The sequence below is a fragment of the Thermobia domestica genome, chromosome 13 (assembly GCF_964235325.1).
Source record: "Thermobia domestica chromosome 13, izTheDome1.hap1.1, whole genome shotgun sequence".
NCBI classification, from domain to species: domain Eukaryota; kingdom Metazoa; phylum Arthropoda; class Insecta; order Zygentoma; family Lepismatidae; genus Thermobia; species Thermobia domestica.
This window is the reverse complement of record NC_137466.1, coordinates 26768377-27056734: the sequence shown is the minus strand read 5'-3', so window position 1 is coordinate 27056734 and position 288358 is coordinate 26768377.

The following is a 288358-nucleotide window of genomic DNA, read 5'->3' as shown; positions in this document are numbered from 1 at the left end:
CTGACTGAAATAAATGACAAACTAAACAGTTTCACACAGAAATTTCCTGTAACAATTGTGCGGCAAACTAAGGAATAACAATGGGTAAAATACTGCCACTGCAGTTGGATAAGAGTGAAAACTGGAGTAGTGTGATAGTGATTGGTGATGAGAAAATATGACGTACGAAAACGCTCATTCATCAGTATTGCGAAAATATCCGCAAATCCAATGCCGTTTGTCAAACAAAAGTTACATCGTAAAGTACGTATACTGTGAAGGCGGCTGCTCCCCACATCAGATGGTTTAGATCCAATTTTATCCGCGGAACAACAGTATGATATTTAACAAATACCAGGAGGTCTAAATGAACCATCGCACTATAATAGAATGCATTTGTGAATATTAACGAAAGATTTGTACATATAAAATAAAAGGAGAAAAGACGCATTCTTGTTACCTTATACATCGTATAATGTAACATGGCCCGGAACTTTTGGGCAACCAGTATATATATGAATTTAATATTTATTAAAATTTTATTTTAATATATAATTAATCAATGACTCGATTTGAAGTAGATCGCAAAATTTGCGTTAAGTTCCTTGAACTAATGATTTTAGTATATTTAGAGGGAAATATATGGTAATATATTTACATTGAACAATTATTTGTATATTTAGCTAAAATATATTATTATTTTAGGAAATAAGGTAATATCTGGTCGTTTTTAATCCTTTCCAGTCAATTTTCATTCATATTTTTGGCTTAGGGGATCTTCAAAAGAATTCAAAATTTTTATTTCAAAAATCTTCTTTAAAATTTTTCATTTGTAAAGTCAGCCATAGTAGCTTCTTGAAGCATCCCTTTGTTTAATCTAAATTATCTGTGATTGGATCTTCCGCAATCACAGGTGTGGTTGAGATTTTTCGGCTTCTTTGATCTTGAGAGATAAACCTATCATCGTATAGTTACGTCACAATGAACCTCCAATTAGGGATCGTCTTCCCATTGTCTTTGTCTTTTACCAGAAGCGGTGTTAAGTGATGGACGTACGATTATCTCCGTCCATAAAAAACGTGAAAAATAGAAGTATTTAAAGGTTACGACACAAAATAATTGATACTTTTGATGTCTTTGGACAGTCTATGTATACAGAGAGTGTTTTGCTGTGCTCAAGTGAGAGCAAAATTCATACGTCAGGGTGTGAGTGGTTGACGTAAGCCATTGTGTTGGTGCAGCTTAGTCGCCTGGATTCGAAGGAGAATTCCAATACTTTTTTAAACACCGTGAAACCGCTCAGCCAGAGCGGTGGTGTAGGATATTTCTTCAAGAATACCAAACCCGGACTGATAAGGTAGGAGAGTAACTAGTATTCTATTTTCCATGGAGGGAATCAACAAATAAGTGTGTAAGCAGAAAAATCCAAGTTGTTGTTTTCGGCCAAACTAACCTGCAAAATTCCTATATTATCGGATTTCGTTATGGTCTATTCTTTTGGTGTTGTGATGCCTTCTATTATGTGCTAAACGCTGCGTAGTTTTCCCTAAGTTATACAATATACAAACTTAGAGATGTGACATAAACCACTCGTTCAATGGGGGGAATTGTTCTTTTGGAGTTTCTGTGTGGACGTTTGTTACCAACAGTCCATGAAATGTGTGTACTTTCGAGTACATACATTTCACCCCAAAATTATATTTTGAATATGTAATTTCGTATATTCTTTTTATTTTTATTTATTATTTTTCCGTACTGCTATATCACAGAATTAAATCCATTCTCTGGTTTTGTGCTCACCTTTACTTTAGTTTGAATACGATGAGACAAAATGTATACAAAGTTTCGGCTTACATTGATAACAAGGGTTCTAGTACAACTATTGGTAATGGGAGATGCTCGTCAGCAGTAACACGTTCCTTGTGTATTTTGAATTCCTTTCACCAGAAGCAGAAACTCGAATTTTAAGAACATATTTTAGGACTTTTTTTTATTTTAACAATATACAAAATTAAAGCTGAATGGTCAACGTCCAATACGTCCTCGGTAAGAGGCGGTGTGTGTGCTATATTATGAACCTGTTGAATAAAAGTGATTTTTATATGTCTTAGGTTAAGTTAGATAGTTAGGCTAGGGACTTAGGTTAAGTATACTTTCTTTTCATGTGGATTCATTAAGTGTATGTATTGTCTCGATAAAAAATGTTTTTGTTGTGGGAATCAAAGTGGATAGATCTGAGCTCATACAAGGGAGGTCACCCTGTTGGTATAAATCCTCTGCGCTGACCCCACTTGCACAACGGTATCTAAATAGAGAAAATACAAAGGAAAGAAAGTAAAATATGTAGCACACAGCCGTAATAAGTAGTACAGGTGTAGTACAAGGCTAATGTGATTTTGTAGTAAATGTCCTTATTTTCAAATTGTTTTTTTTAACGACTAAACTAAACGCATGTAAAGCTTATTCATGAGATGTGAAGAGAATATGTAATCAAATGATAAATTTATCCATTCAGCTATGTAAAGCATTCGATTCGTATGGAAGAACCTTTGCGACTTTTGTTTTCTGTTTCGTTTGGCTTGTTTCATATCTTACAGGAAGTTAGTGTAAATAAAGTATGCGATTCGAAACAAAATCTTTCATTATCCAGTGCAGAGCTAATTACTTAAGTCTATGTAGTAAAGTAACTTCAATAGTATTATTAGTACTCAGAAAGTAGAGTTTTGAAAAGCAGTACGTGAATAATGTAACGAAAGTATATTATAGCATCTTGAAAGCGTACAGAATCGATTTCACTTAGTGTGACCGGGGTTGAAATCACAGACCTGCCAGGAAATTTCACTTCGTTAATAAGATCAACAAAATTCATTTTTTTGGCATTCATTTTTCTTCTCGAAATTCCATCCCGTTGCGCGTTTTAGATTCGATTTGAGATTTTTTTTTTATATTCTATCTGGGTTAGTAAACACAAACATTTAGATTTTCGAAGCACTCACCGTCAGTTTCACTCTTGGGTCAGTGTCTTGTTCTGTCGGATTGTGGTTTGTAACCTTATCTCGTGATGGGATGCAGGCTACGACCTGCGAATCGGGATACTGGACTGCGAGTGAGAATGAAGGAGGCTTAGAAATCTTCATATTTTGGGTCAACTTGAGTTCTATTTTTCCGGAGATGATTGGTGTAGTGGATGGGTCAGTGAGTGTTAATAGCTTACCCGTCTGGGCCCGGTGGGTTCGCGTTCAGCAATCAGTGACACATTCACGCAACCATAGTCTTGAGGAAAGGGAACATCATACAGAAACACAATATCAGTATCATCATCAATTTATTTCATTTTTATTTTTTTGTAAAATCCTAAATACCTTTTAATCACTTTCACTGCTTCCACTTAAACACTTTCGGCACTATTTGCCCTTCTCTCCCACACAATACAGTAAATACAATATTGCTCACGACACACCAAATATTTTAAATATTTCAACACTCTACAAATGTAATGGTGAATAGGAACTAAATCGCCCATGATTCTATATTCACTTCTGACACCTCAGACACACAATATCAATCTGGAAACAGAAGAATGAAAGGATACCCTATTATATATGTTCAAGTTGTGACTTTAAATCACGTTTAGTGCAGCCAACAAGGTACAGATAGTTGGGCGAAGAAACAAAACCACATCCTAAAATATATTTTATTTCATGATTCCTAAAGAAACAAGGGGGGAAAGAACAAACAGCTTTTTCATTCTGTTTTGTGAGCTCATGAGGTTATTTGTTATGAACGCTTTTTTTTATTTTCATCTGCGTATCCACAGTAAATAAGAAAAGTGGAATTACAAACAAAACCAACTTTACTGTCAAAATTGTCAGCATTCGAAAGAACATTAGAGACCACTTGCGAACCTTAAATGAATCAATTACAATAGCTAATAACTTTTTTATCGCCGGTAGGAGTTTTATTATTAACAGATATTGGCCTGCTTTTTCCTCTTCCATAGATATTGATCTTCTGAAGAAAGAGTTCGTTTTCTTTGAGAGCTGCATTTTTGTGATTTATGTTACTGCTAACTGAATTACTATCTTGATTCAAGTTTCCACTGTACTTACTATTCACTCGCGATTGATATTTGTCTTTCTTGGAAGAAAGAAAATAAAACTATACCGTCTGAATGTTAGTCTATATATATATAGGAATAGAAGAAAAATGTAAAAACACTTCATACAGGACACGCAAGTTTTGCCCTCCACTGTACAACACATGTTGCGGTTGCCGATCATTCCAGCATTCGTCTTCCGTCAGCAGTAACCAGTTCACCTGTGAATGTCGTGGTGTGAAAGTGGTGCGGTAAAATGGGTTACCTGAGAGACTTCCAAAGAGACATGATCGTTGGTGCCCGTCTGGTTGGAGCTTCAGTGGCAACAGTGGCGAACATTGTGAAGGTATCGAAAGGTACTGTGTCCAGTGTCACGAGGGGATACACAATACATGGGCAAACGACGTCTGCAAAGCATAACAGTGGTCGAAAGAAATCCTGTCAGATACTGACCGGAGGGCATTAAAAGAGATTGAAACACCTAAAAAGAAGACCACTGGAATGAAAATTACGTCTGAACTTGACTTCGGCCTACAGAACCCGGTTTCATCGAAAACAGTACGAAGGAAACTTCATAAAATGAAAATTCATGGCAGGGCCGCTATCGCCAAACCCCTGGTCACAGCAGTAAATGCGAAGAGACGTATCCAGTAGTGCAAGGACCACAAGGCGTGGACTCATGAGCAGTGGAAACACGTAATGTGGTCCGATGAATCGACCTTAACCTTGTTTCCAATAATCGGTCGTGTTTAAGTATGGAGAACACCCTCGCAGACCTATGATACAGGCTGTCTGCTCCCAACTGTAAAGCGTGGGGATGGTTCTGTTACAGTATGAGCAGTGATATCGTGGTTTTCTGCAGGTCCCATCATAGCCCTGCATGGAATGATGAATGCTAAGGCGTATGAGGCCATTTTGCCCGACCAGATTCTACCCATGGCCCAAATATTGTTCCCTGATGATGGCATCTACCAAGATGATTTGGCACCCTGTGCAAAAACAGTGAAATCATGGTTTGAGTAGCATGACCAGGAGCTATCACACTTCCCCTGGGTCCCGCAATCACCAGATCTGAACATAATTGAGCCATTGTGGTCTGAGTTAGAAAGGCGTTTTCGGTTTCATTACCCTCCATCAGCATACCTTAAGAAACTGGAGCATGTTTTGGAGGGACAATGATACAGAGTTCCACACACCACGATTCAGGAGCTATATACGTCCATTCCACGTCGGATCCAAGCTGTTTTGCACGCAAAAGGAGGCCCCACACCATAGTAGGTATGATTTTCACACTTTTGCAAACGTATTACATTTTTTTGTCCAACCCTTGTATATACTATGTGATCAAAAGTATCCGGACACCTGGCTGAAAGTGACTTACAAATTCGTGGCGCCCTAAATCGGTACTGCTGGAATTCAATATAGTGTTGGCCCACCCTTAGCCTTGATTACAGCTTCCACTCTCGCAGGCATATTTTCAATCAGGTAGGCTACTTGGGGAATGTCAGTCCATTCTTCACGAAGTGCTGAACTGAGGAGAGGTGTCGATATAGGTCGGTGAAGCTTGGCACGAAGACGGCGTTACAAAACTTCCCAAAGGTGTTCTATAGTATTCAAGTCGGGACTCTGTGCAGGCCAGTCCATTACAGGGATGTTATGGTCGTGTAACCACTCCGCCACAGGCCGTGCAGTATGAACAGGTGCTCGATCGTGATGAAAGATGGAATCGCCATTCCCGAATTGCTCTTCAACAGTGGAAAAGAAGAAGGTGCTTAAAACATCAACGTAGGCCTGCGCTGTGAGAGTGTCATGCAAAACAACAAAGGGTGCAAGCCCCCCACACCCTGCCATCGGATCGCCACATTGTGTACCGTGATTCGTCACTCCACACAACGTTTTTCCACTGTTGAATCGTCCAATGTTTACGCTCCCTACACCAAGCGAGGCGTCGTTTGGCATTTACCTGCGTGATGTAGTGCTTATGAGCAGCCGCTTGACCATGAAATCAAAGTTTTTTCACCTCACGCCTAATTGTCATAGTACTTGGAGTGGATCCTGATGGAGTTTGGAATTCCTGTGTGATGGTCTGGATAATGTCTGCCTATTACACTTTACGACCCTCTTCAACTGTCAGCGGTCTCTGTCAGTCAACAGACGAGGTTGGCCTCTACGCTTTTGTGCTGTACGTGTCCCTTCACGTTTCCACTTCACTATCACATCAGACACAGTGGACCTAGGGATGTTTAGGAGTTTGGAAATCTACTCGCGTACAGACTTCTGACACAAGTGACACCCACCCAATCACCTGACCACGTTCGAAGCCCATGACTTCCGCGTAGCGCCGTATTCTGCTTTCTCACGATGTCTAATGACTACTGAGGTTCTGGATAATGAGTAACCTGGCAGTAGGTGGCAACACAATGCAACTAATATGATAAACGTGTTTTGAGGGTGTCCGGATACATTTGATCACATAGTGTATATAAAGGGAAATGAGCGAACTAATTGAAACATAAGATTGAATGGAGTTGACGCAATGTTTCTCGCACGTGTAGTCCAGGATTGGTTTTTGCGATCATGCTTCTGTTAAGCAGTAGTTTCGTGGTCGCATAGCATCAACAGTGGATACTCATCGGTATAGCAAGACACTCTGTATCAGTGACTTTAAAATAAACATTATAAGGAAAATAACATTGGCAAGATTTGTCATTGTCTTTGTTCTGCTCAGATATGCTCGCTTTGGAAAGTTGACTCGTAACACTAAAAGTCATAAAACCTAAATAAAGAAAGATATCGACCTGCAATTTTTTTTAAAATAACCTCAATCATTTCTCAAAATTTTTCTCGCCTTGCCTGATCTAACCTGAAAATTAAAAAAGTTTCTCACTAGTCAACGTTTTAGATGTTGCATTGCAATAGCATACGCACTTTCTCTTACATTTTATTTTTTATTTTAAAATTCGAAGTTTTCTTGAATGCAAACTTTTCCAACATTGGCACCGAATATTGTGTTAACAGCTGTGTAAGTTTCAATTTTGTATCTCTTATAGTTCCGAAATTATGACATGATATACATATTTAACGCGACATTAGAATTTGTCATTAGTAAGATTCCACTATTTCAATTTATTTCAATACTTGGAAATTCTTAATGATATGAGAAAAACAGATTATTTGATAGAGAATATAATGTTCTACAATAATCTATCCATATCTAGTTTAAAAAAATATTTCTAAAATTCAGGCAACAATGGGCAACAATGGGCATAAGGAACAGCATTGCCATTTACTCCTGTACTGCAATCTAAGGGTGAGATGCTCTTTTATATATATATAGGAATTGTCGAAGCGAGCAATCGAATAAATTCAGCTAGATTGGAAAGATATATTCTGCTGCCGAAGTGCTGAGGTTCTAGTGATTTGCTTGTCTTCTAGCAAACAACTCTTCTAACTAGTCTACGACGATCGGTATCTTAAAAATTATTGGATAGCATGAGAAGCCAGGATAGCCGAGCACAATAGCCAAGGTAATTTCTGTCAACACCTGAAACGTTTTATCTTTTCTTACTCGCAAACGGTCTCTGTTTTTCAAAGAAGTTTTCTACTGCGGTTCCTGCTAACCGTAACTTGAAGACCCCGAGTATAAATCGTCTTCATCTCCAGTATTGCCCCTCTGAACCAATTCAAAATGCTTCACACTGACAGTGTCCTTGGCAAGAGCTGGGGAAATAGCATTATTCTATCCTAGAAAGCTGTATTTTCTCTCTAGTTCTTCGCACAGTCAATAATACACCTTTTAAATAATTTCCATAAACCTGCTTACCGAGTGCGAAGAACGAGCATTCAACTATTATGTACAGGGTGATTCACAAAATCCGTAACAGGGCCTTAACACAGCTCCTAGTGCACAGAAATCTTTGGGAGAAAAAAGTGCATATGTAGAATCAAGTGGTGATGATTCTGAAACCAGGGTCGTCTCAGGAATATACGGGGGCAACTTCAAAATTTTAAATGGAAACAGGGATTTATTTTGTCCTCATTGAAGCAATCACTAAAGTTTGAACTACTTTAAGAGGAAATCTTTGCCATATCACTTATCGTTTACCATTAATGTCAATGCGAGGATTTCCGCATGCACCAACTCAAAAGCAATAGCAAATAATTGTTTGAAATTAAACCTAAGTACGAAAACGCACATAAGGAAAGAAACGGTGCAATTTTCGAAAACAGGATGCTTAGAGAATACTCCTATTGGGGGCGGCCAGCTTCAAATTCTCCTCTGAATCCCCTGTGTTCACGTTCTGAGGGAAGAACGTAGACTGAAAGTATTTAAGAATAAGATCCTGAGACGAATATTCGAACCCAAGAGGAACGGCAATGGGGAATGGCGGAAACTTCATAACGAAGAATTACGTGATTTATACGGTTCACCAAACATTGTTAGGGCTATCAAATGTAGGAGGCTAAGGTGGACAAGTCCTGTAGCCAGAATGGAAAAAAGTAGAAAATCTTTCAAAATGTTAAGTGGAAGACCAATCGGAAAACGACCACTAGGAAGACCAAAAGTGCAGATGAAAGAACAATACCAGTACATGCAATGATTCAAGAACTTCGCTATACACATTATATTCATGTAAATAATCACTATCCATTTTGAAACAATAGAGCTGAAGTTGCAATATCCTCCAATAATGCTATTGTAAAAATAATGCATCATCGAAGACCTACAGATCAAAATAAGTGAAAGCACAGAGAACGTGTTAAATATTATTTTTGCCCTATGTTCATGACGAAAATGAGAGTGATTGTAGTAACTAAACCATTCTTTGTACAAAATAAATACAATTAGGGTATTAAGTAGGGGGGCACGGTGGCTCAGTGGTAGAGCGTTCACCTCTGGTGCTTGGGGTCCCGGGTTCGATCCCAGCCCCCGCCAAGTGAACTTTGTGGTGGACAAACACCGTGCTCGTGGGTTTTCTCGGGGTACTCCCGTTTCCTCCCACTTTCTTCATTCCACCATTTCACTCATCTCTCATTATCACCGTCTCCTTTAGCCTAACCGGCATAACCGTGGGACGTAAAACATAAAGATTTCATTTCATTTCATAGGGTATTAAGTGGCTAAACATTCAGCTACATATAGCAATGCTCAGATCTGGATATGTTTACAGCCCTTGTCCTGTTTTAATGAAACAATACAGCTTTTAGGTTGCAGTTAAGTCACCACGATAGTTTTGAATCAGTAAATTGCTTGCACAGTTCACTTGCCTTAATCATCCGTTCCTTTAGTGTACGTTTAATCGTGACAAGTTAAACTGAAATATTATGTTTCTCATTTTTATTAGCAAAACTATTATTAGAATGTCCCTGACTCACATACTGAGTCGTTTGCTAGGTACGGTGGCTCACTGGTGGAGCGCCTTCCTCTGATACATGGCATCTCTGGTCCGAACCCCGGTCACGTAACTTTGTTTTTGACAACATCGTGTCCATGGATTTTCTCCATGTACTCCCGTCTCCTCTCACATTTTAATTCCACTAATTTTCCAATTATCATTCACATGCCTTAAGCATCTGTCTGTCTTAGCCTAAAGGGCACAATCCGGGATGTTAAACTTAAAAAGAGAGAGATTAAAAAGTAGCAAATTCCAATATGATGGTACCTGGGAACCGATTACCTGACCACTAGTTATACAGTTCAATATACACCGTCTGGAAAGTTATAATCCTCCAAAGAGTTTAGGAGTAAAGAGTTTACTTTAATATGACACTTCTTTTTCTATGTTAGATAATTTCATCAATATTTCAATACATGTAACTAAATAGAAATAGAGATAGAAAGATCATCTTTTCTGCAGTTCCAAAAGAAACAGGAAGTCCTTTTTTTAATTTTTTTTAAAGTTCGTCTTTTGAAGTAACTTTATTCCTACTAACGAGAGATATATCATGTAGTGATCATAGTATTTCATACCAAGGTAGCCGTCCGTCTCACTTTCGTCATTATACTATTGTAAAAGCCTATAAAGCCTCGATCTTTGTGATACTCTGTAGCATCAGTAGTTTTGCGACATTGAAAAACAAACATGGTATTATAAATTACCATTTAATATGTACGTTTCAAATATGTAATAATCGGGCGTGCGTTTGTGCCGTTTGAAAACATACAATTTTATGTTCTGTTGGCAACACTATTCTTCTGGTGGTATTGTAAAACAATACATTGTTCTCCTGTATATATTTGCTTCCTAGAAAATTTAGGCAATTTTTTCTACTTTGGAAACTCCGAGGTCATTTCAAGATAAGTGACTCATCCTTTATACATATACCAGCTGAAATACCCATTCTTCGCAAGGGTCAGATAAAATGTCTATGTAACAAACTAACAAATCACCATTCATCTCAGCGACCGCGAAAACTACGGATCTGACACTAATATCAGTCATTTCGGACCATTTATACATGTCTCGGTAACCTGCTCCCGCAGGTGACCCTCGGCCCGCATACAACGGTACATGAATTTGAAAGTCATTGCTAATGGAAGTGTCACCATTGTTCTCAGCGACCGCAAAAACTATGGATTTGAACGGTGACCCCATGCCCGCAGCCCAGTGGAGTGAATTTTGAAGTTAATGCGATCGGAGTTTCATAATTGATGTCAGAGCCCGTGAAGACTATGAGTTTGACACTAATATTCGTCATTTTCTACTGCTTTTACATGTCCCGGTAAACGCCCCCTTGAGACCCCCTGGTCATTTAAAAAAAAAAAAAAAAAGCGCTTCGTCTTAGTCTAGGGCCTGGACCAAGGTACTCATGACCAAAATTTGCTAACTCTTAGTCCATTCGCCTGGTCCCCACGCCGCACACAGACACACAAACAAACTCTTTATTATATTTATATTAGATATCGTAATTGCGGGCTACTTGGACCCTTAAGGGGCTACTTGGACCCATAACAAAAACTCGTTCAAAGTCCCATATACAATGCAATATTGAGTGAGTTCTGAGTACATCCATTAGATGGGGTTATAATGCAGGCGTATACACATCGAAACTAGTTCTGTGGTAGGCTACGAACGAGCAGCATTGGTGAGAAATGTCGTTGACGAAAAGAGTGTATTTATTGACCGCCAAACTTTTATGTGTGGACACTATTTGCAAGGAAGTGGAACCAATGCTAAGTAAACACATAAGTAGTTACATATAGGTTAATGAAACTGACATGGTAAACTTTCTCATATACAGTAAGTGCGTTTGCACACGGCAACGATAATATCGGTGGAACCACCGATAATGTCGGCGGTGAAATCGACTTCAATGTATTCAAATCGTAGCTTGCACACGCCACCGATATTATCGGCCGATCCTCCGACACGCAGATGCTAACGGCCAAGCCCACGATACTGTCGGCGGTATCGCCGACACCGATTTTGTCAGGGGCAATGTTTTCTTATGATTGGATGCACACGCCACCGATAATGTCGGCCGGCCAGCGGGTTAGATGAAGAAAGTGAGTGACAAGGCGCTATGTATTTTTGTTTCGTTTCTTGTCTTGGGAATTTTGTTGTTTCCATTTTTTCTATTACAATTGTATAATATTATTATTATTACTATCTTGTCCTATAAACAACTTCGGAACCGCTTATTATTTTTTACAGTCTCTGTTTTGGAGTAGCTAATTCCCTTTATTAAATAAATATAAAATGTGGGAAGTCTGAAGAGTACTGGTTTCCTTCTAAATAGCTATTACCAAATAGAATATAGGAAATTTAGATAACCAATTTCTTGATTATTTTCCACTCCTTTTTTATTTTTCTTCTTTCTCTCTCTCTCTCTCTCACACACACACACTCTTTGATGGTATATTTTTAATCTATTAATGCTTTTAAATTTTAATACATTCTGGAAATTAATTTAAGCGTAATTTTCAAAGTTTGATACACTGTGAACATATAGTCCGGGATCCACAGTACATGCCCGTAAAAATTTATGGGTGCACGGAGTTTTATTATTGCATCGTGTTCTTTTACCTATCGCTTTCTATTTTTTCTTGGGTAGACATCACAATTATGGTCGCTTATCTCCACAGACGCTATTTTCCAATATGGCCGCCAAGTAAGCAATCAACATACATAACTAAGGAACTAAGTTACCTAGGAAAGTCATCTTGGTGTCAAATCGTAGGTTTTCGGGATCAGAGAATTCAAATATTATCTTAAAATTGCGATATATTGAATTCTGGTGCATAATATAGCCAGGGGCGTACGCAGAAATTTATTTTGGAGGGGTCCAAAACTTTTCGGGGAGTCCAAGTTCAATATGAGGACAAATTGTATTAAAATCGGTCATTAACCACTTCCCGCCGAGGTCCTAGTCAGAAAGAATTCCAAGATAACCTTCCATGGATTATCTGCGGAAATATTTCCTCTACAATAACAAGTGCGTGGAGTAAAAAGTTTTATGTGTGTGAAGAGAATAAAGCCCACAAATTTCTAGCAGCTGCAAATTTCTTTCAAGATGAAGTATTAGATCATATCGAAGATTTAGATAGTACAAGTTGTTTGCGGCCGATGTACTCGCCCATGGAAACTGCATAAAATATGACATATGCCATATTTTCTATGAATATATCTTAGAAAATATGACTGCCTGACAAATGTGTTAAAGAGCCGAAAAGTACAAAATTGTTACAGAAATTCCAGTTATTCAAGCAAGCAAAACAGTTATTGACCCTTTGCTCAGTAAGGGTATGGCTTCACGCTTTCTGAAATTAGGAAACTGATGAACAACTTCGATGATAGTATTCCAATTTATTACAATGAGGTGAAGATATTTTTGGTTAGGGAATATGAGGACAAAATCAAGTTTTGTCCATCAAAAAACCCAAAGGAACCTTTGCTTGTATTTTCTTCTGATCTGAGTTCAGAAGTTTTAGCCCAAATGATTAGAGCTCACAATACCGTAAAGACTGCAGGGATACTTCTACGCAATGCTATTAAGGAAATAGATTTTAACTTAAACGACAAATTCTATGATTCCACAGATCTTCTATAATCCCAGAAGATGATTATTATGTCTGATGTATTACCATTCTTTAATCCCTATTCAATATTAGCTAAACACACTTACTCATGAAAGCAGCAGGAGACAGTGATGTCGCAAACATCGATAATGATAATGAACTGGAAGATGATGTCATTACTAAACCAAAGAAAGAATACAATCAAACCTTGTCTTCCCAACAATTTTAAAGTTGCTGAAGATGTTGGCATTTATGTATCTGATGAGACATCCACATGTGTTCTAAAAACAGTTTTTGTTATTTCTCTTATTCGATGTGGTGCGTTTTTAGGTAACACTCAGTAATCACCAAAGTGGAGCAGTATGCGCTCTTTAATTTCATCCGAAGTTGTACCAATTAAATAAATTGGGTTTCTGTCAGTTATTTCTTCCCCAGTTACTGATTACGCTACTGTTTGTACTGCCCTTAAAACTTTGAATCTGTGAAACAACAATTGAGACAACCCAATCTTCCAGTCTTCTGTGACGAAGGAGTGTTCTGTACAGTTGTGGACATACTTCTAAATAACCCAAAGTAATTTTATGATATATTGCCAATGCTTGGAGTATTTCGTTGCACAAAAGTGGCCCTATGATGTGCTGGGAGGTACCTCCTTGGTAGCGGTTTCGATGATGCTCTGGTTGAATGCTCTGATGAGAGCTTCGGAGTGAATTCAGTTAAGTACTAAATGAAAAACGATATTTTCCCGGGCGTTTCAAGAAATATTAATTGTCTCTGAAGCATTCGATAAAATGATTTAGGGATGCTTTCTGGGGTAATAACGGAAAGGAAGCATATAATAATTTGCATAAAGAATTAAATCAGTTTCGACTGCACTTGCAAAGTAAGGAAAAAGGAAAGTGTAAATTACTTCACACTCAGCTGTTAGTGTCAAGTCAAGAACTAAGAGGTTGCTATTTAAAATTTGTGAACGAATGTAGCGAGAAATCAGAACTTTTGCAGTTAACTCAACAAAATGACAAAATAATATAAGATACTGTAAATATTGTGGTTGCTCAAATGTTGAGTAAAATGTTGTTTATAGTTGGGAAATATTGTAAGAATACTAAGTTGTTTAGTCACATCAGCAACTTTTCTATTGGTTTAATTTTTGGGGATTAATTATATTTTGAACCATTAACAAATAATAATTCATAATGATACTAATAGCACAATATTTGATATACTGCTTTCACATATATTGTAAATCATAAAACATTTTGAATATCAACTTTGTTTTCGATCCTTTTAAGTTAACATAGACAGTGCTCCAATGTCTGTAATAAATACAATACACCATATATACAGGGTAGTCCATTTTGATTCATCCACGGGAATATTTCGGAAACTATATACCGGATCAAAAGAACTTTACAATAAAATTTGTTTGTCACAAAGGGATATATTTTTCGCGTACTCTTTATACCACCAGATTGACAATGTTGCATTCCAACACAAAGTTGTATTTTTTCCGTCACTACGTCAAGTTATTACAAATTTAAAATCTACATTTAAAAATAAAACAAGCAATACCACACTTATTGTTCAGGGTTGTAAACTAACAACACTATAGTATCACAAACATTAAAAATAACCAAATTTTGAAGGTTTCTAAAATAATGATAACACAAGTGAGACGAACGGGACAAGGCATATCGAATGCACCTTAGTGTCAAATGCTATCATTATGATCTGACGTATTTCGAATAATTGGAAGAAAATGATAAGAAAATGGAAATTACCTACAATGGCGTAGTGTTAACAGTTTTTGGCAGTTGTATTTGTAACAAGTTCTCATACTTAATGAATTTAAGCAGTCTTCCCAACTTTAACATTAATTGCCATATCTCTCCAATGGTTTCAGATATCAAGTACTGTAAACGGAATTATGATCTTCATGCTTTTTGAAAACAAATTATATAATTAGATGTGATAGTTATCTATGTAATTTTTCGAAATGAAGTCTTTTGAAAAAGACAAATTTTTAATTTCTTATAATTTTGTTCACATTTATTCGAAATATGTCACATCGTGACTGTAGTACTTGACACTAAGGTACATTCGATGTGCCTTCCCTCGCACCTCACTTACGTTATTATTGTTTTAGAAGACTTCAAAGTTTGGTTGTTTTAAATGTTTGTGATACTTTAGCGTCGTTAGTTTACAATACTGAAGAATAAATGTGGTATTGCTTGTTTTCTTTTCAAATGCATATTTGAAATTTGTAATAACTTGAAGTAGTGACATTTGAAAAATACCTTTGTGTTGAATTGGCAACACTGTTCATCTGGTGGCATTAAAGAGTAGGCCAAAATATGTCCCTCTTTGGGGCGAACAAATATAATTGAAAACTTTCCTTGATTCGATTTGTGGTTTACGAGATACTCCCGTAGATGAATTAAAATGGTCCACCCTTTACATGTTAAATGTATTTTTGACGGTAATATATAAAATACTTCAATATATAGTAATTTTATAGTAATGTTTGAATTCTCTGACCTCAAAAACCTATGATTCGACACCAAGATGACTTTCCTAGGTGACTTAGTTCCTTAGTTATGTATGCTGATTGCTAATTTGGCGGCCATATTGGAAAATGGTGTCTTTGGAGATAAGCGACCATAATTGAAATGTCTACCCAAGAAAAAGCAGAGAACGATAGTTTGAAGAAGACGATACAGCAATAAAACTCCGTGCACCCACAAATTTTTACGGGCATATACTGTAGATCCAGGACTAATAAGCATATGGAAAAAAATCCTGATTATTATTACTTTCTTTTATTTTCATCAGAATTGTGTGCAGATCACTTTTCCCGGTTCCACTCAATAAGCAATGATTGAATAGAATATTTGTTGACAAGTCAAAGTAGAATTATTATTATTTTGAAACGAAACCAGCACAATCAAACACTCTTTCCAAAGCTCCAAGGACAAGTTACTCATTTGGCATTTTCTTGATTGTGATCTCAACAATAGAGATGTGACTTCATGCTTCACTTGTTGCAGATTTTTTCTCTCATTTCCAAAACTATCCCAAATTCCCCCTTTTAAAAAATAATTTGTGGAATGGCAATTGAAAACAAAGATCAAAGCTATGTATCCAAGTTTTCCCTCTCCCCTTTGTACCGGGATCGACCCCCTCATAGAGTTCTGCAGTTTAGCTACAGTGACTGAATGAAAAGGTTGTGTATTATTGCATTGGTATCTTTCTAGTTTTGCTTAGATTTTTAGAGGTGGCAGGAATTTTTCCATTCGATATTTTAACCCTTATTGAACTTGTGGAATGTAGATCTTGCATATGGGATAATATAACAGACTCTTTCAAGGACACCGGGGGGGCGCGGTGGCTCAGTGGTAGAGCGTTCACCTCTGGTGCTTGGGGTCCCGGGTTCGATCCCAGCCCCCGCCAAGTGAACTTTGTGGTGGACAAACACCGTGCTCGTGGGTTTTCTCGGGGTTCTCCCGTTTCCTCCCACTTTCTCCATTCCACCATTTCACTCATCTCTCATCATCACCGTCTCCTTTAGCCTAACCGGTATAACCGTGGAACGTAAAACTCAAAGATTTCATTTTCATTTTTTTCTTTCAAGGACAGAATTGAAAAGCGAAAAGTATGGCCAAAAGTTTATGCAAGCCTTGCCCAGGATTTTGAGTTCATGGACAAAAAGAAACGAGAAATGACAGGTATGTATGCAAAAGCACAAACCTGTCTTCAACATTGGGGGGGGGGTTAGATCGTTCCCATATTTTATATATAGCGATGTTCAAAATATTTCTGTAGTCGAGAAACAATGCTGTGGAGGATCAGGGGAGCAGAGTTGTTTTCAACATTGGGAGGCGGGCAGATTTGAGGCTTATTCTGAGTGGACATTAATTTCATCTCACTTTCCTTTCTAGCGATCGGACACAATCAAATTTCTCTCCCAAAAAACACATTTCAAATCGGATTATTGGGGTGGGGAGACAATCTCCCCAGTTCCAAGATTGGAGGGGACATGTACGCCGACACCGACACCGATATTATCGGGGCTTCCTCCGATTTTGTCGGTATCGTGTGCAAACACGCTAAGATGTGTGCGTAATTGCATTGTTTATGAAGTGTGTGCACATGACCTGGAAAACGGATATTTCGTCCCACCCCATCCTTTGTTATCTTTATCTTGAAAAATAGAGGTCTGTTGTCACGTGTCACAGAAGTAAGGACTTTTCATTTTTTTTCCTTAAGGATACCGGTACAAAATTGTACATCAATATAAAAGATTGCTGGAGGTCGAAAATATGCTGATTTTTCATAACAGCTTGAAGAATGTTTAGCAGCAATTCACTCGGGGAAAATGTAGCAAAAAGAGACAGAAGCTCACTTCAAAATAAGTCGTTCCACCATAGAAAGAAAATTAAAGAACAGATCAAGGCAGAATCCAGGCCATCTGAAAGTTCACTGAAGAAGAAGAATTAGCCTTCGCTAGTCATCTTGATAAAGTTTCTGATTTAGGATTCGTCGTTGATTAACTTGATTTCAGATTTATTGTGAAGTCCTATTTAGCCATGCATGGGAGAACTGTCATTGCTTTCTGAAACAAACTTCCCAGTCGAGATTGGGTGAAGTTATTTTAGAAACTGCACCTCCGGTCAACGACTAGATTTGCTGCTAATATAGATGCGGCTCGTGCAACTGTAGAAGAAAACGTAATCAGTCATTATATTTGATAGAACCTCTTAACATGTTCTCTTTGTGGTTTGCAGTAAAAGAAAAAAACAGCGTAGTTCTTGGAACACCTACGTCCTACTTAGTCTCAGAGCAGATTTCAATGGTTTACTGTAGGAAAATATGGGGTGGGTTCAAGTAGCCCGAACGAAATTCTTACTTGGACCTTTTTTTTTTACAATAATCGCCTGTACTTTGTTTTCAATATATGTAACTAAAAGGGAACAGGTCAAAACTCCCACAGCCAAAACTCCCACACTCAAGAAATGTTAAAACTACCACACGAACGGTCATAACCCCCACAGCCAAAACCTCCACACTGGTAATCGGTCATAACCTCCAACGGTCATAACTCTTACACAAATGGACAAAACTCCCACACACAGCAACGGTCACAATCCCCACATAAATGGACAAAACCTGCACACAAATGGGCAAAACCCCCACACAATCGAACAAATCTCCCACACTCTAAAATGATCCTGGTTGCATGTCTTGCCCTTGTACTTTTTAGTAACATTTTTTATTCCACTTAAACTGATGTTGCAACTATTCTTCTTGCGCTGTTTACTAATGACAGAAACACTAAAGTGGGCGTCATAAAGAGCCACAACAAAGACGTGCAATCACGATCATTTCAGAGTGTGGGGGATTTGTCCGATTGTGTGGGGGTTTTGTCCATTTGTGTGGCAGTTGTGACAATTTCTGCTTGTGGGAGTTTTGACCATTTGTGTGGGAGTTTTGTCTATTTATGTGGGGATTATGACCGTTGCTATGTGTGGCTGTTTTGTCCATTTGTGTTGGAGTTATGACCGATTGTGTGGGCGTTTTGACATTTCTTGAGTGTGGGAGTTTTGACTGTGGGGGTTTTGACCGTTCGTGCGTTTGGGAGATTAGTCCATTTGTGTGGGAGTTATGACTGATCGTGTGGGCGTTTTGACATTTCTTGAGTGTGGGAGTTTTGGCTGTGGGGTTTTTGACCGTTCGTGCATTTGGGAGATTTGTCCATTTGTGTGGGAGTTATGACCGATCGTGTGGGCGTTTTGACATTTCTTGAGTGTGGAGGTTTTGACCTAGACCCAACTAAAACTGTCTTCGTCGATATGTACAATAAAGCCTATAGTTGCACTTAATATAGGTTATGACAATAACTTTCTAGTTTTCGTGGATGAAAACAGGCCGAAAGAACGAATTTATTGCAAAATTGGGTCCAAGTACCCCGCATCTACGGCACTTTTTTTTTTACAAAAAAGGATAAAATATCAAGATGAAACGGAATATTGAATAGGAATATTTCAAATATAGAAATATTTCCCTACATGTCCACCTACTATGGAGTTTTGTGGGGTCACAAGAAAATTTAAATAACGTAGGTAATTTGCTGCACCTTTAAAAGGATAAGGAAAAGCAAACTTTTGGGGATAACGGTTAGTATATATATATATATATATATATATATATATATATATATATATATATATATATATGAAAAGACCACGAAAGATAAAGCCCTTTGTGACTCCAGGAACACCAGAAGGCTATTTGAAGCACTGGAGATCTCCACGGATTTTTTATTAGAGAACTCTGAAACACTGGAAACGAGGCTTGAGAGCGTGTGAAAGCTCTGTATGTTGTAAATGATCTGGCAGAACGAAGAACTGCATTGATTCAGAACTTCAATAAAAAAACTGACCAATCAGGAAGATCTGGCCCAATTTCTTCTCCAAGTTGTAGAGCAGCACAGAAACAAATTTCCTCACTCCAGGTAAATTCATTCTTAGACAAAACATTTTTTTGTTTGCTGTGTTGAATATATCTAAGCCATAGCTAGAGATTTCAGCGTTCGGGCGAAGTAAAATTCGACGTCCCCTACACTCGTTTTACCAAGCTTTTTCTTCCTTTTTTTCACATGTAAGAGAAGCAGTTTTTATGTTATGCTACACTGAATATTTATCAAGCTGCTTGGACAGAGCGTAGCAATAGCCAAAAGCGATCATCATGTATTCTTTTACAAATAAGTGCTCTTTTCAAGCTATTTTTTGTTAAACTTGACGAAACTACCGTTGGTTGTATACAAATCCACTTGGAGAATTACTATGAAAACTTTCAACCATTTACAACGTCCCATACTATCGATAAGAAATTAACTTTCAGCATATCAGGAACTACGTGCTTTTTAAAATGTTCGAAATGAGTGAGAGCATTAAGTTCCAGTAATAATTATAAACTTCTGTACTTTGTTTCTGTTTGTGACCACACAAATAGCACTTTAATTTCGACCCTGTTACAGTAAAAAATATTTTGTGAAATATAACGGAAATCCAGAGCGAATCTTCCTCGTGAGTTTCCCAATATTGATCAAAGGAGGTGAAGAATTTGTTTAACGTTATATTTAAAATCCAAAATATAGTTTTGCCACTGCATATGTTTGAAATTTTAGTAATTATTTAATTTCTTAATGAATGAAATTTCTGATGAAAGTTTTGAATTTAAGGTTACTTATTACTAATTTACATATTAAAAACACCGTAACACACACACACACACACACACACACACATATATATATATATATATATATATATATATATATATATATATATATATTGACAACCCAGCCACTCAGTGCCTAGTTGGGAATGCAATGCCTGTTTCTGCATTAAAACTCCGCCAATCGAACTAGTCGATGCGTCAGTGTACACTCTCGTGTCCAAATCTTCCCGAAACGGGGCTAATAATGGTGCATTCATTAACGCCGATTTCAATTGATCAAAAGCCTGCTGATGTGATTCATTCCACTCGAACTTGTGACCCTTTTTCAAAATTGGTTGAAACGTTGACGTGATTTTGGCATAGTCCTTACAAAATTTTCTACCGTAATTCGTTAGTCCAAGAAAAGATTTTAATTGTTTAACATTATTCGGGGCCTTACACGCTTTAATCGCCTGTATTATCTTCGGGCTAACCTCATATCCTGCGTCACTGACAATGTGTCCGAGAGCCAAAATTTTCCTTTCTATGAACTGACCTTTCTCTACTGAGAGTTTGAGACCATAATGCCTCAACCTTTTAAAAACTGATTGTAGTACGTCTACCATTTTCTCCTGATCATTCGTATAAAGGAATACATCATCCATATAATAGGAAACTGACTCCGGATTTACGTTTGCCAGGGTCATCGCCATTATTTTTGTATATATAGCGGGCGCCTGTAAATAACCCATCGGAAGAACTCGATATGAATAGGCTCCTACACCTGGTATATTGAATGCGGTATACTCTCGTGACTCCTCAGAAATAGGCACTTGATGGTAAGCGTACTTTACGTCCAAAATGCTAAAGTATTTATGTCCTCCCATGCAAGTTAGAATTTGATGGATTGGAGGCAGCGCAATGCTATGCAGCTTCACGCATTTGTTCAAAAAGCGACAGTCGAGAACTGCCCGAATACCTCCTGACGGCTTTTGTATGAACAACATAGGAGAGTTATAAGCACTAGCACTTTCTTCTATTATTCCCTGTCTTAACAAAATGTTGATTTGTTCCTTCACTTTATCTCTTAGCGCGATGGGAATAGGATATTGGTGTCTTCTAAACGGTACTTTCGTTTCTAACTCGATGTGGTGCTCGAAATGTTTAACCTGACCTAATTCATCATCCTGCCATGCAAAAACATCCGCAAAATTATAGCATAGGCTCTCAATTCACTCCTTAATTTCAGGTTTTGTCTCCGTTCCAAATTTCAATCGAGATTTGTCAAAATTCCTACGGGATCTTAAAATACCATCTATATCCTCGTTTGATAATCCTTCGTTCTTCAATTGGTCTTCATCTACACATTCCTCAGCTTGTCCTAATGTCACATTTGGCCTTAATAAAATTGATCTATTTGATGGATTAATGATTTCGATCTTATTGTTCTCAGCCGATAAAAGTGCGCGCGGGATCAACACATTGTATTGGGTTTCTATCTTTCTATCTGGCTCTAACAAGTATTCCCTGTTATTCCAGGAACTAACCAAATTAACTTCCACAATAGTCTTAGTCCTAGGTAACAACCGTACCTTATGACCTAGTACCCATCTTGGTCTAATACAATGTTTTATACCTAAAGCTGCATTATCGGATACAGTCACAGATTCCTGTTCTTCCCTTTTCCTTAATCTTGGCTTTCCAAATCTCTGCAACGTCAATTTATTCTGACCATAATTTATTTGGCAATTCTGGTTTTGTAGAAAATCATTCCCGATCAAAATTTGATACGGAAAATCCTTCACTACCCGAAATTCCAAATGAAATGTCTGTCCAGCCATTTTAAATCTTATAACAGCGATCTTATTTACTACTAACACATTCTGTGTTATTCCACGAATAGGTGTTGGTCTAGGAATTACCTTTGCGCTAGGTGGAACTAGCTTTTCATTCACTATAGATATCTGCGAACCTGTATCGATCAATGCTTTATGACTTCTCCCGTCGACTTCTATCGGAACGTACAGCATGTTATTCTCCGTTAACGTAGAGGCTACTATTTCTCTAATTTTTGATTTACCTCCTGTAAATGCGCCTCTGTCATTTACAGTATTACTCAGTTTAAATTATTTGCGCTTGTAGCCTGATAGTACGTTGTGCCATTTATCTGGTTTGGTACAACTGGAACGTATTGTACTTGACCGTTTACTTGACTATGACTCTGGCACCATGATGGACCATTAGAACCGTTAGCACAACAACTATTCCCTCGTTGTTGCCAAAAATTCGTTCTTCTTCCACCTCGGTTACCACGCCAATTATTCCTAAATCCTCTTCTGTTATTGTATTCGTTGGGACCTCTATTCCTATTATAGCTATTATTATTATCCCGATTCCAATTCCTATTTCCATTATTTCTATAAAAATTTCGTCCTCCATTACGAAAATTTCTGTTTCCTCTAAAATTACTACTATTATTCTTCTGTTGCTTCGAATCTCTATCGCTTTTATCTTCTCTACTATTATTCCGGTCCTGAAACTTAGTCGCTAATGTTAACTGTAGTTTTTCTATCTTTTTCTCTAGCTCACCCAACTAAGTGATACTTGGTGGTTCCTGCTTAACTTTAACATCTACCCTATTCTTAATCTCTTTCTTCAATAGCAATTTATCTATTTCAACATCGCTATCCTCATCTTCTACTTGTTCTCGCATTTTCTTGAGAAGGTCTTTGACGGTAACTTTTCCATTCTCTCTTTTGACCCGTTTCTCTACTTTACACTTATTCTTTTCAACTTTCTGGAGATCCTCCACAAATTTATCTATTGTCGAATACGAGTTAGTTCCTACTCTTTCCATGAAGTATGGCTGAAGGCCACCTACTATTATTCCTATTTTCTTTTTGTCGTCCATGCTAGCGTCTAATCTTTCGCACAACACTAACATGTCGTACACATAATTTATAATAGGTTCATCCTCAAGATGCAACCTCTCTCTTATTCTTTCCTCTATATCTAATGTTACGTTCGTACGTGTAAATTCCTCTATTATACTTTTCTGTAATTGCTTATAATCAATATCACTAACATTTCTTCTCTTCAAAAATACCTTCATCCACTGTCTACCATTCCCTTTAAACACACTAGGTAACAGTTCCTTTCTTTTATCCTCACTCACGCCTGCCATTTGACACGCGTCGTCAAACTCGTCGAAGAATCCAACTATATCATTATCTACCTTTAAATCAAACTTCGGAAGTTTGTTTACATCTGAATAAAACATTACGCCTGTCGCCATCTTATTTTCTTTTGAACTACTAGAATGCTTATCACCTATTACTCTACTTTCAAATGGAAAGATAGATTGAAAATCTTCTGTATAAGATTTTGCTACAGGACTAGACGGAAAGTTCTCTACGGGTCCTAATTTCAGACTAGGTTTTACACTCTCTTGCTTTTTCTTACTCGAGGTCGCAATATTAAATAAGCTTCCGACCTGTCCTCCTTTTGCCGCTCTTTGTGCTCTCGTACGAGTACTTTCGTTACTCATTTACTTATTAATTACTTTAATTATTTATTCATATAAAACGTATACTTCGAGCTACTTTAACTAATTGGTCGGGAGAGTCGGATAAATTATCTTCTTATTGCAAAACCTTAAAATCACACTACATTAATTAACAACTTATAACTAACTACCTTAAAACTAATTCGAGAAAATACGTTCAAAATCCTTAATATTACACTTCATCGTAGAAAGGGTGGGATGGGTGGGAATTATTTACAAATATAACGTAATATAATGTCATTTAAAAATGGGTGGGTCGGGAGGGACTTAATTATTTAAACCTACTGAGACCGTTACAAAGGCGTAAGCCACCAGCATGTCTCCACCATGACAACCCAGCCACTCAGTGCCTAGTTGGGGATGCAATTTTGAGTGCAACTGGATGCCTTCCACTCACCATCTAGAATGAGTGGGATAAAACTAATATTCATTTGCGAGAGGTTTCTTAATGGGGATAAAATCAAATAAGAATACGTTAACTTCATTGAATTGATATCACTGTATTTTTCAGAATTATGATTTTACTGTAAGATTTCGTAAAACATTTAATAACGGATATTAGGAACGATTTGCCAGCCGAGTATAACAACGGTCGAGTATTGAGCCTTTGAGCCCTGAGTCGGTGTAACACATACCTGGAAATCTGGTGTTGTTCCAACGATGATCTGGCGTCGAACCTGGCTCCTTTATGATGATACTCCTATTGCTGGACTACGAGGACGAGCATTGAGGTATGAATCCTCTCAATAGCTTCTCTGGACGTGACGTTCTGCGTTGTTAAAATAATGTAGTTTTACGCTGTATTTCTGTTCGCTGTCATCTGCCTGTCTGGCGACTTTAAACTTAGTTCTCCAAGAACACGATCAAACGATAGTCAACAAGTGATCTCTAAGACTCGATCACTGAGACTCTATCCCAAAGACTTCATCAACTGTTCCGCAAGGACTCGATCCTGAAGACTTGATCTCTAGGACTTGATCCTGAACCTCTCTCATCCTCTGGTTTTGTTGAGCTGGGTCCAACCTCCGTCGTCTGCTTGTCGTCTGCTTGTGGCACGTGCGACCCCTTTTTCACATGGAAAGACAAATTCCTTCCATGTGTCAAGACTCAAAAACTGCAACTCTCGACACACTCTGATTTCTCGATTCTAAGCAATTTCCGCATATCCGTGATTTCGTGAAATTCGTGAAATCTTACAGATTCTCTTTGTACAATTTATAATGGCTATGTGGCTAATGTGAGAATAGACAAATTGTCTACATTTCCTTCCTACATTGCCAGACTCTCGACGAAGACATTCTTATTCACATTTATTTACAACAGACTGCTGACACTGGAATTAACAATATTGTGCAGCTTGCATTATATTTCATACATAACATACAATTACCTTAACCTTAATATATGACTTTTATAACGTAAACATTAAAACAAAATTGGAAATATACAAAATAATTAACTCGAAAAACGAGTGTTGCCACAATATATATATATGTATATATATATATATATATACAGACTGTTCCATAATTCGTGTTATTTTCTACAGCGCTGGGAGAAGATGAAGTTTATACACTATTAATGTAAAATTTGGCACTCTTATTCAGAAATATCTGAATTTTTCGAATTTCTAAAGAAAATAAGAGAAATTTGCTGTTTAGTCCCCCTTTTAGGGGTGTAAAGACGAAAGTTCATTTTCCTTATGGGAGATTCAATGTTAAATTTTAGAAGCAGTTTTCTCCAATAATTATTCGTGAAGATTTTGCAGCAAATGAGTTGTATTTGTTACAAAATGCAAAAACACTCATTCGCAAAGCTAGTAAAGCCGTCTCAAACATTATTTTGCGAAGACCCCCTTTTGGGGGGCAAGGGGCGTAAAAAGGTGGTGGGTGATATGTTACCAAAATCCCAAAATTTATTTTTGGAATGCCAGTAAGCGTGACATTAATCACAAATGTAACAAAATTAATGCTCCAATGTCCTTACATGTAAGAGCGACTGATAATGGGGCTACAGCCCCCTTTCAAAAATAAAAAAATCACCATAAATATCCTTAGTAGGGACATACGAGAAGAAGGTATTTTTGTTAATTAATGTGAAATTAGGCGTCATTGTATCAAATGAGTATGCGTTTTTCAAATCTTGAATGTTATTTTGATAACGCACCGCCTTAGGGGGGCACAGGGGGCGAAGCACTCAATGATGGATCTTTATAAAAATTCAACATTTTGTTCCGGAAATACCAGTGAGCGTCAGATTTTTCACCACTGTCACAGAATTAATATTCTAATGCTCCTTGCATGTGCCAGTGACTTATATGGGGCTATAGCCCCCTTTCAAAAATAAAAAAAATCACCATAAATATCCTTAGTAGGGACATACGAGAAGAAGGTATTTTTGTTAATTAATGTGAAATTTGGCGTTATTGTATCAAATGAGTATGCGTTTTTCAAATCTGGAATGTTATTTTGATGACGCACCGCCTTAGGGGGGCACAGGGGGCGAAGCACTCAATGATGGATCTTTATAAAAATTCAAAATTTTGTTCCGGAAATGCCAGTGAGCGTCAGATTTTTCACCGCTGTCACAGAATTAATATTCTAATGCTCCTTGCATGTGCCAGTGACTTATATGGGGCTATAGCCCCCTTTCAAAAATAAAAAAAATCACCATAAATATCCTTAGTAGGGACATACGAGAAGAAGGTATTTTTTTAATTAATCTAAAATTAGGCGTCATTGTATCAAAAGAGTATGCGTTTTTTAAATCTGGAATGTTATTTTGATAACGCACCGCCTTAGGGGGGCACATGGGGCGAAACATGAAATGATGGATGTTTATAAAAATTCCAGATTTTATTCTGGAAGTGTGAATGAGTATTAGATTAATCACAAATGACACAGAATTAATATTCCGATGCTCCTTGCATGTGCCAGTGATTGATGTGGTGCTACAGCCACCTTCCACAAATCACCAAAAATCTCTATAAATATCCTTAACAGGGACATACCAGAAGTTTTTTTTTCCTATTGGTCGATTAATGTAAAACGTGGCGTTATTGTAATAAAAAGTTATATATTTTCCAAATCTGAAATGTTATTTTGGTAACAGGGGACAAAGGGCGCGGTTGGTAATTTTTGGCTTTGGAGGGCACAGGGGCCGAAGTATAAAAATTCCAAATTTTATTTTGGTAGTGCCAATGAGCATGAAATTAATTGCAAGGCGCACAGAATTAATGCTCCTATGCTATTTCCATGTACAATCTGCAGCAAAGAACCTGCAACATGAGCATGTAAGTTTATTGTGAAACTACGACTAAGAGCACATGGAATCAACATAACGTCTAAGTGGCATGAATCACGCCAGGAGAAACCTCGGCGTCCTCCCCTGCACACTTATATTGGAGCAAAAGACTTCGTCGTTTCACAATAAACATATATGCTCATGTTGCAGTTTTTTTGTTGCGGACTGTACCAGTGACTGATATTAGGCTACAATCATCTTTCATAAAACAACAGAAATTCATGATGAATGTCCTTATACGCAACGACCTACTGGCAGAAGGTAATAAATATTTTTCATTATTAAAGTGAAATTTGGCATTATTGTTGAAAAATGTTTGTTTAGAAAAAGAGCTAAAGCGACAGTATGATAATGGTCATGTGTTGATCTCTTTTAGTGGCGTCAACTCAAAATTTGATTGGCCTAACTGGAGTGTCAATGTAAAATGCGGAAAACTAGAAGCTACCTCCATGTGCCAGCGACCACTTTAGTGATTCAATTCCCCCTTCCCAGTTCCAAAATCATTTATAGAACCACACCACTTTGTTTTATTATCTTCCATGCTTCTCTCTGGCCTATTCAGAATGCATTCTAAGAGATGTGTGTTTAACAAGCACTGGAACACGTCCCAATCAGTTGTTGGCGTCCCACTGTAAGCTGATTTTAAGCAATGTCAACCAACTTTTGTTTATAAAACACCCTCTAATTCCTGATTCAACTTCTTGTTCATGTGTGCTGACAACAGTTTCAGACCTTTTCTTATCGCAATACACCAACGATTTACGAGCTAACGTGTTGACAGTTCAATAGGATTTCGTGTCTGTAATCAATACCTGGGTTAGATTGACTTCTTCGGAAATGGACATTACATAATAGGTGAATCTCGGGGATAGACTGGCTTAATCATTTGATAATTACTTGTCGTTTCCAGTATACTTTATGAGTGCATTCATACTGTAGTGTCCTTTGATCATGCAGTCTTTAACTCAGGATCAGCGTGCTAATGTAATTGAATGGTACATTTTATCAGAAAAATCTGCAAGAGCAACAACATCCCGTATAGTTAAAGAACTCGGATTAAAAGTACAGGATATGCAAATTCACCGTTTGTACAAACAGTTCCACAGCAATTGTTTTCACACTGCCCATCTTGCATCTAGAAAAAGTGCAGGAAGATCTCCAAGTGTATCTACAGAAGAAACAAAAAGACAGGTGTTATCTGTTACTAGTTCACCGCGGAAATCCCTTGCTCGTTGAAGCTTAGGCTTAAATATTAAGAAAACTACGCTACAAAGAATTTTAAGAAACTTGAAGGTAAAACCATACAAGGTCCGAATGGTTTGTGAATTGTGTGCAAGTGATTATGGTGATCGTGTTTTTTTTTTCTGTAACTGGTTTATCGAGAAGTTAAATGAAAACCCTATGTTCTTATTTCAAGTGATGTTTCCCGATGAAGCAAAATTCTTCTTAAATGGTTCTGTGTCCTCATCACATGCAAGATATTGGTCATGGATACAGCCGAACGTAAGATCAGAAGTGTCAATGGACAAACGAGGAATAATGGTTTGGTGTGGTATAACTGCGACTGAGGTAATAGGACCTTTCTTTTTTGATGAAAATGTAACAACGTCATCATACCAAAAGCTACTAAGAGAAACAGTATTTGCTGAACTTGATCGTTTAAATTTAGGTCAAAGTGATGAATTATGGTTTATGCAAGATGGAGCGCCAGCGCATCACTCAAATACGACTATAAATCTTTTGAGAGAGAAATTTGGGGAACGGATTATTTCTATGGGGTCAACTGTCGAATGGCTACCAAGAAGTCCGGATCTTACACCATGCGATTTTGTCTTGTGGGGATTCCTAAGACAAATTGTCTACCAAAAATCATGTAACAGTGTAGAGGACTTAAAACAGAGGATTGTCCACAGTATAGAGATGATCACTCCAGATATGTTGGAGAAGGTGTTCACAGTTTCTTTAGTAAATCGCATTAATTTATGTCTTGCTCGTTCAGGAGGGCATGCCGAATAAAAGTAAGTTGATTTTATGGATTTTACACTTAGGTTAATGATCTTTTTAAACAATTAGCGATAGTAGAGCCAAAAAGAGCAGTTTTCAACAAAGAATAATTTCCAGCAACTGCTTCTTATTCCTCGGGCTTTTTTTTTTTTTTTTTTTACGAATAAAGCAAACAATATTGAAACTTAAAGCTCACTTTTAATTTTTAAGATCTTACTTTTCATTGTTTTTTTTTCTTTTTTTTTTTGTTCCTGCTACGTTTTCCATTGTCATTTCGTCTTCTATTTCTGATTAAGTATGTAGAAAATACGTAGGTGATTTGTGTGTGATATTTTCTGCTATAAAAAGAGCCCTAATTGATTTTTAAAAATATAAAATTCTTTGATTATATTCCAATGACACGATAACAACAAAGCTATATGCATAATGAGTTACACTGACAGAAGTTATTCATTTACAGTAATTTCCATGTTTATTGCATATTTTTTGTTTTGCAATAATGACAACTTATATATTAATTATGACATATTTATTGTGAATTTTTGTGATTTTTGGAAGGGGGCTGTAGCCCATATAAGTCACTGGGACATGCAAAGAGCATCGGAATATTAATTCTGTGACATTTGTGACTAATCTCACGCTCATTAGCATTTTCAAAATAAAATTTGTAATTTTCATAAAGATCCACAATCTTATGCTTCGCCCCCTTTGCCGCTAAAGGTGGTGCGTTATCAAAATTATACCGAATTAAAGAAAACGCCAGCGCCAAATTTCACATTACTCGATTTAAAAAAATAGCTTCTTCCGGTGTGTCCCTGTTAAGGATATTTATCGTGATTTGTGGAAGGGGGCTGTAGCTCCACATCAATCACTGGCACATACAAGGAGCATCGGAATCTTAATTCTGTGTCATTTGTGATTAATCTGATACTCATTCACACTTCCAGAATAAAATTTGGATTTTTTAAAATAAAGATTCAAATGCTTATGCTGCGCGCCCTGTGCCCTCGCAATCCGGTGTCACCAAAATAACATTCTATATTTCAAAAACACGTACCTTTTTACTAAGATAACAAATTATTTTACATTAATTTGACAAGAAATAATGGTTTCTCAGATGTCCCTGCTAAAATATTTATGGCTAATTTTTATGTGATTTTTTAGAAGGGGGCTGTAGCCCCATATCAATCACTGGCACATGCAAAAAACATCGGAATATTAGTTCTGCGAAATTTATGATTAATCTGATGCTCACTGGCATTTCCAGAATAAAATTTGGAATGTTTATAAACATCCATCATTTTATGTTTCGCCCCCTGCGCCCCCTAAGGCGTTGCGGTACCAAAGTAACATCCCATATTAAAAGACACATACCTTTTTAGCACAATAACATCATATTTAACTTAATTGATTTAAAAAAATAGTTTCTTCAGGTATGTTCCTGCTAAGGATATTTATGGTGAATTTTTAATATGATTTTTGGAAGGGAGGCTGTAGCCCCATATCAGTCACTGACACATGCAAGGAGCATCGGAATATTAATTCTGTGTCATTTGTGATTAATCTGGCCCTCACTGGCATTTCCGGAACAAAATTTGGAATTTTTATAAAGGTCTATCATCTGATGCTTCGCCCCCTGTGCCCCCCTAAGGCAGTGCTTACTAAAATAACATTTCAGATGTGAAAAACTCATACCTTTGTGCTACAACGACGCCAAATTACACATTAATTGACAAAAAGTAATTTCTTTTCGTATGTCACTACTAAGGATATTTATGGTGATTTTTTTGAGAGGGGGCTATAGCCCCATATAAGTCACTGGCACATGCAAGGAGCATTAGAATATTAATTCTGTGACAGTGGTGAAAAATCTGACGCTCACTGGCATTTCCGGAACAAAATTTTGAATTTTTATAAAGATCCATCATTGAGTGTTTCGCCCCCTGTGCCCCCTAGGGCGGTGCGCTATCAAAATAGCATTCAAGATTTGAAAAACGCATACTCATTTGATACAATGACGCCAAATTTCACATTAATTAACAGAAATACCTTCTTCTCGTATGTCCCTACTAAGGATATTTATGGTGATTTTTTTTTTATTTTTGAAAGCGGGCTATAGCCCCATATAAGTCACTGGCACATGCAAGGAGCATTAGAATATTAATTCTGTGACAGTGGTGAAAAATCTGACGCTCACTGGTATTTCCGGAACAAAATTTTGAATTTTTATAAAGATTCATCATTGATTGCTTCGCCCCCTGTGCCCCCCTAAGGCGGTGCGTCATCAAAATAACATTCCAGATTTGAAAAACGCATACTCATTTGATACAATTACGCCTAATTTCACATTAATTAACAAAAATACCTTCTTCTCGTATGTCCCTACTAAGGATATTTATGGTGATTTTTTTTAATTTTTGAAAGGGGGCTGAAGCCCCATTATCAGTCACTCTTATATGTAAGGACATTGGAGCATTAATTCTGTGACATTTGTGATTAATGTCACCCTTACTGGCATTCCGAAAATAAATTTTGGGATTTTGGTAACATATCACCCACCACCTTTTTACGCCCCTTGCCCCCCAAAAGGGGACCTTCGCAAAATAATGTTTGAGACGGCTTTACTAGCTTTGCGAATGAGTGTTTTTGCATTTTGTAACAAATACAACTCATTTGCTGCAAAATCTTCACGAATAATTATTGGAGAAAACTGCTTCTAAAATTTAACATTGAATCTCCCATAAGGAAAATGAACTTTCGTCTTTACACCCCTAAAAGGGGGACTAAACAGCAAATTTCTCTTATTTTCTTTAGAAATTCGAAAAATTCAGATATTTCTGAATAAGAGTGCCAAATTTTACATTAATAGTGTATAAACTTCATCTTCTCCCAGCGCTGTAGAAAATAACACGAATTATGGAACAGTCTGTATATATATATATATATAGTGTATATGTTTTGTATGAATGTAGATAGATAAAAATATCACACAACTAGAAATGTATGCACAAAACAATATTCTGCCGAAGTAAGGTAGTTGGTGGAGAAATGATCCCAATAAATTCCTTCAAATTGGAAGTATTTCATATATCAATGGAATAAAAAAGAATCACTGGTAGTGATCATCTTTGGGAAAGACGAAATTCGTTGAATTAAGTTCTGAACCCTTAAGCCCCCATTCTACAACTGCTTCAAGGTCGAAATGTTATTATTCTCCTTATTTACCGACATTCTTAATATCTCGACGAAAACAGCAGCTTGTTTCTGCTTGCGTGTCTCTTCATTCCTTTCATTTTAAAACCTTTATTCTCACCGTCGTGATTAATCCGATTGGGTAGAAAATCGTACGCAAACACATCACCATCAAAATGTCGAGCACGTATTCAGACTTCGACCGTTTCTGATTTTGCAAACGTTGGTGCGTACAATATAACTGATTACTCGGCATCTTGTACGTATATCACATCGTCCTTAACAAATCATATATAATAACTTCTTTTAAGTTATAACTAAAAATTTATTGTGACCCTTATTGAAACGTTTGGGTTGCCAGCGAAGCGGTCATGAAAATGTTTACCAAATCTATTTCTTTGCAAACCGACAATAATATTGATTTAATACTGCTTCAATATCTTCAATATCTAACGGGGCGATTCATCGTTATTCATTTCCAAATTTTTATTTCCGTTCTTGTTGCTCGTTCGGCACCCTCTAGCTATTGGCGTCCGGGGCAACCTCCCCGCTCGTTCTTGCCCCTTGGTACGGCTCTGAATATGGTTTCGCAAGTTTAAATACTGAAAAAAGTATACATTCGGAAAACAAATATTACTAAAGGATGTTTCCAAAAATATGTTTGAATTTCACAGTATTTATATGTGAATTTTCACATTTTAGTGGTTTTAAGGGAATCTATGGATGCGTTGAGCAACCACTAAATATTGTGTAATTGTTTCAAATCTTTTGCAGTAAACATTTGAAGAAGAAAGAAAGAAATTAAAGAGACCATTAAAAATGCAAAAGTGAATTTTCGTTGCCACCTAATATTCATCAATTCCCTCAAGAGCGTCTATTGCAATGTCATGTCTCATCAAATGTCTGACCGGTGTATAATCTTCAATAAAAGAAGGCGGGGTATGGATACACCCCACATATTTTTCCGGATCAAAAGATGTTGTCCATTCCGTTGAATTGTCAGAATCATTCTTTTTCGCATTCATCAAAAACCTTGTTCAAAGTGCTTTCAAGTATGTTTGCATACGCGCTTGTTATGTGTTCCTTTAGATTTTCAATATCTCTAATTTTCACTGAATACGCAATGGACTTCAGATGTGTAAGGAATCGAGGTCACGGGAACGTTGTGGCCATTCCATAGTACCATGTCTACCAGTCACGAGTTGGGAAACTGCACATCCAAATGTTCAATAACACAATTTCTATAATGTGAATGGACGCTATCGTGCTGGTAGAAGACAGGGAATATCCCATCTTCAGAGAAGAGAGATGTCAACCTTTCTTCTTCCAACATTCGACGATACTCGATTGCTGTTAAGGTACCAGTGATAAACAAACGATTTATAACACTCATTCCCCATACCAAATCATCGTTTATCCAAGAAAGTTAGTGGTTGCTTCACACCATTGGGGATTGGCATCCGATCCGATCAGTAGCGAACATTCTGTTTCTTCACCTCACCAGAAAAGTAAAAAGTGACCTCATCTGCGAATAAGACATCGTAAGCGAAACGGAGATTTTTCGTATTACTCTGTTGCCAAATCCGCGAATTCCGAACAACGATCGGGTCCGTCCTGTAACAGGTGCTGATGTACTTGTAGTTTGGAGGGGTACCACTAATGCAGATACGAAACATGCGTGATTGATGTGTGACTAACACCACTTTCCTGGGACAAATGACAAGTGCTTCGATTCGGACTCTTGCTAAATGCTGCCAACACTGCTATTCAAGTTGTTTCGTCAGTCTTTGGGCATGATTTGTCTCATTTTGGTTTGTTGGCCACAGACTTTGTTTCCTGAATTTCTTGATCAACCTGCTTACTATTTTATGTTGGTGGGTGCGCTATCTGGGTGGCGATTGTCAAAATCATCAGCAACGATTCTTGTACTTCGCTCTCCTAACATCAAAATGTTCTCAATGCGTTCTGCTTGCGTCACAACCATGTTATGTTAATCACCTGAAACGATACCAGAAAAGAAAAACAAAGAAAAGTCTTAACTTTGTTATAGTAAGAGATAAGCAAAAACAAACACAGTATTGAATTTCAGAGCAAATTTCAGATGAGAACAAGGTATCATAGTATATGGTTTCCATTTAAGATAATGAAAGTGAATTCAAAATCGTAGCCATAGACATAACATGTTCTAAAAGCTTTTCATCCATCTGTAGTACTAATCTTGAGTGTTAAATTTGCATTTTTTCAAAAATCCTGCCTTTAATTTGGGTGTTGCCATACGTTTGGACCACCCCTATAGCTTTTGCTTTTTATCAACTACCCCGTTAAACTATACTCAGGCGCGTCCTCTCAGACCTGGAACTAGAGTCCATGGGTGTACTACATTGAAACTCGATCTCTGAAATATTTTTTACTGCAGCAAAGTACAATTGTTACATTGGTAATTTCCTAAGAAGATTCTCCTTCTAGTCGAGTAAGAAATATCTTCATGTCACGATATGAAGCGTGAGTTTTCATAAAAATGTTTCGATGATAACAATAAGAATGTAACAAAAACAATATAGATATACTGCTTCCACTACCCCCCTTTAACTTCTACATATTTAAATGATGTTGATCGCCCTCTGTTTTAGAGTTGGAAGTATAAACGTCAGGTAGTTCAAATAATTTTATCTTAGTAGCCCAAGGATTGCATTGGTATGAGAATTTTTATTGGTGTGAATAAATGCCAAAATATTACCATTTAAAGAAAGTGATTGTTGTCTCACTGTATACTACTTTTTAAGATGAAAGTGAATAGAAGCTGGAAAATACGTAGTTTCATCGACAGTCTGGGAAGTTGTTAAATGTAGGTGAGTAGTGGGTGGAAAAAGGGATCAAGAGAAACGTATATATACCCTAGATTTCTGTCAGAAGCATCGATTATCGAAAGGTAAACAAGAAAGAAAAAAGACGAAAAAGAAGGAAAACGGAGGAAATATTTTCGCGTCTAACAGCAAAGAAAAAAAAACAGAGGCAAACAGGATGTCAAGATCATTTATATCGGTGACTGGTTACGTGAGGCGAATGTTAGGAAACTTGTGAAGAAACCGAATGTTTCATCATTCAGAATACGTCACAGATAGTTCACTCTTTCTATTTTTAAAATTGCTGACACTTATTCCGAACAGTAAAGCTTTAGAGAACAATATTGATGTTCCATAACAAGCTATTCAACTAAATGATCGATAAAGTCTCTATGGGGAACAAAGAATTCCTAAGTTGTGTCAGCAATGTTTAGCATGCAAAACCACATGCCATCACAGAAGAATTCTGGATCAGTTTATCCAAGATATGAAAGAAATATGTATTGATCAATAACTATTCCTTAATGGTATAGGAAATCCCTTTACAAATCATAAGATCTAATCTTTAGACATGGAAAGTTTTGAAGGAAAAAGAGTTCTCCAAAGAATGAGCTGAAGTATTGTTTCTCAGTACCAATAAAAACTTTGTCATATGTTTTTGCTGTCAATTTTTTTTTCTAATATTTTCCAGAAATCGAATTCAAAATTAATATAATTGGAATTATACTACTGTCAAAGTTATCTCTTATTTCATTTAGACAGCTCTCAATCTTACCTGTAATGTACACTAGACTACTCGCAAAATTAAATGAAATTTCAAGTAGATCAGTCTCAAAATTACTTGTAATACTAATCAAATCATACATAATTTTACTTGTAATTTGAAGTAGACCACACACAAAACTAGTCGTAATTTCAATCAAGCGACTTTCAAAATTACCCGTAATTTCAATTATACTACTCGCGAAATTACTTAAATTTCAATTAAACCACTCTCAGAATTACCTATAACTTCAATTAGACCATTATAATATTATCTTCAGTACTATGGTACTTAATTTTCTTCATCTCGTTTACATATTATTTTCCTTTATATAACCAATTTCCAAATACACATCATAGGGAACAATTTATACGGAAATCATTAACACTTGCATTAATATCAGGAACTAGAAAGTAGAGAAATGTTACCTCGATATATATTTAAATGTATAATATCGACATTTTGAATTAGCTTCAGTCAGGATAGTCTTCCACGGGATTTAATTCCATGGGGAATGACAAATTTTCTTGGACAATGTTTTTCTAGGCTCAAGTTTTGGAAATTTTAGAAATGTATTTTGCAAGCTGATATGTATACAACACGAGATTTTGACATTAGTAAATGTCCAAGCAACAAAAATTTGGCTGTTCTTTTATTATTGACTAACTTTCGAATTACTTACAGTCTTCAGGGTTTATCAACTAACTTAGGTATTGTATTCACTTCACTGCCAAATTTACAACACTGGTATTTATTGACATTGAGGCGTGGCATGTTTGGAATTGCTCGGAGCGAAAAAAAAATATTATCGGCAACAGTAGCAATTAAATTAAGGAGAGAGGTTGCAATCTGCACTCATTTAAATGATTCTTAGACTCTTAAGGTGCAGCAATTTCGATAACCATGAAAGTCTGGAATATACTTCACTCGTCGGGAAGTTGGACAGTCTGTAGAATAAGGAAAATGGCCACTCTAACAGTAAACATCATAGGACTTGGTCGCTACACTCTGACCACTTATATATCAGCACCATTACTTCCCTGATCAAATAGAGCCGTCGCATTACAAGAATTACTCGTGTGCCCGAAATCTGACACTTAAAACAGCAATGAGAACTAGGGATGGAGTTGCGAACTTTCAGATCACAAAATTCAGTCTTAAAGGATGTTGAGATCGTTTGTGAATGAAAGTAGGAATCACTGTCGAATTCTAATCGAATTCTCACTTTTGATTCGTGTTACTCCGTGACTAATATTCACTAAATGGCAAGGCTCTACTGAAATGTTATATGATGTTCTAAACAAGAATTAGAAACAGTTTGGTATATTCAAAGAAGCGCTAAGTATAGATGAATCTAAGGTACCTTATTATGGATATCACTCGTGAAAAGTGTTCATGAAAGACAAACCCATAAGATTCAGGCACAAAATATGGATGATTTTTACCTCAAATGTGTTTCCTTTCGCAATGGATATATATTTAGAAAAAAAAAAACAACTACCGTCACGGTTAAACACTTGGAACTCATCTAGTGCTTCGAACAGTGGATTTACTGCCTGATTCTCAATGCCACAAACTGTGTTTCAACATTTTTTTTTTTACTTCTTACACGCTCTTAGAAACGCTTTCAAAGAATAATGTGAAAGCTACAGGAAAAATTAAGCAAAACAAACTTCGTTGTCTAAAACCAACGAGATCAAGAAAATAAAACAAGGAACATATTAATTTGTATGTGATGGAAATGTATACATTTCTGAATGGAATTATAATTTTATCGTGCATGTGGGATCCGTCCATGAAACACACGCTCCAGTTAGTACTAGTTCGTGGAATTCCAAAGGCAAAATTAGAAAAGATGTCCTATGCCCTGCACTTATAAAACAATACGAGCAGATGCGAGGTGTGGATTTGTTAGGTAGACTTCTTGCTGCATACAGCCCGCGTTGGAGAAGTAAAAGGTGGTGATGGAATTTGTTCGTAAACACTCTAAATATCGTTGTGGTTGCAAGGTGGTTGCTTCATAAAGAGGTTCATAACAACTATAGCAGTAGAATGACAACAACGTCTGGCGTTGCGAAGAGAGACAACATTATATTTTCTTCACCAGAAAACAAACGTCCCCTCAAGGCCAGGACCCTTCCAAAGTGCTACGGATTTCTGACAACCATTATTTGATGACGGGGACTCAAGGACGGTGTGCTTTCTGTATGAAGAAGACCATTAAATTTTGCAAAAAGTGTGCAAGAGATTACATGAAGGATGCTTCCCTTTATAACAAGGAAAAGTGGAGTAAAGTTTGGAGAGGATGTTTACGGATCATAACAAGATAAATATTTGTGTTTTATGCTATTATATCTTATGTATTATCACAAATGTTTTACGTGTAATCTTTGACATTAAACTGTGTAATCCATTATTGTAATCCTGTATAATGTAATTCATGTTAGTATATTGTAACCGTATATATAATAAACAATAAAAAATGAATTATATCACTTGAATGAAAATACTACAATAACTAATAGAATTATTTAAGTTGGAAGTTTGACATTAATTATAACAATATGTGTAATATTTATTAGCAATTACTAGATAAAAATATATTCCAAATCATTAAACTAAAAATTTTCAATACAAGCGAATATGCTAGGCCAATGTTCCAACTTTGGAAGATATCCAATCATCAGTTGCTTTTTTTCTTTATGAATGATCAATAATGCGTTCAAACAGTAACATATTCAAGAATTACCAAAAAATAACAACAGAAATATAATTCGGCCTGTAAGAGGTAAAAGAAAATTCACCTGGTTTCCAGTGCTTTTAGGAAAGGCATTTGATTCACGTTTAACTCTTCACAATTCGTTAACCCTGAATCTAAAGTTTCTTAGAAGTTCCACTAAACATTCAAGATGTATGAGGACCTACAGGCAGTATCAGTTTTACCGCACTTAGAAAAAAAAATGTGGCATACGTAAAATCACATGTTACATTTCTAAATCCTGTAGTTTTTGGACTTAACGTGCAGCAAACGTATAACTGAAAACGCATGTTTTAAAATACTTTCTGTATAAGTGTTCCATCTACACGTACTTTCCGTATGAAACAATATAGGCGGTCAGGATCTCACATACAAATGGACGTATATAACATATAGCTACGGACGTGAAGTTTTCGTTTTATTTCATCCCTAAAATCGGTGTTATTTTTGTCCAAAATCGGTGTTATTTTTCGCGATTTAATAGAAGTAAATAGTGGTTATTTGCTTTATTTTGTAGTGGTTTTGAAAGCAAGTATATTGTAAACATAGCGAAAGTGGTCTGTGAGAGCTAAATAAAATAAAATATAATTTTAAAATTAAACAAATAGTTTTAAATTTTGACATTTAAATTTAAAAGAATAAATTATATTTCTGAACTTACCATCAGGGAAAAAATAGCTCGATATCCCTCCTGAACTTGGATTTATTTAATGTATGATTTTAATACATATACTGTTTGAAAACCACACTGCAGTGTTTCTTAACATTTTCTTCACTTCAAAAAAAAAAAAAAAAAAAAAAAGAATTCACATATACTTGTATAAAACGCAATTCGTATCATTATCAACACACAACGCGAATTTATAGTTTCTTCAATGTTTCTAATTTGCAAAGGACAAAATTATAAATATTTCTACATTTTCTTCTTTAAGGTATTTCCTCCTTATCGTAACTATTGAGTTCTATTCCGAAAAATATCTTTCAGAATCAACGTTGGAAGCTGGCAAAGATATTGCTTCCAGTGCACAGGGAGCAAGAACTCAGGGGCAAACTTTCACTAACCAACCGGTCTAAAAATAACAGGACTAATGGTCTTCTGTGAATCATATTTTTTTGCAAAGAAAACTTGTTATTTTATTAGTATTACCGGTCAACATGGCGATTTCGCGAATCTATCGCTTTATACCAGCGTTTCCCAACGTTTTTGAAGTTGCGGCACACTACAGGTGTAACTTTAATTCTCGCGGCACACCCATATAATTATTACTATTATTATTTGTAAATATAAAATACCGTGGTATTTTTATGTGATTACTTATCTCCTTCTTACAGAGAAAAAAGCTCGATCACTCATTTTGCCCCGTGGTAAATCATTATGCTTATTTTTCATTCTAATTTTAAAATAGAAAACAATTGCAATGAAATATAAAACTCGGGTTTTTAAAAATCCACTTTCTCTTTTGAAAACTGTATATAACCTTTCACTTAAAGGGAAGATCAGTAAATAAGGAACAAATAAACAAATCTTCTATACTTTTAAAACGCAAATGTAGGTAATTTGTATGCATCTTTGCTTTGTTGAATTTATTGAATGATATGTTAAAATTTCAAGTTACGAAATAGTCTGCAACAATAAAGAAGCAATAATGGTCATGACAATAATAAATACGTTTTTCAACATTAAAAATGTACAGAAAAGTAAAGCAGTATGAAACATAAAATTGTAGATTTATAGTTTAGTAGAGGTTCATAGTAATATGAAATACAAATATACATTTTCCCCTATATCTTGGAATTTGGTTCCTATAGAATTAATAATTTGTTTCGAATTTCTCGCGGCACACCAGCGGTCCATTCGCGGCACACCAGTGTTCCGCGGCACAGCGGTTGGGAAACGCTGCTTTATACAGTGCATTTCTGTGTTATTTTGAAAAAAAAAATACCAAATTCGCGTTATTTCACGATTTAAAAACATCAGAAAGAGCCTTCTATAATATATTTAGGTATATCTATATGCTTTACTTTGCCTTTTTCAAATTTTCGATGTTATCATTTAAACGAAAACTTCACGTCCCTACATATAGCTGACGTTGGTAACATACATATATGTATATAATGACTGTTAGACACCCTTCAATGCCATGATGTGACATCTAAGGGCAATGCGTGTGTAGCATACGGATAACCTATGCTTCGTACAGATTTCTGTAGTAAGCAAGAGGATTCCGTATATTTTACACAATATACCGCTGTCCAGAGAATGGAGTTTTGTCAGTGCGGGTAGGGCAGGTAGACACGAGTCTACCCCAAAATTTTGAAAAATATAGAAACGCTAAAAGATACAATAAAGAGTAAATATATTTTCCACTATTTATATTAATGGTAGATAATTATTTAACAAGTAGCATCAACCAGTACTGTAGAAGTAATTTCCAACTGTCAATCAATCAAATGTGTATATGTATCCATAAGCCAGGGAGCGGGCCTACCCAAATTTAAAATCCTAAACCCACCCCTGCGTACAGGTAGGCTAGTCAAACTATTTGGAGCAAAACCATAAAATCATTAATTTACTTATACTTATCTCTTCACAATATGAATCACCAACGAAGATTTTAAACTATTAAGAAAGGTAACCAATGTACTATTATATTACCTAATTGCAATCACAAACTCTTTTCATTATTTGACAAGTTCCGTCCCAATTTGACACGGGAAAATGTAAAAGAAACAATTTGGTGACATAAATGTCTTATTATTTATAAGTAGGATGTCAAATGCACCTAAGCCTACTAAGAAGATTTGGCTTTGTTACCGTAGTATAACTTGATAATAAATATTAATGAAAATAAAATGAACTTTCAGTTTTCAGACTTTCTCTCTGGTGAGATACTTCTCAAAGAAAACTCTGAGAAGTATCACAACAATTATACATGCTATATCCTAAATGTTAGTTGTATATTTGTAATCAACATATTCATTTACATAAAAACAATTAAAGAAGTGCTATTTATGGTGAACAGAATTAAATGATAAATTTTAGCGCTTAAACACTAGCCATACATCAATTTTAGATTAACAACTTTGTACTAATTTGCTAAGTGTCACTTTACATTTTATAGATGTTTGAAGGATTGTAAAACATTCAAACCATGCCATCATACCCAAGGTAAGAAAATGTGGCAAACAAAAACCCTAAAGAAACTTTTAAAGAATTATTCAAGAGCTTAGACAGAGAAGAAAATCCGTTATTTTTGAATGCAATACAAAGCTCTTGCCCTGTGAAATTCCCGAGGGAGAAATGTTCTATTAAAAGAACGAATCCTTTGAATGCTCTCAACTGAAATTGCTCACTTTTTTTGTTTTTTTCTATAATAAAGAAAGCGAAAAAGGAATGATAGAAAAAATATAAGAAATCCCTCAGAGAATTAAGAGAAAAACGATTTAAGAATAAAATCATTTTCTTTGTTTCTTGCCGCCCACGTGCCTTGAATGCTTTTCCCCTCAAATTTTCTTCTGATGTTTTCGTAAAGTTCGATGTTAAAAAAAGACTTGTATACAAAACAAAGAAAACTGTTATCAAAGAACTATAGCAGGTTCAGCTCCTCAAGATATAAATTATATATGTATAAACCACAAAAGAAATTTATCTCAGGTAACAGGTATTAAAATAAACGCAATACAAGTTATGGAAATTAAATCAAAATATTTGAAACATTTCTCCATAGATTATCTACTATTTCGTATGTGTGTTATGGCTAATATCTCTAAAATATTATTAGTATGTAACTATTGAATCTAATAAAATATAATATCAAGTGTTACACAAAATGTGTGATTATTAATGGCACGTCCAGGATTCTTCTGTACTCAAAAACACATTATCGTTTGTTGATCTCTTCATTCTCTATCTTAACCCTATCTGTGCCTCTACTATAATCTCAATTCATTACGTCAATCGTGCTACATACACTTAATTCGAATATTTTACTAACTTCATAGATCTGACATCTTAATCGTAATCTTGTCTGATCAATCTATATAGTATTTGGTACTGATTTACTTTTGGCGCAAAAGCTTTTTGGAAGATTTACAGGTAAAATTAAATATTTTGCATGAAAAGGCATATTTATAAAGAACAAATTTCTGCAGGCGATAGAATTAAATACAAAGTAACACGCCAGTACTTTAGGTTTACAAGTGTAGGGTTACTAGTGAAAAATCATTACAAATGTTTTACGAGGGATAAAATGAATTAGTGCATATGAAAGACTGAATTAGATACAATTTTCCATCGGCGGTGTATTTAGATACAATTTTCCACCGGCTGCACAATGTATAGAAGCTGTATTTTATGTTTACAAGTGGAGCGCTACTAGTATGAAACAATGACAACTGCCATTGAAACTCGTATCATTACCAAAACCTATTAGTTTTCACTACAGTCGCTTACGCGTATGCCCACCGTCGCTATGCACCCCTCAGTTCATATAAGGGTCGTCGGGTCATCCAGCTTCGCCATGCTCTGACTCGGCTAGAAAGCATTCCTGCCTTTTAGTGACCACCTAGCATAGGTTGGTTTGTGTTTTTGCACTGTAGTTTGTATGCCATACATCCGGACGCCACATTTATACTCAAATCATAAAATAATTTTAATTTTTCAACGATTATTTCTGATGGCCTCCTTCAATTTTATCTATGCAAGTGAGATATTTTCATGTCGTCCAGCGCAAATCATTTAGAAGACAATAAGAAGGAAATTAGTGAAAATATTATAATCTTTCAGCAGTTATTTCGAGTGGTGCGCCTAAGGTAAACTTGCACGTCATATTTATTACATTCATAATCTTACTGTAATCTTGTTTTAACAAATCAATCTTCAATATATATTTTTATTTATACATGCTATATCTCTCTTAACTACGCAACAGTATGTGTCACATGTGTAAAGATTTGTGGCATGTTCCTGTATCCAACAGTAACGAAGGAAAATAACCGAAGATGTGACTTATACCAAACGATAGATCTGATTGAGCTGTACATAATGTTATGGCTGAATGCAAAATCTCATGCATGCTGTTTTCAAGAAAATTGAGAAAAATATTGTTTTTGTAATACTTAAAATTGATACATTATAACAATCGTTTTACGATGAAAGTGACATCGAAGTAATCTCTTATATAGCGTTTCTCTGTCACATTAGCAAGAGGATAGTACACAATAGGACTAATATCTTAAAACTGCTGATTAACACTAAAACTTTTAATTTTTGTTTTAGTATAAAATATTATCCAAGGATGTTAAATCATCAATCGATAGGAGACATCATTCTGAATAAAATCATATGTTTGTGTATAAAGTCTGATTTTAGCGCACCATCTCACGCGCTACTACATAGAGTAGAGTGGGGACATTGATTGCTGGTACTATCTGCTGGGAGTAACGAGAACTTTCTATAGTACTGTGGATAGAGTGTAAGACTGTTGTCGCTGTTTGTAGTGTGTGAGTCGTATAACCTAACAAACACAAAGAAGAGGAAAGTAAGAACATTTTTGACAGGTAAAAGTAAATTCTTTGTATCGTTTTATGAATGCAATTTCACCCTTAGAATGCTTATGTATTCCTAAGGCGAATATTTATGTTCAACACCTGCTTTTAGAGGTCCAACACAGAAAGCCGATTCGATGCGCTTGGTTTCAGGAGATACATATAGAATATGAAAAATGGCCGTGAATGGTCAACTGGGACAGTGTTATAGCTTAGTATAGTCTGTTTTTGTAAACCAAGTGGCAGTTAATCGTAAGGACTGTATTACAGGCATTGTTTTCCATTAATAATCTACTTCACATTACCATACTTCATGTTCATTCCCTTGTGATTACTTTAATCAAACCTACTACTTATTGTATGCTGCATGTTCACAAAGTTTTCAAATTAGAACTAATAACAATAAAAGTTAGAAGCATTCTCAATATTTTTCTCATAATTATTGCCGATAGGTCTAAAGGTTACTTGTACAACTTTGATCATTAAGAGTAGCATTTAAAAATAGGTCCTAAGAATGATGTTTCTTGATTATATAAGCATATATCTAAAACTGATACTGGCTTACTGTGTAATGTTGATTATTTAATGTAAACTCCCCATTATTTACATATATATTACATCGTCCCAATTGACCCTAGTATGCGTCCCAGTTGACCTGCCAATGACAAATGGGACAAAATGCACTTCGGAGTAACTTAAACAAATGTTTAATGAAATGTTTTTCTACTGACCTCCAAAAAATGTGGACTATTCCCAAGGGATCAATCTTTAATATGCCACTTTCGGTTTCTCAATTGAAGCAAAATTGTAGGTTTTAAAAAATCTGAACGGAAAATTGCCCCAGTTGTCCCCACTCTACCATACTAGTATCACATTACCAGGTAATACGATTTACGGATGATGACACTTCATTTATTTAAGCAGAGCAACTCAAAAAGTAGAGTGTACTTTCACTTAATTTAACACAAACAAAAGTTACTCTTGTTTATTATTATTATTATCATTATTATTATTATTTTATTATTATTATTATTATTATTGTATTTTTATTTTTGAAATCTAATGTTGTTGTGTATACCGAAAGTGTCTAAGTTAGTGTACACAACCTACACGTAGAAGAAATAAAAAAATAAATTGTTAAAAATGTATATTGAAATGCTATAATATTTAAGACACAAAAAATGAACCAACTTAGTTGAAATTTTACTTATCTCTACGATATTGGAAGTTACTTCAAATTATTTTTGGAAGAGATTACTGAAGAAAACAGCCTGTTGGTTTACGTAACAAGTAAATCATCCCCTAAGATTATTTTATGAGTAGGAATAAGGGCAAGTCTTTACTTTAGGTAAGGCAGTGACAATAAGCTGTTCATCTGAACCGGTTCCCGCAGTTACAGTTACAGTTCCCAAGAACGAAAGACAGAAAACAACGTGCCCTGCGGGGCTCCGACCCGCCTTCACTTGCTCACGCTCGCTCGGCAATACTATGTGTATCAGGAATGACAACGACATTAGTGAGAAAATATGTGGGAATAAGGAACAGCAAAGAATCAGTGATAACCTGTGAATAATATTAACAGTGACGGAATATCACTACCTTGCCCAAAATAAAGAGTTACCTGAATAAGTACGAACAAAGATGTCATTCAAACACAAAATATAACTTTGCATTTGAGTTGAGTTGAGTTGATTTTAGTTTAGCGTCCCTTTCAGCAGCGAGGCTATATAAGACGTGGACCTACTGATTAACGTGGAATCCGAACCACATGAGCTCCCGCCGGGAATCGAACCCGGATCTCCCACGCCACAGGCGCGTACGCTAACCGCTTAGCCACGAGGGAGCTCAACTTTGCATTTGAATCTTTACTTAAGCATCATAGTTTCTTAAACTATTTGATGAACAATAATGAAATATAGTATGTTCTAAAGTAGTTAATGGCAAAGAAGAAAACTTTCTTTCCTATATCACCACCAGCCTATAACATCAATGACAACATTCTGTAATCAAGATGGCGGAAGATGGTTGTATTGGTGTATCTGCTGAAGATTTAACAGAAACCTGGCGATCTTGTGTAAAAGGTGTCGAAAAAAATGTTGTAGAAACGTTGATAATATTCTTAGTTTGTTTTATACCTGTGTTATAAAGATTATTAACAAAACAGAGACAGTAACAAGGTCAAAAACAAAACGAGGGATGGGTACAAAAATCCCAGTAGAAAATGCTATAGCAGAACGATCTTGCGCAAGCTGTGTAGAAACAAAACAGGAAGTTTCTTCTCTATAAGAAATAATAAATATTTTGATGAATGATGTAGAGTCGGTGAAAGGTAAATTAAAAACTTCAAAAACAACGAGATGATAAGAGTGATGAAGTGCAAGGTCAAATCCAGTGGTCAGAAGTAGTAAGAAATAATCGACTTTCTGCATGGGTATCAAATGTAGAAACTAGAAATAGGTTTGCTACTCTCGATAAAGAACAATGCACAAACAGAAATAATGACGTAATTGAAACAGTAAAATACGGCAAGTGTGAACATTCAAACAAGTGCAAGTGTTATCAACAGTCTAACTTACATACGAATTGTAAAACAGCAGTAGCTCCATTAAGTTCATCACCAAAGAACATGCAGTGTAAAGTAAAGAAAAACAGTGAAAGGAAGCTTAGCTCAGTTAGAAGGGTACAGGAGAACATTAAGGGAGCACATGTGAAATCTGTAAGCAATATTAGTGCATCCAATAAAACACAACAGAACATTCTTTTACAGAGTGACAGTCAAGAACAATGTACCGGTACTAGAAGTTTCAAGAAGTCAACTGGAATCTCTTCTCGATCCGAAGAAAAGAACAGGCGAAAAATGCTACTATTGGGCTATAGGGCCATTCCACGCGAAAGTGAGCCTGAACCCAAATTTTCGAAAACTGTCAAAACCAATGCATTTTTACATATATATGGTGTAAATAGAACGAAATTTACTTTTCCACAAAGAAAAACTTATTTATACTTAGAATTCACTTAAAATTTTAAATCTAAGTTGTGAATTTGTAACTTGCCAGCTGCGAGGAAATTTTTTATTCTCGTTATCTGCAACACTTTACGGTAATTTGTGCATGTTTGGCTGAAGTAACTTCGAGCTATTAAAGATGCTTCTCTTTGCTACAAGCTGCAGTTGAAAAAGTGTTTACAGGATAAAAATTGTTTATAATATCATTAAAGATATAAACGTCAACTTGAGTGTCCTGCCCGTGACAGAAAACTACCAAAAGTTATTGTACTGAACTACTAAATTTGAGAATGTGGTTCGTACCTAGTAGAAGTAACAATTTGCATGTATACTTCACATTTACCAAATTTTGGACAAATGCTAATAATATATTTCGATTTATTTCAATTTGAAAACTTGTCCTGCCCGTGACAGTGGGCACACTGAGAAAAAAAAAATGTAGGTGACATACTTAAAAACGTAGGTTACATTCGTAATTCCTGTAGTTTCCGGACTTAACGTACAACCGTATATAACATCCTGCAGCAAACGTATAACTGAAAAAGTATGTATTATACGTACTGTCTGCATAAGTGCAATGACGTCATTCGTGTGACGTCATCTGCAGTAACAAGTATATACGGAGGTAATATCTAGCTTTGTGACGTCAGGATTGTATGTAGCATGTGGGTTAATAATGACGACACTCACTGACTATCAGAACGGAGCATAATTTCAAGAAGTATGCAATATACGTTCTGTACGTGTGTTTCTTGCGTTCAATCCCGAGACAGCATCTATATTGTACTTGTGCCCCGTACGTACGACTAGATACAGTATGCGTCATGTACGTATGTATTATACAGATTTTCCTTATGTCGCACACAGCTTGTCCCGATACAGCATACAGAATATCCGTATGCACCATACAGAGTGCACATATGCAGCTTACAGACTGTCTGCATGCAGCATATAGATTATACGTATGTCGCGTACAGGCTGGCCATATGTAATGTATGGATTGGATGTATGTAGCTTATAGATTGTCCATATGAAATATACGGATTTTACCTGTATCGCATACGTATTGCCTTGTTGTAATATATGGATTGGACATATTCAGGATCTACATTGTACGTATAGTGCACCATTATTGAAGTGCTGCAACATACTGAGAAATGCATGATACATTCTTACTGTAATGTTGTCACATATTGTTTTTTTCTGTATGGAAACAAAAATAGCTTAAAATATGGGTGATCTCCTTTGTGCCAATAATAATAAAATTAAAAATACTACACTTTTCAATCTTAGTTTGGAGCAGTGAAACTGTCCAGAGAAATGTATTTACCTGCAGGGTGTAAGTTTGAACTTCCTGCTAATTCTTTGGAAAGCTGCAAAGCCAAGGTTGAAAAGTGGCGCAAGCGTTAATTTTAAAATTATTGGCACAAAGGAGGTTAACCATATGTTAAACTATTTTAGTTTTCATACAGAGTAAATCAATATGTGACAATATTACTGTAAGAATTTATCATACCTTTTGCAATAACTTAGTTGCAGCACTTCAATAATAATGCAAAATGCACAGCCATGTACAATCCTATGTTCAAACTCAAACAAGACTTACGTACAGTCATTTATTAAGCCGTTATCATCCATTGCTTGTACAGTCACGAAATTAAATATTCTTCAGTTGACAACATTTTTTTCCTAAAAACTCAACAATAAATTAACCTATTAGAGTACCGACTTTGGCAGGTTGTCAAGTTATAACTATTCGAAGAATAACAACAAAAAGATCCAAATTAATTCATTTGTTCCCGAGCTATTGGCAAAAGAGAATTTGTCAACTGTCAAATACTTTCTTTTCCGTGTGTACTATATAAAGTCGACTTTACCTCATTCTTTTCCTTAATAATATCCTCTTCCAAAATGCAGAAGTTGTTACCACAAGAGGCGTGAATAGGATTTTCCAGAAATAACTTCTCTGCACATTTTAATTAACAGATAAGTTATTTTTTAAATGACGCTATAATTAAAAACATGGTGTCAGCTGAAAACGTGTTCCCTCACAAGATGATTCCTACACAGTACTCGCCATTAAAAATGCAACTTCAAGGAGACAGGGTAGCTACGCCAAAGTTCCCAAGCCGATATCTAATAGTAAGTGTCGAATATGCTTAACCCTTAACATACCAAGCGGGGTACTCTAGGGACCCCAGAGAGTGATATTTAGTGATACTGCCGCAATCATAAGAATCAATTTATTCTCAATTTTTATATGTATCCTGCAACCCTTTGAGATATTAATTACATGATTAGATCAACGATTCGTTTCTTTAAAAAATACAAAAAATAAAAACACACTTGAAAATGTAAAAACTCCATTGTTAAACCTGTGTTTCAGATTTACGAACACAAAAGTATAAAATTGTATGAAGAACTGAATAGTGCTCAAATATATATAATATCTGATGTCAACAATGTTCATTTAACTTAAGTATGCTTCTAGACATCCAAAAAATTATAGTTGGAGTAACCCTCTGCAATAATGTTGAGAAATTAAAATAATACTTGGGGTCTCCAGAAGACTCCAGCTTGGTAAACAACTTTGACGACTTAGGCTTGGTACCTTAAGGGTTAAACTTACCGCTGTATTCGCTGTGTGACAACGTGGTGACAAAGGAGCAGAACTGACCCAACATTGACAACCAGAACGACTGTAACACTGCGAGACATCGAGAGGATGTTCTCTTCTGGTATGGTAAGCCATGCGTCTTACGATCCAACGCCACAGCTCATGAGAAGCTGTGCAGCCATCGACCAAACATATTTATCCTTCCCTGCTCTACACATTCTGCAAATTTGGACTTTCCTGGATGTATCCTCCTTAGTTCAACATTTTAAGCAACGAGCAGTGTAATAGTCTCATACATTATTTAAAGAAAGAGCGATGAGAACTCGGAAGTTTCTAGTTTACAATTTTATAACTATCTATCTATCTATATCTATCTATCTATCTATATATATATATATATATATATATATATATATATATATATATAGATAGATAGATAGATAGATAGATAGATAGATAGATAGATATACAATAATTTAAAACGGTTATATCAAAGTTTGCAATTAAGAGCACAAAAAGAAGTATAGCTCTCGGAACACTGATTATAGCCAGATAATACCACTAGCAAACTCAACCACACTCAGTACCGTTAGTTGCTTGGTATTGTCTATGAGGCAAAGATCATCGTATCTCATTGCGTGTAGATTTTTGTATTTGTTTAACGCTAAAAATTGTTTGTCGCTAATCGAACCCAGTAACATATATATACCGACAGGACGTACGTTAGTCACAAGGTGACATGAGTGAAACACTAAATTATTCGATTGACACTTGCGGCCTTGTCAACACTAGAGAAAGGTACAAAGTGATTAAATAAATACGAAACATAGTTCATACAAAATATAGCGATGTATGAAGTCTCCTTTTCATACGATTTGGATAAAGGATACATCTATAGAGAGCAACATAAATGATTTCTCTGGATAATTTGGATTAGTCCAGAATTCGAACAAAAATAATTTTGAAATTCGTTGTTAAGTCCAACATTTTTTCTTTCTTTCTTTGGATTCTCAATAAAGTTGACTACTGAAAAGCTGAGTTACAGATTTTATGTTAAAACATGTTCACTATACCATTGCCTTATTCACAGAACAATACATTAGTTATTAATGTATGTCTGAAATAATAGTGCTTCGTGCAGATTTACTTTATCCAATCGGAATTGCACAATGATAAAAAAAAATGTTGCAAGGTATAATGTTCTTATTTACAGAGAAAAAGAGTTGAAAGGACTTAACGCTAACAAATATTTTCTTTAAACAGACATACATTTATTCTAATTTATGGAAGAAAGAAATAATTTGTGGAGCAGTATATTTATTAAGGTTACATATTCGTACAAAAGAATGTAAATATAATCGGGTCTGTCTTCAGAAAGGACGTGCTTTTAGCCACAAATTACACTGCTTCTTTTCGCTGTCTTTCATGCAGAATCCTGGTTTTGTTTTGATGCATGAAATACCTGAAACAAAAATCCAAAAAAAATATTTAAAATGTTACATTTTAAAATATTTAACATTTTTTAAATTAAATGGACAAAATCTGTTCGGTCAGGTATGTACTTTTGGGTTTCTGGTAGAAAAACGATTAATTAAAAAAAAGTGTTTATTGATGCTGAACAACTCGAAATGTATTACTATGCAAAAGTAAGTGGGTACCCAATGGCGTTCGAGGTACCATGGGGTACCTAATGTCTGCATTTTTAGATATGTGGAAATATATGTCTCTAAAATGTAAAGAACTGATATCTGTTTAGTACAGAAAACCGCAACTCGGTAAGCCTTATGGATACCGAGGTATGGGAAAATAAACAACACCACCATAGAAGTGTGAGGTTTGCGTACTAGATTGTGCAGTTTCGAAAACGTAATTACTGAGGGCTAACAACAACCTTAAAAGTAATTTCAATTCAATACACTACACACACGTCCTTATGGGGGTTTTCGGGTACTATGGCATTCACAGACCTCCCATTTCTAAACATTCTAAAATATATCTTAATAAACTTATAAAGAACGTTACAGGTGTGTGTTTACCGAAACCGCAAGTCGGTACGTTTAGCAGTTAGCGAAATATGGTGAAATAAATAGGAACACCATAGGTATGTGGGGCTTCCATACTTGACAGTACAGTTTAGAAAATTAATGAAAATATGACTAATGGCTATCAAGATATTGTCAAATAAAGGGAGGACCCACACAGTTATGGGGTTTTGGTGTTAGGTGGTAAAATTTCCGAAACCGGTCATGAAATCTGAATAAGCACCAGTAGCAATTTCATCCTAAAGTAACTGAGTATTTCCATGGGGTTTTAGAACATCATGGGTCTAAAAAGATTAAGTTTTAAAAGCTTTGGAAAATATAATTTGACATTTGTAAAGAGTGTTAGAAAAGAGAATAGAGTTAGCCAAAACTTCCAGCCAGTACATCTTACAGCTAGAGAGACACCGTGAAATAAAAGAGTATTAGATCTTGAAATTTCATAAAACAACTTTTGATCTTAATAAAAGTTAAATAAGATGGTACTTATATGGGTGAAGTGAGTACCTCACACTCGTCAGGGCAATTCCGATCGAAAGATTAATTCAGCTCGAAGTTTTCTTCGGGTAAATCCAAGCGTGATAATTCCTAGCGTACAAAAAGGATGAAAATTCTTTGTCGATATCTAATATAGCAACCGAGATATAAGTAATTATGTATTTTATGACGTCGTAAAAATGGAGACCCACATGGAGTTGTACTGTTGAGTCTTTGCTGTAAGAAGAAGAAATTTCAGAAAACTACCGTATATACCTTAATAGACAATTAAATGGATGCAGGCACGGTGGCTTAGTGGTAGAGTGCGTACCTTTGGTGTATTGGGTCCCTGGTTCGATCCGCGGCCAAGTCAGTTTGTAGTCGACATCGTATTCGTGGGTATTCTCGGGGTACTCCCGTTTCCTCCCACCTTTGCACTCCATCAATTCTATTATCAACATTCATTTGCCTTAATTTCATTTTAAAATTAAATGGGCAGTTAAGTGTGATCGTATCTCTGTGGATTAAGAGAATACTCCAGTGTAGTTTCTGCAAAACATACTAGGTAAACACCCCACCACGAAGTTACTGTGTCCTCACTGATTTAATTGTCTATTAAGGTACAGTATATACAGTAAGTTTTTGAATTTCTTTCTTATAGCAAAGACCCAGAAGTACAAATCCTTAAAGATATCTATTTTTACGTCATAGAACATATGACTCGTTATATTTTGGTTACTATATTAGATATTCACAAGGAATTTTCACTCTTTTACACAGCTCGATGAACCTTTGGAACTGACTGAAGAAAACCTAGAACTAATCTTTCCATCGAAATTGTACTAAGGTACTCACTTAACCCATAGAAGTACCATCTTATTTAATTTTGTTGGGACCAATAATTTTTCTGAAGTTTCAACATCTCATACTCTTTTATTTCACGGTGTTTCTCTATATGTTAGATGTACTGGCTGGAAGTTTTAGGTAAACATATTTATACTTACATATTTCTAATCCTCTTTACAAATCTCAAGTTATATTTTCAAAAGCTTTTAAAATTTAATCTTAGTAGACTGTAAGATGTTCTAACACCCCATGGAAATATCTAATTACTTGAAGATGGAATTGCTACTGGTGCTTATTAACTTTCCATGACCGGTTTCGGAAATTTTATCATCTAACACGAAAATCCCATACCTGTATTGGTCCTCCCTTTATTTGACAATATCTTGATAGCCGTTAGTTATATTTTAATTAATTTTCCAAATTGTACCTTCAAGTATGCAAGCCCCAGGCCCGTAGCCAGCCCAAAAATGTACGGGGGCTCGGCTGAAGTTAGGGGGGGCCCATCCAACCATATGATAGTTCATCACCATATTATAGTTCTTTTGCAAGCCTACTCTAAAACTTTTAGGGGGCCAGCAAAAATTTAGGGGGGGCGTCCTCCCTAGACCCCCCTGGATACGGGCCTGGCAAGCCCCACATACATATCGTGTCGCTCTTTATTTTCCCATATCTCGGTATCCGTAAGGCTTACCGAGTTGCAGTTTTCAGTAAACAAATATCAGTTCTTTACATTTTAGACATGCATTTCCATATATCTAAAATGCAGAAATTAGGTACCGCATTGGAACCCCATTAGAGTACCCACTTACTTTTGCATAGCAGGGTAAAAATGCCAGTGGTTCTCACTTTAAGGTTGAAAACATACTATTTTGTCTCTTCTCTCAGCATCGTGAATCTGTCGGAGCTGTACCGTAGTTGGAAAGACTCACTGATTCTTCCTATAATGACCATGTAGTCAGAATTCAAAAAGGAGTAGCCGTTGAAGGAAAAACAATATTTTAAAATCCTTGCACCAGTAGTCGTCACCTTAAAATCAAAATGTTCCAGTAGTAGTCAGAATTTTCTACCAGTGTTCGTCACTCAAATAACTTGACATAATTTATTCAGAAACGCACTGTTTATCAGTTTAAAATTAAGAATAGAGTATAAAGTACTCATCTTAATAACTGTGCATCACTTTTGACACTCAAGAAAGAAAATAAAAACGTTTTTACATACTTTTTAAAGCAATTTCAGTAAGAAAAATTTTAACTGAATTCAAAAGTTAACTGTATATTATTTTAACGTTAAGAGTACAATATTAAATACTATGTTTAATAACTATAGTGACTTTAAGCACTCAAGAATGAAAATAAACATGTTTGTACATACATTTTTAAAACAATTTGAGAAACAAAATAAGTTAACCGAATTCAAAACTTAATTATATTTGGTCTAGGAATTAATTCGTGCGGGTGGACAAGAGATGGCGCAACGAACGGAGCGTCCCACAGTTCCGTGTATCCACACATGTGTTGCAAACCCCTGTCATCGCGTATCGTTCGTAGTATAGGGCAGTGGAATAAAGCGTCAACAACACCAGTTTGTAGTTAAGTGAACATGGCGCAATTTGTGCCTGATAAAGTGTTTTTGCGGGGTGTCCTGCTGCATTACTTTAACATGCAGAAAAGTGCGACTGAAAGTCATCGTATTTTGGTGGAAGTGTATGGTGACCATGCTCTAGCTGAGCGAACGTGTCAGAAGTGGTTTGCACGGTTTAGAAGTGTTGATTTCGGCTTGGCAGACCAAGAGCGAGCTGGACAGCCAAAAAAATTTCAAGACGAAGAATTGACAGCATTGCTCGAGCAGGATTCGTGTCAAACGCAGGAACAACTTGCAGCAGCATTAGGCGTTGATCAAACAACAGTCTCCAAACGCTTGAAAGCCATGGGAATGATTCAAAAGATGTCACATTGGGTTCCACATGAATTGAAAGACAGAGAAGTTGAAAGACGAAAAATCATTTGCTAATTGCTGCTTCAACGACAGCGCAGAAAGGGGTTTCTGCATCGAATTATTACGGGTGATGAGAAGTGGATCCATTACGAGAACCCTAAACGAAAAAAGGCCTGGGTGAAACCAGGTGAACCAGGTCCATCACAACCAAAACGAGATATTCACTGTGCAAAGGTTATGCTGTGCATATGGTGGGATATGAAAGGTGTGGTGTACTATGAGCTGCTGCAACCGGGTGAAACTATGAATGGAGAACGTTATCGACGACAATTAATGCGTTTGAAGCAAGCTCTGGCCAGAACACGACCAGAATGGGAGAACAGACATGATAAACTTATTGTTCAACATGATAACGCTCGCCCACATGTCGCAAAACCGGTCAAAACCTATTTAGAAAATGTCGGATGGGAAGTTTTACCCCACCCGCCGTATTCACCAGACGTTGCTCCTTCGGACTACTACTTGTTCGATTGCATGAACAACGATTTGATTGGACAGCGGTTTACTTCTTCAGAAGATATCGAAACATGGGTCTCTGACTGGATCGCTTCCAAGGATGAGGACTTCTTTCGCCACGGAATCCGTACATTGCCTGACAGATGGGCGAAAGTGGTGGCTAGCGATGGACAATATTTTTCTTAAGGTATTTATGTATTTTGTGTTTGTACTACAGCTTCAATGTGTGCGTACCAACCGCACGAATTAATTCCTAGACCAAATACATCACCTTAAGATTAAGAATGGACTATAAAATACTGAGGTTAATAATAATGCATTACTGAAGAATGAAAACAAAAATGTTTTTAACTGCCTATATTGTATTTACATGTTGTTATTTCTCATTAACATGCTTTTTGATAACGCACGATATGGGCTAGGGGTGCGCACGAGAAATGATTTGAGACTGTCACCTCTCGCAAAGATGTCGCGAAAGTTGTCTCCTCTCGAAAACTGTATCTGTTTCTATTGGAAAAGCTATGTCTCGTCTCGAATTTCGTAACAAAAATTATGTCTAGTCTCGTGCCGTGCGCAACCCTAATCAGGCCATAGACAAAAACTTCATTTCGGAGGGGTTTCGATAGGGCTTTGTGATATCCAAATTTTGAAATAGATAATCGATATTGACATACTATTGAAACTTGTTCGAAATATCAAAAAATACAGCAATATCAAAATATAAGCAATATCAAAAATCGAAAATATAGAAATATGATAAAGATCAAAAACATCGATATATCGGTCAAAAATTTCGATATCGATAGTTTGATATTTGAAAATATTAATCGTTCGATCGAAATATCGCACATCCCTTGGCTCCAACTGTTACCATCTTAAAAAAGAATGTGAAAATTGCTAACTACCTAGGTAATCTGTAAGTACCTTAAGACGGGGTTACTTTGCACTTCAGGGTTAACTTCGCGCAAAATACGAAAAAAGTTACACAGTCTTCCGTCGGTAAACCCATGAACTGTAAAGAGAAAGTTTCAACTGCCACCGTAAGATAGAACATCTAACTGGATTTTGGCTATAATGTTGGCGGTTAACATCAGTTCTAATTACCTGAAGGGTTTGTTGTTGTAGAGGTATGGAAAGCACTCACTGTAAATGCAGACAAAATTTGGAAGATATCACCTACAAGAATTTCCGTCAAAGTTAAGTCGGTTTCGTAGAATCCTACTGTGTATGATGGGACTTGCAAGCAATAGTTGAAACTGAAGTGTGAAACATTGTAAAGTCATAGAAAAAATAACACTGGGAGAAGGCTGTTTTAAGCCTCAAATCGTGGTTACTTTGCACCGGGTCAACGTAACCCCTTAAATGGGAAATTCTTACTACTGGCACCTCGTGCCGTCTAACTTTAGGAAAATTTCCTCTTTAGGTAGATGTCGGAATGGATTTCTTGTTGGAAAATAAATTACGAACAGCGGCGGATTCAGAAAAATAGTTTGCGAGGGACTTTATACAGAACTACTTCGTTTATTTAGAAATCACTAGACTTTTTGAAGGGCTTGACGGGCATACGCATAGGAATGACTAAATTAGATTTTTTTTAAAAAGAAATCCTGCAATTTGGGTGGGCTTCAGCCTGAAAGCCCCAAATCCCGTAAATCTTCCACTGATTACGGTTGAGATGATATTCTTGGATATAAAGAGCAACCAAGGCAAATCAGTTCACGGAGATTTTTTCTGTTTTTCAGTTGCCATTTTTGTGGGTCATGCTAAACTATCAGAATGTGGCTCCTATTTCGGTACCAGAAAATACATAATTTTCTTTACAAATATCGATAATTCATACTAAGTACTGATACCGGTACCATAATTCCAACATCAATATTTGTAGACTGCATGCAGTTTTGTGCACTGAGAAAAAAAAAATGTAGGTGGCATACTTAAAAACGTAGGTTACATTCGTAATTCCTGTAGTTTCTGGACTTAACGTACAACCGTATATAACATCCTGCAGCAAACGTATAGCTGAAAAAGTATGTATTATACGTACTGTCTGCACAAGTGCAATGACGTCATTCGTGTGACGTTATCTGCAGTAACAAGTATATACGGAGGTGATATCTAGCTTTGTGACGTCAGGGTCGTATGTAGCATGTGGGTTAATAATGACGACATACACTGACTATCAGGACGGAGCATGATTTCAAGAAGTATGCAATATACGTTCTGTACGTATGTTTCTTGCGTTCAACCCCGAGACAGCATCTATATTGTACTTGTGCCCCATACGTACGACTAGATACAGTATACGTATTGTACGTATGTATTATACAGATTTTCCTTATGTCGCACACAGCTTGTCCAGATACAGCATACAGAATATCCGTATGCACCATACAGAGTGCATATATGTAGCTTACAGACTGTCTGCATGCAGCATATAGATTATACGTATGTCGCGTACAGGTTGGCCATATGTAATGTATAGATTGGATGTATATAGCTAATAGGTTGTCCATATGAAATATACAGATTTTACCTGTATCGAATACGTATTGCCTTCTTGTAATGTATGGATCGGACATATGCAGGATCTAGAGTGTACGTATAGTGCACCATTATTAAAGTGCTGCAACATACTGCAAAGTGCATGATACATTCTTACTGTAATGTTGTGAAATATTGTTTTACTCTGTATGAAAACAAAAATAGCTTAAAATATGGTTGATCTCCTTTGTGCCAATAATAATAAAATTAACAATACTACACTTTTCAAATCTTAGTTTGGAGCAGTGAAACTGTCCAAAGAAATGTATTTACCTGCAGGGTGTCCTATAAGTTTGGGCTTCCTGCTAATTCGTTGGAAAGCTACTGCAAAGTCAAGTGTTGAAAAGTGACACAAGCGTTAATTTTAAAATTATGGGCACAAAGCAGGGGCGGATCCAGGACGGACTTCTGGGGGGGGGGCGGTCGGCGGTAATACTGCTACTTTTAAGAGCTCCAAACTTGTTATGGATGGGTTTATTTATATATAAAATAGGAAAGTTTCCTCTTGTGGGGGGGGCGATCGCCCCGATCGCCCCCCTCTGGATCCGCCCCTGGCACAAAGGAGGTTAACCATATATTAAACTATTTTCGTTTCCATACAGAGTAAATCAATATGTGATATATTACTGTAAGAATTTATCATATGGTTTGCAGTTAGTTAGTTGCAGCACCTCAATAATAATGCATAATGCACAGCCTTATACAATCCTATATTCAAACTCAAACAAGATTTACGTACAATCATTTATTAAGCTGTTATCATCCATTGCTTGTACGATATAAAGATTATTTTACCTCATTCTTTTCCTTAATAGTATCTTCTACTAAAGTGCAGTTGTTACCACAAGAGGCCTGAATAGAATTTTCCAGAAATAACTTCTCTGTACATTTTAATTAACAGTTTTTTTTTTTTTTTTTTTTTTTTTAAATGTCGCAATAATTAAAAGTGTGGTGTCAGCCGGAAACGCATTCGCTTACAATATTATTCCTACTCAGTACTCGCCATTAAAAATGAAACACCAAGAAGGAGACTGGGTAGATGGGCCAAAGTTCCCAGGCCGATACCTAATAGTAAGTGCAGAATACTCTTAAACGTTCGCTGTATTCGCTGTGTGACAACGTGGTGACAGCGGAGGCGTTGTGCAGCCATCGACTAAACATATTTATTCTTCCCTGCTATAGACATTCTGCAAATTTGGACTTTCCTGGATGCATCCTTCTTAGTGCAACATTTTAAGGAAAGAGCAATTTAACAGTCTCATACATTGCTTAAAGAAAGAGCAATGATTCTCAGAATTACTCGGAAGATATATATACACAATAATTTAAAACGGTTATTTCAAACTTTGCAATTCAAAGCACGAAAAGAACTATAGATAAAGGAACACTGATTTTAGCCAAATAGTAATTAGTAAACTCAATCACACTCAGTACCATTAGTTGCTTGGTGTTATCCGTAAGTCAGAGATCACGGTATCTCATTTCGTATAGATTTTTGCATTTGTTTAACGCTAAAAATGTATTTTATCGCTAATTGAACCCAGTACCATATATATACCGACAGGACGTACCTTAGTCACAAGGTGACATGAGTGAAACACTAAACTATTCGATTGACACCTGCGGCCTTGTCAACACTAGAGAAAGTTACAAAGTGATTAAGTAAATACGGAACATAGTTCATACAAAGTATAGCGATGTATGAAGTCTCCGTTTCATACGACTTGGATAAAGGATACATCTGAAATAGCAACAAAGAAATATATAATGATTTCTCTGGATAATTTGGATTAGTCCAGAATTCGAACACACACACGCTGGTAAGTCCAACATTTTTTTTTTTTTTTAACTTCTTTCTTCGGATTCCCAATAAAGTTGACTACTGAAAAGCTGAGTTATAGATTCTGTATTAAAACAACACCTTCGCTAGACATGTTCAGTATACACATTGTCTTACATACAGAACAATACATTAGTTATTAATGCATGTCTGAAATAATAGTGCTTCGTATAGAATTTTACTTCATCCAATCGCAATAGCACAAAGATAAAAAATATTGCTAGGGATAATGTTCTTATTACAGAGAAAAAGAATTAAAATGACTTAACATTAACAATCATTTTCTTTAAACAGAGATAATATTTTATTATAATTTATGGAAGAAAGAAATAATTTGTAGTACAGTATCTTTATTAGGGTTATATATTCGTACAAAATAATGTAAGTACAACTGAGTCTGTCTTCAGAAAGGGCGTACTTTTAGCCACAACCTACACTGCTTCTTTTGACTGTCTTTCAAGCAGAATCCTGGTTTGATGCACGAAATACCTGCAACAAAAATCAGAAAATATTTAAAATGTTATATTCAGTGTGCTTAATTTGGTTGTACTTAACAATACAAAGTATCTTAACATTTTTGAGATTAAATGGAAAAAATCTGTTAGGTCAGGTATGGACTTTTGGGTTGCACGTAGAAAAACTATGAAGTGTTTATTGATGCTGAACAACAACTCAAAATGTATTACCATTCAAAAGTAAGTGGGTACCTCAATGGTGTTCGGGCTACCATGGGGTACCTAATGTCTGTATTTTTTAGATATATGAAAATATATGTCTCTAAAATGTAAGGAACTGACATCTGTTTACCGAAAACCTCAACTCGGTAAGCCTTATGGATATCGAGATATGGGAAAATAAAGAGCGACACTACAGAACTGTGGAGTTTGCGTACTAGATGGTGCAGTTTCGGAAACGTAATTACGAGGGCTTACAACAACCTCAAAAGTAGTTTCAATTAAATACACTACACACACGCCCTGATGGGGGTTTTCGGGTACCATGATATTCGCAGAACTCTCATTTCTAAATATTCTAAAATATGTCTTAATAACGTTTTAAAGAACGTTAGAGGTGTGTGTTTACCGAAACCGCAAGTCGGTACGCCTAACAGTTACCGAAATATGGTGAAATAAAAAGCGACACCATAGGTACGTGGAGCTTGCATATTAGACAGTACAATTTAGAAAATTAATTAAAATATGACTATCAAGATATTGTCAAATAAAGGGAGGATCCATATAGTTATGGGGTTTTCGTGTTAGGTGGTAAAATTTCCGAAACCGGTCATGTAAAGTTAATAAGCATCAGTAGCAATTTCATCTTAAAATAATTAGGTATTTCCATGGAGTTTAAGAACATCATGGGGTCTACCAAGATTAAATTTTAAAAGTTTTGTAAAATATATTTTGACATTTGTAAAGAGTATTAGAAATATGTATTTACCTAAAAGTTCCAGCTAGTACATCTAGCAGCTAGAGAGACACCATACAATAAAAGCGTATTAGATCTTGAAATTTCAGAAAACAATTATTGATCCTAACAAAAGTTAAATAAGATGGTACTTATATGGGTTAAGTGAGAACCTCAGACTCGTCAGTACAATTTCGATCGAAAGATTAATTCAGATCTAAATTTTCTTTGGACAATCCCAAGCGTTCATCGGGCTCTGAAATAAAGTGAACATTTTTTGTCAATATCTAATATAGCAAGCGAGATATAAGGAATTATGTATTTTATGACGTCGTAAAAATAGAGACCCACATGGATTTGTACTTTTGAGTATTTGCTGTAAGAAGAAGAAATTTCAGAAAACAACCGTATATACCTTAATAGACAATTAAATGGGCGGGGGCACAGTGGCTTAGTGGTAGAGTGCTTACCTCTGGTGTATTGGGTTCTTGGTTCGATCCACGGCCAAGTCAGTTTGTAGTGGACATCGTATTCGTGGGTTTTCTCGGGGTACTCTCCTCCCACCTTTGCATTCCATCAATTCTGTCAACAACATTCACTTGCTTTAATCATAATCTCCCTGAGACTAAAATGCATAATCGTGGGTCGCTACACTGAAATATTTCCTTTTATTTAATTTTAAAATTAAATAGGGAGTTAAGTATGATCGTATTTCTATGGGTTAAGTGAATACTCCAATAGTTTCTGCAAAAAAAAAAAAAAAAAAAAAAAAAGATTAGTTAAATACTCTACCACTAAGCTACTGTGTCCCCGCCCACTGAATTGTCTATTAAGGTATATACAGTAGTTTTCTGAATTTTTTTCTTTTAGGAAAGACCCAAAAGTACAAATCCATAAAGATCTCTATTTTCACGTCATAAAATATATAATTCCTTATATCTTATTTACTATCTTAGATATTGACAGCGAATTTTCATTCTTTTGCACAGCTCGATGAACCCTTGGAATTGCCTGAAGAAAACCTAGGACTGAACTAATCTTTCGATCGAAATTGTACTGAGGTACTGATTTAACCCATAGAAGTACCATCTTATTTAATTTTGTTGCGACCAATAATTGTTTCCGAAATTTCAAGCTTTTATTTCACAGTGTTTCTCCAGATGTTAGATGTACTAGCTGGAAGTTTTGGGTAAATACATATTTCAAATACTGTTTACAAATGTCAGATTATATTTTCAAAAGCTTTTAAAATTTAATTTTGGTAGACTCCATGATGTTCTAACACCCCATGAAGATATCTAATTACTTTAAGATGAAATTGCTACTGGTGTTTATTAACTTTCCATGACCGATTTCGGAAATTTTAGCATCTAACACGAAAACCCCTTAACTGTGTTGGTCCTCCCTTTATTTGACAACATCTTGATAGCCGTTAGTCATATTTTAATTCAATTTCCGAATTGTAGCGTCAAGTATGCAAGCCCCACATACCTATAGTTTATTTTCCCATACCTCGGTATCCATAAGGCTTACCGAGTTGCAGTTTTCAGTAAAAAAAAAAAAAAAATCAGTTCTTTACATTTTAGAGACATGTATTTCCATATATCTAAAACGCAGAAATTAAGTACCGCATTGGAACTCCATTGGAGTACTCACTTACTTTTGCATAGCAGGGTAAAAACGCCAGTGGTTCTCACTTTAAGGTTGAAAACATACTATTTTGTCTCTTCTCTGAGCATCGTGAATCTGTCGGAGCTGTACCATAGTTGGAAAGACTCACTGATCCTTCCTATAATGACCATGTAGTTAGAATTAAAAAAGGAGTAGCCGTTGGAGGAAAAACAATATTTTAAAATCCTTGCACCAGTAGTCGTCACCTTAAAATCAAAATGTTCCAGTAGTAGTCAGGATTTTCTACCAGTGTTCGTCACTCAAATAACTTGACATAATTTATTCAAAAACGCACTGTGTATCAGTTTAGGGTTAAGAATACAATATAAAGTAGTAAGCTTAATAACTTTGCATCACTTTTAGCACTCAAGAAATAAAATAAAAACGTTTTTACATACTTTTTAAAGCAATTTCAGAGAGAAAAATGTTAACTGAATTCAAAAGTTAACTGTATATCACTTCCACGTTAAGAGTACAATATTAAATACTATGTTTAATAACTATACGTCACTTTAAACTCTCAAGAATGAAAATAAACGTTTGTACATACATTTTAAAAACAATCTGAGAAACAAAATAAGTTAACTGAATTCAAAATTTAATTATACATCACCTTAAGCTTGAGAATACACTATAAAATACAGAGATTAATAAAAAATGAAATCTTTAAGTTTAACGTCCCACGATTATGCCGGTTAGGCTACAGGAGACGGAGATAATGAGAAATGAGTGAAATGGTGGAATGAAGAAAGTGGGAGGAAACGGGAGAACCCCGAGAAAACCCACGAGCACGGTGTTTGTCCACTACAAAGTCCACACGGCGCGAGTTGGGATCGAACCAGGGACCCCAAACACCGGAGGTTAACACTCTACCACTGAGCCACCGCGCCCCCCTGAGATTAATAATAATGCATTACTGAAGAATGAAAACAAAAATGTTTTAGCTACCTATATTGTATTTACATGTTACCGGTATTTCTCATTAACTTTTTTTTTTTTTTTTTGATACCTCATGATCAAGTGTAGGGATGCGCAAGAGAAAAGATTTGAGATTGTCTCCTCTCGAAAAGGTGCCGCGAAAGTTATGTCTCGTCTCGAAAACTGGATCCGTTTCTATTGGAAGAGCTCTATCTCGTCTCGAATTTCGTAACAAAAATTCTGTCTCGTCTTGTCTCGTGCGCATCCCTAATCAGGTCCATAGCCAAAAACTTCATTTCGGAGGGGGTTCGATAGGGCTTTGGGATATCCGAATTTAGATATAGATAATCGATATTAACAAACTATCGAAACTTGTTCGAAATATCGAAAAATACAGCAATATCGAAATATAAACAATATCAAAAATCGAAAATATAGAAATATGAAAGAGATCAAAAATATGGATATATCGATCAAAAATGGATATATGATCTTGGAATACGATTTGGTGGAATAATGAGGGAGAAAAATAATCATTGATTAAATATTAAATTGAAAAGAAATAAGAGCCTGACGCTCAAATACTTATCTATCCGGCACCCATCTTGATCCCCATAAAATATCATGAAGTGCTTGATTGATTCTAAACCCAATAATAGTAATAGTAATTTAACAACAAACACAGAATATATAATTTACGCACCTTGAAATGTAGAAATTAATGATTGTAATCCCCAGCTTTCCAATAGACGTTTGATTTCTCCAAATGAAGATTCGGATATCTTGTTTCTTCTCAAGCAATAATGGGTTACAATAATCAGTTGCAGTCCAAAGCCAAGTCACTAAGTTAAGCATGAAAATAAAGAATTCATTAGTTAGATGCATACAAAATCCTACGCATATAAATCCGAATCTACTTGTATTAAATTGTAAATTTAAACAAACTAAATTATACTACTTTGGAAAGCGTCTCCAAATATAATGTTTTCATTCTAAAGTGAAGGAATTTTTAAAATCGGATGACCCGTTTGCGCTGTACACTCGCTATGCGTCCAATGTGAAATGAAAATGCAACATTGCCATTTACCTGGACCCACAACGTAAGTGAGTGAAGTTACTGTCTTTTACGCTAACATGTCGATGGCCAGCCCCCGTTTCAAACAGTAACTTCATTCACTTATGTTGTGGGTCCAGGTAAATGACAACGTTGCATTTTCATTTAAAATTGGGTGCATAAAGAGTATACAGCACAAACATCTCGTCCGATTTTTTTTAAAAAGTGTTCACTTTAGATTGAAAACGTCATATTTCGAGATGTTTTTCCTCTTACATTTTGTTGTAACTCTGATAATAACAGAGTTATCCTATGTCAGGGAACGTTTGAGACATCCTGTATACATCATAAGAAGTTCCTTTCTAAATTCTACACGGATGTGGTTTCATTGAATGTGAGGTGGGTGATACACATTAGGCCTTTTGGGAGTACGTCACACGGACGACCGTAATTTTGTGTTCAAAATTTTTATGAATTGATGGGATATGTGATACATATGGCCACGGACTAGAATTTTCTCAGTATGTCAAATATGCAATCAGATTTCATGCAGCTTAATTTGGTGAAAAGCTATTGCCAATTGAACGTTACATTTACCTCTTTCTTGCAGATGTTGAACCATGCCGTTAGCACGTGAGGAATGGATCGAAATAATCAAACTGTGGGGCGGGAGGAGTATATGTGCAGTGGTTGCCGATTGCAGTCATCCACAATGTGACTCTGTGTCACATGTTTCAGTGTCACAGTAATTAACTAAATTTGAGAAGACGGGGACATTCGTGAACATACATCGTAGCGGTTCAAACTCGCGGAACCTTTTTCCTTCCCCATTTTGAACCGGTACATGAAAATGCCATTTTCTCCATGTTTGCCTGCGCCGATTTTGAAAATTCCTTCACTAATCGATTTCTCTCGTCGAGTACTACAAGAAACAGTTAAAATCTCGCGGGCCCTTTTTTCTTCCCCATTTTGAACTGATACATGAAAATGCCATTTTCTTCATGCTTACCTGCGCCGATTTTGACAATTCCTTCACTAGTCGATTTCTCTCGTCGAGTATTACAAGAATCAGTTAAAATCTTGCGGCCCTTTTTTCTTCCCCACTTTGAACCGGAAAATGAAAATGAGATTTTCTCTATGTTTGCCTGCGCCGATTTTGAAAATTCCTTCACTAATCGATTTCTCTCGACGAGTACTACAAGAATCAATTAAAATCTCGCGGTCGTCTTTTCTTCCCCATTTTGAACCGGTACATGAAAATGCGATTTTCTGCATGTTTACCTGCGCCGATTTTGAAAATTCTTTCAGTAATTTATTTCTGTTGTCGAGTACTATAAGAATCAGTTAAAATCTCGCGGGCCCTTTTTTCTTCCCCAAGCCAATATTTTTGTATATTTTGAATGTATTCAAGTATGGAACAAAAGTATTATATAATTCCCTTAGTAGGTTTCTCAACTTCATATTTTTCAACTTAAATTTTATTTATTTTAATTATTTATTTTCTTGTGACTCAATATTTAATTGCAATCGTTCATTGGGGAGAAGGGTGGCCATTCTCAAATATATAAATATAGTATTCTTAAAATTTATGTGTTCTCGTACTATTAGTTTCTTCCACTAGACCTGGAAATTGAAAAATTAATACCTGGAAAACCTGGAAAATTCAGGGAAATTGAGTTCCATATTTATATATGAACACTGCTATTTACAATTTTTTTTTCGAATAGGGAGAACTGTACAAAAGGGTGTTTTGGGAATGGTATAACAATAGGTTTCTGGGAGTGTTGTTCGAAATGAAATCTTTAAGTTTTACGTCCTACTATTATGCTGGCTAGGCTAAAGATAACGGGGTGTTGTTCGCAGTGTTGAATTCAGACATTTACACCCGGGGGGGAATGTCAACTGCTCGGGGGAGGGTTATTTTTCTGTATTTTTTTCAAGAAAGCAGCATATTTAACAATTCTATTCACATACACATCTTACCTAATATTGAGACTAATTGCTGATAAATATTCAATGAGATTATAATTTTAAGAAAACAATCGTTTGATTTCATCTAAAACATTAAATAAAGACTGGCAAAAATAGTTTAGACTAAACTTTAACTGCTATTTACAGTAACTATTTTTATTATTTCCTATATTCAGTAATTACTGTTTGTTACTAATGTAAAAATTTTTAAAAAGATTTAAATTAACTGAAATATTTTTTCTCCTAAAACAAACATACTTAGGAATATCTTAATAAAAAGTTATCATTCTTTCTCACACTTCTGATTCTAAATCAAACATATTAGCCTTGGTTTCTTCACTGCATATACATCAATAGTTTAGTTGACGAAATCTTCAGTAGGATTAGTGCCGTGTCGTGGAAAATCAGCGCTTGGCGCGAGAGTATACGACGGCATCCCCGTATATATGAGTGAGGTCGACAGACCAGCCGCCAAAGGTGGGAAAATTTTAAAAAGTAAACCCTGCTTTTCCTTGATTTTGAGCACTTTTCATTACTTTTTTCCTTTCATTTTATATATGTCCACATGTATTTCATTCCTCTGTTTTTCTTTCCTTCTTTTTTCTTTTTCCCTCCCGAATTTTTCACCCCTTATTTCGGCGCCCGGGGCCGTCGCCCCGCTTGCCCCTCCCCCATGGAACGGCACTGAGCAGGATCTTGGCCACCTTCAATAGCAATCTTTCACTTATATACTATTATCATATTGATAAATTCTATATAAGTCTCTAATCAAGGAGGGATAACTGTTCCTCCCTGATCCCTCTAAATGACGCCCACTGAATCTCACCCTTTAACTGAATTATTTTTAATTAAAGAAAGATGTGTTTACTTTAACAATCGTTAAACACATTTACGTCTGTTACTTCCGATGCGAGAAATGGGATTTAGGCGCCCTATTTCAAATAATGTAGGAACTGTATATTTTCAAGAACTGAAGTCTGCTGACATGAGAGATTATATGGAATGATCGAAAGATCTTCCCTATCTTTCCTTTCGTATCTCAACCTGTGCTAGTGCTACCTACTAATATATAATATAGGGCGAGAGTATAGTACCTACTAAAATACAAACCTTTCTTCAACAGTTAACAATTTCATGTTCTGCCAAACTCAGTCATAGCGTTAAGAAATACAAGTTTTATTCACTATTTGGTATTCTATCTTAGATGTTACATGTTAACATTTATATAGAATGGGTCTGCGTCATTTATATGTATATTGAGAGATCGGATTTCGTCTGCACGTACACGGACAGAAAAGCAAATAATTGGGTGAAGTAATTTCTACATTTTGTGACTGAAATTTTGGGAGTTTCTCCGGGGGGGAATGAATTTTCTTCGGGGGGGAGATTCCCCCCGGGCTACCCCCTGAATTTAACCATGGTTGTTCGGTGGGGGTCAATGTTGCCAATTTTGGGTAAAGTCGCTAAATAAGGGGAATTCGACCTCAACGATAGCGTAGGTTGACCATAAAATTTTCAGTTAAAAACGGGACAGGTTCTTGCAACCCTAGACTTTTAGATCTACCTTTGTTCTTATCAGTGCCTTGATATCAGATTTCCTCCTCTCTCTCTTTGTTACAGAACGGGTACTTATGAAAAAGGAAAGACACGTTGAAATTTGTTCAACACACAACCAACTGCTAAAACCTCTGCTGCCTTTCGAGCAGTACTGCGAACTATAGAGTATGTTTAATATAGGGAATTTCAGTTCAATTTTTGCCTCTTTGTTATTATTAATTATTAATACTTTTAAAAGGAGTAAAGATACTGGGTTTGTTATTTACTTCTTTCATTTACATAGAACGGGACGAATACTACTTTTTCCATCTACTGACGGGACGGCCGGGACACGCCACTAAAACGGGACTGTCCCGGTCAAAACGGGACGTATGGTCGCCCTACGATAGCGACAAAAAATATTTTTTTCCGATTGGAGACTTTTTTGGGTGATTTTTAAATGACGATTTACCTACTTACACATTTAGCGACTTTCTGCTCCAAACAAAATGTTCATCTGTAGAGAAGCATTATTAGTTCAAAACAGTTTTTACGTTCTTTTTTTCTGTTTGTTTGTTTTAATCAGCGCAACTGATGAAGAGTTTGGAAATACAGCATACTCACTGCCCCACAATCCTGCATTGTTATGTTACCCTTGCCCTCTAACGAAGAACAACTACAAACTTGATGTCCTTTAGTTCGCAGAGTTTCCGTTGAGAAACACACGTAATACATCATTACCGATAGCAACAAGATTAGCTATAGATTGCGTGAATAAAGGCGAAGAAGATGTTTGTTATATTTGTCCTTTGGGGTCTTTTAATTATTCTGCACTTTTTCTTTTACAAAAATATGATCCCTGAATTAAAGGATTGGTTGCGCCCTATTTACAAAGATGTGAGTAGAACCAGCGGCGCAAATCTGTCTTCAACATTGGGAGGGGGGGGGGTAAGACCGTTACCATACTTTTTTTTGACGATGTCCAAAATACTTATGAAGTTGAAAAACAATGTTGTGGAGGATCAGAGTTGTTTTCAGCGTTGGGAGGCTGCAGATTTGAGGCTTATTCTGGGGGACATCTATTTTATCTCACGTTCCTTTGTAGCAATCGGACAAAAATAATCAAATTTCTCCCAAAAAACACATTTCAAATCGGATTATTGGGGAGAAGTCCCCCTCAGTTCCAAGATTGGAGGGGACATGTATCCGTCATCCCCCCCCACGGATTTGCGCCAGTGAGTAGAACATATTGTTTAGTTTACATCTACAACTTTAAAACAATGCTTATAGACAATGAATTTCTCTATTATTTTTTATAGCAACTTTTCACCCAAAATTGGAGTCGTCATATCCCGTTTCGCAAACTTATTGCCAACATTTTGGAAACTGGTTGCGAAGAGAGCTACAATGGATGAGTCGAGTTATTTCGTCGCTTCCGCTGTGAACCTAAGTACAAGATTCCAAAGAGATTAAGAAAAAATGAAATGAAACCTTTGAGTTTTACGTCCCACAGTTATGCCGGTTAGGCTAAAGGAGACGCTGATGATAAGCAATGAATGAAAGGTGGAATGAAGAAAGTGGAAGGAAACGGGAGAACCCCGAGGAAACCCACGCACAAGGTGTTTGTCCATCACAAAGTTCATCTGACGGGGGCTGGGATCGAACCCGGGACCCCAAGTACCGGAGGTGAACGCTCTACCACTGAGCCACCGCAGCTCTTAAGAGATTAAGAGTCACAAACATAGTCACTTTCAATTTTGTAATATATATAGGTCTATATATTGCATCACTGACTAATAACTAAAATCCTTGGATTGTATATATAAAAGTCGCCCCCTGCCCGTAAAAAGCTTCATTCGAACTCGGAATCGAACAATTGCATCTGTAAAACAGTGCTGATTTGATTTTAACGTTCCTTTCAGCAGCAAGGCTGTATGAGACGTGGACCTACAGATTAACGTGGAATCCGAACCACATAAGCTCCGGCCGGGAATCGAAAAAATGAAATGAAATCTTTGAGTTTTATGTCCTACGGTTATGATGGTTAGGCTAATGGAGACGGTGATGAGTAATGAATTAAATAGTGGAATGAAGAAAGTGGGAGGAAACGGGAGAACCCCGAGAAAACCCACGCACACGGTGTTTGTCCACCACAAGGTTCACTTGGCGGGGCTGGGATCGAACCCGGGACCCCAAGCACCAGAGGTGAACCTTCTACCACTGAGCCACCGCGGCCCCCGGCCGGGAATCGAACCCGGGTGTCCCACGCCAAAGGCGTGTTCACTAACCACTTAGCCACGAGGGAGCTCATCTATAAGGCAGTGTAAGCAAACAAAAAAACGCACACTGGATGTTTGCGCAACTGAGGATCAAAACATTCTCAATGGAGTATGAGAAATAGTTAACGCCAATCAAAGTGTGCTTTTGCTTATTTATTACTTCGTTAATACTTAATTCCTTCTAGAAATAGTGAAACTATACTATGAAGAAACACTAATAAACTAATAACAATTACGTTGTATTTCTTACCACACCACGACCATTTTTACCACCCATAGAATTTGAACCTACTATACTGCATTAGTCACGCCGTAACGAAAGATGAACATCTGGCACTCGTAGCTGTTGAAGCTACCTGTATATCACGCGGCCTGCGTTGGTACTCCTCAACATAAATACCTCACAGCCCAAAGCCAGGAAACATCACAGACAGAAGACAGGGGCACAAGCAGTGCCTGATACTTCACGAACTCTAAACCCGCCAAGACTCAACTCAACATGACCTTCAATTACGTTCTAGAAACCAAACCAATGCTAAGGCACAAACTTACCAACTTCCTATATGAAAACACAAGAAAAAAAATCTAACTTTTTTGGTTCCAAAGTGATGACATAACAATAATACTAAAAAGGTTTTAATTTTCAGTAACCCAAACATTAATTAACTAGGGAACATAACAAAGCAAAAATAAATAAAAATAAAAATAAATTAAATTAAAAAATAAAAATCTGACAAGTAAACTCTCCCTGACTACTTTTTTTTTTTTTAAATTTCAGTGAGGCTGTAAAATATGTTAGTATCTTCGTAAAATATATATATTTCAATGTAAACAAGTTCTTTAAACAAAAGAAAGCTTTGTAGTAGAGCGCTTACCTCTGACGCGTTAGGTCCCTGGTTCGATTCCTGCTCCCGACAAATAGCCTTTTGGTGAACACTGTAGGTGTGGTTATTCTTAAGACTTTCCAGTTTCCTTACATTTTCTTGATTCCACCATTATCATGTATCTCATTGTCACCTTCTCTCTTACATTGATGTACAATCATGGGGCGTTAAACTAAAAGCCAAAAAAAAAAAAAATTGCAAATATCCTAGTAAAAATGAGTTTTCTAGACTACACAAGTGGCCCCGCGTAGGGTAGTCGCTAGCGCTCTCGCCTTCGGTGCGAACGGTTCCGGGTTCGATCCCGGGGGAGAACTCGGTCGAAAAAGTATCAAAAGATTTTAAGTCCAGCCATCCTGAATGAGGTTTCCTTGGGTTTTCCTCATTCACAGCAGGCAAATGCCGGAGTGGTACCTAACATATAGGTCCCAGGCCGTTTTCTTCCTTCCCCAATCCTTTCTTCCCTTCCTTTCCCCGGATAGTGTACTCGCCGAGGAAAGTCATCCCTCATATGGGGTAACAAGGCCATTGATGCCGAAAGCCCAGAAATCTAAATCCTAAATCTTCACTACACAAGGAAATTTCCGCGCTGAAAACGGTTTATTAGCAATTATGTTAAGCAGTCCTGTAGTAAATCTGCACCAAGTAATAAATCGTCACATATAAAATGGAATGAATAAACACATAACATTCATTTTGCTACCTTGAAACATAATATGTTTCAAAACATTAATATTCAAAGTTTTTTCAAAATTCAGATTCACCCATTCCATTCTCCTCAATCATTTACGAGTTACAATAGTAAGAATTGTAGTCATAAACTACATTACTTACTTAGTACTATATTAAAGCAAGTTACACTAAAAGAATATATAATTAATGGGAATATTTAACTAAAGTAATAGTTAACTATTGTACTTACCCAGGCTTCCCAGGTTTCCTTCCTCTCTTCTGTTCCGTTTGTAAACAACCTCGTTTCGCAAGCAAAAGACGGTAGTTCAATGACGTCAGCCATGGCGAAAGAAAGAGTGTCTATAGGCGGTCTGGATCTTACACACAGATGGACGTATATAACGTATAGCTGAAGTATTTAACATACGTATACGTATGTAAAATACAGAAGATTGTTAGATATCAGACATCCTGCAGAGACATTATGTAATATCTAAGCGGGTAAAAGGCAGTACCTATGTAGTATATGGATAAAGTACGCTCCGTACAGATTTCCTTAGTAAACATAACGAATCCTTGTATTTGTACAATATACCGCTGTCCGGATAATGGATTTTTCTCAGTGTGTAAAAAGTGAAATGTATAAATACAGGAGAGAAAACATTGCAGACAAACATTATGTTAGTATGTTGAACATACTTTTTTGTATGTGGTGCAAAATATCTTCATCTATGGGGTTACTTTGCACCAAAGTTTATATGAAATGAAATCTTTGAGTTTTACGTTCCACGCTTTTGCCGGGTATGCTAAAGGAGACGGTGGTGATGAGTAATGAATGAAATGGTGGAATGAAGAAAGTGGGAGGAAACGGGACAACCCCGAGAAAACCCACGCACACGGTGTTTGTCCACCACAAAGTTCACTTGCCAAAGACTGGGATCGAACCCGGGACCCCAAGCACCAGAGGTGAACGCTCTACCACTGAGCCACCGCGGCCCCTCATATAGAGTACAAGTAACTATGTTGTAAAAAAAAAAAAAAAAATGGCCCGTCTGGAGGTCATGTAAGCTAAACACCAATATAATTGTTACAGATTTATTTACTAGCACTGTTTAATTATCTACGGTGCTGAACATCCCAACACCAATATCATTATGTCACATCCTTTCAAAACTATGCTAACTGCAAAGTAGACCTGCTTTGCTTCGTAATGTCCGAATAGTTGATTACTGTGCTCGAATGCAGGCAAGTATCATACAAATTTATGATGTTGAAGGCGTTATTTTTCACATCTATGGAGAAAAGACATGAAAACGAAAAATAAAAAGAAATCTTTGTTTTACGTCCTACGGTTATGCTATGTATGCTGACAGTTACAAATGAGTATTGAAAATTGATGATCTTGGAATACGATTTGGTGGAATAATGAGGGGGAAAAATAGACATTGATTAAATATAAAATTGAAAAGAAATAAGGGCCTGACGCTCAAATATTTATCTATCTGGCAGCCATCTTGATCCCTCTAAAATATCATGAAGTACTTGATTGATTCTAAACCCAATAATAGTAATAGTAATTATAACAATAAACACAGAATATACCTAGATATAATTTACGCACCTTGAAGTCTAGAAATTAATAATTGCAATCCTCAGCATTCCAATAGAACTTTGGTTTCTCCAAATGAAGATTCGGACATCGGTTTTCTTCTCAAGCAATAATGGGGTACAATAATCAGTTGCAGTCCAAAGCCAAGTCACTAAGCATGAATATAAAAGATTTTGTGTTAAATATTTCAATGTAAATTTCATGAAATACAATTCATTAGTTAGTTACATACAAACTCTTACGCATGTAAGTCAGAATCTACTTGTAATAACTTGTAAATTTAAACAAAATTATACTACAGTTATAGGGACATCAAATATATATTCCATAAGATATATAGGGTGTCTCAAAAGTCCCCTGACATAAAGTAACTCGGTTATTATCAGAGTTACAACAAAATGTAATTGGGAAACCGTCTCCAAATATGATGTTTCCAATGTAAGTTGAAGGAATTTTCGAAATCGGATGAGTCGTTTGGCTGTACTCTCTTTATGCGTCCAATGTTAAATGAAAATGCAACGTTGCCATTTACCTGGACCCACAACATAAGTGAATGAAGTTACTGTCTTTTACGCTAACATGTCGATGGCCCATTTCAAACAGTAACTTCATTCACATATGTTGTGGGTCCAGGTAAATGGTAACATTGTATTTTCATTCCACATTGGGCGCATAAAGAGTACAGCCCAAACGGCTCCTCCGATTTAAAAAGTGTTCACTTTAGATTGAAAACAACATATTTAGAAATGGTTTTTCCTCTTACATTTTGTTGTAACTCTGATAACAGAGTTACCCTGTGTCAGGGGACTTTCGAAACACCCTGTATACATCATACGAAGTTCCTTTCTAAATTCTACACGGGTGTAGTTTAATTGAATGTGAGATGGATGATACATTAGGCCGTTTGGGAATACTCACACAGATGGCCGCCATTTTGGATTAAATTTGTTTGTTATAAATTGGTGGGTAATGTGATATATATATGGCCACGGGCTAGAATTTTCTCAGTATGTCATATATGCAATCAGATTCCATGGAGCTTAATTTGGTGAAAAGTTATTGCCAATTGAACGTTGTATTTACCTCTTTCTTCTAGATGTAGAACCATACCGTTAGCACGTGAGGAATGTTTCGAAATATTCAAACTGTGGGGCGGGAGGAGTGCCTGTGCAGTGGTTACCGATTGCAAACAGAATCATCCACAATGTAACTGTGTTACATGTTGCAGTGTCACAGTAATTAACTAAATTTGAGGAGACGGGCACATTCGTGAACATACGTCGTAGCGGACGATCGTAGACAGCTACAGATGAAGCAACGCCTACGGCAGTGCTGACTTCCTTCTCGATGTGGCCCCAAAGGAGCACACGTCATTTATTAATGCAATGTGGGTTGAGTCATAGGGTCTGCGTGTGTATAAGTGCATCCGTACAAGGTGCAAATGAAGCAACATCTCCACGAGAACGATCTTGATCGCCAAGTGCAGTTTTGTGACCGAGTTATCGAGTAATTATGGTTAAACTCTAACATTTTTATGCAAATACTCTTTTCAGATGAAGCTGACCTCTACGTAAATGGGAAGGTTAATAGGCAGAACATGCACAATTGGTCACCTGACAATCCCGCGTGCAAGACCCCTCCAACATGACCAGCGCAAGGAAAATTAATTATGGTGTTGGCAGACAAATGAGGAATACGTCTAATCAGTCACTTTTTCATTCCATAAAATTAACTGCGGAATAATACCTCACGCTCGTACAGGGATTGATATTGCGAGCTGCGATGCCCGAGAATGGTACATTCTCGCAGTTTTTTCAACACCATGGCGCTTTCTTCATTATGGATTCGTGGTGCGTCACTACTTGAACAATTCCCTAGAACATGGGTTGATCGACGAGAGGCAGTTGAATGGCTGCCCGATCACCGGACCTAACGCTGTTCAATTTCTAGCTTTGTGGACATGTGAAGCCTATGGTTTGTGCAGTAAATATTCATAATTTTTATCATCTAGAACAAAGTATCGCCATCGTCTGTGCACGAATTTGACCCTATATCCTACTTTGTGTCCACATTAATTGGAAGAAGCTTCTGCAAATGTTTATTGCTCAGTAGGAACACGTGGAACATATACTATAACCAGGGGTAAAAGTGGACCTGAAAAGGTGGGGGAACGGTAGGTAGCGGCATCACTCCACGCCGTTCCTCCTGCCTATCTTTGCCCATTGTACCATTTTAGACGCCGTACATGTTTTTCGAGATGAGGAACTGCGTCCCCCGCGTTCCCCCTCGCTTTTACCCCTAACTATAACAGGGAAATGTGTTCGAAGTGGGAACAATCAGAGGCGGTGCGTTTTATTACGATTTTGACTCGACATACCGGCTATCTAAATGTTCAAATGCAGTGAAGTGTGAAGCCTACAAGATTGCATTTCTATTTACATAATGTCTGAAAACCACTGGAAAGCTTCTTTAGTTACGGAGAAAAAATGGAGAGACTGATCCATCCATCGTGAACAACTTTCTGAAAAAAAAAATAAATAAAAATAGCCCCTTACCTTGTATCAGAGAATTATACACGAAAGTGTTCAAAAACCGACTTTTAATATTAACAATTTCCAGCGGGAAAACTCCTGGACCACACACTCGAATGAGGGGTATTTCAAACTCCCGTAAGATCCGCCCCCACTGCAATCCCCTAAATCCGCCCATGCTCAAAACACGACGCTTATAAGACTTCAGACAAGACGACACATACCAACATACGAAAGAAACAATTCAATATGGCACATCAAAATATAAATTAATGAACTTCTTTGAAAACACCTCATTTTACAAACAAAAGGTAGAAAAAGGTAAAAAATGTCAGTATTGTCAACTTAGAAGTTACTTCTACATAAGAAATAAAATCTTTGTCAATACGTATAAAAATGGATTTATTAAAGGTATTTAGCATTTATTCTTCCGTGAAGGTATATCTTGATCACTAAAAAAACAGAAACGGTATGTCTCTATCACTGAAAAAAAAAAAACCAGAAGGGTATGACATACCACTACATATAGTCTCACTTGGTTCACTGCCAATAACATTTCACCAGAATAAGTTACATGATATCTGATTGCATATTTGACATCCTCAGAACATTTTAGTGCATGGCCATGTATCACACTACCCACTTATCATCCGTATTACAATTTCGAATCTAAGATGGCGACCGTCCGCGTGATGTAATCCGAAAGTATCCCTCTGGGCCTAATGTGTATCACTTATCTCGCATTCAATGAAACTACATCCCTGTAGTTTTCAGAAAGGATGACAAGGGACTTCTGATGCACCCTGTATATAATAGTTGTATCAATAATGAAGTTGGAAATATGTGATCTAGTTCGTTGTTTCCAATTTAACCTAATGTCTTGCTGAAAAGGGAATATTTGTTGAAATCTGAGTTTTACGTGCGACGGGTATAACGGCTAGGCTAAAGGAGACGCTGATGATGATATAATGAATGAAATGGTGGAATGAAGAAAGTGGGAGGAAACAGGAGAACCCCGAGAAAACCCACTCACACGGTGTTTGTCCACCACAAAGTTTACTTGGCGCGAGCTGGGATCAAACCAAAGACCCCAAACACCAGAGGTGAACGCTCTACCACTGAGCCATCGAGGCCCGACAGGAATATTTGTTGAAGTCTACTGTCTTCTTCAGTACCAAAGTTACACAAAAATGAGCCTATGGTTTTGATGGAATTCGAACCAACATTATATGTATACTCTCTCAGCGAGAATCAAAGCTGGCACCAAGTTTACATATGCGCGCGCATTGTATGTTACTTATATAGCCCACAGAGCTATGGGCGAGCAAGCAAGGCACGTGCCCCGGGCGCGTGGTTGGAGGGGCTACTAAAAGAGGGGTTATATATTAGTACTTTTCCGTTTTGGTGTTTAATACTTTTCATCAGAGTGCGAAATCATGAAATCAAAGTGGGGGAGACTGAAGGACTGAAGAGAGCGAGAGAGAGGAAAAAACAAAAAAAGCTGCGCAGTTTTACACTTCAAAGAACTGTAGTGAAATGAGAAGGTCAGAATTCAAGATGACATTCGGATGCTTGGCACGAAGAAAAACATTGCAAACAATTTTGAAAAAAAAAAAACAAACTTAAATAATGTGATATATTTTGTAGGCTTTGGATATGTATGTTTTAGTTGGCATCAACAATTATTGGTGTGTTTTGTCACAATTGACAGTTAAGCGAGATACTAGGCTAACTGATAATTTTAACTTTCTGAAAGAAAAGGAAACAAATGAAAACAGCACGTTACAAAGGATACGTCTGATATTCATAGTTTGGCTTAGTATACAACAGGGGTGGATCCAGGATGGACTACTGGGGGGCGGTGGGTTGTAATGCCACTACTTACAAGTTATAGCTACTTTTAAGAGATTTAACTCTGGGTGGGTTTTATTTTATATTAAAATACACAAAGTTTCCTCTTCTTGGGGGCGATAGACCCTCCCTGAATCCGCCCCTGACTCAGGACAAGCCACACCGACAAGTGGTTGAGGCAAAGGTCAATTAATGACATTGGTATGCTGTTCCGTCAAAATCTCAATCTTGACCTGGATGTAGGTTAGCCTGGTCTCTCACTGAACCCCTCAATTGAATGTTTAATATGTAAATTAGGCACTCCTACATCACAAACAGTAAATATAACCTACCTTATTCTACGTTTTTAAATGCATTTCTACAACTGATTGTAACTTTACAGGTTCTCGTGAAGATTAGCTGGCGGAGGTTACCTAACATAGCCATGAGTTATCAAATTAACAGTTGTGCATCGTGGGTGATGATAATGATCCTGAGGTTAGATGTTAAATTGGACTCGAGAGCGGAACAAGGGCTGATCTTATTCGTGTCTCAGACGGGGCATGGAATGGAACGAATATGAAAATAAGGTTGCTGTAATAGTTTTCCACAGGGTTTGTAAGATTTTCGAAACACTTGGCATTTTTTTTATCAAGACGACATTTTTTAAAAAAAAATCAAGACTTGGCAATTTCAAGTTTCATCCCCCTCCCAATCTTGTAATGCTCGCTACGCCGCTGTAAGCAATACATATTTTCGACAATATTCGTTGTTCATCTGTTTCCGCTGGGTTACAACGTGGTGAGCTGCATATGGGACTTTTAATAGTGTTATTATAATGAGAAAGAATTGCAAATTATGTTAATGTTCCTAAAAGAGGGAAATTGAAAGAGAAATTAAATTAAAAATAAATAAGGGAGAGAAAAGTAATTACTTGAAAATAAAAATAAAGTCTTTGAGTTTAATGTCCCACGATTATGCTGTTAGGCTAAGGGAGACGGTGATTAAAGCAAGTTAATGATTATGGAATATTTGGTGGAATGAGAAAGTGGGAGGAAACCAAGTCCCCGAGAAAACCTACAAGCACGTATATGAAAATGAAGTAAAACATACACTGGTCTATGCTTTCTTTGTCTAGCAGAGTCATAGTTTGGAATCGCAAATGTGTTTTGAATCCTTGTATTTAGAGATTGAGAGTGTAAGTAACGAAATCACTTAATACATCCATTAAGATTTCGGAAAGCGAAATCTAAATTTAGGTAAGCTAACTCCATGTACTAACTGCTTGCATCCGCTTCGTACATTGTTCGAACGGTCACGAAGCAAATCACCTCATTTAGTCTACACATACCTAGTACTAGTGTTAATTACCTGCTTCGTTTGGGTTCGATCATTCTAAACTATTTTACTGGTAGCATATATTCGTTCGTTTAGCCAGGATTTCGTAATGGTAGGGGGATGCGTGACTTGAAATACTGTGGTTACAACACCAGGGGATCGATCAATCTAAACTACAGTATTTTACTGGCAACATATCCATATTGATTTGTTAGGACAATAAAATGAGGATATGTTAGTAAGTATTTTAATTAAAGAATTATGAAGAAATCTTGCGTAAAAGAATAGAAAAAAGTATTAACAAAGACATAGTCTTCCGAGGTCATTCGAACTCGGTTCTTCTCGTCTTCTTTCTATTTCTCTTATCTTAGTTTAATGCCGTCAAGGATAGCAACGAGATCTCTTTCGGGAGTAAAGACATCCTATAAAATGGATTAGTGTTGCCGCGAAATTCAAAATGGTTCATATTATTGGTAATTCTGGGCATTGCTTAAGTTCTAACTGACAGGCTATCTGAAAGAACCGGTTTATCGATCGTCATTTTAGTCCATAGGGTTACTGGCGCAAATCCCGGGGGGATGAGGACATGTCCCCTCCAATCTTAGAACTGGGGGGGGACTTTCCCCTCAATAATCCGATTTGAAATGCGTTTTTTGGGGAGAAATGTGATGATTTGTGTCCGATTGCCACAAAGGAAAGTAAGATGAAATGATGTCCCCACCCCAGAATAAGCCTTCAATCTGCCCGCCTCACAATTTTGAAGACAACTCTGCTCCCCTGATCGAGCTCCTTCGTGGCTAAGCGGTTAGCGTACGCGCCTTTGGCGTGGGAGACCCGGGTTCGATTCCCGGCGGGAGCTCATGTGGTTCGGATTCCACGTTAATCAGTAGGTCCACGTCTCATATAGCCTCGCTGCTGAACGGGACGTAAAACTCAAAGTCAACTCAACTCTGCTCCCCTGATCCTCCGCAGCATTGTTTTTCAACTTCATAAATATTTTGAACATCCTTAAAAAAATTATGAGAACTGTCTTACGCGTCCCTCCCAATGTTGAAGGCAGATTTGCGCCGCTGCATAGGGTTAACATGGAGCTAGATGGAATTCGGAATGTTCCGTTACAATAATATACAATTTCAACTTGATCCCCCCCCCCGTTTCCTCTACACAAAGCTCCTCGTAAGAAAGAGTAACCAAACGCTTATTGTAGCTTTGTATTTTTGAGGCTGATTCATCTGTTTCATCTTTCCTTAATATTTTTCATTTCTGGATCCGAAGGGGGGTCTGGATCCACCCCTTGGCTACGTGCCTGCTTCCCGTAAAAAGCTTCATTCGAACCCTGAATCAAACAACTCCATCTGTAAAGCAGTGCTGAGTTGATTTTAATATCCTTTTCTGCAACGAGGCATGAGACGTGGACTTACTCATTAACACTCCGAACCACTCCCGCCGGGAATCTAACGCGGGTCTCCCACACTAAAGGCGCGTACGCTAACCGCTTAACCATGAAGGAGCTCATCTCTAAAGCAGTGTAAGCAACAACAACAACAAAAAAAAAGAAACACACACACACACACATACATACATACATACATACATATACTAAAAGTTTGCGCAATTGGGGATCAAAACATTCTCAATGAAGTATGAGAAATAGTAAACGTCAATCAAAGTGGGCTTCTGCTTATTTTTTACTTCGTTAATACTTAATTCCTTCTAGAAATAGTGAAACAATACTACAGGGTGGCGCGTATTGTATCTACCAACTTCAAATGAAAATACAAAGGTGTGTTATGCAAGTTTTAATGCAAAACTGTTATGGAATATAAGTATATGGACTGGCAATTTGTACACTGTACAACACTTGTCGAAGGAGCTCACTAAACTTTAAAAATAACGTCCTGTAAATGTCCGCCTTTTTCCTGGATGCACTGCTGCAGGCGACGTGGGAAGGCATTCATCACACGCATTAACGTATACTGTGGAATGGAACTTATCACATGACGAATGGCAGTCTTCAGTTCGTCAATTGTCTTCACGCGATTGGCAAAGACCCTTTCCTTAACATATCCCCAGAGGAAGTAATCAGGAGCTGTTAAATCTGGGGAACGGGATGGCCATGAGACATCGCCAAATCGGGATATCACGCGGTTTGGAAATGTTTCTCTGAGTATAGACATACTTTGGCGTGCCGTGTATGGCTCTCAACTCTTGTACCACCTGCAGTTTATACGGATGGAACTTCAAATCACCCAGCAAACGACCCAATGAACGTCGTGTCAAATGTAATGTTCGTGCATGTCGCCGTGCTGAACGTTTGGGACTGCGTTCCATCGCTACGCGCACTCGTTCCAAGTTTACATTTGTTCGAACACTTCGTCCACGACCTGGTGATTTCCGGTTCACAACACTACCTGTGGCCCGCCACTGTCTCACCCATCTCAGAATACTGTGTCTCTCGGGTATAGCAACATGGCGATCATCACTGTTTCGTCGCAGTGCCCGCTGAGCCTCACTGACAGAACCGGTTCGGATAAAGGCTTCCACCGCCGCAATTCGCGTCTGCACAGACCACCGCTCCATGGTAAACTAATTGCCAGAGGCCCTGCTATTCAGTGCCGTAAGCATGCGCAGCATTCGTACGCGCATTTGATCAGGGTTGCCAACTGCAACTGGTAGATACAATACGCGCCACCCTGTATGAAGACACAGTACTTAAACATAATCGAAAGAATAAGACAAGGAAACAGAGTAATTTCCGACTAACTGTTACATTGTATTTCTTACCATATTACGAAAGCGATATAACTTTTTTACCAGCGATAGAAGCTGGACGCAATCCAATACTGCAATTTAGACGCTGTAACGAAAGCTGCAAGTCAAACGCCTGACACTCTTAACTCTTCAAACTGTGTAATAGCTGTTTCAAGCGGCCTACAACTTATGACCTTGAAACTATGTGCTAGTAACCAAATTAATGCCAAGGTACGATACAAACACCCCAACTTGCCACAATGACGTCAACACAAGGAAAAAAAGAAAAACATCTAATTTTTGGTTCCAAAATTATGAAACAATAATAATAATGTTTTAATTCTCAGTAACTCAAACATTAATTAACTAGAGAACATAACAAGCAAAACAAAACTAAACAAAAAGAACCTTAAAGGTGAGCTCTCCCTGACTGCTGTTTTTAAATTTCAGTGAGGCTGTAAAATATGTTTTGTTTTATTGTTAAAAAACAAAAAGAAAAAGAAAAAGAAAGAAAGAAATGAAATTAATTTTGTTGCTAATATCCTAGTAAAAATAGGTTTTCTAGACACAAGTGGCTCCGCGTAGCGTAGTTGCTAACGCTCTCGCCTTCGGTACGAGCGGACCCAGGTTCGATTCCGGTAGGGGCACTCGGTCGAAAAAGTGTCAAAAGCTTTTAAGTCCAGCCATCCTGAATGAGGCTTTCTTGGGTTTTCCTCACTTCACACCAGGCAAATGCCGGGTGGTACCCAACATATAGGTCCCAGGCCGTTTGCTTCCTTCCCTTTCCCCGGATAGTGTGCTCACCGAGGGACGTCATAACTCACATGTGACGGGCTAACAAGATCATTGATGCCGAAAGCCCAGAAATCTAAATCATAAATCTTCACTACACAAGAAAATGTTCGCGCTGAAAACGGTTTCTTAGCAATTATGTTAAGCAGTCCTGTAGTAAATCTCTATCAAGTAATAAACCGTCACATATAAAAAGGAATGAATAAACACATAACATTCATTTTGCGTACATTGAAATGTAAAAAGTTACAAAACATTAATATTCAAAGATTTCTCAAAATTCAGATTAACCCATTCCTTTCTCCTCAACCATTAACGAGTTACAATAGTAAGAATTGTAGTCATAAATCACATTACTTTTTTAGTACTATATTAAAGCAAGTTATACTAAAGGAATATATAATTAATGGAATATTTAACTAAAGTGATAGTTTACTATTGCACTTACCCAGGCTTTTGTTTCCTTCCGCTCTTCTTTTCCGTTTGTAAACAACCTCGTTTATAAACCAACTCGCAAGCAAACGACTGTTCTTTCATGACGTCATCTATGGTGCAAGAAAGAGGTGTCTATAGGCGGTCAGGACCTCACACACAGATGGACGTATATAACATATAGCTGAAGTATTTAACATACGTATACGTATGTAAAATACAGAAGATTGTTAGATATCAGACATTCTGCAGCGACATGATGTAATATCTAAGCGGGTAAAAGGCAATACCTGTGTAGCATATGGATAAAGTACGCTCCGTACAGATTTCCTTAGTAAACATAACGAATCCTTGTATTTGTACAATATACCGCTGTCCGGATAATGGATTTTTCTCAGTGCATGTCATTGGTGAGAAAGTTTGTGTACATTGGTTTTTCATGATAGAAAATGATTCCATGTGTACTAAAATAACGTTTTCTAAGCATAAACATTATTTACTTAAATAAAGGATTATCTATTACTGTCAGTATGATGTTTTAACGTAAAATAAGTGTCATATAAATATTATCATTAGCGTCAACTTTTTGTTCATTTCAAGGGAGAAGTGGATGGGATTGTAGTACGTACAAGAAGGCCAGTATGGAACTTTGTGAAAAAAAGAAAGTAATTGTAGAATGTGCTGCTGATTTCGTAGCAGCTTTAAGCTCTTCGTTTCAAAATATATGCTTTACTACTATCATCAGCAGAATTAAAAAAAAAAAAAAAGACGCTTTGAATAAAAGGCGGGAAAATGCTCTTTTCAATTGAATGTCTCCAATCAAAACACTTTTTTCCCCTGCAATTTGACAACGAAAATTGGGTAGTTCGTCGAACTTTCAAATCAGAGCTTCATCTGTGTAAAAATCTTTAAATTCCTAACAGACTTTTAATCAGATTCTGAAAATGATGATTCCGAAAGCCATGAAGCTATCCTGAGCGACGACTTAGGTTTGCATGTTAACAAGGCTTGTGTTAGGCCAGCTGTAGAAGATATAACACAAGGAACATTTTTGTTGATGAAATTTTTCTCTAGTGGACAGAAAAAGAAAGCATAGACATGCAACTATCGCACACAACCCACTGGAAGAGGACGAAGTAGTCAAGGAAATTCGTATGAATACCGTAAGCGCGGTAAAATTTTCAAGACTGTTGAAGATGTGTCTTACATGCATTTCAATCAAATACCTGTGATACCTACAGTGCTGTGGCGTTGGGGGGAAGGGGCGACGGCGCCGGGCGTCAAAGTATGGGGGCGCAAAATTCAGGAGGAAAAAATAAAAGATATATAAAAATGGAAGGAAAAAGTATTAAATAGTGCTCAAAATCAAGGAAAAGCAGGGTTTTTTGAAAATTTTCTTACGCATGGCGCCAACCATGTGACGCTTTGCGGCTGGTCTGTCGACCTCACTCATATTTGCGGGGGCGCCGTCGTATACTCTTCGCCCGGGGCGCTGATTTTCCACGGCACGGGCACTGGGTATCAGCACCTATTTTATATACTGTTAGACAGTGTTTTGTACGAACTTCCCTACAAGGTGGGTGTAAATGGGCAAATAAAACCATTTCCTAAAGTGTAGGTGGTTAGAAATAAGTGTACTATATATTTTTATTTTATGTGATAAAAGCGAGCCCCAAGTAAAGTAAATAGAATTATTTGTGTACAATGATATAACAGAACAGCAGAAATTGACTTATTTTCGATTTTATTTCAGTTTTCAAATCATTCTTATTGAGATTTTGTGTGTTGATTCACACGGTGTCCTGCCCGTGACACAGTAAAGTTGAATTTTTTTATTAATATAAATATTTGGCAAATTTCTCTTAAGTGAAGTTGGTAAAACATTTAATCATTTATACATTTCCGTTTAAATAAAAACATTTTGAGCTAAGAATTCACAGAGTTTTGTAACATTCACTTGGTGTGTCGAAAGTCACTTCTCTTTTTTGTCCCCGCCCGTGACAGACGTTTAGGAATTAATATTTTCTACTCTAAACAGACAAAAGTACTGAAAACATCAGCTACATATACTCCTAAGTCTGTACTGCTCATGTATCATACAATTAGCACAATTTATTTTGTATTTTTAGAAATATACAACTTTAAAGCATCAAAAATGTAGTGTAAATGTCCTGCCCGTGACGATGGAATGGCCCTATAGTCATTTAAGAAACTGTGCATCTATTATCCAAGATTGTGCAAATACTGACCTTAGTGTAAGCAGCATTGTGAAACCAAGTGCACCCTACGAATCCATCGTTGAGAACGTTCACAAACTAACTAGTAATCTCAATGAAAACGATTGTGTTGTGTTGGCTGGTGGAACTAATAATAACCTAAGCCATCCACTAGAAACCCAGAATGTGTTAGTATCTTTAGAAAGAGCACTTGAAAGCACAGGTAAAAGAAATATTAGAACAGTAGTATTGTCAACACCCTATAGGTATGATTTTCCGCATAGGCCGAACGGTAGTGTAAACAGATCAATATTTGAATTTAATATGCAGGTGAATGAAATAATCTCTAAAAAGTACAGCCATGTTAGATTTGTTAGTTTAGGTGCATTGCGTAGACAGGATTACACCAGTCACCGCTTACATCTAAATGCAAAAGGAAAGAGAAGGGTCTGTGATTGGGTTATTGAGGCAGCAAATGCTTTTTTTATAGGTTACGAGTTCTGCAGAAAAACGAAATTTATGACGGGTACTTCACTTCCGCAAAATAAACATAGAGAAGTTTCTTGTAATTGTTAGAACAAAAAAGTAATATAGGTTATTTGTGTTGTGGTATGCCCTCTTGTATCTCGGATCTGAATGTTGTAGATGATGTAAATTGCCAAAGTAATACTCCCCTACTAAAAGCAGTAGATATAACTACCGGTAATGTTTCTAATCAAAAAGTAGAAGGCGTAAGCGAATCTAAAAATATCAGTCTCCAAATCCTACACCACAACGTCCAAGGATTAGGAAATAAAATAATCGAATTAAAAATAATTTTGGAAAATGAATTAAGTAAAACTGATGTCTTGTGTATATCGGAGCACTGGCTGAATAAAGAAGAAATAGGAACAATTTCACTCACAGGTTTTAAACTATCTGCGTACTATTGTAGTAAAAATATATCCCATGGCGGTATTGCCATATTCGTCAAAGAGGACTTTCGTATCAAAATTCTAAGGAATACCCTTACATTGAACATTGAGCAAACTTTCGAATCTGTAGTACTTGAATTTTGCGATCATAATTTAATACTTATCTGTCTCTATCGCACACCAGACAGTAATATCAATGACTTTTTGAATAAATTAGAAAGGCTTATATCGGAATTCTCGTCCTCTAAAAAGTCGTTAGTAATTTTTGGTGATATTAATATTGATTTTTTACTAAATAATAGCAAAGAAAAACGGGAGCAACAGGATTGCGCACACTATAGATCCCGAATTGCGCACAGATCTCTGTTGGTCTTTCTGAACACAGATTTTTGCCCAACGTTGCCACAATGCTAGATTTATAATCTGTGCGCAAAGGTTTTCCTTCAGACTAGGATAGAACCAGAAATTAGAAATACAATTCATATTATATTGAGCTAGGTGAGAAATAAAATAAATATATAACATAATTTGGTCAGTAGATACAAGAAGTCATGATATCTCCAAATTTACAATTCAAATGTTAAAATTTTTCTTGTCTCATAATCTGAATCCGTTCGGAGTTCTAGTACCTATTTTTAGGTGCTAAAGTAGCGTCTTCAAAAAAGAACCAATAAAGCTTTTTACTATTGTTTTCAAGTCTAGAGGCACTGTAGAACACGTTACGTATGGTTTCACGCCTTCCTGCGTCGAGACATAGGAGGTGATGACATCATAACTTTAATTTTTTTTTGTTAGGCCTATTTTCATTATTTTTTAGCGGGCTTACTTTCGCACCTAGAAGATTGAAAATTTGTACAAACATTCAATCCACCGAGTACTATTTATTAGATTTTTCAGATCTCTGCGTTAGCACAAGATGGATCCGGAGGGGCAAAAAGGTAAATAAAAGGGATTTTGTGGTTTAAAAAATCCCTTTTTTCGCGATTTTCCCGCCTGAGATACATAATGGAGGCATGTAAAGGGTCCGTTTGAAAGGCATTTTTATTCTGTAGATAATAAAGGGCAAACTATGATTCTAGGATATATAGGGATGTCTCAGGAAATGTTCTGCCTGAGATCAAGGTATTTTACAGTAATCTGGGGCATTGTGGGGATTATTGATATTTTTCCCGCCCTGACTGTTCAAGATAAACGCTTGAAATTTTGTACAGACATTTAATACACCCCTTAGTGTTTTCCAGTTGAGTTTTAGATCTCTGCATTAACACAGTGGGGGTCCAGAAGGGCTCAAAAATTAAAAAAAAAAGAAATATTTTCAAAGAAAAATCCCGATTTCTCTCAAAATTTCCCGCCTCAGGGACATGATAAGGAGATGTGAATGGTACCATTTGAAAGGTTGCTCTATTGTAAAAAGAAAACGAGGTATGAACCATGATCCTATGATAAATAGGGATGTTGCTGTAGCCGCTTGACTGAAAGTCTCTAATTTACCTTAAAAAGCCGGAATCTATAAGGGGTTAAGCATTTCATACTGCTTCAATATAATGTTATGTTTCTTTAAATCTTCATTTTCTTGAGTATTGGTATATCCTTTCGCAATTGATCTTAATTTCAATTTTGTTTCTGATTGTATCTTCAACAAAGAAGAGATTACCTGATAAATACCTGGACCAAGTGAATAGAATTATTAATTTTAATGTTTGTGAAATGTTTCCGCCCTGTTTTCGTTCGAGGAGCTACTGCGGGTTCTGAAGCCCATATTCTAGGTGGGAACCAATAAAACAAAGCATGCATTTATGATTACATTCTTAATGTTAATAATAATAATAATAGTAATATAGTATACATACTTTCCACTACTAGCCAAGTTTTAGGGAAAAATTGAAAATTGAAAAAGTGAATAATTTTCTCCATTGTCGTAAAGTTTTGCTTTGGTAAATTTATTGAGGTCTGTCGTTAACGTCTGGTCTTATAATAGGATACTCGTCACAATAATATGTGCGATACAATAAACTTAAATTACAATATTATTAGTATATTACAACGATGTGAGTAAACTACTTCCTCATACTAATTACACTGCATTCCAATATAATCCTTGCAAAATTACACGATTTACTTATTAATAATATGGCATCTGTCAATATATATCTTAAATCACCTTCCTAAATCTAGTTAGAATATATCATTACAAACAGTATTATGTAGCTATCTACAAGTTTTATTACATACACTACGACTATGCACAGTAAATGCTATCATTGTTCGTACCTAATGTTATTCGCACAAGTTAGGACGATAATCCTAGCTTCTTCATTTATAAATAGTAACTTTTCTCCATCATAACTGAACTCAACTTCTCTTTCAATCACTTACTGAAGCAGCCTCTGTAATATTTCTCGAAAGAACTGGTGTGATATCTTTCTTTTTTCGAATGCAGTATATAGCATCTCTATCCTTATGTGTTAATTCCTCTGTATTTTCTATATTAGCTCAATCCTAGTAATTTTATTCGGCTCTTGGTTCGGGTATTCCGCTGTTCTTTTCTTACAGATTTACATAACAGAAGAGAAAATATTTTCCATCTGACAACATTGCTTAATTTTTCTGTGCGCAATCCTGTACATAATGACAGCTTGTCAATGACTTATCAGGTAAAACTGATAAAACTGGAAAAGTGTGCGCAATCTCATTGCAGCCAGAAAAACAAGATCTCATTTCGCTCTGCACATCATTTAATCTGAAACCTATCGTACATACTCCTACCAGAATAGGCAAAACAAGAATCTCTGCTCTTGACCAAATTATAATTCCATGTGATGCTATCGTATCTCATGTTGATGTACTAAACCTAGGCTATTCTGATCATAATGCTCAACTTCTTTATTTTTACACAGAAATAATTAATAAGAATACAAATATGAGCGTGGAATGGTCTGAACGTTCATTTCATTTACACCCACTAACGTGGCATATTTCAGGTACTTGTTAAAAACTGAGTCGTGGGAAGATGTTTATATTGAATGTAATGTTAACGACCAATTTAATTCTTTTTTATGTATATTTACTCATTATTTTAATATTGCTTTTCCTAAACAAAAATTTAAGATAAATAAATCGGTAAATGTCAGTTCGAAGTGGAAGACTTCTGGAATAAAGGTTTCTCTAGAAAATATGCGCTATTTACATCAACCATCCCGAAGGTGCCGTACTCCCGTGTTTAAACGATACCACAAAATGTACAGACGAGTTTTACATAAGGTTATAAAACAGACAAAAATGTTAGAGAATGATACATTGGGAAAGCTTCCAATAAAATGAAAGCTACATGAAAAATAATTCGGAAAGAATCTGGGGAACGAAAACCCTCCTCTAAGATAACTAGCGTTTCTTGTTAAAATAAAATTATTAAAAATCGGACTGAAATTGCAAATGCTTTTAACGATTACTTCACGAATGAAGTGGAAAAGCTTATCACTAATAACGTGAACAATAAACTATCTAGCAAACAATACGTCAGTAGACACAACGATATTTTCGAAAAATCATTGTTCTTGCACCCAGTAACTAGTCAGGAAATCTTAAATACTACACTGAAAATGACAAATAAGATTTCTTCAGGATATGATGAAGTTCCTGATAAAATTCTAAAGGAATACTCTTATGAAATTGCTGATATCTTATGCTTCATAGTAAATAACTCGTTTAGTAGTGGCGTTTTTCCTGAGGCATTGAAGCTAGCAGTTGTTAAGCCCTTATATAAAAGTGGCAAGAAAGATCTTACATCGAACTATAGACCAATATCATGTCTGTCTACCTTCTCTAAACTTTTTGAAAAACTTATGTATATAAGACTAGTTAGCTTTCTAAATAATTTTAACTTAATATCTCCTGCTCAAAATGGCTTTAGATCAAATAAGTCCACTGAAACTGCTCTTTACTCCTTTCTCTATTCCGCTTTAAATTCAATAAACGCTAAGAAATATACAACCGGCATATTTCTTAATCTTAGCAAAGCTTTTGATACAATTGATCATCAAATTTTACTTAAAAAATTGCAAGATTATGGTATTAGAAGAAATGCTTATGAGTGGTTTAAATTGTACATATCCAACAGAAGACAAACTGTTGAAATTAACTGTCAAACTCGAGATACTCAGGGAGTAACCAAATGTTATTCAGGTACCAAAGAGTTAAAATTTAGAGTTCCTAAAGGTTTCATCTTAGGCCCTATTCTATTTTTAATATATATAAATGACTTGCCACAATGTTTAGACTCTGCTAAAATTGTTCTATATGCTGACGATACAAATATATTAGAAACGGGAGAAACTTACGTTGAATTATGTAATGCAGTAGATTCCACCATGTCTGCCGTCAGTGACTGGATTGATAGAAATAAACTAATACTAAACACACCAAAGTCTTCGTGCATGTGCTTTCACTAGTAAAAAACGAGATAAGAAAACGCCCTTGTGTAACAATTAACGGCAAAACGTTGAATTACGTCTCGGATATCAAATTTCTTGGTCTTTGGGTGTCAGATAGATTAGATTGGAAAATTCACATTCAAAAATTATCCAGTAAATTGGCTCAGACCTGTTACATGTTAAAGCTTTTAAGAAATAGTGTCAGTCAGCATGTTCTGTTCACAACTTATTTTGGACTTTTTCATTCTAAATTGAAATATGGTATTATATTCTGGGGATCTACTGCACTGCTAAATTCTATATTCGTTTTACAAAAGAGAGCTTTAAGGTTTATGACCGGAAGTAAACCTCGAACTTCTTGTAAACCTCTATTTAAATTTCTTGAAATCTTACCTCTTCCATGTTATATATATATATATATATATATATATATATATATATATATATATATGAACTTCTAAAATTTGAAAGAAAAGATATACAGATAGGTACAAGCAGCTTCCGGTTGAACTCAGATATTCATATGCATAATACAAGACAAGCGTCTGATCTTCATGTAGAGTCCTCATATTTAAAAGTACATAAGAATAGTACATTTCCTATGGCAGTGAATATTTATAACATGCTTCCTTCTACTTTAAAAAACAAAACATCCGGTTTCAATAAAGCAGTCAAGTACTACCTACTCGAGCACTGTTTCTATTCTGTAGAAGAATATCCCGCCTGTAGTAAATAATGTTTAAAGTATATATATTTTGTATATCTATAATGTAAGGTTTTATTCACTGTTATGTTGTTTTATATCGATGTATGTAAATTAGAATAATGAAAAATTATACCTTTTTTTGACATAAATTCACACTATTTTAATATTGCATGTAGATTTAAATCTATACATATGTACACATTCAGTGTTCTTATGACGTGTCCAATTCATACGTTCACGTTGTGAACAATTTGTATGAAAAAGGATGAAAATAAATACAATACAATACAATACAATATGTAAACAAATTTTTATAAAACTATAGTCACGTGACTTTACAATATATGTAGTAGTTATCCCATTATGCTTTATGCAAAGTTGATTTGGTGTGTTATGTTGGTACTTACCTGTGTTCTATTCTCATTAAGTCTAGAAGTTCCGTGGGTGTCAAATCCTGTATTGACACACTTGTTAAATCAAAAGTTTCATGAGTAGGAGAGACACTATTTGCATTATTTTGTATTAATTAAAGATTATTGGATATATATATATATATATATATATATATATATATATATATATATATATATATATATATGTATGTAATGTTTTGAAAATAATGTCATCAGATTGGCACCCCTCTGTAAGTTAACCCTCCTGAATTCTCGAATGGACGTCCCTCATACCTTTCTGCAGAACATCCCCAGTAATGTGTCGAATCTCTTCATATATCGCAGTTTTGAGGTCATCTAGTGTATGAAGACAGTAGCAAACACACAAGCTTTTAACTAGCCCCACTTGAAGCTTATATGGGTGCAGATTAACATTTCCATGCAACCTCCTACCCAATCTCCGACGTGTTATTCCCAATTATTTGGCATATCGTAGTGCAGAACGTTGCGGACTTTCTTCGATTGCTGAATTTACTGATAGCCTCTGGAGTTCGAATCGTTTTTTTTCTTAGTCCTATATGTTTCAAGTTCAATTTCATCTAGTTTCTTCAAATCTTTCACCTATTTCTGCACAACGTGGATTGACCTAACCATATTATGACGGCGCAGTTGAAACTGACGCCGAAATTCATGCCGTGCAAGCTCACAACTAATATTGTTTTTGTAACATGCTTTTACCGCAAAGGCATGTCGCTTGCCTGACCACTGGTGCTTTCCAACAGGAATGCCATTGTATATGGTGCATTATCATGCACCCACAGCGTTGTCATTTTTAACAGTGTTTTTCTACTACGCGATTCTTCCACCAGCCTGAATAATTAATTAAAAAATTTAGAAAGGTGTTCTCATTCTACACACATTTTGGGGGCGCGGTGGCTCAGTGTAGAGCGTTTACCTCTGGTGCATGGGGTCCCGGGTTCAAACCCTGCTCCCGCCAAGTGAACTTTGTGGTGGACAAACACCGTGTGCGTGGGTTTTCTCGGGGTTCTCCCACTTTCTTCATTTCACCATTTCATTCATTTCTCATAATCACCGTCTCCTTTAGCCTAACAGGCATAATCGTGGGACGTAAACCTCAAAGATTTCATTTTTTCTACATACATTTTAACGATAATTATTGAAAGATGTTATGTTTTATGCAGGTACTCTCACAAATTGAGGTAAAGTCTAACCTCAAAGAACAAAAAAAAAAAAAAAACATAACTCATAATCTACATTCACAAACAAGTCTACATACAGTACAACTTAATTATTATCAACTACTACTCTGCGTGTTACATTAGTACAACTTAAAATCGTAATAACTACTTTACATACTATCACTGCTCTCGCATAGAAGTTATGCTTATCTTTCGTAAAGAATCCATACTCACCTGTAGAAGACATATGAGAAATGATTCACTGACCGTCTGAAGAATCGGTCATCTGAAAGGAAACAGAACAAATTAATAACAAATAATAGTAATTATGTAAATGTTTTGTCATATCTTCACTTATTTGTATGTACCTATTATTTGTATGCTATATGAGACATGGATCCACAGACTAACAAGGGCTCCGAAGATCGGAATCACATCAGCTTCCCCCGGGAATCCAATGACCCTTCTGCAAAAAGGCACTTCTACACATATGGAAACAAGGGAGTTTTAGGCTATATCAATAAGGCTGTGTCATATATAGAGTATTTTCGTAATACGGTGTATTTATACAAACTTCTGGGGGAGATAGAGGGTGCCAAACAATATTATCTACTCATTTGTATGCGGAACGCACGGTTTAATTCCGGAATCCCCGTACTCTTATTTGAAAACATTGCAACCAAAAATGTTCTGATCCCTTTAGTATATATACCAATCGATCACTGAATTATGACTACCTCTTCGAATAGTGATTTCTTCCTGTTGTTATGTGTTTTCTTGAGTGCGTATCTAAAGTGCTTAGGTAATCACTCAGAGTTCTTTGCTAATATATAAACGTCTGATTTATGAACATTTGGCGAAGTGTCGTGATCCCAAAGAGCTGGTGCTTCTATCTTGAGAAAAAAAACTACACTAGTTGGGCATTTAGGAGTAATCAAAGTGAGAATCTGCCAACGGTCACACGTAATGTAACAGTGGCGAAAGTGCATAGGAAGGTTCATTGTCAGGATAATCCACGTATTCAGCGAGTGATGGAGGTTAATAGAAGCAATAGTATGAAGCAGTTCACTTTTTAACTCAACCGTGGTCAAAACAGAACCATATTCTCTATATTTTCGACCTACAGCTTCACATATTGGTTATTCCAGCAGATACGTTGAAAGTCACGTACCACTCACCGGAGCTTAGGAACATCAATGCCTCTCTTGGTTCAACGAACATACGAAATGAACAAGAGAGATTACAAAAAAAGAAAGTCACTGTTGTGGTGACTCACAGCTTTTACTACACTCCATGCATAAACATGTATATGATTAGAGAAAACTGAAAAACTGGTGTAAGTATTGCACTGTGTATATATTTAATAGCCGATCCAATTAATTAAATGAATACGGAAATATAATAATGTAAGTAAAAATATTCGGGGTAAAATGATCTAATGAATATCACGAAATTAGATATGTTCTATATATAAAAGTATTCAATTGTAATTCAATTTTGTATTATTCAATTGTAATATTTTGTAATTCAATTTAAAGTTATCTGATATATGAAGATCGTTCAACATATGTTATAATTAACGAGCTTACCAAATAAGGACAATCTAAGATTCTGTACGAAATTTATATTAATCAACACACACACACACACACACACACATATATATATATATATATATATATATATATATATATATATATATATATATATATATATATATATATATATATATGAAATCTTTGAGTTTTACGTCCCACGCTTATGACGGTTACGCTAAAAGAGACGGTGATGATGAGGAATGAATGAAATGGTGGAATGAAGAAAGTGGGAGGAAACGGGAGTACTCCAAGAAAACCCACGCACACGGTGTTTATCTACCACAAAGTTCACTTGGCGGAGGCTGCGTATATATATATATATATATATATATATATATATATATATATATATATATATATATAATATGCAATACATTTCTCATACAAACATATACATTGTTATTCAATTGTTTTAAAGTTCAGTTAATGAACCAGAGACTAACGACGATTAAATGTTTATTTTAAAAACAGAATGTATGGAGCGATATCACTTTAATTCATAATGAATAATAATATAGAGCTTTTCCAATTTGGAGTGTATATTCTAGCTAACATACTAGAAGCGTCACTTGGGTCTTCGGAGTAGCAATTGCCCAATAAGGTTGGTACATAAGGAGGAAAATGTGGTAATATTTTTTCCAGCCGTATATCACGCTCCATCACATTAAATGCATACTTTTCTAACGTAGAATAGAATGTAATAGAATAGAACATTTTTATTGTAATTAATAACACTTGTTGTAATGGACAATGTCACATTTTAAACATTTGGCCTATGTTTAGCAGAAGGGATCCAGCAATTTTTTTCTAAAAAAAACGTTACAATTTCGGTAATTTCTCTTCAGATTAGGTTAGGTTTGGTTAGGTAAAGTTAGTTTATGTTAGTGTACGGGTCCTTACACTAACGAACAAATGAAAGAATTTCGCTTACTTCTACTAATATTAGGTTAGTTAAGATTAGTTCAGGTCAGCTTAGGTTCAGTTAGGTTAGATTTGGTTATATTATGTTAGGTCTACGTACTTACATCATTTATTTCTCCTGTAAATTTTGCAATTTATACGTGGTTCTGGACCCCTTCTGCTAAACATAACCCTAAACTTTTATCTACAAAATGACAGAGAAAGAGAAAAAGTTACAACTTTCACATTTCTTCAAGTTCCTTAATACTGTACATAGACATACTTCTAAGAAAATATTTGCAATGCTGGCGCACCACTAGAAAGAATTGTTGAAAAATTTCAAATCTTTTACGATTTGCATATAAATACGGCTTTCGAATGTATAGTATAAAAACAGAAACCAATCTATGCTAGGTGGCCACTAAACACGAATGCTATCTAATCGAATCAGGACAGGATTTTTAGGCTCGTAAGGTGGCGCGAAGGTGCGTTTGAAATGAGCAGGCTCGCCAGCGATGGTGGGGTAATGGAAACAAATGGGGTTTGGCATTGATACGAGTTTCAATAGCATTTGCCATGGTTTCCTACCAGTAACGCCCCACTTGTAAGCATAAAAACAACTTCTGTATACTGTCCAGAAATATGCCGCACATGGAAAATAGCATCTAATAAATAAATCTATCCGTCTTATAGCTGTTGTAATGATTTTACATTAGTAAATCTACATTTGTGAACTTAAAATACAGCTGTATTATTTGTGTTTAATTCAATTATCTGAAGAGATGTGTTCCTTATAAATATGTCTTTTCGTGCAAAGTATTGAATTTTAACTGTAAATCTTTCAAAATGTCCTTCACCAAAACTACACGTGCACCTAACTATATACGTTGTTAATGCAGAATAGAATATAATAGAATATTTTTTATTGTTATTAATAACATTTTGTAATGGATAGTGTCACATCTTAAACTTTTATTTACAGAAATGACAGAGAAAGACACAAGGTTACAATTTATACCTTTCTTCAAGTTCCTTGATACTGCATATAAACTTATTTTTAAGAAAATATTTGCAATGCTATTCGAAATCTTTACTACATATCATTCATATGTATATACTGGTATTGTACAGTTTCATGCCAGCATATTTTGCTTAGTCTAATATGAGGAGTATTTAAATTATCTTTACATCTAGTATAATACGAATAAATATCGTTGTAGTAAGCAATACAATCCTCATTTCCTTTAGCATGCGTAAAACAACTACGAATACACATAGAGAGAACTGCCATGGTCTGCAATTCCTTAATTTTTTCACACAATGTAGTATCAAGCAAAGTATCGATGTAGTTCCTTTTATAGCTCTCAAGATTTTTCTCTGCTATTTAAAAATACCGGGTGAATTACGTCACAATGTTATACCATACTGTAAGAGATAGTGAAAAAATCATAGTATACTGTAACAAGCAGTGTTTCAGTAACTGATATTCTTACCTTACCTTACGTAATAACATTCTAGATATTTTCCTACAAAGACTTTAATTTCAATATTTTGAATAGGTTTATTGACACATAATTTTTCAGTAACATCATGTGTGTGTGTGTGTGGACTATTATGAACAATCACCTTATAATTATTAAGTTTTGGACGTTTGCTCCTAATTCTTTTAATGACTTTCCTTCCCTCGTTACAAACCACACCATTTATTCAATTTAATATGATAATAAAGTTGACTTTCTTGGTTTTTTTTTGGTAAAATATTAGTGTTTTAAAACACTGATACATTGGGTAAAACACCATTGCTATTAACTTCAGAGTTGACAAAACCTTCTACTGCTTTATTGTGCTTCAAATTTTAGTCAATGTTTTCAGCTAGACTTCTGCCATGACTGTGAGCGTATATGAATAATTTACGCTGTCTTAGGATTTGCCGTTGCACTATTCTTGTTATTTATCTTTGCACCCTTCTTTGTATTGCTTTCAAACTATTCACAATTTCATTTCCATTATTTACTGCACTTGGATTGCTCACAGTTTCACTTTGTAAATCCGAAAAGCACTGAAATTATTTACACAGTTTACAGCAGTAGTTTGTACCGGTTCAGGTTGACTACGCCTTGCCCTAAGTCTGTTGTAAATTACTTGTGCCATTCATATTGAGAAGTTTTATTTGTGTAAATATTTGGTTCTACTACCCTCATTCATTCTTAGTAAATCTTTATTCTCTAATTTCAATAGCTTCATATTTTTCTTCAGCATGTTTATACTTTGTAACAAAGTATTATAATGATTATAAAATTATCCCATTAAAATTAAACCATGGATTTCTGGCTTTCTGTGACCAAACATTTATTTAGTAATCGTGATGAGTAAAGAGAAAATAAAAATAATGAACATGTCTCAAATGGAGGCTCAAAAAAGACCGGTAGTAATATTCGAAAATGAAAGTTTGTAAATGATCAAATCATAAATATGAAAAGGTAAAAAGGTAGAATAAAGTTTTTAAAATATAAACAATGGGTTTTTATTAGACACCATTTTCAGTTAGTGTAAATGGAACAAGAAAGTTGTATAAAGCAATTTTGTAGCTAGTCATAAACAGGCCGATAAGTAGCAACTGCAGTGGTCAATGTAGGATAGACTTAATAACCATTTATAAAGTCACTCAAAAGTAAATGTGCGATATGTAGACCCAATGGTATTGTTATAAAAATTCTAAAATAAAAAACAAGAAGATATTCGACTAGTTAGAGCTCTAAATCACGCGAAATAACTGAAGGGCTTCGATTTTATAGGAACTGAATCGTCAATGATTGTGTTCACTAGATGTAATCATAAGGACAGTTTATTTCGGCATTTAGAAACATTTGGGGAGATAATGTAGTTCAGAGATAGAGTACTTACCTGTAGTGTACGGGTTCCCTGGTTCGATCTCTGGCCACTGGACAACATTGTGTGTTTGTGTTTTATAGGCTTACTGACTTTTCATCCTAATTTCTCATACCAACAATTCTTCGATCACCATTCAATTGCCTTAATCATCGTCTCCCTTAGCCTAGAAGGCATAACGGGGGAACGTTAAACTGAAATATTTCATTTCATTTTGAAATTTGTAAATGTTTCCGTTAATTTCGTTTTCTTCTTCCTAACCGTATTTATTGTCTATTTCATATCATGTTCGTTTCAAGATTTTCTTTTTCCTGAGGTTTTGGTTCTAGTTCTTCTTCAGCATGTTTGCTATAACCACAACTTGCGACGAAAAAGTAATTATAAAATTGGATCATAATTTTGTAAGTTTCATGTTACCATCCTCGCCATGTCATGTTTCGACCAAACTATCTAAATTGCACCTCGAAATGATATTGTACGTTAAATGCAACAATTAATTTGTAGACCAGTCCATACCTTATAATATGCAGTACTACAATCTTTTTTATCTTCCCTCTTTCACAACATAAAGACAAGTCAACCAAAGTCTCACCTTGCAAAAGTTTTCATAACATCGGAAACAATACACATGCACCCAGGTCCACATTTTATAACATACTGCAGCAGCAGCTCAAGTTGAGAATACGGAATTAATTGGTGTTGCTTTTAACAACACTAATGCTCCGCTACTTATAGCTGGCAAGTTATAGAGATTCCTGGATTACAATCCTTCTCTCTCTCTAGTTTCTAAACTAATGACTCGAGTTGATTTGATTTTGAGTTTAACGTTCCGTTCAGCAGCGAGGCTATATGAGAATGGATAGGAGCTGATTGCCACGGGTGCTGACTGCCACAGCCAATTATTGGTGCTGATTGCCACGACTGTGGCTGATTGCAAATAAGAAGGTTCTGACTGCCACGACGGCGTGCTGACTGCTACGAGCCTGGGAGAAACTGTATTTGGAAAGAGGGGAATTAATCCCTCATACTAAATTTATGATTATTAATTAATTTAGTAAGGATTAATTTAGTAATCACAGCAAATCTAAGTGGCATCCTATATGTTACAAAGTTGCTCACTAAGTGGAACGACATACACTTGGATGTTTATAAAGGGATTATCTTTTCTGCTATATGTACAATTTGCACATTTCATTGTTTCTATTAATTGTTTTATTGTATTATTTAATGGATATGATGGTCTGAAGCCAGCTGACAAGGGAAGCTCGGGAGCAAGCACTCGCCTGCAGAGAAATAAGCATGCCATTTGAAGTTCCAATTCATGCTGATTACAACAGGTAATAAAACACCTGTACGTTGAGAACTGTTCGAGATCTTCAGCTTGGAAGTTTATATGAGAAAATGAGTGGATGCACGTTTCAACGCGTTAAGTATTCTCTCCCATGGCGAAGCGTGGTGGATTGAACTTGCTATTGCTTGATCACGGGGGTTCATTCACAGTCAAATTGTCCATTACAACTTGCATGACGGATGGCAAAGACGTAATGGTTGAGAAGATACCAAAGAATTGCACATGATTTGTGCAACCATTTGATGTGTTTTGATTCCGATTAATCAAAGATTATGGCAGAAGATTTGTACATAGTATGAAACTTCTTCATCCGGACGTTATAATGTACCAACGAAACAATCAAATAAAGTTCGTGTCCATATAAATCACTTTCGACCATCGCAATACATTGGATTATTTCAGTTTGCGTTCTACAAGGCAGGTTACAAACAAATTATAGGCCTATAACTTTTGAATCACTTGTCGAATTTGCTTTTTGCTTTGGTACTGCGAACTGTTCCCTTGACGGATGCAACGCAATTGCACATATAAAATGTTCATGGTGCCAGGGAGTCTTTTGCCTGCGTCATTTCTTCATAAAACAGAAGAACAACAGTGATCAATTTTCATTTCTAACCTATGATTATTGTGAACAATGTAATGACTAATTGTATCTAACAAACCCGTTAGTTATTGCGAAACACTTTTTTCTGTTACTTCCGATAGCTTTCAATTCGTATGTCAACATTCGTTACTAATTATGTCGTAGTTAACGCGTATAAATGCGCATATCCTGATTTTCTCATATAAACTTCCAAGTTGAATATCTCGAACTGTTCTCAACCGTACAGGAATTTTATTAGCTTGTTGTAATCACCATGAATTGGGGCTTCAAATAGCATACTTAGTTTCTCTGCAGGTGAGTGCTTACTCCTGAACTTCCCTTGTGAAGGACAGTCGGCAGCCTTTTTGATAGAACTTTCAAGAGCTGCTCGAAACATATGCGTAGCTGTACACAGTTCATGCTGACATAGGGAGTTCAAGTGAGAACACATAAATGGTACCAATTTTGTACGCACCGCTCCCTGACAAAATTGAAAGTACACTCATGTCCAAAATTATTGTCGCATATCTATAAATGTCTTCTTGTAAGAATATAATTTGATAATCATTTTGCAGAGTACTTTTAATACTGATACTGTGTGCATAATCAGGTAATGTATATTTGTGGTAAATTTCATAGGAAAAGAATTATAAATACGAAAAATCATAACGAGTAAAATACAATGTAACTAAATGGACAAGAAAATTTTATTTTCCTTTCTTTGTTCTTATTTACTGCTCTTTTGACATGAAATTTACCACATACTTTTCTTTGCCGATTATACACATACTAACATTATAAGAAATACCGGGCGAATTCGTTATCAAATTATATTATTAAAACAACATATTTATAGTCATGCGACAATAATTTTGGACATGAGTGTACATACAGAGACCTGTTTACCTTTGTAGGAGTTGGTCTGAACAACACGATCCTAAGGTTCGTCATGTTTCTTTCATGCTTCTTGGCGTCCGGTAATGTTAGGTTTAGCAACTTTCTCTCAGGCTCGTGGCAGTCAGCACGCCATCGTGGCAATCAGTGCCAGTCGTGGCAATCAGCACCAATAATTGGCTGTGGCAGTCAGCAGCCGTGGCAGTCAGCACCCCACCATGAGAATGAACCCATTGATTAACTTGGAATCCAAACCACACGTGCTCACATCGGGATTCGAACCCGGGTCTGCCACACGAAAGACACGTACGCTAACCGCTTAGCCATGAAGGAGCTCAACTAACTACTAGACTTTCAAACGTTTTCATAGAAAGACCACTTACCAAAGAATTTTCCAGAACTAAAAAAAATATATTAGTTTCGACTCTTTAAGACCTGCCTTTTCAGATTTGCGTATTTTTTTAATGAACAGTAAAATCAGTGTAAATCATTTACTTTACATTTTCACCTACATTTTACGTTATAGTTTTGTTCATTTTAAAATTATACATTGTAAATCGGTTTACGTTGGCTGCCATTAAGGTGAGATTGAGGAGATGAGCGCAACAGTGGTCTAACCCACATTTTTAAAAAAATGGAGAAAAATCAAGCTAAAGTTAAACACATGTGCTTTCTGTACAATATACCAAAAGCAACCACAAGTGGTTGAATGTGTCATAAATTGTACATATATATATTGTACAAAAAACCACATGTATTGAAGTTTAACTTGATTTTTCTCCATTTTTAAAAATGTGGGTTAGACCACTGTTGGGCTCACCCTCTCAATTTATCTTTAAATACATACAATATTATCACTCTTGCCCTTCCTTTTTCTGTAATATATTTTTAATACGTATACAGTATATCACATAACAAACATTTATAAAATACTAGCCCGTATCAAGAAGTTACGAAATAAGAATGAAAGATCGTTTGGTATAAAAAGTGTGGTGCAAGAGTAAGTAATTACACAACCCTGGTTATTCGGGTGCTTAAATATACGGCTTCTCCTTCCGCCACATTAAATCGATAGATAGTTATACATAGCTGTACATATAAATATGTAGATTAAAGTTATAATAATGTAAAACTGAAATGTGAAACCACTTATAATGGAGGGACTCGCTTCTCCCAAAGTAAAATCGGAAATTACGTCACAGTAATACACTGTATATAATCATAAATTACATTACTCTATTATATTTCTTTTGGCGTAATTACACGGAGAAAAATGCATAATCCAGTCGGCACGTAAATGCTGTTTTTACCAGGCTACGCACGTCACCACATTAAGTAATGTTGTTTCATCAGTAGTACGATCTACACCACCGTCCAGCGAAAATTTTGTATTGTGGGACCACCATTTGAAATCTAGAATTAACGCCATACCCATTCCAACGGTGGTAACCTAGGTATATAATTTTGTTACTACTTTCCTACGAGTGTTCCCTCTTGATTCTTTCTAAATCTGTGACTCCCTACCTTACGAGAGTAATAGTTTTTAACATGAAATCAATCATGTCGACGTCGAACTCCAGACTTGGCATGGTGTTCCCACCTGCTGTACTTTTATACATGAAATTACATTACTTAAGGAGCCCACCCGCGTAAATACGATGTATCCACACGGAAATCATAGTCCTTTTTTCTCAGTGTACAAAGTGAGTTAAGTAATATCTATCTATATCTATATCTATCTATCTATCTATCTATCTATCTATCTATCTATCTATCTATCTATATATATATATATATATATATATATATATATATATATATATATATATATAAAGCGAAAATATGTCTTCAGCAACGAAAACTTTGATAGAAGTAAATTTCTTTCAATGTACTGTAAATCTTACCATGTAGCGAAGTACTATTAAATTTATCCCTTTAGCAAACTGAAATTGATTTGTCAAGTTTTACTATTATTGCTACATAAGTTGTTATTTTTTCTGCTGAATATTTATTCTTGATATGGGAGACCCTGGTTTCAACACCGCCGGGAGACTTGTGCACTTATATCATCTTGATATCCTGTAGGATAACACATAATTTCCTTGCTTGGTAGGGAAATCATACTTGAAATATAGGAGTAAGTCAATATTTCTTGCTGAAGAAACGCGACATTTAAGTCACTTATTCGTAAAACCTTGCTGGCAACACTGGTTCCAGTCTAAACGAAACGATCTCACTCTCTCGACTGGCTATCTTGGTAAGACAAAGGATCCACGGGTCAAAGGGAGAAAAAATCAGAAGAAAATATGAAAAATGGCTGGCAATTAATTTTGTCTTAGTGGAAGAAATAAAAGAAGCACGAAATAGCCAGCAGATATTACGTAAGGTAGGAACCCATGTAGTGACATAAAAGCTTAAAGTGGAAAAGATATTAAGAAAAGGTCAGACACAAAAAAAAGAAGGAACCATTATAAGAATGAAAAAAAAAGACAGGTAATAGTTAATCGTTGCAGAGTTTTGAGTCCGAGTGAAAAGAAAAGTAAAAGTAAAAAACAACAAGAAGAAAAAGAAGATGGTTGCTGTTTTTATCTCTGTAAGGCAAGCAAAACGTGTCTGGGATTTTATGAAGAGAAGAGATCTGCGCAACGCTCCGAGTGTACCAGGGAAAATGGTTATTTTGAATAAGACACGAGTTGGTCTTCTTTCTCCATTAATGGCTTCACTGTTGCTATGGTAACAGCTAAACGGTGAAGTTTTCCCTTAGGTCTCAAAAGAAATACTAAAGGAATAAGGAAATTATGAATATATTATACCTTTATTACTCTGAAAGCAATTTAGCTGTTCTCTGCGTAGGAGCACGCGCATTCATCATTAATAAAGTTATTTTAAATCTTTCCTCAGAACTCACAATACGATAGAATAATGTATCCTATCCTTCTTATGAGGATAACCCCAAACTTATTTTACAGAATCCTCACAGCTATTATTCAAAAGTAACCACTGAAACGTTAGTATGATCGAGGATAACAAGAAAAAGTGCCCACATAAAATTTAACAGCGTTACAGTTTCAAGAACTTTTCAATGGATGTGCAGATTATCCATCAAGGGTTCTAGAACAAATTGATAATTCAAATGCTACAGATTTATTTATTCTTATAAGCTGTATGAACTTAATAGATTTGCTACTAACGTTTTTTCTCGTATATAAATATTGAAATAAGATTACAAAAATATTTCGAAATCTAATAATAATAAATTATTCCAATCCTTATTAACTTTTTTGAACATATTCCTTAAATTACTTCCTAAAGAAAATTAAATTCGTTCATATACATCTGATATTCAGGCTACTCTCTTGACACCATGTATTATCCTTCTTCCTTTTATGCACATTAAATACAGTTATTTCGACCATAGACCCACATCCTTAAGTTCTTTCATGGATAAATTTTCTAAGATTATGTTGCAGCATATAATCTTTTTTTCCCTTTAGAAACAGGTGTGTGTAAGGGAATCTTATGAACTCCCACTTTATGTCATCTCGTCATGTATGGGCTTATCCGGTTGCAATGATATGAAAAAACTTCGGGGAGATAGCTGAAATTCAGCTCAAATGTAGTTGAGACTATTTAGTTTTTATATTCCAAAAGTAAATGTAACAAATTGGACAGCACATAGTCAAAAAAAAAAAAAGCACGAAACATTGATGTCAATGGAAAAACAATAAAAACCAATAATCCTCCATGTATCCCAAAACCCAAAACAGGTAGATGGCTGAAATTCAGCTCAAATATAGAAGAGACTATGCAGAGTATATTCCAAGAAACAAATTGTCCTAAAATGGATGGAACATAGTCAGAAAGCACGAAATAATAAAAATAATGTCAACGAAAAATCAATCAAAAACAAGTAAGTCCTCTATTTATCTCAAAATCCAAAAGAGAGAGATGGCTGAAATCCAGCTCAAATGTAGAAGAAACTATGTAGATTCTATATTCCAAAAGCAGATTGCCGTGAAATGGATGGAATATATTCAATGAGCACGAAACATTAACATTAATAACAATGGAAAATCAATCAAAACCAAGTAAGTCCTCTACTTATCTCAAAATCCGAAAGAATGGGATTCCTAAAATGGATGGACCATAGTAAAAAGTCGCGAAACATAAACTCAATGGAAAATCAATGAAAAAATGAAGTTGTCCACATATCTAGAAAACTATTCTAAGGAGATGGTTAATTGAAAGCTTATTGCAGAGCCACATTGAAGAGCCTAAAAACGATGTATAGCACGTAAGGTAAATATAAATAGAACATTGTCAAAAGTCAAGTTGTTTAAGTAAAATGAACAATAATGATAAAATATATATATCTTCTGCGAATTACACAGGGCACCTCACGCGGAGGGTAGGTGCTTGAAATATCTCACATCTGGATTTAGAATTTCCAGACTCGGTTTAGCACGCAACGTGACTTTTGGTCTGATTACGTGACACAGTCTGGTCTTTAATGCAAACCGGATATCCCCTTTTTGTACAGGATACATGTTGCTAACATTTCTCGAACCTCATTGATAACTTCACAAAGAAGGAGGACTGTTACTTGATGTAACATTTGGTCTCCCAGATCATTCTTTTTAGCACAGAAAGAGAACAAAAGCTTATCACCCCTAACAGGACAAATTATTTACGTTCATATTAAGTATAAATAATTTAAATAATACATTTAACGTATAGAATATAGTTTTTTTCTGATAACAGGTATGTTACGTAAATTATCTATCAGTCAAGGTTGCACAAAAATGGCATTCGACGAATTTTTCGGTTGAGCCAATACACAACTGCCATGTTGTCACAAGAAACACGTGGTTGACTATCTTGAAACATTAAGATAGCCAATGCTATGGTCAAGTATTCCATAACAAAGATAGTCCTAGGGTATTCCCATTGAAACATGAAGAGGGATTCCCCTTCAGCTGTAATAGCTGCTATTGCAAATAGCGTAGCATCCACAAAAATGTGTGGAAAGGAATTCTAGTCGCTCTATATGGGAGTAAGGTGTGATGCTGTCGTTGCAATAACATTACAAACAAAATTGTTTACACTAGAAGTGAGTATAACATGAGCTATCAAATATGTAAAAGTTGACACCAGCGTTACGCAGGATACATATCCATTTAGTATCTCTCTAGTATGACGAGACGCTGATAACAGCTGAAGAGGATGACTTTGAATGATTTGCAGTTATTTACATAACACTTCCGAGTCAAAATTTACATGTACACCTACAAAGGTAAGAGCTCGAACAAGCGTAAGTACGAATTTTTTAACATTTATCTTCAAGGACCTCTCACTTAAAATACAGAGAGCACTTTGCAGATCATCAGGATCACTTCAATGCAATAAATTGTCATAGTAAAGTAAGAAATTTACTGCAGAGGGAAAATTATAACACAATTTATTCTGCGTTAGTTATGTAAACTAAGTGTTCTCCTAAGACTTGGGATTGCTGTGTGTGCTAAAGGTGAAAAACGTTGTTAACTAAAATTTAGAATTGTTTACATTTAACTTCTTTTTCAGTTTGAGCACCAACTAATTTGCTGTTATTACACAAATGCTAATTCTCAAATCTAACTCCGGTTACACCTTGTTAATGGTGGTACACTTCATGTGGGTTGGCGTTAAAGCTCTTTTAAATATTGCACTATCCTAAAGGTAAACGTTAACAACTGTCTGTAGTTTATAACGAGTCATATTGTGTTCATATTACTTTGGTGCTGAACTATATCACGCATGACATGGAATAAATACTGTGGATTGTATATAAGTAATTTGAGCACTATTTTCATTTACCACCTTTATCTTAACAATATATAACAAAATACTTTGGATTGAGTAATAATTACCTGTACCTTAGGCAGAAAGTGCTCATACATGTGCACTATACTTAGTAGAATGTTAATATCATATTAACAGAAGAAGAATGTTTTTAAGATATGTAAATTATTATTATGGGATAGTTGTTGCTATGTACATGTTTATGGATACCTAGTCAGCAAGTTTGTGTGCTTGACAGTTTTAAGGAAAAGATATTATAAAGTATATCAACTATTAAACCATTTTTAGCACCGTTCATAGACGTTATCATTCTTATTAAAAAGGTGAGATTAATAGTATATAATTATTGAAGCTAATTTTTACATGCAAAGAAATACTACCACTCGAAATTTGTATATCTTACTTAGCCGAACCAGGTTAACGACTATTCTTGATAAGTCGTTGTAAAAATTTTGGTTTACCTCACCCGGGATATACTGTAAATTCTCATCCCGAAGCATAGTAGGAGTGAATTTACTTTTTTTTAGTTAATGAATACAAATTTGACCGTATTGAGAAGTGGTAGAATAATTGTAAGAAAAATGGTCAACGAAACAACGGAGCATGAATCAAATAATAGTGACAACGGTGAAACTAGTGTAACACCAGGATTGACATCGGAAGACCGAATCTTGTTAGCTTTACAGCGACAATTGATTCAGATGTCTACCGAGATAAAGCAGACCATAGAACAGAAGTCTGATGAATCTGACAAGCAATATGAAGAATTAAGTAGACGAATGGAACAGAAGTTCGACGAATCTAACAAACAATATGAAGAATTAAGTAGACGGATAGAACAGAAGTCAGATGAAACGAGACAGACAATTGTCCAGGTGGTGAATGACATATCCTCACAGTTCGAGGAAAAGTTAAAGAGAATATCCGATGATTGTCAGGAGAAGCACAATCACCAAAACCAAGAAATCAGTGCTGTAAAAAAAGATTTAGAAGTAATAGAATCTTCCGTTCAACAGCAAAAGATCCAGGTCATCAACAATTCTAACAACATACGTGTAAATACGCAATTGTTAGCTACTATACAGGAAGAGATTAGAACGCTACAGGTTAAGGACAACACATACCGTAATAACTTGGGTAGTGGTCGCTTGGAGTTTCCCCACTCACCAGTGATGAACTCACCTTCGCCGGGGTCTGATGAGGATATTATATTGGACGAAATACATCCGAAGAGTACAGATGGGCGAAACATAGATGGTGTAACAACACATCACGTAATGGATACGAACTATCACTCAACAAGTACACGGAATGATAAAAGGAAGGTAAAATTAAGTGTTAAGATGAGTGAAATACGAGCTATGAGTAAATTCAGTGGTAAGTGTAACGAGAATGCTACTTCTTTCTTAGAGAAATTCCAGGATGAGTGCAATATTATGTGTATAGATAGATCACAATATATGAAATTAATCCCTCATGTATTACTCCCACCTTGTTCATTATGGTTTAAAGCAGTACGTGATCACATCAGTACTTATGAAGAATTCAAAGCGGCACTAATCGCAAATTATGAAAATGACTTTTTGCTGGCAAATAGAGATGCCACCATTAGAAATCAACACTTCAATCCTCGATTGCATAAATCTGTTGTAGAGTTTGTTGTAAATACATACAACGAATTAAAGGTCGTTAATCCATTGCAATCGGAATCGAGAATAATAGCATCGATTCGAAATTTGCTTCCATTTAAGTTACAACAGATCTTATTTTCCACCCAGTGTATGAGTTTCAACCATTTATTAATGCTTGTCCAATGTTATGAAACTCAATACCATGCTATGAATCAACAAGCCGGAATGGGTAAAAATAAGAATAATTCAGATCATTTTGTGCCAGTTCGGAATTTAGATATCCGAAGTGTGAATAATACGAAACCTAATCTAAGCCGAGTATATTCTAGCAATCAAAACGCGCAAAATAGGCAAAGTTATGTAGGGAATCCGCCTAACCTAACTAATCATGGTAATCATGATGTCAGATCACCCAACAGCAGTAGATATAAAAACAATCGAAGTACTGAGCGAAATTACAGGAATACAGCGAACTACGTGGATAGACGTAATTGGAGATCAAGAGATGGCATTTCATATCAAACTCAGAATCATGATGAAATACATGTACAAAATAGTACAGAACCTAATCATGATTGCGCAGTACAATGTACTTTATTAGAATCGTATGCAAGTACGAATGTAACCTGATTACCGTTAATGAAATTTGGTTAAATCCATATCAGCTATAGATTTTCATGAACATTTATTTTATTTTTATTCAATTTAATTCTCTTTAATTCTCATTAATCAATGATAATTCTCAAATGTTTTTAATATATGTAAGAATTATAATTTAATTCATAAATGATTAAAAGCAAAGATTATTTATATTAGATTGATTTGTGTTGAAAACTTAATTGTCAAAAATTATGTTAAGAATAAGATCCATTCTATAAAACTAATTATTCAACGACTATCTTGAATGAGATTCTTCTATGTTTTGATACCTTAGGAATCCAATGTTTATTTTAAAACATCTAACTTATTTATTATATAATGCGCCCTGACTATTTGTAACTCATGTTTGTCCCTTACGATTTTTGAATTCGCACCCTTCAACGATTAATTAAATGAGCGACGATATTTTTAAGAAGAAAATATAATAATAATATAGTGAATAATAATGAAATAAATATAATTATTGTAATAAAAGATAAGTATTGATGAAGTGTAAGAGTTGTTATAAATATATCTATATATATAGGAAATGTAATGAAGAGATATACGAGGTGCGATCAAAATGTGATGGACATATGCAATGTAAGAACACTATTGTAAACGGACCAGTGGTTCTTGAAGATAAAAGCCAAGCTTACTCATGACTTTTATATTCAGTCCATTTGTCGGGCGACATTTTATATAACAAAATACTTTGGATTGAGTAATAATTACCTGTACCTTAGGCAGAAAGTGCTCATACATGTGCACTATACTTAGTAGAATGTTAATATCATATTAACAGAAGAAGAATGTTTTTAAGATATGTAAATTATTATTATGGGATAGTTGTTGCTATGTACATGTTTATGGATACCTAGTCAGCAAGTTTGTGTGCTTGACAGTTTTAAGGAAAAGATATTATAAAGTATATCAACTAATAAACCATTTTTAGCACCGTTCATAGACGTTATCATTCTTATTAAAAAGGTGAGATTAATAGTATATAATTATTGAAGCTAATTTTTACATGCAAAGAAATACTACCACTCGAAATTTGTATATCTTACTTAGCCGAACCAGGTTAACGACTATTCTTGATAAGTCGTTGTAAATAATGTAGAAATATGTTAATGAGGAAAAAGGTAGAGCCTTTTAGAAACGGGACGGGATTCGGTTTTCTCAAACAACATTTAATTATAAAAGTTTCTGTTATAAAACAATATAATTCACAATCACTAAGATCAACACAAAAATCCACTAAGTAGTAAGGGCAAATAGATGTCCCAAGCCCCAGGTAGTCAAGGGAAGATCTCCCAAAGCTCCAGAAAAGCTAAGTGGAGGTGGGCTCAGATTCTCAATGCTTTAGGCAAGCAAAGAATCGTAGGAGTCCTGCAAAAGCCCAAGGCAAGCTAGGCGGTAAGTAAAACCACTAAGCGCCATGAATCTTAGGTGGTTGAAATTAAGATTCTTTCAAGACTCCAGGTAGGAGCAATCAATGCTCTAGAATAGCTAGAATGGTTGGGTTAGGTTTAGATCTCTCAAAACTCCAGGCAAGCTAAGAGAGGGAAGTTGACCAAACTGAACTAATGTTGATTGAGGCAATGCATAGAGCTTTATACCTTCTTCTGAGCAACGGTGGCGCTTGTATTCCTCTTCTATCACATGACCAGTGCTGACGATTATTCTTGTCCTTTGTTTCATGTAGCAACTTGTGGTAGAAAAGTACACGGGTTTGTTTATAAAAAAAAACTTATATTGATGTTTACAAATGTAAAACCACGTGCAGAATATTACAATAAATAACAGCACGTTCATATTCAGTATCATCACTAACCATTTTCAAATAAAAGCAGGCAGACAGTGATCGTAGTGGAGAGGTATTCCTTTTGTAATAAGGACTAGCCTTTGGCAAACTGGTGGCTTATCCCCCAGACCTCCGCCTATGCTCGGCCTGCAGCCTCCAGTCTAATAATTCAGCTTTTGCTTCTTAATACTCTGCATGTACATTCGCTTTGTCAGTTTCAATAACCTACGAGAATGCTATCTTTTGAGTTTATATTCTTATTTGAAGTACCTAAAATTTTCAGTTTTTCACTGAAAAATAACCCATTTGATTAACAAGTACCAATTTTCTTCTCCTCCTTAAATCTCTACATACTAAGAAAATTTACTTTTGGCAATTTTTCTGTGGGCTACACATATCCTTAATTTCATCATTGTAGCTCTCTAAGAGCATGATAGTTAAGAAGTGTAGAAGGTGTTCCATTCAAATAACGCGGAAAAGATCTTGCAGTTGCCCAATAGAACTCCACTAAGTCTAGAATTTTTGTTTTTGGTGGGTTACTTTGATAATGCTATCAAAAACCTACATGTTTACCTTATTCTAATTCTGATTGTCATAAACGTATTTGTGCATTATTTTTGGTGTACCCGGCTCAGATTAATCCTTTTTATTTTAAAAGACTGCTACCTTTAAACAAATAGTGTAAATAATCGTTGTACGTTCTCGCAACGGATATATATGAGCAACAAGCAGACGAGGCAGTCAGTGGCCTTGGCAATCAACGGCAACCAATCAAAATCGTAATTGTGCTTACGTCACTATGATAGGTGGGACTCACGTGAGGAGCGAGAACTAGGAGAAAGCGCGAGAGGTAGCCATCATTCAGAGCCAAGAAAATTAATACGATGAGACACACCTTCTCATCGCTACGGAAATAACTCACATAAAATATATTGAGCACATTCATTTGTATTTGCACAATATAAACACATCAATATCTTTTGTTGTTATAATCTTACTTTTCACATGTAAAGACGTGTAAGTATAGCGTTAATATTAAATATAATCTCCAATTTGTGCGTACCATTAGCGTTATTCTGACCCGAGAAATGCTGCCTTACGTTCGTTCGCTTTGTCGTGCATGGTACGGAATATATATTAATGTTAGGAAATTATCGTTGTAAGTTGTTCTTCAGATTAAATGATGCTGAAATTTTGTCATATTCGTAAGTTTAAGGTTGTCATTTGAATTTTTGCCTATGTGTATTTAGCGGTGAAAGAAGCCATTCTTTTGTAATAACTTGTTTCGCCGTTAAAGGTTCGATTAATGACTATTTACTGTAATGTTTGCTCTACTTGGATTAACATCCTATGGAGTAAACACCACACAAATGGTGCCGGGACATGTGTCGAATCAGTAACTTTTTTCTTTTTTGTAAAATCTCAGTTTTTGTGTTAATTGGTGTAGGCCTATACATTCTAGACGATCCAAAATTGCTAAGTAATATTTGCCGCCATCTTTACGTGTTGTGAAGTGCATGAAAATTTCGTGGCGATATCCACGTTCATCATCTTCATCCTAAGTTTAAGAAACCTAAAAGTCCTTTCTAAATTTAGAGAATTATTTTTTTAAATCACTAACGACCTTAGATTTTCCGAAGGATTAATTAAATTGTTTGTGTTAACAAATTTGTTGTATTTGCGTCGTCATGGCTGAAGGCGATCTTAGAACGGTTCGCGATGCAGCGGGAATTAACTGCATCAATTAATGAATTGAGTGATAGTCAAAAACGTGTGGGTGAAAGTGTTGTGGCGATACGCGAAAATCAAGAGAAAATGAAAGATCTTAAGGAATTACGTAGTGAGTGCCGCGAAAATATTTCCCAGTGCAAAGAAGGCCTAATCGACGAAATTAGCAGGGTGAATTATATAATGCAAAGTGAAATTAAGAACTTGAGTGAGTGTATTTCAGCAGTGCGCCAGGAAATGATGGAACAAATTAAGGCAGTGGAGTTCAAATGTTTCAATACAAGTGAAGAAGTGCAAAGAAGCGTCAGAGAATTAGCCGAAGCGATACAGATGTACTGGGCACAGTTGAAGAAAGCACGCACCAAGTGAATGACCAACAACGGCAACTCTACGAGTGTCATAACAAAGTGAGTGATTACGAAAAGAGTTGCGTTTGGTTGAAAGTTTGGATAACTTCCGCGAAAGTAGATTACAAAGTGCGAAATAAGGTAAAGTAAATATGACTCGACAGTACAAGAGTGCATCCAAGTGTGTAATAAACAAAGAAGGTTAAGTCACCAGTGTTACGAAACTTCGTAACAGAGCGATTGTACCGTATAGAATTAGTAAATGAGCGCCAAGACGCAGAAAGTGATAAGTCGCAAAGAAATACCGGCTCCGTGCGCAGTATGAAGCGGGAGAAGAAATCAAGCAGCGAGTCTCAAACGGTGTCCGATACCGAAGTGGAAAGTGATGTAATACGGAAGACGGTGTCAAGGATCAAAACTGAAATGAAATCCCGTATACTAAGCGTGCAAGGAATAATGAAGTTAGTGTAAAGCGTTGTTCGTTGCGATTAGCGGACATTAAACTACTCTCGACATTTTCCGGTGATATGATGAAAGAAAGTGCAAGTGCGTTTCTAGAAAATTTTGGAAGAAAAATGTCATTCGCAGAAGTGCCACAGAGTGAATATTTAACAATTATGCCGCTCATTCTCAAAGATAGTGCGCTGAAGTGGTATGATCTGCATGGCAAGAAGTGTCAAACTTTCCAAGAATTTGTGATAGAGTTTCAAAATGCATTTAAAAGTCCGTTGGTGAAAGCTACGCGCCTGCGAAACTTACGTTCTATTCCGTTCGATCCAAAGCGTTACAGTAGTGTTGTTGATTTTGTGGCTGAGCGGTTTAGCCAAATTCAAGCTTTGGAAGAATATGAAAACCCAACCATTACGTTGTCACACATGAGTTCCATGCCGGATAACATTAATTAGTTTCTTGCGAGTGTGCAATCTATTGATAGGATTGTCAGGTATAACGAATATGTACGACAATTTGCGTAATAAGCAGAAACAGCAAAGTGGTGCAAGTGTTAAGTGAAGTGAATAATGTGAAAGCAGAAACGAATAGTGAAACGAGCAGTGATCAGAATTTGCGTCCGAATTGCAAACCGGGCTGGAAAAAGAAATTTTTATAAACGTGGACAACGTGGTAATTTGAACCGAAATAATAATGCGAATGGGGATAATCGTTCACAAAGCAATACGCAAGAGAACGTAAGTGCAAACGAAAATAGAAGTGAACCGCAGGGTACAAGAACACAAGAAAACGAAGCTAGTAAACAAAATCCTCCAAGCACTTCGAATCAGAATGGTAATTGGATCCCTACGTTTAACAGAGGGCCTAATGTGAACAAAGCCCACAGTCAGGAACGTCAGTATAAGTACCAACAGGGTGGATTTTATCCAGAGAGCACTATGCATTTAACCTAGTAGTGTCCTCTCACTTGGTTGCAAAGGGGAGGAATTCCAATAGTGTAAACAGGATTACTTTTCCACACATGTGCAAGGAAGAAGATATACAAGCAGACGATGACATAGATAACATTAATGAAGAGGAAGTAATCACGTGTGAATTAGGTCACAATACTATGAGAATGAAAATTTTGTTAAACGAAGAACCCAAAATTTGCTTATTAGATAGTGGATCGGAATTGTGCTTGTTACGGTAAAACATTTTTCAAGAAGTGACTAAATGCGTAACGAATGTGCGTTTACAAAACTAACTAACTAACTAACTAACTCTATGGCCTATGGAACCCGGAGGTTCAGTGCCGCGTTCACAAAAGCTCTCCACTGACTTCTATCTTTAGCTAATTGGATCCAGTTTCTACTTTGTATTCCTATCTCTGCGAGATCCATCTTAATATTATCCTCCCATCTGCGCCTAGGTCTTCCTAATGGTCGTTTTCCTATGGGTCTACCAGTCAAGACTTTGAAAGCGTTTCTACTTTCTTCCATTCTAGCTACATGACCTGCCCACCTAAGCCTCCTAGACTTGACGACCCTAACAATGTTGGGTAAACCGTATAAACTATGTAGTTCCTCGTTATGAAGCTTCCGCCATTCCCCATTCTCGTTCCTCTTGGGTCCGAATATTCTTCTCAGGATCCTGTTCTCAAATACTTTCAGTCTATGTTCTTCCCTCAGAGTAAGCGAGAAATTTTGGCATATTCGTAAGCTTAAAGTTGTTATCAGTAGTGCGTTTACAAAAAGGACAGAATATTGTTTTGTTTGATTTTCTTGGAAGAAAGAAGAAGAATGTAAAAGGAAAGATTATCTTACCGGTACGAATTAAAAATGTTGAGGTACCAGTTGAATTTCTCGTACTTCCAGAGTTGTACGAAGACGTTATACTTGGTGCAAATTTCCTTGAGAAATTAAACAGCGTCATAGGTTTTAAGCGAAGTGCGTGTTCAATTTCAAGGAGTTAGTGATGAAGTGTCGTTAATACAGAGAAATAGTGAAAGTATCACTGTAGCTAATGTTAGTGATTTAAGTATGAGGTAGCCCCTATTGTTGTGTTGTCCGAAATAAAGGATCTTAATGAGTTTTACGCGAAAACAGTGAATGTGTCTCGCAGTGGGTGCGCCGATACTGTAAAGGAAAATGAAGCTAGTGACCAAATGAAGGACTTCCCACCAGATTTATACTTTACCGTCGATGAAATAAGCAATGCAGTTACACGCGCTACGCTGTTTAATGAGAACGAGAAAGAGGAATTATTTCAGTTGCCATTGAAACACAGAAGGGTGTTCGATCGTTTTTCTGGCTTGTGTAATAAATTTCAGTACCGTCCTCAAGTAGATACAAGCGAACCTATTGTAGCTCGTCCTTACGATATTCCGCACAAATACAAGGAAGGAGTGCGTGAAGAGATCCGAAAATTGTTAAAGTGGGGTGTAATTCGACCTAGTTCATCGTGTCATCTGTTACCGATGCATATAGTGCTGAAAAAGAGAAGAAAGTTAATCACTACTGAATCCCAACGAATGAAGACTAGTTCAATAACATTTTCGAGGAAAGCAGAAAGAATGCAATCGAAGATTGCGTGTAGCAAGCGAAAGAAGAAAGTGAAGGAGGCAAATAACGAAAATACTTATAATTTTTTCAATGATGTGTTCTGTGGTATGTGCGACACGGTTATTTAGATGATCGAAAATTGTTTAGTCTATTAGAGAAATACTATCAGTAGTGCTTTGAAGAAGTAAGATCGAATTTATAGAAGTTATTAGAGTATGTACACATTTTATTAGAGTATTCCTTTTGTTGTTAGAGGAACAACATTGAAGTTTTACCTTGAGAACCACGACCACGTTTCGCTATGAATTTCATGTGGAATCATTTTTTTTGGTCTTCTATAAAACTTTATGGGGTTTCCTTAACGTCACTTCTTTTTGTTAACCACATCTCCTGTGTCTTCGTGGTCGTACTTATAGTGGGTAGGTTTATTTGTAATTTGTAGGTTGGCTCTTCTTCATATATTCGTCAGACCATCCCTAAGATGGATACAGGTTGGCATCTGTAGACACCTGACATTGCCTCAATATAAGACTCCATCATTCGAGTTTATATTGGTTTATTTCCATTTTCATATTAATATCCATATAATAGTCATCATTAAGACTATATGTGTAAGCTTATTATGTTATCTATATATATTTATTCGGCATCATATGCTATATACGTATATTTTAGTATCAAGTATCAATATATTATGTGCCATGTGTTTATTTGGTGAGGTTGCATGTAGGTAGCGAAAACGGGTCATATCTATCGTGTTTGATGCGCATGAGGAGAGTGTAGCAAATGAAGAAATACTTACATCTCTTTTGTTAACCCATCCCAAGTCTACTTCCTTTTAACCATGGTCACGCTAATTTACCCTTATTGTAATAATTACATGTAACATGTAAAGAATACTTAAGTATACACTTGCTATACATACACAGGGGCGTCCCGGGTTCGATCCCGGCCTCCGCCAAGTGAACTTTGTGGTGGACAAACGCCGTGCTCGTGGGTTTTCTCGGGGTTCTCCCGTTTCCTCCCACTTTCTTCATTCCACCATTTCACTCATCTCTCATCATCACCGTCTCCTTTAGCCTAACCGACACAAACGTGGGACGTAAAACTTAAAGATTTCATTTCATTTCATTTCACATACACAGGGGCATATCCAGGGGGGCGATCGGGGCATTTGGCCCCCCGCCCAGAAGAGGAAACTTTCTTATTTTATACATATGAATAAAACCCATCCCAGAGTATGGAGCTCTTAAAAGTACCTCTAAGTAGCAGTATTACAACCCACCGCCCCCCCAGAAGTTCGCGCCGGATACGCTCCTGATACATACACGAAGAATACCACAAAAGGAAGAACACACGTAGGTCCAAACAATAAGAAAAACACATATTTCATTCACATTCCATTTAACACGAATTCAGAAGCAACAGCAGCTGATGAAAAAATAAGTGAGATGCAAATCATCTGTTGAATAAGTCTATGCGCAATAAAGCACAATACAGTAAAGATATCTCAATTATGGCGCCCTATATTAAAAAAAAAGGAAGTCGTAAGCTAATATAGAACTATGAGGAATACAGAGAACGTCAAGAATTTCCACCGATGCACCTAGCCCTATACAATCGGAAGAGGATAGGAGCAGAAGATTCAGTCATCGAGTGTTCATTCAATGGGAAGAGAACGAACGAAGAGGACACTCCACTGGATCAGACAGTGTGGACAGTGAACAGTGGACAATCTGAACAGCGTTGCGTGTGCAGACAGTGAACAGTACAAATAGTGCGTTCTGAGCGAACAGTGAAGTGATATTCTTCAAACTGAGAAATATTCACATATTTATTTTAATATCTATCTTTTATTTTTCAATTAATTGTAACAAAGTGGTAAATGTTTTATAAGTTGAAGTTAATTCATTATTTGAAGTGTTTTCTCATTTTATTCATATTATGTAGCAATATTTAGTGTATGTGTTACATACAAGGGCCACTACGAAAGTTTTGAGATACGCATTGTTGTGGCACAGAATTTGAATTCCAACATTTGCGTTCGGTAGTGGTATTCAGAGCGAAGAAGCGAAGCAAGTTTCAACTCGCCTCGCTTATCGACGTGGCCGTATCGCCTTCACTTGTTTGTTGATGTGAGCAGTATTCGGCTGTCTAGAATGGAGGTCGAAAGTGAACATTTTCGGGCAATGATCCTTTACGATTTCAAAAGTGGTTTGAACGTAACACAAAGCCTTGACCGTTTCCAGGGGGCATTTGGGGACCTTGCTCCCTCCCGTGCTACAATTTTTCGGTGATTTGGTGAATTCAGAAGAGGCCGGACATCGCTTAAAGTTGAAGAGAGAGCTGGATGTCCGGCAACAGGTGTGTCAGATGAAAACATTGCCGCTGTAGAACAAATGATTCGAGAAAATCCTCGAACAACTTTCAAGGACATTGAATCTACAGTGAACATTGGATCGCCAGCAGTAACAAAAATTCTACATGATCATCTTCGGCTCAGAAAGGTTTCATCTCGTTGGGTGCCTCACACTTTGACTGAACAGCAGAAGCGCATGCGTGTTGAATGCTGTGAAGAAATGTTTGCAAGATTTGATGGAGGCAATTCTCGACGCGTCTCTGACATTGTTACTGGTGATGAGACTTGGATCTATCAATTTGACCCTGAAAATATACGCCAGTCTACAGTCTGGATCTTTCCAGAGGAAAATCTACCCACGAAAATGAAGCGAACCGCGAAGTGTGGGGAAGAAGATGGTCGCAACTTTCTTCTCCAAATCTGGCCATGTTGCAACTGTTCTACTTGAAGAACAAAGGACTCTTACTGCTCAGTGGTACACCACTGTTTGCAACACTGGTGCAACACTGAAAAAGACTGGCAACACTGCTTCCAAAAGTGGTTTTCGAGGATGCAAAAGTGTGTACAGTGTAATGGTGAATACTTTGAGAAAATGTAAGTGTTAAATTGATTTTAAGTATGTAAGTTATTTCACATCTTGAAACTTCCCTAGCGACCCTCGTATCTATTATACCGTTATTATTTGAGCGAATTTGCATTTGAAAAAGTGTTGCCAGGGTTCTTAAGGTAAACGCATTTCATCAGAACTTTACCTATCACTTGTTCGGAAGCCATCTGTCATAAACTTATTTGTATATTATTTTTGGTGTACCCGGCTCAGACAGTTTAATACTTTTTATTTTATAAGATTGCTATCTTTAAACAAATAGTGTAAATAATCGCTGTACGTTCTCGCAACGGATGTATATCAGCAATGGGCAGACGAAGCAGCCAGTGTCCTTGGGAATCAACGGCAGGCAATCACAATCGTACTTGTGCTTACGTCAATGTGGTAGGTGGGACTCACGTGAGCAGCGAGAACTAGGAGAAAGCGCGAGAGGTTGCCATCATTCAGAGCCAAGAAAATTAATAAGATGACACACACCTTCTCATCGCTACTGAAATAACTCACATAAAATATAATATTGAGCACATCCATTTGTATTTGCACAATTTAAAAACATCAATATCTTTTGTTGTTATAATCTTACCTTTTACTTGTAAAGACATGTAAGTATAGCGTTAATGTTAAATATAATTTTCCAATTTGTGCGTACCATTAGCGTTATTTTGACCCGAGAAATGCTGCCTTACGTTCATTCGCTTTGTCATGCATAGTACGGAATATATGCATGTTAGGAAATTATCGTTGTAAATTGTTTTTCAGGTTAAATGATGCTGAAATTTTGGCATATTCGTAAGCTTAAAGTTGTTATTTGAATTTTTGCCTATGTGTAGTTAGCTATGAAAGAATGCATTCTTTTGTAATGACTTGTTTCGTCGTTAACGCTCTGGTGAAAGGTTCAATTAATGACTATCTGCTGTAATGTTTGCTCTACTTGGATTACCATCCTATGGAGTAAACATCACACGATTATCTAAAACATGAGGTTAAATGTTCAAATAACATCTTTTAAATAACATGGGACATCTTTTTTTCTCCCATTAGACCTTCTAGAAACTAAAAATATTTACTTTTGACCATTTTTCTGTAGGATAGTTCCGGGAGGCTATAAACGTGTCAAATTTCATCAGTATAGTACTTCCGAAAATGTATAATAATTAATAGGTGTAGAAAGTGCCTTATTTAAATAACATTTCAAAATTTTTTAAGTTTCCCATAAAACTCCACTACAATTATTTTTTAATTTTTTTTGTGATTTACTTTGATAACGCCATTAAAAGCCCATAAGTATAGGACATTTCAAGCTTTTATTCTTAATTCTAATTATCAAAAATATGAGATTTTGCACAATATTAATGTAAAATTTGGCACTCTTATTGAGAAATATCTGAATTTTTTGAATCTCTAAAGGAAATAGGAAAAACTTGCTGTTTAGCCTCCATTTCGGGAGTGTAAACACAAAAGTTCATTTTCCTTATGGGAGATTCAATGTTAAATTTTGGAAGCAGTTTTCTCCAATAATAATTATTCGTAAATATTTTGGGGCGAATGAGTTGTATTTGTTACAAAATGCAAAAACACTCACTCATTCAAGAAGCTAATAAAGCCGTCTGAAACATTATTTTGGGGAGGTCCCCCTTTTTGGGGGCAAGGGACGTAAAAAGGTGGTGGGTGATGTGTTACCAAAATCCCAAAATTCATTTTCGGACTGCTAGTAAACGTCAGATTAATCACGAATGTCACAGATTTAATGCTCCAATGTTCCTTACATGTAAGAGTGCCTGATAATGGGTCTACAGCCCCTTTCAAAAATAAGAAAATCATCATAAATATCCTTAGTAGAGACATACGAGAAGAAGGTATTTTTTGTTAATTAATGTGAAATTTGGCGTCATTGTAGCAAAAGAGTATGCGTTTTTGAAATCTGGAATGCTATTTTGGTAACGCATTGCCTTAGGGGCGCACAGGGGGCGAAGCATTAGATGATGGATCTTTATAAAAATTCAAAATATTGTTCCGGAAATGCCAGTGAGCGTCAGATTTTCCACAAATGTACACAGAAATAATATTCTAATGCTCCTTGCATGTGCCAGTAACTTATATGGGGCTATAACCCCCTTTCAAAAATAAAAAAAATACCATACAAATCCTTAGTAGGGACATATAGGGACATACGAGAAGAAGGTATTTTTTTGTCAATTAATATGAAATTTGGCGTCGATGAAGCAAAAAAAGTATGCCTTTTTCATATCTGGAATGTTATTTTGGTAACCACCGCCTTAGAGCGGCACAGGGGGCGAAGCATCTGATGATGGATTTTTATAAAAATTCAAAATTATGTTCCGGAAATGCCAGTGAGCGACAGATTATTCACAAATGTCAAGAATTAATATTCTAATGCTTCTTTCATGGTCAGTGACTTATATGGGGCTATAGCCCCCTTTCAAAAATAAAAAAAATCATCATAAATATCCCTAGCATTGACATACGGGAAGAATGATTTTTCTCAATTAATGTGAAACTCGGCGTCGGGTTAGCAAAAACTTATGCATTTATCACACCTGCAATATTATTTTGGTAATGTACCGCCTTAGGGAGGCACATAGAGTGAAGCATAAGTTATTGGATCTTTATAAAAATTTCAAACTTTATTTTGGAAAATCCCATGTGTGTCAGTCAGATTGATCAACGTGAGTTCCTGTCACCACGGCATGGCGCGTCCTCAGGTTGCAGATCGAGGAGAAGGCCTCTAGATATAGAGGTTAGCTGCGAATATACTGAATAAGCAGTCGCGGACAGCCGACTAGGAGTGGTCCTCCAGCTTGGGGGTTTGGGTAGGGCTAACAACCTCATCCTGTAAAAAAAAGCACTTGTTCACAAATATTCACAAAAGCCTCGGACAAGGACTGATAACTTGGCACGACCTCAGCAAAAGAAAATGGACATGAGATTTGGAACATGGAATATTAGAAATCTTTATAGGGCAGGCGCGTTAAAATCGAGTGAGTTAGAGAAATACAGGATGGACGTAGTAGGAGTTCAGAAAGTTAGGTGGGAAGGAAATGGATCTGTGAATTCCGGAAATTTTACGTTCCTTTACGGGGAAGGAAATAAAAACCACCAGTTAGGAACAAGGTTTTACGTTCATAAACGTATATTACCAGCAATTAAACGGGTTGAATTTGTTATTGATAGACTTTCTTTTATTAGTCTTAAGGGACGGTGGTGTGATATTATTGTTTTAAATGTACATGCCCCAACTGAAGATAAGGATGACGATATAAAAGACAGTTTTTACGAAGAAGTGGAACGGATATTTGACCAACTCTCACGATACCATATGAAAATTTTATTAGGGGATTTCAATGCGAAGGTAGGAAGAGAGGATATTTTCAAACCGATTATAGGGAACGAAAGTCTGCATAAGGAAAGTAATGACAACGGTGTTAGACTCGTGAACTTTGCAACATCCAAAAACCTAATCGTGAAGAGTACAAAATTCCCACATCGCGACGTTCATAAATACACTTGGACATCACCAGACGGAAAAACACACAATCAAATTGATCACGTTTTAGTAGATAGAAGAAGGCATTCTAGCATAATTGATGTCCGGTCGTTTAGAGGGGCTGATTGTGACACTGACCACTACCTGGTAGCAGCGATAATACGAGAGAGGTTATCATTGAATAAAGGTAATATTCATTGTCCGAAAACGGAGAGATTCAATTTAAAGAAATTAGAAGAGAGCCAGGTAAGAGAGAAATACCAGATTGAAGTTTCGAATAGATTCTCGGCTTTAGAAGATTCGGAGTGCACTAGTGTTGAGGATACCTGGATTGAAATTAGAGATAGCATTAAAATTTCAGCAAAAGAAAAATTGGGACGCGCGGAAATCCGTAGGAACAAACCATGGTTCGATCAGGGATGCATAAAACTAGCAGAGAAGAGAAAACAGGCAAAATTACGCTGGCTACAAAATCCGAATGAAATAACTACACAAAATTCCACAGATATCAGGCGGGAAGCTTCCAAAACTTTTAGAACAAAGAAACGCGATTTTCTGAAAGCTAAAATTAAGGAACTTGTAGATAATAGTAAAAATAAAAACATCCGGAACATGTATAAGGGAATCAACGAATTTAAGAAAGGCTATCAACGTCCTGCTTATATATTAAAGAAAGCTGACGGTACAGTTGTTACTGACACGGATAGCATCTTGAATAGATGGAAAGATTTCTTTGACAATTTGCTTAACACGCAACCAAAAACTAGTGTGCGTGGGGAGAAGGTGATACACACCGCAGAACCGTATATTCCAGAACCCAACCGAATAGAAGTAGAAACCGCTATAAAGAAATTAAAGAAACACAAATCATCGGGTGTAGATGAAATTCCGTCTGAGTTAATTTTAGCTGGAGGCGAAAAATTGTGGAACAGAATACATAAACTCATTCTCCTTATCTGGAACAAGGAAGAATTGCCACAAGAGTGCAAAGAATCAATCATTGTGCCAATTCACAAGAAAGGCGACAAAACTAACTGTAATAATTATCGAGGTATTTCTCTTCTGTCAACATCCTATAAAATCCTTTCAAATATTCTGTTAGCAAGACTGACCCCATACGCAGATGAAATTATTGGAGATTATCAGTGCGGTTTTAGACGAAATCGACCACTATCGACCAAATGTTTACCATTAGCCAAATACTCGAAAAAAAGTGGGAATACAATACCCCGGTACATCAACTATTTATTGATTTTAGAAAGGCGTACGACTCGGTTAGGAGAGAAACATTATACAACGTTCTTACAGAACTTGGAATACCGAGAAAGCTAATTAGATTTATTAAGATATGTTTAAATGAATCTCAAAGTAAAGTCCGGGTAGGAAAATTTTTGTCCACGAGCTTCACGTCGAAAATGGGCTGAAACAAGTAGATGCGTTGTCGCTATTATTATTTAACTTCGTTCTTGAATATGCTATAAGGAAAATCAAAGATAGCAACCAGGTCCTACAGTTGAATGGTATTCACCAGGTTATGGCATATGCTGATGATGTAAATTTAATAGGGGATGATAGGAGAACAACAGAAAGAAATGCAGAGATCTTATTAAACGCCTGCAGGGACATGGGTTTAGAAGTAAATGCAGAGAAAACTAAATACATGGAAGTGCGTCGGGACTGGAATACAGCAAATTATGGATGCGTTAAAATATTAAATAATACTTTTGATAAAGTGTATAGTTTCAAATATCTAGGATCAATATTAACAGAAAAAATCATATTCACGAAGAAATTAAATGTCGACTAAAAGCAGGGAATTCGTGTTATTATTCAGTTCAAAATCTCTTGTCGCGAATTCTATCGAGGAATCTGAAGGTTAAAATATACAAAACGATAATCATGCCTGTTGTTCTGTATGGTTGCGAAACATGGTCGCTTACTCTGAGGGAAGAACATAGACTGAAAGTATTTGAGAACAAGATCCTGAGACGAATATTTGGACCCAAGAGGAACGGGAATTGGGAATGGCGGAAACTTCATAACGAGGAACTACATAATTTATATGGTCTACCCAACATTGTTAGGGTCGTCAAATCTAGGAGACTTAGGTGGGCGGGTCATGTAGCTAGAATGGAAGAAAATAGAAACGCTTTCAAAGTCTTGACTGGAAGACCAATCGGAAAACGACCATTAGGAAGACCTAGGCGCAGATGGGAAGACAATGTTAAGATGGATCTCGCAGAGATTGGAATACAAAGTAGAAACTGGATGCAGTTAGCTAAGGATAGAAGTCAGTGGAGAGCTTTTGTGAACGCGGCATTGAACCTCCGGGTTCCATAGGCCATAGAGTTAGTTAGTTAGTTAGTCAGATTGATCACAAATAATACGAAATTAATATTCCAATGCTTCTTGCATGTGCCAGTGACTGATATTGAGCTACAGTCACCCTTCCAAACATCACATAATTTACGGTAAATATCCGGGCCGTACGGGAAGGAGGTAAATATGCTTTACAATTAATGTGCAATTTGTCATTATTGTAGAAGAATATTTTGATTTTTAAAAATTTCGGATCTAGTGTAAATGAATATGGTCTGCCATTGTAACAGATTGAGGATATAGCTTCGTTCTTTTGGCATCACTGGAATATATTAAAAGAATTTTGCGTTTTTAAAAAACAAATTGGACTCTTCTTATAGCATAAAATCACACATAAAGGTGAGGGCCCCCTTCAAACAATCCTTTGACAGAGTTCGCAATTTTCATTCTTCTTGCGTCCCTTCCGCTTCTGTCGTTCTTCGGCTGCTTGGATTATGTCCATTTCGAAATAGAAACATTAAATACGATCTCCGTAACAGTGTTTCCACTTCAACCGACTCTTGCACAACGAAGTTACACACACCTCGCGTCGGCTCCTCGTATCTATCAGTGTTGCTTCACTGGCTGCACAGAGTGCCACTCTCTACCACCGACTGTGTGTAACTTTGTTGTGCAAGAGTCAGCTGAAGTGGGAGCACCGTTACAAAGATATATTTGGTGTTTCTGTTCCGAAATGGACAAAATCGAAGCAGCCGAAGAACGACAGAAGCGGAAGGGACGCAAGAGCAATGAAAATTGTGAACTCTGGCGAAAGATTGTTTGAAGGGTCCCTCCGTTGAGGGTCCTCAAATGGTGGGGAAACTGTGCGAAAAACACGTTTGTTTTCAGTTCTATTGCTTTTTGACAATGTTGCCATCACTTTCAGGCCCTGAAAATAATATATGTTGTATCTTCGGGCATAGCAACATTTTTAATCAAAAAATCAACGACGTGTCACCCCCCCAAAAATCTCCTTTTTTTGAAATTTTCAACACACAAAAAATAAAGAAAATAGGCATCGATGGTTTTGAAAAAAAATGCACATTTACATCTGAATAGTATCTACAATCTGTGAAACTTTCAAAATTTTTTCGACCACTCCCACCAAAATTTAAAAATATTCAATTTTGAGCATGTATAATACGATAATTCGGTAAGGGGAGGGGATAGAGGTTGAAAATTGTTTTTGAGGCAGTTTTAGGTCAAGAGTAACCTTTGGGTCAGTACTGACCCAATTTGGATGAAGGGCCGATTTCACTATCTTACTAGGAAAGACCCTTCGGTATTTTGATTTCTCGTTTAAAATAATTTTAAACACCTTCAATACCTTTACACTTTACTAAAATGGGGAAAAAGAGGTGGAAAGAAAAAGGGGCGGGGATTGCAATTATAAATTAAAATAAGATATCAATATCTAAGAATCTTTGAAGGTTAGAAACAGGCACGTGGCCTAGGAAGGAGGTCCAGATTCCCCTTCGAAAACAAAAGTGAGAAAAACAAAGAAGGATAAAACAAAAAGAAACGAAAAAAAGAATCAGCGTTAAAAATAAAACAATACAGCAAGTTTTTGGTTACTCTTTCTTATGAGGAGGTTTGTATGAAAGAAACAGGGGGAGGTTCTAGTTAAAAATTAACATTTTTGTAACGGAGCATTGCGAATTCCATCTAGCTCCATGCTAATCCTATAGACTACAAATAACGATCGATAAACCGTTTCTATCAGATGGACTCTTAGGTAGAATTTAAGAAATGCCGAGTTACTTGCAATACATGCTGGCAAATGAGCGGGATATCCTGGAAAAGTCAGGGAATTTGAAATTTCTAGAAACATTACTGAATTCTCAGAATTTCTGCTTCTAATCAGGGAAATTTCAAGCTTTTGAAAATATAATGCCGTTCTGTAATAGTGTGAACAATTTTTATTATAATTTTTCGTCATCACTTCTGTGCAGTATCATACATGTTATTTATTTATTTATTAAATAGAACACAACAGGATAGATCCCAATTACAGTGTTCGGACTATACATAATTCTTACTACAGTAAAAGTATAATATTGCCAATAATGTGTTGATTACCAATATTAGTTGTTTTCTTATTTGGCGTATTGCTTCATTATATATATTACATCCCTCTTAAATGTTCGGATGTTAATAATAATAATAAGAAGAATTTATTTGTACTTAACACCCGAAGGCAATTACAAAGCACAAATTGTTAATTTTATAATGGTGCAGAATGTGCTACATGTAAAGTAATTCTAACAACTAACCATTACTCATGTTTTGTTCACGTACAGTCAATAAGTACCAGATATAATAACAATCTTTACACTTTATTAAGCAACATTTGGACGCATTTTTGTTTAAATATTGAACATTTTAATTGAAATATGTCCATACCCATAGAATGTATTTTATTGTCTCTATCACATATCCTATACAACGGAGAGTTTTTTTGCTAAATTTGTTTGGTTGTCAGGCATATAAAACATTTGTCTGAATCTCAGGTTTTGACGTGGGCAATAGAATGGTAATTTACCTAAGAAAGACATATTATCCTCTTGATTATCAATAAGTTTTTTCAAGTACAATACACATTGAATAAACCTTCTATCCTCCAGTGACAAAAGCTGAAACCTCCTGAGAAGTATAATGTAAGATACATAACGAGTTGGTATATTATCAGTTTTATAACCAATATATTTTAACATTTTCTTTTGTACCTTTTCTATTTGTTGCTTTGGTTTTTGGTAGTATGGTTCCTAAATTATAGAAGCGTACTCTAATGTTGTTCTTACAAAAGAGTTATATAATGTTAATATTGTTTTTATCTTTTTAAAATGACAGAACGATCGTTTAATAAATCCAAGCATTTTAAACGCCTCATTTGTTTTGATATCCATATGATATGTAAACTTTAGATTTGCATCAAACCATACTCCCAGATCCCTGACAACTTCTATCCTCTCCAGTACTTGATTCCCTATAATATATTTAAATATAACAAGTTTCTTTGTGATTGAAAATGTTACAACATTGCATTTTGAAATATTGAGTTCAATTTGTTTCTTTGACACCATTCACTCAACCTCACCAGATCTCTCTGTAATTTTTCGCAATCATCTCTTGTAGAAATTTGTTTGTATAATTTAGTATCATCAGCAATATTAGACACGAAGAATATTGGAACTCTTCAGGTAAATCGTTTATCATGATTAAAAATAGTAAAGGCCCCAAATTGGATCCTTGTGGTACTCCAAAATATACAGAATATTGTTTAGATTTACAATTATCATATGTTACATATTGGATTCTGTTGCTTAAATATGACTTAAATAGTAGGATTAATTCATTTGAAATACCAAATCCTTTAATCTTTTTAAGAAGTATTTCGTGATTAATCAAATCAAAGGCTCGCTTAAAATCTGTATATACTACATCAATTTGACACCTTACGTTAAGAGCTTCACTAATTGCTTGACTTATATTCAACAAATTTGTTACTGTTGATCTGTTATGTCTAAAACCATATTGTGAATCAGAGATATATCGTGAGATGTGATTAAACAGGTGTTCACAGACTACTGATTCGAATATTTTAGCTGGAGAAGAAATCAAACTTATCGGCCTATGGTCTTGTATTAATTTTACAGGATTAATTTTTGGAACTGGACATATTGCTGATATTTTAAATTTTGCAGGAAAATAACACTGAGTGATAAACAGATTAAATATGTAGGTCAATGGCTTAACAAGAAATTCCTTACAACCTTTAAAAATGTAAGATGGTATACCATCATTACTAATTGACCTTTTACCTTTCATTTTGTCAATAGCTTCGATTACTCTGTTTCACTGATCCTATCCAGTGACATTGTATCTACAATCGAAGAAACATCATTCAGAAAAATATCTGATAGTTTAATATTAGATATTTCAGAACTATATACTGATTGAAAATGCTTAGCAAAAGCTTCGCATTTCAATTTATTGTCAACAATTTTTTCTTTGTTATATTCAAGTACAGATTGATTTATGTTTGAAGTTTTTTTCTTATTAATATAGTTCCAAAATTTTTTAGGTTCCTTTACGATTTGCTCTTCTATTGCGTTGTTATAATCAAGAAAAGCTATTTGAATACTATTTTTTACTTGTGTCCTCAGTGCTACAAATTGCATGTAATCTGGGTAAAGTCTTGATTTTTTAAATTTCTTTCTATAACGTTCTTTCTTCCATAACATTTTTATTATTTCAGGAGTAAACTAGGTTGGATATGAACGTTTCCTCTTTACATTTTTAGGTGTACATTTATTTAAAACTCCATATAATTCAGAATAGAAAAACTCGACACAATTATCAATATCCTTAATCTCATATAAGGAATCCCATTTCTTATATCTCAATAACTGATAAAGTTTCAAGAAATCACACTTACAAAAGTTGTAGACTACGTCTTCCATTTCATTTCGTGTCTTACAGTTTTTATAAAACGGAATACTAATATTCAAACATGGGTGATGACGATCTGGTTGAACAAAATGAACATCAGATTCAAGAACTTCAACGTGTAATACATTAGTATATACAACATCTAAAATTCTATTGTTTAGATTTCTTACTTTATTGATTTGTGAGAAATTTATGTTATTTTATGTGAGAATGTTGTTTGTACATACATCAATTTTTGGACATAATTTGATTGTGTTATTGTAGGCAGCACTGATTCTTAGTATCGGTGACTTAGTCATTACGTCAGTGCGTGACTTATTGATACGAAAGAAATTATGATTCATGTTCCGTGTTTTAGTCAACGGAACTGTTATATTTAAGCTAGATACAATTTCTGGACAATCGACTTTCGAATGCAAAATATTATATAAATATAAAAGAGTATTTACAAGTCTTCTTTGTTCCAACGTTAACATGTTATAGTACTATACAGGGTAGAGGAGCTAAATTTACTTGGGTAGAAACCTGTGTTCTTAAAAATCTCAGAAATTTAGCTTGAATTTTTTCGAGCATGAACTTATCTTTACTGGTTTGAGTAGGGTCTGTCATAAATTGTACACGCATATTCAAGCTTTGAGTGTACGTACGCATAGTATAATGATTTCAAAGTATTGATATTTTCGAATTCTTTACCTAACCCTATGACTAGGCCTAGATTGCGAAATGCCTCGTTGGCAATATGTTCAATATGGACAATGAACTTTAGTTTCGGATCAAAGTACAATCCTAGGTCTTTGACTATATCTTTCCTAAATAGTGGCTGTTCATTAATTACATACTCAAATGAAATATAGGACTGTCTTCTGGTATATGACATTACACTACATTTGTTAACATTTAGTTCAATATAATTACATTGGTCGGCATGAAAATCCGCCCACGAGGCTGAAAGAGCGTACCGGATAGATTTCGAGAAGCTGATTACGAATATCTCATCAAGAAAGTTGAAGCACGTTTTTTTTTTTTTTTTTTTTTTTTTTTTTTTTTTTTGCGGGGTGCTGTTTCCATAATTGACAAAAAATCGTATTTTTCTTCTTTAATATGTGTTGTCCGTGTTTGGAGTGCATAATTCTGAATTTTTATCTTAATCCAAGAACTGTTACTAGGCCATATCCCGGAAACGTACCCCTTCCCCTTGGGTTGCAAAGATTTATTGTCGTTCCACACTGCATACACTAAAACCTAGGCGTTATTGACGGAGAAAGGTTTCGTAATCAACTTGCGATCATTCGTCGGCTCCCTTTTATCTAGAAGACAGACAAATTGTTGAAAAAAAGGCGGCAACACATACACTACGTTGTGGCGTGAAACAAATATTTCAGTTTCGAGTTTATCTTCGTGTTAGAAGGTGGTGTTACGCTGTGTCTGTGTATACCGTAGGTGAAAAATATTTCTGCGTGAAAAATTGACGTTTGTGTTAAACGAACATGCCGAGAACTTGCAACAATACGACGTATTCAGAATACAGAAGTTAACTTAAGCTGTCATTTTGATGGTTAGTATCACACTACGAATCCTACCATGTACTCCCATGCGCAAAAAATATTGCGCGTATACTGTAACTCACGATTTTTCGCATTTATTCCATTTTCCTTACGTTTATGGGTAAAATTCAGTTATTAATATGTGGAGATAATAGAAAGCAATCCACCTAAGGAGATATTTCCAAAAAATATAATAAAATAATAAAAATATAAGCAAAAAACAAAATTATGCTCGGTTTTGTGTATACTGGCAACGATGATTTCTAGGGATTTTTCAGTAGCAAAGCACGATTGCGGAGGGAAATTGACAATAGGCAGTGAACAAGCTGGCGTAAGAAACTGGAAAGTGGACTAAAATATTGAATTTATTGGTTTAAACCTAGTGCCTAAAGGGTTTGCCAAATATAAATTAGCTTCTGTAACCAAGATGTCGTACGGAAATATAGAAACAAAGAGGAAATCTCCTGTCTTGAGGTTGGAAGTGACATACGCTTTGGATATTAGCATTTATTTGTTAAGAAAAAGAGAGGAAACAAGAAGTAGTTTCCATGGTTAGGTGGGTAGCGTGGTGGATTAGTAATTCTTACACTATTTTGACACAAAATCGAATCCCATCCCGTCCCATCCCATCTTTTTTTTTTATACAAAACATTATAATTTTCATGTTAATAAGAACCGAAGCAATATACTAAGGACAACTTATTGATATCCAGGATTACAGTATTATTGGTAATATATATTGTTTTCAGTTCATGCTGTTGTATAGCTTCTCTCATCCTGTTTTCTTGGGAAAAGAACAATTTTGTCTCCAACAAAGTGTGAAGGATATATACGGACAGAAAAAGATATCTTAGTACCAAACGTGATTTATCGTGATGAAATGGACTAGTTTGCCATTATTAAAAAAAAAAAAAAAACTAAAGTAAATTATTAAAGTTTGCTTCTCTTTAGCTTTTAGCTAAAAAATATTTTTTTCTTTATAAGACTATACTTTATAAGGCAAGGTGTGTGATCATACCCACAAATTTAGCTAGGGAGTGAAAGATAGTTGTTTATGCAAACATTTTACAAGTTTAGGTGCGTAAAACACCAATACACCATGGTCTCGCTTATCCGACCTTCCTTTGTTCCACATACCGTATGATCCGACATATCATTGCAGATAAGCACCAATCGGCAAGAAGAACTTCAAGTTGTGGTCTTAATCTATTTTTCATGCTCTGGAGTTTATCTCCTAGCGCGCCCGTCTACACCTTGACTAGTATGTCTATCATTCAGTGTAGACACGTATCCATGTTTTCTATTCGGAGGGGGCCCAACATGAATCCTCGTAAGCACATAATTTGAATGTTTTAAAAACATCAATAATAATAATAATAATAATAATAATAATAATAATAATAATAATAATAATAATAATAATAATAATAATAATAATGCAACAATTTTGTATTTCTCTTAAACTTTTCCTACTTTTCATTTATAAACCGGTTTACTTTAGAAACTGCATTATAGCACAAACAAAACGAAACATATTTTCGAGAGAAATGTAACTAAAGAAAACTGTCTGCTACGTATATCACATAACAAAAATAGCAAGAAGACATTGAGTGTATCGTTCTAATATATTAAAATTAAAAACAGAACGGAAACGAAATGTTAATTCTATTTAAAACTGTTCTTTAATTCCACTTGATATAATTGCATTATGGTATGTTCTTAGAATTATAACAAGAAAACTGCACATTGCCCAAAGTTTGGAGACTGACTCCAAGTAAACTGATATAAAAGAACCTCAAAAGGGTAAAAGCAAGTTTATTAAAAAGTCGGAAGGGGACAGCCCACAGGCCCTCATGCTGGATACGTTCCTGATTCAGTGCAATGCATTTATTTGTTATAAAACATGATTATTAAATGTGTAATATGTAAAATTATACCATAAGTTTTACTTTTAATAGGTCTTTTCTTAACACATCCATATTATCCGGCGTTCTGCCTGCCTGTTTATGTCGGATAAGCGAAACTCTACTGTATTTCCAAAGTTAGGATATACATGAACTAGAATTGTATCGTCCTAGAAGAGACAATAGTGTGAAATGCTTATATTAAAAGGCTGAAATAAAACAAGCATAAGTACTGTTTTGGTAGCGTGAGAACAAATTAAAAACAATTCAATATATTTCCTAGGTATCAGATTATCATCTTATTGTGTCGATTTCTACCGTATTCGTTTTTAAACATAGTTTTAAAAGTCATGCCATTCGCAATATTCCTAAGGAAATCGAAAGAAAAACTCCTATGTGCCTCTTGTGGCAATGCGGCTTAAGTTCATGGTCCGAAACCGATTCCCACGTTAAGGTATAGATAGAGTTCCCGTATTTAAAAACTGCAAATCCGGGACGCTACTAAATTAAGAGAATCTTTGAAATGCTTAAAATTGAAAGAAGTATTGAATACTAATTTACTTTCCTCCATTAGATAGAGTTGTTCAAGTATTACGTTATCACATTTTTATTCATTTCACTAGACCCTCTTCCAAGGGCACCGATTTCTTTGTAAATTTGGGGGGGGGGGCATTCAAAAGTAGCAATCTGAGGATTTTAAGACAAATTGCACTCAAATTATGCAAATATTGTATATTCATAAATACAAAGGTGGCCCACACGAGCTTTGGGGGGCCTGGCCAGCCGCCTCCTCAGGATCGGCGCCCTTGCCTTCTTCCTAGTTAAGCAAACGTAAGCAGATGACTTACTCCCTTCCCCTGGTAATCAATTTTTTTTTTGTTTTGTTTCCTCAAGATCTGTTGTGTTTCGTGAAATAACGACAGGAATTTCCTGATTACTTAACCATCTAAATGAATGTTTCCACTTACAGCCATCCCGTCGATTCGCGTTGCCTAGGACTATAATAATAAGGGTCAATAATGAAGATGTGACTTCCATATCAAACATGAAGAGACATGTGGATCGGAGATCTTTCTTTGTTCGAACTTAGATTTTTTTCAAATCCATGATGGGAAATTGTATTATGAGTACAATTTTCGAAATTAATAGTATACAATCGTAAAAAATATCTTACAAAACGATGGTTTATTGCAAAATACTTTGACTTAAAGAATAAATTACAAGTAATAAACTTGTTACTTTTCCTGAAGAGTCTAAGTCTTGAATGAGACGGAGGCTCTCGAGTGTAGTGCTTGGAACGATCGCCTCACTTGTTCTACCTTCTCGTGGGGCAGCCTTGATTCGACTTGATCCTAAACGGATTACGCAGAAGTCGAAGTCGGAAGATGTTCCCCATTGTTCCAAAACACTCTTGGTCGATTACAATCTGCCTCACTTGTAAGGGGACAACCCCATGCCGTAAACGTCGGTGGACTACCGATAGGCAACTAGCAACATGTCCCCAAAAATTGGCAGTCCCGCAGCGATGATCGTCGGTGGTCCCACTTCCGTTTAGAAAATTATACCACCAGTGGAAGAGAAGCTACGGATAGCCAACGAACCACATAATTATTCCCCTAAAATACGTTAAATCGCCTATATGCGTAATTTGTTTGCATTAAGGTGAGTCTAAAAACATTTTTAAAAATGTAAAAAAAAAGTGCCCTGAGCTAGGCGTGAACCACCAACCTTAGGGTTACTAGTTGCGTGTTCTTCCGAATTCGCCACGGAGGCTATTATGAAGACATAGCTTGTAGAGTGATAAATCGTTGAAGTCTTTTTAATATTTCTAATCAGAGTGCTCCTTTAACCGTGTATATTTGACGATAACTGTTTGGAATCAGATCATATGCACTCGCCATGTAATTTTATAGCAAAATGGCAAGCGTCTATTTACTTTTTTCACAGTTCTCCCATATTCACTTGCTAGTGATCGGCGAAAGTTGCCATGTAAATTCATACAATTATACGCACCCATCTCAAGATTTTTCACGTCATGATGTAAAAGCAGGAGTTACTCTTGACCCCTGGAGCTCAAGTATTGTCCTTATAGTAACAATTCGTCAGGGAAATATAATATAAAATAATAACTGCATGCACATGACTGGCGATAGTTCATGTTGGTCCCTTTGCGATTCTCCGTGACAAACCAAAGGAGCGCGTATCAAAATGAAGTCCCCGCTGTTACGCGTTGGTAAGTAACTTCAATACCCCCGATTCTAGATATCAGCTTCGACTCGACGAATCCCTGCCACTAGGGGCACACTAGCGGCAATCCTTCGACGCGTCGCTATATCGACGATCGCCATTTACAGGCAAGTGGGTCACTAGGTGTTGGCGACGTGCACGGCATGGGGAAGCTAATAAACAAACAAACCAATAAATAAATAAATCTAAAGCCTTATAAAAAAGTTTTCCCAAAGTTTACATCTAGCAAAATCATTTGTTGGTATTCCAGAACTGTAAATTCACCTTTATTCATAATTTACTTCTATCGTAGTTTTGATATGAGAATGATATGTCTGAAATAGTAACACAGGTCATTAATACTTTTTTTTTCTTTAGTCAGATTTAGCAGTTTTACTTAACAGTCAGTCAATTTCGATCTGTGATTTCAGAGCTTTAGATATTTCCTTAAATTTTTCACTTCTACAACAGTTTGCAACTAACACCATTAACGTATCTCTTTTGATATTTCCAAAGGTAATCGCTTGGTCACTCCCAGTATATTTCAAACAATAAACTAATTACGGTGTCTTACTCCATTAATCCGACCTAAATTTTAATATCCAACAACTCTGTGCATTTTCCCTTAAATCTGCAAATTTTCTACTAGGTTAAAACTGAGCATTTTCTATTTTCTTCCTTTCTTGCTAAAACAAAAGTGTTCTTTAGACAACCTAGAAATGATGAGTCTATACTACATTATATTGTATAGGGCATTTTATGTAGCATATATTTGACAGTTGGACACTTTCTTCGTATATTGAAAGCAACAGGGATTAAGTCCTTGGAGAAGTAAACAAATTATTTTTAATTCGTAGAATTGTGCCAATGCACTAGGTCCAGAGAGTTTTTAATTTAAGATGATGATGATGATGATGATGATGATTATTATTATTATTATTATTATTATTATTATTATTATTATTATTATTATTTTATTGACTTAGGTTTTCCTGAATATTAAGCAATATTTCACAAAAAGCTGGTATTTTTTATCAAATGTGTTCGATATCAAGTTTTCATAACGTAGTCACTCTCTCCTATAAATAATTTCAGAGGAGCCGCGGTGGCTCAGTAATAAAGCGTTCACCTTTGGTGCATGGAATCCTTGGTTCGACCCCAGCTCGCACCAAGGGAATTTTGTGGTGAACAAACACCATTTGCATTAGTTTTCTCGGAGTTCTCCCGTTTTCTCCCACTTTCTTTATTTCACCATTTCATTCATTTCTCATCATCGCCGTCTCCTTTAGCCTAGCCGGTATAACCGTGGGTCGTAAAACTTAAAGATTTGATTTCAAATAATTCCAACCAAACAGTTGCAGGAAGTATGTCATTTCGAATAAAACAAACTACTCTATAAAATGCTGGGTATTATTGAGTTTTATATATAATTCTAGCGGACCTTATTTCTAAGTCGAGCGGTAAGAAGACTAAATTCACTCTCTTCTATTAGCCTATTATTATTATTATTATTATTATTATTATTATTATTATTATTATTATTATTATTATTATTATTATTATTATTATTATAGTAATAAATTTCTTAGGAAGTGGACTGCCATATGTATGCATATGGCGTAGAAGTCAAAATTTAATGTCCATGCTACGTATATGCAAAACCATAGATAAAGAAATTTATGAACAAAGACATTTATGGCGCTAAAACAAAGGGCAAAAATAAAGAATTACTGGAGGATTGTTGCCCGTAGTACACAGGTGATAACGGTTAACAGTGTTAAATTTAAACAAATAGAGTTTTAATTAAGCAGGAATTTAACTTATAGTGTAAAGTGAGGAAGGCTCAGAAGTTCGCTAGAATCGTTACAATATCGAACCCCGTGAAATGCACTGCAAACCTGTCCGCAAGTCCCCCGTAATGTTCAATAGATATTGTGTATTAATGCTCATTTCAGTGCAAACCTATATAGGCCTACGCACTTCAATACTCAACGAAAGTGCAGACTATTCATGAGTTGCAGTCTTAAATTCTCTCACCCACTGTATTCTCCTAACCTGTCTCCCAGCGATTACACCATTTTTTGGTATCTCAATCACTTCCTAGTAGGATAGCTTTACCTAGAGACCACTGATTAACCTGGTATTGTATGTTTCACTTTCTTACTTATGGAGTTGATAGTCATCGGATGGACATTCACACGCAAATATCTAATATTAACAACGTTTCTTCTATAATTTCGTAATATTGTATAATTTCTTTGTATTATTCATTAGCTTGGTTAGACTTGTTTAAACACTTTTCTCTTTGCACCTACTTATTACCTATACCTTAGCGTTGGATAAAAATGCACTAGCTCTCACCGGGAATCAAATCCAGAACCAATGCACTTGAACTATTTGGCCACAACAAGGCACATTTAAAAAGAAGTTTCGATTTTGTTAGGAAATTTGTGATTAGGTATAACATTTAAACACGCGTGTCAAGTTAGACCAACCATCAACACCAAAACGACCGGAACATATCTCAGAATTATGGGCTGTTTATGGGCTAATTAGTTGCTCTAATCTCAATTTTTGGGCTCCTTTTGTTTAGCGGGAAATCAGATGCAAAATGGGCGAGTCTAGCTTGAAATCAAACTAGAACCTCCCATACTGTTACAGTGGTCCGATCAGAAAAAATCAAACGCCAGAACTATGGGTTATTTATGGGCTAATTAGTTGCTCTAATCCTAATTTTTGGGCTCCTACTGTTTAGCGGGAAATCGGATTCAAAATGGGCTAGTCTAGCTTGATATCAAGCTAGAACCCCCATACGGTTACGGTTAGAATGGTTCGATTGGAAAATTTGAAACGCCAGAATTATGGGCTTTTATGGGTTAATTAGTTGCTGTTATTCTAATTTTTGGCTCCTAATGTTTAGCGGGAAATCGGAAACAAAACGGGCGAGTCTAGCTTGAAATGAAGCTAGCACCCCCAATGCGGTAACAATGCTTCGATTTAAAAAAAAAAAAAAAAAAAAAAAAACTCAAACGCCGGAATTATGTGCTATTTTTGGGTTAATTGCTGCTCTAATTCCGAGTTTGGAGCTGCTACCATTTAGCAGGAGTTCTTCATCAAATTGTGGGATTCGGCTTAACTTCTAGCTATAAACCTAGTGCTATAATACTCCGATCAAATAATTAAAATGCCGGAATTATGGGTTATTTGTGTGCTAATTAGTCACTCTAATGTCGATTTTGGTTCTTCTATTGTTCGCAAGAAATCTCATGCAAGATTTGTATTGATTTCTAGATAACGTGGGATTATAATTTCAAAGTTGCAGTGAGAAAACGTCGATGTCTATTAACTGAAAATTGATTTATTTGCATTCTCCGCGAATGCAAATATATATCTCTACTAGTAAATCCATGAATTGTCTTTTCACGTTTATATGTTCAGTATGTTTGGAAGTAAGTAGTATATATATAGAATTTATATAGTGAAATATTTAAATATATTTTTTTAAAAATATTTTTTTCTTTATAGGAAATGCCTCTTCGCCGTTGGTGGGGGCCGCAGTGGCACAGCGATAGAATGTTTATCTCTTGCGCGTGTGATCCCTAGTTCGATCCCAGATTGTTTCAAGTGGTCTTTGTGGTTGACAAACACCGTGTGCTTGGGTTTTATCGAGATTCTCCCTTTTCCTCACACTTTATTCATTCCACCATTTCATTCATTTCTTATTATCATCGTCTCCCTTAGCTTCGGTTAATAGGGGTCGTTAAACTAGATATTTCATTTCCTCCCCATACCTCCATTTTTTTTACATTTGTGGAGGCTTTACTTTTCCAAGAAATATACAGGTAATCTCGCCTATGATAAAGACATTGCGTAAACCGTAACTCTATTTGTAGTAGTTCTCGAAGAGTAGGGTAAAGATTGTGATCGACAAGCATGTTGAAAATTTTTTTATTAAACTAATTAAAAGCGGAAAAGTAAAGCCAGAAATGCTTTTTTTCTGTAGCCATGGTACAGAAAAAACACAAGACCATTTGAAAGATATTATTTCTGATGATTATTTTTCCATTCTTATGCAAAGTTTAAGTTATATTACGAGGCTCATTCCGAATGTAATGCCTCCTTTTTGTGTGTGTATATGTTGAGTGATCTATAATCTAAGGCAGACGGTGATAATATCAAATGAATGAAATGGTGGAATGAATAAAGTGGGAGGAAATGGGATAACTCCGATAAAACCCAAGCACATGGTGTTTGTCAACCACAAAGACCAATTGGCGCGATCTGGGATCGAACCAGGGATCACACGCACAAGATTTAAACGCTCTACCACTGTGCCACTGCGGCCCCAGCAACGGCGAAGAGGCATTTCCTTTGCACAAAAAATTTATTTAAAAAATAATGATATTTCACTATATAAATTCTCTATATACACTACTTCCAAACATAATGAACATAAACACGTGAAAAAAGAATTCACGGATTTACTAGTAGAGATATAGATTTACATTTGCGGAGAGTTCAAATAAATCAATTTTCAGTTAATAAACATCGATGTTTTCTCACTGCAACTTTGAAAGTATCATCCCAACTTATCTAAAAATCAATACCAATTTTGCATGAGATTTCTTACTAACGATAGAAGAGAAAGCTCGACATTAGAGCAACAATTTAGCAATACAAATAACCCACAATTCCGACGTTTTAATTCTTTTGATCGGAGTATTATAGCCCTAGGTTTATAGCTAGAAGTTAAGTCATATCTCACAATTTGATAAAGAATTCCTGCTAAAAGGTAGCAGCCCCACACTCGGAATTACAGCATCAATTAGCCCATAAATAGCCCATATTTTTGACGTTTGATTTTCTTCGATTCGAGATGTTTAACCTTACGGAGAGATTTTACTTTATGTCAAACTAGACTCGCAGATTTTGATTCCGATTTCCCGCTAAAAGGTAGGAGCCCAAAAATCAGGATTAGAGCTAATAATTAGCCCATAAATAGCCCATAATTCTAGCGTTTGAATTTTAAGGGTGGACCATTGTAACCGTATGTTTTTTTTACCTTGATGACAAGCTAGACTCGCCCATTTTGAATCCGATTTCCCGCTAAACAGAAGGAGCTCAAAAATTGGGATTAAAGCATCCAATTAGCCCATAAATAGCCCATAATTCTGGCGTTTGAATTTTTTCGATCGGACCATTGTAACCATATGGGGGGTTCTAGCTTGATATCAAGCTAGACTCGCCCATTTTGAATCCGATTTCCCGCTAAACAGTAGGAGCCCAAAAATGGGGATTAGAGCAACTAATTAGCCCATAAACAGCCCATAATTCTGAGATATGTTCCGGTTGTTTTGGTGTTGGTTGTTGGTCTAACTTGACACGCGTCATTTAAGCATATATTTAAGAATGGGTACGGATGTAACGCACTGAATTTTCTCGCTCGAATTTCTTAAAGTGACTCGTGTTAGGCTGCAGCTATTACTGAAACATTTATTTGGGAAATGCGAATAAAATAATGTGTTTTGGAAAACTTTGTTCGAAACAACTTACGTCCAAAAGTAAAGTACCCATTAGTCATATATCTGTTAGAAATAACTTATGCCATATATCAGAATTATTAAGGAAATAATTGTATGTGAAATATGAGCAAAAGCGTCTGAGTACTTTCTGAGAAAATCGTCAAAAAAGTTTTCCCCAAGAATAAAATATCCCTTGTATATCATTTCAGGACAAACGAGTTATGCTATTTATGAAATATGAACAAAATTGCGTCAGACGTTAATCATCGGAGAAGAGTAAACTTAGAGAAAACTACCCCTTCTGAATGTTTAGAGGACGAACGAGTTGTATCATATTTTTAGGTTATTAATCATACATTTATTTATGAAATGTGATTGAGTAAATTGTTCGAAAAAACGCATCCCATACAGTAAATTACACCTTATGTATTTTTTAGAACAATGATTCATACTACGGTGAAAGGTTATTAATAAAATATATATTTGTAAAAAATAAGCAAAATCTTTACAGCTGTTTTTGAGACAATTTAATTATTTTAAATTTTCATCCTTAAGTAAACTACCCTCATTTTAGGTGTCGGAGGATATAGAATTCGAAACGATAAAGTGTTATAAAAACTTCATGTCTAGAATTCGGTGCAGATGCGTCGAACAGTATGGCCTCTATTTGAATACATGTAAAAGCGTGACGAACCGACAGACGAACAGATGGACAGACATCAAAAACACTTTCTCGATATGTGGGGTTGTTGAATCCATTGAAATCTCGAGTTCGATTTTTATCACTATCACTACAATTTCTTCTTTCGTCGCTCGAACGTGAAAACGAATAGAAATACGACGACACGTAAGGTGATAATTTGTAATCCCCAAAATTTAATGAGTTACGTTTAATGTGTTGCCGTGCTAGAAAAAAAAAGCTTATGCCTGTTTGTTATATCGTTTTAATATCAGTTTTTCACGCTACTATATAATGTAGAAATATGGTATGATTATCGTTCATATTCCTGCTATCTTTTGGAGATATTCGTGTTCCGCATACATAGATCTGTATAATTTAGTTTCGCTCAACGAAAGCATAGACTGATGATTGCATTTCTTGCACTTGTGGATATGAAGAAAAAGAGGGAAAAAGTCAATACTCTAAAAAGAAAAAAAAACACAAGCAACAAGCACCCACACATACACACACAAAAGATAATTTGACATCAGCGTTTTCCTTTCTTCCTTTTTTTTCATGAAGACAAGCTATTCTAACATTCGATGTAACGTCATGTCGATGTAACAAGGGTAAGACTGAAAAGACTCTCAAGGTCGCGTATGTTATTTTTCCAGTTCCTGACACACAAATCCGAAGTGAGTTGTCTGCTGTTCAAGAACGGGCAGGGAAAATGTAACATACAAGACCATAAACTGAAAACAACCACTGTCTCTAATATTACACGTATTCTAATACTGAATAAATACGTCGATTAAAGGATACTATCAATAAGTTATTTCCTTATTATATTGTTTCGGTTCTTATTAACATCAAAATTATACACTTCCTATAATGTTTTGTAAGAAAAAATATATATGGAATGGGATGAGATTCGATCTCGTGTCAAAATAATAAAAGAACTACTAGTCTGCGACTCTATCCACCTAACCACGGAAGCTACGTTTTGTTTGCTTTCTTTTCCTTAACAAGTAATGCTCATAACCATCGTGCGTATCGCATCGAACCTTAAGATAAGAGCTTTTCTATTAAATTCTATATTTTCGTACGACAACTTAGTTACAGTAGCTAATTTATATTTTGCAAACCATCTAGACACTAGGTTTAAACCAATAAATTCAATATTTTAGTCCAGTTTCCAGTTCCTTCCGCCAGCTAGTTCACTGCCTATGTCAATTTCCCTTCGCAATTGTGCTATGCTACTGAAAAATCCCTCGAAAGCATGATTGCCAGTATACACAAAACAGAGCGTAATTTTGTTTTTTGCTTATATTTTTATTATTTTATTATATTTTTTGGAAATATCTCCTTAGATGGATAGCTTTCTATTATCTCCACATACTAATAACTGAATTTTACTCATAAACGTGAGGAAAATGGAATAAATTCGAAAAATCGTGAGTTACAGTATACGCGCAATATTTTTTGCGCATGGGAGTACATGCACTTACTGAATAATAATAAAGAAAAATCACATCTACTATACACACGAACGAAATGTACAAAACCAGGTCATATTTTCCCTAATCCCTAATTGAATTTGGGTTTTTAAAAGAAAAGGAACATAAAAATCACTATTTCGCTTTGTCTATTCTATCTTGGCAGCAAACATGGCGTCCGTTGACAGAAATCTGATATTTCCCCTAACTATGAACTGTTTATTTAATAAACAATGTAGAAATTTCGGGCTCCTAAGTAGTTGTCAGTCTTTAATTATTAAATTGACTTAGATGTTACCTTAATGTAATTAAACTGTCAGTCCTTTGTGGCAGAAATTGAGCAGTTGATGAGCAGTGGTGCTCCTTGATGCGTCCACAATGATGACGATAATAACATTCCGCCGAAAACGACAGAGATAGGAGGATTCCACCAATCAGGGCGGAAATTACAAAACAAATAGAAATTGGTGAAATCCAGATATAACCGGATCTGAAAGTGACTATGGACTAGTGAGAGGGGGTGAGGGAAAGTTTGTACCTGGCCAAATTCTACATTGGTCTGAAATTAAGAAAATTTATATCCAATGGTGGAACTATATTTCGGTATGACGTCAGAATAGTAAACCTTGTAACTATTCAACTTGTATATGCGAAAATGGGATTTACAATTAATCAAAATATAAATAAATAGGTTATTCAGTGAAAATATGATTCCTAATGAGACCTTTCGATTCATTACATTTAATTTGAGGTAAACAGAATAAATAAATCGTGTAATTAAACCGAAATCGGATTTTAAAAAAAATTACTAGGTACAGGGTGAGTAAAAAAAAGTTGCCATTAATTTTAACTAGTGCTCTCAACGGATCCCGACCCGACCCGACCCGACCCGAAACGTGATCCGATCTGATTGACTTGACCCGATAACCCGACCCGAGCTGACTCGGTTGACCCGACCCGAATAACCCGACCCGAGCTGACCCGATTGACCCGACCCGACAACCCGACCCGAGCTGACCCGATTGACCCGACCCGAATAACCCGACCCGACAACCCGACCCGAGCTGACCCGACTGACCCGACAACCCGACCCGACCTGACCCGACCTGACAACCCGACCCGAGTTGACCCGACCCGACCCGTAACCCGACCCGAACTGACCCGATCCGAGTGAGAGCACTATGGTCATGACACTGGGTGAACGCCAAAATGCACTCACATTGGGAAACAAGTTTTAAAAGCATAATTTTAGAAAATAAAGCATAAAGCATAATTTAAAATAGGCTATATAGCACAATTCTTGGAAAATTCTCTTTAACTGAAAGTTTAACATACTGTGTTAATATTTTTTAAAGCCAATATTTACAATGCAAAATCATTAAGAACATAACAATGCAACAATGAAAAGCTTATTTTCATTTCTGTAAACTTTTCGGTGTAATCCTTTGATGTGGAGAAAAGAAAGTAAAAGAAGAAATTTTTCTGCCAACAATGAATAGTATGCAAGAACTCCATACTATATTGTTACAGTGACGACGCCAGCTTTAAGTTCTTAGGGGGGCAAAGGAGGGGCAGATACATTTTCGGGGGGCGGCTATTTGCCATACCAAAAATGACATATTTATTACATTTGACTTATTTTACATTACATTGTGTATTTCGTTGCTGTTTTTATGTTAGATCTATATGATTACAAATTAAACTTATTTCAAATAAAATTTGTAACTAACAAATAAGTCATGTCCGCACATGAAATATTTTTCAATGAAACTTTTGAAACCTAAACATAAATTGAATTACTGTCGCGTATGCTACAAGTAACACATTCGTCTATATGCTACGTATCTCTCTCTCTCTCTCCCTCTCTTTCTCCATATATATATATATATATATATATATATATATATAGAGAGAGAGAGAGAGAGAGAGAGAGAGAGAGAGAGCCAGAGAGAGAATTTACGAGGAGCTGCTGAAAATATCGTAGTCCAATCCAGGAGTGTAGGTACTAGGTAGAAAAATGAAACCGTAGTTTAGAAAAACATATCTCTGTATGTACAAATATAAATTTTCATATTAATAATGAAATTCTTATTGTTTCTCAGGCCTCTGAAGTGATTATGCGTGCCCAAACAGATAATTTCACGAACATCCAGATCCTTACTGTTGTAACATTTTTGTTCCACCAAGGAAAGTCACCGAAGTAAATTAATTAGAAAATCAGTGAAACACCACGGGACTCTCCTCCGTTATATATAGTGGTGAAGAAGTAGGTGGCTTAGTATAAACGTAGCAATTTCTCAACAAATTATGCTTTACATCCAGGATGATTAAAAGCAATGACTCTTCCTGGAATCATGGATGCAATTTGTGACATTATTCTTGAAAATTGCAGCATTTCAGCCGGGGCCGGAGGGCCTAGGCCACCCCAGTTTTTGTGTGACAAAAATAATTTAAGCTATTTATATTTATTATAGTCTGAGGTCTGCACCCCGCTGTCTCAGTTTTTACCTTCTCAGCAAAACTTGTGTCAGGGATTCTGGGCATTTCTTTGGAACTCGTCGGTAGCATAATTCAGAATGGCTTGGGTATGCGCAAGTTCTCGGCATAATGGGTTCCCAAAATATATGTCAGGAGACTAAAAGGGTAACGGCATTAAGAGAAGTATTCTTCCAATTTGACCGTAATGCTGATCAATTTCGCTGACGAATAGTAACCATAGATGAAATATGGTTGTACCACTATGATCCTGAATCAGAACAACAGTCAATGGAATAGTAGCACTCATTTCTCCATCGCCCCAAGAAGTTCAAGACACAGAAGTAGGTTGAGAAACTGTTTGGAACATTCTTCTGGTATAAGTATGGAGTGGTAGACTACCTCCTCAATGGTCAGATATTTAATCCAGAATCTCTACATTACTTACAAAACTGAAAGAAAAATTCAAAGTTCAACGCTGCGGAAAATGAAAAGAAAGGAATTCTGTTCCTTCAGGAGAATACACCTGTCCATCAAGCCCTGCGAACATAACTGACATTGCATAATCTAGGATTTCAATGTCTAGATCACCATTCTTACTCCGCAGATTTAGCTCCGTCTAACTATTACGTGTACTTATTTCCCAAACTTAAATAACACTTGAAAGACGCCATTTTAGATATGATAGGGGTAGTGCTACGAACAGTGGTGCGAGGAAATCTAGATTTTTTTAAACTTTTCTGCAAAAGCTGGAGCACTGAACAAGGTAGTATATTGACTCTCGGGGGAAGAGAAGAAGAAGTAAAACTTCACCAATCCACGTGCACTCCTTCTAGGTTGGGCTACGAATTTTTCAGCAGTTCCTAGTCAATATGGTAGACGTCACGTCAGTACTTTGAAACAAAATAAGTAAAGGAGCACTAGTATAAACCAATTACTAACTAAAGATCAGCACTCTGACAATACATTTTGAGTTGAGTTGATTTTATTTGGTCTAGGAATTAATTCGTGCGGTTTTTAATAAAAATTGAAGCTTTATTTCAAAAACAAAGTAAATGAATACGTTAACAAAAATATTGTCCATCGCTAGCCACTACTTTCTCCCATCTTTCAGGCAATTTACGGATTCCGTGTCGAAAGAATTCCTCATCTTTTGACGCAATCTAATCAAAGATCCATTTTTCGATATTTTCTGAAGAAGTGAACCGCTGTCCAATCAAATCGTTATTCATGCAATCGATCAAGTAGTAGTCAGACGGAGCAGTGTCTGGTGAATATCGCGGGTGGAGTAACACTTTCCATCCGACATTTTCCAAATAGGTTTTGACCGGTTTTGCGACATGTGGTCGAGCGTTATCATCTTGATAAATAAGTTTATTATGCCTGTTATTCCATTCTGGTCGTTTTCAGGCCAGAGCTTGCTTCAAACGCATTAATTGTTGTCGATAGCGGTGTCCATTAATAGTTTTACCAAGTTTCAGAAGTTCATAGTACACCACACGTTTCAAATCTCACCATATATACAGCATAACCTTTGCACAATGAATATCTCGTTTCGGTTGTGAAGGACCTGGTTCACCTTGCTTCACCCAGGCCTTTTTTCGTTTAGGATTCTCGTAATGAATCCACTTCTCATCACCAGTTACAATTCGATGCAAAAATCCCTTCCTTTTCTGTCTTTGAGGCAGCAATTCGCAAACGGTTTTTCTTCTTTCAACGTCTTTCTTTTCAATTCATGTGAAACCCAATAAGACATCTTTTGAATCATTCCTATGGCTTTGAGACGTTTGGAAACTGTTGTTTGCTCAACTCCAAATGCTTCTGCAAGTTCGTCCTGCGTTTGACACGAATCCTGATCAAGCAATGCTCTCAATTCTTCATCTTCAAATTCTTTTGGCTGTCCAAATTGCTTTTGGTCTTCCAAGCTGAAATCACCACCTTTAAATCGTGCAAACCACTTCTGACACGTTCGCTCAGCTAGAGCATGGTCACCAAACACTTCCACTAAAATATGATGACTTGCGGTAGCACTTTTCTTCATGTTAAAGCAATGAAGAATAACTCCCCGCAAAAACACTTTATCAGGCACAAAATGCGCCATTTTCAGTTGAAGAAAAAATGTTGTTGTTTCCGCTTCAAGCAACTGACATATACTAAACAAGATGCTCAATGACAGTAGTTTTCAACGCATGTTTGGATCAACGAAACTATGGGACAATAAGCTATTTACGCCATCTTTTGTAAAACCGCACGAATTAATTCCTAGACCAAATAGTTTAGCGTCCCTTTTAGCAGCGAGGCTATATGAGACGTGGACCTACTGATTAACCTGGAATCCGAACCATATGAGCTCCCGCCGGGAATCGAACCCGGGTCTCCCACGCCAAAGGCGCGTACGCTAACCGCTTAGGACAATACATTTTATTGGGAATCAATTTCATTCCATAATTTTATTATTATCATTTGCAGGAAGGGAAAACACAACTCTTTTTATCTCCTTCAAAAAATTAAGCCCTGGTAGTTGCAAACTAAGCTGTTATAAGCACATCCTCTCAATATTGGAAGCCGAGAATAATGTTTCAGAAAAAAGAAGTTTTAAATAAAACAAAATATGAAACTGAAAACTTCAAACCTGGACAAATACAAACAAGTTACGTAACTGGTTTTACCTTTCTTTTGTTTCCAATCGAAGTTGATCCAATGAGAAGAAAACAAGTCGACCAAATCTACTATTGTTCGCTAGGCACGATTATTAAAAATTATAAGAAAGAAGTATAACTAAAATTTACCTCAAAAGGGGCTAAATTAGAAAACAGAAATATGCGTGCATACCTAGACGCTCAAAGAAGAAAGCTTGAGGAATAATCTGCCACATAGTAAATTCATGGAAAGTAGACTACAATTTGTCAATGAGATTGGTTATGATAGCTACTGATATATAATACTACATGAAGAATGTTTAAAGATTGTCCGAGTCTGGGGGGCAGTCTAGGTGGCAGTCAGGGGGGCAGAAGTAGCTACTAGGGGGGCGCTCGCCCCCCTTGCCCCCCCTCTGGCGTCATCACTGTATTGTTATGTTTACTTTTTGAACTTAAGCACTTTCTGTACTTTTTGGTGGCATCTTTTACTTTCCCTTTCTGTATATATGTACATGTAAGGCGCACACAAATGATAGAAAAAATTTATTCGAGCAAAGCACATCTCTTTACAATGAATTAAAAAATGAAATCTTTAAGTTTAACGTCCCACGGTTATGCCGGTTAGGCTAAAGGAGACGTGATAATGAGAAATGAATGAAATGGTGGAATGAAGAAAGTGGGAGGAAACGGGAGAACCCCGAGAAAACCCACGAGCAAGGTGTTTGTCCACCACAAAGTCCACACGGCGCGAGCTGGGATCGAACCCGGGACCCCAAGCACCGGAGGTGAACGCTTTACCACTGAGCCACCGCGCCCCCTACAATGAATTAAGTAGAAACTTCATTAAATATGAGAGAAACTAGTTGCAATAAAATATCAATAAATAGATCAAGATATTTAGAATATTTGATGTATAATAAATATACATTATACACGATTAATGTAAAATAATCATTGAAATTAACAATAAAGCATAATTTAAAAAAGCATAATTAAACAACAAATAAAGCATAATGTGGGTTGCTCTAACAATTAAGTTGTATGAAGACGAGAAGAAAACGAAAGCTGATTCCTTAACGAATTTCGTTGATCTTCTTTGTGTCTACAAAAACGCATTCCTAGAAACCTACAAGCTAGGTATCATCTCTGTGATTATATCAGTTTCTAGTGCTACATGTGAAAGGTCATTCTCTTCTTTGAAAAGATTAAAGACATGTATACGCAAGTCAATGACTCATGATGGGTTGAAAAACTTAGTGTTACTTTATATTGAGAAGAAAATTGCTAAATCGTTAGATCTTTAACAAGTTGTGGGTATGTTTGCTGCTGCCCACACGAATAGAAAGACCCTCTTCAAGTAGAGGCATGAACCTATAAGTTATTTTCTTTACCTGTAAAAGTGTATTTGCTTCCACTTAAGTCAACCAGCTACACATATTTTAAACGCCATGATAAAATAACTATTTACTTATATTAGAAATCAATTGCATTAATGAATCCTAGTTGTTTGAGGTATTCTACTAAATTCTTATATTTTCACTGTTTTCCAAAGAGTAAAATCATGAACAATAAAGATGGAAACATTCACCTTGAATACACACACACACACACACACACACACACATATATATATATATATATATATATATATATATATATATATATATATATATATATATATATATATATATATATATATATATATATATATTGGAGATGTCCCCCTCAAAATCCTCTTGGGCCCTTCATTGCCCCCCCCCCTGAAAAAAACTCTAGCTACGCTACTGGACACTATGCACCAGAGATGAATTCTTTACCACTGAGCCACCGCGGCCCTGCTTGGGCTTGGTCGTCCATACCCAATCTCTCTTTTGGCGTTGCTTAAACAACTTCTAGTTTTGTTCTAAATCCAGACTCCATATTGGCGTAGATATTAAAATTACAGTCGATTGGTAAAATCAATCTTCCACATTTAAAAATTAAAGTACACACAAGTAGAAAAATAAGCATTTATCATAAAAACACTAGCCGCAAGTGTTCAAAATAGATTTATGGTTTCTATAAAATCAATTGAAAATTGTTATTTTTAATTAGGCAGCTAGTGAAAAACAGCAGCTTTCGACTCCAGCCGAGTTTAAACTCAACCTAAACTCAATTGACCAAAGTGAACTGACCCGACTGACCCGACCCGATAACCCGACCCGAGTGACCCGAGTGACCCGACTGACCCGACCCGACAACCCGACCCGACAACCCGATCCGAGTGACCCGACCCGACCCGAATAGCCCGACAACCCGATCCGAGCTGACCCGACAACCCGACCCGAGCTGACCCGACTGACCCGACCCGATAACCCGATCCGAGTTGACCTGACCCGACCCGACCCGTTTGAGAGCACTACTTTCAACTGTAATGGTACATTACACCTGCACTGATTCAAATAAGCAAAAGGAAAATAAACATATATCTGAACTGATTCGAGCTAATAGTAGGTCTAATTATTTTAGGACACATTGTTCGCAGCACAAAAGTCGCTAGATTTGTCAGTAAGTAGCCAAATCGTTATTCCAAAATCACGAAAAAAGTCGCTAATCGGAAAAATTATTTTTTGTTGCTATTCTGGAAGACAAATCTCCTATATTTAGTGACCTTTCCCCCCAAATTTTCAACACTGATAACTTTAAACATTTTCCACAAATACGTCATTTTCAGCAGTGCTGCGAACTTTAACAATGTTTATTATATCTCCAAAACGGTTTAAGATATTGAAGTGCTGTAAACGGCAAAATAATGTGTACATTCATTGCAAGTGACACAAATAACTAGATATGATACTTATCTCAGTATTTTTTCGAAATAAAACCTTTCAAAAAAATCCAAATTTTGAAGCCCTGCCAACTTCGTTCGTATTCATTCGAAACAAATGATACCATGACCATAGCATCCAACGCTAGGATGCTTTCGATGTGTGTCGTTTATTTCACCTCCGTTGTGCTCTATGTTTGATAGTAGTTTTAAAACTTTGGATGTTTGTGATATTATAAAATCCTTAGTTCGCAATATTTAATAACAAATGAGGTATTTTTATTTAAGTTTTCGTTTGACATGCTGATTTGAAATATGAAATAATCTGGCGTAAAGCCATTTGGAAAAACAACCTTATATTGGCTTAATGATAGTGTTTGTTAGATGTTTCTGTTTCTTACATGCAAAGATGTCCCCTTCCTTATAGTTGCTTCGTGCAAAGTTACGCTTTTCTCCCTTCTTTAGTTTCTCAGTTATCACGATTGGACATTAAAAATGATGCTTTCTTGGTTCTGTCATAGCTTTATTTACTTCTGAAAGGCGAATGTTTCAGTCATTTTCAACTGACATTACATGACGTAGAAGCATACTCGTACCATTAGATCAACAATAGAGCAAGTAGATGATAACATGAGAAGAAGAATGAAGAGGGAAAGTCTTGTAGTGTACGAGTAGACATCGTTCTATGAGCAATATGCCATCAAAACTATGAATTCGGTTATTTATTTTCTTATACGCCTATTGCAACAACTGTTTCTCAACGGCTCCTTGCTCTGTCCGTGTGAGTTACTAATAAGGGAAACAGCAATCTATGACGCCGTGGAGTGTTTAGTAGAAATTACTAATTACGAAACGAATATATGATGAGATAACCTCAGTGATTACAAAATGTGTGCAATTATGACAAACTGGAGTAAAGTAAATTATCTTTACAAAATGTACACTCATGTTCAAAATGATTATCGCATATCTATAAGTGTCTTCTTGTAAGAATATAATTTGATAATGATTTTGCAGGGTACTTTTTATACTGATACTATGAGTATAATCGGGAAATGCACACTTGTGGTAACTTTCATAGGAAAAGAATTATAAATAAGAAAATTAGAATGAGTAAAACAAAATGTTGCTAAATGGACAAGAAAGTTTTATTTTTGTTTTATTGTTCTTATTTACTGCTCTTTTGACATGAAGTTTGCCACATAGATGTCTTTGTTGATTATACATATACTAACATTATAAGAAATAGCGGGCGAATTCGTTATCAAATTATACACCTACAAAAATATATTTATAGACATGCGACAATAATTTAGGACGTGAGTGTACATATTGTCGTTGTGTCTTGAAAAAAACGCTATGTGACCATTTTCGTCGAAAATGTGTTATATACTGCAAAATAAAAAAAAATACGTGTTGCGTATCTCCTATATTCCTAGGTATGAGCAATCCCGGGGTGCGATTCCTGGTGGAGATTTTCGGTCGAAAAAGTGTAAAAGCTTTTTCAGTACAGCCATTCTGAGTGTCGTTTTTCCTGGGGTTTCCTCATTAAAACCAGGCAAATGCCGGGATGCTACCAAACATATAGACCCCACTCCGCTTCTTCTTTCCTCAATCCTTTCTTCTCCTCCCTTTCCTGGAATAGAATATTTCATCTCATACACAACAGATATGAACATTTGAGTGTTTGTCCATCTTGCGCTCATTTCTCCTGAATGGCTTCTGCAGTGCTGTATCTAATAAAAGGCATAATATCTTAAATAACTTTCCTTGTATCCTCGTCGCCAAAAGTGCCTTTACATCGCCGTGACGGGTATGTGACAGCGCAGTACTCTAAAGAAGGGATGGTTGCATAAGAATTTGTGATTAATTTTGAAGAGTTTTTATTTTGACTAGGAAAATAAAGTAGGTATAGGGAGTAAAGACACAGATTTGAAGCATCAGTGCACTGTCATCTCTGAAAAGATTCGTATTATTGCCTTATATGTTAAGTTAAACACCACAACATCTGTCACTGATAGCGTAGATCATCTTACTTTTTTAAAATTGCCTCTGTAGCCTATTTGTCCATACATTAATCTCGAGACATGTATAGAAGAAAGAGATACAACATCTGTAAGATTTATGTAATTCACTAAGGGACTATAGGAAACAACTAAGCTAATTACTGCTACTAGCGCTTTTTAATCTTCAGGGATTTACTACATGTTCGCAAAACATTATTCTAAGTCCTAAATCTGTGCGTGAATTATTTTATTCGCCTCACTGTAATTATTTTAGAATGGAAACTGATTACGCTGAACGTGATAATGTTTCTCGTAAAGCAAGGGCCGTAATAACTGTAAATAAGGTTCTCATTATTATATAAAACACATAAGTATTTATTCCGTGTATAGAACAATATAATACAGTAACTAAGCAACATCATAATCACTAACGCCCGCAGGATTTTTTTCAACGGGTGGAGGAGGAAGTCCGATATAGAATGTTTCGTTTTATTCCCTATATATATTAACGGTCATAACATTTATCATTGATAGCGTATATCGTCTTTCGCCACTGTAGCCTATTAGTCAGAACATTCATCTCCAGACATAATGTCGAGAGAATAGAAAGAAATAGACATGAACAGTGGTGTAACTAATTTTATTGCGCCCTGGATCGATCGATCATCGATTTACTCATACTCCCCCACGCCCTCTGCCACAGGTATTTCAGCTGATGCGTTATATATATGGTTCCATGTCAGAAGGGCCAAACAAAAGGTCAAAGACAGAAAGACCCGAGTCAAAAGGGCCCTGCGTCAAATGGGCCCGGGTCGAGATGGCCCCCTCGCTACAAAAGGGCCCGAGTCAAAAGATCTCCGCAACAAAAGGGCACGAGTAAAAAGACCCTGCGTCAAACGGGCTCAGGTCAAAAGGGCCCGAATCAAAACGCCCCTCATAAAAAAGACCCAGGTCGAAAGGTCTCCGCAACAAAAGTGCCAGAGTCAAAAGGCCCCGAATCAAAACGACCCTCATAAAAAAGCCCGAGTCAAAAGAGACTCCGCTACAAAAGAGCCAGAGTCAAACGACCCAGCGTCAAAAGGGACCGAGTCAAAAGTGGCCGAATCAAAACGCCCCTCATAAAAAGAGCCATAGTCAAAAGTAGCCCACGAGAAAAGGATCCGAGTCAAAGGCCCTGCGTCAAATGAGCTCGGGTCAAAGGGGCTCTGCCACAAAAGGGTCCGTGTGAAAACGACCCCACATCAAAAGGGCCCGGGTCAACAGGTCTCCACAACATAAGTCCCGAGTCAAAAGGGCCCGAATCAAAACGCCCGTCATAAAAAGGAGCAGAGTCAAAAGGGGCCTCGCTACGAAAGGGCCCGAGTCAAACGGCCGTAAGTCAAAAGGTCGCGGATTAAAAAGGACCTAGTCAAAAGGGGCCAAATCAAAATTCACCTCATAAAAAGAGCCCGGGTCAAAAGGGTTCCACGACAAAGTTACCTGAGTGAAAAGACCCTGCGTCAAACGGACCCGGGTCAAATAAAGCCGGAGTCAAACGGCCCCGCGTCTAAAGGGCCCGGGTCGAAAGGTCTCCTCAACAAAAGGGCCCGAGCCAGAAGGCCCGAATCAAAACGCCCCTCATCAAAAGGGCCATAGTCAAAAGAGTCTCACAACAAAAGACCCGAGTCAAAAGGACCTGCATTAAACGCGCCTACGTCGAAATGGGACCCGCTACAAAAGGGCCCGAGTGATATCGGCCCCACATCAAAAGGGACCTGTTCAAAAGGTCTCCACAACAAAAGGGCCCGAATCATAATGCCCCTCATAAAAAGGAGCCGAGTCCAAAGGGGTCCCCCTACTAAAGTGCCCGTGTCAAACGGCCGTGCGTCAAAAGGGTGCTGGTTTAAAGGGCTGGAGTCAAAAGGGGCCGACTCAAAACGCCCTTCATAAAAAGAACCCAAGTCAAAAGTGTTCCACGACAAAGGGACCCGAGTCAAAAGGCCCTGCGTCAAATGAACCCGGGTCAAATAAAGCCGTAGTCAAACGGGCCCGCGTCGAAATGGCCCGGGTCGAAATATTTCCTCAACAAACGGGCCCGAGACAGAAGGCCCGAATCAAAACGCCCCTCATCAAAAGGGCCCGGGTCGGAATGTCTCCGCAACAAAAGGCCTGAGAATCGTTTGTTAACACAACGCAAAAATTTGAGATTTAGATAGCGATAATAAACATAACAATTATAATGATGTCTGCAGAATTTTTGTGTATACTGGTACGGAATGACAACCAACGTCAGTAACAGAGGCGACTCTTGAGGGAAGTGACATTGGTAAAAATTAACATTTTACGAACGCAATCCACAAGAAGTTAACTGCACAAATGTATGATGGAATTTCATTTACGGTGGAAAACATTAACGGTCTCAAAACAAAAGATCAAACAAAACTAGTGATGAGCGCAAGAGTCTTGGTCTTGCAGTTTTTGCAAGAGTCTTGCATGCAAGACCAAGACCAGGAATCCCGATGCAAGACCAAGACCAAGACCAAGGGGTGCAAGACCAAGACCCAGACCACACCTGCAAGACCAAGACCCAGACCACACCTGCAAGACCAAGACCAAGACCAAGACTCTTGCGCAAGAGTCTTGCACAAGTACCGTTTCGGTGGGTTTTCTCGGTAGAGACCTCCATGTGCCGGGCCTTGCCGAGACCCGAAGCCCGGCCCTGCCCGCGGGCCGGGCTTGGCGGTCCGACACTGATTTCTTTTCTGGTCGGGCCGGGCTGGGGCCGATTAATTGCAATTCTTTAACCCTTGAGAAGTCGCGCTGAAAAAGTAACGCGAGTAGTCGCGCGCTGTCAAATGGACCGAACGAAGATAATGTGTTGCAAAAATCGTTTTAAACAGTTTTCTTGTATTAGAAACGTAATTTTGTATATTTTCTGATTAAGAGGGAATAACATTTTTATTATTATAATAAGTTTTACAGTACTAACTATGAGAGAAACCTACAACTAGACATGTTATTTTTTTATTTCTCATTTGGAATAAAATGTTTTTGTCGTTACATATTTCTTTAGATAGATAGCTACGCACTGGTTTTATTGAAAATTCTAAACCTGATGATGATCTTTTGTTTTTGTCAACTTTGGTTCGTCTAAAATTAGAAATGCAATAGTAAATTAGTTAAAAATATACTATATAAACATAACAGTAAAACAAAGCTTCACAGCGCATTTTACATTGAATTAGAGCTCAGTCGTAGCTAAGCGGTTAGCATACACGCCTTTGGCGTGGGACTGCCGGCTCGATTCCCGGTGGAACCTCATGTGGTTCGGATCCTTCTTTAAGCAGTAGGTCCACGTCTTGCATAGCCTTGATGCTGAAAAGGGCGCTAAATTGAAATCAAATCAAATTTACATTGAATTATTTTAAGGTCCTGTTATTTTGAATCTTCACCTATACAGCACTACATTGAATTATTTTAGGTTATCTTCAAATTTACACTGTTCTACACTTCGTCGTCGCTTATTTCGTCCCCTCTTGCTCTGACTACATTCGGGGAATCGCTGATCAATTCTGGGTTTAAGGTCTTCAGATTCGCTCGCAGACTCCTCACTTGACCTTTCGTGTTCACTCATATATATATAAATATTTGTTATGATCTTCCTCAGACAAAGCTTCCACGAGATCATGTCGGCTGATTTATCCAAATAGTCAATCCCTAACATTTCCCTCCGTTGTTTTAAGCTGTTCAGTTCTAATTTTCTCTTTTCTCATACTTGGTATCAGTTTGTTAACTCTGTCGACCTCTCTTCCGTCCATTAAAATAATATTTATGTTTATAAAGCTTAAAACATCTCCAAAGCAAAGGTCACGTGCAGAGCGAAACACTGAGTAAAAACATTACACGGTTAGTCGCGCGCGGTGGAAAGCACCGCAGAATCACTAAACAATCACTAGTACTTAAACTAAACAACGGATAACGGAGTGATTGAGCAGGAATGTTTGGGAAGGTGAGGGGCAAGATTAGCTAGACGGAGAAGTCTGTCGGACAAACAGAATAGACACACGATCGAAAATAATTTCCCTGTGGTGCTTTTGACCGCGGCGCGACTACTCGAGGGTTAATAATTATTGACATTCGTTAAACGATAAAAATGAAACTTCAAAAATTTATCGGGCCCGGGCCGGGCTTGGGCCAAGAATTTTAAAAAACTTATAGGGCCGGGCCGGGCTCGGGCCGAAAATCTCCAAAACGTTTCGGGTCCGGGCTGGGCCGCGCCTACGTACATTAGGGCTGGATTGGGCTCGGGCCGAAAACTTCGGCCCGTGCAGGTCTCTATTTCTCGGTGTTTTGATGTTCCCTCCTACTTTCTTCAATCCACTATTTCATTCATTTCTCATGAATACCGTCTCCCTTAGCCCCCATGCATAATCGTGGGACGTTAAACTAGATATTTCGTTTCGTTTTAAAACATATTAGTGGTGCTTTTCTTCCAAAACTAAAGTGAAATGTAGTATTGAACATTGGTGATACCGTACACCATAGGTGTCGACTACATGGGTATGGCCTTGGCTCCCAGACTCAAGCATCCGTTGGGAATTTTTAATGTGTGCTCATAAAATTAATATCGAAATAACATTTTCATGACATTGAAAAAACTTAATACATGTAACCGCAAGTTTGATTTCATGGGCGGATGCTTATACGTTGAATAATTGTTTATCAATATAACTTTTAGCATCCTTAGGTATACGACACATCGAGGGTTGAGCGATATAACATTATCCTACAACAATAAATCTATGCCATAAAATTGAAAGTGACTATTTTTGTGACTCCTAATCTCTTGAACCACCCAACCGATCTCGATCAAATTTTCAACACAGATGGAGTTTGAGCCTGGGAGTGTTTTCATCATTTCACTTTGACGGTAAGCTTAGGAGAGGGGAGAAGGGGGAGTTATATAATAATAAATAAAACTTAACAACTTCAACCAAACGAGTAATCTCGATCAAATTTTTAACATAGATGAGGTTCAAGCCTGGAATGTTATATGTCAGTTCACTTTGATGGTAGAACCTAGGGGGAGAAGAGCGAAAGGGTATATATATATATATATATATATATATATATATATATATATATATATATATATATATATATATATAACTTAATAACTCTTGAACCACCTGACCGAACTCGATCTTATTTTAAGATAGATGAGGATCGGGCCTGAGATTGTTTCTGTCATATCACTTTGATCTTGAAGTTTAAAGGAGACGGAGAGGAAAGATATTTAAAAATGATGGAAAATGACCGACATTGAAATGGAATCTATAGTTTTGGGGACCGCTAAGGTAAACAATGATACTTTCGATGCTGTTTAAATCAAAATTCAGCCCCGTAGCTTGGCGGAGGGGAGGGGAGATATATAAAAATGATCGAAAATGGCGAATATTAGTGTCGAATCCATAGTTTTCGAGGTCGCTGAGTTGAATACTGAGACTTCCTATACCATTTACGACCAAATTCAGCCTCGTAATTTGGGGAAGAGGGAGATGCATAATAATGATTAAAAATGACCAAATATTAGTGCCGAATCCATAGTTTCGTGGTCTCTGACACGGACAGTGACACTTGTGATGCCGTTTAAATCCAAATTCAGCCCGGCAACTTGGGGAGGAGGAAGAGAGGGAAACATAAAAATAATCGAAGATGACCGATATTAGAGAGCGCTTTACTAATAGTAAAAAAGTGATTGACTAACGATATATATATATATATATATATATATATATATATTATTATTATTATTATTATTTTAGTTTAACCCAACAAAGTAGATACTTGATGCTAGTAATCCATATTCACAAGTGAGACTTCAAATAACTTGGAGTTTGATGCCCTTATTTTGTATTTCTAATACAGGTCAACAGTATTTATATAAATTGAGTCTACACAAAAGACATAGACAGTTGAGTCGTTTTCAGTTTTCCCTCAAATTATTCTAAAATATTAAGAGGTTTGATTATAATAATTATTATTTTAATTTTCTTTCCCTTTTTTTTTTTTTGTCAATATTGCTAAACATATCATCATCATAATAGCTATTCTGCTATTATTGGCAGGTTATTTGCTTCAACAGACAAGGTTTGACGTTCGGTGGTCCTCAGCTGGTCTCTTCGTCTTGACGTGGCAATTTTCTGTTTCAATACCTTCCTTCAACTAGTCTGCTTCGCTCCCTCCCTCTTTTTCCTTCCACAATACTCTCTAGCACGTCCCTTGTAATACAGTTCCTCGTCAGCCAATATCCTAAACAGTTCCCTTTCCCCCTCTTAACAATATCTAAAATTCTTCTTTTTTTCTCCTACTGCTAATATTTCTAACACATTCGTTTTCGTTCAACACGGTTAATTCTCTCCTTTTTTCTCCATGCCCATGTTTGGAAAGTCTGCAATTTTTTCATCGCTTTTGCGTAATGTGAATGTCTCTGCCCCATAGAGTACATATTGGAATCAGTAAAACAAAAATTCAATATTTAATTGGAAGTTTGTTTAATACAAGAATTAGCTAATCGTGGTTGGAAAGAAAAATCTGACGCCTTTAGAGTGTAAAAATAATTTTGCAATTCATGGTATTTCAATAATCTGTGCCGTCTGATTTTCTTTCTTGCGAAACAGGGGTAGCCTCCTCAGTTTGGGAACCAGTGGAATGTTGGATCTGTTAAAAAAAAAATATATAAACAGATTACGAAACCCTGTGATTTAGGCATATCTTATAAGTAGTGAAGCATGGGCACCCATTAAAAAAAATAAAGGTCATATGTTGTACGCTATCATACTTACACGACGTTAAATTATATTACATTTAGAAACATACATTGTATTTCCGTTACTACTGGTGCTTTGTAGAGTTTATTATCGCTTATATCCATAGTAAAATTTACCTATGAAAAGCTTGAGATTTCTTAAATGCAAGACTTGCAAGACTCTTGCATGCAAGACCAAGACCAAGACCAAGGGTTCCAGTGCAAGACCAAGACCAAGACTCGATATGCAAGACCAAGACCAAGGCTCGATGTGCAAGACCAAGACCAAGACCTTGCGTTGAGTTGAGTTGATTTTAGTTTAGCGTCCCTTTCAGCAGCGAGGCTATATGAGACGTGGACCTACTGATTAACGTGGAATCCGAACCACATGAGCTCCCGCCGGGAATCGAACCCGGGTCTCCCACGCCAAAGGCGCGTACGCTAACCGCTTAGCCACGGAGGAGCTCAGACCAAGACCTTGCATTTGCTCATCACTAAACAAAACACATCAATCACTTTTTGTTCATTGTTATGCATATTGTGATTATTATTATTATTATTATTATTATTATTATTATTATATTACTTTTATTATTATTACCATTTTTATTAATAATAATATGCAAGGTCAGTGGTAGCCCATGCCTTCAAACCAGTATACGCCACTGTTTGAAACTATGAACTCTACATTAACATAGGTCGTCTTTCGATCATTTTATGTTCGAAGGTGTGCAAAGGTGTCTTACCCCTTCCCCCAAAGCATGAAAAGCAAACACAGCCAGGGGCAGAGAGAGAGAGACACACAGAACACACAGCTCGCTGTGTGTAGCTGCAAGAGACCTATGGGTAACTATAGTTGCCCTGGTGTTGAGTAGGTATCAAGGTCAGTTCCTGCAGTTGAACACGAAGTTGACTGTTAGAAAACAGAAGCATATAACTAGTCTCATCTGTTTACTTTTCACGAATATTTTGCACCTTCATGTGTACAGGTCACGTCTGGCGTACATTTAAAAGGCATACTGTGTCAAGTATATATTCCCAAAAAGATATGAGTACTCAAAAGGCAAAAACCTGTAGTTACTTTTGTTTTTCCTTTTTCTATTAGCCAGTGGAAGCGTTGTTTCAACATCCTTCTTGTAGCTTGCTTAGCATTCGGCTTTTTAGTTGAGCTTTCGGTTATGAATACTAGGGATGGCCACATTCTTTCGAAAAATGAATTTTTCAAAAACGAAATTTTTTTCGAAAATACGAAATTTTTTTCGAGAAACGAAAAACGATTTTTTTCGAAAAAACGAAAACGAAATTTTTCCGAAAGCCGGAAAACGAAAACTACCGAGAAACGGAAAACGGATAATTTTTGTAAAACAAACTGAGTTTATTTCATTTGTTAGTAGTTCCAAACTATAGTATACTATGCATACATATAGGAAGTCTTATAGAAGGGCTATGTTCATCTGTCTGCCTATCCATCCGTTCGTCTGTCAGCTGGTATCAGAGCAAGAGCGGCAAGAAATAGCGAGAAGCATACATGTAAGTTTGCAACACGAATAGATTCATCTAATGCATTTGACTTTTATTTAATAATCCAGAAGTGGTAGAGATCTATCGCTTTCTGCTACATTGTTGATCAACACAGAACACAAACGGTAACATATAGAAAGACGCGATTTTCCAGAACCAATTCAGTGTCCCAAGAATATATTCAATGTTCGCCCTTATTACACTTGCAGCTTAAGCTATGCATAAGTGTCGAAAGTCTTGAGAATGGCTTTGTCCGTCTGTCTGTCGAGAGGTGTCAGAGCAAAACAGTAACAAATATTGAGAAGTCGTTTCTTGCGGTCGATTTAGAGCCTCTAAAATAGGTTCGATCTCCTAAATTAACCCTCCATTTAAAACCGTAAGTGGTTCTAATACCATTTTTGGTTTCAATTTGTATCGCTATAGAACGAAAATCGTAATAGATAGCGAGAAGCGATTTGTTGCAAACAATTTAGCGTCTTAGACAACATACAACTATCCACAACATTTAATCAAAACCAGAAATTGTTTATATTTACTATTATTTCCGGTTTTAATACTGGATTACGAGATATCGAGATGTAGATTTTGGCAATCGATTCAACTACCTAGAAATAGCTGTATCTTTTCCATTAATCCTCTATTCAGATCGGAAGTTGTTTAAAATAATCATTTTCGGTTTAACATTGATCGATATAGAACAAAAATAGTAATAGATAGCCACAAGTGTTTTTTTTTTTTTTAATCTATACAGCGTCTCAAGAGTATATAAGCTATATATCATCTCAACGCACAATACTATCGAAATTGAAAGTGGCTGAATTTACTAGTATATTCAATAGGGATTCAATACGGATTTTTATAAAGCAAAAGATTGAAGAAATAGTGATGCGGTTTTTTGCGATTGACTAAGCGTTCTAAGAATAGGCTCTACCTTCTCCCTTGATCTCTATTCACACCAGAAGTGGTTCAAATTAACGATTACAAGTTTCAACATTAATCGCCACAGAACAAAATTGGTAATAGATAGCGACAAGTGGTTCATCTACAATCGATTCAGGTTCTCAAGAGGAAATACAATTACAATCCACAACACTCCACAAAGGCAGAAATGGTTGAAGGTTATTACTATTTTTGATTTTATAGGTAATACTAATTTCCATAGAGCAAAATCGGTCAGAGATATCGAGATGCATTTTTTATAAAAAATTAATCCAGCATCCCAAGAATAGATTCCACCTTCTTCGTTAACACTTTATTTGAACCGAAAGTGTTCAAATTAACCATTTCCGGTGTTAACACTTGTCGCGATAAAACAAAATTGTAATAGATAGCGACAAGCAATTTTCTGGAATCAATTCAGGGTTTTAAGAGAACATATCTTCATAACCTGCACCACTCTTCTGAAACGGAAATGCTTGATATTTACTACTACTTTCGGTTCCAATACTTATATGCATAGAACAATAACTATAAAAGATATCGAGAAGTTTTCTGAAATCGATTCAGCGTCCTAAAAATAGATTCCGTCTCCTCCCTTAACCCTTTATTCAAGCCGGAAGTGGTTCAAATTAGCCATTCCTGCTTTCAATCTTTATCGCCATAGAAAAAAATGATAAGTGATAGCTAATAATGGCTTTTTGATATGGATTCAGTATCCGAGGAACAGATTCTAGCTTTGATTTTATTAATCTATTCCAACCAAGAGTTTTAGTTGTGCTACTTGTTGTACTGAAGTTTTGAATATTCAATTCGCATGGATTGCAAGTCTGCCTCAGTTTTACACTGTGAAACGAAACTCATTTGTTTCTCTACAAAAACAGGAAAAATGTATCACAATCAGGGGGGATCCAGGGGTCGATCGCCCCCCAGAAGAGAACACTCCTATTTTATATATAAATAAAACCCATCCCAGAGTTGGAGCTCGTAAAAATAGCTCTAAGTAGCAGTATTACAACCCCCCCCCCAGAAGTCCGTCCTGGATCCGCCCCTGATCACAACTCCCGGTTTCAGTATTGATCATCATAGAGCAAGCGAGAAGCATGAATTCAGTACCTTCGCAATAGACTATCTCCAAGTTTTATCCTGTGGTAGAAATTTACTACCACTCCTAATTTCAATAGTGATCACCATAGAGCAAAACTAATAAGAGATAATGAGATATGTTTATATATATGAATCCAGGATTCGAAGATTGTCATATCGATCGCTATCCCTCTATGTAAACCGGAAATAGTGAGAAACTACCATTTCCGATTTCATAGTAAAGAAAAGGCGATAGCCGGAAGCAGTTTTTGATATGGATTCTGTGCCACAATGTTAGTTTCCATCTCTAAGTTTAATGCAACCGAAAGTGATAAATACTTACTATATCTCTGGTTACAATCCTTTTTTCTCATAGAACGAGAGAAGTACTAGGAAGCGACAAACGTTTCTTTTCAATATATAATTTTATAATTCCAAGAAAAGATTTCAAGCCCTGCAACTGGTCTAGTGGCTAGCGCGTATTACTTTGATGCACAGGGTCCCGAGTGAGAAAACATTGAACGTGTTATGGTGGTTCGGATTCCACTTTATAATGTAGGTCCACGTCTTGTATAGTCTTGCTCGATTCTGAAAAGGGACGCTGAACTTCAACAAACAACCAAATAAAAAATATTTCATCTTAGTAGTATTCTTCTACTGAAGTTAGTAGCAGTAAAAACTAATACGAAAACGAAGACCCACCTATTTAAAATTTGAATTCTCGTTTGATGAGATTATTATAGTCAGATACTTAGTTCTTTGTCTTACCGTATATAAAACATCTTTAGAACAAATAAACCATTCAATAGTATTTTGTTAGTATTAAATTGCCTATTTTTGAAAGCAATCAAATTGTTTTCGATACTGACTTAATTAGTTATAGAAAATAAGAGAAATGAATGGGGGATCTTAGTGAGAAGTCTTTAGTATCAGTATATATAATCACTTCATGTTTCATATTTTGTTAAAATCAATTGTTAAAAGTCAATTTATTACAGAGTTGTCTGATACTATCACGATCAGTTTATACAGCATCCTTCTATTTGGTAATTTGTTAGTCTTTTTTTAGATTATAAAATATAATGTCGGGCTAATTGCTGTATCGCCGGACTAATTTTAGGAAATTTACCGGGTCAATTGGAGAATTTATTTAAGTTTATGAGGAAGAGTGATTGAAAGTCAGGTAAGGGGAATAGTAAAAACTCAGATAGTGATTGTATTTGATGGTTGTTTTTGATGTTGTAAGCGGCACTGTATGTGGAGACAGATGGACTATTTCGCGGAGAGGTACACTTGTTTTACTATACGGATCCATAGATTGTAAAATGTATAGATAAATTTGAGCAAATCTTTAATTTGCCCATTTCATGTCGAGAACAGAAACCAACAAACCCCTGTGGGGCTTCTAATCCGTTCCTACTACTATCACTACCCCTACTACTACTACTGCTACTCCTACTTATACTATGGATCCGTATAGTAAAACTGCGCACCTAATAACATAATCTAACGTAATTTAATGTAATCCAACCAAATATAACCGAATGCAATATATTTTGTTCCATTTTTTCGATTTTCAAATTGATCCGGCGATTCAGCAGTAATGCCATATTGTCGATAACACATTAATAATCACTAGTAAATAATTATTTTTTAATATTCTGTAAAATATAAATTTTACACTGTTCACCTTTGTGAATTATTATTTCTAATTTATATCCCTCAAGAACCGAGAACCAAGGGTCTGTGGATCACAATATGTCATGCTGAGCTCGCACACGTACTAGACTTGTTAAAGTCTATGACCATATCAACTTTGGCCAATATCGGATGAGATTAACGCGTTTTAATGAAATTTATTCATTTAACTAAGTTCAAGTCCAAATTTTCTGAACAGTATTTTGAGAAAAAAATACTGCTACAGGCTAGTCAGAGCATCAATGCAACTCTGTACTGTCAGCAGTTGAGCCGTGTTCAAAAAAAAAAAAAAAAAAAAAGACTCTGGAGCCAGCACTTCTGAATCGCAAAGGGGTCCTCCTCTTACAGGACAAAGCTAAGCCCCACGCGGCTAGGATAACCCGGGACACCATTCTACACTTTGGATGAGAAACACTATTGCATCCGCCATACTCCCCGGACATTGCACCGTCCGATTACTACCTGTTCCATTCCTTGGACAATCAGCTTAGAGGACACCAGTTGAAATCCCTAGTAGAGGTGCAAAATGCACTTGATACCTTTTTCGATTCACGGCCCACCAAGTTCTACCGCGATGGAATACATGGCCTTCCAAAACGTTGGCAGAAGGAGACTATTTTTGATCTTCCAGGTATGTCTTGATTAAATATCGATGTTTGAAGGTGTTGGGTGAAAAAGCGACAGATCTTTCTTGGTTACCTTTATAGTTACTAAGCTCGTCAAAATCTACCACCTTACCAAGTTTGGTAAAAATTGGATGAGTTCCATCTTTCGCGCTTTAATGAAATTTCTTGATTTCACTGATTCCAAACCTAACATTGATAGCTAATAACTCAGGAACAAAAAGACTGCAGATCATAATATTTTATATGAGCTTCCATGCATACCAAGCTTGTCAATATTTACGATCCTACCAACTTTCGTCAAGATCATTTGAGTTTAATCAAATGCGACTTAGTGAAATTTCTTGATATCACTAACTTAAAACACAAATTTGATTAGCAATAACTCTGGAACCAAAGTCCCAAACACCATAATATTTAACATGTGTACTAAATACGTTGCAGTCCATAACCATACAAATTTTGGTCGTGATTGGATGAGTTTCGTCAATAGTAGCACTACACACTATCCTTTCATTAGATCGAGCTCATCCGTGGCTTAGCGGTTAGCGTACGTGCCTTTGGCGTGTTAGACCCGCGTTCGATTCCCGGCGGGAGCTCATGTGGTTCCGATTCCACGTTAATCAATGAAATGAAATGAAATCTTTTAGTTTTACGTCCCACGGTTTTGCCGGTTAGGCTAAAGGAGACGGTGATGATGAGAGATGAATGAAAATGGTGGAATGAAGAAAGTGGGAGGAAACGGGAGAACCCCGAGAAAACCCACGAGCACGGTGTTTGTCCACCACAAAGTTCACTTGGCGGGGGCTGGGATCGAACCCGTTACCCCAAGCACCAGAGGTGAACGTCCACGTTAATCAGTAGGTCCACGTCTCATATAGCCTCGCTGCTGAATGGGACGTTAAACTCAAAATCAATTCAACCTTTCATTAGATCCAAATCCAAAAAGCACGGTAGCTCAGTGTTAGAACGCTTACCTCTTGTGCATTTGATCCCAGACCAAGTAATTTCGTGGCAGACAACATCGTGTCCTTGTATTTTCCCGGGGTACTCCCATTTCCTCCCACATTATCATTCCACGAATTCCGAAAACTTTTCGAGAAACGAAAAATCATCAAAAAAAGCAAAACGAATTTTTCGAAAAAAGATATTTTCGAAAAAACGGAAAACAATTTTTTTCGAAAAATGAAAGACGAAAAAATTTCCGAAAAACGAAAACTTTTTTTTTTCGAAAAACGAACGAGAAAACGAGAAATGAAATTTCCGAAAATCGAAAAACAGATTTTTTAAAAAGACCATCCCTAATGAATACCACCGCGACAAGTCGTGGTTCTTATGATAGTGGCGTATTTTCGTCCGGAGAAATTATGGAAATAATAAATAATGTAGACTCCGATGCTTTTGAAACGGACGATGAATGTAGTTTGTACGAAGATTCTAGCATCAATTTATGTCACACATACCTCTTTTCATATAACATCGCTGTTGAACGGGACGTTAAACTCTAAATCAAAACTCAACACATACCTCTTTCTATTTAAAAATATTGTGTGGTATACAATATTCGGAATTCAAGATGGCTGCCATGATGTGCACTAAATCATTTAACGCAGTTTATACACCAATGCCAAATTGTAACATTTGCTTTTACTCCGTGTATGTGTCTCTTTGTTACAGCCCTGTCATAATACTTTCCCTATCTGATACATATGTAAAACATAGCACACCCTGTCTCAAACAGATGAAGTGTCAAAAATGAATTCACATTCTCATTTGTGAGAATATTCAAGTCTAAGTTGAAGTGTAAAATCATAACCTTTTACATTTAAAACAATATTGTGTGATATGCAATATGGCGGAATTCAAGATGCCTTCCATGGTGACCACACTCCAAATCAATGCAATTGACATGTCGTTATTATTGTTCTGTCCCAATACTTTTCAGTAACCCTATATACAGATCCACATGTCTTCTCACAGCAAAATTAAACTAATGTTTTCCACAGAATATTTTTCATACTAATATGTATTTTTATACTTTGATCCAGGAGTAGAAATGGAATTCTAGAAGTAAGGGAAAAGTCAGCAATAGATAAAGTTTGATTGAGCTATGTCACGAGAATACAAACTCAGAAAGACGGTAGTTAGGGGCGGACTGGCCAGGGCCCTTAGGTCGCAATCGCGGCCTAGGCCCTCTAAGAAAACAATGATGAAAGAATAAAGAAAGAAAGAGAAAGAAAAGCTAAAACAAAAGAGAGCTAAATAATTCGGTAGCTCAGTGTTATTATGCTACCAACACACACTCCTCTTCCACCCTTCCATCAATCAGTAAGTTATCTTTTTTAATAGGGTCCTTTCGTTACTAGATTTGTGGCTAAGTCCATCTTTCACTATGGTCTTTTATTATCAGAAACTGTGATTTAGTTTGTAATTGGGGCCTTGGGCCCTTCTTTCAATATATTGGACAGTTGGGTCCTTCTTTCATTACATTGAGAAGTTGGGGCCCTGCGCCCTTTATTCATTATATTGGGCAGTTGGGGCCCTTCTTTCATTTCATTGAGCAGTTGCGGTCCTAGGCATGTTTTTCATCATGTTGAGCTGTTGGGACCTGGGACCTTTTTTCATAATGTAGGGTAGTTGCATCCCTTTCAAGGTTGAAGACTGGTGCCTGGTTTGTAGCTGGGTTCATATTTAACCACAGGCTGATTGGTTCTTTATGGATGTTAATACACCTTGTAGGTCTATATTTGATAATTCAAAAATGGGAAAACAACGCATTTTTAAAAATTTATTTTCTATCAAAAAGTTTACAAAATAACAGGAGAAAACAGTGGAAGACGCCAAGAAAGCGGGCATTTCAACATAATGGTTGATTCTATCCAAGATGTTTCAGGGCTTAATCAGCTGGCTATAGTAATTCTCTGCGTTTATAAACGGTCAAGTATTTGAGCGACTGTTAGTAGTTGTCGTAAACTGCTTGGGCGTCTCTGGCGGGGAAACGATGGGGACGCGTCCCTCCAATATTTTGAAGTACAAAATATTCAATATTTTGTTCTAATTTAATTTATTTACTAACGGCAGAATAACATATAAATGATAATAATTATATTTATTTGTCATATAATATTCAGCCTGTGTAACAGAGTTCTTGATATGCCTCACGGGGTCCGTGAAGGTAAGCAGAAATGTAACAAATGGAATTAAAGATAATAAACAGGTTGGGCTAGATAGTACCATTTAAATAACTTTCTTTGATGTCCTCCCCAAATTGTATATGCCAGAGACGCCAGTGGTAAACAATGACACTACAAGACAAGTAACTTATAATGAAATCAGAAGAGTACTTTGTGACAAAAATGTTTTGATGCTTGTGATGATATTGTAAGTTGCTTTTTTGATGGAGCTGCTAACTTCAGTGGATGCTATTAAGGAGTTAAAGCATTACTGGAGAAGGATAATCCTGAAATCATTTACACCCAATGCATGGCTTATGCTCTTAATTTCGTTATGACAAATTCGACTGAGTAGATACCTGAAGCTGCAAATTTATTTGAAACCAGTGCCATGTTCTGTCTGAATACTACAAAAGAAAGGATGTTTGTAAGAAAATGATTGATGCAAGCCACGAGGGACATGACAGACTACGAAAAGTTCAACAAGTTGGTACAACACGGTGATGGAGCAGAAACAAGGCACTGAATGTAGTAGTGGACACTAATGAGTTTCGCTACGAAACATGAAACCAAGACGAGGATGACTGTCTATCATCAAGATTTCTTTCATTTTTATTGTTCCTCAGTGATGATGTACAGAACAGGGGTTTTAATGCGAAATGAAAATTTTAAGCTAAACTTTGCTGAATAAATGGACAGAATTTAATACTGTAATGAGGACTTCTGTGTTTCAGGACTTATTTACGGAAATGGAGCCTATTTCAAAATACCTGCAGTCTCACGGATTGGACTATCTTACTACCTGGAGATTTCTAGACAATTTGCAGCAGCAGCTTCAGAAGAAAATAGAGGCAAAAGATGTCTGTTTAATGCTTTACGAAAACACAAAAATATTTTGTGTGAAAATAAATCAACAGCTTGCGCAATCTGGTGTAGAGATAGCAATGGAAAAAAACTTTTTGCACTGAAGAATCTTAAAGAAAAAGAAAATGCCAGGAGAGCAGATGAACTGGAAAAGAACTTAAATATAAGTGAAAATGATTTATTCAGAATAAAAAAACTTCAACGAAAATTCTGAATACAGCTGTTACATGTGTCAGTGATAGATTTCTGCAAGAGCTTTCAGAGTTCTTCCGAAAAAAAAAACTAAATATAAAACAGGAGAAAATATAAAAAGGAGAAAATATCAGTTCTCTGTCGTGTATTTCACTGACACAAAACGTTCTCGTTTTTGATGATCCTGAAGAGAATGATGCCCCTGAATCCGTAGAAGATGATGATGATTATTCATCTGAGCATGCTATGGGAGATGGAACATCTTTGGACGGGATCCACGGTAAGAGTGATAATGATGCTGCAAACACCTTGTATAAAAATTGTTTGTCATGTGCAGGGAAAATTTTGTACCAATTTCTGTCAGTCTAGTTGCTTTAATAATTTATACATTGTATACAAACATGCGTTGTCTCTACCATGCACGCAAGTGACATGTGGAAGGTGCTTCTCAAAGTTAAAGTTAGAGTAAACAAATCTGAGAGCTAGTTTGTTTGAAGACATTTTGGACACATTTTTGCTAATGAATATGGAAAGAGACATGTTAAATTTAGTGTCTGTGAACGAAGTTATTCAGGAACTCCGCAATTCATAAGCTGAACTGCAAAGAATCTTCACTTTTTAAAATTATTAGTTGTTTCGTGGTTCAGCAGCGTTTATCATTTTCAGTAAAACTGTCGTGTTCATTCCACAGTCAAAAGTTATTATTAGTTGTTTAGTGTTACAATTTTTAGTAAGCTCCCCTGTTCATTCCATAGTAAAAGTTATTCGCTATTATTTTTTTAGTGTTTCAGCTACTATACAGAGTGTCTCAAAAGTCCCGTGACATACGGTAACTCTCTTATTATCAGAGTTACAACAAAATATAGGCGGGGAAACGGTCTCCAAATATGATGTTTTCAATCTAAAGTGAAAGAATTTTTAAAATCGGACAAGCCGTTTTGGCTGTACACTCTATATGCGCCCAATGTTACATGAAAATGCAACGTTACCATTTACCCGGACCCACAACATAAATGAATGAAGTTACTGTCTATTAAAAACATTATATTTGTAGGCGGTTTCCCCTCTTACATTTTGATGTAACTCTGATAACAACAGAGTTATCCATGTCAGGGGACTTTTTAGACACCCCGTGTGGCAATGCAATAATAATTATAAAATATTCTCTTGAAAGTTTGTTTCTGGAAATTCTGTGCTTGCTGTGACATTAAATTTTCAACGACCAATGATAAATTATAGCTTGCAAAAACTATCAAGTAACAACGAATTTACAACTGCACAACGCGATGGCTCATCGCAGATGTTCATTGTACGCAGTGGCGCAACCAGGATTTTATTTCGGGAGGGGCCAAGAATATCCAGTAGAGTAGTCTGCAAACGACGTGCTGCACCATTTGATGTGGACAAAATTGAAATTTTGAATTCTCCTCATTACAAGCAATTTAGTTATCCTTATTATTAACATGCTAAAAAACCTTAAAATGAAAATTCCATTCACAAATTCCCTATTATTAACGGTTACAAGTTTTAAAATTTGCGCTATAATAAATATTTTGAACATCTTTATTTTTGCATAAAATGACGCACTCTTTACTAACATTTATTACTCTAAGAAATTAATGTAGGGGTTTTCACTGGATATTTCTCCTTTGGTACAGTGCTTTGACTTAATTCAATATTCATTTATGCTTTGATCTATTTTGAAATTTCACCAAAATTTGTCTGCAACGCTGCTGTATAAGATAGATCAGGTTTGCTTCGGAGAGGGCATGGGCCCCCGAGTTCATAGCTCGTTGCGCCACTGATTGTACGTTATTTTAGAAATTGGTGTTATAGTCTGAGCTCCCTCCATAGTAACCGCAGCCTAGGCCCTAATACACCCAGTCCGCCCCTGACGGAAGTGCAAGCAAACTTTCATGGAGAACGATTTAAGCGATAGCGATTGTTCCAAAACAATCAACAAGCAAACAAAACTAATATTATCATTCAAATTTCCTATTTGTTATTAATAACCACAGATATATTTCCTTCATTTGCATAAACACTTCAACTTACTAAGGGGACTCAATCCTCTTTTGCATGATTGATCTCCACTCTTGCTTTGATCTCAAGCTTTTTACACGTGGAACCGTATTTACCGGGCCCTTTGGACGCGGGGTCTTTCTGACTTGTGCCTTTTTGACGCAGGGCCCTTTTGACTCGCACCCAGTTGACGCCTGGCCGTTTTGACCCGTGCCCTATTGTAATGGTGCTCCTTTTGATCAGAGCCCGTTTGACGAAGTTTCTTGTTGACTCTGGCCCTTTTGTCGCAGAACCCTTTGGACCCGGACCCTTTTGACGCAGCGTCCTTATAACTCGGCTCCTTTTGTTGCAGATCCTTTTTGACCCGGGCCCTTTTAACGCAGAGCCATTTTGTCGCGGAGACCTTTTTACCTAGGCCCTTTCGGCGCGGGGCTGTTTTGACTCGGGCATTTTGTACCGGGCCCCTTTTGACTCGGATTCGTTTGACGTAGGGCCCTTTTGACTCGGATCCTTTTGTCGTGGTACTCTTTTGACCCAGGCCCTTTTGATAGGGGGCCATTTGACTCGGGTCCTTTTGTAGCGGGGCTTTTTTTCACTCGGGCCCGTTCGACGCAGAGCCCTTGAGACTCGAGCCCCTTTGTACTGGGAACCTTTGACTCGGGCCCTATTGATGAGGGGTGTTTTGATTCGGGTCCATTTGACGCGAGGCATTCTGACTCGGGTCATTTTGTCGTGGGACCCTTTTGACACGGGCTCTTTAAATGAAGGGCGTGTTGATTCGGGTCTTTTTGACTCAAACCCTTTTATTGGGGAGAGGTTTTGACCCGGGCAATTTTGACTAGGGCCATTTTGACTCGGGCCCTCTTGTAGCGCGGCACCTTTTGACACGGGTTCATTTCAGGCAGGTCTCTTTTGACTCGGGCTCTTTTGTCGTGGGACCCTTTTGACGCGGCCCTTTTGATTCTTGCCCTTTTGACTCCTACCCTTTTCTTGCGGAGAAGTTTGACCCAAGCCCTTTTTTCGCGGGTCCGTTTTGACTCGTGCCCTTTGTAGAGGGGCCACTTTTGACTTCTGCTCTTTTCTTGTGGAGACCTTTTGACCCGGGCCCATTTGACGTGGGAAGATTTGACTCGGGCTCTTTTGTAGCGGGACTCTTTTGATCCTGGCCATTTTCATGAGGGGCGTTTCGTTTCGGCCCTAATTGACTCGGGCCCTTTTGTTGCGGAGACCTTTTGAACCGGGCCTGTTTGACGCAGGTCGCTTGGGACTCAAGCCCTTTAGTCGTGGGACCCTTTTGACTCGGGTCCTTTTAGTGAAAGGCGTTTTGACTCGTGCCCATTTTTGCGGAGACCTTTTGAACCGGGCCCTTTTGACGCCGAGTCGTTTGACTCGGGCCATTTTGCAGCGATGCCCCTTTTTGACCCGGGGCCTTTTGACTCGGGTTATTGTGTCGTGGGTCACTTTTGATTCGGGCTCTTTTTATGAGGGCCGTTTTGATTCGGCCCCTTTTGACTCGGGCCCTTTTGTTGCGGAGGCCTATTAGCCCGGGCCGTTTGACTCGGGTTCTTTTGTAGCAGGGCTCTTTTTCAGTCAGGCTCGTTAGAGGCAAGTCCCTTTTTACTCGGGCCCCTTTGTCATGGACCCTTTTGATGAGGGTCGTTTTGATTCGGGCAATTTTGACTCCTGCCCTTTTGTTGCGGAAACCTTTTGACTCGAGCACTTTTGTTGCGGAGACGTTTCGATCTGGGTCCTTTTCACATGGGCCATTTTGACTCGGGCCCCTTTGTAGCGGGGCCTCTTTCAACCTGGGTCCGTTTGAAGCAGGGCCGTTTTGACTCGGGTCCTTTTGTTGCGGGCCATATTGACTCTGGCCTTTTGGTCTTTTCCATTTTGTCAGGCCCTTTTGACATGGAACCGTATATATAACGTAGCAGCTGAAATACCTGGGGCAGGGGGCCTGGGGGAGTATGAGTAAATCGAAGGTAGATCGATCCAGGGCGCAGTAAAATTAATCACATCACTGTTCATATCAATTTATTTTTTCTTTCGACATATCTGGAGATCAGTGTTCTGACTAATAGCCTACAGCGGCGAAAGACGATATACGTTATCAGTGTTATGACTGTTAACGTAATATATATAGGGAATAAAACGAAAACTCTATATCGGCCCCCCCCCCGTTAGAAAAAATCCTGCGGGCGTTAGTGATTATGATGTTGCTTAGTTACTGTATTATATTATTCTATACACGGAATAAATACTTATGTGTTTTATATGATAATAAGAACCTGATCTACATTTATTACGGCCCTTGCTTTACGACAACGAAACATACTCATGTTCAGCGTAATCAGTTTCCATTCACAAATAATTACAGTGAGGCGAATGAAATAATTCATGCCCGAACATGTCGTAGTAAATTCCTGAAGAGTGAAAAGCGCTAGTAGCAGTTGTTAGCAGTTTTTAACTTAACATATAAGACAATAATTTGGAAAACTGAGAATACAAATCTTTTCAGAGATGACAGTGCACTGATGCTTTAAATCTATGCCCTTACTTTCTATACCTACATTATTTCCCTAGTCAAAATAAAAACTCTTCAAAATTAATCAAAATTTCTTATGCAACCATCCCTTCCTTAGAGTACTGCGGTGTCACATACCCGTCGCGGCGATGTAAAGGCACTTTTGGCGACGAGGATACATTATTTTAGTATTATTTCGTTTGATAGAGCAACTACAAGAGCTTTTCCTGAAAACTAATGCTTTATATCAGCATGTGGATTCAAGGAAAAACACTCGCTCTTCCATATGTTAATAATAATAATAATAATAATAATAATAATAATAATAATAATAATAATAATAATAATAGATTCGAATACACTCTGATTCATGGATTACTTCTGGAAATTGTAGTAAGAGAAACGATGAAAGTATATGAACATTACAATAGTATATACCCAAACATAATAAACCTCGTACAGTCAGTAGAAAGAGAGAGAGGATACAGCATTGCTATAAGTGGTGATAGAAAAGAAAACTTTAAAAATAAATTTGATAGTAAATATGCAAATCAAGTCTCTCACACTACTGAAACATTAAAAACATTTAATTATGATTGTTTTAATTTGTTCATTAAATTTAATGAGAAGAAATTCTATATCTGCATAAATGAGATTTACATATAACAACATTGTAGTAAATGTGAAACGCAGGTGTTATGCTCTTGGCAAATACTGGGTAACTAATCAATAAGTCAAACAATTACGCAACTCTCTGGTGAAGTGCAAAAGCGCTATATCACAAGTATGTGTATATATGTGTGTTCGTAGGGGAATGAGTGTGTGTTTGTTGAGATAGGTTAATAGAAGAAACAAGAGGGGTAAAACTTGCATTTGTATTGTTTGGACAAGTCACTTTCATAATTTTAAGAGAGACTGCCGAATCACTGGAAGGTAGAATACAGATGGAACTGTCCATTGCAGGTTCATTCCACTGGCTATTTGAAAGAGTTTTACTAACTACGTAATTAGACTAGGAAGTTAACCGTTGTAATAAGAGCACTGAACCGGAATTATCAGGTTTCATTTTCTTCAACAAATATTACATTTCAGAAAAATCAAATTCAGCATTATCCATAAGATTAATAAAAAAAGCTGCACTTTGAGCGAATATCAATGCAATAAAAGAAGTTGCTATAAAAGAACCTTCAATTACGTCACATGGAAATTTACCAGAAGAATGATATACCTCTAAATTTCGTAATTAGACAAGACTTCATACCGTGTTATGATAAATCTATTGATCGGAGAGTTTGTTTAGGATGTGATTGCAGAAGGAACTTCATTCCGTCAGGATAAGACCAATGGAAGATACAAGCCTCAAGTAAAAGAACTACGATATTGAGAAATATTGTTGAAAAGTAAGACATTTAAAATAGTGTAAATCGAATGTAGCCTCAATGAAATGATTTTAAAAAAGATAAGAACATGTAAACAAGTTACAGAAAGGGCGCTCAAAATGTTTTGCACAGGGGCCATAACTCTGAAAACATTTGCGTTAGGACCATGAAATTTTGTGTGCATGTATTTGTGTACTTTGTGTACATATACATGCAAAGCCGTAGCTATGGGACAGAGCGGGACGGTCTCGCAAGGCGCTGTTAGCAAGAGGGCGCCGATCAAGAAAAAAGAATGAAAAAATGTTGAAAATGAGTAAATGACGCGGGGCCCCGAATAGGTATTGACGCCCTATTAGATCAATATTGTTGTTGGTTTACAAAGAATAGATTTTTAAAAATGTTTTTGCTCACTCCGCTCGTAACACAAACGTTTCAATAAATGTCACAAGTTTTTACTTATTACTTAATAAAATTATTATGTATGATTTATTAATGAAGATGTGATATAAAAGGTGCCGAGTAATGATTTATAGTGTATGCAGAAATGTTTTCAAAATCAGAAACGGTCGAAGTTTAAAATATGTGTTCGGCGTTTTGATGGTGGTGACTGCTTGGTTTAACACGGTTTTTTACTCTATTGGATTAATCACGACAGGGAGAATACCTCATATCCAAAGATAACATTGGCCAGAAAATCAACTTCCAATTCCTTCGAATTTCGAAGTTATTGTTGAAAATTCGAATATCAAAACTTATTCATATCTTGGAAATGACTTAAGTTATGAGGGTGAAACAGAATATGCATATACATGCATATACTTTGCTTGAAGGGTCTTACCGAAAACAAGAAACAATGTATTTCCTCCTTCAAGTGGTGAAAAATATAAGATGTTCACTCAAACATAAAGCAAAAATATTTGAATTCGAATATTCCTACGCGCTTTTCGCTAACTCATCATGAATAGCTCTACATGGCAACATAACATTCATAATCGTGCCCCTTCCAGAAACCGCATGAGAGCGCTAGTGCCAAATGGAACTGTCATTTAACTATTATTACGTTTTTGTTTACACTGCGTACTGTCAATTCGAATAGTGTTAGTGCTGCAATTCTAGAGCTGGAAAGGAAACAGCAAGTTTTGGATATGTGTGCATCTGTCATGACTTCTCCGGAAAAAAAAAAACCTATAAGTTTGGAGTAGCACTGTTCGCGAAAAGAGTTCATAACAATTGTAAAAGTTATTATGATAACGAAACTTCACAGTACTGTCGACCATTTGGTACTAATATTTCATGGAAGATACATTAGACACAGAAAAAGGTCGAATAATGAGTATGAAGGAAAATCCTACCTTGGGCAAAAAAAGTTGTCTCTATGTAAGCCATTTACTGATACGATATACTACGACTGGTTATTTTGTAGATATGCTGCGGCCATATACTGCAATCACAAATGACGCAGCAATAGTAATATGTGTCTTTCAAGATCAAAACGGGCTACCGATTCCCATACCACAAGGTGTTATTTATTGTTTGAATCGCGGCTATCGGGATACAACTTAATATTTGAAACAATGAGGATTTACAGTTTTAATGCGTACACTGAAAGGTAAGCACAGGCAATTGACTACACCTGAGGTGAACTTTTCCCCTGTGTTACAAGAATTCGCTGGGTTGTTAAGGCTGTTCATGGTAATCTTGGACAAAGTATCGTCTTCTTTGTCACCTATTGGATACCAAGTTGCTTCCTTAAATTGATTTATTATGAAGGACAGCTTCTTTTTCTTTTTCTCTTTTTATAACTTTTGGTAATCGTCTTAATTCTGACGATGACCTCGACGAGAAGTTCAACAAACGAAACGACAGCACATCGCAGAGAACACCTTAGGATTAGTAGTAGGAGAGCACGGTTGCGATAGGTGTACACGCTCTTTCGCAAAAGTCAGATCTGCGGACATCCTGAAGTTGCCGGAGTTGACAGAGAGAGACCTAAAAATTCCTTTTACAGGTTCCCATCAGTTGCCTCAAGCAGTTTCCTACTCGGCTGAAATGATGAACAAGAGCTTCCTTCGTGGCTAAGTGCTTAGCGTACGCGTGTTTGGTGTGGGAGACCCAGGTTCGATTCCCGGCTGGATCTCATGTGGTTCAGAGACGGAGATCCACGTCTCATATAGACTTGTTGCTGAAAGGGATGTTAAAATCAAAATCAACTCAACTCATAAAATGATGAACGAAGAAAACATTCACTTCCTGAAAGAAAATATTCTCATCACAAATTAAATTAAACCGTTAAATTCGAAATACGATCTCGGTATATTAGTAGGAAAACATACAGATATTATATTGATTTTGTTCCAAATACTATAGGGTATTCGAGCCTAAAGCGAATAATTGTGAATGGGCACATGGCGATCGAACAGTTTGATGTTTTTCATATGCCACTACAATAATTTTATAACGTTTCCAGTACTTGATACTTTGTTAAGATTGTTCGGGCTAAGAAATTTTAAGTAAATTGTGTGTTACCGGCCATGTTACTCTTAGTCACAGAAATGTACAGTGGGTCACAATAATTCTTGAGGTTTAAAATCTGTGAGATAGACAACCCAACTAATGCCACTATAACGTTTGTTCCGCTTCGTAGTAGCTACAGCAGCAGCATGAAGATGCCCCCACCTGTTAAAAGAACAAATCGTAAAGAGTGTTTTTGTGCAGGAGTGATGCGAAACGCTGGCTGCCGAAATTACAAAAGTGAGTCTTTGGATACTTATGCAACTACTAGCAAAAGTATCTCTCCCAGCCGGCAAAAGTGGGAGAGATACTTTGATACAGATACTTACACCCCATTTCATTACTTGGGGTTCAGATAATTTGCAGTTGTGAGAACTCCTGGGCAGATGCAACCCAACATACACCTAACTTTTCTGGGCACTGACAGCAGTTAGTAGCATTGAGTCAGGCCTTTATGCAGGGACAATTGTGAGCAAATGACGCACGAAACAGTCCTCCATTCTGACACGGGAGGGTCCCACAAGTTGACGCTAAAATCTGATTGACACGTAGCATATCTGATAAAGCATCATGAGAAATGAACATGAGCAAAATTTAAGGTGCTATGGACCAGAAGGATAGAGGCTACGGGAAATGAAATGAAATCTGTAAGTTTAACGTCCCACGGTTATGCCGGTTAGGCTAAAGGAGACGGTGATAACGAGAAATGAGTGAAATGGTGGAATGAAGAAAGTGGGAGGAAACGGGAGAACCCCGAGAAAACCCACGAGCACGATGTTTGTCCACCACAAAGTCCACACGGCGCGAGCTGGGATCGAACCAGGGACCCCAAGAATCGAAGGTGAACGCTCTACCACTGAGCCACCGCGCCCCCAGAAGCTGCGGGGATTCAAAATTTGAATATCCGAAGAATTATATCATGGAATTATGTAGGTTTAAAGTAAATATCTTGAAAACCGTTAAAGCAACCAAAACAGAAGTTGCCTAATATAATGATAACAAAATGCCCTATCGAAATCCATAAACAGTGTTGCCATAGGTGAAGCAGTGTTGCCAACTCAGCATAAAAATATTATATTCTAAATAGCACCATATATAAGTTTCCACAGATTTAAAATGCACTATTATCACTAAACGCAACAGTGAAATGTAGTGGTACAGTGTTGAACACTATTGGAGCTACATGTGCTGAAAATGTACAATGGAGAAGTCTGATATGTGGGAACAAAGGGTAATAAAGGAATGCATTAGAAAAAAGTGAGGATTTTGCAATATACTTCTGTAGCCCGATCAATAAGTACATAACTCACGAAAACAAAACCATATACGCGAGGAAAGAAACACGTGTTTTCTAACTCTCTAAACTGGTTCCCCAGGTTATTTTATCAATATTTTCTTGGTTTGTGTTTTTTTTATGTTAAGTGACTTATTCTTTTACTTCTTCTCCTACAAAGCATGTGATTGATTTTGTTTGTACACTATAATATTACCATATTCACATTGGAAATACAATTATTTTTTACTACCTCATTTCGTTTTTAGTCGGACCGGATAGCGGTGTAGTCTAGAAGGCTAAACAACCAACATATTAGGCATCGCGGGTTCCAATTCCACCTCGGGCATGTTTTTGTTGTACTTTCCACCTTACATTTCATTGTTATCTTTCTCTTTCATAGTGATTCGGATCCCACTTTGCACTCCTATATAGCTTCTAAGCTGACAGAGGACGTAAAAATGGCATCACTCAATTTCGTTTTTCAAATGCATCAGTACTTTGTGACACTCCTGACATTTTTCTATGTTATACTATCTGTGTTATGCATTTGAACTAAATTCATAGTATAAGACCCAAATCCTTTAGTACCATCTGTTTTCACATATCACACTTCTCCACTGTACATTTTAAGCACATGTAGCTCCAATACTATGCAACACTCTGCCATTACACTTCACTGTTATGTTAATGATAATAGTGCATTTTAAATCTGTGCACACTTGTATATGGTGGTATTTATAATAAAATATTTTTATTCTGAGTTGGCAACATTGCTTCACCTATGGCAACAATGTTTATGGATTTAAATAGGGCATTTTGTTATCATTATATTGGGCAACATTTTGTTTCGATTGTTTTAACGGTTTTCAAGATATTTACTTTAAACGTACATAATTCCATGATGTAATTCTTCAGATATTCAAATTTTGAATCCTCGTAGCTCCTATCCTTCTGGTCCATAGTTAAAGTTTGCTCATGTTCATTTCTCATAATGTTCTATCAGATGTGCTATGTGTCAATCAGATTTTAGCGACAACTTGTGGGACCCTCCCCTGTGAGATGAATCTGTATGGTTCATAGGGTATTGTCCAATGAACACCACATATTATTCTCAATATTGCTGTGTATGTAATGTATTATTTCGTTATATATTGTATATTGTATTGTAAGCAATTGCTGGGAAATTATAACGTTTATGTTTGATAAGTTGTGTGTTTGACATACTAACGATATGCCCTACGTATTCATCAATTGTTCACTGAACACATTACGTTGCCAGACAGTACGAATCAAGGTCGATGCGGCTGACGTCATCTTTCGTAGTTCACGTTTTTTATTGCGAGTGCTCTGAAGAAAGTTGTCTCGAGACTAGGACCGAGAAAAAACGAATAATTTCCATGTTATCTTACAAATTACATCTTACAAATCTTACAATATTACAAATTATAAAAATTTAATTTAATTACCCAATTCCAGTTAAAGGTATGAATGGATCATTTGGGGGAAGAACCTAGGAGTTAAGGCCGTGTTAGATCCCAAAAATTTTTATTGGGGGCTGGGTTATTCCCCGCGAAATGATCCATCTACACTTTTAATAGATTTGCAGGTAAGGCTACTGTTAAAAGTTTCAAAACTCAACGCAAAGTTTTGAGTTTGCTTAAAAAGATGTACCACATAATGTATCCTTATGTTATGCGATATGCAGATACGTATAGTTTAAAATAAGTAAACTTATTTAGATAATACCTCATTTCAGTTAATTATAAGATTAACAGGGTTTTCGTTCACAAACGAATATTGCCAGCAATTAAGCAGGTTGAATTTGTTACTGACAGACTTTCTTTAAGATGCAGTGGTGTGATATTATTCTAAATGTACATGCCCCAACAGAAGATAAGAATGATGATTAAAAATACGAAGAAGTGGAACGGATATTTGACCAACTCCCGCGATACCATATGAAAATTCTATTAGAGGATTTCAATGCGAAGGTAGGACGAGACGATGTTTTCCAACCGATTATAGGAAACGAAAGTCTGCATAAGGAAAATAATGACAACAGTGTTAGACTCGTGAACTTTGCAACATCAAAAAAACTAATCGTGAAGAGTACAAAATTCCCATATCGCAACGTTCATAAATACACTTGGACATCACCCGACAGAAAAACACATAATCAAATTGATCACGTTTTAGTACATAGAAGAAGGCAATCTAGCATAATTAATGTCCGGTCGTTTAGAGGGGCTGATTGTCACACTGATCACTAGCTGGTAGCAGCGATAACAAGCGAGAGATTATTGTTAAAAAAGGAAATATTCAATGTCCGAAAACGGAGAGGTTTAATTTAAAGAAATTAGAAGAGAGCCAGGCAAGAGAGGAATACCAGATTGAAGTTTCAAATACATTGTCGGCTTCAGAAAATTCGGAGTGCACTAGTGTTGAGGATACTTGGATTGAAATTAGAGATAACATTAAAATTTCAGCAAAATACCTAGGAACAAGCCATAGTTCGACTAGGAATGCATTAAACTAGCAGAGAAGAGAAAACAGGCAAAATTACGGTGGGTACAAAATCCGAATGAAATAACTACACAAAATTTTGTAGACATCAGGCGGGAAATTTCCAAAACTTTGAGAAAAAAGAAACGAGATTTTTGAAAGCTAAAATTAAGGAACTTGAAGATAATAGTGAAAATAAATACATTCGGTAAATGTATAATGGGATCAACAAATTTAAGAAAGGCTATCAACCTCCTGCTTATATATTAAAGAAAACTCACTGATACGGATAGCATCTTAAATAGATTCAAAGGTTTCTTTGACAATTTGGTGAACACGCAGCCAAAAACTAATGTACGTGGAGAAGGAGCTACACACCGCAGAACCGTTATTCCAGAACTCAACAGAATAGAAGTAGAAACCGCTATAAAGAAATAAAAGAAACACGAATCTCCAGGTGTAGACGAAATTCGGAGGCGAAAAATTATGGAACAAGATACACAAATTCATTCTCCTTATCTGGAACAAAAAGAATTGATACAAGAGTGGAAAGAATCAATCATTGTTTTAAATTCACAAAAAAGGTGACAAAACTGACTGCAATAATTATCGAGGCATTTCTTTTCTATCAATATCCTATAAAATCCTTTCAAATATTCTATTAGCAAGACTGATCCCATACGCAGATAAAATTATTGGAGATTATCAGTGCGTATTTAGATGAAATCGATTAACTATCGACCAAATATCTACCATTCGCCAAATACAGGAAAAAAGTGGGAATACAATACCCCGGTACATCAACTATTTATTGATTTTAAAAAGGCTTACGACTCGATTAGGAGAGAAACATTATACAACGTTCTTACAGAACTTGGAATACCGACAAAGCCAATTCGATTATTTAAGATATGTTTAAATTAATCCCAAAGTAAAGTTAGGGTAGGAAAATTTTGGCCACGAGCTTTCACGTAGAAAATGGCCTGAAACAAGGAGATGCGTTGTCAGCATTATTATTCAATTTTGTTCTGGAATACGCTATAAGGAAAATCAAAGATAGCAATCAGGGCCTATAGTTGAACGGTATTCACCAGGTTGCTATGGCATGGTCGCATGGTCGATTACTCTGATGAAGGAACATAGACTGAAAGTATTTGAGAACAAGATCCTGAGTCGAATATTCGGACCCAAGAGGTACGGGAATGTAGAATGGCGGAAACTTCATAACGAGGAACTACATAATTTATACGGTTTACCATATATTATTAGGGTCATCAAGTCTATGAGGCTTAAGTGGGCAGATCATGTAGCTAGAAGGGAAGAAAGTAGAAACGCTTTCAAAGTCTTGACTAAAAGACCAATCGGAAAACGACCATTAGGAATACCTAGGCCCAGATGGGAGAACAATATTAATATGTATCTCGCAGAAACACTGAGTAGAAACTGGATCCAGTTGGTTAAGGATAGAAGTGAGTGGAGAGCTTTTGTGAACGCGGCATTGAACATCCGGGTTTCAAAGGCCATAGAGTTAGTTAGTTATAAGATTAACTCATTCCCTCGTCTGTTATCTTCTCATCGGCTCCTCTGGTATAAGTAAATTTTTTCAAGTTTCTCTGTATAATTTAACGTGTGTATCATACAACAAGAAGCACTGTGTGTACAAGTATCCAAACACTAACTTTTGTCATTTCGTCAACCAGTATTTCGACCCACTCCTGCACAAAATCACTCTTTTTTATTTTTTTTTTATTTTTGGTTGGGTTGTCTATCTCACAGATTTTATACCTTAAGAATTATTGTGGCCCACTGTACATTGAACCACAAAAGTATCTCTCTCCTAAGTGCTCTGATTCCATTACTTGGGTCCAGGTCATTTGCAGTTGTCAGAACGTCTAGACAGATACAACCCAACTTACACGTAACTTTTCTCGGCACTGACAGCAATTGGTAGCCCCAATCCATGTGTTTATGCAGGTAAAATTGTAAAGTAAGTGACTAACGAATCAACTCTCGATTCTACGATGAATCTCTACGGTTGGGATCGTGTTTTCTAACGAACACTATATACTAATCTCAATATTCCTGTGTATGTAATGTATTATTTCTTTATATACTGTATGTTTAGAGAAATAAAAAATACTGACCACACATAAATCAGGAAATGCTAGAAAGTAGCTGAAAATATCAAATCTAGAATAACTACTGGAAATAAGTTTGCAAATAATTGCCTCCATTGAGAGAACTTCTCCAATCCTCTTTCCAATATCGTTTTCTTTCTGGAGGAGAGATCTTGCCTGTCACACTGAGTATGTATTGACATTGAAATTGAAACATTTGAAAAAGTTTCAACCTGGCAGGAATTCGAACCGGGTCCGCCGAATAGAAGTTCAATACGGTAACCCCTTACTACCGCGTCACTTCGTCTTTTATCTAAACTTTTAGCCAGTTAAAATCGTTGCATGCAAGACTATACAAAATATTAATGCACGTATAACGAGACGTTCCTTATGAGTGTCAACATGACTTACACGAGATTTCCTTCTTTAACTCAAAAACAAGTTATATAGGCCTTCGTCAATGAATAAAATATCACGATACGTTCTTCAAGATGAGGCTACCTCATCGTTTTTAACTGCTCCCGATTTCCATTACTACTATTCTTCCTCATACTAATTTCTAATTTCCAAAGAAGAAAAGCCGGCAGCATTTACACTGATACCAGGAGTTTCAGTGGTACTCTAGCCAGCTGTTTGAAGTTGATGTAAAATGTACAGAAAAATGTGGGCAAGAGAACAAAACCTAACGAACCCCTGCGGTGCTTCTAACCCGTTCCTACTACTACTACTACTACTACTACTACCTCTATTATTAATATTATTATTATTATTATTATTGTTATTACTATTATTACTATTATTATTATTATTATTATTACTTTTACTATGGATCCGTATAGTAAAACTGCAAGCTTACTTGGCGTTTGAACCCACGCCAAAACCCATTTTCATTACCAGCATGTTGCGTTAGCACGCTTGGCTACGATGGCCGAACTGCTTGGCCTTTACTTTCCACTATATGTAGGTCATGACTCTTGATGTCCTATCTGTATCGGCCAATAAAATCAGAGGATATCTGAAATTCTTGGGATCCGCGAAAATGTAAGCCGGAAAGTTATTTTCGCATTCTTTGAATTGCATCAACACGTGTAGAAAAAGAAAGTTCTATTTTTGTCTTCCTTAACTACTAGTTTATTGTTTTATCTTTGTATGAGAAATTTATGGTAGATTGGCAAATTATGAAACTCGCATAGCAGAGACACGGGTTCGAATCCCGTCGTGGCAATCATTTTTTCTTAATTGGAAGGTATTGTTTACGTAATTGATATTGTAATTCTGTTATTCGTTTATAATAATAATAATAATAATAATAATAATAATAATAATAATAATAATAATAATAATAATAATAATAATAATAATCATTATTATTATTATTATTATTATTATTATTACTGCAAAGTCAAGACTTTTCTATATAGTTTTTATTGTATGAATTTTCTGATTGGATTTCAAGTCTTTTTGTTGAATAATCAACACACTCCCTTGTAGGGGGTTTGGGGGAGGGAAATATTATCGAGTTGCTTTTTATTTGTTTACTTGCACGCTACACCAAGCCTGGATACTACATTTCACTTTTCTATATCTACAGGAAGTACCCTAAAGGTTTCGGTGATCATAAGAGAGTAAGTGAATAAGTGACGAGATCAATGAACTTTGTGTATTAACAACATTTATTAGGTTGTCGGAAAAGTCATGACGTATTTCGGTAAAATATGACAAATGATGATTTGTGCATATATTAGAGTTATTCAAATCACGCAATAGTTATGTCATGAATATGTTTGATGTTGAGTGTTTTATGTATTAATATTACTCTTTGTTTTGTTTGCTTTTACAGGTTTGACCAGAGATGGCGTGCATCAATGAAATATTGACTCACTCCCCAATGACCGACTACCTACCGTGACCCATTCTGATCCATGACCCACAATGAACCACCACCCAGCAGGACCCACTTTGACCCATGGCCCACAATGACCCACCAGGCACCGTGACCCACTCTGACCCACCATCCACTATTACCCATCCCGACCCACCACCCACTATGAACCACTGACCCACCAAAACCAATCGTCATCAACTCTGACACATGATCTACGGCCTCTTTACCGATTAATAAATTCAGGTCTTGAATAAAACCAGGTTGTGAAATTCTAACTAATCGGAATTTGAATTTCTACGGTCAATCACTCAATCACCGCTCTGTTAAGATAACGATGGATCTGACCTTTCTATAAATTGGTAAAATGTTTGTCATGGGCAAAATTAGGATGAATTTCAATTAAATTAAATGGTCTGGTTATTTCCTTGTTGAATTATCGATACTTTTCAGTGGGGAAACGGATGATATTTGAAAGTCCCAAATCAAGGTAAGTAGACCAACGTACAGAATATTAAATTACAAATTTTATGTCTATTTTTCTCACAACTTATGAGTTAATTGCCCTGTGCTCTAAGCGCTCCATATAATAAACAAGCTTCAGCAACTATTATAGTAGAAAGCGCATAGTAAGCATATATGGATATATGATGCGAAGCACTCTATTTTTTGTTGAGTTGAGTTGATTTTGAGTTTAACGTCCATTTCAGCAGCGAGGCTATATGAGACGTGGATCTACGGATTAATGTGGAATCCGAACCACATTAGCTCCCTCCCAGAATCGAACCCGGCTGTACTTTTTATTTTTCAATTTGTTTCTCAAGTAATATCGATCGTTTTCGATTATTTTTCAAACTAACCCACTATCAATTTATCATACCTAGGTATATAAAAAGTGTCACCCCTCCCCATAAAGGAGAATATTAAAAAATGTTAAGAGACATTCTGTTCATTTTCAATAAAGAGTTGATATACTTAATTTCAGCTCCGTACTTAAACGGTTTGTGAGATACTCATTTTTTCGCTAATATTCGGATCCCCACTATCACTTAGGATATTATTATAATGAAAGCAATATAATAACATCCCAGTTTGAATTAGGGCCTAAGTATATACCAAAAGCCATTTTATTTGACTGCAATATTGCCGTGATGATTAGGCACACATAGTTACATACAATTTTTAATACAATAATTTGTATAGTAAAGTGATTCAAAACAGTATTTTTTCCAGTAGTTAGCTCTTCTAAAAGTTCACAGGCTTTGTGTCTCGAAAGCCAATTAGTAGTATAAGTCATATTGGTATTATTACAATTACAAATATCAATATAGGAGTTCTTTTTTCACTTAGAGATACTCATCTCAAGTAAGTAAACAGAAACAAGTGGATAAGGGAAATGGAAGCCTTCAAAGCAAAACGTAGACAAATTCACCAGTGCTCAGAAGCATATTTTTAAATCACGCTTGACCCTACTCATAGGAATTAAAAACGCGGTTCTGGTTAGTTGGATTATCCGTTTCTCGCCGCTTAGCATAAATATAGCAGAAATCAAGTGTCTGTTAATGGCGCTCTTCCTAGCAGAGGGTACTAGCGCAATGAGCTAGTAATTATAATTGCTTTTGGTGTGAGTTCAAACCTGGCCCAAGGAAAGAGTTTAATTTCTATATTTTACTTTCTAATTTTTTAAAACACGTATTTCATTAAAATAAGATTAAAATAATACTCAAAAAAGTTATTTACTTACGTTACATGTGCAGTTTTCATATACGAATTCCATAGTAAAAGAAGAAGTAGTAGTAGTAGAAGAAGTAGTAGTAATAGTAGTAGTAATAGTAGAGTGGTAGTAGTAGTAGTAATACTAGTAGTAGTAGTAGTAGTAGTAGTAGTAGTAGTAGTAAGAGTAGTAGTAGAAACGGGTAAAAGCCCCGCAGGGCTCGTTTTGTTCCACTTTGACTGCCATGGTATAAATTTAACCTCAACTGCTTCAATTTTCATCTTCTTCAATACCAACAAAGTGAAGATTTTCTTCTATTACTACTATAATACACAATACATACACCAGAAGGTTTGGACAATCGGAAACTGCAACTAATCAGAAACATGTTTTTAGTTTCAATGGCTAGGGTCGAAGGTGAAAGAAATGTGCTGTTTAGAAGATGCTTTCTACAATGAAATGTGCAGAGTGGGTCGGTTGGTCGCAGTAAGTCATGTTGGGTGGTGGGTCGGAGTGGGTCACGGTGGTACTGGGTCGCAGTGGGTTATGGTGGGTGGTGGGTCGCAATGGGTCACGGTGGGTGATGGGTTGCAGTGGGTTACATGCTGCTGACCCACGACCTACTGGCCCGCTCAGAGAACTCGACCCACCTAACCCATAACTCACTCCATCTCTGAATTTGATAACACATAGATGATGGATGACCAAAACTTGCATGTTCACCATAGTTATTATTTTAGTTCAGACAAGGAAAGAACGCGTGAATAGTGTTTGTGATTTTTACTGTCCTCAATGTTTGTGTTTTTATCCCTGTTCTTAAAGAGTTACTGGAAACAGTAAAAGTGAGTAAAACGTGTAAAAATAGGAAACATAAGGTTATGAGTAAGGTTTGTTAAATTAATCAACATTTAAAAAATAATCCAGTGCCCTGAAACATCAGATTCCAATCAGTAGGAGTATCTGTGATGTCTTAGAGTAGTGGCTTAAGCGTTAGTTTTATAATGTTAGTGTCGTGGGTTCAATTCCGGCTGAGATTATTAAGGATTTTTTTTATAATTTGCAATATTGATACTTCTGATGTAAACTAACAAAAAATATTGAATTTCTCTGGGTCTCAACTCTGAGACGATTTCCTTCACAGGTGAGAAGCCAACAAGACAAAATTATGTCATACGTATCAACCTTGATTCATACTGTTTGGGAAGTAACGTGTTTGGACAAGAATTGAAGAATACATAAGGACTAAACACGTGCTTACTGTTGTACTATGGGCCAAAAATGAGCTCCTAGCTGTGCACAAATTGCAAATAGTGATCGAACTTACAACTCTAATCACGAGAATGATCCCATTTAAGATGTCACCTCATCTTTCTACCTAGAAGTGCGAATTAAAATGCATTCCTGTTATCAGCTAACAAATATTTATATTCCATTTCTTGTTGTCATAAAATGATAATTGTATGTGTAAATCCATAAACGTAATAATGTTATTGCGTTCATGTGTAAACCTAAGAAACATCTGATATACTGTAGTTCCTACGAATACCTTCGACTAATAATAATAATAATAATAATAATAATAATAATAATAATAATAATAATAATAATAATAATAATAATAATAATAATAATAATAATAATAATAATAAAGGAATTACAACACCAATTACATAAATATTACCTTCCCATACAGAAAAATGAATAATTGCTACGACGGGATTTCGACCCAGGTAACTGCAAAGGAAGTTTCCTGCTTTCAGAATTTTTTAGAAACAAATCGCCACAACTGTGGTATTGTTCGCCACTGGTATCTCATGTCCTTTCGACATATTCCATACACTACAGGGACACGAACACAGCAATACCGAGGCAGTTTAAATTCCGACCTTGCTCTTCAGAGGAATTCGAATCCCTAGTGGATTGCGCCTCATGATCAGAAGCCGAACGCCCGAGATCACTCGGATAGTGCCACCGGCTCATTTCGCCACAAATTCCTTATATGCATATGAGAAAATAAACTAGTAGTTATGGAACATAAACATAGAACTGTCTATTTCTACACATGTTGATACAAATCAAAAAATGTGAAAATAATTTCTGTCATGTTTTCTTGTTTGGAAATTAGAAGTTATGGTAAAGAAGAAATGTAATGTAAATCGGGACCATCCCTGAAATCGATGACGTAGCCTCAACTTGAAGAACATTTCGTGATATTTTCCTCATTGAGGAACGTCTATATAGCTTGTTTTTTAGTTAAAAAAGGAAATCTCCAGTAAGTCATTAAGACATTCACATAAGTATTAGTATCATACTCTTCCATGAAACGATTTTCACTAGGTATTAGTTGGGGTAGAATCTGAAGTGCTGCGGTAGGTGAGTGGTTAGCACATTGAACTTTCATTCGTTAGACTCGGGTTCAAATCCCGACCAGGCTAAAACTTTTTCAAATGTTTCAATTTCAATTTCAATGCAAACTCAGTGTGACAAGTAAGATATTCTCTTCCCTAGAAAGAAACAAATGTTAGAACAAGGAGAATTGGGGAAGGTCTGTCGATGGAGGATTTACTAACTTATTTCTAGCAGTTGTTCTAAATTTGATATTTTCGTCTACTTTCAAGCATTTTCTGATTCATGTGTGATCAATGTTTTTATTTCTTTGAATATACAGTATATCATGAAATAATACATTACATACACAGCAATATTGAGATTAATATATAGTGTTCGTTGGATAACACGCTTTGAAGCAGAGCGATTCATCTCAGAATGGAGAAATGATTCATGCGTCATCTACTCAAAATTTTACTTGCATAATGACCTGACTGTGCCGAGAAAAGTTACGTTTAACTTGGGTTGAATCTGTCTAGGCGTTCTCACAACTGCAAATGATCTGGACCCCAAGTAATGGAATTAGAGCACTTAGGGGGGAGACACTTTTGTGGTTCAGTGTACATAGTGATGAAGATTGAAGCTTCCACATACCGTGTCCGTAATTTTCCTTGTAACGTTCTAAAAAGGGAAGACATTGCAAAGATATTTTGAATATTTTTGTATTAGCATAGATTGACCAGACGTACTGATTTTCGCTGTACAGAACTGCTTTTCAAAGAGCATGGCTACGAAGACGAATAGAAATCTGAGAAATATTCTTTTTTAAAATGTTCTGCGAAATGTCCTAAGTTAACTCATTCCCAATATCTTCATATTTCATTCTGTATTCACGACATTTTGAATCGCAGGCACTCCTTTCGTGAATGATGAAGCGCTCTATTTCTAACGTTCTTCAAAACATTAGGGATGTAGAACAATCAACAAAGCATTGTTTTACAATACCGTCGTTTCCCATAACTATGGTCCAGATTTTGCATAAATTACTCAATAATTTGTGAGCTTTCAACGTATAAAAATGAAATATTGGATTTGGATAGTCTACAACCTCATTTATTAAATAAATGAAGAATCGTTATTTTTTTCTTTTATAAAACATTTTTACATAATAAAATTCGGTGGTAGTTATGTTCTAAGTTGCCCAAATATAGTCCACACTCAAATTTCAGATCACAAGGCATTATATTAACTTATTGGCGGAAAAAATTGCTAATATTCTAGTCTTTACAAGTTATTTGAGTATTATGTGCAGTAAATTAACATTTTAATAAAAAAAATGCAGATTAAGGTGGTATAATAGACTTGAGGTAGATATATCTTTCCAGGATCATCTACCAAACTTTTTCATCGAAATTACATATGTATGTTGCAAAAATGTCTTTGATTTCTTTTTCGAAATTATCGACGAAATTGTCGATAACAACGTGGCTAACTGTGGCTTAAAGTCGCTTGATATTGTTGCTGAAACGAACAGCTAATTCTGCTCTATGGCACTCGACAAATCCCTCTGTCCAGCGTTTCCTTGGAAAGTTCTTCTTGAATCTGGTTTCAACTTTACCGTTTGAATCCAATACGCGTTAACAACTTACCTAAAGTCAGTGATTGTAATTGGGAAACCAAAGTCACAAATGGCAATAACATGCTGTACAAGATCTGTACATGGCATGCTGTACATGAACGTCCAGGAGCCGCTAAACGGTTTTGTCTTAAAGCTTTCATCTTTAATATTACAGAGCTACGAGGTATTTTGTAAAAGGCTGAAGCTTGTCAGTGTGTCATTCTTTTCTCTTTAATCGCTTTTAAACACTCATCCATTGACTGAGACGAGTATGGCAGATGTGGTCTCCCTCCTACTTTTCGTCTTTTTTCTTTACTGACATGGGTGTATCGCTATCCATATTTCTATGAAGACATGGTATAAAAGGTATATGAGTGCCATGTTGGTTTGCATTGCAAACGGTACTGGTGCACTGTTTTGGAAAATTTAACGGTGCTTTCTGCATAATAGGCTCATATTTCAAGTAATGTGTAACATTTCTGTTACTGACAAAATGGAGACCAAGAAATGCACACATATGTGGTCATGTTGTGTTCATATACTTATATAAAATCGCATGTCATTCCCAACTATGGTCCAAGCAACTAGTGATATATAGTTGGGAATAAATTTAGCAACTTTTGTTTGCGAGCCTACTATACGCAAATTTTTACCTTAATTTTTGCACTTTTCTTACAATTCTACTTATCACATTTGCGAGTTCCTAAAAATATAATTTTAATGTACTTTGTCATCACTGCGTGTTCACGCTGAACATTAGTTTCCGGGTTTTCCGCAATGAACTACTTTTCGAAAAATCACTACTCAATGCTTCCCGTGCAACTGTAAAACACGTGACAACAAACACCATCTTGCTTAGTAGCCACATCTCTTGCCTCTTATTGTACGACGTATGGCTGACTATTTCATTCAAAGTGCATTGACCATAGTTGAATGCCTGGACTATATTTATAGGAAACGATGGTACATTGTCTTTACTGAGAGAGGTTTGTTGAGATATCGGTAAGGTAGGAAGTTTCTTTTTCAAAATATGACAGTGATGCTATGCAAGTAGACGTTCCCTCGTGCCGGTCCAAATTTTCTCTAATTTCATTCCACGCTCCGTAAGTTGATTAGAGAAAAAAGTCTTTAGCCCTACACGAAGTTTCAATGTACGCTTATAAAAATAAACCACTTTGTCATTCACTAAAGCAATTGGAGTTGTGTTGAATTCGTTGAAAGCTTTCGTTCAGTACTCTTCTTTTTAATAAAAATATATGATTAGCTTAAGGTTAATGTTGAATGAAATAAATGCGTATTGCCGACGCAGTAAACTATCATATATTATTAGAGTAAATCGGGGGGAAATGGACACCTTGATCAAAAAACAGCTTATAGCACAAGTATTTATTAACTTATGAAAGAAGAAAAAGCATTAATACAGAGCTTATACTTTTAACTTTTAACACTCATCGCGTTACTGAAAACATAACATTTAGCTTTTAATAATGCTGTTCTAAACACAACTATTTGAAGACCCATTACCCCAACTTATAGGGGTAAAATGGACAATTCATTGGACCATATGGGCACATTTTCTTCTGAGTATTAAATGTCTCTCAAAATACAGGGTGGCAATATTTTCAATCCAAGTTATAAAACAAGAGCATGTATTCTATATGTGTTGCTTGCTCTAATGAGTATAACAACCGAAACAAAGTAATAATAAAATCTAATAAACAACACTACTACAATACAAAAGCTACTTGTTACTAATATTTCTTTCTATGACAATAAGAAAATAGAATTTCTTCACCTGATCACTGTTAAGAAATACAAAGTACTTACAAATGCATTACAGACATTTTTCACAAACAAACGTAACTTCATTCCGCTTACACATTCAGTGTGGTACTATTTGCCGCAACTCTGACAACATATCCACTTTTGACACTCGTGGTCCTCATGAAACCACTGGTCACTAACTTCTTTCTTGCACTCTTTGATTTGTGGTTCTGTAGACGTAGAAATCCTTCTTTCCTTCACCAATGCAATGTGTTCTGTAGATGTTAGTTCTTTAGCTTCTTGTCTTCGAGTTGGCATTCTTGGAGTTGTCTTATGCATTGTGAGAACAGGTTCAAGTCCTCCTAGCAGTTTCCGCGGAAAATATTTCTTTGGTGAAGCTGTCAGTTTTCACGAATGTTTCTTTAGTGACACTACAACATGGTTGTTTTTATTGAGCTGCTTCGTCTATGAGAGTCGGGCGCAGAATAAGAACAAGAGCGTGTATGTTCTTGTTGATTACTTCCGAAAACGATCGGCTATCTACACTTGACTACTCAATATCACTACCTGTTGGATTTAAATCATCAAATGACAAGGAATTACGTTCAATTGAATATTTTCCAACGTTCGTAGTACGTTTCTCCTCGCATGAAAATAGGTAATCCGGAATGCTGATCGATTGAAAGGGAAGATGCCAGAAGATCTAAAACTATTAATAGCAAGTGTAATTCTAGAACATTCACTCCACCTTTCAGTAAATATTCACAGAATTCTAGTTTCGTTATATTTTGCCCTCGATGACGACGCAAAAATGCAGACACATTCCTGTAATAAACTTCCTTTAGGAGTTTGAAGAAGGTACGATCAGCTGGCTGCACAGCGTGGGTAGTGCGAGGAGGGAAACATAAGTGTAAGTCAATTATCTTTAGCGAACATTAACATCTGTAAATTTGAACAATGAGCGTTAGTCATGTCCATCAACTATTGATAACGCTGTATTAAGAACTGAACAAAATCTTGAACAAACAGGAAAAATATATCTGCATTCACTTATCTTGAGGCACATATGAAGAATGCATCTTGAGGAGGAAGATGGTCTTGAAATTCAAGCCTCAGGCTTTTGCCACGAAAAATAACAGATGGAAGCAATAATTACCAACTGCTTAATGGAGATAAATTGTTTGATTTCACTCACAAGGAAAATATATTATTGTTTTATTAGTTATTGCAAAATAACTTCTCCATTACGCCTCTTTGTTGGTACCCATTTTACCCCTATTAGATATGCCGATATTCTCCTATCATATAACATCCCAATGAAGTTGGCAACACTACCGAAAATGAGACAACGTCAAGGCTTGACTAGCATTATGAACAACTCTTGGCTGTCAAGTCACGGCCATGTATCTTAATTTTGTGCAATTTCTAAACTTGTTTCGATAAACGTTATTTCCTAAGTATGCAAAATAACATTAGCCATCATAATGAGGTACTCTTGAAACACAATTTACCTTGAAAATGCCGATTATTTCTTCAAAAACAAGATACAGCGGATAACATGTTTGCACTCATATAAACCACACTCCAACAATATTGAATACTGCTTGTACGGAAATTTTCACTGACTGAGACTGGAGATAGAGTGCCAAAACTTTAAATGTGCTCATTTTACCACGGTGCTCATATTCCCCTGATTTACTACTTGTGTCCTATTTTTCGCTTGTCTTCTTACATTATCATCTTGTGCATTATAATACTTTGCACATTATATATAGCTATACTTATACAGGGTGATTTCTTTTAAAACTCACGGATTTCATTTGGGTCTAGAATTTCTAACTGAAGTCCGATTTTCATGCAGTTTGTGGCAAATGATCAAGGAAGGATGGGAGATTTATGGGACTATGTTTACTGGTTTAAATTCAGCCACGGTAATATCGGCAACGCCTCAATGAAAACAGCAAATATTCGCCAGTTTACCTTACAATTGGAATGAGGTGCGGTGCGATGTGGAGATTTGAGTTTTATTCGTTCGATGGTAACTTTATCAAGGGCAATTAGAAACAGGAAATTGGGCCGTTGCATTTGGAATTGTGCTGCATAGTTCTGTGCTACTATGTGAGTGTGATCAGGACACAGTGAGAATAGTGTAGCGTTTGGAGCAACGTGAGTTTATCGTTAAACTTTTTTGGAGAACGAAATTGTTGTTGCTACGCAAAGAGCATTTATAAACAAATTGCCTCAGGTTCTTCCCCAGACAGGAACATAATATTGTCGCTAGTGAATAAATTGAAAGAAAGAGGATTGCTTCTGAGTGAGACAGGGAAGCATCGGACCATGCAGGCGGATGTTGTGGAAGATGTCAGTTATTGAATCCTTAGGTCGACCAAGAAATATCGCCGTTGTTTGTCTTAAGAAACCGGCTATAGCTACTCAAGATGTGATTTATGGGTGTTACCACTAACACTTAATTTGTATTCTCACTAACACTTAATTTGTATCCCGCAACGGCGCTTCAAAAATCCAAAACTTCATTCTAATTGTAAGGTACACTGGGGAATATTTGCTTTTTTTTCTTGAGACTTGGTTGATATTACCCCGGATGAATTTAAACAAGTAAACATAGTTTCATAAATTCCCCATCATTCCTTGATCGTTTGATACAAACCGCATGAAAATCGGATTTCAGTTAGAAATTCTAGACCCAAATGAAATACGTGAGTTTTTTTTTAAATCACCCTGTATACAAGAGTAATCAAAACTCTTGTCCTCTGTGAATCACGATTTAAAATATTGGTTTCCTACTAAAGAAGACTGAAAATTAATTGCAGTAGTGCTCTTGCGTTCTTTCTGAAAGATGTACGATTATGAAAGTTATATTGCCACTTACTGTTAGAATCATTCATGAAGGGCCGGAAACTTAAACTAAAATCTTTGACTTTTGACAATATTTGCGCCCGCCAAAATATTTATGGCGTAACGTGGTTTGCATAGGTGTGTCCTACTTTTGTTTTCCTTACCTTACACCAAGTTGCACGGAGAACATCAAACCATGGTCGAAATATATTATAGGTGGGTTGGTGCTGCTTCTATGGTGGAAAATAGAAGAAGGTCACAAAAACATAACGCAAAAATATTCGAATTCGAATATTTTCGACTTTCTTTTCGTTAGAAATTTGAAGGACGAAATACATTGTTTCTCGTTTTCAGTAAGTCACTTTATTCGAATATTTCGTTAGAAATTTGAAGGACGAAATACGTTGTTTTTCGTTTTCAGTAAGACACTTCATATTTTGTTTCGTCCTTGTAACTTAAGTCGTTTTCGAGATATCAACAATTTTTGATTTTCGAATTTTCAAAAATAACTTCGAAATTCGAAGGAATTTGAAATTGATTTTCTGACCAAAATTATCTTTTGATATGAGATACCTTTGGTGCGAACATCATTGCAATCCGTGTAAAGGCACTTTTCACCCACTTTTACGGTTATACCCTTTACTACGATCATTTCTCCATCAATTACTTGTATTGCCAGGTTACTTTTTTGTGCATACATATCGAGTTCTGTGATATTTTTATCTATCCACATACATGCAAAACTACACATACATTATATATATATATACACACACACATACATACATATATATATATATATATATATATATATATATATATATATATATATATATATTAAAGTGGCAACAAATATTCACTTTTGCATTTTTACTGATCTCAGGGTCTAATTTTATTTCTTTTTACCTCAAATGTTTACTACAAAAATTTTGAAACAATTAGACAATATTTACTGGTCGCTCAACGCATCCATAAATTCACTTAAAACCACTAAAATATGAAAATTCACATATAAATACTATGAAATTTAAAAATATGTTTGGAAACGTCCTTTAGTAATATTTATGTTTTATGAATGTATATTTTTTCAGTATTTAAGTTTGCGAATGTATATTTAACACAACAAACAAGAAATGCTTCGACAGAATGAATTTACTTGGGGTGAGGAATTTTCTTTTTCTGCTGTTCTACAACTTAAAGAAGAAATTGGGCCTAATCTTCCTGATTGGTTAGTTTTCCGTTGTAGTTTTGATCAATGCAATTCCTAATTCATTTACAACATATAGAGTTTTCGAGCCTGAAGGAAAATATCGTTCGTTTCCATGTTTCAGGGTGTTCTAATAAATAAATAAAAAAATCTGTGGAGATCTCCAGTGCTTCCAACAGCTTTGTGGTGTTCCTGGAAACGAAGTCACTAAGGGCATTATTCTCTGTGGTCTCCTCATATCTTAAACGCACGAGTTCTTCTCCTTCACTTCCATCCCTAAATAACTCTGTAACCATGTCTATCTTCACTGTTGGGGGTACTTCAGCATCAAAGAAGCTGAGACCAATAAGTCGTTCGCTCGAATGTCGTGAGAAACTCTGCACTGCTGCTTCTGCAATTGTTGCATTAACATTCTTGTAGGAATGAATGCGTTTTAAGATATTCAGGTCATTCCTTGGAGTTGAAAGCGCAAGAGGAGACGAATGCACTGCGACGACAAATATGTTGAAGTCGCGAAGCCTATTCAGCTCACGGAACGTAAGGTGAAACTGCGATCAGAAAGATATATCTTCATTTAATAAATCAATTTCACAATCCATAGTGTACGATGGTAGGCTCCAGAAACATAGAATGTGATACCTCCTGGAAGAACTTCGCCAAGAAATATGAGATCAAGTTGCAGAAGTTCTCTGTAACTATCTATGGGTTGATAGCGCGTCAATTGCTTCTTGAAGAAAGATATCAGTTCATATTTTAGTGGAGTCAAAACCTCTGCGACAACTTATATATATCCGTTGTCCTGACTTCCGGTGTCGAACTTCAGCTCGTCAATTGAATTAAATGCCTCAGAAAAACGTTGCAAGAGTTTTATGTGTGGGCCCATTAAAGGACCAAAAACCATGTAGAACACTCTCGCCACAACTAGATAATGCCTTCAAGGGACTCTGATCAGATCCTTCTGCATTTTCTGTTTCAACAGGATATAAGCTCCATTTTGTGACCCGTGTTAGATGCTGTTGTGTCAAAGCACATGAAATGCATACGAGTGGTTAAGTTCCAATCCTCCAGCAATTTCCGTCGATTCTCTCCAAGCGTCCCTCAGCGAGTTCCTCTTGAAAATAACACAAATATAGCGAGCAGGGTGTTAATAGAATTACTTTTCCAGAGTGTATTCATGATTCGTAAAGTGTATTTCACATTGTATTTTGTTTTCAAGTATCAAATAATTGTAATTAATGCTAGATTTGAGAAGAAAATCTCAGGTAAAAGGAGAAAGTCAATTGACGCCACAAGCGCCCATTGTAATATACTCATCACGCACCATATATATGAAACTTCCTAACATATCATCACCAAATTTTACAATACGTCGTGAATACATCTGGAGGTCGTATATTGCAAGTGTGAAAACCGTACCTCAAAGAGAAAAAGTTGTAATGTTCCAGGTTAAGATAAGCTGAGTTTCGCATGTAATGTTTAAGTAACGTAAACGTAGCTGTAAGTTTGAGCGCGTTGAGTGACCTTTAAATATTAAAACATGAAATTATGCGCGCATGCTTAAGTAACCAAAAGGAATAAATTTAGGGGGTGAGACTCTGTTAAAATAAATTTTTCAAAAAATTCTGGGTATTTCAAAAGAACACCGACAACGTTTGGGAGGTGATTCCTGACACGAAGATAAGACGAAAAGCATAGACCAACATGGGTGCACAAATGCTTCTTTCAGAGTTATAGCCTGCCGAAAATATGAAAAAATGAACTCTAAATGACCATAGCTCCATGGGATCTACCATAGTTGGGCCAAGACTTCACTTAGGAATTAATGTATTAAATATGTGCCATGGAAAAATACATGTTTGAGATTCTTAACGTACCCACACAATAATTTTCATAGAGGGAGTTTGGCAACGGGCATATACGTAACTTGAAGTACTCACCAACTACCTTTATAAAAAAATGTTGCAGAAGTACCGCAGGATATTGAAATATGAATATTTGTATAGGGCACATATTAGTTCGTTAGTGAAGTCTTGATACAACTATAGTACGTCCCATAGTTTTGGAGCTATGGATCTTTAAAGTTCATTTTTTTTTTATTTTTTCGACAGCCTATAGCTTCGAAATGAATCATTTGTGCACCCAGATTGATCTACAAATTTTGTTTTATCTTGGTGCAAGGAATCACCTACCAAATGTTGTCGGTATTGTTTTAAAACATCGTATATATATATATATATATATATATATATATATATATATATATATATATATATATATATGTGTGTGTGTGTGTGTGTGTGTGTGTGTGTTACTGTATTTTAATATGTTTATTAATAATTGGTAACCTTGAATTCAGAACTTTCATTTATTAATAAATTAAGTAATGATTATAATTTCAAGCATATGTAGTCAGTGTTGGGAAGTAATGTAACGCAAATAACGCGTTACTTTTTAAGTAACGTTTCCTAGTAACGCGTTACATTTTTTCCAAAGTAACTGTAACGGTAACGCGTTACAAATTTTTAAGTAACGTACCTAGTTTGCGTTACTTTTTTCGCGTTACATTTCGGATGAGTAACTACAATATATGTATTTTTTTTTTTTTCGGAACAAATGTTTCTTTCCTGTAAGTGAATTTCTCAGAATGAAACAATCGAGCATGAACTATGTATTAGGGTGGATCGAAAAAAACTTTTTTTTAGTTTTCGAGTTGCTATACCGCGGAAAAGTTGTGGTTAGTGATGACTTGAAAAATAAAAAAAGAAGTGTCGAAATCGGTTAATAACTTCCGATCGCGCAAAGCGTCTGAAAAATTTTAAAAATCATGAAAAACTTAATTTTCTCGTACTCTTTATTAAAATAAAATACTCTCGTATTTTTTACGCTATAGTGATAAAACGTTACAACATGCCTTATTTAATAATGAAAACAGTTGTTTTATGATTTTAGAGAATATCTTCCGATCGCGCAAAGCCCATGAAGTTTAAGAAAAATGTCTGTTGTTCGTATTTAAAAAAAAATCAAAAAATTATAAACTGCGATATTTTTAATGCTTTATAGTGCTGATGTAATAACATGCGTCTAATATGTTTTATAATGTTTAATCTTTTAATGAGAGAGTTCCAAGGTTATGACATATAATTTCCAAAGCTAACACAAATGTGCAGCTCTTCACTTGTTTTTATATATAAAAAACAACCCAGAGGAGGAGGCTGCACTTCGAGTTCCACCCACACTCTTCCCATCCGCCCAGCCATAAAAGGTGTGTGCTATTTACAATATTTACATATTTAAATTTGTTTTTCTTTTTTGAAAGACTTACAAAATTGAAGCGATTTTATAGTCAGATTTTGTTCTGAACTCAGGCATCAAAGATCTGGATTTCAACGTTGCTCTGATGTAGCCATCTCTTGATTTGGATCCGCATACTTTGAGAAAAACTTCTGTAACTAGCTTCACGCATCGCTCCACGGCTTGCGTATGGCAGGGGAACTCCTTTTTATCCCCATCTGGTTTTTCACCTCGTTGATTGAAAGAGGTGATGTTGTCGTTTGAAACTTTTCGAAGAAGAGGTGGAGAAGAATACTTGGCTTCACTCCAGTCAATTATGTCAATGTAATCTGAGGCTTCAAAATTCACAGTTGGAGTAAGAAAGGTTCTGATGCTTTTTCCTTTCGAATCAGACTGCCTGGCTTTCAACACTCTTCTAAGCCCTAGTTCTCTAATGTGCTTCCTCTCATCAAAAATCATGGCTATTAAAAGATTTTGGGGGTGGGTAAAGAACGAGTTCCTTTCAATGACGGGGAAAACAACTTGCTTCAAATTGTCAGGCAAGTATCGAGATGTTTCAATTGTTCTATATATATAAATAGGTCCACTTATGAAGGTATTGGTGTTTTTAATTTCAAACCACACTAGCATCTAAGATTTCAAAATGAATGGTTTTTAACTCATTTGAAGGATTTGCATCACTTATGTATAGTCTGAGAACTCTATTTGCACAAGTGAGCCATCTGGAATGTGAAAGTGGTCCGGGATCACGAATTGATAAATCACTTGGACATACGCCACTTTTGACCGCCTGACATATATCTAAAAGATATCTCTGGTCTTTACTCAAAGAATTTCTGTTAAGTTCTGGAATTACACAATCTATTGATTGAAAATCTATCGCTGGCAGTTTCTCACACCCACTTAGATTATTTCCAATTGGTTCAGAAAATGTTGTGGGGCCAACTGTTCCTCTATCCAAATGTTGAAAAAGATGACGGAAAGGTAATTCATTGAAATCGAGTAGGCAAATAGGCCATTGCAGAGGTCGCTCAACATGGATCTCAAGATGACGAATAACACCATTTTTTCCAGCCAGTATTTGTATTAGTACCATCACAACCGATGATATCCAAGTCTTCCACTGAAATTCCTTATTCATTAAGGCAAGATACAATGTCTTTAGCAGACCCAGAGCTCGGCGACACATGGCCAATGTATGCAGAACCAGGTTCTTTGATGAGCGAGTAATGGTAATCCTTATTAATACGACGAAATTGTTTGGATTCAATCTTATCTAGAGCTCCTCCGTGGCTAAGCGGTTAGCGTACGCGCCTTTGGCGCGGGAGACCGGGGTTCGATTCCCGGCGGGAGCTCATGTGGTTCGGATTCCACGTTAATCAGTAGGTCCACGTCTCATATAGCCTCGCTGCTGAACGGGACGATAAACTCAAAATCAACTCAATCTTATCTATAACCAAGGTGTCATCCTTTCTTCCATCAAAATAAAGACCACGCAGTTTATCTAAATCATTTTCACTGTTGTTTTGCAATTCACTTCTAATTTTGCTCCTTTCCCTTCTAATTTTACACCTTCAATAACCATAGACGTATCTGCTTTGGTTATTATACCAAAGTCTTCTAGCACGCTAGGTGCTATAGCAGAACCTGCACGGTCACTGACTCCATATCGATCGTAGGTTAATGCTGTAGCTCCTAGTTTAATTCTCATCTGCCATGGAGATGGAGATTCCTTTTTCTCAGAGTCATTGGTTTGTATTCAGGTTCAATTTCAGAACACACTTCGGCTGAACAACTTGGCTCTTCCACAAGTAAACAATCAGGGTTATGTCTATTTAAAGTATAGCTTCTTCTTTCAAGTCTACGTTTCAACTTTGATGTCTCCTTCCGATCCAAAGCACTAATTTTTGCTAATCCATGCTCCCTCTGAAGATATAAGAATTTTCGCTCAATGACAGGAATCTTGTTAGGTTTCTCACACGTGCGCGATCGGAAGACACTCCCTAAAAACATATAACATGTGTTTTTCTTATTAAATATTACTAGTTGTAACGTTTTATCACTATAGCATTAAAATTACGAGAGTATTTTGTTTTCATAAAAAGTACGAAAACATTAAATTTTTCGTGCTTTTTAAAATTTTTCAGACGCTTTGCGCGATCGGAAGATATTAACCGATTTCGACACTTTCTTTTTTATTTTTCAAGTCATCACTAACCACAACGTTTCGCGGTATAGCAACTCGGAAACTAAAAAAAAAAAAAAAAGTTTTTTTTCGATCCACCCTACTATGTATGTCAGTGACTGGCAGTCACAGACACACAGAGAAACAGATAAGTACGTAGTGCCACTTGCTGTTTTTTGAAGATGAGGACAGCCTTAGGAAAATCACGTGTACTGATTGCAAGAACCTGGAAGATTTTGTCGTAGATTTTGACATCTCCAAACCAATACATTCAATGAGTGAACTAGGAGTGCAATGATACCAGTGGTTTATTTTACTTAGTTGTTGTTATTTTTATAAAGATGGAGAACGAAAATATTTTGCCGTTCGAACATTTGAAAGAATACTTTTTTCTTAAGAGCTGAGGATGATGGTGGACAGAATTTAAAAGTAAAGTGTCTGAAGTGCCCCGGCGGAAATATTTATCAACAACTAGGGTGCCATAATTAACGATTTACAGTATGAATAAACTATGTTCTGATGAGCAGGCCTACTTTATTACTAGAAAATAGTTTGCTGATGGTATGTAATATTGAAGTTCTTTCAGATCAGTTTTCTTATCCTAGAGTCCCGTTGATTATAGAGTAGTGTAATGTTTCTCTATATTCTGTATTTTTAATTTTACATAACATTGTTATTATTATATAATTAGTTTAACAGAATAATAATAAGCAACCATTTTTTCTAACGCAAAGGGGTAAGCCCGAATCTAGCTAAAACTCGACTCGACTCGAATTCAAGTCGAGTTTCGAGTCAAGTCAAGGGTAATATCCTCGAGTCGAGTTCCGAGCCGATTCAGTATTTCGCGCCGAGTTTCGAGTCCAGTCAAGTTTGATAAATGGGTTGTTCGTTTTAAGTCGTCTTGAAATCATGGCCTGATTGCACTGGAAAACGAAAACCATGAGAAATGTAAGCTAAACAGTAATATGGAATACTTTTAGTATTGCTCACGAGAGGAGACACTGCTCGCATCTCGTCTCGTCTCGATAGCGAGACTACAAGAGATTTTTTAAAACAAGCTCGGCTCGGCTCAACTGAGAAGATGGCTCGAGCCGGCTCACGTGGGGTGAACCATCGGCTCGAGCTGGCTTGGTAGGGATGACCCATTTGCTCGGTTCGGCTCAACTGAGCCGAGGGCTCTAGCCGAGTCGGTTGGATGAGCTGTTGGTTTGGCTCACTTCTCGGTTCGGGTCGATAGTGAATGAGCTGTGAGCCGAGTTGCTCAAGTCGTTCACAATTCTAAACACAGGACGAGCGGTTTTGGAGATTTTTGGCCAGTACCCTATAACTTTTAACAATGTTTGGCTCGAAGCCCGAATACTCAACCTAGACCCTCAACCCAAATTCAGAAGCTCGTGAACAATGTCCTTGACTCCTAGGCTTCACGACTACCGAGGTTGGCAATCAACTAGTTTTTTAGTATTCAAATACAAACCGCTTATCTTTCATTTTTATATGCAGTGTTATTATTATTATTATTATTAATAATAATAATATTTTAATAATAATAATAATAATAATAATAATAATAATAATAATAATAATAGCGGTAGTAATAGTAGTACGGAAAATTGAAGTCGTCAAATTTTTTCACATTTTTAAAGTTTCGAATCTAAAAGTAACGCGTTAGTAACGCGTTACTTTCGAAGCAAAGTAACAGTTACTTTTTGGTGGCAAGTAACGCGTTACATTTTAAGAGAAAGTAAAGTAACTTATAACGCATTACATTTTTACCAGTAACTTACCCAACACTGTATGTAGTAAACAAACTATATTTTGGATTTTAAATACAAACATTAAATATGCATATTCCTGACCTCTATTGATCAATATTGAGAAATTCGCAAAGACGGCTCCTTCTGGATTTCTGTTACATTTTACAAAATACTTTTACCGTAAAAGAATCGAAATTAAGATGCTATTTGCGTGGTCACATACAGAAAAAAATTACATAAATTTACAATTATTACTGGAAATTAGTGCTGTCATCCATTTCGAACATTTTAAAAGCAGATAGTTTCTAATATATTGAAATTTAATTTCTTATCGATAGTATGAAACATTGTAAATAGTTCTAAATTTACATTACTGTTCTCCAAGTGGATTTGTATACAACCAAAGGTAGTTTTGTCAAGTTTAACATAAAGTCCAAAATAAGGCTCTTGAAATCAGTCCTTATTTGAAAAAAAAAAGAATACATAATGATTGTTTCTGGCTGTTGCAATGGCCTGTCCAACCAGGTTGTTAAAAGTTCAGCATAGCATAACAACAAAAGCTGCTTCTCTTGTCACACACACACACACACACACACACACACACAAAGAAAAACGAAAGAAAGAGAAAAAGCTTCGTCAGGTAACTGCAGGGGGCTCCGAATTCTACTTAGCCTCGGGAGCCGAAACCTCTACCTACGGCTCTGTGTACATGTTACTGAATGTACGTCTTTAGTTTCCTGTGGCATATTTAGTCCATCTTATTTTCACATCGTAAACGCAATTTGGTAAAACGTGGGATTCTGATTATTATACACCACCAGAGCCCTGCACGGGCCGGGCGCGCCCGGTTCGGCCCGGCCCGGCCCGACCCGTTTCAAGTAATATCAAACTGGACCGAGCCCTAACCGGGCCGGGCACATTTCGGGCCGAACCGGGCCGAGCACATATCGGGCCGAACCGGGCCGAGCACATATCGGGCCGAACCGGGCCGGCCCGGCTCGGCCCGGATACTCTGAAGGACGTGTCGGAAAGTAATGTTGTCAGCCTATTTGTTTTTTTAATGTCCTCCACTACCTCTATTTTTGCCGTGTTTGTACGGTCTTACTGTCAGCCTACGGTCTTACTGTCAGCCTATGTTAATCGTAATGTGTTTGGGAAACTGACTCTTTATTCAAGACTGCGATGTACTGGTAATACTATTACTATTACTACTTCTACTACTACTATTTAGGCTAGTTGGTATAACTTGGAATCACCTACCAAGAAGAATAAACTAATGGATTGGGAAGATAGACATTCAGTCTCTGGTGAATTTGATGATGAAGTAGACATCTACCTCAACATGTCATCATGTGTAAGAGAACTAGATATACTGCAGTGGTGGAAGCAACAAGAACAAATATTACCAAAATTGTGTAAATTAACGCGTCAGTATCTCGTTACCCCTGCTTCTAGTGCGTCTACTGAAAGAGATTTTAGTACTCAGGAACGGAGAAATGCTCTAAAGCCTGAAACTGTTGAATCTGTTTCGTTGCTATTCGATGCGTACAAGGACATACAGTAAAGCGATGTTCATCTTGCACTATTGGTTTCCTAGGAAACCTTATATTTTCATTTTCTTAATATCAACTATCCCTTATGTGATGTTAAGAGGCATTTTTGATAGCTGATATCTATACATTTTTCATTCAGGGGACTTTTGAGGTATATTTTGATCAACAATGATATGTGTGGATTTTGTTTTGATTTACTGCCTCGCATTCCGTCATATAGCTCTGTTATTTACTTGTTACGCACCGTTCCAGGAACACTTCATCGATCCTGGGGTCTGGGTGATTTATTTGATCATTGTTTTTTGTTATTATTATTGTAGCATCGAATTATAAAGAATACAGGAACATGTAATATGATTTGGAACCTGCCGTGCTAATTGAACATTACTACAAATTGCGCTAATCTTATGAACACGCCAGTTCATGGTTTCGGTCTCCGTGGTCTAATGGTAGCGGAACAAATTCTAATTAGTAGGTCAAGGACTTGACTTTCTCATATGTTCTTTAGGCAATTACGGCTCAAGACGTATGGATGATGATGGATGAATTGGTGGAATGAAGACAGTGGACGAAAACGGGCTAATCCAAAAACTCCCGCGCTTACGATGTTTGTCCACCACAAAGCTCACATAACACGAGGAGGGATTGATCCGACGACCTCTAGCACCAGATGTGAATGCATTCTACTGGCCAGACTACGCAGACTGGCCATAATAACTAGTATTTCTTCGATTTTTTCTGTACTTAGATTGTAAAGTACGTACCACCAGACCTGTCAACTCTGACGCTCGTAGCAGTTGTAGTAGTAGAAGTAGTAGTAGTAGTAGTAGTAGTAGTAGTAGTAGTAGTAGTAGTAATAATAATAATAATAATAATAATAATAATAATAATAATAATAATAATAATAATAATAATAATAATAATAATAATAATAGCAATAGCAGTAGTTGTAGTAATAGAAGTACATTACTTTACAGTCTTGAATAAAGAGTTAATTTCCCAAACACCAGTGGCGGCGGTTGGACGTTAAAAGTGAGGGGGCAAGACATGATCTGAATATTTGTATATAAATGTTAGTTTTCCTGGTTGTTTCTAACATTTTGTTTGACAAAAGGTTGTATAACTAACAGGATACTATATTTTCAGTTAAAATACCGTATATCGTATATAATAGTTTATTAAGTAAATTGAGAAGAACAAAGCAAGTAGAAACTAGCCCTTTGTACCCTTAAACAACGAAAGTGTAAGAAGAGATTTGATTCCTTGCTCATGAACATCTTAAAATTCTGTCTGGAAAATTGTTTGATCAGATTATTTAATAAATTTGCAAAACAAATAAATAGAAAGGATAATATTAATCATAGTAATGAATAATGATGCTTGTTTTGCTAAAGTTATATTGAAACTGAGGATTAATGAAAAACTTAATATTTAATTCCACACATGCTATTAAATGTATGTTATTACTCTTAGAAAATGAAAGGCAGTAAATACTACAAGCATATGCTACGACATTTAAAGAAATATTTGCTAATGCAACTTCTTGAAATATATTCGTTGTCATTAGGTGCAGTTTTTACTTTCTTGGAACACATCAAAACACAACAATACTTAGAATCAATCCACACTTCAGTTATACAAAACGAACTTAAAACCTAGAATTATGTTCAATTTACTAAATTTTATTGTATATACACTCGTACATCCTTAAACACAACACTTCACTCGTATATTACACTACAAAACAATGGAAAAGGTAGAAATTGTTTCTTATTACGCTCTTTTTAATCGATATTTCTTACTTTAGAAAGAAGAAAAGACATTTTAGGAACTGTCAATTTTTGTGCAATTAAAGAATAACTTGTGAAATAGGCCCTACTTTTTTGCATAATGTTCTTTCGATTAGCTTCAAAGCGGCTCACTAACATATCGAGCCCTTGTAAGAAGAAATGAAAGTATGCTGAAATTGTGCTCCAATAGGTTATTTTTTTGGGGATTATTTTCTATGGCGATTAAAACGCAATTACTGTACCTTTCTTTACTCCACGGGAAGACAACCAATACGTATTCACGCAACAGCAAATATTATATGGCATCATTTTTTCCTATTAATCAGTAACACATACAAAATCGTTACATTTCCAAATGAAACTATATACATTAATTGGTTACTTCAAAAAAGTGCGGGGGCAACTGCCCCCCTTTGCCCCCACCCCTAATCGCCGCCCATGTCATACACATTACGATTAACACAGGCTGCCAACATTAGTTTCCGATCCGTCTTTCACAGTGTTCGGGCCGAGTCGAGCCGGCCCGGCTCGGCCCGTTTCGGCCCGGCTCGGCACAAAATGTGCCCGGCCCGGTTAGAGCCCGGCTCGAGATTCGGGCCCGGCCGGGTCGAGCCGGGCACAGAATTCAGATCCATTCGGGTCGGGCCGGGCCGTCTTCGGGCCTGGGTTTGCAGGGCTCTGTACACCACTGCTTTACACACAGAAAGTGTTTTTGGTCACTGACAAACTTCCTCAAACGAAGGCGGGCCCACAGGTGACCAACGGAAAGGAATTGGATGAGGTCATATCTACACTATAGGAGAGAGGTTGCTGAGGGGCCACTTCTCATCTCATCCTTCTGATTTTCTGTTGTATGTGATTGGCAAAGTAGGCCCTTGCATTATCTAAGTGCAGTTTGCTAGCGTTATTTTCGGTCTTTAGTTTTCAGAACTTCAGTCTTTTTTTATCTTCAGACCACGTCGCAGCTTTTCCAGTAATAAGAGAAATATAAGCTACAGATAACCCAGTCGCTTCAACAAGCTGTCATGTGGTTAAGCAGCTGTCACTCCTGATCAACAAGGCCTTTGTCCACGTCGTCCATTGCAATTAATGGTCTACCGAACGGTGGTTGTTACAGCAGATTGAAATCACAACTGTAGAACTTTTATATACTCATCGCTGGATATTGCGGTTCACTGTCTCCTTCCTCCACACAGGAACAATTTGCGTTGAATGGTTGTGGTTGAGTGATTGCCGAACTTGTATAGGGCTACCGTAGGCGTTTGCGGTTGTTGACTTCCTTCTCCATTGTTGGCGTATCTGTAAATAGAAGATAACAACTTGTTATACAGCTTTAACATAAAGGACATAAGTGCATGCACCAAAAGTATGGTCTTAGTCCCAGTGGCGGCTAATGTTAGTATTGCAGCGTACCAAAGTATTTCAAGAAAAAAATATTATTAGCAATAGTAGTAAAGAACAGAAAAAATACTTTCTAATACTCCCATATACACTTTAAATAACATATTTTTTTTACTTCTCTAACTGTCCGTTTCGTTAATCCGTTTTAAAAAGCGAAAAATAATCCGCCACAGAGTCTCTAATTTATATTCTGTTGCAGCGAGCATGCAACGACCAGATTCCTTCAGCCCGGTAATTGGAGCAAATGTTAAGTCTCCTTTCCCCTATCTCAGAAGTTAAAGAGACTGGTCGTTGCAGTGCTTCTGCAACACAGCACGGTTTCCAGTGAATGAGAAGGTTTTTCGCGCTAAATAAGCTTTCTGAATTATATTTCACTAGCAATTAACAAATGGAATTTGTTTTTATTCATTCATATTTTTAAATTACGGTACTTATACTGAAGCAAATCAATATAATGACAATTTAAAAAAGTGACAGCAGAATTACAAAATAAGAAAGAAAATATGTAGTAGAGCTGAAATTAAATTAAAGTAGATCCGCATTTACAACTTAATTCTTAGCTTATATAGTCAATAAAAGTATCTTCTACAGTAATTTGTGAACCAAATATTAATAAGTTAATATGTAGAACCCGCCCCCCCCCCTCTGTGGATAGTATTTTAGCATATACATATTTCTTTTATAAAATAAGTATATTTTATACTCTTGATAAAACTATATGGTGGGGAACGCCACATTGAATTTGGGACTAGTTAGCAATGCTTAGGGGCGTGGCCACGAGGGGGTCCACCGGGTTCGGACCTCCCAATATTTCAAAACTTGACTAACATTTGTAGACTTTTCTAACGAACTATACTTAACAGAGAAATGATTGATGTAGGCTAAATATTTTATTTTACGCCTCATCATGTACTCTTTCTTTTCTTATAGAAATAATCGTTCTATCATTTTTTCTAAAAAATATAGGTGACAGTAATTAAGAAGTACTTATCTTTTCGGGTACAGTATAAGACAGGTTTAATATTACGTAAACGTATTGGACCTCCCTCAAATACTTTGGACCCCTCCCAGCTAACATGCTGTTTCTACATCTGGCGGGTTTCATGGTTGCTTTCCAGAACGTATGACATTCATAAGCATTGTTTCGCCTCATGTGGAAGTATATTGTGTTCATCGTGCATTGCGTAACAACCAAGACGGATGATTTGGAATGTAGTTTTTTTCTTTTACACACACATGTGTGTGTGTGTGTGTGTGATGATGATGATGTATGAATAGGGTTACCAACTCTGTAAAATAAAAAAAATAAAAAAAAAAACGGCACTTCCTCAAAATTCTCTATGATATAGGTCTCAGCGTGAAGTATCTCTGTTCGGACCTATCCATGGAAATGAAATGTACTATCGTGAACAAAAGTGCATTAACTCATATATTCTGTGTGTCCTTAGAACATTCACTAATAAGCTTAATAGATACATTGTGCTGTAAATGAGAAACTGAAATTGATTTCTCGGCATTGATCAATTTATTGTATTTACCAGTAACTACCATTTCTTTAAAATTATCGCACTGAGAAAAAAAAATGTAGGTGGCGTACTTAAAAAGATAGGTTACATACGTAATTCCTGTAGTTTTTGGACTTAACGTACAGCAGACGTATAACTGAAAACGCATGTTTTATAATACTTTCTGTATAAGTGTTCCATCTATACATACTTTTCATATGAAACAATATAGACGGTCAGGAGCTCACATACAAATGGACGTATATAACATATAGCTGACGAAGGTAACATAAGTGTATGCATGTGATATACGGAAAACTGTTAGATGTCAGATATCCTACAACGGCGTGATGTAACATCTAAGGGCAGTGCCTCTGTAGCATACGGATAACGTATGCTTCGTATTGATTTCTATAGTAAGCAAGAGGATACCGTGTATTTGTACAATATACCGCTGTCCGGAGAACGGATTTTTCTCTGTGCGAAACAGATGAACAAAAGTATAATAATCTTTCGTAACATTTTTGGATTTGGAAAATGAAATTCACTCTTTAAATATAGTCCCTACTTCAACTATAGGAAATTGCTTTAAGAAGTCCTTTTCCACTCTAAATAAATGTATAAAATTCCTTGAAAGTAAATTTCAAATTTTCCCTGATACAACCCCTATCATCTCTCTAAAATTTTTTAAACAGGTGAAGAAAATATGTTAATCGTTGATAGATGGTGAAAGGTAACAGTTTTGAGTTTACAGAATATCAGCTACTTTTCAATACCTATACTTCGAACTAGATACAAATTTGAAAAAAAAAAAAAAACGGTTATAAAGGGGCTGGTGAGAAGTTTGTACCCGTCACCGGCTTTAATCAAAATAACAGCAATTTTTCCAGCGAGGCCAATGAAAAGCCTGCCAGTTGAAGGCTATGTATGAATATGTGACATTCGCAATTCATATACCAGTATCTCTTTTGAATCAGTTGTTTTGGTTATTAGATAGTAGATTTAATTTTATTGTGTGTGTTTTAATTCTGTACACAACCTACAAATTCGGAATGAATTGCATACCATGACTTCTGTAAATAACTTACAAAAAAATTGCCCAGCTTTCAACTCAGGAAAAACTTACAATTAAGGCTTAGACAAAAGAAGCAAAGTGCAATTCAGGAGAGTGTTCGAAAAAAAAAATGTTTAAATTTACACGACATCTTATGGCAGTAATATTGTATGCATTAGATACATTTCCACAATTTAGTTTAAATTTTCCTAGATAAATTGTGAATAAAGCGTGTTCAATGTACATTTTTTTTATAACATTAATCTCTACAACGAACTCTCTTCAGTCTACACTGAAGAGGAATTCGGATCACTGTCAGGGACTGAGTTTGCTAGAATGAATTGTTCACAATAACCTAGAAAAAATATTTAGTGAATCTACGAAGCTTCTGAAATTAATATTATCTGTACCTATGGCGTCAGTAAAAGAGGATTTTTTTTTTTACATCAAAAAGAATTGAGACTTTCAAGAAATTGAATGTCCCAAGAAAGGTTATCACCATTGGTTATGCTTTCTATCGAAAAAGACCTGACAATAAGAATACTAGAGTTCAACCAGCATGTATTAGGCAGATTTGTTCCAATCAAAAGAGAAGAATGAACTTAGTAATTAATTAAGGTGATTAATCGAATTAAATGTTCTCCATTTTTTTATTTTTTTAAAAACAGAATTTTATTTAACATGTCACATAGCATTTGCATCTAAAGTTATGCTGATTAGTCAATGAGTCCACTTTATATATTCTGTCACCGATCGTTCGTACTGCAACACCCGAAACCACAATCCACCGGCCGCCACTGCTTAGTCCTCATAATAGAAAAAAAGCCCATTGTTGAAAATGTTTTGAGTGGTTTTTTTTTTGGTAAAACAAATGCCATAAGTAACATAACGGTAACAGTATTACTATAAACCAAAGAAGAGTAACCATAAGAATAGTAAAAACAGGAAAAGGCTACAAACGGAAAGTCCCAGAGGACAATAAGTTCCTGCTGAATTAGAGGGAAAATGCGAGACTGGATCCCATGTATCTGACGTTGCATCCACATGAAAAAAAGAAGCAATTTCTTGCTATCTCCTACAAATTGAAATAAAATTAAATCTTTCAATGTAACGCCCCACCATTATGCCCTACGAATGATTAAGGGAAGTGAACGATGATGTAAGCAATAGCAAACAGAGAATGTGGAAGGAAATGGAAATACCCCGAAAAACCCAGTGACATAATGTTGTTATCTGGCCAAGGATCGAACGCTGGACCCGACGGCTACACGTAAGAGCTCCTCTACTTAGCCATGGTGCTTCCTTCTTATTTCCAGAATATTATATTCAGTGTTTAATGGAAAATTATTTCTCCAAAGATGAGACATTTAACAATCGAAATATCTTACTAAGTAGAACAAAATTTTATATATTAATGCAAAAGGTAATGCGTAGTTTTCGAGAAAATTCGGAAATGTAAAAACTGATGCTGAATGAGAACTACGCCACATATTAAGGCGAATTTATACAGAAGTATACTTTCCTGAAGCTCTATTAAGGTCAAACTTATACTGAAATATATTTTTGTAAAGCTTTGTAAAGGCAAAACTTATAATAATGCATACCCTCCTAAAGCTCTTCCTTATGATAGTGGCAACACCATTCACGTAGTAGTATAGTTGATGAGATATAGGCCAAAGCTATTATTAAGTTTTAAACTTTATTTTCTACTTCGCTAAAATATTGCCCAAAGATAATCCTATATAAGTCGATATATCATATCGAGGTTAACAAAATAATATATTTAAAGGTAAATTCTGATGCGTGGTCTTCAAGAATATAGACAAAAACGAACTTTTGGCGCTAGAAAAGGTGTCATTTTTTACCAGTTACAATTTATATTTCTACTGGAACAGATTATTTGCATATTTAAGTAGGGTAGTAAAAAATAGTACTCCATTGAGTATCAGATCGCGTTTTCTCTCAATAGTAACACACAATAGTCAAAGAGTTATGAATCTTTCCTTATTGAGTTTCTGAATATTAATATAGGGTGTTACAAAAATGTGTCCCAATATCAAAATCAAAATAAGAAAAACGTTGATACGCACCTGTGCTCAAAAGTGGATAGTTTCGGAGTTATAGCGTGCCGAAAACATAAAAACTGGAATTTAAACGTTCATAGCTGCACTACTATGAATCCTATCGTAATCGGGTCGAGACATTACTGAGGAACTGGTATGTGAACTATCCAAATATCCATGTTTAAAAATACTCCAGTGCTTGCACACCAATTTTTAGAGGAAGGTGGAGAGTGTCAAGTACTCTCAAACACCCTCTCTAAAACTGATTGTGCAAGTACCGGAGGTTCTGAAAAGTGGATATTTCGATAGTTCACATACCAGTTCCTCAGTGATGTTTTGACCCGACTACGATTAGTCCTATAGTAGTGGAACTATGGACATTTAAAGTTCCTTTTTGTCACGTTTTCTGCACTCTATAACTACGAAACTATGCACTTCCGACCACAGGCTTACGTGAACTTTTTCTGATTTTGATGTCCTAAAATATTGTGACACTTTTTTGTAATACCCTGTATAATAAATTACTACAACATTAATCTGCCTATGAAGTTTCTACCCGCATCTATTAACGTATTTGTAGTTTGCTACGAACTGTTCCGCCATTATGTTTTTTTTTAAAAAAGCTTAAAATTAAAGTTATTGTTTTTTTTTCTCTTTTGTGAATGCCATGACAGAAAGTAAAGCAGCAATAGTATTTTCTAAAAGAATGTTAACAGTAGTTTTGAGTAAATACATTTTATTCTGATATCTGATAGCTACAACTTACAAGTTTGTTCTTAATTCTATTAAAGAAAGACAAACCATTCACTTAGAAGACTATTGAAGGACAATGTTTGAAATAATATTGTGTTAGTGGCAACCTTGTCTCTCCAGAGTAGAACTCAATCTCTTGAAAGGCTGAGAATTCCCGAAGGAGTGCTTTAGGATACGAAGCCCATAAACATTCTCTTGTGTCTCAAACAACCTACCACACAGCCGTCATCTTTCACTTCCACCATCGGTGCCTCTACAGTCCGCCACTGTTTCTATAGAAACGGCGCAAAACATAGGACGTGCTCTTGTTACTCGAGAAAATAGTCTTCTATGAGCTGCAACGAACAGTTCAAAGTAGAATGCAATGCATGTTGGGAGGGATACCAGAGAATACTCCATGCATGTTGCCTCCGGGGTGTGTTGATGTTATTAAACTTCAAAATGAACAAATAAAAACTGCAACACGAAAATATAAACAACAACAACGAGGAAGAAAATAAAATAAAAAGAGAGAGCTTAGCTAGTTGCTGACTTTAGCTCTTTGTTATGCAGCGATATTAAAGCTCCCAGATGAGCCACCTGCTACCACCACCTGTGCAACTAAACCCACTCGTAAGAACCTTCTCTTATGTTATATACAATAATGTCCCATGGTCAAACGTAGAAATAATTTTCACCAGAGCATCTAGACGAGACATTCATTGTGATAACGCTTTTTAAAACTATATACCTAATGTATGTTTAAATAACATCAATACGTCCAGTATAATTAATTTCTTTGTATGTGTGGGAGACCTATGTGCATTGTGTGCGGGAAATAGAATATATTGCCTGAAACATATACATCTGCCATACGCTGCAGCATTACACCTTGCCTATAAGCATTTCCTTGTTAGCAGAAATGTCTGGCTTCTCACGAAAAGAATAATGTTCATGCAGAAAATTTGACAATAAAGTAGATTAAAGAGCGACTTTAATCATTCCCTTACTTCATTCCCGGCCAGCTCATATGCAAGTTCTTGACTAAACTTGGGCTTAAACATTCGACCCAAATATATGACAATTGGTATATTTCATTTCTCAACTTCTCTCAGTCGCATGCCAATGGGGTCTGAACTTGGACAGAGACGGCATTAAGAAATCACTATTCATCTCAGTGACTCCGAAAAGTATGGATTCTACACTATTAAAAGTCAATTTCGATTAATTTTACATCACACCTTTAAACTTCCTAGAGGAACTACAAGTGTTCTTTCCCCGCACTAGGCCTATTTTTTTTTTTTTAATAGTAAGTCATACATGTGTGTGGACTTACACATTTACTAAACAAGAAAAATTAGTTTCATCTTCGTAACATCAAGAGCTCGTGAGAGATTTTATTTTTATCATAAATATTAAAGCGCCTCTACACCGTTGAATCCCGTCCCTCCTCTTAGGATAGGCTTCAAAAAAATTCTAAATATTCTGCTGTCTCAAATACGGTCTCTTAAATCTTTGATACATTTACTTTGAAGTACACCAAGCCAGTGGTGTGGATTTATATACCGGACAAACACACGAACGCCTTTCCGTTATACTTTCAGAAAACTTTAACTCCCTTACACTCCTGACATACGCATCTCAATTAAATTGTAAATTGCTTATTGCCACTTTCTTACAGTCACCTACAGGTGTGGAAAGCCAAATATGTATATACCGTACATACTCTAATCTAAGGTGCACTCCTCATTTATAAACTTGAAAAATTGTGCCAATTACTTGTATTCAATTCTAAGACGCATCCTGAATATTCAATGAAGCAACTCAGAATCTGACAATACAAATTAAATCATACGCATTTATACATTCATGTTAAGATTAAGAAGAGAACAAACGTACTATCCTACAAGTGTGACGTCAGTGAGTGACGTCACATTCATGATCACACAGACACGCTGTGTGGGTTCGGGAAAGTGAACTGCGGCACACACTTTAGTCACCCCTATTGCCGGAGCAGTTTTGTATGCGATTCCAAGACTCACCCCCATTTTAGACCTAAAAAGTTGGCAGAGAAAGTGCATCTTAAATTCGAGTATATACGATATCTTAATAATTCTAATAAAGCACAAATACCTTAGTTTATGCATACCACTTATCCGAATAGTAAGTGCTCTAGATGTTTATACCTGGACTATCAATTTTCCGTATTGAGAAATATTTTAATAATGGTGTGGAGTCTGAGATGGTTGGTGGGCAAACAAAAATAACATGTGTCAAGAATCAAAGCTTTTAATTAATCTCGATTCTAACCTCTTGCATACTGCAAGTGGAAGGCTCGAGAGGAACAAATAATTAGTGTTGCCAACAAACATACAAACAAGAGTGTGTTGTTTGTTTATATATATATATATATATATATATATATCATAAGATGATTTAGACAAAAGTTAATTCTTATATTTCTTTTGAAAGATAGTGAAAGCATTAAACCCCCAAATATTTTTCTAAAATTATTTAAGTAATATTTTCAGTGCTATAGATACTCCGGGTACTGTTTTATTACCAGATTTCTTATTGCAACGCTTTTATAGGTTGAAGTTTTAAAAACCATTAAAAAAGTGCTTTCTGGAATAAAGCTTTCAGATACAATTTCTTTACAGTGGAGAAAGCCTCTACTCTAATTGACAGAAAGCTTTTCCATATTAAAGTCGTTCTTGGAAATGGACACTCGACTTTACGTTCTTGGTTCGAAGTGCTCTGATGTTTTATGTGGGTTTCCAGCGCAGACAAGAAGTATGAAATATTACCTATCGTCTTCGAACGAGATGGCAGACTCTTTGTCTCCAGCTTAGGAAATAAACCGCTTAGTGACGTAGGTTGTAGCTCCTTCTACATGCCACGACTTTTTCTTTCTTTATTGATATAAGGAATTATTCAGAAAAGCTGTTAGCTCTAATAAGCTTTTAATACTGGTTGCTTAAACAAACCACACGCTTTCAGACATCATTAAGTTTCATTAGTGCAATAAATATGCGTTTTGCCTTCAGGAGACGTTCCTAGGTTACTAACCACCGTAGTCACAAAATACTACATTTATCGTCTGTGTAAAAACAGTCTAACACGTACCTGTACTGCAACTATGAAGTTTTTTTTCAGAAGTTCTTTTTTCCAGTCAATAAACTAAATTGTCATAATGTGGATTAATGCTCACAAACTCACTAAAAAAAAAAAAAAAAAAAAAAAAAAGAACAGTACCGCTAACTTAATTGTGACTTTGTGATATTTGAATTTAAATGCTTAAGACATTCTGTGACTCTTTTCCCTGTACAAGATATGTGTGTAGATCCGTTTTTTCTGTCTAACAATCAAAAATATTTTTTTTTTCTTTCGCATTACGTAACAAATACTAAACAAGAGTTAGAAAGAGTTTAAGCTAGACGAAAACACAGTTAGCGTGATACGGAACAAAGTTTACAATTTTTAAGGCAAGTAGGAGTAGAAACTGACAGTTGAAAAAGTTATATAGATAAGAACTTTCCTGTCATAATTTCTATCTATGAAGGTTACTACCTGAACTGGATGATACAAAAATAAAAAGCGAACTAAATATATACTAAATTTAACATGAATGTAAAGAAACGATGACGTATGAACCCATAAATAATATATACACTCTGTTATACTGGACAAAAACTAAAAACTTATCGAAGTGACCACTTTGACTACGTCTAGCTTCAAATGAAATGAAAGTAAATCTTTCAGATTAACGTCCCACGATTATGCCCTGTCAAGCTAAGGGAAACAATCATTAAGTGAAAGTGAATGATGATGGAAGAAGAATTACTGGAATGAAAATGCGGAAGGAAAAGGAATATCTCAAGAAAATTCACAGACACGATGTTGTCCACCACAAACCTGCTTGATCGGGGGACCCCACGTATCAGAGATTAGCGATCTACCATTGACGTTTAATTTCAAGTTTTAAACTTAAAGAATAAACGAATCTGTTATATAACCGTAGAAGATGATTATGTCGTAATTTATCCGCTGCATCGTTTTAGATACGTTTATAATCACACGATATGTGAATTAATTTCAAAAATTAACTGAATTTTGAGAATTTGGTTTTATATCATGTATACCGCATTTAGTGCCAACGATCATGTGATATGTATCGAACTTCAAAATGTGAATCATTTATGTTGATACACCTATATAACTTTAACTAACAGAAAAACCTCTGTAATTTTATATCATGCAAAAGTATCCGCAGTTTTTGATACTTACGAAATGAATGCTGACAGACGATCACAAGGCTGCGAACGTGGCATGTTGTCAGGTAATGTTGACGCGTGATGACGGCATGAGTGGGATTTTTCATCGATTGTGACCATGGATGACGCATGGAAGCCGTTTTTCAATTATGAAACGAAGCTCCAATCTGCTCAATGAAAGGATACGAAGATACCAGTGGTCAAAGAGACTCCTAAAGAAACGGTAGCACATTGCGAAAAATATGTACGACTATAGGGAGATTACGTCAAAAAGTAACACAAGTTTCATGGTTTTCGTGTGATTAGTTAGTGAGAAAAATAGAAGATCTTATTACTTGAATGCACCTCGTATATAATGCTTGACTATATATGGCGATTCTAAAAGATAGACCGGATTTGAAGTCGTTGTAAATTGCCAATCTCGAAGGGAATATGAAAGAACTATCTCCGCTTAAAAGGGAAACCTTGATGTTCAGTAATTCCCAATAAATGTTCCCCTAGCATAACGTTCAATGTTTCCCGTTGTTTACTAAGTGTCAATTTGCAACATATGATTTGTTTGAGCTCTGTAGTGCAGCAACATAGAATGTATGGTTAAAGGTTATTATGTATTTCAACAACGTTTTGATATTGAATTGCTTATGCCGAAAGCACTTGTCTATTGTATATACCAGCAATTCGAGGGAACAATATGTTTATGTAAAGGGAAGAGCAATGGCAATTGCACAGCTAAGAAATACAGTTACGACGAACCATATTTTTCTATTAACTTAAAGAATATACATGGTTTTATATATTGCCTAGTACACTCTGAAAACAAGCAAAGGATTTTTCAAGTTGGCGAAATTCATCGTCTTACTCGTCATGATTTTCAATTCCAAGCAAGAATGCTATTCTGTAATTATTAAGGATGACAGCACGAAATTGCATTTCATGAAAATAGGATTTTTTAGTAACGAAATTAAAAATATTTTTGCAAGATTGAATGAATTTCCCATATTTCTTTGGCGGGCAATTTCCCATTCCAGACGATAGACAAAATTATTCAATTTCAAATTAAAGGGACTATGCTTAATTTAAACTAGAGAACTCTTACGAAATGTATCGTGGGAGATAGGAGTATGTTAGGTACCATTAAATTTGCAATATAAGAAATTTACGGAACAAGTAAACCAATAAAAAATGCAAGTTGAGCCGGAAGGTAGACTCTTGCTTATCATTACTTCAATTGCACGATTATAACGCACAGTTTGAATAATTTCACTGACAATTCACTCAAAGTTATTATATAGCTATCAAAATCACAATGTGAAATAAAACAGTAAATACATATTAAAAATGGTATACTTTTAATGCTTCTGTACATTAATTTTCTGGCCTCATTGAACTTCACCTGCATAATAAAACAGTCACCTTTGAAAGAACGTGCATGTTTTAGCTCGTAATATACGCAATATGTTTGAACACCGATTTGATTGCAATTAATCCTTCAGTGAGAAACTAATCGGATTGTCCTCCATTGTAATGATTGGTTAACACTCACAAATCAATAGAACAAATTCCTATTTTCCTGTGTAAAGTTTAAATCCATCTATAAATGTTACCTAAAACTAATAATTACGATACATGGTGGGTTAATCTGTGTGCTTCATTTAATCCTTTTTGCATGTTTTTCTTTAGATAAACAACACGACGGAGGTATTGTATTATCAAAGTAAATTAAACACATTCGGAATTACAGAGACATAGTTACCAATATCCACATGTCACGTATATAAACATAGCAAATAAATAAAGACCTAATTACCTATTGCGACTCTCAGAGCATACTATAAAAACATAATTTCGCATTGCAAACAAATGTAAACATAACATTTATTATTCCACTGACAAATGAATTATGGCTGAAAGTTAATTTCAGCGTTGGACCTCAGCAAAATAACATAAATTATTATATGATTCTATTTTGGAGGGCTCATGATGTTGCTGTAATAGTTAGAGGGCAAGGTGGCTCAGTAGTAGGGTGTTCGACTTTGGTCCGAGGAATGCCTGGTTCGTTCCCAGGCCAACGAGTTTGTGATGGCCATCGTGTCAGTGATCTCCACGAGGAAATTTCGTTTTATCCCACATTCTTATTCCAATAATTATTATATTATTATTCCCTTTAATTAACCATTCAAGTTTACTTTTCAACATAGTATAAGGTAGAAGGTACACTGTTAAAAATGGTTTCTTAAATTGGAGTAAAAAATCCTCGTATTTGAGAACATCCGTTTCTTACCTGTGCACCGAGTAATACATTCTTAAAAGTGAGATTTCGATTTTCTTAAATCATTTTGAGAAATAATGACTCAAATGCGAGGAATTATGTCTCATTTTTGAGGGTGCAAATGCTTTCTCAGATTTGAGAAAAAGATGTATTTTTTCTTAAAATTGAGAAAGTAACATTTCAGGAAATGAGACGTATAACCCCAATTTTGAAAAACAGACTTCTCAAAAAGATTGGAGAAATATCTTCCTCAAAAGCGAGAAACGGTGCACAGAAACGGGGTTCTCAAATACGAGAAGATGCAAAAGGATATAACCAAAATATAAACATGCAAAAGATTCAAACTATTAATACACCCAGAATTTATATTAAATGAGCACCTATAGTTATAGATATTGTTTATAACATAACACATTTAAATATTCACTCCAACTCAAGAAAATTCCACAAATACCACGACGACTTGTACTTTAGGTGCGTTACTTATTCCTACTGCATCAGATAGTTGAACATTTTCCTTTTTATCACTGTCCACTTTCTCAAGACTTTTCTTTTTCATCAACGTGGTTTACTCAAGATTCTCCCGTTTCCTCCAACATTACACCAACTTCTTGATAATTCAGATTCAACAATAATTCGTCTACTTCAGAATAACGGCAACAATTTCTGCTGAAGTGTAACGTCCCACGCTTATGCTACGAATCTCAGGGAGACATTATGATGATATTGAGCGAAAATGCTGTAATGAAGAAAGTGAGGGAATCCCGAGAAAACATACATAAGATGTTTATTCACACTGACCACTTGACGGAGGTGGAATCAAACTAAGGACCCCAGGCATCGGAAGCTAGTTCTACCACTGAGTCATCGCAGTCCAATATGCCTACTTCTCTACCATAAAAAAGGTTGCCTACATGAGAAAATACCGTGTTTGTGGGCTTTTCCAGGATTCTCCAGTTTCCTCCTACAAGAAACGTACATAGGAATTTATTTCGGAGGGGATCCAAGTTCAATACGAGGTCAAATTGTATTAAAATATGTAAAATTGTCCCTAAAATTAGATAAAATTTACATAAAAGCGATATCGGGGAAGGTCCGGAGTTCCAGGACTCAGCCCCTACCTTCTACCTTCTTCATTACGGCAGGGCATGCGACAGTTTCTGCCTCTCATAAATGCGCTGAAACTCCACTGCTAAGGATTAAATTCAGATTGGAAACAAGGTCACAAACCCATGCAAAAACTGCCAAGAAACGTACGTCCACATTTTCATTACACCATTATTATCCATCTCTATCACTATTTCTCTTAGCCTTGGAGCACAATCGTTGGACTTTGGATTAAAAAATAAATGAAATCTTTGAGCTTTACTTCCCACAGTTGTGTTGGGTAGGCTAAAGGAGACGATGATGATGAGAATGAAAAAGATAGTGGAATGAAGAAAGTGGGAAGAATTGGGAGAACCCCAAGAAAACCCATGCACAGTGTTTATCCACCAGAAAGACCACTTGCCGCGAGCTGAGAATCCTGGGATCAAAGCAAGGGCCTCATCGCACCAGAGGTGAAAGCTCCACCGCTTAGCTACCGCAGCCTCTACGTAAAATTAAGAGCCAATGCGTACAGTAGTATGCCACAAATAACCTGCAAACTTGTGTCATTAAAACGGTTACTGGTGGTGAAAAAAAGGAGGCGCCAATCTATGCTTGGTGATCAGTACAAAGTACCTTTGAATTACAATTCCATAATAATAAATCGTACGTTGTTTTGTAACGCTGTTTCTAACTACACAGATGACTTATGTATTCTTTGTTTACGTACATAAGCTGTTTTGTATCCTCCTCGCCAAAAGTGCCTTTACATCGCCGTGACGGGTATGTGACAGCGCAGTACATTAAAGAAGGGATGGTTGCATAAGAATTTGTGATTAATTTTGAAGAGTTTTTATTTTGACTAGGAAAATAAAGTAGGTATAGGGAGTAAAGACACAGATTTGAAGCATCAGTGCACTGTCATCTCTGAAAAGATTCGTATTATTGCCTTATATGTTAAGTTAAACACCACAACATCTGTCACTGATAGCGTAGATCATCTTACTTTTTAAAATTGCCTCTGTAGCCTATTTGTCCATACATTAATCTCCAGACATGATGTATAGAGAGGAGAAAGAAAGAGATACAACATCTGTAAGATTTATGTAATTCACTAAGGGACTATAGGAAACGACTAAGCTAATTACTGCTACTAGCGCTTTTTAATCTTCAGGGATTTACTACATGTTCGCAAAACATTATTCTAAGTCCTAAATCTGTGCGTGAATTATTTCATTCGCCTCACTGTAATTATTTTAGAATGGAAACTGATTACGCTGAACGTGAAAATGTTTCTCGTAAAGCAAGGGCCGTAATAAATGTAAATAAGGTTCTCATTATTATATAAAACACATAAGTATTTATTCCGTGTATAGAACAATATAATACAGTAACTAAGCAACATCATAATCACTAACGCCCGCAGGATTTTTTTCAACGGGTGGAGGGGAAGTCCGATATAGAATGTTTCGTTTTATTCCCTATATATATTAACAGTCATAACATTTATCATTGATAGCGTATATCGTCTTTCGCCACTGTAGCTTATTAGTCAGAACATTCATCTCCAGACATGATGTCGAGAGAATAGAAAGAAATAGATATGAACAGTGGTGTAACTAATTTTACTGCGCCCTGGATCGATCGATCATCGATTTACTCATACTCCCCCAGGCCCTCTGCCACAGGTATTTCAGCTGCTGCGTTATATATATGGTTCCATGTCAGAAGGGCCAAACAAAAGGGCAAAGACAGAAAGACCCGAGTCAAAAGGGCCCTGCGTCAAATGGGCCCGGGTCGAGATGGCCCCCTCGCTACAAAAGGGCCCGAGTCAAAAGATCTCCGCAACAACAGGGCACGAGTCAAAAGACCCTGCGTCAAACGGGCTCGGATCAAAAGGACCCGAATCAAAACGCCCCTCATAAAAAGGACCCGGGTCGAAAGGTCTCCGCAACAAAAGTGCCAGAGTCAAACGACCCTGCGTCAAAAGGGACCGAGTCAAAAGTGGACGAATCAAAACGCCCCTCATAAAAAGAGCCATAGTCAAAAGGAGCCCACGAGAAAAGGATCCGAGTCAAAGGCCCTGCGTCAAATGAGCCCGGGTCAAAAGGGGCTCTGCCACAAAAGGGTCCGTGTGAAAACGACCCCACATCAAAAGGGCCCGGGTCAACAGGTCTCCACAACATAAGTCTCGAGTCAAAATGGCCCGAATCAAAACGCCCGTCATAAAAAGGAGCAGAATGAAAAGGGGCCCCGCTACGAAAGGGACCGAGTCGAACGGCCGTAAGTCAAAAGGTCGCGGATTAAAAAGGCCCTAGTCAAAAGGGGCCAAATCAAAATGCACCTCATAAAAAGAGCCCGGGTCAAAAGGGTTCCACGACAAAGTTACCTGAGTCAAAAGACCCTGCGTCAAACGGACCCGGGTCAAATAAAGCCGGAGTCAAACGGCCCCGCGTCTAAAGGGCCCGGGTCGAAAGGTCTCCTCAACAAAAGGGCCCGAGCCAGAAGGCCCGAATCAAAACGCCCCTCATCAAAAGGGCCATAGTCAAAAGAGTCTCACGACAAAAGACCCGAGTCAAAAGGACCTGCATTAAACGCGCCTGCGTCGAAATGGGCCCCGCTACAAAAGGGCCCGAGTAAAATCGGCCCCACATCAAAAGGGACCTGTTCAAAAGGTCTCCACAACAAAAGGGCCCGAATCATAATGCCCCTCATAAAAAGGAGCCGAGTCCAAAGGGGTCCCCCTACTAAAGTGCCCGAGTCAAACGGCCGTACGTCAAAAGAGTGCTGGTTTAAAGGGCTGGAGTCAAAAGGGGCCGACTCAAAACGCCCCTCATAAAAAGAACCCAAGTCAAAAGTGTTCCACGACAAAGGGACCCGAGTCAAAAGACCCTGCGTCAAATGGACCCGGGTCAAATAAAGCCGGAGTCAAACGGGCCCGCGTCGAAAGGGCCCGGGTCGAAATATTTCCTCAACAAACGGGCCCGAGACAGAAGGCCCGAATCAAAACGCCCCTCATCAAAAGGGCCCGGGTCGGAATGTCTCCGCAACAAAAGAGCCTGAGAATCGTTTCTTAACACAAAGCAAAAATTTGAGATTTAGATAGCGATAATAAACATAACAATTATAATGATGTCTGCAGAATTTTTGTGTATACTGGTACGGAATGACAACCAACGTCAGTAACAGAGGCGACTCTTGAGGGAAGTGACATTGGTAAAAAATTAACATTTTACGAACGCAATCCACAAGAAGTTAACTGCACAAATGTATGATGGAATTTCATTTACGGTGGAAAACATTAACGGTCTCAAAACAAAAGATCAAACAAAACTAGTGATGAGCGCAAGAGTCTTGGTCTTGCAGTTTTTGCAAGAGTCTTGCATGCAAGACCAAGACCAGGAATCCCGATGCAAGACCAAGACCAAGACCAAGGGGTGCAAGACCAAGAACAAGACCAAGACTCTTGCGCAACCTACCCGCGGGCCGGGCTTGGGCGGGCCGATTCTATTATTTCTTTGAGTCGGGCCGGGCTTGGAGGTCCGACACTGATTTCTTTTCAGGTCGGGCCGGGCTGGGGCCGATTAATTGCAATTCTTTAACCATCGAGAAGTCGCGCTGAAAAAGTAACGCGAGTAGTCGCGCGCGGTCAAATGGACCGAACGAACATAATGTGTTGCAAAAATCGTTTTAAACAGTTTTCTTGTATTAGAAACGTAATTTTGTATATTTTCTGATTAAGAGGGAATAACATTTTTATTATTATAATAAGTTTTACAGTAATAACTATTAGAGAAACCTACAACTAGACATGTTATTTTTTTATTTCTCATTTGGAATAAAATGTTTTTGTCGTTACATATTTCTTTAGATAGATAGCTACGCACTGGTTTTATTGAAAATTCTAAACCTGATGATGATCTTTTGTTTTTGTCAACTTTGGTTCGTCTAAAATTAGAAATGCAATAGTAAATTAGTTAAAAATATACTATATAAACATAACAATAAAGCAAAGCTTCACAGCGCATTTTACATTGAATTAGAGCTCAGTCGTAGCTAAGCGGTTAGCATACACGCCTTTGGCGTGGGACTGCCGGCTCGATTCCCGGTGGGACCTCATGTGGTTCGGATCCTTCGTTAAGCAGTAGGTCCACGTCTTACATAGCCTTGATGCTGAAAAGGGCGCTAAATTGAAATCAAATCAAATTTACATTGAATTATTTTAAGGTCCTGTTATTTTGAAACTTCACCTATACAGCACTACATTGAATTATTTTAGGTTATCTTCAAATTTACACTGTTCTACACTTCGTCGTCGCTTATTTCGTCCCCTCTTGCTCTGACTACATTCGGGGAATCGCTGGTCATTTCTGGGCTTAAGGTCTTCAGATTCGCTCGCAGACTCCTCACTTGACCTTTCGTGTTCACTCATATATATATATATATATATATATATATATATATATATATATATATATATATATATATATATATATATTTGTTATGATCTTCTTCAGACAAAGCTTCCACGAGATCATGTCGGCTGATTTATCCAAATAGTCAATCCCTAACATTTCCCTCCGTTGTTTTAAGCTGTTCAGTTCTAATTTTCTCTTTTCTCATACTTGGTATCAGTTTGTTAACTCTGTCGACCTCTCTTCCGTCCATTAAAATAATATTTTGTTTATAAAGCTTAAAACATCTCCAAAGCAAAGGTCACGTGCAGAGCGAAACACTGAGAAAAAACATTACACGGTTAGTCGCGCGCGGTGGAAAGCACCGCAGAATCACTAAACAATCACTAGTACTTAAACTAAACAACGGATAACGGAGTGATTGAGCAGAAATATTTGGGAAGGTGAGGGGCAAGATTAGCTAGACGGAGAAGTCTGTCGGACAAACAGAATGCACACAAGATCGAAAATAATTTCCCTGTGGTGCTTTTGACCGCGGCGCGACTACTCGAGGGTTAATAATTATTGGCATTCGTTAAACGATAATTAGAATAAAGGCAAACGTTGAAGAAGTGTGCCCGTGAAAAATGTTATAAAATGAAACTTCGAAAATTTATCGGGCCCGGGCCGGGCTTGGGCCAAGAATTTTAAAAAACTTATAGGGCCGGGCCGGGCTCGGGCCGAAAATCTCCAAAACGTTTCGGGTCCGAGCTGGCCCGCGCCTACGTACATTCGGGCTGGATTGGGCTCGGGCCGAAAACTTCGGCCCGTGCAGGTCTCTATTTCTCGGTGTTTTGATGTTCCCTCCTACTTTCTTCAATCCACTATTTCATTCATTTCTCATGAATACCGTCTCCCTTAGCCCCGATGCATAATCGTGGGACGTTAAACTAGATATTTCGTTTCGTTTTAAAACATATTAGTGGTGTTTTTCTTCCAAAACTAAAGTGAAATGTAGTATTGAACATTGGTGATACCGTACACCATAGGTGTCGACTACATGGGTATGGCCTTGGCTCTCAGACTCAAGCCTCCGTTGGGAATTTTTAATGTGTGCTCATAAAATTAATATCGAAATAACATTTTCATGACATTGAGAAAACTTAATACATGTAACCGCAAGTTTGATTTCATGGGCGGATGCTTATACGTTGAATAATTGTTTATCAATATAACTTTTAGCATCCTTAGGTATACGACACATCGAGGGTTGAGCGATATAACATTATCCTACAACAATAAATCTATGTCATAAAATTGAAAGTGACTATTTTTGTGACTCCTAATCTCTTGAACCACCCAACCGATCTCGATCAAATTTTCAACACAGATGGAGTTTGAGCCTGGGAGTGTTTTCATCATTTCACTTTGACGGTAAACTTGGGAGAGGGGAGAAGGGGGAGTTATATAATAATAAATAAAACTTAACAACTTCAACCAAACGAGTAATCTCGATCAAATTTTTAACATAGATGAGGTTCAAGCCTGGAATGTTATATGTCAGTTCACTTTGGTGGTAGAACCTAGGGGGAGAAGAGCGAAAGGATATATATATATATATATATATATATATATATATATATATATATATATATATATATATATATATATATATATATATATATATATATATATATATATATAACTTAATAACTCTTGAACCACCTGACCGAACTCGATCTTATTTTAAGATAGATGAGGATCGGGCCTGAGATGGTTTCTATCATATCACTTTGATCTTGAAGTTTAGGGGAGAGGGAGAGGAAAGATATTTAAAAATGATGGAAAATGACCGACATTGAAATGGAATCTATAGTTTTGGGGACCGCTAAGGTAAACAATGATACTTCCGGTGCTGTTTAAATCAAAATTCAGCCCCGTAGCTTGGCGGAGGGGAGGGGAGATATATAAAAATGATCGAAAATGGCGAATATTAGTGTCGAATGCATAGTTTTCGAGGTCGCTGAGTTGAATACTGAGACTTCCTATACCATTTACGACCAAATTCAGCCTCGTAATTTGGGGAAGAGGGAGATGCATAATAATGATTAAAAATGACCAAATATTAGTGCCGAATCTATAGTTTCGTGGTCTCTGACACGAACAGTGACACTTGTGATGCCGTTTAAATCCAAATTCAGCCCGGCAACTTGGGGAGGAGGAAGAGAGGGAAACATAAAAATAATCGAAGATGACCGATATTAGAGAGCGCTTTACTAATAGTAAAAAAGTGATTGACTAACGATATATATATATATATATATATATATATATATATATATATATATATATATATATATATATATATATATATATATATATATATTTTAGTTTAACCCAACAAAGTAGATACGTGATGCTAGTAATCCATATTCACAAGTGAGACTTCAAATAACTTGGAGTTTGATGCCCTTATTTTGTATTTCTAATACAGGTCAACAGTATTTATATAAATTGAGTCTACACAAAAGACATAGACAGTTGAGTCGTTTTCAGTTTTCCCTCAAATTATTCTAAAATATTAAGAGGTTTGATTATAATAATTATTATTTTAATTTTCATTCCCTCTTTTTTTTGTCATATTGCTAAACATATCATCATAATAGCTATTCTGCTATTATTGGCAGGTTATTTGCTTCAACAGACAAGGTTTGACGTTCGGTGGTCCTCAGCTGGTCTCTTCGTCTTGACGTGGCAATTTTCTGTTTCAATACCTTCCTTCAACTAGTCTGCTTCGCTCCCTCCCTCTTTTTCCTTCCACAATACTCTCTAGCACGTCCCTTGTAATACAGTTCCTCGTCAGCCAATATCCTAAAGAGTTCCCTTTCCCCCTCTTAACAATATCTAAAATTCTTCTTTTTTTCTCCTACTGCTAATATTTCTAACACATTCGTTTTCGTTCAACACGGCTAATTCTCTCCTTTTTTCTCCATGCCCATGTTTCGAAAGTCTGCAATTTTTTCATCGCTTTTGCGTAATGTGAATGTCTCTGCCCCATGGAGTACATATTGGAATCAGTAAAACAAAAATTCAATATTTAATTGGAAGTTTGTTTAATACAAGAATTAGCTAATCGTGGTTGGAAAGAAAAATCTGACGCCTTTAGAGTGTAAAAATAATTTTGCAATTCATGGTATTTCAATAATCTGTGCCGTCTGATTTTCTTTCATGCGAAACAGGGGTAGCCTCCTCAGTTTGGGAACCAGTGTAATGTTGGATCTGTTAAAAAAATATATGTAAACAGATTACGAAACCCTGTGATTTAGGCATATCTTATAAGTAGTGAAGCATGGGCACCCATTAAAAAAATAAAGGTCATAACCTATGTTGTACGCTATCATACTTACACGACGTTAAATTATATTACATTTAGAAACATACACTGTATTTCCGTTACTACTGGTGCTTTGTAGAGTTTATTATCCCTTATATCCATAGTAAAATTTACCTATGAAAAGCTTGAGATTTCTTAAATGCAAGACTTGCAAGACTCTTGCATGCAAGACCAAGACCAAGACCAAGGGTTCCAGTGCAAGACCAAGACCAAGATTCGATGTGCAAAACCAAGACCAAGGCTCGATGTGCAAGACCAAGACCAAGACCTTGCGTTGAGTTGAGTTGATTTTAGTTTAGCGTCCCTTTCAGCAGCGAGGCTATATGAGACGTGGACCTACTGATTAACGTGGAATCCGAACCACATGAGCTTCCGCCGGGAATCGAACCCGGGTCTCCCACGCCAAAGGCGCGTACGCTAACCGCTTAGCCACGGAGGAGCTCAGACCAAGACCTTGCATTTGCTCATCACTAAACAAAACACATCAATCACTTTTTGTTCATTGTTATGCATATTGTGATTATTATTATTATTATTATTATTATTATTATTATTATTATTATTATTATTATATTACTTTTATTATTATTACCATTTTTATTAATAATAATATGCAAGGTCAGTGGTAGCCCATGCCTTCAAACCAGTATACGCCACTTTTTGAAACTATGAACTCTACATTAACATAGGTCGTCTTTCGATCATTTTATGTTCGAAGGTGTGCAAGGGTGTCTTACCCCTTCCCCCAAAGCATGAAAAGCAAACACAGCCAGGGGCAGAGAGAGACACACACACAGAACACACAGCTCGCTGTGTAGCTGCAAGAGACCTATGGGTAACTATAGTTGTCCTCTTGTTACAAGGTGTTGAGTCAGGTAGTATCAAGGTCAGTTCCTGCAGTTGAACACGAAGTTGACTGTTAGAAAACAGAAGCATATAACTAGTCTCATCTGTTTACTTTTCACGAATATTTTTCACCTTCATGTGTACAGGTCACGTCTGGCGTACATTTAAAAGGCATGGTGTGTCAAGTATATATTCCCAAAAAGATATGAGTACTCAAAAGGCAAAAACCTGTAGCTACTTTTGAAATGAAATGAAATCTAGTTTTACGTCCCACGGTTATGCCGGTTAGGCTAAAGGAGACGGTGATGATGAGAGATGAGTGAAACGGTGGAATGAAGAAAGTGGGAGGAAACGGGAGTACCCCGAGAAAATCCACGAGCACGGTGTTTGTCCACCACAAAGTTCACTTGGCGGGAGCAGGGTTTGAACCCGGGACCCCAAGCACCAGAGGTGAACGCTCTACCACTGAGCCACCGCGCCCCCCTGTAGCTACTTTTGTTTTCCTTTTTCTATTAGCCAGTGGAAGCGTTGTTTCAACATCCTTCTTGTAGCTTGCTTAGCACTTTCACTTCCTCTTTTTAGTTGAGCTTTCGGCTATGAATACTAGGGATGGCCACATTTTTTCGAAAAATACTTTTTCGAAAAATGAATTTTTCAAAAACGAAAATTTTTTCGAAAATACGAAATTTTTTTTTCGAGAAACGAAAAACGATTTTTTTTTCGAAAAAACGAAAACGAAATTTTTCCGAAAACCGGAAAACGAAAACTACCGAAAAACGGAAAACGGATAATTTTTGTAAAACAAACTGAGTTTATTTCATTTGTTAGTACTTCCAAACTATAGTATACTATGCATACGTATAGAAAGTCTTATAGAAGGGCTATGTTCATCTGTCTGCCTATCCATCCGTTCGTCTGTCAGCTGGTATCAGAGCAAGAGCGGCAAGAAATAGCGAGAAGCATACATGTAAGTTTGCAACACGAATAGATTCATCTAATGCATTTGACTTTTATTTAATAATCCAGAAGTGGTAGAGGTCTATCGCTTTCTGCTACATTGTTGATCAACACAGAACACAAACGGTAACATATAGAAAGACGCGATTTTCCAGAACCAATTCAGTGTCCCAAGAATATATTCAATGTTCGCCCTTATTACACTTGCAGCTTTAGCTATGCATAAGTGTCGAAAGTCTTGAGAATGCCTTTGTCCGTCTGTCTGTCGAGAGGTGTCAGAGCAAAACAGTAACAAATATTGAGAAGTCGTTTCTTGTGGTCGATTTAGAGCCCCTAAAATAGGTTCGATCTCCTAAATTAACCCTCCATTTAAAACCGTAAGTGGTTCTAATAACATTCTTGGTTTCAATTTGTATCGCTATAGAACGAAAATCGTAATAGATAGCGAGAAGCGATTTGTTGCAAACAATTTAGCGTCTTAGACAACATACAACTATCCACAACATTTAATCAAAACCAGAAATTGTTTATATTTACTATATATTATTTCCGGTTTTAATACTGAATTACGAGATATCGAGATGTAGATTTTGGCAATCGATTCAACTACCTAGAAATAGCTGTATCTTTTCCATTAATCCTCTATTCAGATCGGAAGTTGTTTAAAATAATCATTTTCGGTTTAACATTGATCGATATAGAACAAAAATAGTAATAGATAGCCACAAGTGTTTTTTTTTTTTAAATCTATACAGCGTCTCAAGAGTATATAAGCTATATATCATCTCAACGCACAATACTATCGAAATTGAAAGTGGCTGAATTTACTAGTATATTCAATAGGGATTCAATACGGATTTTTATAAAGCAAAAGATTGAAGAAATAGTGATGCGGATTTTTGCGATCGACTAAGCGTTCTAAGAATAGGCTCTACCTTCTCCCTTGATCTCTATTCACACCAGAAGTGGTTCAAATTAACGATTACAAGTTTCAACATTAATTGCCACAGAACAAAATTGGTAATAGATAGCGACAAGTGGTTCATCTACAATCGATTCAGGTTCTCAAGAGGAAATACAATTACAATCCACAACACTCCACAAAGGCAGAAATGGTTGAAGGTTATTACTATTTTTGATTTTATAGGTAATACTAATTTCCATAGAGCAAAATCGGTCAGAGATATCGAGATGCATTTTTTAAAATTAATCCAGCATCCCAAGAATAGATTCCACCTTCTTCGTTAACACTTTATTTGAACCGAAAGTGTTCAAATTAACCATTTCCGGTGTTAACACTTGTCGCGATAAAACAAAATTGTAATAGATAGCGACAAGCAATTTTCTGGAATCAATTCAGGGTTTTAAGAGAACATATCTTCATAACCTGTACCACTCTTCTGAAACGGAAATGCTTGATATTTACTACTACTTTCGGTTCCAGTACTTATATGCATAGAACAATAACTATAAAAGATATCGAGAAGTTTTCTGAAATCGATTCAGCGTCCTAAAAATAGATTCCGTCTCCTCCCTTAACCCTCTATTCAAGCCGGAAGTAGTTCAAATTAGCCATTCCTGCTTTCAATCTTTATCGCCATAGAACAAAAACGATAAGTGATAGCTAATAATGGCTTTTTGATATGGATTTAGCATCCGAGGAACAGATTCTATCTTTGATTTTATTAACCTATTCCAACCAAGAGTTTTAGTTGTGCTACTTGTTGTACTGAAGTTTTGAATATTCAATTCGCATGGATTGCAAGTCTGCCTCAGTTTTACACTGTGAAACGAAACTCATTTGTTTCTCTACAAAAACAGGAAAAAATGTATCAAAATCAGGGGGATCCAGGGGTCGATCGCCCCCCAGAAGAGAACACTCCTATTTTATAGATAAATAAAACCCATCCCAGAGTTGGAGCTCGTAAAAATAGCTCTAAGTAGCAGTATTACAACCCCCCCCAGAAGTCCGTCCTGCATCCGCCCCTGATCACAACTCCCGGTTTCAGTATTGATCACCATAGAGCAAGCGAGAAGCATGAATTCAGTACCTTCGCAATAGACTATGTCCAAGTTTTATCCTGTGGTAGAAATTTACTACCACTTCTAATTTCAATAGTGATCACCATAGAGCAAAACTAATAAGAGATAATGAGATATGTTTATATATATGAATCCAGGATTCGAAGAGTGTCATATCGATCGCTATCCCTCTATGTAAACCGGAAATAGTGAGAAACTACCATTTCCGATTTCGTAGTAAAGAAAAGGCGATAACCGGAAGCAGTTTTTGATATGGATTCTGTGCCACAATGGTAGTTTCCATCTCTAAGTTTAATGCAACCGAAAGTGATAAATACTTACTATATCTCTGGTTACAATCTTTCTTTCTCATAGAACGAGAGAAGTACTAGGAAGCGACAAACGTTTCTTTTCAATATATATTTTATAATTCCAAGAAAAGATTTCAAGCCCTGCAACTGGTCTAGTGGCTAGCGCGTATTCCTTTGATGCACAGGGTCCCGAGTGGGAAAACATTGAACGTGTTATGGTGGTTCCGATTCCACTTTATAATGTAGGTCCACGTCTTGTATAGTCTTGCTCGATTCTGAAAAGGGACGCTGAACTTCAACAAACAACCAAATAAAAAATATTTCATCTTAGTAGTATTCTTCTACTGAAGTTAGTAGCAGTAAAAACTAATACGAAAACGAAGACCCACCTATTTAAAATTTGAATTCTCGTTTGATGAGATTATTATAGTCAGATACTTAGTTCTTTGTCTTACCGTATATAAAACATCTTTAGAACAAATAAACCATTCAATAGTATTTTGTTAGTATTAAATTGCCTATTTTTGAAAGCAATCAAATTGTTTTTGATACTGACTTAATTAGTTATAGGAAATAAGATAAATGAATGGGGGATCTTAGTGAGAAGTCTTTAGTATCAGTACATATAATCACTTCATGTTTCATATTTTGTTAAAATCAATTGTTAAAAGTCAATTTATTACAGAGTTGCCTGATACTATCACGATCAGTTTATACAGCATCCTTCTATTTGGTAATTTATTAGTCTTTTTTTACATTATAAAATATAATGTCGGGCTAATTGCTGTATCGCCGGACTAATTTTAGGAAATTTACCGGGTCAATTGGAGAATTTATTTAAGTTTATGAGGAAGAGTGATTGAAAGTCAGGTAAGGGGAATAGCAAAAGCTCAGATAGTGATTATATTTGCTGGTTGTTTTTGATGTTGTAAGCGGCACTGTATGTGGAGACGGATGGACTATTTCGCGGAGAGGTACACTTGTTTTACTATACGGATCCATAGATTGTAAAATGTATAGATAAATTTGAGCAAATCTTTAATTTGCCCATTTCATGTCGAGAACAGAAACCAACAAACCCCTGTGGGACTTCTAATCCGTTCCTACTACTATCACTACCCCTACTCCTACTCCTCCTCCTACTACTACTGCTACTCCTACTTATACTATGGATCCGTATAGTAAAACTGCGCACCTAATAACATAATCTAACGTAACTTAATGTAATCCAACCAAATATAACCGAATGCAGTATATTTTGTTCCAGTTTCTCGATTTTCAAATTGATCCGGCGATTCAGCAGTAATGCCATATTGTCGATAACACATTAATAATCACTATTTACTAATTATTTTTTAATATTCTGTAAAATATAAATTTTACACTGTTTACCTTTGTGAATTATTATTTCTAATTTATATCCCTCAAGAACCGAGAACCAAGGGTCTGTGGATCACAATATTTCATGCTGAGCTCGCACGCACACGTACTAGACTTGTTAAAGTCTATGACCATATCAACTTTGGCCAATATCGGATGAGATTAACGCGTTTTAATGAAATTTATTCATTTAACTAAGTTCAAGTCCAAATTTTCTGAACAGTATTTTGAGAAAAAATACTGCTACAGGCTAGTCAGAGCATCAATGCAACTCTCCACAGTCAACAATTGAGCCGTGTTCAAAAAAAAAAAAAAAAAAAAAAAACCTCAAGACTCTGGAGCCAGCACTTCTGAATCGCAAAGGGGTCCTCCTCTTACAGGACAAAGCTAATCCCCACGTGGCTAGGATAACCCGGGACACCATTCTACACTTTGGATGGGAAACACTATTGCATCCGCCATACTCCCCGGACATTGCACCGTCCGATTACCACCTATTCCATTCCTTGGACAATCAGCTTAGAGGACACCAGTTGAAATCCCTAGTAGAGGTTCAGAATGCACTTGATACCTTTTTCGATTCACGGCCCACCAAGTTCTACCGCGATGGAATACATGGCCTTCCAAAACGTTGGCAGAAGGAGACTATTTTTGATCTTCCAGGTATGTCTTAGGTTAAATATCGATATTTGAAGGTGTTGGGTGAAAAAGCGACCGATCTTTCTTGGTTACCTTTATAGTTACTAAGCTCGTCAAGATCTACCACCTTACCAAGTTTGGTAAAAATTGGATGAGTTCCATCTTTCGCGCTTTAATGAAATTTCTTGATTTCACTGATTCCAAACCTAATATTGATAGCTAATAACTCAGGAACAAAAAGTCTGCACATCATAATATTTTATATGAGCTTCCATGCATACCAAGCTTGTCAATATTTACGATCCTACCAACTTTAGTCAAGATCATTTGAGTTTAATCAAATGCGACTTAGTGAAATTTCTGATATCACTAACTTAAAACACAAATTTGATTAGCAATAACTCTGGAACCAAAGTCCCAAACACCATAATATTTAACATGTGTACTAAATACATTGCAGTCAATAACCATACTAATTTTGGTCGTGATTGGATGAGTTTCGTCAATAGTAGCACTACACACTATCCTTTCATTAGATCGAGCTCCTCCGTGGCTTAGCGGTTAGCGTACGCGCCTTTGGCGTGTTAGACCCGCGTTCGATTCCCGGCGGGAGCTCATGTGGTTCGGATTCCACGTTAATCAATGAAATGAAATGAAATCTTTGAGTTTTACGTCCCACGTTTATGCCGGTTAGGCTAAAGGAGACGGTGATGATGAGAGATGAATGAAAATGGTGGAATGAAGAAAGTGGGAGGATACGGGAGAACCCCGAGAAAACCCACGAGCACGGTGTTTGTCCACCACAAAGTTCACTTGGCGGGGGCTGGGATCGAACCCGGGACCCCAAGCACCAGAGGTGAACGTCCACGTTAATCAGTAGGTCCACGTCTCATATAGCCTCGCTGCTGAACGGGACGTTAAACTCAAAATCAATTCAACCTTTCATTAGATCCAAATCCAAGGAGCACGGTAGCTCAGTGTTAGAACGCTTACCTCTTGTGCATTTGATCCCAGACCAAGTAAGTTCGTGGCAGACAACATCGTGTCCGTGTATTTTCCCGAGGTACTCCCATTTCCTCCCACATTATCATTCCGCGAATTCCGAAAACTTTTCGAGAAACGAAAAATCATCAAAAAAGGGAAAACGAATTTTTCGAAAAAAGATCTTTTCGAAAAAACGAAAAACGATTTTTTTCGAAAAACGAAAAATCTTTCGAAAAAAACGGAAAACAAATTTTTTCGAAAAATGAAAGACGAAAAAATTTCCGAAAAACGAAAAACATTTTTTTTTTCGAAAAACGAACGAAAAAATGAGAAATGAAATTTCCGAAAATCGAAAAACAGATTTTTTTAAAAAGGCCATCCCTAATGAATACCACCGCGACAAGTCGTGGTTCTTATGATAGTGGCGTATTTTCGTCCGGAGAAATTATGGAAATAATAAATAATGTAGATTCCGATGCTTTTGAAACGGACGATGAATGTAGTTTGTACGAAGATTCTAGCATCAATTTATGTGACACACATACCTCTTTTCATATAACATCGCTGTTGAACGGGACGTTAAACTCTAAATCAAAACTCAACACATACCTCTTTCTATTTAAAAATATTGTGTGGTATACAATATTCGGAATTCAAGATGGCTGCCATGATGTGCACTAAATCATTTATGTCGTTATTATTGTTCTGTCCCAATACTTTTCAGTAACCCTGTATACAGATCCACATGTCTTCTCACAGCAAAATTAATCTAATGTTTTCCACAGAATATTTTTCATACTAATATGTATTTTTATACTTTGATCCAGGAGTAGAAATGGAATTCTAGAAGTAAGGGAAAAGTCAGCAATAGATAAAGTTTGATTGAGCTATGTCACGAGAATACAAACTCAGAAAGACGGTAGTTAGGGGCGGACTGGCCAGGGCCCTTAGGTCGCAATCGCGGCCTAGGCCCTCTAAGAAAACAATGATGAAAGAATAAAGAAAGAAAGAGAAAGAAAAGCTAAAACAAAAGAGAGCTAAATAATTCGGTAGCTCAGTGTTATTATGCTACCAACACACACTCCTCTTCCACCCTTCCATCAATCAGTAAGTTATCTTTTTTAATAGGGTCCTTTCGTTACTAGATTTGTGGCTAGGTCCATCTTTCACTATGGTCTTTTATTATCAGAAACTGTGATTTAGTTTCTACCTGGGGCCTTGGGCCCTTCTTTCAATATATTGGACAGTTGGGTCCTTCTTTCATTACCTTGAGAAGTTGGGGCTCTGGGCCCTTTATTCATTATATTGGGCAGTTGGGGCCCTTCTTTCATTTCATTGAGCAGTTGCGGTCCTAGGCATGTTTTTCATCATGTTGAGCTGTTGGGACCTGGGACTTTTTTCATAATTTAGGGTAGTTGCATCCCTTTCAAGGTTGAAGACTGGTGCCTGGTTTGTAGCTGGGTTCATATTTAACCACAGGCTGATTGGTTCTTTATGGATGTTAATACACCTTGTAGGTCTATATTAGATAATTCAAAAATGGGAAAACAACGCATTTTTAAAAATTTATTTTCTATCAAAAAGTTTACAAAATAACAGGAGAAAACAGTGGAAGACGCCAAGAAAGCGGGCATTTCAACATAATGGTTGATTCTATCCAAGATGTTTCAGGGCTTAATCAGCTGGCTATAGTAATTCTCTGCGTTATAAACGGTCAAGTATTTGAGCGGCTGTTAGTGGTTGTCGTAAACAGCTTGGGCGTCTATGGCGGGGGGACGATGGGGACGCGTCCCTCCAATATTTTGAAGTACAAAATATTCAATATTTTGTTCTAATTTAATTTATTTACTAACGGCAGAATAACATATAAATGATAATAATTATATTTATTTGTCATATAATATTCAGGCTGTGTAACAGAGTTCTTGATATGCCTCACGGGGTCCGTGAAGGTAAGCAGAAATGTAACAAATGGAATTAAAGATAATAAACAGGTTGGGCTAGATAGTACCATTTAAATAACTTTCTTTGATATCCTCCCCAAATTGTATATGCCAGAGACGCCAGTGGTAAACAATGACACTACAAGACAAGTAACTTATAATGAAATCAGAAGAGTACTTTGTTACAAAAATGTTTTGATGCTTGTGATGATATTGTAAGTTGCTTTTTTGATGGAGCTGCTAACTTCAGTGGATGCTATTAAGGAGTTAAAGCATTACTGGAGAAGGATAATCCTGAAATCATTTACACCCAATGCATGGCTTATGCTCTTAATTTCGTTATGAAAAATTCGACTGAGTAGATACCTGAAGCTGCAAATTTATTTGAAACCAGTGCCATGTTCTGTCTGAATACTACAAAAGAAAGGATGTTTGTAAGAAAATGATTGATGCAAGCCACGAGGGACATGACAGACTACGAAAAGTTCAACAAGTTGGTACAACACGATGATGGAGCAGAAACGAGGCACTGAATGCAGTAGTGGACACTAATGAGTTTCGCTACGAAACATGAAACCAAGACGAGGATGACTGTCTATCATCAAGATTTCTTTCATTTTTATTGTTCCTCAGTGATGATGTACAGAAAAGGGGTTTTAATGCGAAATGAAAATTTTAAGCTAAACTTTGCTGAATAAATTGACAGAATTTAACACTGTAATGAGGACTTCTATGTTTCAGGACTTATTTACGGAAACGGAGCCTGTTTCAAAATACCTGCAGTCTCACGGATTAGACTATCTTACTACCTGGAGATTTCTAGACAATTTGCAGCAGCAGCTTCAGAAGAAAATAGAGGCAAAAGATGTCTGTTTAATGCTTTACGAAAACACAAAAATATTTTGTGTGAAAATAAATCAACAGCTTGCGCAATCTGGTGTAGAGATAGCAATGGAAAAAAAACTTTTTGCACAGAAGAATCTTAAAGAAAAAGAAAATGCCAGGAGAGCAGATGAACTGGAAAAGAACTTAAATATAAGTGAAAATGATTTATTCAGAATAAAAAAACTTCAACGAAAATTCTGAATAAAGCTGTTACATGTGTCAGTGATAGATTTCAGCAGCCGAAAGAACTCCAAATACTGTAACCTAAGGACTTTTCAGAAATCAAGAAGAATGGTGTATCTCCAAGAGCTTTCAGAGTTCTTCCGAAAAAAAAAACTAAATATAAAACAGGAGAAAATATACAAAGAGCTCCGGCAGTTCTCTGTCGTGTATTTCACTGTCACAAAACGTTCTCGTTTTTGATGATCTTGAAGAGAATGATGCCCCTGAATCCGTAGAAGATGATGATGATTATGCATCTGAGCATGCTATGGAAGATGGAACATCTTTGGACGGGATTCACGGTAAGAGTGATAATGATGCTGCAAACACCTTGTATAAAAATTGTTTGTCATGTGCAGGGAAAATTTTGCACCAATTTCCGTCAGTCTAGTTGCTTTAATAATTTATACATTTTATACAAACATGCATTGTCTCTACCATGCACACAAGTGACATGTGGAAGGTGCTTCTCAAAGTTAAAGTTAGAGTAAACAAATCTCAGAGCTAGTTTGTGTGAAGACATTTGGACACATTTTTGCTAATGAATATGGAAAGACACATGTTAAATTTAGTGTCTGTGAACGAAGTTATTCAGAAACTCCGCGATTCATAAGCTGAACTGCAAAGAATCTTAACTTTTTAAAATTATTAGTTGTTTCGTGGTTCAGCAGTGTTTATCATTTTCAGTAAAACTGTCGTGTTCATTCCACAGTCAAAAGTTATTATTAGTTGTTTAGTGTTACAATTTTTAGTAAGCTGCCCTGTTCATTCCATAGTAAAAGTTATTCGCCATTATTTTTTAGTGTTTCAGCTACTATACAGAGTGTCTCAAAAGTCCCGTGACATACGGTAACTCTCTTATTATCAGAGTTACAATAAAATATAGGCGGGGAAACGGTCTCCAAATATGATGTTTTCAATCTAAAGTGAAAGAATTTTTCAAATCGGACAAGCCGTTTGGGCTGTACATTCTATATGCGCCCAATGTTACATGAAAATGCAAAGTTACCATTTACCCGGACCAACAACATAAATGAATGAAGTTACTGTCTATTAAAAACATTATATTTGTAGGCGGTTTCCTCTCTTACATTTTGTTGTAACTCTGATAACAACAGAGTTATCCATGTCAGGGGACTTTTTAGACACCCCGTGTGGCAATGCAATAATAATTATAAAATATTCTCTTGAAAGTTTGTTTCTGGAAATTCTGTGCTTGCTGTGTCATCAAATATTCAACGACCAATGATAAATTATAGCTTGCAAAAACTATCAAGTAACAACGAATTTACAACTGCACAACGCGATGGCTCATCGCAGATGTTCATTGTACGCAGTGGCGCAACCAGGATTTTATTTCGGGAGGGGCCAAGAATATCCAGTACAGTAGTCTGCAAACGACGTGCTGCACCATTTGATGTGGACAAAATTGAAATTTTGAATTCTCCTCATTACAAGCAATTTAGTTATCCTTATTATTAACATGCTAAAAAACCTTAAAATGAAAATTCCAATTCACAAATCCCCTATTATTAACGGTTACAAGTTTTAAAATTTGCGCTATAATAAATATTTTGAACATCTTTATTTTTGCATAAAATGACGCACTCTTTACTAACATTTATTACTCTAAGAAATTAATGTAGGGGTTTTCACTGGGTATTTCTCCTTTCGTACAGTGCTTTGACTTAATTCAATATTCATTTATGCTTTGATCTATTTTGAAATTTCACCAAAATTTGTCTGAAATGCTGCTGTATAAGATAGATCAGGTTTGCTTCGGAGAGGGCATGGGCCCCCGAGTTCATAGCTCGTTGCGCCACTGATTGTACGTTATTTTAGAAATTGGTGTTATAGTCTGAGCTCCCTCCATAGTAACCGCGGCCTAGGCCCTAATACACCCAGTCCGCCTATGACGGGAGTGGAAGCAAACTTTCATGGAGAACGACTTAAGCGATAGCGATTGTTCCAAAACAATCAACAAGCAAACAAAACTAATATTATCATTCAAATTTCCTATTTGTTATTAATAACCACAGATATATTTCCTTCATTTGCATAAACACTTCAACTTACTAAGGGGACACAATCCTCTTTTGCATGATTGATCTCCACTCTTGCTTTGATCTCAAGCTTTTTACACGTGGAACCGTATTTACCGGGCCCTTTGGACGCGGGGTCTTTCTGACTTGTGCCTTTTTGACGCAGGGCCCTTTTGACTTGCACCCAGTTGACGCCTGGCCATTTTGACCCGTGCCCTATTGTAATGGTGCTCCTTTTGATCAGAGCTCGTTTGACGTTTGGATCCGGACCCTTTTGACGCAGCGTCCTTATAACTCGGCTCCTTTTGTTGCAGATTCTTTTTGACCCAGGCCCTTTTAACGCAGAGCCATTTTTTCGCGGAGACCTTTTTACCTAGGCCCTTTCGACGCGGGGCTGTTTTGACTCAGGCATTTTGTAGCGGGTCCTCTTTTGACTCGGATCCTTTTGTCGTGGTACTCTTTTGACTCAGACCCTTTTCATGAGAAGCGTTTTGATTCGGTCCCTTTTGAGTCGGGTCCTTTTGTTGCGTAGACCTTTTGACCAAGGCCCTTTTGATAGGGGGCCATTTGACTCGGGTCCTTTTGTAGCGGGGCTATTTTTCACTCGGGCCCGTTCGACGCAGAGCCCTTGCGACTCGAGCCCCTTTGTACTGGGAACCTTTGACTCGGGCCCTATTGATGAGGGGTGTTTTGATTCGGGTCCGTTTGACGCGTGGCATTCTGACTCGGGTCATTTTGTCGTGGGACCCTTTTGACACGGGCTCTTTAAATGAAGGGCGTTTTGAATCGGGTCTTTTTGACTCAAACCCTTTTATTGCGGAGAGGTTTTGACTCGTTCAATTTTGACTAGGGCCATTTTGACTCGGGCCCTCTTGTAGCGCGGCACCTTTCGACACGGGTTCATTTCAGGCAGGTCTCTTTTGACTCGGGCTCTTTTGTCGTGGGACCCTTTTGACGCGGCCCTTTTGATTCTTGCCCTTTTGACTCCTACCCTTTTCTTGCGGAGAAGTTTGACCCAAGCCCTTTTTTCGCGGGTCCCTTTTGACTCGGGCCCTTTGTAGAGGGGCCACTTTTGACTTCTGCTTTTTTCTTGTGGAGATCTTTTGACCCGGGCCCATTTGACGTGGGAAGATTTGACTCGGGCTCTTTTGTAGCGGGACTCTTTTGATCCTGGCCATTTTCATGAGGGGCGTTTCGTTTCGGCCCTTTTTGACTCGGGCCCTTTTGTTGCGGAGACCTTTTGAACCGGGCCCGTTTGACGCAGGTCGCTTGGGACTCAAGCCCTTTTGTCGTGGGACCCTTTTGACTCGGGTCTTTTAATGAAAGGCGTTTTGACTCGTGCCCATTTTTGCGGAGACCTTTTGAACCGGGCCCTTTTGACGCCGATCCGTTTGACTCGAGCCATTTTGCAGCGAAGCCCCTTTTTGACCCGGGTTATTTTGTCGTGGGTCTCTTTTGACCCGGTCTCTTTTTATGAGGGCCGTTTTGATTCGGCCCCTTTTGCCTCGGGCCCTTTTGTTGCGGAGACCTTTTAGCCCGGGCCGTTTGACTCGGGTTCTTTTGTAGCAGGGCTCTTTTTCAGCCGGGCTCGTTTGAAGCAAGTCCCTTTTTACTCGGGCCCTTTTGTCATGGACCCTTTTGATGAGGGTCGTTTTTATTCGGGCAATTTTGACTCCTGCCCTTTTGTTGCGGAAACCTTTTGACTCGAGCACTTTTGTTGCGGGGTCATTGTGGTCTGGCTCTTTTGTAACATGGTCCATTTTGACTCGGGCCCTTTTGACTTGGGCCCTTTTGTTGCGGAGACGTTTCGGCCTGGGTCCTTTTCACATGGGCCATTTTGACTCGGGCCCCCTTGTAGCGGGGCCTCTTTTTAACCCGGGTCCGTTTGAAGCAGGGCCGTTTTGACTCTGGTCCTTTTGTTGCGGGCCATATTGACTCTGGCCTTTCGGTCTTTTCCCTTTTGTCAGGCCCTTTTGACATGGAACCGTATATATAACGCAGCAGCTGAAATACCTGGGGCAGGGGCCTGGGGGAGTATGAGTAAATCGAAGGTAGATCGATCCAGGGCGCAGTAAAATTAATCACATCACTGTTCATATCAATTTATTTTTTCTTTCGACATATCTGGAGATCAGTGTTCTGACTAATAGCCTACAGCATCGAAAGACGATATACGTTATCAGTGTTATGACTGTTAACGTAATATATATAGGGAATAAAACGAAAAACTCTATATCGGTCTCCCCCCCCCTTAGAGAAAATCCTGCGGGCGTTAGTGATTATGATGTTGCTTAGTTACTGTATTATATTATTCTATACACGGAATAAATACTTATGTGTTTTATATAATAATAAGAACCTGATCTACATTTATTACGGCCCTTGCTTTACGACAACGGAACATATTAATGTTCAGCGTAATCAGTTTCCATTCACAAATAATTACAGTGAGGCGAATGAAATAAATCAAGCCCGAACATGTCGTAGTAAATTCCTGAAGAGTGAAAAGCGCTAGTAGCAGTTGTTAGCAGTTTTTAACTTAACATATAAGACAATAATTTGAAATACTGAGAATACAAATCTTTTCAGAGATGACAGTGCACTGATGCTTTAAATCTATGCCCTTACACCCTATACCTACGTTATTTCCCTAGTCAAAATAAAAACTCTTCAAAACTAATCAAAATTTCTTATGCAACCATCCCTTCCTTAGAGTACTGCGGTGTCACATACCCGTCACGGCGATGTAAAGGCACTTTTGGCGACGAGGATACATTATAACGAATGGCGAAGGGTGTAAAACATTGGCATGCCTCCTCGTTCTATTGTAATATAGAAAACAACGTGCCCTACGGGGCTTTAACCCGCCTTCACTTGTTATTGCTGCACTCGCTATTATGTGAATTGAGTACTGAGTTTTGATACATAAAGGAGCCAACCTGACTGCTATAGCCTATATAACCTGTATGAGGGGGTCAGTGTTCTACACTCTAACGAATGTACTACAGTAACTTTTAGTCTATGGTAGTATGTTTACAATTCACCCAAACTTACGTTCGAAAGTTGATATGTATGCTGCTCCTCGCCGCTGTGCATATGACATGTATCCATACGCCACCTTAGCTGCATCACCTACTGCGTACTCATATCCATTCGCGCTCTGCTACAGCTGAAATTCTTTATCTCGTTTCTTGAATAGTAATTGACCCCTAGCAATATTACTCCTTAGTGAAACATAGTAATATTATTTCGGTAAGATTGTTACAGTTATTTTTTAAAATAATCTATGATATTGCAAATCACGCACTATTCCATTCTCATTTTTAAGAGGTGAGAAAATCTCATAAATGGGAATCTGAAAATTTGCCTTGAGCTCACAAATGAAAACACATTTGGAAATAATGAGACATTTTCTCTCAAATATGAGTAAACATTACTTATTTTGTTTTGAACTTGCATTTTTCTCATTTCTGAGCAAGGAAATTTTTAAGAGTGTAAAATTACAATGTAGAAGGTAAAATTATAAATGCCACTTCATTTATAACAGTATTACAATCATTTAACCTCTTCACGGATATGGCATCAAATGATGCCACATATTTAACGGAAAAATAATGCGTTTGCAGCAACTTGATATTTCGGGAGATATAATAAACAATGATAGAGTTTGTACACAGCTTAAAATGACGAATTTGTAAGGAATGTTTATAATAGCGCTCTCAAACGGGTCGGGTCAGCTCGGGTCGGGTCAATTGGGTCAGCTCGAATCGGGTTATCGGGTCGGGTTATCGGTTCGGGTCAGTCGGGTCAGGTCGCGTCGGGTTATCGGGTCGGGTCGGGTCAGTCGGGTCAGTTCACTTTGGTCAACTGAGTTTAGGTTGAGCTTAAACTCGGCTGGAGCCGAAAGCTGCTGTTTTTCACTAGCTGACTAATTAAAAATAGCAATTTTCAATTGATTTTATAGAAACCATAAATCTATTTTGAACACTTGCAGCTAGTATTTTTATGGTAAATGCTTATTTTTGTACTTGTGTGTACTTTAATTTTTAAATGTGGAAGATTGATTTTACCAATCGACTGTAATATTAATATCTACGCCAATAAGGAGTCTGGATTTAGAACAAAACTAGAAGTTGTTTAAGCAAGGCCAAAAGAAAGATTGTATATGGACGACCAAACCCAAGCAGGGCCGCGGTGGCTCAGTGGTAGAGAATTCATCTCTGGTGCATGGTGTCCATGGTTCGATCCCAGCTTGTGCTAAGTGGGTTTTGTGGTGGAGAAACGCCGTGTAGTGAGTTTTCTCGAGGATCTCCTGTTTCCTCCCACTTTCTTCATTCCACCATTTCATTCATTTCTCATGGTCACCATATCCCTTAGCCTCGGTGCAGAATCGAGGGTCCTTAAACTGAATATTTCATTTTATTTCACCAAGTCCAAGGACATCGATACAAGAACAAGATAAAGATTGGATATGCAATACGAATTGCATAGTAATCTTGCTCTTGGCCTTGTTTTGGTGATCACCAACTAGCGATGAGCGTATTTTCTTACTTTCCGTATAGTATGAAAGACCATAATCAAAATCACACTTGGCCTTCATTTGTACCGATGAGGCAAGCATTCTTGGCTCTTATATACAGGGGTGCCCACAAGGGGGGGCTATGACGCAAACTGCGTCATTGAAATATTTGGGGGGGTTAAAATCTATATAAATATGTTTGATGAGGGGGGGTAAAATTAATCGAAAAGAAGATTTTTTCATGGAAGAACACCTACGGATAGACAATTGGGGGGGGGTGCGTCATAGACATAAGGGGGGTCACCACTGTTATATAGCATGAAAGAACACCAAGACTACGAAATGCAGGACCAAGACTTGACTGCAAGACAAAGGGTAAGACGCAGTATTGATGACCAAGACCCAGGCAGCGAATTGTTTGAATTTCATTTGTTGGGCTGAAAGTGATGAAATAAAATTAGTACTTTATAATTAATTATCATACTGTATTTTTAAATTTTAAATTACAAAATTCATATTATGTATCTTCTTACGTAAAACTATATATACTGTAAAATACGTTATAATTACCGAGAAAGAAAAATCAAAGTGGCATGGGTCCCGGAATCATAAGAACCTATTTTGGAATGAAAGTTGAAGGGTTGGAGAAAATCACAGGTGTTCTCCTGTTTCCTCAATCTTATCATTGTAATTAAACGATTTCCTTTTGTCTCTGCCAAGAGACTCTTGCTACTGCCTTCCGAGCAGATGAGAACACTGACCTTAAAGAAAAATTTCGTCACATAGAACTAAAGCAAGAAAAAATAAATAAATTTCTCCCACGTCGGACATTGGTATCAGTTATGAAAAGAAATAACCAAACCTCAAAAGTCCCAAATATTCATTAAGATGTATATACAAATCCCCCGCTTGATCTAGCTAGTGGTTAACGTGTAAGATTTCGGTACACGTGGTCTGGGTTTAATTCCCAATGGGAGTGGGAGTGGAATTTTGGCGTTCACCCAGTGTCGTGACCATAGTGCTCTCAAACGGATCGGGTTGACCCGACCCGACCCGACTCGGATCGGGTCGGGTTGTCGGGTCGGGTCAGGTTAATCAGGTCGGATCACGGTTAGGGTCAGTCGGGTCAAGCGGGTCAGCTCCGGTCGGGTTGTCGGGTCAGGTCAATCAGGTCGGATCACGGTTAGGGTCAGTCGGGTCGGGTCGGGTCAGTCAATTCGGGTCACTTCAACCCGATCCGACCCGTTGAGAGCACTAGTTTATAAGGATCGTTACTTTCTTTACATCATTGTACAAAATTATAGCTATAGTATTTTGTAGTTGTAATTACAATAATCTTAAGCAGTATTGCAAACCTTAACTATGTTTATCATATCTCCGGACCTGATTGAGATATCAAATTGCTGTAAACTGCATTGTGGTTATTTGGTCTGTTGGAAACCATCTAATGCCTTAAATATGATATTTATCTTAGCATCTTTTCGAAATAAAGCCTATGTAAATACACTAAATTTTCATATCTTCAGACATTGTTCAGATTGTCCGAAATGCATCATATAATGGTCGTCGTGTAAGACACTAGGTTACTTTAAATACACACTACTTCATTCTCAGATGTATCATTACTGTTGTAGAGCCCTCCGAAATTTGGATATTTGTGATACTGTAGCATCCTTAGTTGCCAACACTAAATAAAAAATATGATATTTCAATCTTTCGTCTCACATATAGATTTCAAATATATAATAACCCGAAGTAGTGCTATTTGGAAAATGAAACTTTATGTTGAGATGACAATATTGTTAACTTGGTGATATCGTAGAGTATGTCACACATTTTCTCTTTCACTTTCTGAAATTTGCTTGGTGCAAAATTTCAGCAATGCCTGTTAATTAGTTTAGAAGTTATAAGGAGGGGTCGCTTTAAGTGGTTCACCCGGTATGTATAACGAAAACCCATTGACTGAGTCACTGATTCACTCTTTAACAGATTTCCAATATTACTATACATAGAACCTTGATATTTCGTTGAAATGTTACCCTTGCACTTCATATAAGACGGGTTTTACGAAGTATATATCCTAACTGGAATAAGGGAACTGAATGATTTCTTTTTTTTCTTTTTTTCTTTTTTTTTTATCGTTCGCCAGATTTCAAAACTGTTAGACATACAAACTTGAAATTTGTATAAATGTTCTCCTTGCATCCTAAGCTGTAAATAACACGATGTTTCAGAAATTACATATCTATAACAGTGTTAAATAGATTTTCGTCGTTATTTTTATTTACTTGTATTTAATATTGAAGATTAAGAGGCATGGAACGCAGACTTCCTCGGTATTATGCGAGGATATGCGTCAGTATACTACAATATAATCAACATTGTATCTGTGCGTTTCCGAGGTGTTCTTTTGTTTCCTCATACATTTTCATTCCATTACTTCATTTCTTAATCATTCAATTTCATTAATCGTCCGTCTTCTTTAGAATAGGCTACAGCCTATAGGCATAAGCTTTAGAGTAAAACGGAAAGATTTCCATTTTATAGCCTGTAAGGCAATGTAAAATAGTGTTCTAAAATAATACAATATAAACACATATAACGAAATACTTTGGATAGTTTAATAATTACCTGTACCTTGGGCAGAAAGTGCTCATACATGTGCACTATACTTAATAGGATGTTAATTTAATATTAACAAAAGAAGAATGTTTTTAATATCTGTAAGAGATATAGACAGTGTTATGTAATTAGTTGCTATGTAGTTGTTGTTTATGGATACCTAATCATCATGTCTGTGTGCATGACAGTTTGAACGAAAATATATTATAAAGTGTATCAACTAATAAACCATTTAGTACCGTTCATCGACTTTATAATTCTTATAGAAAAGGTGAGAATAATAATATGTATAGTTATTAAAGGTATTTTTACATGCAAACAATTGCTACCACTCGAAATTCATATATCAACGATCGAACCAGGTTGACGACTACCCTTGGTGAGTCGTTATAAAAATTTTGGTGCCTTCACACCGGGATTAGCTAAAAATTTTGGTTTACCTCACCCGGGACTTGCTGTAAATTCATATCCCGAAGCAAAGTAAGGGTGAATTTACTTTTGTAATAAAGTTAATGAATACAAATTTCACAAGACTGAGAAGTGGTAAAATAATTATAAGAAAAATGAACGGTGAGGCAATAGGAAATAAATCCAATGATGGTGATAACGGTGAACATAGTGTAGCACCAGGAATGACATTCGAATAACGAATCTTGCTAGCCTTACAGCGGCAAGAGCAATGTCGAAAGGACGATTTTGAAGCCATGAAACAAAATTTGGTCGAATTAAAGCAGACGATAGAACATAAGTCTGAAGAATCCAATAAGCAATACGAGGAATTGAAGCAGACGATAGAACAGAAGATAGAACAGAAGTCTGAAGAATCCAATAAGCAATATGAGGAATTGAAGCAGACGATAGAACAGAAGATAGAACAAAAGTCTGAAGAATCCAACAAGCAATACGAGGAATTAAGTAGACGAATGGAACAGAAGTCAGATGAAACGAAACAGTCAATTGTCCAGGCGATGAATCACATCACCTCGCAGTTCGAGGAAAAGTTAAAAAGAATATCTGAGGATTGTCAGGATAAGCACAACCACCAAATCCAAGAAATCAGTGATGTAAAAAAGGATTTAGAAGTAATAGAATCTTCTGTTCAACAGCAAAAGATTCAGGTCATCAATAATTCTAACAACATACGTGTAAATACGCAATTGATAGCTACTCTACAGGAAGAAATTAGAACGCTACAGGTTAAGGACAACACATACCACAATAATATGGGTAGTGATCGCTTGGATTTTCCCCACTCACCAGAGATGACTTCGCCTTCACCCGTGTCTGATGAGGATATTATTTTGGAAGAAATTCATCCGAAGAGGACAGATGGGCGGAAAAGGGATGGTGCAACGACACATCACGTCATGGATAGGAATTGTCACCCAATAAGTACATGGAATGATAAAAGGAAGGTAAAGTTAAGCGTTAAGATGAGTGAAATACGGGCTATGAGTAAATTCAGTGGTAAATGTAATGAGAACGCTACTTCTTTCCTGGAAAAATTTCAGGACGAATGCAATATAATGTGTATAGATAGATCACAATATATGAAATTAATCCCTCATGTATTACTCCCACCATGTTCTTTATGGTTTAAAGCCGTACGTGATCACATCAATACTTATGAGGAATTCAAAGCAGCGCTGATTGCGAATTATGAAAATGACTTTTTGCTTGCAAATCGAGATGCCACCATTAGAAATCAACATTTCAATCCTCGTTTGCACAAATCTGTTGTTGAGTTTGTTGTAAATACATACAACGAATTAAAAGTCGTTAATCCCTTGCAATCGGAATCTAGAATAATAGCATCGATTCGAAATTTGCTCCCATTTAAGTTACAACAGATCTTGTTTTCTACACAGTGTATGAGTTTCAACCATTTATTAATGCTTGTCCAATGCTATGAAACCCAATACCATGCTATGGGTCAACAAGCAGGAGTAGGTAAAAATAAGAATAATTCAGATCATTTTGTACCTGTTCGGAATCTAAATATCAGAAGTGTGAATGATACGGAACACAACCTAAGCCGAGTAAATTCTAGCAATCAAAACGAGCAAAACAGGCAAAGTTATGTAGGGAATCAGCCTAACCTAATTAATCGTGGTAATCCTGATGTCAGATCACCCAACAGAAGTAGACATAAAAACTATCGGAATATAGGGCGAAATTACAAGAATACAACAAGCTACATGGATAGACGTAATTGGAGGTCAAGAGATGGCACTTCGTATCAAAATCAGAATCACGATGAAATACATGTACAGCATATTGGGAAACCTAATCATGATTGTGCAGTACAGTGTACTTTATTAGAATCATATGCAAGTACGAATGTAAGCTGATTACCGTTAATGAAATTAGGTTAAACCCATATCAGTTATAGATTCTTGTGAACTTTTATTTTGATGCCTTATTGATCCAATGTTTATTTTAAAATATCACCCAATATAATTATTATATAAAGCGCCCTGGATAATGGTAACTCATGTTTTAACTGTAATTGCTTCTTACGATTTTGACTTCGCACCCTTCAAGTATTAAATAAATAGGCGACGAGTTTTAATAATAAAATATAATTAATGTAATAAAAGATAAGTATTAATGAAGTGAAAGATTTGTTATAAATGTATCTATATCTATGATATGTAATGAAGATACATACAAGGGGCGATCAAAATGTGATGAACATATGTAATGTAAGACCATTATTGTAAACGGACCAGTGGTTCTTGAAGATAAAAGCCAAGCTCGCTTATGACTTTTATATTCAGTCCAATTGTCGGGCGACATTTTATATAACGAAATACTTTGGATAGTTTAATAATTACCTGTACCTTGGGCAGAAAGTGCTCATACATGTGCACTATACTTAATAGGATGTTAATTTAATATTAACAAAAGAAGAATGTTTTTAATATCTGTAAGAGATATAGACAGTGTTATGTAATTAGTTGCTATGTAGTTGTTGTTTATGGATACCTAATCATCATGTCTGTGTGCATGACAGTTTGAACGAAAATATATTATAAAGTGTATCAACTAATAAACCATTTAGTACCGTTCATCGACTTTATAATTCTTATAGAAAAGGTGAGAATAATAATATGTATAGTTATTAAAGGTATTTTTACATGCAAACAATTGCTACCACTCGAAATTCATATATCAACGATCGAACCAGGTTGACGACTACCCTTGGTGAGTCGTTATACACAACAAAAATAGGTTATGAAGAGGAAGAAATGCATTGTCTACAGAGCCCTAACTTAGGTTTTTTCTGGGGGCAGGCAAGCATTAATACGCGTATTTAGGCCCCCCTAGAAAGGTTGCTTTTCTAATTCTTGAGCCCCCTTTTTCAATCTTTCTCTTACTCTTTATTGGTCCCCCGGAGCCGGTGGACCCTCCATTACGGCAAGTTATACGGGGCCGTTAATTACGCCCGTGAGCCTGTTCCATACATGACAAATTAATTAAGGAGACAACATTGACAAATCTGAAAGCCATAGGAATAAATATTTTTTCTAGAGCCCGTTATAGTAGACTTTTTTACTGAATTGGGCCCACGACTCATTTTTGTTTTATTGACTTTATGTGTGCTGTTTTGTTTACGTTATGTAGTGAACTTGTTTGATGCTTCATTTATAATTTCATGTTCCTATCGTATATAGAGTAAGAAAATTTTGTCTTAAAATGGGTCCCCCTAGATCGGCGGGGAGCTTCCCTGGAGGGGAGTTGCCCCTCTGCCGCCACAAGTTACGACCCTGATTGTCTATAACTAAAAATCAAAACAAGATTTGTCTTATTTATCTTGATTTTATTATTTTGTAACTGAGTAAATAAACGATTTCAATATATTTTTCACCGTCTAGGAATATTAAACAATAATATAAGCCAATAATGCATGATACTGAGATTTGATACATTTCATTATGTATTAAATGAAAATATATAGAAACCCAACCGAATATTAATTTGCAATCTCATGATGTAATCTACTACATGTAGGCCTATTATTCTGTTTACAATATTATATTTCCTGATAATAGCTTAATGACAGACATAGCTTGATTAGAGGATGTGAAATATGTCCAATAATGTTCATAATAGCATCTCTGTGTTATTTACTGCTACGACTTACGATTACCGTACTCATAGTTTATGGCTACTAATAATATCAATTCTAAAGTCTTAAGATACGTGAATCGTCTGACTATAACTAATACAGAAGACCATCAGCAAGGCCATGAAGGAGGTTGTTTCACATCTTGACTTCGAGTTTTATGTGAAAAGGTAAATAATTTCAAGTTCAAATGGTTTTACTCTATTAATGTTAGCAAAACGTAGCTTTACTTTGTAATATGTTTATCTAACAATGAGATCTTCAGTATTGATGTAAATCAATGTCAAAAGAAGTGCTCAGTTGAGAAGAGAGCTTTCCGTTAATGAAAAAGAAGTCATAATAGAAATAAAACAGAATACCTTACAACCATCATTTCTGTTATTCAAGGATTATTGATGAGCTTGCTTCAAAATATACTACAGTTTAGAATACGAGATTATAGAAATCATAAAATTTGTTAGAAACAAACTGCTGACACTAGAAAATGATAATATTTGTGGCTTGTGTCTTTCCACATTGAGCTACTTAATTACACTGTTAAAAATGATTTATTCAAAAATGAATACATTTTACTACTCAAAAAAAAATTGAGTAAATTTTTCTCAACTATGAGGAGAAAATAACTCAAAAAATGAGAATGAGGACATTTAGTTGCATATTTGAGTCAGAGACTGGTTCTCAAAAACGAGTAATAATGTAGTCTTAAAAAATATTGTTTTATGACATAGATATATAATTGAATATCGTGAGATATAAAATACAGTTTGCAAATGCAAGACTATGGAAAACAAGTACGATCAAGCTAACATAAGAGCACAAAAGTCCTTTATAATCCTGAACTATATGTTCTCATTCTGGCTGATGGAGGAACTACTTAGCGGATGGATAAAGAGAAAGTTAGAAGGAACATGGATGAGTTGTGTTGTTTACTATAATCATAGAGGATTTCGCAGATAAGTGTGCTGCTAGCAACATGAATTTAGTTTTAAGTGTGAATGCAACATTGCTAGTGTGCGATCATTGTAATCGATTGACGGTTACTCACGACAATGCATTATTTTCCTTCGAAAATCATGAGTAATGCTTCTAGGTACTGGTTCCCAGATAGAATGCCCGGAAGCCTCACTCTATGCTTCTGGGCATTCTATATAATAGACAAAGTTGTTGTGTTAATGATATGCGACTTTCCAATATATTCAGTAAATTGTTTACTTTTTTTTTTTTTTTTTTGGTGAATTGGGGCGTGCAGGTTTACTTTTGGCGCTGCACTCTAAATAACTGTTGGAAAAATACAATTCTTTTAATAATTTCCTTCTTATTGTCCCCTAAAAGATTTGTGGTGGGTGACATGAAAAAACTCACTTGCGGGAAGGTTCTAGATTACTGGCCCCCATGTACTGTGTGTTTCAGATGTAAAGCATCACGGGCAGTAGCCAATGGTGCGCGATATTCCGCGCGATGTTGCCGGATCACGGACTCCCCTTTCCCTTCTCGCTCTTCCTCCAGTTGAGATTACGACATATACATTAGCAACATTATTGGCAATGTAAATATACTATTCCAGCAAACTCAACAATTTTGACTGTGCATCCTAGAAGTATATATAGCAATTAAATTACTTACCTATTAACTTTCCCAGTGGATACGCTAAACACTCGTCTTCAACACTACTTTTACTATCGTCTATGTCAGTTAATATTTTGTCATTGTCTGAATCTGAGTCTTGTTAATTTAATCATGGGCTAAAAAAAAAATGTAAACACAAAAAATAATTCTTCGAGCCTGAATTCGTAGCACTTTTCTTTTTTTTAAAGAAAAATCCGCACTTGTACTCGGTTTGCTTCAAGACATTGTCAACTATAATTTTGGAGAACAAACGAACTACCACGAAAGAAAGTAACCCAGACACTGATGAATTATGTTTGTGCTAGAAGAGAATTTACGTTCCTACACAACTAGCCGCTTTGTTTCCTTCTTAGTTTTCATAACAAATAACACTCTTGCTTGGTCGCACAAAAAACAATCCGTCTGATTCCTAAGCAAGTCCATATGATCGAGTTTGTTTTGGGTTATGATAATTTAGGACACCATTCAGACGCCTGGTGCTTTTGAATCCCTGCTGAGGAGGAAAGAGGGAATAAGTGGTCGCATATATGTAAGGTAGTGAAGGGAAAAAATAAACAAAACATACTGCGTTTTTTTCTGTCGAATAAGGAAGAATTTATCTCGAAGTAAATTTCAAAACAATATTACGAACTTCCCATACTTTGTTCTTTATATATATATATATATATATATATATATATATATATATATATATATATATATATATATATATATATATATATATAATGAATCAGATTCTAAAGGCGTGTAGCCACGGGGGAAAAGGGGGCTCTGTATTCCAAACTATTTCCAACTTCAAAATGAGGTTCGTTCGTCTGGTATATGTTTAATAAACTTATTTATTAGTTACTGCAAATGAGGGACGTTTACAATAAAATATGGAAATTCAAAAAAAAAAAATTAAAAAATCAAACATCATCAATACGGTTTCTGTACCTAATTAATACAACTAAAATTAATCATATGCTTTAGTATATTCTCATTTCCCTAACTGGGCGCACACCGTATGAACTCACTACTAGATTATTGCATAATAATATCTGAGTTGATATTTTTTCGAGTTTTTTTTTCCTTTACTATTTTAACCCATATAAATACAAAGTCAGATAAACAGACTGCTATAAACAGCATTTGTTTTCTTATGAATAGCTTACTGATTCATCTACAACCCGGTTTTCAACTTCAGTACTGTCAAGATCGGTCTTTTGATAAGGTAGCATCGTGAAAATATAACATGTGTATAGTATGTATGGTGAGTTAAAATGCTTTCATATTCTGAAAGAGATCATTCGTTCTCTTTCAAATGTGTGAAAAGTTTTCCTCCCCCTGAAAGTAATGTTCCCCTAGAACAACCTGCTAGTTACACCGATGATAATTCTGTAATAAAAGTTGAGTTCTATTTCCAAATTGAAGAAAAATCCACTGGAAATTAGACGCGGGACTCATAGCTCGTTTTACTAGTTGTTTTATATGGAAACCTTTAAAAGCGTGTATCATAACAACCAGTTGACATAAAAAGATGTAGTTTTCACGTATGTGTTCGTAATTCTTTTCTCTACGTTGTAAAGTGAGCAGTTGATGTGCTAATACAATATTTCTAATAAGCGCATCTGGTATTGTCAAGATTCGCAGTAGCGCGAGAAGTCAGCGTGCAGGACTGCTTGTCGCGAATTGTCAACACCGCTCAAAGCCAATTGGACGCCGCGTGAAGCCAACTCAAGGCCATACCGCTTATCATTTTAAATCTGTTATAGGTTAGTAGCTGGGTTGGTTTCTTTCACTACTCAAGTTTATACATTTAATCTACACAGTATTGCCGAGCGAGCGTTAGCGAGTGAAGGCGGGTTAGAGCCCCGCAGGGCACGTTTTCTGTCTTTATTATTGCTCAATGGGAAGGGGGACCAGTAATCTAGAACCTTACCCTCACTTGCAGGCCCGTATCCACGCGGAGGGGTCTAGGGGGTCGGGCTCCTAAATTTTTACTGCCTGCCTAAAATGTTCACGGTAGGCTTGCAAATGAACTATAATATGATTGGATTCCCCCCCCCCCTACATTTTTGGGCTGGCTACCGGCCTGCTCACTTGCACAGATAAAATTTCAAGGGACCACCAGAAGTGTTAGTTGAAAAATTGCAATTCCTTTACGATTGCCATATAAATACGTATTCCGTATCTGTTGCATAAAAGCTACAATGTAAAAAAAACACAGGCATTACTCGAGCAGACTGTTCTATCAAGTTTTGATACATTTCTTACATTCTCAGGTTGTTTTTTTTTTTTTTTTTTTTTAGCAGCACTAAATAAGAAGCTCCAGTACTACATACAGATTAACTTCAGAACAGCTCGATTTAAATACAGTGTAGACGTATGGCATAAACACGAACGAACTTGTGCTAGGTGGCAATGAAAGCATGAATGCTATTTAACCGAGTCAGTGCAGGACGAACCTGGTGGCACTGTTCGTAGGTTTCTTTAAGAAAATTTCCCTCGACTGACACAAACTTTTCACTTTATCAAATTTTCCGTTGTTTGTTGAGTGTCCAATACCTATGACAGAAGTTATGTAATAATTTTAATTTAGCTATATTAAGGGAACTACCACCAGTGGCGTCATTTAGGGGGCAGAGAGGAGTAATTGCAACCCCTGAGATTGAGATTTATATAGATTTTTTGAGTAGAATAGTAGTCAGTGAAAAACGCAAAATTTTACTTATATCAAGGGGTAAAGCAAAATCTGAAATGGCGCTTCTGCAACGAACCACATTTGTTTTATTCAATTGCTTTTTCCTGCTATTTTTACGTTTTTTTTTTTTTTTTTTTTTTTTTTTTTTTTTTTTTTTACAAAAGTATACATACAGCCAACAAAATGAAATATAGTGAAATCTTTCAGTTTAACATCCCATGATTATGCCTTTAGGTTAAGGGAGACGAAGAGACGATGATTAAAGCAAGTGAATGATGATGGAAGAATGAGAAAGTGGGAGGAAACGGGAGTACCTCGAGAAAATCCACGAACATAGTGTTGTTTATCACAAGCTTGTTTGGGTGAAAATCGTACCAAGGAAACCATGCACCTGAGGTAAGCGCTCCCCACTGAGCCACCGTGCACCCCACCTGCTAACAATGGGTGCAAATTATGCTACTTGCAGCACACACAAAATATTGCAATTGTATTGGTTTGTTTGTGAATATCAAAGAACAATTTAAGTAGTGATGTTCGTTAATCAGTCAACTAGAGAATTCCCCTGAATTTGTCACGTTTTATCGAAAAATTCCCTTTTTTCCTTTTTGCTACATTTACCTATGAAATTTCCCTAGACTAGGGAACTTTCCCTTAAACTACGAACACTACGGTGGCTGTTTCAGCTGAATTACTTATTGTTTAACACGGGTGTTGGTTTCGTTACTCATTGGGAAGTGTGGGAGCCTGAAAATGAAGGTATGCGAGTTGCACAGAAGGTTAGTTTTTTCGAGTTTCATGTCAATTCTTTCATTGTACCTATTTTTGTATTATTATTCATACGTCTCATCCATCACTGTCTCCCTTTACCGTTTGGTTAGATTCTTTGGCTTGGTGCAGTTCAACCTGGTTAATGTCTTGTCCATACAATGCTGGGACTTTATACTGGTACATTTCAGTCAGGATATGAATCTGACAGTACAGTGCTTTTGAATCCGTCTTACCAAGGATTCCGTTTTCTCGGAGTTCTCCCGTTTCCTCCCCCTTCTTCTTTCCCCCATTTCCTTTATTTCTCAAGTGACAAATTCATCTCTCATTCCCCCTGCGTACACATGAAAGAAAAGCACATTGTTTAAGGGATACAGCTTTTTTCAAGCTTTTTTTTTTAATTTTCAACTACTACCTTCGTATTCCCTGTAATGGAATCTACAATTAAAAATCTGCATTGACAAGATTCAATACTTATGACTACTATGTACTATTCTACTCCTCCCCCCAGCAATTTCCTTGTACTCGCCCCTGGATGGAAAAGGACTAGTCCCCAAAATCCAATTCTATCAATCAGTATCATATTTAGTTATTACTTCAATTAAACAAAAGTAGGCTTCGGAAGAGACCAATAAACTTCTGATTTTCTTTCCTTTCAAAATAAGAAATAACCATTCTCATATACAGCTTTACAAAACACACGACCTCATTGTTTCGGGACTTCGGCCTTCAAGACTTCAACCTCTGTAGCATACAGAGTATAAATGTAAGGCATTATACTGAAACTTTGATTTCATTTGTTTCATTTGAATGTTTGCAACGATATGATTTGGCAGGGTTTTTAATAGTAACGAAATACTTCTGGCATTTATCTTTTATTCTGTCTTTTATAGTAGTCAGTATCCTAATCCAAACAATTTCGGTAGCCCCTACTACCTTCCTCATTAGAGTTGGGAATTTTACAAGCAAAGCATACATGCAAAACTCTACGATGACATCGTGAGAGGTGTAATATTTTCCGTGTGAGTTATCCGTGCAGCTGAGAAGATAACAAGCGCTACCGAAATGTCACGAATATAATACTCAATACTAAAGAGCACGAAGTAAACTGAAAATATTTCGAGGTTTTGAAGAACAAGTTTACACCTTTAGCTCGAAAGTTTAGTCTTATTTCAGTGTTTTATCAGATATCAAATTAATATAAAACTAAATATTATTAGGTAAAAATTTATCATACTAATTTCGGGAATATCTGACTTATTAGTTGTACGTACAACCAGTAACAACACGATCTGCCTGGTTTTATCATAGTTTACTTTGCCTGAACAAGAGTCTAATTGCTACTTCACATTATTCACGTATGAGCATTTCTAATATTGCAGTAAAACATTATGACAATGAACTACTTTGGAACTTCATGACTAGAAAAAGGTAAAATATATTATTTAATAGAATATATTTGTATAACAATTAAATCTTTATATTTCAGATCGATGCTGAATTTAAAAATTTGTTCGGCGCGACAGAGTCTGTTTTCAATGTCATCTGTTTGGCAGTGATAATTTTCTTTAAGGTTTCGCTAGAGAAAGTTCTTGGTGAGTAAGATCAAGTTTTCGTGTATATTTATCATATTTCAGGTTGCATGTATAAATATGTACACAAGAGTCTATTTGTCATCAACACAACCCTACTTCTGGCAAAGCACCCATTTTTTTTTCTTTCTTTACATTATCTTTTTATAGTGTCTTTTCACAAACATTGTTTTATTGTTATAATTCAATCGCAGCAAATAGTAGCTTTTATATGCTTTACTTTGAGAAGTAAAAATAAGTCAGTATTTTGAAACACGTAATACCTTTTAAATAAACGTACATGAACTCAAAATTGCACATCTTTTGCTTATTATCTTCACGTCTTAAGACAGTGATGGGCAAAGCATGGCCCGCGGATTAGATGTAGCTCCTTAAACGTTTCCACCCAGCCCACGACGTGATTCATTACCTGACGAATATAACTTCACTTCTGAGAATCAGTGGATTATACTTCCAGCCACATTATGAGAAATGTTTAAAAATGCATTTACAATACCATTTATCACATTCCCCTTCATGATCTTTCAAGTATTAATAGAGCTTGGTTTTACAAGTGATACAATCACTGTTGTTCTTTTTTAAAATTATATTGGCCCACCTATAATTCTTTTTTATTTTTCGTTTTTCTTTGGCCTGCGGCCCAAAATGTTTCCCCATCATTGTGCTAAGGAATATAACAATTGTCTAGGGCTTTAGAAAGCAGTACACTTTAAGTAAAACCCTATTTCTACTCATGGAAGTAGTTTTTGAATAATTTAGTGTGATTTACATTGTACTTCAAAAAATATTTTGGCAGACAATAGCAATATCTACTAATTCCAAACATTATTATATACTGACTTAGTCATATTGTCTCTCTATAGCAATCAATTGCGCACTACATTTGCTTCCATTTCTACTACCACAAGGTGTAATCACACGTAAGAAAGGAGCTAAAATAGTAAGAAGGCCGGCACCTTACAGGAGCCACGAATATGTCATTGCAGAGCTATAGGTAAGTCGTGTCAGGCGTTTCATTGGACACATAATTTTTGTATACCTTCCTGATTAGGAATATGTCCATTATCGTTCAATTGTAGTCATAGTTTCGTAATTACAGAGTTAATACATTTACTTTCCAGGTTATACGTTTTGGAAATATCTTAATAAAAGGATGGTTTTATAAATAATTTGATTTGCATACTAATGGATGGTTCTAACGTCATCTGTATATGTAGTCATTAAGTTTCCTTTCTATGAATAAAGAATCTGTATTCTCAAGCAGTGGCGTAACTAACAGGCTCCCGGTGAAGGGGGTATTAAGTTTCGGAGTATAACTTTATAATGTTTGGATGTTAAAAGCACTTTGCAAAGTTCCTCCGTGGCTAAGCGGTTAGCGTACGCGCCCTTGGCGCGGGAGACCCGGCTTTGATTCCCGGCGGGAGCTCATGTGGTTCGGATTCCACGTTAATCAGTAGGTCCACCGTCCACGTCTCACATAGCCTCGCTGCTGAAAGGGACGCTAAACTGAAATTCAACTCAATTCAAAAGCACTTTGCAGGTTTCATATTACTGCAAGCGCACTCTGTACTTTAGAGGAAAAAGAAATTACGGAACCAGCTATAATATATTTAGTGAATTCTACTCGGAAAATGTATCGCCTTTTGTTGCAACAACTTACAAGTTTCCGATGAGTAGTGAAGAAACAATTTAGTGAAATTTTCACTTGGAATTAATTAGCCAATTATTTAGTCGTAGATAACTTCCAATGTTAGTAGTGTTCTGGATTTGTGTACTTCTTTGCAGCTGTATCTCACTTTGCCTGTGACGAAGCCAATCCTGAGCGATCATTCAGTACACTAAAAGCCATCAAACTTTATATTCGTAGAACAAGGTCGAAGATGAAATTGAGCTCAGCCCCGTAACTTGGACTTTTTCTTGGAAGACCAAACATTAATTAGACCTCCTAAAATATGTCAAGTTGAGGCCCCCTAGAATAATAATGGCATTTGAAGTAAAATTCTTACTAAACGTGTTCGATACTTCTTGGGGCGCCAGTTGATGGTTTACTAAAGTAAGACCCAGATTACATATATGCTTGATCTTAAAGGAATGTATTTCGTTCAGATAGTGGGGCAGCAGAAACACCTTAAATTATTTGCAATGCTTTTGAAAATAGTACGGTGCTTCACAAGTTAAATAAATGAGACAATATTTCACCCAGTTGAAAGCCTTACTAAATATATATTTTGTCTCCGGCTCTAATAGGACACATTTTACTGAATGAGGTTCGGAACACATTTTCGTTTCATTTTTTTTTTTCTGTTATGTGGTAAACATATTCCAAGCTTTATTTATAAGTCCTGTTCATATCACATCATACAAAGCAACAAAGTTTTAACTCAAATGAATCCTATCAAACAACTGGAAGCTTAATTGGAAGGGCAGTTTCCCCATTCCCCCGCAAAAGTTACGGCATTGGTTGAGCCCTTTGCCAATCCTGAGCACTAAAAGCGAAGGATGGCACCACGTTGAAATTGAGAAAGTAGTCAGCGAATTATTACCATTAGGAAACGAAATATTAGTTATGCCTGTACTCCAAATAAAATTAGTTATGCACCTCACAAATAAAATTAGGACTTTTTAGAAAATTAAACAATCAGACAAACGTCTCCTAAAGTGCTTTTCTAAATCCGCTATTGATTATTTGTATAAACTGGTATTCAAGGTTGTGTCCGGAAAATTATTGCTAAATCACTTCACAGCTATAGTATAACAGAAATGTGAAAGTACGGTTTGACGGATATACATATTGAAAAACGTACGCTTTGACGGATAAATAGAAAAACGGGCAAGTTTAACTTTTGGGCTAAAAGCTAGAGTACTAAAAGCTCTTAGAAATGAAACACGGATGACAAACTAAAATGATCTAGAGAAGAAAAACGATGTCGATAACTCAAAAGTTAAAATAAATTTAAATAGCTTCTAAAATTGCCCTCAAATGCTACATTCTTCATGTTAGCTTTAATTCGTAAAACATGTGCTCCATCCATCTTGATGGTGAATTTCAGAGCGAAATATCGCATTTAGGTCATGGAATTTTTATCTAACTATAGAATATACTATAAGAAAGCTATTTAGATAGAAAAATCATGAAAATGAAAAAAAAAAAAATTCCAAAATTCTCGTTCTTTTCCCAAAAAAGCCGGCTTTTTTGCATCTCTAATTTTCATAGATCGGAAAATTTTCATTGCGATGTAGAAACAAGTGGAAAAAGTTTTCACAAGCCGGATAATTTTGGATATGTATAGCGATGTTAGGTGGAAAATTTTCCACTATATTTAACTGCACATTAAGCTACAAATTTGAATTTCTGTAGAGTAAAGTTAGTTAGCAACAAATTATAATTTTCCAATTAGCTTTCGGGAACTGGAACATTTTCTAATATTTCAAGTTGGGAAGGAAAAATTTACACAATGTTTCTCACTCTCTCTCTCTCTCTCTCTCTCTCTCTCTCTCTGTGCGAGCTCCATCGTTGTTAAGCGGTTAGCATACGCACCTTTGGCATGAGGGACCTGGCTTCGATTCCCGGCGGGAGCTCATGTGGTTCGGATTCCATGTTAATCAGTAGGTAACATCTCATATAGCCTCGCTGCTGAAAGGAACGTTAAACTCAAAATCAACTCAATTCAACTCTCTCTCCCTCTCTCTCTCTCTCTCTCTCTCTCTCTGTGTGTGTGTGTGTGAGTGTGTAAAGTGCAGTGAACATACCTCGAGTTCGTAGAGTACAAATATCCCATTCTATTATTTAAAATTTAAATTTATTAAAAGTGATGAATATTATCCGATTCATAAAAACATTCTCTACTTATTCCAACAAAGTAGTTTAACCGTAAAATTTATTGGTAATAAATATTGTCTAAAAAAGTTTCATGAAGTGAAAATCTAACGGTTCTTTATTTCTTCAAAAATGTTTCAAAAACTTCAATGTGTTCTTCCCTCAGAATCCACCTTTGATCTCACAAAATTATATTTCGTCAGTTTAATACGCGTATGACGAAGTTTTCTCATAGCTTTACTACTTTTCTAGATTTACATACTGCAACATTTATAAATAAGTAGAGATAATATAAAATGCGTACTGTAAATTTTTGACTACTCAAAACTCGAATTTAAGTAACTCATGAAAGCAAATACTGTCCATTTTCAGGAAATAAACATTTATTTATTCGCATATTCATTCAGAAGAAAAAGTGAAATATAACTAATAAGAAAGCTCATTTGTGTAGTTGTTCTTCCAATAAAATAATAAAAGAAACGTAAAAAGCTGCACTGTTAGCGCTGCGTTCTAAAAGCAACAAGTAATTTCATTTTAATTTACAAAATAAAAAATATATTTCTTTTTATATATATATGTACTTGTTCTCTCGAATAGTTATTATTTCTAACACATTTTTATACATAATAATTTTAGTTTTACAATACAAATGTCTGCTCTAAGATGTTGATTATACAAAATTCCAATATTGAAATTATAATTTACGAGTGTTAAACACAATAAAATCAGAGCATTTCTTCTTAAGGGACTTTTATGTAGTTATTTCATTACATAGGCAGTCTATATATGATGAAATAGTGGAATTTTCTGTCTTTGAAATATTTGATAAATTCACAAAGGTTTCTTTTCGATTTTTTGTTATATTTTAAATATTGGAATGGGATATCTGTTCTCTACCAACTCCATGTATGTTTCCTGCACTTTACACACACATAAACACAAACACACACACATACACAAAGAGAGAGAGAGAAAGAGAGAGAAACATTATGTAAATGTTTCCTTCCCAACTTGAAATATTAGAAAAATTTCCAGCTCCCGGAAGTTCATTGGAAAATTATAATTTGTTGCTAACTAACTTTCCTCTACAGGAATTGAATTTAATAGCTCAATGTGCAGTTAAAGGAGCAGTTCGACTTAGAAATGCATTTTTTACAATTTATTTCCATTTGTAGAGTTGAAAATTCTAAAAGGAATGGTGTTTGTTTGATCGCGATAAGTTCAATCGTTAGCGAGTAACAGAGGAAGAAAGATTTTGTGATGACGTCATAGGTGGGCAAGTAGCGAGAGCAGGCTTACACACTACACAGTGCCAAGCATTTCGTTTGTGAGAGGTGCGGTGGTACTTTTTAAGTGCGGTTTCCTTTTCCAGAACTGATTGCAAAGACTTACAAATATCATCTGCATGTAGAAAATGATATCTGATGGTGGGCTGTACAAACGTTTTTATAATATTATAAAACGTATCCTATAAAGCATGAGTTCAGCGTTTCAAAAAAAAAAAAAAAAAAAAAACTCGAAACCAATATGTGAATAGATGGCGGATGAGATTGCTGCAACACCTAAGTACCTTTTCTTTAAGCATTCTTCCGATTCCCGAACATTAGTATGTTCATTTTCACGTTTTGTTGCAATTTTTAACGCTGACCCTATAATTTTGTGCTTCAAGGTATGTACAGGAGCGCAACATATGAGGCAAAAATGAAATAATATCTGTAAAGTTTGCCAGAATACGAAAAACACTTCACAGGTTAAATTTCTTTTATTCTCATAGCTGTCCGCGGAACAACTCTCATCACCCGTTTCATCATTGTCACATGATACAGAGAAATTAAACGATGAATCAATGTCTTGAGGAACAGTCATCGTCACTGATTCCTTCTACAAGCCGGTATATTTCACTCCCTAATTCACATTGTATAGCTTATTTCTAAAGCAGTATCTTCAGAATCATGAGTGACATCGTCTCTATTACCCTCTAATGGCTCGTCTTGACTACAACCATCAATTGCGTCTTGTACGATATTTGTACGTTGGTAACTGCACATAGATCGGTGCTTGTTCAATGGCTCGGATTTTAAACCTTTCAATAATATACTTGGAACAGCATTTTTTCTCAGTTTGCGTGTAAATAATTCTCCTGGCATTAGCCAGAAGTGGATCTAGACGGTAAAAACTCGGGTGGGGGGAAGTCAGAACCCAAACTATGTTTACTAAAAACTTTCAAAAATATCTAAATAATAGCTTAAATCAATTCTGTCACTCAAAAACTGGGGGGCCTAGGCCCCCGGCCCCAGCCTAGATCCGCCACTGGCATTAACTTTTCTTTCGGTAGACTTGACTTCTCGAAGGCAGGTTCTTCAAGATGTTTGGAACATGAGTGATTTTATTTGGTACATTTTTTTCCCATTGATTTTCTTGAACCATAATTTATATCGATCTGGTGATTTCTCACGACTTAGAAACGTAAGAAAAGATACTTTACATTCTTAGCTTCAATTGCACAAGAATTACAATCGAAAACAAAGCAGGTGTTAGGCATTTTTACTTCACTTCACAGACACAGCACGCGCTGTACTAACACGTGTTTTCTACTTCACACTAGTGTTTCTTTCAGAAAAAAATCCGGGGGGGGGGGGAGGCAAAGGGACACTTAGTATTCGGCGAGGCACATTATTTTTACACAGTACTATTATATTTATTACATTATAGACGTAATATTTTGGTCTCCTCCGGGGGAATCTCTCAGAGCTCCGGGAGAAAGTGACACCCTAAAAACATGTCTGGAAGAAACACTGTTTCGCACAATAAACGTAATTACTGCTCTCTCTCTACTCGTTTTTATACTAATGCTATAGGAAAAACAACTAACAAAAACTTCCATCAAGAATTCAACAGAGCAAGACTGCTAACAAATCCAAAACACAATCTATTAAATCCAATGCACTATTAAAGGTTTATCAGCTGCGTACAAGGGGGTGGTTACTGACTCACATTGGGTTTCTCGCGTATCCCACCAGTGACGCTACTATTTACGATTCATCAAAAACAAATGTCTGTAGAAGCTGAACGAGACGGCCTATGAAGATATAAAAAAATACGGGTCTCTTATTTTTTGCTACTCTTTCTATTGCACCAAACTTGTTTTTAACTCGAACTGCTCCTTTAAATATAGTGGAAAACTTTCCACCTAAGATCACTATACATATCCAAAATTGTCCAGCTTGTGAAGAGTGTTTCCACTTGTTTCTACATCGCAATGAAAATTTTCCGATCTATGAAAATTCCTTTCACTGGTTTCTAGAGAGCAATAAAACTTTCCGATTTACTTTTTCCTTCAAAATTATGAAAATTTTCCGACTCGTGAAAAGTTTTTCAATTTTTTCATACAGGACAGACAATTTTTCTATTCATGAAAAATTGTTTCACTTCTTCCTACAAAGTACTGAAAATTGTCTGAGCCATGAAAATTTTCAGATTCTTTAAACGATCTTTCACTTTTTAACATTTCTATACGTGAATTCAATCAATTTTATGATTACCGAGGAATCGTTACTTGATCACTGATATTTGTTTAGAACGGAAAATTTTCCAGAAAAATATAAAAGAAAACTTTCGACCTCACATCACGGCTAAACAACGATGTAGGAATAAGTAGAGTATGTTTTTGTGAATCGGAATATTTTCCGGAAAATTTTCATCATTGGTTGGTTATGTGTCAAATTACATGTTTTGCAAAAAAAAAAAAAAAAAAAAAAAAAAATACACCTTTGGTTACATCTCGTTACATCTGGCAACACTGTGTGGTTTCTAGTGTACTTCAATCGTTGCTTCCTAGTTTAAAAATATATACATGAACAAGGCTTAATTTTGGTATAACCATTATTCGTGTATCACGTGAGGTTCAAAAGTTCTACTAGCCCAAACTCCGGTTGTATATTGGACACCCTGTGGTAATAAGATACGTGATACATCTGCATGGAAGGAAATTGCATAGTATTATAATGAAGAAAAAGACCGCAACAAACATGCCTTCCTGAAGCTTGTTACTGGCTAAAATGTTTGTAAATGGCTACATTTACAGGTAATAAATGTAGTAGGTGTACAGCAGTGTTGCCAACTTTTCTTTTTAATCGGAACGGAACAACCGGTGGTAGAGCCCGTTCTCACCCGGAGACGACTACACGTACGTCGAATCGTTGAAAACAATGTAAAATAATCAGCTGAATAACACGAACCTGAATGAATGCGGCACCTTGGTTTTTTTTTTTTTTTTTTTTTTTTTTTTTTTTTTTTTTTTTTTTTTACTCACTGCTCATCACTAGATATAAGCAATATATACAACAAATTCAAACTAAAACAATTGTAATGTATTTAACATAAATAAAGTTTAAAAAGAAAACTATATGGAATGTTTTTTTTTTATCACAATGAGTTCCTTTAAAGAATGACTGAAACAAACTATTATCTCAATACGTATTTTCTTTGCAAACGAGACACTTCATGTTCTTCTTGCAGAGTTTAGCATTTTTTTTAAATGTACTTTTGGTACTTCTAGTTGCCTTGTAAAAGAATAAGTTATTCCTTTGAAAAACTGGCCCAGTCAAATATTAATTAAGTTTGAAAATCGATAAATCGGGACAATATGCGTCCCGACGAGTGTCCGGTTGGGACGCGGGACATATAAATCAGAAATCGGTACTATCCCGACAATCGGGACAGTTGGCAACCCTGGTGTACAGGTTGTAGGTGTAAATGGCTATAGGTAGTACTATTTTAATAACGTTCTTGGTTCCAAAAACTTTCTATTCGATACAGATTTGAAGTTAGTTTGAGCAATAATTGCATTTTATAGATTCTGAGAGTAACTCAAATATGGCAGCCAATATGGCGGCTTTCCCATGCTTGGATTTCTCTAAACTTTTGATATGTTGTTGGGGATATTATTTGAAATCTAAAAAACTTACTTTATTTCTGTTACAATTAGTTTGATGTTTAGCGCTTTTTTCACCTTACTTGACTGTCCCACTTTGAGTTTAGCGTCCTTTGAGCAGCGAGGCTACATGAGACGTCGACTTATAACTAAACGCGGGATCTGAATGACATGAGCTCCCGCCGGGAGTCGAATCCGTGTCTCTCACGCCAAAGCCGCGTACGCTAAGCGCTTAGCTCAGTAACAATTCATTTTGCGCATATAAACACATCCTACGTATAAGTAGAGAAAATTCACGAAAGTAAAGAACTAACAGATCATTATTGGTTGCAAAATAGTGCTTTATTTGAAGTATATTTCCAGATCGAGTAAGAGGTAGCACCTCTATTCATTCTGAGAAATCTTATGCTCAAACTTAAAAGCATTGCTCTGAACTAATAAATGAACATAACTTTACATTGTCAAAATTCCCTATTTATAATTATTATTTACATTTTATTATAAACAACAATTAAGAAACATCTTGTGATAGCTATCGGTTTTTCTATTTTGTAGTATCATTGGAAGTTTTGCTTCGAGGGGCCGAAATACCGTTCGATATATAAGTAGACTTGCAATACATGTTCTTAGCTATACATTCTACCTTGATCAAAAAGTACCCGGAATTCACTCACAAAATTAAAATACAAATTTATTCCTGAAATTAATTGCTAAAACTCGTTTCCTGTAATAGTTTCGTGAGTTGATCAAACAGGAAAAGTCGCAAGTAGCTAAATTCGGTGAATTCGATGGCTGCAGAATGGTCTTCGTCATGTTTTTAGTGAGAAATTTTCGGATAATTATAGCAATGTGCGACGATGCGTTGTCGTGGTGCAAAATGCTGGAGTTGTTTGTCCAGAGATCTTTCCTTTTTAGGCCAATTGCTCCAAACAAACTCTTCATAACGCTCAAATATTACTCCTTGTTGACTGTCTGACCTTTTGGTTGACTGTCTTTGGTCTTGGCTCATTGGATGCTCGCCACTCGTAAATTTCTGTATTTTAGAGCATCATTGCCGAAACACTTTTCCAACATTTGCAAGGTCTTTACACCATTGAATCCGTTTTTAATGCACACACTCGTCGTTGGAAAATTAACTCCATTGCAAAAATCGAAACATGCATCCAGACAGATGTACTCGACACTGCGCCACTTTCAGAAATGACAAACTAGGATGTTCGAATTGAGAGGGAATATCGCTGGCAGGTGTGGGTGTGGCAACCCAAAAAGAAAGAAAAAGTGAAATCAGGTGACAGATGTGAGAGCGTCACGTGGTGGTGTGTAATAGATCTCAAACTCAGTTTGGGAAGCAATTACGTCCCCTAAAGGTCCAAATGATGCCATTGCCATAAAACATATTATGTAATTATAAACACCTCTTAAGAATTTTTGCATTACAGATTGAACAAAAATGCGGTATTCATATTAGGATAAATAGGATATTTATTATTATGATTTCCAAGTCTTGAGAACAGGTTCTTATTTCTGGTTTTATTGCTTTATTGAAACCAGAAGTTATGGAACTGCTACTTCCAGTTTTAATATTGTATGTGTATAATTTTACAATCTACTAGATACAAACCAAATGTATTGCATCTAATAATTCAAGTTTTCTAGGAAGTATACCGCAGTTCAGCCTTCCGACGGCCGCGCCTCTTTCAGTCATACGAACAGACACGCGCAGCACTGAATGTGGATACGGCATGTAAAACAAACCATCCAAACTGCACAATACTTTTTTGTTTGTATGTAAAAAGCGATTTTAAGAAATAAATTAGGTTCTGTATTAAAATTTCACATTTAATTTGGTGTTTCAACTGTCAGAATGGAACGTACAATTGAATATTAACAAAAAAGAGAGAGTGTTTTGATTTCACATTAAATAAACAAAATCTTCTATTTTTAACAAAAAAGAACCATAAATCCAAAAAACGAACTCACAGCTCTTCATTGTATCATTCATCATCACATACTGTGAAACTTAGTTACCATTTGGTTATTATATTACTTTTCCCGTACATATTCGTAATTAATCATTACCTCATATTCTAGCCAGGAATGTTGCTAGAATTGTATTTGGTGAGAGGAATCAATCTGTGGTTTTGGTTACATCTTTCATTGCTTACGTGCTTTACAATGTCTCCTCCCCAATATAGGCCTTTTCATTTCGAGAGGGGTTCAGAACCCATACCCCTGGATATAGCACTCTTTCCAGCTTACAGACATGTAGTCAGAAATATATTTTACATAGAGTCTAGGTTGTGCATAAATTTACGTTTTAGATAATATAAAATGATATATAAAATCACATTAATGTTAGAAACTTGTATTTGTTTCGGGTCCGGACATCCAGGAGACGACCTGCTGAGACCCACAGCCAGCTAACAATGTCTAGAAGGTCATGAAGAAGATAGGAAGCACATAAAGAAATTAGAGTGCCAAGTCTTATTTTTCTTTATAGTAACCATAATGGCACATTACAGACTAGGGGACCAAGGACAATTTAATGGGACTTGGCTCCTATGCCTCCTCGTAGCTGCTGGTTGGGTCCTCCTACGTCCCTGCCACCATGTTTCCTCCAGTTTTCAACTGAGAATATACTGTATATACAACTTTTATTGACACGACAACCAGAGAAGAACATTTGAAAGGTAATAAAAATTATAGTTACCGTTGGAGACAAACTTAGGCCACATTGCCATGTTAAATGAATCTTGTAGTTGTCATAAAAAAGACCTTGCAACTCGATTTTTCTATTTACTATTTAGAAGTTACAACTTCTTGAAAGCAAGAAAGGTGTCTCCACACATGCAGCACTGCACTCTAGTGGACAAACAGTGAACCTCCTCATTAAAAACGTGTATTTTGGCGCACTTCCTCTCCCTGTCCAAAAGAATCCGTTGTTTCGGAAGCAGTGAAACTGGTTTTTCCTTTATGTCAGCGGGAGGGCGATAGCAGGCGTAGCAAGCAAGACGTCTCAGAATGTTGCATACTGTTCAACTCCTTGCAAGATGGAAAAAATGTTTTATGACCCTTTCAAGACTATGTGTACATGGTGAAATATGGTAGGATTTCAAGATTTTTTTTTCTTTATGACAACTACAAGTTCTTCAACGGGGCAACCCATCTTAGCGACCAGTGAGTGTATGGTTACAATATAATGAACTAGGTATTGTTAAATAATAAGCATTTTTTCGTGCAAACTGAAAAAAAAAAAAAAATAAAGACAATGCTGTACGAGTTCGACTGCGTGCCCACCGGAAGCTAATGTGAGACGGAAGAACCTTATTAAAATAAAAGAATTATGCATTTTTTTCGAATACATAATCAATTGTTAATACATTGGTATAGAACGGATGACCATCAACATTTGCTATTATGCAATTGGTATTGCTGTCCTATGACTATGAGTCATTAAAAAAAAAAACTTGATGATAGGAAATGTGTATGTATTCAAATATTGGTTGCTTGGGGAAAAGCAACACTATAAAATATGTAGATAGGGTTGCCATCGTCCCGAAAAATCCGGGGCCGTCACGGAATTGATACTTCTGTCCCGGCGTTCTGAAAATATTTCTCGCGACTCGGATGTCCTGGATTTCAGCGAAGAAAGGAAGGGAATATTACAGTTTGCTTTTTCACAGGATTAGGTATATAATTATTCTCTTTAACTTCTGAATATAAATTAAAAATTCGACAAAAGAAGTTCTTTGAAGATAACAAGTGCGGCCAATGAATTTAACCGTTCTATTAAAAAAAAAAAAAAAACTAAAATAAAAAGAAGAAAGGATACACGAACAAACAAAACATGTGAAAGAAAACATCATACCTAGAATGAGGTAAAACAGACCCTGAAAGCCACGAAACATTACGGATCCTGAGAAATTAAGAAAAAAATGCTTAGGGGAGAGAGAGGAAATCATCTGCTTGTGCTTGCTTAACTAGGGAGGAGAAGCTCTACTAAAATGACAAAAAATGTGATTACATAATACTTGAACAACTCCATCTAATGGAAGAAAATAAATTAGTATACATTTATAACACTTCTTTTAATTTTATGCATTTTAAAAATTCTCGTAATTTAGTAGCGTTCTGGATTTTTACTTTTGAATTATAGAAACCCTATATGTAGAAAAATTGTAATAAATGACGAAAAGTATGTTATTAACAGAATTATACACAAGCTGTATACTCAATAATTTATTTATATACTTCTGTTACGTAACTGAAATCTAAACCATTAGAACACTCAGGTGAAACAAAACTCTAAACTCATACGATCTTCATATATATACATATATACATACATATACACATACATAAGCTTTTGTTATTCATTATTCGCATCGTTATATGATCTAATTTCAATCCGTTAGTATGATGCTGAGGAACGTATTTCATATCTCACTTCCATAAAACCCCACAGAGACTAAATTTCATTCTACGCTGAGATCAAAGGTTAATTCTTAATTTATGGTTTTAGCTTACATTGTCTCTAGTAACAAAATTAGTTGGTGACAGTCTCTCTCCATATTGCGTCACTACGAAGCTTCGGGATTAGATTATTGCAATCAATTCAATCTCATGAGGGAGCTGAACGCTAGACAAAAGTTCCAATCTACTCGATTGAGTTTATTTTCCAGGGAAGATCTCTTTGCTAACCTCAACTGGCAATCCTTAATATCGAACAGGAAGCTATATATAACACCAAACCTGTTCTATTACTGTAAAGGAAAGTTTAAAAAAAGGAAACATATATTTTTTGTTTTTATATCCTTCAACTCGGACCAGTAGTCACTTTGTTTTCCAATATGAACTTCATAAGACCATCTTTACTGTAGCTCTAATTTGTGAAAAAAATAAAAAAAAAACACGTTTTGAGTACAACTCGAAGTAAATTAGCAACATGCCATATCTATTTATCACTACAACAACTATCAGTTATTACTTCACATATTCCTCAGCCGATATTGATGGCATATTTTTGCACAGGTAACATTCGCTCCGATTACCTGTATTGCAATCTGTAATTCCAACCCTTCAGGAAAAATCTCGTTTCATAACTTTTTAAATAACAACCCAGAAAAATAAAACGAGAATTTTCGGCCAAATTGTCAACATATAGAGCATTCAGACCACAAGGGAATCAAGTCAAATTATCAATAATGGGAAAAAGAAAGTCATAAATGTGCACGGTATGCTAAGTATATCGAAACCTGAACACTATTTTTAACATTATAGAAGTTATTTATTTACATTTGAACATTTAGACATGAATCTGTTAAAATCAGATAGAAACTCCAGGTAGAAATTTAAAGATGAAGCATCACCAAAAGTAGACTATATTCATTTATTTATTTAACGACCACCAGATACAGCTCAGATGCCATTTAATACAGGATATCTAAGGACAACAATAACAATAGAAAGAATTTGGGAAGGTGTCGGCCAGAGCTTGTTTAGTAGGTACTATCCCGTCATTTGCCTGGTAGGACTGAGGAAAACACTGGAAAATCCAAGTCAGGATGATCGGCAGCAGGAATCGAACTTCCCCCTTCCGAATATGAACGCTGTACCACTTGAGCTACTTCGCTTGATCCCCTTATTCACTAAACGCGCCGTAATTGACCATAGTATCAACTCACAATACATAAACATAAACAAAATTGTATTTACATATAGTTCACCTTAGCTTTACCTTTCGCTAGCTTCTGTGATATACGAAAAAGCCAAGTAGATGTAATAAACAATTATGGATACATAATATCATAATATTTTATTTACATTGATATTTTCATCAACTCCTTCTACCCTTCCCTCTATCCTTAATTACTTTAATCGTGCGTATCTGGATGATGAATGCACCATTCGACAGGAGACTAGGGTTAAATTCTCGATAGGAGTTCAGTGGTTCAGATTCTAAGTTAAGAAGTAGATCCACATCTCATATAACCTAAACTATATAGTCCGATATTTTTGGACGCTAAACTCAAAATTAATATTGTAATATATATATATCGGTTTTGTAAGAGTAAACCGATTGATTTACTCATTTATTCATTGGTCAACAGACCGAGGAGCGTATTAGCTTGAAATGTTGTATAGCTAATCTTAATTTACCGTAGCTGTATATAAAAATGGATTTAGCTAAATGTAGGCATTAAAGGGTGAAATAGGGGTTTGAAATTTCCTTTTACTTACTACTTTCTAGATCTGCAAAACTGTTACCAGCAGAACTTCGAATTTTGTATAAATAACTTTGTAACCTAGGCTGACGGAGTTCTACGAAATCTATCTCTTTGGGTGGCTAGGGGATATGATGTAAGCGCCACTGAATCTGAATTTGTATCAACAGGTTACACTTGTAACAAAAACGACAACTAAAACTGACAATATTGAAATAATGTTGTATAAAGTGGTCCTTCATTTATGGGGCAATCGCGTCATTCGTTCATTCCTGTTAAGAGCAGCAGTGCAAACATTCAAACCTCTCTCCTCAAAAGTTGATGTTTTGTGTTGTAGCACTTTTCTATTACAGGAACGAAGTGTATTTTGAAACCAGAAAATAAAAGATGTTTTTCAAATACAGTACTTACCATACAACTTTTTTCCGTGCGGATAAGAGGCAAGCTCCTAGTCATCATCATCATATGTATTCTGCCATTATTGACAGATCACTTGCCGCAATCGAAAATCTTCCATGCTCCACTGTCTTCCGCTTCTCTGTTCGCCTTCACGTATGATTTTCCCTCTTTTGATATCGTCCATTAAATGTATTATTCTTCTCCCCCTCCCTCTCTTTTCTATCTCCATAATCTATACCACGTCCCTCCTGTTGCAAGCAGTTTATCTTCTCAATAATATCTAAAATTGTACTTTTTCCCCTACCATTTCTAAAACCCTGTCATTCGTTTTCCGCTCGACCAACCTAATTTTCTACATTCTTCTCCACACTCACATTTCGAAAGCTTCCAATATTTTCCACCATTTTTGCGTATTGTCCATATTTCTGACCCGTACAGTAAAATACTCTACACGGAGCATTTTATGAGTGTTTTACTCAACATTTTATTCAGAATCTCACAAAATAGCGTTTTCTTTTTCCTAAAGACTTCTTTCACTTCCTTTTTCTACAGGCTGTTCTGCTAGTAACGATACTTCCTTCAGTCTACTACACAACTTCAAATCAAAATTTATTCTGCTGTTTAATAAGACTGCAACTGAAAGACGCCCTCAGTTTATACCTAGGTACACAACAAGCGGAAAATTCGTTTGTAGATCTATCTACACAGATGTCTGCAATTCCTTATGCTACTAATAAAGAAGCTACTACGTTTCTAAAGTATGTGCAACAACACCTAGTCAAATTACAAGATTAAATCCAAACGTTTTCGACGAAGATAATAACAGTATTATTAAATCGTTCTCTGTAGTCTTAACCAACTAATTCTATGAACTATGGAACCCGGAGGTTTAATGCCATATTCACAAGAGTTCTCGATTGGCTTCTGTCCTTAACCAAGTAGATCCAATTTCTACTTTGTATTCCTATTTCTGCGAGGTCCATCTTAAAATTGTCCTCTCATCTGCGCGCCTAGCTCTTTTATAATCATCTTCTGATTGGTCTTCTAGCTAAAACTTTGAAAGCGTCCTTACTTTCTTTCATTTTGACTACATGACCTGACTAGTCTCTATAGTCTTACCCTTGAATTATTCACCCAAAGACTAAATGGTTCTAACGAGCATATAACAAACTACAGCTATTAAGATTTTTCATGGTCAACTAAACATTCTACGTAACACTCTAGTGAAATCTTTGTTTCGCATAAAAGCTAACATCTATTTTTTTAAAAAAAAAAAAAAACAGGCAATAGCTCTTTCCATAGCATATTTCTGTCATTATCAACTTTCCACCACTGCACTGCGTTTCTGCCACTTACAACAAAGTTCTGCCCCATTACAATTCCTGAGCTAGTAATGAATTCTTCCAGTATATTCAGGGCATGCATTCTAAGCACTGACACGATATACAAGCCCACACACAGAAGATCTTCACTTAACATCTCCTCCAACATCCAAAAATATCGGCGGAAGCATCTCAGGATCATCATTAATAGTTTGTTCACGAATCCTTGGAAACCACAAGTAAGCAACCGTCGCAATCAGAAAGGAACGCCTCTCCTAGTCATAATCAGTTAGTACGCCAGCTACCACTTCTGCTTCACTCTCACCAAGTATGCCACTCAAGACATGGATGTACAATGGAAATAATTATTATGCTGTAAAATCTTTCACTACTGTGGACAAAACAGCAGAATCTGAAGGTCCTTCCTCAATGCATAAGGGGTAAGCAGATTATTAATTTATTGATTAATCATTATCAGAACAATCAATTAGAAGAAACTCATTCAAACATAATTGAAGTCAACTTCAGGTATCATTCAGTTCACCTCCACCTGGATCCATCAAAACCCTAAAATGTTCAAGTCCGAAACTCTAAGTTCAAAAGCTGTTGTATCTAGTAATAGAATGAAGAAACTCGATTTAAATTGATTTTCATGTATTTTTCTATGTTGCTACATTTGTTCAATTTTGAAAAAATAAATAAATAAGTTTTCCTTTAATATAGAAAGTAATTCGAAATTTGCAGTGTATCATTATTCCTAGAAACTTTGAAATAACGGGAAAAGGTAACAAAAGAATTATTGTTGGACTTTTTCTCTTTTCAAATCCTCTGGGTTATTTAATTAACAAGACCTTATATTAAAGAAAAGTTGTAAAGAATATACAAGTTATTTATACTAGGGAGGATCAGAAACTAAGGTTACAACGCCGATATTTCTGGAGTTTCGTGTGTTATAGAGGAATAAGGAGTGTGCGGTAATTTGAATACATGGAGTTGGCAAATGTCTAGTATTTCAGCCTCCCACCACCTACGGCGCTAGGTTGTAGGTAAACACAAATGGCGACTCGTTTGGAAAACTGATCTCGCAAAGTGTGCTCAGTTGTTCTGTGGGCGAAATATGTGACCGCGGCTGAAATTCACCGGCAGCTGGAGGAGGTTTACAAAGGGACTGTAATGTCTCGTCAGCATGTCGCAGAATGCTGTCGAAAGTTTGCGACTGGTAGAGACAACGCACGCCCGCATACAACCCAGAAGACCATCTAACTGTTGAAGCAATTGCGCTGGGGCAGCATCGACCATCCTCCCTACAGGCGGGAGCTCCAAGCGACTTTCACCTGTTCCTGCATTTGAAGGAGCATCTAGAAGACCATCATTCGCTTCAGACGAGGAAGTGAAACACTTCGTGACAACGTGGCTAAACAGGCAAGAATAGGATTTTTACCAGGAGGGAATCTTCAAACTTATTCCACGATGCGACAAGTGTCTCAACCGATATGGAGACTATGTCCAAAAATAACTTAATATACGTACTATCTATTGGCTGTATTTGTTTATGAAGCAATATCTAGATTCCTTTGTAACCTTACTTTTTGATCACTCCTCATGCATCCGTTTCCTTATATACAGTTATTTATGCCCTATTACTTAATCATGTTCTTTCTGTGAACAGATAACTTAGCAGCTCAAATTCTATTAACGCTTTCAAATAATTAAATTCAATGAAACAATTATTGCCTAATATAAAATTATTTTGATGGTAATATGTTTGGCTTGTCATGACTTCAAAAATGTTTATAGATAATAATAATAATAAATTATTTTCTGCTTTCAAGCGTTTTATTATTATTATCATTATTGTCTCCTTTGTATTACTTTTATTACTTTCTACCTTTTAGTGCCTTTTTCGAGGTCACTTTATATTTGTGTTTAAGAAAGGTTACTAATCTTGTTTTTCAGTTAGTATAAGTCAGTTACATTTTCTCTAAATATTTTGTTTATTTTTCTATTACCTAGTTCTCCCTACAAAACATGCATAAAGGAATGTGTGATAATTAATTATCAAATTATTGAAATACTGATTATTATCAAAGGTAACAGCCTTTCTCGACAATAGCTTATTAGTACTTTAGTGAAGACCGCAATATCTAAAATGTAGTTAGCGTCTTGCGCATGAGATGGCGTTAATGTCCCACATCGCAAGCTATATCAATCGCAGCAGCCCCTATTTAACAGTCAAAACTACTGAAATGAACGAGTGTTCTTCAATGATTCATTTCCTTTCTTTGTCAGTAACTACACACAAATGTTCATATAGATCTTGAGTATTTTATATGTATTTTATTTTGAATATTTTATATCCTTATTTTTAGTTCTTATTTTACTAATTTCTTGTCTATGTTTCCTGTTTAAAGTGCCTAAATATACATAGTCTACTAATAACAAACCTATAGGGAGACACGTTGCCCATTGGTAGAACGCGTACATCTGGTACCAATAGTCGGATATGTGATCCCGTGCTATTTGAGTTAGTGGCGCACGACATTGAGATAGACATACAGAGACTCAAATGCGGGGACAACCTATACTCAAATATAAAAAGTTAAATTTGGAGAAACAAGTTGTCGAACAGCTTAGAAACAAACTGGCGGACTTAAGTGCTCGTTAATGATCATTTTGTTCTAGTCTGGCGAGGTTATGCTGTCTATTAGGTTTGTATAATGTATACACAACTGGAAACAAAATTTCATGTGAAAGTCCTTTTTAGTGTTCTACCAAAGAGAACGTTTGGGAGGCCTGGTGATTCAACATCCTGTAGTCCAGACGTTCGCTAACATTCGGATGAGTGTGTGTGTTATATTCTATTGTAGTTCAGTTATGCCACTGGATGGTACCATCGCAGTCCTTGTACTCTGACAATGTGGACTTCCATCTACATTTTCAGACAGGAATACTCCTAGTATCTGGGTCTAGCTATTAGAAAACTTGAGCCTTATGCAGAGTCGTGATTAATGTCATACTAAAGAGTTTGACTAACATATGTTTCCTGCAGTACTCAGGCCTTAAGTATGACACTAATAGTACGTCAAAATGTATAATGCCCCTAGAGTCCAGTATTTTTTCGTAAGTCAGAGCTCCATCGTGGCTAGTGATGCAAAGTGACCAGTGTATAATATTCCCTATGTAAATCACTTTAATATCGCAGATCCTGTGTACTCTGGTATACATGCAGCAAATTGAGCATTATTGTCTGACAAAATGGAAGACCAAATAATTATGCTTCGTTAATGCCATGACAGAAAAGTCAACCGATATTCGCTAAGCGCTCGACGAATCCAACCAAATGATGATGATTGTTGGGTGATCAATAAAAAAACTCAAACAGAACGGTGATTCAATTGTGAATTGAGTGTACAGCTGTGCCGTTAGCTAAAAGTGTTAAATCACCTTTCCATCCAAACTTGTTTTATCATGGTCAAATCTCCTATCTTTACTCGAAATCTGTCACAAGACCTCGAGACTGCTCCAATCATGTCTATACGATACGATAAATATCCTTGGCCTGGTCTACGCTATGGCCTGATCTCCCCTTATGACCATGAGCCAATATTTGATTAAATTTGATGATCTGATTTACACAAACTTCGTGAAAACCTAACTACTGTGTAAGGTTCAATACATCATATGATTTCAGTTGAGTTGAGAATAGTTTGCGTGTATTTTAAACTAAGATGAAGCTGGCGCCTAACCATAGATTTCGAAAAACGGAAACCATGAATTTTTTTAAGGAATAAAGTTGAAAAGATTGCTAAAGAACTAGTTCACCTTCTGTAACGTATAGGAACCACCATCTAAAATGTAACGATTATTAACTTATTATTTTTTTACGTTACATTTAGTCCACAGTTCGTATAATCTTTAACTATATGTCAACACGATCAATTTACTTTGAATCAGACACGTCACATATCTCTATTACCCTTTATTATTCCTTAACAACTTCATTAATAATAATCTTCTTTTTCGGTCGTCATAGCAACCTTTAAACAATTATTTGCTATTACGGTAACTAAGAGTAGAATTTTATACATTTAAAACCAACATAGATTTTCCAGCTATTACGATTAACTCTTATTATTTTATATTAAGAATCAACAACGTATTATGTCTTTTCTTCTTATTCTTCTACTTAACAGATTGTGTACTTTTACGCACCGTTTCCCAAAATCAAGATACGAAAATGGAAGTAATTTATCGCACAGATATACATTATCGTTGTATATATGGCTCCCGGACGATGACTTCTTGAATTGGTTACAATTTAAGAAAGAATCCCGGACCGTTACATAATTTTTACATATATCGTCACATTGCTTTTCGAATAGCCCTCGTATATGTATAAATTACAATACATATATAATAATTTCAATTTATCTCATTCTTATATTCATTTAACAATCAATTTTATATTTTAATTCTATAAACTATCGTCGAAGAGGACTTATTCAAAAATATGATCAATTTATTAATTATTTAGGACCTAAAATAGATTCTTTAAATCAATATTATGGGAGTTCATTGACGAATCAACTCAGTATATGCTGACATACTATATAACTAATTTCTTCCATTTGGGCGTAAGTACACTACTAAAAAGTAAAACTAATTACAAAGAAATCATAACAATACACAAAATGAAACAAAATAATCAATATCATAACAAGGATTAATACAAGTAAAGAAATTATTATTCAAGAACTAGCAAAGTTTATGTGGGTTAGAATACAGTGTAATATGTTTTATTTATTCGAGCATATTTATCATAACTTTTAGTAAGCGATATTCGTATTCGTTTACATTAAGAACATTATTTATATTATCTGTATAGAATTCAAACAAAGAATGAATATATCTAAAATGATTCAAACGAATATTTTCCATAATGCATTTTTTCAATTTGCCAGAATTATTTTCTTGTAAACAAATGAAATCATAACAATATTTAAAGTGAAATAAAACAAAAATTAATTAAATATAATTTCTCGGACGCCAAAATACTACCTTAAGTTACATTGCCAAATGGTTCAGTTAAGTTACATTGCACACTACAATCTTGTCTACAGTTCTACCAATTATTTGCTTCTACGATACCTTGCTTTCTATTTGAGAATTTCTGCCACCTATGAATCTATTACGAAAACCATTTCGTGTAAAATTAAACTTATTATTCGCTTGGTTTCTAAATATATTACGATTATTGTTCCTTTTCTCCTAAAATTAGATTCGGTTCTATTACCGGTAACATTGAATTCAGTTCTATTCTCATTACAATAGAATCTATTATTATTTCTCCCATTAAGAACACCTTCTTGTCTGACATTGATGTTGCGAAACATAACTAAATTGATTACGATTAGCATTGACTTGATTTCGATTACTATTAGCTTGCAAAATAGATTGACTTTCAAAATTTTGCACTATCATAATAAGGTGGTTGAAATTAACGCATTGTGCAGAAATCAACATTTGTTGCAACTTAAAAGATAACAAGATTCGAATTAATGCTATTACTCTTGATTCCTGTTGATATGGATTAATTAACTTGAATTCATTATATATGGATATTGCAAAATCAGTGAGGCTCTCATCCAATTTTTGGTTATAATGTCTATTTCAAACTAAGGCGTCTCTATTGGCCAACATGAAATCGTTTTCAAAATTGGAAAGTAAGGCATTTTTAAAATCTAAATAATTACGTAAATTATTTCTGACTGCTTTAAACCATACGGAACGCGGTGGTAATAAAACATGAGGCAGAATTTCCAAAAATTTGTATTGGTCTACTCCAATTAGATCACATTCTTCCTCGATTTTTTCTAGGAATGTACTGGCCGGGATCTCATCTGTTTTTCCACTAAATTTTGTTAGTGATCTAATTTTACTGAATCGAAAATGATTACCTGTACTATAATGCTTACAATGCTTGGGATTTATGGGAATGTGTTTCCGGCGCTGAGATGGATGATTTCTTCTCCCATTTCTCTCTATAGTGTTTTCACTATCGTCTTGTTCTAAATATCCTTCCGATGAATTATTATCTTCCACTGCTGCTCTAGATTCATATGGAATAGGTTCAACGTTGACAGCCGGAACTAGATCACTATTTGGAGTATTAAATTTCTCTTTGATTGCATTTACTTCTTTTCGCAATTCCCTGATCTGACTAGTACGTTCATTAACTACAGTTTCCATAACTTCTGCAGAACTCTGTACATCAGTAAATCGATGTAAAATCTGTTCCTTCTTATGATCTGTTTGTTCTAATTTGGAATGTATTTGTTGGTTTATTTGCTCAAACTTAGCATCCACCTATTGTGTTAGTTGATGTGTTATGGAATGAGTTACATGGACATTTGCTCTAGATGAATATCCATTTTATGCTGTTGCTGCGATATTTGGTGGGACATTTGCTCTAGGTCAGTATCCATTCTTTGCTGTTGCTGCGATTTGCTGACCAAGCTGTCATATAAGATCAGCCACGTTCGTTGATGAATTCGTACCTGGTAGCTCTACATCAGCACCTTCTTCATACATATTTTCATTTCCAGAAACTCTCATTTTTATGTCTCTATAAATTCTTTTTACACTTCTGAGTAAAGTATACTCCGTGTAGAACACTATGCTGAGACTCCTTTACTATACTTGAAACTAATCTCAAGGTCGTGGTCGTTAAACCACCATCTAAAATGTAACGTATAGGAACCACCATCTAAAGTATAAAGATTATTAACTTATTATTTTTTCACGTTACATTTGGCCCACAGTTCATATAATTTTTAACTATATGTCAACACGATCAATTTACTTTAAATCAGACACGTCACTTATATCTCTATTACCCTTTATTATTCCTTAACAACTTCATTAATAATAATCTTCTTTTTCGGTCGTCATAGCAACCTTTAAACAATTATTTGCTATTACGGTAACTAAGAGTAGAATTTTATACATTTAAAACCAACATAGATTTTCCAGCTATTATGATTAACTCTTATTTCTTTATATTTAGAATCAACAACGTATCGTAACGAATCATCAACGTACGTTTATATTTAGAATATTTTCTTCTTATTCTTCTACTTAACAGATTGTGTACTTTTACGCATTGTTGCCCAAAATCAATATCAAAAATGGAAGTAATTTATTGCATAGATATACAATATCGTCGTATTTCCATGATCACGTTTCCTTTATACACATATAAAGCGCACGCATGTGGTAGATAAGAATGAAAACTTATATTGCATACACTGTTAGAAACTGAAAAAGTATTGGTTTCTATCACGTGAATACGATTGATGGTCGATAGGTGAAAACTGGGACTCCTTTGATAAGTGGAGCAGGGTCAAACATACTAATTTGACTCACCTACTCCTAGCCTTAAAGTGTTAGTGCGTTTGCACACGACAACGATAATATCGGTGGTCCCACCGATAATGTCGGCGGTGAAATCGACTTCAATGTATTCAAATCGTAGCTTGCACACGCCACCGATATTATCGGCCGTTCTTCCGACACGCAGATGCTGTCGGCCAAGCCCCCGATACTGTCGGCGGTACCGCCGACACCGATTTTGTCGGGGGCAATGTTTTCTTATGATTGGATGCACACGCCACCGATAATGTCGGCCGGCCAGCGGGTTAGATGAAGAGAGTGACAAGGCGCTGTGTATTATTGTTTTTTTTTCCTTTGGAATTTTGTTGTTTTTCCATTTTTTCTATTACAATTGTATAATATTATTATTATCTTGTCCTATAAACAACTTTGGAACAGATTATTATTTTTTTACAGTCTCTGTTTTGGAGTAGCTAATTCCCTTTATTAAATAAATATAAAATGTGGGAAGTCTGAAGAGTACTGATTTCCCTCTAAATAGTTATCAAATAGAATATAGGAAATTTACATAACCAATTTCCGTTGATTATTTTCTACTCCCTTTTTTTTTCTTTCTCTCTCTCTCTCTTTGATTGTATCTTTTTAAATCTACTAATGCATTTAAGTTTTATTATATTCTGGAAATTAATTCAAGCGTAATTTTCAAAGTTTGATACTCTGTGAACATAAGCATATGGAAAAATCCTGATTATTATTACTTTCTTTTATTTACATCAGAATTGTGTGCACACAATTTTCCCGGTCTCACTCGATAAGCAATGATTGAATAGAATATTTATTGACAAGTAGAATTATTATTATTATTATTTTGAAACGAACTTAGGATAATCAAACGTTCTTTTCAAAGCTCCCGAGGACAAGTGACTCATTTGGCATTCTCTTGATTGTGATCTCAAAAACAGGGATGTGACTCCACGCTTCACTTGTCGCACATCTTTTCTCTAACTTCCAACGCTACCCCCATGTAATTTTGTATTTTGTAATTTTGTAATTTTTTTACCAATGTGACTCATATATTCACGAATGTATTAATAGTCTTGATGACTACCGTATGCATAGTTTGACAAACTCTCCTCTGAACCGTCATTATTACGCTTCTTCACATTTTCAAACATTGTAACACCACTTTATAACTTATACATGCCTTATGCGGGTTTGTTTAATAAGCAAGTTAAATGCTCTTTGTGATCCTAATGAAAAAAAAAAGTATTGGAAATATATTTACAAGCATATTTGTGAACCGCGGCGCAGTCTTACAAAGATTGAAAATCACTGTTCCAAGTTCTTTAATGTTCTTTGAAACGCAAGTTCATTTATTTTGATTCACTCATGGTCCAACTGAACCGATGTCACTCGTATAGGACTTCTGAACCATTTCCCGTATGCACAACCAGGCCGGTAGCCAGCCCAAAAATGTAGGGGGGAAGAGGCAGAAGTTAGGGATGGCCCGATCCAACCATATTATAGTTCATCACCATATTATAGGTCATTTGCAACCCTACCGTGAAAATTTTAGGAGGGGGCAGCAAAAATTTAGGGGGGCCGCCCCCCTAGACCCCCTTGGATACGGGCGGATGGGCCTGTCCACAACCTATAAAATTTTCAAAATCAGCCTCAACACTTTTATTTTCACTTCAAACATCAGTAAATAAGGTTCTTCCAAGGACACCTTCAAATTATTAACGTGTTCTGGGGGAGCCGGCACCGTTCTGAAGTTAAAATTCTATTCATTGTTGAAGATGATCTCTCGACTGAAGCGGTACCGATTGGAACAAGCACACGTTTTGTTGCCAGAGCTGACAAATTAGGAAATATAATGGATTTATATTCTTCACAGGAAAGTTTCATTAGAAATCCCTTGAAGAAACTTATTCTTTCAATCGTTTGAAAGTTCTATATTCAAATAGGACTTCTTCGCACAAAACATGAAATAATTGTGAAAAATCGCCTATTCAGGCTCGGATCAAGGCAGAAGTTTGGAGGGTGTTACTCGAAGTTTAGGGGTGACACCCCCTATCGGGGGGTCTGGCGGAATCCCTGACTGGATAAAACGCTTGTTTGTATAATTGTTCGTCAGAGTTAAAGCCCGTCGACGGGAAAAAACGTTCTTTTCCATTGAAAGTGATATTCTAGAAATTATTGCCGTAACGTATACCCACTCTTGAATATTTTAAAATCTTTTTAATAATAATAATAATAATAATAATAATAATAATAATAATAATAATAATAATAATAATAATAATAATAATAATAATAGACTTACCTTATTGCAACTGCCAACATTTCTATGGATGGAATACAGGGTCTCATTTCTGTATGCTGGCGTTGAATATGGTTTCAAATTCTTTCTATTAAAAAATCAAAAGTTTGTGTAGACATGCGATAGTAATTAAAAAATTTTGCATCGTCTTCGCGTAATTTCTCATATAGTGTATAAAAAGCACCTTCTACATAACGCACAGTTAATAATGGATGAACCCAAAGCTTTCGCGATCTACATTTCCTGTTTCTACGTCGTAAGTACAACAAGGCAAGAAGATATCTCTTGTTGATAGCTGGACTCATCTTCTCTCTTTCACGTCCTGTCCAATACTAGTCTCAGCGCCGACATTATCGGCCACGTGTGCAAACTATCGCCGACACCGATATTGTCGGGGCTTCCACCGATATTGTCGGCGACGTGTGCAAAGTACGCCGACACCGACACCGATATTATCGGGGCTTCCACCGATATTATCGTTGCCGTGTGCAAACGTCCTTAGAACCACCTGTGTTACGACACTACTAGCAGCTGATAGAAAACAATTGAAACTAAGCAACAACCTGAACACGTAGATGAAAACAAAATGAAAATCCTAATCCACAGACAAGGACTTTGAATTTAGGTGCTACTGCAACAAAATCTAGTACTAAACTGAAGACATGAGCCTAGTTTACAGGAAGAGTTAGAAGTAGCTTAACTTGACCCCAGAGCAGGTCCGTGTCCACGGGAGACTAGGGGGCCGGGCTCCCATAATTTTTTATTGGTCTCCCTAAAATGTTCACGGTAGGCTTGCAAATGAACTATAATATGGTTGAATCAGGCCCTCAACTTCTACCGGGTCTCCCCCTATATTTTTGGGCTTGCTATGAGCCTGCTCCACAGTTCAGCTACAACTACAACTTTGAATTTAGAATCCACACCAGGAGTATTTACAAATATAGAAAATATTGACTCAGAGGCTGATATCATTCTACATCAATCTGCCTCTCAATTGTCTAAACGAGTAGTAAGTTTGTCGCAACCCGAACAAAGAGTATATATAAGTATAACATTTGTGTAAG